We start from the raw sequence: 241,894 nt of genomic DNA, 5'->3' as shown, positions 1-241,894 counted from the left end.
GCTATCAGCTCTGTAGGAAGGCTGTTGTAGTACCTCTATCCCTCTCAGATGACATGACGCTGTGTGACGAATCACAAGGGATACTTGTACGAATTGCATTAAGAAGTCCCTTTGCGCTGATAACACTGAAGATTCCTGTCCAAAATCAGTGAAGGTTTAAGCCAGAGACTATGAAGAATAAACTTTCAGAAGGGAGCAAAGGGTGGATATGAACCTATCTAAAGTGCCTATCAGAACCTCAGTCCCTCTAATCCAGCTTCCTTCCCTTAGCTGCGCCAAGTAACACTTTAGTAGAAGATAGAAAAAGCCTTTACTTGGTGTTGAATAGTCTGTTTCTCCCATTAGGTTTCATCCCAATCTCTTTTTCTAACAAACATGGACTCTGAGGTTTGAGGTTTCACAACTTTCGTACATGTAATTTGGTTTCTTCTGGCTTCTAATCACATCTGGGAAAACTTCACTGTGGTTTGAAATTTGTAGAATCAGTTCCACCATTTTTTTAACCCATGATGAACTCCATCTAATTACTGAGATTATGTTTGTATTTGAACAGCCATTCTCCAAGGAACATCTTAGCTTTAAAAACATAAAATTATGTTCTGCTTTATTTCAGAATCCTCACTATGTCTTTCAATTTGATTTTATTACCCGATTGACGAAACAGCAGGCATTTATTTTTTAAACTGATTTATTAAGAAGGCTACTCTGACCCAGTGGAAATAATTTACTTCGATCTCCTGCCATCTAGTGTCAGAAATAACACATCTGCACCTCCTACAGCTGACACATGCTCTTGCAACTTGAAACTGTGCATGGCAAAAATTATAAAATATCATGGAGTTATTTTTTTGTCAGTGTTTAGCACCTTAGCATGATAAAAATAGGTGTATACATATATATTTTTATATATGACAAGATATCTTTTCTGTATTTATTGATTCCGATGTATGCACCAAAACCTTGCTTTCAGTCTTTGGAATCTGTTTGGCATTGAAACAAGGTGTGAGTTTGTACCTGAGCACAGCATAGTTTAGGAAAACCCTATATGTTCAATCAAGTAAGCATGCATATTTTCTTGTGTATTTTTGGGGGTAATACAAAATATATTAACCAGTGGTCAGTAAAACATACTTTGCTAACTTCTTCACTGACTTTGTGGTGTCTTGAGGCAGTCTGTTGTTGCAGCAGCATAGGTGAAGGCTTTGGAAGGCTTCTGCATCACTGAAAGATTGGGCTGCCATAAAGAAAGGGAGGCAGGTAGGACCTTCCTGAGGCACTTTGGTATGGCCAATGACCCTTAAGATCATCGACTCCAACCGTTAACCTAGCACTGCCAAGTCCACCACTAAACCATGTCCCTCAGCGCCATGTCTACACGTCTTTTAAATACCTCCAGGGACAGTGACTCAACCTGGGCAGCCTGTTCCAATGCTTGGCAACCCTTTCGGTGAAGAAATTTTTCCTCATATCCAATCTAAACCCCCCTTGGCACAACTTGAGGCTGTTTCTTCTTGTCCTATCGCTTGTTACTTGGCAGAAGAGACCAACACCCATCTCACTACAACCTCCTTTCAGGTAGTTGTAGAGCGCGATAAGGTCTCCCTTGAGCCTCCTCTTCTCCAGACTAAACAACCTCAGTTCCCTCAGCTGCTCCTCATAGGACTTGTGCTCTAGATCCTTCACCAGCTTCGTTGCCCTCCTCTGGACACGCTCCAGCACCTCAATGTCCTTCTTGTAGTGAGGGGCTCAAAACTGAACACAGGATTCGAGGTGCAGCCTCACCAGTGCCCAGTACAGGGGCACAATCACCTCCGTACTCCTGCTGGCCACACTATTTCTGATACAGGCCAGGATGCCATTGACCTTCTTGGCCATCTGGGCACACTGCCGGCTCATGTTCAGCCGGCTGTCAACCAGCACCCCCAGGTCCTTTTCCTCTGGGCAGCTTTCCAGCCACTCTTCCCCAAGCCTGTAGCGTTGCCTGGGGTTGTTGTGACCCAAGTGCAGGACCCGGCACTTGGCCTTGTTGAACCTCATACAGTTGGCCTCAGCCCATCGATCCAGCCTGTCCGGGTCCCCCTGCAGAGCCTTCCTACCCTCAAGCAGATCAACACTCCTGCCCAACTTGGCGTCGTCTGCAAACTGACTGAGGGAGCACTCGATCCCCTCATCCAGATCGTTGATAAAGATATTGAACAGGACCGGCCCCAGTACTGAGCCCTGGGGAACACCGCTCGTGACCGGCCGCCAACTGGATTTAACTCCATTCACCACAACTCTCTGGGCTTGGCTGTCCAGCCAGTTTTTTACCCAGTGAAGAGTACATCTACTAGGCTTTGGATTGACAGTCCTTTAAAATTTGCTGCCACTGTTTCACTCTTTCTTGAGCTTAAAGGGTCCAATGTCAAAACATGATATACCATTGACCTAAAGAATACATTTTAATTTTGGTGCAAGGTGACGTGGCATAATGGCGAGACAAAGTTTTGATAGATTCCCATAAACACAGCATTACTCCACTGATGAGCCCTTCTAACCCTGGCTTTTTGGCAAATACCATATCAGTTACTTCCTTTAAAAATTTATCTCCCTTTGAACTTTGCAGGTTTATACATACAAACTGATATATATCTAGATTAAGACTACATTTTAACACTTATGCCAGTCAGTAAGACACTTGTGATGAGTAGGCAGATGTCAATGTGCTTTTGTGTCAAGGAAGTGATGTGGGAAGGAAATTAGAGAATTAATAGAACCACGGATCTTCCCAACACTTGTGGTGGAAGGATTATATAATAGGCAAAGATCACCCGCAAATTATTCCTTCCTCCTTAGCAAGGGGAAATTGGAAGATGTTTGTGTCTAGACTAAGCCACAGCATCTTTTCCAGGCTGCTGTTGGACAATGTATTTCATGTGCATCTCCTTTCTCAAGACTGTCTAAAGACAGACTAGGAGAAGCACTGTAGGGAAAAACAAGATCACCACTGACTGGTGTTTCTAGCTTGTGACTCTTTTAGGTGCTTTTTATTGTCTACTTGCCACATAGCCATTCTTTGAACTGAGCTGCAAATGGATAAACACATATGTGTTCAAATTAAACTTCAAAATTACAAAGTCCATTGAAAATGGAAGTAGGATGAGCTCTCCTGTGGTGTATTCCCTCGGTCTAGCAGCAGGCAGACTGATACCTTCTGCATGTTCTGCCCAACATGTTTATATAACATACAAAAAATTCACAGTGACCTATTAGTTATATAGATAGTGTCTGGCATTTAGAAACAGGATACGTCTCTTGGATAAATTCCATGGAAAACACATAGTGAGCTTTTGACAAGGCACCACTGAATCTTTTGGTTAATTTCCAAACACCTGCAGATAAATCTCTTTCCCTTAAATTAGAATGATGGCAAATGAGAGTACTTAGCACCTAATTTAGCCTATGTATAATTAAGTCCCTGGTTAATTTTAAGCAGAAGACTGGTTTCAGTTCTATATATGTATACATGCAATTTATTTGCTACATTCAGATTTTAGCATGTGAGAAATAAGTTGGTTAAAAAAAAAGTTTTTCTGGAATAGCAATAATCACCTCTAGCTCTGGCAACCATTTTTTCTTGAACAGTATTTAGTAGCCCTGTGACACGAAAGAAAATTCTCAAAACCAAAGGAAACAAAATGCCAAAACTGCACTGGAGACCACATTGTCAGCTGCTGTAGGAACCTGAGATGATGTGCTGAGGAGGGAGCAGCATCATGCTGCTTTTATACCACCTGGATATCTGTCAAATTAATTTTTGCTAGCTTCTTAAAAAGCTTTGCCAAAGAGTGGTTGCATTAATCCCTATGCCTTTGGTTTATCTTTTTATGGGAAACATCATTTAATACAACTATATAGTCTCTAAACAGGATATTTGGGTTACTTGAGTAGGACTTTTACAGGAGCTGTGGCCTTGAAATTCTAACTTAAGAAATATCAGTGATGTTGGAACAGGAAATGTTTGAAACAATTGTTTGCCACAGTGAAACGCCACAGTGAAACAGCACAGTGTTTCTTAGCACCAGTTTAGTTCTGTATAATTGGTTACATATAATTTTTTTTTTTTCAGAAGAAATGGCACTACCACTGAAAGTAAAGGATTTGCAGAGAAGATGTGAAATGCAATAGCAGAGAAAGGTAGGAATGGAAGAGATTTTTCAGAGGTCACTAATGTGTTGGCACCTTGGTAATCTTATCTTCTTTGATGGAAAGTGATAGAGCAGGTTTCAGTTTTGAATGTGATGAAAAATCAGTTTGCTAAGCTGTTTAATCAGTTCAAAGAGAATAAGCTAACAAACAGCTAGATGTTATCACATGCTGAATGCTGGTCAGAAAGAAAAAATTAAGCAATGAATGTATAAGAGATCTTAAGAATCAACTTCTTGCATGAATAGGATAAGCAGGAACCCAAATGAGGAAAAGTTGTCAAAGGTGTGCCAGTTGCTTTATATTCTGGTACGGCTGTGGAGAACACTTCAATGGCAAATTTCCATTCCCCTGTAGCTAGCCAGTTGTCTAGAAAGTTTAGATGAAATGCATGGAATATTACCAGATAGGATTATGAATTTGATCTGAAAGAAGGCTTTGTCTGAATGAACTCGCCGTGATTAAAATAACAGAAAAGTCCCCTTTGGGCTGCTTCCAGTGAATTATAACCCAAATTATATATGAAGGCCAAGATTGCCTCTTTAAAAGGAACCAATTAAACTTGTTTCTCACGCTGTAACATATAATGTGCTATCACTCCAGCTGCTTGACAACTGCAGTATATATCTTAATTCTGATATATATGGGAAGAATTTTAAGCATCATGGAAATATTTTAAGACAATCCCCTAAATGTAACCATTTTATATTGCTGTAAATACCTCTTCCATGATCACGAAATCACTCAGACCACATGTAAAAATTCTTACGTTCCATGAAGGACTGATATATCATGTGTACATACATATCTTGCACTGCTTACTTTGCAGTAAGAGCTATTTGGATTCCAGATCACTTCAGGTTTCTTCATGGAAGCATTTAAGGTGCCTTAAGATGTGCATGCATGGTTTGGAGCATCAGGATGTGCTAGCATGCCATCCAGGCTTGTATGGGGCAACTCCTGTGGATAATATGTGTGGAATCAGGATTCTGGTCTACTGTTTTTTAACCAGTGTTTAACCACATTATTATATTTCCATCCAGTTTTGTCACTTATGTATCAGAAGTACTTGTGTTTCAAAATCAGTATATCCTTTTTTTTTCTATAAGCTGTTTAATTTCTTTACTGCTAAGCACTTGCACTAGAAAAATACAGTTTTATAATATTAAAAAAAATATTGTAAGGCTTGGGGAATCTATTTCAGGAATTTACCATAACTGCAACACTATGAAAAATATATATATCTAATTCTGAAATGGCCACTGAGAGGTTTAATTAGCATATTTCACTTTAGTAGTGTAAAGCATTTTATTAGTAAGCTTTTTATAGATCATACAATTTCTTTATGTGCATCTCAAACTGATAATTTCGAAATAGTTTTTTGTTGTTTTTTTTTTCCCCTCAAAATATATGGGAATTTCCATGCTATAATCATGATGGTCTAAGACTATTAGTTCTATTGGTAGAATTTTGTTATACTATTTGAGTCAAAATATTGTAATGACTAAGCTACTGCAGCTTAATATGAGGTTTATTGTGAATAAGTGGAATAGTGTAAACCAGTAACCTTAGGTAAAGCTTTGTAAAGCCAGGTTTACAAAATAAAGGTAGCTGGGTGTGGGTCTCTGCAACAGGGGATCCCAACAGTGTCTGCAGTATAATTGTGGAATTAGTGAGTGGAGGCAGGCAGTGCTTTTCCTTTCTCCTTTCCCTTGTTCCCCACCCAAGACTTAAGTTTACCTGGTTATATACCTCATGTGCCCATAACCAGACATCAGATCTTTTTAATTTTTTTTTAATATGGTAATAAATCATGTCAAAATAGGTGTTATCTTGTTCTCTAACTCTTGTTGTTGCGTTTCCCTGCTGCAGATGTGTTGGGCTGTCAGACTGACACGGCAGTTTGTCCTGGTTTCGGCTGGGATAGAGTTAATTTTCTTTCTAGTAGTTGGCATAGTGCTGTGTTTTGGATTTAGTATGAGAATAATGTTGATAACACACTGATGTTTTAGTTGTTGCTAAGTTGTGTTTACCTAGTCAAGGACTTTTCAGCTTGTGCCAGGTGCACAAGAAGCTGGGAGGGAGCATAGCCAGGACAGCTGACCCAACTGGCCAATGGGCTATTCCATACCATATGATGTCATGCTCAGCATATAAGGCTGGGGGAAGAAGAAGGAAGGGGGGGACGATCAGAGTGATGGCGTTTGTCTTCCCAAGTAACCGTTACACGTGATGGAGCCCTGCTTTCCTGGAGATGGCTGAAGACCTGCCTGCCGATGGGAAGTAGTGAATGAATTCCTTGTTTTGCTTTGCTTGCGTGCACGGCTTTTGCTTTCCCTATTAAACTGTCTTTATCTCAACCCACGAGTTTTCTCACTTTTACCCTTCCAATTCTCTCCCCCATCCCACTGGGGGGGAGCGAGCAAGCGGCTGGGTGGTGCTTAGTTGTTGGCTGGGGTTAAACCATGACAGCTGAAACCAGGACACAGTTGTTGTCAGATAGGCCTGGGGAAATAACAAAATCGCAGAGGAAGTTACAGGGACATCATACTCTGGGGTACAACCAATAAAAAGTAACATCTTTCCCTACAAATTTCTCCTATAAGAAATTTGACAGCGTTATTCATTGAGAATTAAAATTTTATGGATCTGCAGAATTATGGAATATTTTTGAGCAGTCAAAAATAATGTAAAAACCAAAAAAATCCCGCAAAGCCCCTGTTGTTCTTCTTACTGTACAAAGTGCCTCTTAAAGAGTCTTTTACATCCTATTAACTTAAGCCTCGTAAAACTATAGCCCTAGGCTTCCACTGGGACTCTTCTAGAGGGAGATGCAGGGTGACTAAAGTTGGTCTTGTGTTGAACTGTGCCCAAGAAAACTTCTCTTTCACTGCTGAACAACGAGGGAGCTTGGAGACAGTAGTCTTCACAGGATAATTTTAGGTTTTAATCATAGAATCATAGAATGGTTTGGGTTGGAAGGGACCTTAAAGATCATCTAGTTCCAACTTCCCTCCCATGGGCAGGGATACCTTTCGCTAGGCTCAAAGCCTTATCCAACCTGGCCTTGAACACTTCCAGGGATGGGGCATCCACAACTTCTCTGGGCAACCTGTTCCAGTGTCTCACCACCCTTACAGTAAAGAATTTCTTCCTTATATCTAATCTAAATCTACCCTTGTGGTGAGTTTAAAACTGTTACCCCTCATCCTATCACTACACTCCCTGATAAAGAGTCCCTCCTCATCTTTCCTGTAGGCTCCCTTTAAGAACTGGCAGGCTGCTATATGGTCTCCCTGGAGCCTTCTCTCCTCTAGGCTAAACAACCCCAACTCTCTCTTAGCCTGTCCTCACAGGGGACGTGCTCCAGCCCTCTGATCATCTTCGTGGCCTTCCTCTGGACCCGCTCGAGCAGGTCCATGTCTTACTTATGGTGGGGGCCCCAGAGCTGAACAAGTACTCCAGATGGGGTCTCAAAAGAGCCAAACAGAGGAGCAGAATCACCTCCCTCGACCTGCTGGCCACACTTCTTTTGATGCAGCCCAGGATGTGATTGGCTTTCTGGGCTGCTAGCCCACATTGCTGGCTCGTTTTAGGCAATCCCTTTGGAATTCTTCCTGCTGTTTGCAGAGTTTTAATTGCTTTATGGAATAATTTATCTACTAATATCAAGTATAGGAATAGCTCCCTGAGCTGTCTTTAAAAAGATACCAATATAGATGCAAATAATAATCATTATGGACATAAAAATCAGTTAATAACTCCTTCCAGGTTGGATAGTTAATGACAAAGAATTACCATCTATCTACTGTTTGGAGAACTATGTGAAATGTGCTGGTGATCTTGATTCAGTTGGCCACATCAACAGAGCTGTCAGCATTGCAGCCCTTGGCCATCACAGAAACCGCTGCCTAAATTGGGTTTAAGGAAGCTCACTGCTGGAAGAGGTCACTGCAGGCCAGGGCTGATGGATGTTGATAAGACACTGTTGGGAGGCTGGTGCCAGTTCTGCTCAAGCTGAACCTTTTTGTGAAGTCACAAAGGAATACAGTCACCAGGGCTGTCATTCACACACTTCTGTAGCTCTAACCTGATGTCGTGGTTTAACCTGGCAGGCAGCCAAATACCACGCAGCCGCTCACTCACTCCCCCCCCCCCCCCCCCCCCCAGCGGGACGGGGAGAGAATCGGAAGGGTAAGAGTGAGAAAAACTCGTGGGTTGAGATAAAGACAGTTTAATAGAACAGGGAAAAAAAGGGAAAATAATAATGATAATGATAAAATATACAAAATGAGTGATGCACAATGCAATTGCTCACCTCCCGCGCTGACCGATAACCAAGTAGCGATCGGTACTTCCTGGATCACGCCATGTCACATGGTATGGAATACCCTGTTGGCCAGCTGGGCTGGCTGTCCTGATGATGTTCCCTCCCACCTTGTGTACCTAGCTCAGTCAGTAGGCACGGGAGCTGTCCTTGGACTAGGAAGGCACTTAGCAACAACTGAGAACATCAGTGTGTTATCAACATTCTCCTCATACTAAATCCAAAACACAGCACTAGGAAGAAATTTAACCCTATCCCAGCCAAAACCAGGACACCTGACTAAACATTGAGAGAAAAATACCCAACAGATTTCTGACAGAGCGTCAATGTGCTTGTTTCATAACCATCTGGGAACAAGGTGATGTCATAAGGGAGACTTCTGGCAGTGCAGCTGAATCATTGACCTTGTAGACTTAAGTGCCTGGAATATACAGTATAAGCTGGGGTATGTACTAAACTGCAATGCGCCTTATAAGAAACACTTATTTACACAATTTGGGCAAAGTTCTCTTTTTAATTCACACTGTGTGCTGAATCACTGATATCTCTGGTTGCATAGGATCTAAATCCCCACAAAATATGTGCAAATGTACATCATGCTGTTTTTTAATTTGAATTTCTCTGTCTTACTAGGTTTTTGTGGTTCTGCTTGAGCACCCTGCTCCAAATGTTAAAAGAACATAAATATTAGATATTACATTTTTTCTAACTCTCAACTGAAGCTGAACTACGAAGTTACAATTTTACATTGTTCCTTTATTTGTTTGTTTTTCAGTATTGCCAAGATTTATAGGTGAAATATCAACACTAGGAGAAATATACAATATTAGCTGTCTTGTTGTATTCAGCAACCTCAACCATTCTGTGATTCTGTGATACGGCATATGGGGTAGCTGCCATTCTCCCTAGTCTTGGGATGCAGAGCAGTGTGGCTGAGTTAGGTTTGGAGGAATAACGTGTAACATGGCTGGGTCAAGCTGGAGATGAAGGCTGCTTCACACCAAAGCTGTAGCAGCAGTCAGGGAGATAAGAGGCTCCCTTCTGCCAAGAGACAGTGGAGGTGTTGGCCTGGGGCTGGCGCCAGATCACAGTGGGGATACTGCTCCCACACTCTGCTCTTGTCCTGGGCCCTGGGAGGAGAAAGGACAGAAGGGCCATGGGGCCAGCTGGCAGACCCTGTGCTGGGAAGTGCACAGGACTTCCCTGCCTCGGCATCAGCAAGAGGGAGTGAGCCAGGACCTTGTCTTACTGCTTCTGTGCTTCCTCCTTCCTTGGGAACCTCTGCCTAAAGCTAAAGCTGTGACTTTGACATAGTACTTTTGAGTAGGATTCACGTCAGACGCACAGAAAAAAGAACAGAAAAGTGTGGAAAATTGTGTGCATGGTTACAGAACAGCCTTCAAATAGTCTAGCATCTGTTTTTACCACCATGAACACTGCTAATAATCCCAGTTCAAATCACTGGCATCTTCAGCTACTGAACTATGACTTAGGTCATGTTTAAATTTCTCCTACTGTATTTTAAAGTATAAAACTTAAACTTCAGGTTAATCAAATTCATCTAAATATACTATTCTTTGAAAATACAACTTTCAAAAACTGTGCCTCCTAAGACAACCTATAGTTATTTTCCTGTCTTCACTCTGAAGACCTTGTGGAAATCCCAGAAGCCTCTCAGTTAATGGAAACGAAAGGAAGAAAGAGGTGAAGCAGTGGGTGGAAGAGAGGGAGCATAGCAAAAGTGCTGCTGGGAGAAACCAAAGATAACTTGCAGAAAAGGCCCTTGGGGTCCTGGTGGATGCCAAGTTGACCGTGAGGCAGCAATGTGCTTCTGCGGCACAGAAGCCTAATTTGTCCTGGGCTGCAGCAGGTGGAGGAGGGTGATCCTGCTCCTCTCCTCAGCACTAGTAAGGCCACACCTGGGTACTGTGTCCAGTTCTGGGCTCCCCAGTACAAGAGAGACATGGGCATACTGAAGAGAGTCCAGAGAAGGGCCACAAAGTTGATTAAGGGACTGCAGCATCTCTCCTATGAGGAAAGGCTGAGAGAGCTGGGACTGTTCAGCCTGGAGAAGAGAAGGCTCAGAGGGGATCTCATTAATGTCTATAAATACCTGAAGGGAGGGTGCAAAAAGGACAGAGCCAGGTTCTTTTCAGTGGTGCCCAGTGCCAGGACAAGAGGCAATGAGCACAAACTGAAACACAGGAGGTTCCCTCTAAACATCAGGAAACACTTTTTCACTGTGAGGGTGACCAAGCACTGGCACAGGTTGCCCAGGGAGGCTGTGGGTCTCCATCCTTGGAGATACTCAAAAGCCATCTAGTCGTGGTCCTGGGCAACTGGCTTTAGGTAGCCCTGCTTGGGCAAGGGGGTTGGACCCAGTGACCTCCAGAGGTCACTTCCAACCTTGACCATTCTGTGATTCTGTGAACCTCTCCGCAGTTTTCTTAGATGGTTTACCTGACTTTCAAAAGCCATCAGTATGAACCCTTTTCTTTGCTGACTTAACAATGCTGCTAAAGAACTTTCCAGTTAGCATTTCAGAGCAGAGCAGAGCTGTCTATGATATGAAATAGAGGATCAGCAATGCAGAGTCTCAGTAAATCTGTAGACCTCATTTCCCTGATGCACTTGTTTGTCTCTCTTCATAGAAAATAGCTTAGTCACTGTTTTCCATATTTTGGTTGTCACTTTCCAAATTGCTTGGAGCTCTCATCTGTGCAAAGTGCTCTCAAGATTTTTGTCACAGCCTGCTTTTCAAAACTCCTGGGAACATCACACGCTATTCTGATCACCATTCCATCACTTTTGTGAAATATCCCCTTTGAATACACTTCACTTCTCAGATTATCATTTATAGGTGCTGATTTACTGGCACTTGTGCAGTTATTTTTACCCTGCCATATTTTCACCTCAGTGGGACTTAGTACTTCCTTGCAAAGCTGCAGATCTCATTGCTCTGAGGAATATTGCTAGACGAATGTGTAGGGCTTGCTTATGTTTACAACAGAGAAACAACAGCTCTTTAAAAAGGGAAGCAACACTAATTTTTGTATGCCAGCAGCACATAATATGACGTACATTTTTTAATGAAATAAAGAATCTTATGTGTTAGAGTTACATGATTACTGTGACTAATATAACCTCCCCTGAAGATGTTCCTAGTTTTCCTTGTCACAAGTGAAGTACTAGTACACTAGTACTAGTGACTATAGTGTTTGAAAAGCAGCTTCCAAGCAGGACAACTTTCTTAAAATTGGTGTGAGCAGTATTGATAAGTAACATCTACTTGGAAAGAGGGGTTGAAGTTTTTTAGCTGTGTAATTGAAATGAAAAGAACTACGGCTTCCAACCATAGCACCTCACCTCAATGCCATGTTAAACTTAACAGAAGTTACTACGTTGTCCTATGTGGGGTCCCACCCACGGGAGACAGTCCGCCACAAACTTCTCCAACGTGGGTCCTTCCCATGGGCTGCAGTTCTTCATGAACTGCTCCAGTGTGCGTCCCCCATGGGGTCACAGGTCCTGGCAGAAGATCTGCTCCAGTGTGGGCTCCTCTCCCTGGGGCCACAGGTCCTGCCAGGAGCCTGCTCCCTCATGGGCTCTCCATGGGGTCACAGCCTCCTTTAGGGCATATCCACCTGCTCCAGCATGGGGTCCTCCGTGGATATCTGCTCCGCCGTGGACCTCCATGGGCTGCAGGTGAACAGCCTGCCTCACCGTGGTCTTCACCATGGGCTGCAGGGGAATCTCCTCCCCCTCCTTCTTCACTGACCTTGGTGTCTGCAGGGTTGTTTCTCTCACATATTCTCACTCCTCTCTTCCGGCTGCTGTTGCGCAGCAGTTTTTTCCCCTTCCTAAATATGTTATCACAGAGGTGCTACCATCGTTGCTGATGGGCTTGGCCTTGGCCAGCGGTGGGTCCATCTTGGAGCCGGCTGGCATTGGCTCTATCAGACATGGGGGAAGCTTCTGGCATCTTCTCACAGAAGCCACCCCTGTAGCCCACCCCTGCTACCGAAACCTTGCTACGTAAACCCAATACACTCTCACACACCTCAAATAGTATGGCGGATGCTGGTTTTCTTCTTGATAGCACTGGGCTCTGATATTTGCCTACAGGCTTAAGGTGAGTGCACGTTGCCAATCCTTGCTTTCCTTCAGAGGAATGGTTTCCTGACTGTGAAGAGGGAAGTGGTAAGCCCCAGTGATGGTGAAAAACAGACCTACCTGCCCTTAAAATAAAGAGAAAATTAATAGGAAGTTCAGTAAAGAAGTTGGTACTGGTAATAGTGGATACTTAAGCCTTGAAAATGGAACCTATTCAGGCCAAGTCTCCAAGGCTGAAGCTAGAAAAGGAGCACTGCCAACAGAGCCTGTGGCATCTCAGTCTATTCCTACTTTCTGTTCCTTTGTTTCCTCTTGGATTCAGAAGGCTCTTTTCCAAATGCCACATGCCCAGTGGGAAAACAGAGGTCCTAAATTGGGGCTAAGAATATTACTATTTAGTATCTTACTTTGATGCCCGAAGGGCCGATGTTCATTTTTGTTAAAATTTTCTGTCTGTTTCAGGGCTGGATATGGATCTGGATTCCATACTGTGTGCATTTTTAATAGTAGTCCATGTACTGGGATGCTAGTTGATGCAGCTTTGTCAGCTAGAACTTGAATCCATTCCCTTGCTTGTCATGTAAGAAAATAAAGTTCTTCCTGGCAGATAGTTCTTTCTCTGTGCCTGATGTTAGCGGAAAATAGACCTTTGCAGGATTGAGAAGGCTAGAAGCTTGTAGGACTTGAATGGGGGTATAAACAGAGGGAAGTGTTTTGAGGAATCTCACACTGGTGGAAATACAAAGTCACAGGGATTCTTCAGAACATTCTGAAAACTTTTAACCTGATCCAAGAATAAGCTTGGGACAGAGGTTTCCAGGTTGCATGTTGCTGTGCTGGAGTCTTCATAGAATCATAGAATCATTAAGGTTGGAAAAGGCCTCTAAGATCATCGAGTCTAACCATCAACTCAACATCACCATGCCCACTAAACCATGTCACTAAGCGCCTCATCTACACGTCTTTTAAATACTTCCAGGGATGGTGATTCAACCACTTCCCTGGGCAGCTTGTTCCAAGGCCTGACCACTCTTTCAGTAAAGAAATTTTTCCTAATGTCCAATCTAAACATCCCCTGGCGCAACCTGAGGCCATTTCCTCTCGTCCTAGCAGTAGTTACCTGGGAGAAGAGACCAACACCCATCTCACTACAACCTCCTTTCAGGTAGTTGTAGAGGGCGATGAGGTCTCCCCTCAGCCTCCTCTTCTCCAGGCTAAACAACCCCAGTTCCCTCAGCCGCTCCTCATAAGACTTGTGCTCCAGGCCCTTCACCAGCTTCGTTGCCCTCCTCTAGACACGCTCCAGCACCTCAATGTCTTTCTTGTACTGAGGGGCCCAAAACTGAACACAGGATTCGAGGTGCAGTGCCGAGTACAGGGGCACGATCACCTCCCTACTCCTGCTGGCCACACTATTTCTGATATAGGCCAGGATGCCGTTGGCCTTCTTGGCCACCTGGGCACGCTGCCGGCTCATGTTCAGCCAGCTGTCGACCAGCACCCCCAGGTCCTTTTCCTCTGGGCAGCTTTCCAGCCACTCTTCCCCAAGCCTGTAGCGTTGCCTGGGGTTGTTGTGACCAAAGTGCAGGAGCTGGCACTTGGCCTTGTTGAACCTCATACAGTTGGCCTCGGCCCATCGATCCAGCCTGTCCAGGTCCCTCTGCAGAGCCTTCCTACCCTCCAGCAGATCAACACTCCTGCCCAACTTGGTGTCATCTGCAAACTTACTGAGGGAGCACTCGATCCCCTCATCCAGATCATTGATAAAGATATTGAACAGGACCGGCCCCAGTACTGAGCCCTGGGGAACACCGCCCGTGACCGGCCGCCAACTGGATTTAACCTCATTCACCACAACTCTCTGGGCTCGGCCGTCCAGCCAGTTTTTTACCCAGCGAAGAGTGTACCTGTCTAAGGCGTGAGCCGCCAGCTTCTCTAGGAGAATGCCGTGGGAGACAGTGTCAAAGGCTTTACTGAAGTCCAGGTAGACCACATCCACAGCCTTTCCCTCATCCACTAGGCGGGTCACCTGGTCATAGAAGGAGATCGGGTTAGTTAAGCAGGACCTGCCTTCCATGAACCTGTGCGGGCTGGGCCTGATCCCCTGGTTGCCCCGGACATGGCTCGTGAGCACCCTCAAGATGAACCGCTCCATACTCTTCCCCGGCACCGAGGTCAGGCTGACCGGCCTGTAGTTCCTCGGATCCTCCTTCCGGCCCTTCTTGTAGATGGGCGTCACATTGGCAAGCCTCCAGTCGTCCGGGACTTCCCTTGTTAACCAGGACTGCTGGTAAATGATGGAGAGTGGCTTGGCACGCTCCTCTGCCAGCTCCCTCCGCACCCTCGGGTGGATCCCATCCGGCCCCATAGACTTGTGAGTGTCCAGATGGTGTAGCAGGTCATTGCTTCATGTTGCTTCAGCGGAAGAGTGAAACTTTCATCTCTTGAAAGAGGAGTAAGCTTTTTAGGTGTGAATCTTGTCCTGTTCCTTTTAGTCTCTCTTGGCCCTACTCTTGCCTCTTCCCTTATGTTGGTCCTTTGTTTCAAGTTCAGTTTGGTTTCTCAACCAGCTGCACGCACCACTCCTCAGGTTTCTCCCAGGGCACACTCCCCTACTTCTAGTCCAATGCCCTAGACTCTTGGGCTCGGCTCTCCTCCTAATTTTAGTATCCTTCTCTACCTTATCCTAGTTCTCTGCCAAGCCTACCCCTCCTCAAAAAAATCCCATTTTTCTTCACTCTGTCTGCCACTTTATCTCAATACATTTTCTCCCTCGAACTTACTACCCAGTCTCCAACCCACCTCCAGCTCTCTGTTTTACTGCACCTACCCTTAATCAGTTTGTCCAGCCAGTGCCCTTTATTTTTGCTGTACCCAGCCTCCTAACCACATTCATCTTTGTTGCCAGTGTCTGTTCTGTGCCTTTCAGAGTGTTTGAGTCTTGCTCCTCATCTATTCTTAGCCCCACACACTCCCTGGCTGTGTTTTGGCTCTTTGCTCTGTCTCAACTTTCTCTGTCTGTTGGTTCCAGTTGTCCCTTCTGCCACCTAGAGATGGTCTCCTTTTCAGTCATTGTATCAACGTGTTTGCCTTCCCCCTCCCAGACCCAAGGCTATATCCATGAAAAGACTTGGTCAGTTCAACATTGTGTGGAAATAGCACTCTTGTTGGCTGCCTGTGTTATCTGTTGAGGCTCCTTATTCAATGCACACGAAAGTCAAGTAACTCAAAATGGAGTCCCTAAGAAATTGCGTGTTGAGTACAAAGCTTTCAGTGTTGGCTAGTCAGTAACAGGATACTACTGGAGAAAGGATGAAGATGACATTGTCCATGTATCAAAACAGGGTTAAAAGGCTCTTATTAGTTCAGTGCTCTAAAGCAGCAAACATTTTGATGACTAAATGGTCTTTTCTATCTTTTTAATGCTGAGTGACAGCTGTCTGAATATCCTGAGATTTGTATATGTACTTAGCACCTGTGCTTGTTTAAATCCCACTTTCAGACCCCTCTGGGTCTCAGAATTCAAGTTTCTTCTCTTGCCCACAGGTGGGTCACCCCATAATCTCATATTCCTTTTGCACTTCCCTTTGCCTCTGGATTTTCCCCCATTCTCAGATAGCTCCTTCAAAGCCCTCACTGAGAGCATGTCTGGATGCTGTTCCTGCTCTGTGTGTGTGTGTGTACACATGTGTGTTCCTTGTCTGCAGAAAATGATTCCAGGATGGGTGCTCCTGAAAGCACCCAGGCGATAGGCATCTCAGCCTCTGTGCACACACCTGAACTGAGATCAAACACAGCCTTCAGCAGCCAACCACTGCCATTCCAAAAATGCTTTTGCTTGGATGGGGTTAAAGAATCATAGAATCATAGAATCATTAAGGTTGGAAAAGAACTCTAAGACCATCGAGTCCAACCGTCAACCCAGCTCAGGGGTTTCATACTGTAGTTCTTTGTGAACTTAAAACCTATACAAATTTGTGTGGATTTTTCAAAAGGATGAAAAAGCCACATTCTTGATACAGTGGCTGGCACTCCCTCCTTCCCATCCTTGCCTGCCTGAAATTCAATTCCCTACTTCAAAGAACAAATTGCTAGAACTTTTAACAAAACAAGATTGCTTTTTTTTTTTAACACAGGCAAATACAGGCAAAGCCTCAGCCAATTCTGACTACCCAGCTGAACTATTTTTATTGAAATCTGTTCCTTTCCTTCTCTTGCCCTTTCTCCCCAGATTTCAAGCTGACATGATACTTGGCCTGGAAACAAAATCTAAGGGCAAACTACTGATACTTGGCAAAGCTATAAACAACTAAACCCAACATTTTAGGTGGAAACTGGAAAACTTGATAATAGGTGCTGCTAGTGCCATCTAGCATAGGAAGGAAGCAATGCACCATAGAAGGAAATTGAATAAGACCGATTTTGTTTTCTGCTACTGCCATGGAAATCAGTGGAATCCACAAGTCTCTAAAGCTCTTTATGGACCTTTTCTTCTGGTGAATCCTGGTTTGCTCTGATTTTACTGCTGTGAGAGAGATCAAACAAAAGACCAGTATTCTTGAGCCTGGGTCCTCTGGTGCTAATAGAAGAGTAGAGAATAGGTGCAAACCAGAATATCACATCAATGCACGAGTATGAGTCTCAAAGGGAAACAGAAGAACGCTTTCCTTTCTAAAGCTGAACTACTCAATTTGATTGGATGACCAGGGAGGGAAAACTTTCCTGCACTCATTCTGTAGCGTTCCTAGTTGGCTCTAAAAGATGCCCGGATAAAAGAACCGAAAGCTCAAATAGACTTCTATTGAATTTGAAATTCCCTGAAGTGCATTCCTCTTCTACCCATTCTAAAATCCACAGCTATTTACTTCTAGCTGCTTCTGAAAGTTAGCTTCAGTGTCTGACGCTGATAAAAGGTACAAAAACATTCTTGTAAATTAGAAATACTGAAATCTGGCAGCTTGCTTCATACAGAATTACATTGCACGGACATGCAAAATTGTCATCCTATCCATGCGTTCCTTGATGTATATTTAAAAATGGGCAATACCACAAAAGTTAAATCCTGAATGAAGCAATCGAAAAGCACTGCGTATTCTGGTTCCTGGGATTTGGAAGAAATGAGAGTCATGCTGAAGCACAGACTCATGGGGGTAGCAGAAGGGCTCTGGTGGAGCCTTTTGCAGCACTGTAGGAAGGACATGCTGCTGGCATGGGGCAATCTATACCCTTGATCTGCCCCAGATGTTGGTGATGAATTCAGACTGTGGGCTGAATCTTCAGTTTCACTACAGCACTGAACTCCGAACTATGTTATCCCTCATCATGTCTGGAGATAGTCATGCAATGTAACTGTTCATCTCCAACACAGGCTTGATTTTATTTCCTGTCAAAGTTGTTGGCCAAGATCTGTTGATTTGAGTGATAACAGAGTTGACTACATGATTTGAGTGATAACAGAGTTGACAAAATCCTAGACTACCAGGATTTGATTTTCCTGTCAAATGTCCATCTGCTTATTGTGAAAGCATTGTGAGATGCAGACTTTTTGATAGGGGAGAAATAAAGAAAAATTTACCCTGTTCTGAAGTATTGATTTAAAAAATGGTGGAAACTATGTATGTATTATGTTCCTTGATCAGTGGCAGGGCTTGTTTTGTCATACCATGTATGTAAACCATGCTAATTAAGAGCTTCTGATCTTTTTCCTTATGACTCTCAGAATTAGTTGCAAATCAATTAACTGGGGAAGGAGGTGGAAGGGGATGTGGTTTTTTTGGACTGGGCTGAATGCAGTTATTGACAGACTTCTAGCCATACACTTTATAGACTGAAGCAGCCTTCCTGTGGCATCCCTTTGAGTACATCCGATTTTGCCTTTAAAAAATAACTCAGCCAACTACTAAACCCCAAATTCAGAGATAAATTAGTTACCTAGCTTGAATTATTTACCAAAAAAAAAAGCCAGGAATTAGTGAATTTCAGGAGCAGACTGAATTGTAGTGAAACTCATATTTTCACATGGAGTGAACAACAGTCTTGATGCTCAAAGGATTTTTTGTTGGAGAATATTTGCAGATCTGTCTTGCTCAGTGTGTCAGCTGTATTGAATTGACTCTTTTCTGCAGCTTGTATAAAATGTTCCTTCTGGTAGTCAAAATTTGGATATTTTAACAGTCTTTGCCTAAAAAGATGTATATCAGAAATTTACATGAGCTCTAAATTATTTGCATTACTTATAAATGCCTATTAAAAACCTCAGTAGACTTTGGTTTAATTTTAAAATACTTGGCTTGATTCTGAAGTAGCTTAAGGCCTTCGTTAATAAAAGCATTTTTCAATTATAATGGATACAAAGAGAAAGTTTTGTAGCTGAAATTATCAAGTACCAATCTATGAGATATTTGGATGTAAAAAACATGAATAGGTATTCCCTGGTGACATAAAGAGGTATAATTTGAATTTAAAGTATACACAATGCAAAGTGTTGTTAATATATTTATCCCTGCTTAATTAGAGATCAGTTCTGTAAATGCTTATATATATGCCTAAGTGTGAATTCCTGTGGACCCACTTCTGTGACTGAATTCAAGCAGGTACAGAGTCTTTACAGGGCTTGGGAAAACAATCTAGTGGGTGTATATTCTTACTCTCTTCGATTTCTTTTTGGGTTTCTTTTTGGACACAAATCCACGAGAGGGCAGTACACAGCAAGAGTAACGGCAGATGCCTTTTACTGCAGGTTTCTTCAAACAGCACCCAATCAATCAGAAAGAATAAGGAGGTTGGTCCCCAGCATCGCTCACTTACAGTACTAAAAAAAAAATCTTGAGTCAAGTACATAAAAATTATGATATTTAGTGTAATTTTAGGTGAACTTTGTCTTCTGACACTGGAATTTGTTGTTATACTTGGTTCCTGTTTTCACAACTACAAGTTCTGTATATTTATTGAAAGGAGGAATCAAGCTGGATTTAGAAAATAATCATGATTCTAAAGGTGCCGTGGCCCTAATGGAAAAAAACAAAGGCAGTGAAATAAAAACTGTGAAAATTAATGATACTGAATTGTCACAACAAACTCGACAGCTGTTTCAAGGCTTGAAATAGCACGTAGAACTCGGCAAATAAGAAGTGTCTACAGTACGTATAGTTTTGTAGTCGGGCAATGGCATTTTTGACACAGTCAGATTGTCTCATCCTATTAAAAACCCCATGAATTCAAGGATTGTTGCAGTAACTGGAATAACGAAATATTTAAATCTGATTAGAATTTCTCATTTAGACTCAAAGGCTTGGTATGCTATGTTTCTGACTGCAGCACTTCATTAATTAGTGATTAAATCACCTGTGCTTGTGACAATAGTATGTTGGCTTTGCAATGTGGTGGTGATGAAAAGGATGTACCTGATGTACAATAAAAATTCAGCATACATTTGTGATGGAATTATTTTAATTCTGAGTATTAATGGACTGAAATTTGTCTTCCCTAATAGAAGTTGACTTTCTGAATATTACTTAGTTAATGAGCTAATGAAACTAAACAAAGACTTAAGCCAAAGTGGCAAGTGTCCTTTAAGCATTTTGCAGACATAACAGGTATTTTTGCGTGCCCCTTTCACTTTTCTTTCCCATAGTAGGAGATGCCATACCTCATTTGTCACACATTAGGCTTGAAATTTACCTTCAGTGAGAACAGGTGCGGAAACTTTTCTATAGATACTTACCAGAGGTTCCTAACCTTAGCCTTCCTGACAACTTCTATCTGTGCACTGACCGTGACGTGGGTGCCTTGTGCAGCGGGCAGTTTAACCTGGGTGCTACCCTCCTGTCTGCAAATGCCACAGTAGGCACAACGACTGCAGTAAGTGTCCAGTGTAGGGCAAGTTGCAGCGTGGCCACGGTTGTTTATATGTGCGCTGCATAGAGGTAAGCAGTGTTAATTCTCTATGGCTACTTCTGGTGCACCACAATTTGAATATTAGTACAGAAGGCAGCGACTTGTATAGGCAGGACATCAAATTCATCCTCCCCAGGGGTGAGGTACGGGGAGTTCTGGGTGCAGGACTTCAGCCTTCTTTATTTTCAGACTTCAATTATTCTGTTAGAATTTATCCTTGGATTTGAGCTCTGCTCAGCCCTGAGAGCAGCATTGATAAAGATCCTACATGTCTCAGCTTGCAGATGGAGAAACAATTCTGTTTCTTTCACTCCCTGTGGGGATGTGGTTTTGTGTCCCACTGAGCTTGCCGGCATCCCCTTCTACTCCAGGACCCAGCCAAATGCACGTGCATGTCTGTGTGTTTTTGTGGATAAACACCAAAGCACACACAGACTCATATATACACACACATTCATACAACGTCGTATTCCCTCTCTGTATTTTGTCTCGCATGTAGAAGTGAAGAAGGATGGCTGTTCAGGCAGAGGGGCTGTGAGCACGTGAAGTGTGCATGCATGGAAACCCCTGACTCTGCATAGCTGGGATGAACAGAGGTGAATACAAGTAGAATTGACTGGTGAAATAAGGAGCGTGTTCTGTTCGAAAAAGGAATGAATGGAAAAGCTAAAAATGAGTAAAAAGCCACAGGAAGTGTAAGCGCCAAGTGCAACTGAACAAGTAGGTGGGGAAAAAAATTAGTGGTGTGTTTGTGCAATTAAATTGACTTAATGCTAATTTATGCATGATGTATTTAATGGTACACAGTTACAGGAAAGGAAAAGGGATGGTTGGAAGCAGAATTTTTGTTAGTTGTATGTGAGCTCCATGAGGAGACCTGTGCTCTTTCTGCAGTAGAAGAGCAGCTGTGAGAGAGGGAGCCTTCAGGATGGGTATGTTAAATTTATGGGGAGAAATGTAAATTCCTTTCAGAATTATATTGTCCCTCTGTAAAAAATACAGCATCAGCCACACATATGTTCTAAGGGAAACAAACTGAAGGATGTGCGTAGTGATCCTGACCAGAAGACCATTGTGCATTGAGGAGTTAGTGATCCACAAAACAGTCAACCTGAGCAAGCCCAGGGCTGGTTTGTGCCGTGCTGCACATGCAGCTTTGCCTTCAGGCTGGTGCTGTGCTGCATAAATCCTTTGGCTTTGGGATAGACTCAGCCAGCTCACTGGAAAAGGAGAGCCTGCAGGCAGCTCCCACCAGGTACCGGCGATTACACCACCTGCGTGGCCTTGCCTTTATCTAAAAGCACAGCAAGAAGTTCTCATGCAAACATCCTTTCTGTTTGACAGTAGAAATGATGAATACAGTTGTTTTCTTGCAATAAAATCCTATAATAGCTGAGATGACCAAAATTCTACAGATGGGGTCTGCATGATGTGCTACACGTGTATCAGAGGCCACACCACTTGGAGTTCCCAGCATCTAAAGGGACGAAAGGTTACCTTTACTGCTCTCTCCTTATAGTGTTATCTCTAATAGATAGCATTTTAAATAATACCTTACGGAGTCTGAGTGCCTTTCTCACTGGCATCGTTACAGACCAGCAACTCTTGGTGCAAAACAAGGTGTCAGGTGAGAGACTGGCTGTATGTTATTGCGATTTTCTGAATGATATCCTCAGCCTCACTGAAATGAGTGCCGAATCTTATTGAGAAAGGCATGACTCAACTCTTTGAGAACTCTTTGGTGCTCTTATTACAGAATGATGTTGCTCCACAATGCTAGGTTCATTTTTTTTCTTTTTTTCCCAGTTGGTGACAGAACTGAAGACATAAATGTTACAGGTCCTAGACATCATAAGCAGACAAGGAAGTGTTTAGCTCCAGATTGCCTTTTTTAGTCATGAGAGGACTGCATAAGGCTTGAGGTCAGCATCAAACTGTGAATTGATCCTGTGAAGTACTTTTGCAATTTTTCCCTTGAAATGGTGCCCTTTAATAAGAACAAGATTCTCTGAAATCTTTGGCAGAATTAATTGAAATTGTGAAAGAATGAATGACCATATAAAAAAAAGAAAATAAGTTTTCCTTCGATCTTTTGGACCAAAAAGGTAACAGTAGTCTTGTAGCTGAGAATTTGACTTTTACAACTTCTTTGAAGGTTTTTATATTAATAATTCTTGGTCATTTTATATTTTCCTAATGTTCCAAGATTACAGTTTTAATTCACTTTAATCTGTTTATGAATAATTGATAAGTAGCTTTTATATGGTGTCAGTTCAGTAGAACTACCCAATGTATCCAAGCTTTTTAAATGAGAGATGAGCAGTTCTGCCAACAGATGATTAATCAAAAGAAATTGTAAATTGTGTATGACACTCACTTGTCTTTTCTTTTGCTCAATAACTATGTAAGTGACATTAAATAAGTGACATTTTTATCATTAAAGGAGAAATAAGTTAATATAAGTAGTCCTAATGAAAATCAGATAAAAATAGAAGTGATAGTAGGATATTGTATTGTTTGATACATGTAGTTTAAGCTACAGATTGTTGATAGAAATCATTCTCCTAATCATTATTGGCAGCACAGTAGAACACATGGAACATATTCCAGAAGAAAAACATTTTTTTCTGAGTCATTCCTATTTGAAGTGAGTAAAGAAATTAGTATCTGGGGGTGAATGTGTTGAGGTGGCAGTGTTGTTTTTATCATGGTTTCTGTATGTGGAAGAGATACTAAGAAAAGTAGTTCAAAGGAAAAAAATTGATAAAAACTTAGGATCAAACAGACAGTGTAATGCCATCCTTTGCCAAGAAATGTTAATTTTATTATTCCTTTAAACAATCTTAAGACTGAGGAGACTAACTTAAAAGTATACAAAAATGAACTAATCTGCCATGTTCTTTCTCTTTCCTTGGTGCCTTTGAAATAATCAAAGGGTACATGTTGAAAAGGATGTTTAAAACAAATTAAATATACTGAACATCTACAATTATTAAAACTGAGTTTTGCTATAGGTTGTTTGGCCTTTCCTGTTTTCAGGGTTTCTTTTCATTGGTTTGTTTCCCTTCCTTGGAGTTTTCTCTTTCTTTTTCTCGGTGAGTTACTTTACCAAAAGATGACTTTTAGAAAGCATTCATTTATAAGACTTACACTGCTGTTTTCTCTTATTTGAAATTTTAAGCAGGAAATCCCAAACCTAACTAATCAAATGCTTATAAGATATAGGGTAATCAAAACTACTGGAGAATGATATAATTTTCTCCATTATTAGTGATAGAGAATCCAATACTTGCCAGCCCTCCACCCCCAATCTTTTTAGACTTTCCACAAGAGAAATATTATCTTGATTTTTTTCCTTGAGATGCTGTACTGGAAAACATATATTAAAATGTTTTTAAATGCTTTCAATTAGCAGTGTGTCTTTGCTTTGCATAAGAGCACAATCAGCTGGCTGAGCTATACAGTCAGAAAAATATCTTACTGTAAATTAATTGCTTTGAACTTATCTCTTATTCTGTTACTAATTATGTATCTGCTTAACTTTATTGATGTGAGAAGTACTTTTTAAAATCAGTGGTGCTACTGTTTGAGGTAGAGACAAAACTGTATGGATGCCCAAAGTCAGAGCATCAGTCTCCAGGTGTTCTCTGAACCCAAGGCAACACAAGGCAGTTTAAAACCATAGAGAAAGAAGTTAATTCCTCCAGCTCAGACTGAAAGCACACTTCAAAAGACAATGTTGCATGACATAATACTATAATATCTGAACAGTCAAGATGGCCTCTGCAAATTGAAGTGTTGGGAAAAGCTTCGTATTTAACTAAATCTCTGGGGTTTTTGAAACTTAAGAATAGCCTTGAACTATATAAATACAATTTGGGATTTTTCCATCAGTGGATACACTGGACAATAAAAAATAAATAAAATGAGAAATATGAAACTTGTGGTAGTGAATTGACCCTGGCTGGCAGGCAACCTCCCCCCTCAGTCGCTCGCTTACTTTTCCCCGCAGCGAGATGGGAGAGAAAATCAGAATGGCAAAGACAAGAAGAAGATTCATGTGTTGAGATAAAGACAGTTTAATAAGTGCAGGGGGAAAAAAGAAGAAAAGAAAACAAGTGATGCAAAAGCAATCACTCATCACACAGACCGATGCCCAGCCAGTCCCTGAGCAACGGCTACTTTAGAAAAACTCCCCCTCACTTTTATTGCTGAGCATGACATTATCTGGTATGGAATATCTCTTTGGTCAGTTGGGGTCAGCTGTCCTGGCTGTGTCCCCTCCCAGCTTCTCGCCCACCCCCAGCCTGCTTGCTGAGGGGCAGAGTGAGAAACAGAGAAAGCCTTGACCCTGTGCAAGCACTGCTCAGCAATAGCTAAAGCATTGGTTGTTATCAACCGTATTTTGGTCACCAATCTAAAACACAGCACCATACGGGCTGCCATGATGAAAATTAACTCCATCCCAGCAGACCCAGTACACCTGCGAAAGCTGATAGAGCTGTCAACACTGCGGCTCACATGCATTGCCATGCTTAATAAGGACTCTATGGCCTAGCTATTTAGAAAGAAAATAAATGAGAGAAGAAGATGTGAGCTTATGCTTTTATTTTGCACTTATGTTGAAAAGTTGACTGTTATCTGTAATGTAGAGTGTGGGCTTAGAGACTTAATTCAAGATCGCAGATAAAAATCTATACTCTGTAGTGAATATGGAAGAATATGGCAAATGATACTTGGGCAGCTTTAATTTCTTACCTGCATGTCTATTCTTACTTGCTCTTCAGCTGTTGCTGCTATCCATTGTCTTCATACACAACTCGGAGAGGTTGTTTTTTGTGAGAAAACATCAAAAAATTCTTATTTGTTATTTAGGTATTTAAAATGTTTTAGTCATCAGTTTGGAAATATAACCAAAACAAATACATTTTTAAAATAGATTGTTCATTTCCCAGACTAGACAGCGCTGGAGGATCTATAAATACACTGGATGTGTCTGTTCCTCTACTGGGAAATCAAATAATGTTAAAATACATTTTGAAAAGCTGTGATGATTAATATCTAAAATGTTGTGGGTTAAGTTCCTACACAGTGTAAATCAGTCTGGAAGCTATGAAAAATGTGATCAAACAGCATCTGATACACAGCTAATGACCAGAGAGAGGCACCATCACCACTTCACTTGCTTTTAGTACTTCAGATGCTCTTAAATGTTATTCTGTCCTAATTACAGTTGCTACGACAATATTACAATATTGGCAGTGGATCAACTACATTTAAGACATATTTTCCAGTGGCATATCAATGAGCTCTTGTTCCTTCAGTTGTGTTCCACAAAATGACTCAACGTGTTCTGTGATTTTCTCAAATGTTCCTCATGAAGATTTTTCATAGTTCTCATATATTTTTAGATTTGTGAACTGTGCTGGTGATCATGACAACTGTTTCTGCTTCAGAACTACTCTTTTCTTACTCTCTGATGCCACATTAGAATCTCTGAGCTTCCACTTTTTTCCAGATATTTTTGCACACAAGGGAGTCATATTTAAATCTTTCAATAAGCATAAAAATAATTGCATTGTCAGAAGTGCTGTTTGTCAGTTAGCTGGTAAATGACCAGAATATATACATACAAAAAAAGGCAGTATAGTGATGGAATGGTACTTGGAGACAATAATTTTTCTGCTATCCACCATATGAAAACTTCTTTACTGTGAGGATGACTGAGCACTGGCAGAGGTTGCTCAAAGCGGTTATGGAGTCTCCATCCTTGGAGATATTCAAAACCTGTCTGGACATGGTCCTGGGCAACCGGCTCTAGGTGGCCTTGCTTGAGCAGGGGGGTTGGACCAGATGACCTCCAGAGGTTCCTTCCAACCTCAGCCATTCTGTGATTCCATGAAAGTAAGTATATTCTCCCTCCACACACATCCCAAATCCAAACCAAACAAAAAACTCCATCAAAATCCAAGCAAGCGTATTCAGCACAACTCTGTGATAATATAGACCACACTTCTGTAAGATTACAATATAGACCAATTTATATAGCTTTAAATTACATAACACTGGTCAATGTTTGAGCTGAATTTTGCTTCTCCCCTAGAAATAGCCTTAGGATATGTAAATGTGGGTTACACAGGTAAAATGCATGGCCAAATCTCTGGAACCCTAAGATGACTGCAAAAATTTATCATGATAATGCCTTAAAAAACTACAATTATTGATCTTAATAGATACAGTTATGCTCTAACAAGGTATATATTGTCATTTCTTCTGTCCTGAAGGCAATGACTCTAAACATTTAGAGAAATGCTTAAAATTTAACTCCAGTGATGCTAACTAAACATTCAAGGATATATTTAATACTTAATGTATTCAGGAAAGTGCTTACATGTATGGTGATGGGTGGATGAATGATATACATCTAACTTAAAGCACTCTTGTTGACTTCACTGTGCTTGAAAGAAGGGTTGTGACTGGGTCCCTAATGACTTCAGAGAATCATATTTGGATAGATTACACAAGTATTGATTTAGAAGTTGTATGTTTCTCTCTTTAGTATGATTTGAGTTATTTTTATCTTTTTTGATTAAGTATTTTAAATAAAAATTGAGATTTGGAGGATGAGCTGAGTAATACACAGGATAGCTGTAGCGCAGTGCATAAGGGAAAAATCTTCATTTGACAAGTAACACATTTGCCTTTGTTTATAAATACAAGCTACCATTACATTTTTAGAATGGGAAATTGTTGCGATTTTTAGCAGATGTATGAGTAGCAGGGGAAGCAATGATTATGAAAAAAAAGTATTTTCTAGAAGGTGAAATGTGGTTAACAGCAAAGTAGAGTCTTCAGGTAAAATTAGCCTGGGAGAAAGGTGATAAAGAAAAAGAAATTCTTACTTCCAAAGCAAAAAAGCTCTGGGAGACGAGCAGTCATGTAATGAACCTTTCAACTCAGGCAGTTGTTCCCATGTTGTTCATTACTTTAAGCTTCTAAACAGTTTCTACATTAATTGCTGTGATCTGGACCAGTTCTGTTAAGCACACAGAGATTACTTAGAGCAGAATAAAAAGACAGAAGCGATTGCTTTTCAAGAAAATGCGGAGCCGCACATGAAAAACACATTGCAGAGGCAGCATCAGTAACGCTTTGATAGTACAGGAACAAAAATATAGAAGATGACGGAGGGAGAGTCTGCAGTGGGGTCCCGTGGCTGCCAGGCAGGGCCATGGTGACGGGGCCAGGCTGGGGCCAGGCCGGGACATCGGTCTGCAGCTGGGAGTCAGGATCAGGCCTGGAGAGAACAAGGGTCAGACATGGCTGGGCAGTGCCACGGGGACGAGGCCGGGCAGAAGCCAGGCTGGGACAGCAGTACCTGGGTGGACCTGACTCAGCAGGGCCCATGGCTGGGCAGGGCTGTGGGGAGCCGGAGACCAGCCCTGCTGCTGCATCGCTGGGGCGGGGGCTGATGGCCCCAGGGAGCTGACATGGGGTCCTGGGCCATGGGCAGGGTGGAGGGACCCCCAGGGAGCTGACATGGGGTCCTGAGCTGTGGGCATGGTCGGGGGAGCCCTGAGGAACTGAAATGGGCTCCTGGGCTGTGGGCAGGGTGAGGGGAGCCCCGGGGAAGCAGGGCAAGGCTGTTAAGGCTGGTAAGTGCCCTCAGGGCCCTGGCAAAGTATATACGTCTCTGTATTTGTACTTGACAGAAAATGTATCTGTTGTAATACTCGTAACCTGAAGTTGCTGTCTGTGAGTTTTTTAAGATGTAAATGGCAAAATAGGGTCATCATTATGAGTTTGTACAAAGGCAATCTCACAGAATCACGGAGCAGCCGAGATGGGAAGGGACCTCTGGAGGTCCTAGGGTCCAATCCCCCTGCCTGGACAGGGCCACCCAGAGCCAGCTGCCCAGGACCATGTCCAGATGTCTAATCCCTGGCAGAGGATTGTACACCTCTTTTCTTACCTCCAAATAAGAAAGAAAATTGGGCAGGGTTTTGTCTTGCCTCAGGTATCCTGAGCTCCCTAAAGTAACTAACTGGGCTGTTTTCAAGCAGTGAGACAGCCCTTTGGCTGCATTTCAGCCATTTCCTTATTTCAGTCACTGTCTCCTATGTAGTCTCTAATTGATATAGATCAGATTATCGATTTCCTGCTGTATGCATAATGTTTTTCTTTTCCTGTGGAATAGATTATATCCGACATAAATTTTTGTTCTTTAAATCCTCAACACAGCTGTTCTTATTATGCATGTGCAATTTTAGGGGAAGACACCAGACTTTGTACTTTATTCTAAAGGCCGATGATTGCTTTCACAGTAAAGTTGCTTCAGAAAAAGTTTTTTCTCTAGTTGCTTTAGATTGGGGAATTGTTCAGTTAGGTGTCATACTGGTAAATCACACAGCAGCTGTGTTGTATTTAGTATTTGAGATACTGTGCCAAAACCTGAGCAGAAGCTGTAGGATTTGGGTTGCAGCAGTGCTGCAGTTAACATGGTTAAATTCTAGGTGAAGATCAGAGCAAGTATATTTAGGTTTTGGTGGTTTGCTGATGTTGTCTTATTGATTCTGCTTTCTCTCATGAGTGATTGAGAAAACAGGGAGGATCAGGACAGTGAAGCAGATACAATCTGGAGCAATAGTCCTGTTCCAGCTCTGTAGACCTAAATGCAGGGTGGGCCACACCAGCTGACATGGCAGCACAGGGGTGAAACAAGACTGAGATAAGAAAGCAACTTTCACATACTTTGAATAACAACCTGAGACTAAATTCCACACATAATGACTTAACATGCAGAAAATATTTTCTGACTATAGAGACTGGTGTACTTGATTAGTGTTTGGTATCAGGGGCACTGCTGGTGGCGTAGACTTGTGGTGGGTTTGTTAGTTGTTGGGACGCTGGTGCTGTTTGGGTGCAGGTCAAGGGAAGTTTTGAGGGTCTGTAGGGAACAGCAGGGGAGACTCCTAAGACTGCAAGGGTAGATGTGGGCAGATGCGTGTGTGCATGTGGGGAGAAGTGTCAAGGTGGGGGGGTGGTAGGCTACAGCTGTGCAGGAGTCAATGGGCAGTCACGGTTAGGACAGACTCCAGTTGGAGAATTTATTGCCAATTAACATAAACATTTAATTACTTATTTGAGTATTGAGAAAGAAGACAAACATTGAAAGACTTGGGGAAAATACCTTTCCTTCCCTTTTCTGAGGCTCACCTTCACTCCAGACACCTCTTCTTGCATCTTCCTTGTCTTCACTCCCCTAGTTATCGCTGCGGGTTACTCCCAGTCCATTTTGTGAGGTGATGGGTGGCACAGGCAGTTGTAGCAGTTTTCTGCTGCTCCTTACTTCTTCTCTTTTGCTGCTTCTTCCTTCTTACATTTTTCTTCTGCTCCATGCTGGTCTTATCCATGGGGCTGCAGCACATTGTTGGCTCCTGTTAATCTTGTCCATCAGAACCCCCAGGTCCTTCTCTGCAAAGCTGCTTTCTAGCTGATCAGCTGCCAGTGCATGCTGATGGATGGAGTTATTCTTCCCTGGTGCAGGACTTCACATTCCCTTTTGTTGAACTTCATGGGTTTTTCTCTGCCTTTTTCTCCAGCCTATTGAGGTCCCTCTGAATGGTACCAAAATGATCTTGTGTATCAGCCATTCCTCCTGATTTCATGTCATATGTGAACTTGCTGAGAATGCACTCTGTCCCATCATCCAGATCATTAATGAAGTGGTTGAACAGTATTAGACTCAGTACCAGCCCCCGGGTATACCCCTAGTAACGCGCCTCCACCCGAATTTTGTGCCAGTGATCAAAACTCTTTGAGCCTGGCAGTTCACAGAATCTCAGAATGGCTGAGGTGAGAAGGGACCTCTGGAGGTCATCTGGTCCAACCTCGCTGCTCAAGCAGGGCCACCTAGAGCTGATTGCCCAGGCCCATGTCCAGACCATTTTTTAATATCTCCAACTCCACAACCTCTCTGGGCAACCTGTGCCAGTGCTTGGTCACCCTCACAGTGAAAAAGTCTTTCCTGATGTTCAGAGGGAACCTCCTGTGTTTCAGGGTGTGCCCATTGCCTCTTGTCCTGGCACTGGGCACCACTGAAAAGAGCTTGGCTCCCTCTTCTTACCTTCTTACCCCAGGCAACGCTACAGGCTTGGGGAAGAGTGGCTGGAAAGCTGCCCAGAGGAAAAGGACCTGGGGGTGCTGATTGACAGCCGGCTGAACATGAGCCGGCAGTGTGCCCAGGTGGCCAAGAAGGCCAACGGCATCCTGGCCTGTATCAGAAATAGTGTGGCCAGCAGGAGTAGGGAGGTGATTGTGCCGCTGTACTCGGCACTGGTGAGGCCGCACCTCGAATCCTGTGTTCAGTTTTGGGCCCCTCACTACAAGAAGGACATGGAGGTGCTGGAGCATGTCCAGAGAAGGGCAACGAAGCTGGTGAAGGGCCTGGAGCATAAGCCTTATGAGGAGCGACTGAGGGAACTGGGGTTGTTTAGTCTGGAGAAGAGGAGGCTGAGGGGAGACCTCATCGCGCTCTCCAACTACCTGGAAGGAGGTTGTAGTGAGGTGGGTGTTGGTCTCTTCTGCCAAGTAACTAGCGATAGGACGAGAGGAAATGGCCTCAAGTTGCGCCAAGGGAGGTTTAGATTGGACATTAGAAGAAATTTCTTTACTGAAAGAGTGGTCAGGCCTTGGAACAGACTGCCCAGGGAAGTGGTTGAGTCACCATCCCTGGAAGTATTTAAAAGACGTGTAGATGAGGCACTTAGGGACATGGTGTAGTGGGCATGGTGTGTTGGGTTAACGGTTGGACACGATGATCTTAGAGGTCTTTTCCAACCTGTATGATTCCATGATTCTATGATTCTATGATTCTATGATTCTGCAGGCTACAGAGTCTCAGTCTAGGCTAAACAGTCCCAGATATATATAGCAATATAAAGTTCCTGTATTACCAAATGTGTCATGGTTTATCAAAGCATGACACAATAAAAAGTATATTTTCTACCAAAAGGAGTGCAAGCCTTGGGTTTTGAAGCTGTACATGGGAAGTGGCTCAACTCCTTCATCCTACAAGCGACATGACCATCCTGGGCTTATTAATCTGAATCTTACAAAGATTTTTTCAATATAACGATACTGCTCAGCTCCTCAAATCAAACTCTGCAATCATTCTTGTCATTTGCTGGATGAACCTCAGTTCACCAGTCCTTGCTGGAAGTCCTGCATCCAGCATTATTAAGCATTCATGGAGTCACTGTTAAGCATTCATGTATACCACTGTCTCACAGGGAAGCCAACTGCACTAGCAAGTGGTATGCAAATCTGTGATAACTCGCTGGGACAGCAGATCTTACAGCTGTGCTACTGTTGTATATAAACTCCTTTGTAAAGTAAAAATAAAATCTTATGTATTGCAGTCATTTGAAAAATAATGGAAAAGATAAATATTGAGGCAACTTTATTAGTCTAACAGAATAAATTCTGGTGTCTGAGAAGGGAAAACCTATCAGATATTACAATTTACGCTGATTTGCATGGGTGTTACTGTTTAGTCTTCTATGGTGAAATTCCTGCTAGTGTAAGAGAGCTGCCCTTCACCGATACTTCCAGTTTACAACAGCAGCAAATTTGTGTCTCTTTTCAGTGGGAGGTACTTTGTGGAGCCAAGTATTTTTGACATTATGTGAGCAAGGAAGTGTGAATTATGAAGGCCTATGAAAACACAACAGCTGCTAAAAAGAAGACTCTATTGATTTGAGGGTTAGTGGTACAGAAGTGTATAAATGGCGCCAATAGCTGGTAGGAACCCAGAGGTGCATGTAGTGGGATGACTTAATGGTGCTTACACAACACATTAGTGGTAAACTCCAGATTCAGTTCTTAGTTTACTGTTTCCTGGCCAGTGATCCATGTATCTTCATCAGTGTACTGAAACATTTTTTTAATTGTGATTTCATGTTGTTGACAGAACATGTTTGTGTGCTGCGTAGCCACACAAACATTTCTGCAGTTCCTTCCAGCATTCATGGAGCACCTGTACAGGAAACTGTCTAGATTCCAAACAATGTCATAGTGGCTGAGTGGGAATTCTTACTATGGAAAAAAAAATGCTACTTCCACCGGAAATTCCCAATCATCTATTCCCATGGCTGCCTTACTGCACTTATTGCTACACAGCCTTAATGGATGGCCATAAACGGTTGCTGTTCCAAACCTAACTTTTATTCAAATTACTGATTTTTCAGCACTCATAAATCAGTGTGCTGTCACTGGCAGGCACGTTTATATCATACATCTAGTAAGCTTTTGTCTCAGAGCAGCATTATACTGCTGCTGACCTTTAACACTTCTCTTAGCCATAGAACGATGCTAAACTTAGCTAATAACTAAGAGAAGATTAATATTGAGACATTACTTGGCTCTGTTTCAGGTTGCATGGCTTCTTGGCAGAACAAAAGTGTTTTAAAATCAGCATAGTCAGCAAGTCCTGCATTTCCTTCATAAAGAGAAGTTATTCAGTGATGGATGTCATACTGGGCTGAGTATAAGAACAAGAGTGTAGCCAGCAGGTGTTGGGGGAAGTGATTCCTCCCCTGTGTCTGGCACTTCAGAGGCTGCTGCTGGAGCACTGTACCCAGTTTTGGGCTCCCCGGTAGCAGAGAGATATTGACATATTAGAATGAGTCCAGCGGAGAGCCAACAGGAAGCTTATAGGGCTGGACAACATGATGTATGATGAAGGGCTGAGAGAACCAGCTGCGTTTGTTCAGCCTTTAGAAGAGTAGGCTAAGGGGGAACCAACTGGGTTTGTTCAACCTTTAGAAGAGCAGGCAGTGGTGATGCTGCTCTCCGTAACTCCCTAAATGGCAAGGTGTAGAGGGATGGAGCCAGAATCTTCTGAGAGGCATACAGCTGAAGGATGAGGGGCAACAGACGCAAGTTAGAACAGGGAGAATGCTTGACTCTACAAGGGGAAAAAAACCCATAGGAGCCATGAAACACTGGAGCATGTTGCCCAGAGTCGTTCTTGAACTGCTGTATTTTGGAGATATTAAAAACTCAGCTGTGTTGCCTGTTCTAACCGTACGTACTTTGAGCAGAATGTTTGATCTAGAAGTGCTCCAGAGGTCCCTTCCACCTATATGATTTTTTGGTTATATGTTACTGTAACAATTCTTGTATTTCCTTCCAGACCCCTGGTATAGGGACCAGGCAAAAGGGATTTTAGAGCTACAGATAAAACCACACAGATTAGAGGAATCCTGTCTGATTTACTTGGCTGGATCCAGAACTGGTTATTATCTGATCCCATGGTGCAGGGAAAAGAGACAAAGCCTCAAAGTCTAGATTTACTTAGCCAAAGTATTTCTTAAACACTTGTATTATTAGTTGTACATGTGAAAAAAAGAAACTTTCTCATAATCTCAAAGGGCTGCAATTAACTTGCCCAAAAATTGGGGACTGTTGTTGTCTTAACCAGTTTTTGCCTGAAGTGCAAGGAGTGTTGCTTTGACTGTCCTTCCTCCATTACAAATAGCAATATTTGTGTCTTGGAATGTGATTTTTTAATCCCAACCTTGACACTTAACAGCATAGGCCTTTTCCCTTAAAGGAAGGGCAAGAGAATAAACATGTACCAGATCCCAGTCATGTTGCTTAATGCCAGAGTGATAGTCACTTGGATCATACCAAGATCAGGTAAAAACCTACATAGAAGAGGCTTCTAAAAAATAAACACAATAGTCTCAGAAGTGTAGTCAGTGCAGAAAACTGTGGAAAGTGGAAAAACTTTTGGTCAAAAGATACTAGTTTTGCGCATCAGTGGCTTCTGAAGGAACACCAGCCAAGGAGGAAAGCTGTGATGATTGATAGGCTGAGATCCTTCTACCCCCAATGTAACCTAGATTTGTAGTGTCACATATGAACAAACTGGAAAAAAAATCTGAAGAAACTTTGGAGTTTAGTCAGTATGACTTGACTGCAAGATCTAGATGTTTATGTTAAACTCGGGTAGAAGTAAGCATAATACTGAATCTTTTCACTTTTTACTGTATAAAATTACTTTTCTGGCTTAAATCTTCATTTTTCTAAGTAAATTGCCAGTTTTTAAACCGATATGTTTGGGCAGCCGAACCCCCTCAGGTACAAGAGCAGCCCCCAGGGAGCGCGAGCGACCCGGAGCGCGGCGAACAGGGCGGGCAAACAGGGCGTGGCGCGTCAGAAGGGCGTGGCGCGGCAGTTTGCGCGGCAGTTGGCACAGGGCAGGGCGTGCGAGCAGGGCGCAGCCCCCCTCCAGACTCCAGAGGCCAGCTCAGCTCGTGGTCGTTGCCCTCCCAGAAGAGGACCTGGCCATGGTATCCACTCGGCCGAAAGCCATCGCCAGGAGAAACGTGGCGACCCAGACGGAGCCCCTACGCAAACACACATCTGTCCAGGCCTCCGGCTGCAGGGAGTGCCTGAGGCTGTCCCTGGTACAGGAGGGCAGCAGAGACGACGCCTGCGTGCGTTGCGACCAGGTGGATGATCTGCTCAGCCTGGTGGCAGAGCTGAAGGAGGAAGTGGAGAGGCTAAGGAGCATCAGGGAGTGCGAGAGGGAGATAGATTGGTGGAGCCGCACCCTGCCATCCCTGAGGCAAGGGCAGCACACGGAGGCGCCGCAAGAAGCGGAGGAACCCCTGCCCTCTTGCCACCAGGCAGAAGGAGGAGACCCAGGCGACGGAGGGGAATGGACACAGGTCCCTGCTCGGAGCGCCAGGCGAACCCCCGGCCGGCCTTCCTCGCCTCAACCTTCCCAGCTGCCCCTACACAACAGATATGGGGCTCTGGAACTTGAGGGCCAGACGAACGAGGACGAAGATGAAGGCCCATCCAGGGGGTTGCCCGAGGAGAGGCAGCCAGCCCCACAAATTACGACTGCCTCCGCTAAGAAAAAAAGGAGGGTAATTGTCATTGGTGACTCCCTTCTGAGGGGGACCGAGGGCCCAATTTGTCGGCCGGACCCATCCCACAGGGAAGTCTGCTGCCTCCCTGGGGCCCGGGTGAAGGACATTACTAGGAAACTCCCTAGTCTCGTGCAGGCCTCCGATTACTACCCGCTACTGGTTATACAGGCTGGCAGTGAGGAGGTTGCAGGGAGAAGTCCCGAAGGGATCAAAAGGGACTTCAGGGCGCTGGGGCGACTGGTAGGAGGATCGGGAGCACAGGTAGTTTTTTCCTCGATCCCTTTAGTGGCGGGGCGGAACACCGAAAGGAACAGGAAAACTCATCGGATCAACACGTGGCTCAGGGGCTGGTGCCATCAACAGAATTTTGGCTTCTTTGACCACGGGGAGGTTTACATGGCACCGGGCCTGCTGGCGACGGACGGAGTTCAGCTGTCTCGCAGGGGGAAAAGGATTCTCGCGTGTGAGTTGGCCGGGCTCATCGAGAGGGCTTTAAACTAGATTTGAAGGGGGACGGGGATAAAACCAGGCTCTCTAGAGAAGAGCCTAGGGTCCGCACGCCATTGTCGGGGGAGAAATCGGCAGCCCAGCTCAAGTGCATCTATACCAATGCACGCAGCATGGGCGGCAAACAGGAGGAGCTGGAAGCCATTGTGCAGCGGGGTAGCTATGACTTAGTCGCCATCACGGAAACGTGGTGGGATGAGTCGCACGATTGGAGTGCTGCAATGGACGGCTATAAGCTTTTCAGAAGGAACAGGCGAGGAAGGAGAGGCGGTGGAGTAGCCCTGTATGTTAGGGAATGCTTCGACTGTCTAGAGCTCGATGATAGTGATGACGAGGTCGAGTGCTTGTGGGTAAGGATGAGGGGGAAGGCCAACAAGGCAGATATCCTGCTGGGGGTCTGTTATAGACCACCTGGCCAGGAAGAGGAGGCAGACGAAATATTCTACCAGAGGCTGGCAGAAGTCTCCCAGTCGCTAGCCCTTGTTCTTGTGGGGGACTTCAACTTTCCGGATGTCTGCTGGAAATACCACACGGCAGAGAGGAAACAGTCGAGGAGGTTCCTGGAGTGTGTGGAGGATAACTTCCTGACGCAGCTGGTAAGCGAGCCCACCAGGGGAGATGCCTCGCTTGACCTGCTGTTCACGAACAGAGAAGGGCTGGTGGGAGATGTGGTGGTCGGAGGCCGGCTTGGGCTTAGCGACCATGAAATGGTAGAATTCTCGATACTTGGTGAAGTAAAGAGGGGGGCCAGCAAAACCGCTACCATGGACTTCCGGCGGGCGGACTTTGGCCTGCTCAGGACACTGGTCGAGAGGATCCCTTGGGAGACGGTCCTGAAGGGCAAAGGGGTCCAGGAAGGCTGGACGTTCTTCAAGAAGGAAGTCTTAAAGGCGCAGGAGCGGGCTGTCCCCATGTGCCGCAAGAAGTGCGGGCGGGGAAGGCGACCGGCCTGGCTGAACGGGGAGCTCTGGCTGGGACTCAGGGAAAAAAGGAGAGTTTATCACTTGTGGAGGAAGGGTCAGGCAACTCAGGAAGAGTACAGGGATCGCGTTAGGTCGTGCAGAGAGGAAATTAGAAAGGCAAAAGCCCGGCTAGAACTCCACCTGGCCACTGTCGTGAGAGACAACAAAAAATGCTTTTATAAGTATGTTAATGACAAAAGGAGAGCCAAGGAGAATCTCCATCCTCTATTGGATGCGGGGGGGAACGTTGCCACCAAGGATGAGGAAAAGGCTGAGGTACTCAACGCCTTCTTTGCCTCAGTCTTTAGTAGTCAGAATGGTTATCCTCAGGGTACTCAGCCCCCTGAGCTGGAAGACAGGGACGACAAGCAGGATAAACCCCCCATAATTCAAGAGGATGAAGTTCATGACCTGCTATGCCACCTGGATGTTCACAAGTCTATGGGGCCGGATGGGATCCACCCGAGGGTTCTGAGGGAGCTGGCGGAGGAGCTTGCCGAGCCGCTCTCCATCATTTACCAGCAGTCCTGGTTAACTGGGGAAGTCCCGGACGACTGGAGGCTCGCCAATGTGACTCCCATCTACAAGAAGGGCCGGAAGGAGGATCCGGGGAACTACAGGCCGGTCAGCCTGACCTCGGTGCCGGGGAAGATCATGGAGCGGTTGGTTTTGAGGGTGCTCACGAGCCATGTCCGGGACAACCAGGGGATCAGGCCCAGCCAGCACGGGTTCATGGAAGGCAGGTCCTGCTTGACCAACCTGATCTCCTTCTATGACCAGGTGACCCGCCTAGTGGATGAGGGAAAGGCAGTGGATGTGGTCTACTTGGACTTCAGTAAGGCCTTTGACACTGTCTCCCACAGCATTCTCCTAGAGAAGCTGGCGGCTCACGGCCTAGACAGGTGCACTCTTCGCTGGGTAAAAAACTGGCTGGACGGCCGAGCCCAGAGAGTTGTGGTGAACGGAGTTAAATCCAGTTGGCGGCCGGTCACGAGCGGTGTTCCCCAGGGCTCAGTTTTGGGGCCGGTCCTGTTCAATATCTTCATCAATGATCTGGATGAGGGGATCGAGTGCTCCCTCAGTAAGTTTGCAGACGACACCAAGTTGGGCGGGAGTGTTGATCTGCTGGAGGGTAGGAAGGCTCTGCAGAGGGACCTGGACAGGCTGGATCGATGGGCCGAGGCCAACTGTATGAGATTCAACAAAGCCAAGTGCCGGGTCCTGCACTTCGGCCACAACAACCCCAGGCAACGCTACAGGCTTGGGGAAGAGTGGCTGGAAAGCTGCCCAGAGGAAAAGGACCTGGGGGTACTGGTTGACAGCCGGCTGAACATGAGCCGGCAGTGTGCTCAGGTGGCCAAGAAGGCCAACGGCATCCTGGCCTGTATCAGAAATAGTGTGGCCAGCAGGAATAGGGAGGTGATCGTGCCCCTGTACTCGGCACTGGTGAGGCCGCACCTCGAATACTGTGTTCAGTTTTGGGCCCCTCACTACAAGAAGGACATGGAGGTGCTGGAGCGCGTCCAGAGGAGGGCAACGAAGCTGGTGAAGGGCCTGGAGCACAAGTCTTATGAGGAGCGGCTGAGGGAACTGGGGTTGTTTAGCCTGGAGAAGAGGAGGCTGAGGGGAGACCTCATCGCGCTCTACAACTACCTGAAAGGAGGTTGTAGCGAGGTGGGTGTTGGTCTCTTCTCCCAAGTAACTAGCGATAGGACAAGAGGAAATGGCCTCAAGTTGTGCCAAGGGAGGTTTAGATTGAACATTAGGAAAAATTGCTTTACTGAAAGAGTGGTCAGGCCTTGGAACAGGCTGCCCAGGGAAGTGGTGGAGTCACCATCCCTGGAGGTATTTAAAAGACGTGTAGATGAGGCCCTTAGGGACATGGTGTAGTGGGCATGGTGGTGTTGGGTTGACGGTTGGACACGATGATCTTAGAGGTCTTTTCCAACCTTAATGATTCTATGATTCTATGATTCTATGATTCTATGATTCTATGATTCTATGTCAAAATGGTTGTGTTATGGAAACAAAATTCTGGGAGACAGAGGAGCTGAATGAAGAAGTTTGTCTTTTTTAAAAAAAACGTTGTACATCCTTGTTCAATCAGTCTTGCCTGAAAGAAACTTGTACTGGTATAGTTGACATTTTATAGTTCACTGGGGGCAAATGATGTAAATATATTGATAAAGTCATATATGTTATTACGATAGGTAGAAGTGAAAGGGAAAGTTAAAAAGAAAGTAAGTGACTCAGAGCAAATTATCATGTTTTATTTGAAGTATTCTACAAACATTTAATATTAATGTGTAACCCTTTCATGGTTGAAGAACTAAGTATATTTATGAAGAAATCTGTGTGGTGTTGTTTAGTTCATAGATTTTTTGGCAGCGATTTTCCATTTTGTTTTCAATGTTTTCTGTCCTTCTCCTACCTTCCCAGAGAAGAAAAGTATATTAGGAACACACTGTAAAATAGCAACACTTCTGCCTCCAAATAACTACTGCAACTTCATGGTAATATGTTTGTTCTTTTTCATGTACATAGTTAAAATAAATGGGTGATAGTTCAAGCAGGGTTAGACTGCTAGTCCATATTTCATGTGAGTCTTTAATGGTCAGTGAAATTAATGGAATTACGGTGATTTATGTCAGCTGATGATCTAACCTTATGTCATGTTGTTTCATGGTTAAAGCACATGGCTTTGACTGCGGAGCCTTGGCTTGTTCCCTGTTTGGACAAATGAACAGAGAACATCAGAACATACAAATCATAGTCTGTCTGTAAAATAACCTGCTATAAAACAGTAAGTTGCCACTGTGGTAAACATACCATTCAGATTTAAAAAAAAATCCTACTTTTACAAATGGAATGGTTTCAGTTCTTCTTACAAAAACCTTCTACCAAATGAATACTGTAATACTCTGCTGTAGTTGGTTATGCTTTCTGGGCATGTCCAGTCTCACTCTGCTTTTCTGGTGATAATCTCTAATAGAAAAAGATTTTTAAAGGGTTCATTTTGGCAGAAGCTTCATCTTCTGACAGGAACAATCCTATCTAAGGGAGAATATATTTACATTCCTCTGTAGTAGTTATAATTATTTCAGCTCCTTAATAAAGAAAACGCATCAACTATAATAAAATTCAAATTAATTTTTCAGTTTGGTTTAAAGTTTATCTTTTCTTGATTGATAGGTCTTGCTAGAACCCCTAATTTGGAATGGTTTCAAAATATTCCTCTCTACACTGTTGTACTCTCTGAAGGGTTGGAAATACAAAATATCTGCTTTGGGTATCATCAACATTAAATCTCTGGAGCATAATGGCAGTTTGTTCTGTACTTTCAACTTTAACCAGTGAACTCAGTATCTCAGCTGTTTTTTATTATCTATTCAAGTTGTTGCATGGCAAAAGAAACTAGGAGAAAAAAGAAACTTAGCTGCCATGTACCTTATAGCACATCATAACTTGAACAGTCTGTATTTACTCTTGCTTTGGCAGAGACAAAGAGATACAGTACAGGTATCGGTTACTTAACGCAAAATGGAAATCTTGAGACGAGTCAAATGCTGTTTGTTTTGTGCTGGTATTACCAATGTGACTTGTGTTCTGCTTACATGTATGTATAGCTTGCTTCTGGACATCTGCTTTATGTTACCTCTCCTTGCCTGCTCACCATCCTCTCTCTCAAAGACACATTTGCAAGCATAAAAAATAATTTTTGACAAAGCAGGAATTGAGGTGGTTTTTTTTGTCTTGGGCTTTCAATTGATTGATATTTGAGACTCCTGTATCACTTCATCCAGCAATTAAAGCAAGATAGAAAAATTTTAACCTCATTAGTAGCCTTGCTTAATTTAAGATTAATTTAAGATTTTCAGCAAATACTGACAGTACCTTACACTGCACATGCAATGACTAGAGAGATTACTGATCAATTTTACACATCGAAAAAAGCTGAAAAAACCTCTTCTAAGTCATTGTACAGGAGTAAGAATATTAAAATACTTGAGGAAAAATTATATTTTTGAACAGCAAAACAAAGATTTTGTTAAATAAAATATTTAATGTATTAGCCTCTGAATAACATTAGTGAGTCTTTGCACTTAGACGGACAAAAGTTCCTTACTCAGATGCGATAAAATTACCTCTTGTATCAAAGTGTGTGAGTGAAAGAGTGCCTTCAAGTAGGTCTACACATCACGTATTTGCCAAGGTATAAACGATGCCTGTGAAAGTCAGATACAGATGTATCTGTCTTACAGCTTGTACCAGCTGATAATCTAATGTTCTTTCCACCTGCTAAATACTACAGAATAGTTGGGCATGTTTATATAATAGTTCAACCATAATTGCTGGAAACTTATTGATTAGTTACTGTCCTTTGGTTAATTATAAACAAACATGCTATTGTCTTTGGAGAACTCACTGTACATCGGCTAACATTTCTTCTGAAAGCTCATAATTAGCTTCTTATTATTAGAAGATAATTTTCCTTTTTACCCTAAAGTAAACCAAAGGGAAATTCCTTACACTTTCCTTTGTATCAAGTTTTATTTTACTGTCCATTATCCAAAAGTCAAAGAAGTGGTTGAGTTATTTTTCTGTCACTGTTTCCACATAAAGCCCTGTTCCTCAATCTCTGTTTGCTCCCATAACACAGAGCAGATCAAAAAAGGTGTTTTAATCAATCAGTTATGGTTTCTTTCCCATGGAGAATCCAGAGTGATATAAATCTGGCTAGCAACATGAAAGACCTTGTATACTCTGAAGTTAATTTGTTGTTTTTCTCACTAAGATGTGGGACTTTTTTTGACATTATTTGGGTAAATTGTATTCAGTTTATTTCAGCTTGCATGGTTTATAATTATTTTTTTTTCCAGTTTCCTATCAGCTTTAAAAAAGGTTGTTAAAAGTCTAGTGTGAAGAAGCTGTAATCAGATGTCCTCTTGAAATTGAGGTGGAGTAATTGTCCACAGCTGTCCATTCTGTCCTTCTGCTTAGATACTACATAAGGTGAGGTTTTAGTTTAAATAGCTTTCATCAAGGTACAGTAAGTTGGTGTTGAACCTTGTGGAGACCATTTTTATTTTATCATGCTGGCTCCATGTAAAGTGAGTTTCTTCCTGAACTAGAGTTTCCTGAGGAAAACTTGCCATGCATTTGTGTTAGTTCATGTTCTTTTAATACCAATTTAAATTCAAAAGATATGTGAACTAACTGCGCTCCTGTCTTGAGGTTCTGGAGATGTGCTGGCTCATGCTAGATATCCTTCTGAAGAAAAACCATCTGTAGTAATCACTTGCCGTTATAAGACTTACGTGGCTTCTTGCTGCAGGGTTTCTGAAAGGTACAATTGATTCTTATAGCGAAAGTCAAAATACGCTCCTTCAAGTGAATTGCTAATCACCCCTTTTCTTAAGAGTTATAATCTAAATATATCCTTTTAGGATTATTTTTTGATAAATCAGATTTACATTACACAGTAATTCTAAACATGCTAAGGAAAGCTGAATGTTAAGTTCGTGTTTGCTACAGATGTTTGCTGTGTCCCTTTGGCTGGTGGGAATAAAATGGTTGAAAGTCTTGCAGATAGATATGCACCATTATTGAGAAGCTTGTGGAAAAACTATGTGGTGAAGTCCAGTGTATTAATACTTGGAAAGTAATATTATAGAGGTTTGGGGTAAAAAAGTCTCTTTTTTGGGGGGACCAGCTGGTATTCAGAATACTTGAAGAAATAATTTGATTATATGAGCTCACTCTAAGTATTATCTTGATGATGATATTACATTGCCTCCAAAAATATAGATGCTTGGGGCCATTTAAATGTCTTCGTGGTTAAAGTACCTCTATCTTCCTTCAAAAATACCATAAAGGGAGATTACAAAACTGATTATTTTAGTCCATTCTGTACAAATAATGACTTCTCTTTAAAACCTGTGGCTGAAAAGATGGTTTAGTGTAAACTCCGTGGTGAATGAAAAGACAGCAGTGTGTCAAAAGTGAACTCCTCCATGTACTCACCCCCCCCAAATTCATAACAGTTTACAGCTAGTGCCTTAGATATTAACCTTTTTAATGCTCAGTACAGAGCCACCTCTAAACAAACCGTTTTTATTCAGGTGAACTTTTTTAGTGTTGCTTGTTAATCACATTTCTTGGATGGGTCTCTTAAGAATTCTTGTGGGTTTTTTTAATTCTGCTAGTGAAGATTGTTAGTTTCAGCTTTGACAGCAATTTCTGCATTGCATGGACTGTTTGGGCAGGTTAGAGTGGAAGAAATCGCTGCATTATCAAGATTACCTGGAGAAAGGGGACCACCAGTAATGTTTTCTACAAGGGGAGTAAAAATGGCTGGCTTGTCTCTTTGAGAGAGGAAAGTCTTCAGTGTTGGCGAGCAGCCTGCAGAGTAAACTATCTCATCTATTGATACAGCTTCAGGAACTTATTTCAGCATTCTCTGAAAAGAAGACAATTTGAAATTCCCATCTGGCCTGAAGAGCCCTTTCAGTGCTGTGATATAAGATAATAAGCCCTGCAGAATGTTTGATTTCATTCACATGTGATACTGAAACTGTCTTGCACTGATAGCCATCGTTCAGTAGCAATACAGAAACAAATCCATGTGGTTTTCCCATACAGGACACAAGTGTCATGGCAAATTGTTCAAGTTTAATTACTACCATCTGTCACGCATAAGGGTTTTAATATCTGGAAACTTGTTCCAGGTCATCAGATAGGACCATGAAGATGGTTAAGGGAATAGAGGATCTTACAGATGAGGAGAGCTGGGACTGTTCAGCCTGGAAAGAAGAAGATTCATGGGCAATCTTATCCATGTTTCTAAATGCTTGATGAGAGGGAATGAAGAAGAGAGAGTCAAACTGTTCTCAGGAAGAGAAGACAGGACAAGAGGCAATGGGCACACATTAAAAACCATGAAATTCTGTTTGAACACAAAAGATGACTTTTTTTTACTGTAGAACACTGGTCGAACACTGGCACAAGTTTCCCACAGAGGCTGTGGAGTCTCCATCTGTGGAGATACTCAAAACCTGCTAGACAACTTGTCCTGTTGTCCTGGGCAGCCTGCTGTAGGTGACCATGCTTGAGCAGGCGCGTTGGACTAGATAATCTTGAGAGGTCCCGTCCATCCTCAATGATTATGTCGTTTTGTGAATAGGCCAAAAGTTGTGCAGTGCCATATTTTTTCAACAGGACTCTTTAAATAGAATTCAAACTTGGGCCTCAAGTACCCTTGGACCGAAACAGTTCTTGTTGCATTCCAAAGGTGTAGCATTATCCCATGGGAACAATCTGGTAGTTTCTCCAAACCTGTGGCTTTCCCCACAGAGAGCAAGAATTGCTGTCTCTCACATGCTAGCATAATCAATATACTGTTTTACGTAACTCGTTTCTCTATTTAAGACAGGTAGTGCTATCTATTAGTCAGTTCCCTGATACATCCTAAATCTGCTCTTTAGTTGCTTGCAACGTTTTGTTTGGGCTGAAATTTTTCATCTTGTGTGTATGCTCTACTTTTCTTTCATTTTATTATCTTTTTCCAATTTTGGTGTAGTGAAAACTACAATTGGAGCAATTCAGCTTTCCTGAAACTAGGGGGAAAAAAGTAATTTGCCCTTGTCTTTAGTACTTCAAGCAGGTTGTCAGGAAAATTGGCTTAGCTTGTATGCACGTATGTTTTCCATAGATTGTGTCTGGCATTTAGAACTACTTTCCCTATCATCGCACATCTGCTGTGGGCTTTGCTGGGTTCAGTGGCCTTAAGTGAGTCATAAAAATCTCTTCAGTGTTGTCAGTTATGCTTTTGCTGGCCCAAATACCTGGAGCTGCCTGCCTGAATGAAGGAGCAAGAATCAGTTGTGTGAGGACAGCAGGAGTGTAAGCTGGGACAAGGATCACTTAGGCCTTAAGGTCTCCTGGCAATGAGATGACCAACCTTTGAAGCGAAGGGATTCTTACCGCTGTAGATGATGGGGAAGAAAAAGACAGTAAGCTGCTGCTCCTGCCTCTTTCAGCCTTCACCTTGGTCTGTGAGTGTGCATGTGGGTTCTGAAAACTAATGGCACGTGGCTGAAGCCAAGAGCAAAGGGGAATGTCCGAAATCAGAAACTGTAGCCATCTCTTATTTCTGTTCTCCTAAAAGAAAGAGAGGGTACTTGCTGACAGGAAATTTAACTAGTTTGAGGCATTTGGCTATGACTGCCTGAGAAAGGGTACCCACATGTGTTTAGGAGTGGGAAAGCAGTAGCTTGGTGAAAGCAGTAGCTTCGTGTTCTACTTCAGTGGTTTTGGATCCATTTGCTTGTTGTCACTTGGGAAAACTTGTACTATCATAGGGTTCAGTGGATCACACTTTCTTTTGCCTGTCCACCATAGCATCAGCTTTCTTGGTGCTAGTGCAAGCAAGTGTGAAGCACTTCATCTCCTCCATAGGATCAGGGCAGATGCCACAGAGCTTTGGGACTTCGTTTCTGTGCCTCACTGGTGAAGCCCACCCAAAAGGGTGGGCTACTCATCAGACACCTTGTCTATTTTAGACAGGTTTCCTAAGGAAACAAGTTTCAATGATTGAACTGTGTTGCCTTTTCTGCCCCAGTCTGTTTTCAACCCATCAGTCCATTTGAACCAGATTTGGCAGGGGACTGAGGTCCTTAAAAACATGAAGTTCTGATTTTCATGAAAATCAGTGTCTGGTTTTGGAATGGACTAGTGTCCCGTTGAGGATGAGTGTCCCGTTGAGCAAAGAGCTACACTGAGGCCAGTTGGCAAGTCTGCAGGCTTGTCTGGCACATGCATAAGTAGCCGAGCAGGATACATGTAGCAGAACCATGCCCAGCAACCGCTGCTTCTTGCCTAGGTTTTACACGAGGGAGCTGCATGTGTTTGGGAAGGGGGGGGGTGCAGGGAAGTAGGACACATTCAAAGAAACAGGCTTTTTTATTTCTGCTCTTTGAGAAACATCTTGTGGGAACTGTATTCTCTATTTCCCAGTAGGTGTCTGAGGCAGACAGCTAGACGATGTCTAGTTACCAGAGCACAAATGTCTTTGCTTATTCTCTCCCAGTAAGGACTGTTCTTGCTGCCTCAGCTTGTACTGTGGCTGTAGAAGAGTTTTACACCCTGGTTTCCATTTTATTCTTTCCTTTTAGGATGTTGCAGGTTGAGAAAGATACTTTGATATGGCATCTCAAAATTGAATACCTGGATTTTCTTTCCAGTCACAGATCGAAGAGCTAGCCAGAGAAACCTTCAGCTTTTAACAGTGGCTTCAAAATTCACATGGTAGTGTCCTGACGTATTTCAGTTTTCAAGAAATCTGTTCCTCTTTTATAAAGTAGCTATATACTTTCTGCTAACTGTTTGAAAATGTTACTGAATTCTTTTTTTACTCTTTTAATGTATCATGCAAATCTGAACTTCCAATGCAGACAGGAAAACTGTAGAACCTGGGGATTTTATAGCACCTTGTTTCATTAAACAAAAAAACCTAAAAAGCCCCAAAACCCCCTATCTTGGAGGAACTTTTCTGTATCTATTGTAGAAGATACTGTTTGTACCTGCTTAGCACATCCACATGCTTAGCTGTGTATGTTTGTTCAGAAGAATATCAAAGCACGTATTTGTAATACACATCAGTTGTGATAGACGTTGTAATAATATACGTGGGAAGGTGTGGAAGGGGAAGTTGAAACGGCTCTTTTGCTGATGATTAAACCAACACAAAACCAACTGCTGATTCCCTGGCCAGCCAGCTTGCTGGGACATTTTTATAATTCTTGTGCTCTGTTGCTGGAGATCTCCAATTAGCCTCAAACCGGAGCTCGCAGCTTGTGTGTGAAACAGGCAGCTGCTGGCACGCAATCTTCCCTGAAGTTGTTTCCTTTCCTTTTTCCTGAGATTTAGCGAAGGGGGGGAAGGGGTTGGAGTCACATGGATACAAAGCTTTTGATTAATGTCCAAGTCTGTGCTGCTGCGGAGGCTTTCCAACCTCTCAGCTAACAGGGCGAGCTGGGAACCAGTGACCGCTCGTTTCCTCCAGGCTGTGTCCCCTTCCTGACGGGAAAGGAGCACGCACTGGGGTGGCTCCTCGCCTCCGGTCCTCGGGCGGCTGCTGGAGCTGGGTGAGAAGGGGCTGAGGCTGCTGCGCGGCTGGAGACCGGCCAGAGCCCGGCCCCGCTATGTAACTTAGCGGGGTCTTTTGTTGTCCTTGTCCGCAGCGCAGTGCCGGGGCGCTCAGGCAGCGCTGCCTGCAGCCGGGAAAGGCGCCGGGCTGGGAGCACCGCTCCTCCTCGCTGCACCATGACAGAGGAAAGCAAAGGGGAAGGCAAGGGGGAAAGCGGGAAGGACTTGGAGAAGCAGCTTCGCCTGCGCGTCTGCGTCCTCAACGAGCTGCTCAAGACCGAGCGGGACTACGTGGGCACGCTGGAGTTCCTGGTGTCGGTGAGCGGAGGGGCGCGGAGCGAAGCGGGGGGGCCTCGCCTCGCCTCCCCCGGCGGCCCCGTGGGGCCGCGCTCGCCCCGCTGCCGCTGCCGCTCCCGCTGCCGCTGCTGCGCGGGGAAGGCGGCGCCCACCGCGGGCAGCGGGGCGGGCTGCTGCCGACGGCGGGACTCGCAGACGGGAGAGGGTTTTCCGCCCCGAGCTCTGCGGGGCGGCCGCTTTTGCTTAAAAGGGAGGGGGAGTAACAGGTTTTGAAATGGCTGGGGAGGGGTCGCGTGTTCCCCCCCGGCCGCCCTCCTCGGAGAGCCTGCACTGGTGATCTCACTTCAGCACGGATGATCTCACTTCTCCGGGCATGGGGGCTGAGGGGGTAATGTGTTTGGGTTCAGGTCTGCCTTGGATGTGAGGGCTTGTGTTCATTACAGGGCGCCGCAGTTCCCATTGCTTGCGATAGCCCGTGCAACACAGCGGTGCAGGGGGGTAAGGAGGAGGACAGAGGCGGTGCTGGTGTGCAAGCAGCTGCTTGGCATTAAAGCCACATGTGGCATTCACTCCTGCCTTGTGATACGGGGTCAGCTGGGAAGGTAGCATGTTCTAGTGAGAGCTGTGTTGCAGCAGTTTTAGCTTCCTTCTACATCTGACTATACTGTTGATAGGATTATTTGTGCCAGGTAGTGCCCTAATCAGAAAGGCAGGACTTTTCACTCTCTCAAAAAGACAAAGTGACAAATTATTACAGAACAGATGCGGGCAGTGTTTCATTTGCGCACGGTCTCGGTAGCATCACTTTAGGACCCTGTTGAGATAAGTACGTCCAAATCAGCTCCTTAAGTTTGCAAAAGATTTCACAGTAGCCCCCTCATACTTTTCTCTCCTCCCCTGTCCCACTGAGGAGGGGAAATCCTTCAAACTGCAAACTTCCTGCTTTGCTGCATTGAGATCTGTGAACTTTCTGCTTATTATCATGAAAGAGGAAATTCCTAACTTGGCTGTGACAGGGAGAATAAAAGCACAGACACTGGAGTGAAATAAGATCTACAGAGTAGCTTATTTTCTCCATATGTTTATCCTCAGCAGAACCATGAAAAATGGTAAATGGTCCAATGTGTTTTCTATTTAAAAAAAAAAAAAAATTAACCTGTATATTTGAGAAAGTGTCTGTGTGATTGTGCTTTACATGTTTCCATTTAACAATCAGATTTTACCTATTGTAAAAAATACTTATCCTAAGGGAATGTTCTCCAGTATTTTGTCTTAAGCCTCAAATTTGGTGTATGTCAGAGTCCTAGGTAATTTAAAGAATTTGTAATATCTTTAATTTCAGATTCTACAGTTTAAGACATAACAGATACTGGTGTTCAAGCAGTAAGTGCTCAGCTCCTTCTAAAGAGCAGACTCTGTATGTATTTCAAGTTGCACCCAAATATTGAATTCAGTAATAAGTCTGTTTGCAGTATGGATCAAGATGATCCACATAAATCATATGGAGAAAGAGAGGACAGCTGGAGTTAAATACCTGGTTCTACGTCAAGTTTTTCATATTCATTAATGGTTGTGAACAGGGTTCAAGTGACGGTTCAGAGATGTAAATCCTTCACAAGGAAATGTCATGCGTTTTAACTGTACCTCAGCCTTGGGTTGAGGAAACAACTTCTGAGCTTTCCTTGGCCTACCTGCTAGGACTGCTGTTGAGAACAGCTGTGGTGGTGGATTTTACAAGGGGGACAACTCTGGACTAGGGCCAGTATGGAGGCCGTCACATTTATTTTACGTAAGTCACCAAAACCATCATTGTACTTGTTCCTATGGTTACTTCTTAATCTGAAGGCTAGATCCTGTCATTTAGGTGTCCTAGACTTATGGTTCCCTTTCTTTTTCTTAAAACCATTTCCCTAGGACCAGCTCTTCTGAGATACAAACACTATCCCAGCTTACTTTGTTTCACATCATGAGATGGTCTTGGGGCACACAGCCTGGGTTCCTTTTGGATGGAAGTGAACTGGAAGGTTTTCTGTAGGAGCACATCTGGCTGCTAATGAGTGTGCAGTTCTTGGGACTAGACTAGAGCAAGTCTGAAGTGACCCCCCCCTCACCAACAACCCCCCCCAACAGGGTCCCAGCACCGACTATTTCTCTGTCCAAACCCTATCCTATTTTGCAGGACTTCTTGTTAAAGTAGAGGCAGCCTGAGGGGTTGAAGTTCCAATAAAAGTTAAGAGTTAGGCTTCCAGGTCTCCTCAATGCCATCAGTAGAGCTCATTGTGGTAGAAACCATGTTTCCTTTATGATTGAAAAGCTGAAGCCATTTATAGTTTTTCTGACAGTTTGCACGGAGTACCTGCATTTTTCACTGAAGTTAATAGGAACAGAGTATTCAGTTAGATAAATGAAACAACCCTGTGGTTTCAGGGTTGGTGCCTATTTCTTCTGCAGGGTTACAGAATGTAATCTTTTATGATGTGTACGGTTCATATGGAAAAGTACAGTAGTACTTGTGTGGTAGTGGTGGGCAAGAGAGCTAACTTTTCACTCATTTGAACTGAAATTTTTATTTTGTGTACATGCCCTGTTGAGGAGGCAGTTAAGTTAAGGAACAAAAAAATTCAATCAATTTTCTTCAAGTAATTGTTACTGCGTAGGAAAGGGACAGTATATAAGAGAGATTTGTGTGGAAGCGTAACGTGGAATCATACCTCACCTAACTCATATTCCTGAGTATTTCATGAGATCTTGTGAAGTGAATTGATAACATCTACAACTCCTTTGGCTGAGGCAAAATTACGCTGTTGCAATGGGTGGTACATAATATGAACATGTGTGGAAGTGAAGTGTAAGTCTGATTTATCCGAGTGGTGGGAGGAGGAGACCCCCGTAGCTGATGCAGTCATGTTGGGGAAATGGGGCTTTGCCTGGTACAGCTGGTGGCTGGCTGGAGAACGAAGAGATTATAAGGAGGAAGTGACTTTGCTGGTGTGTGTCAACATGGGAAATGCTTTGCTCGTTTCCTCACACTGGAAACATCTCTATTATACGTTAGATTTATTTAGGTTCTTCAGTTTATATTGGAATTCAAGAGTGTCTCACTGAGGACAAATTTCTGGTTGGTTATTTAAAGTATTTTTCTTCCCCTACTCCCCTGTGATTCTTCATCCTCCAGTTATCATCAGTGTAGTGAAAAGCAGCTTGGTTTGTGTATTCTGTCAAAAATCTACGAGGCTATTAAGTGCAAAGCAGAAGATTTAATATATTAATTATTTTATTAGATAGATGCAGCTGAGTAGTCATTCCCATGTGAGTTTGTTCACCTCTTCTTTTTGGCTTTATGCTGTGTAAATACAGTATATTATTTTTAATCTGCACTCATCACAGATCAAATCTGAGTGGAAAGGTCCAGTTGTATTAATATTATTCTTTCGGATCTCCTGAATCTTCCAGTAATAAACTATAGTAGCTCAGTATGTTGAGACATCAGACTGAGCAATAACAATTTTGAGCCCATTTGAGTGAGGTATGTAAACATATGTGAGGTGGATAAACTTAAGTTTAGTAGTAGTTGCAGCAATGCTGGAGGGAGCAGGCATGCACAGGAAGTTATGAAGAAAGGCTTACACTTTTCCTTCAAACATTTCATTATAACATTTGGAGTGTCATTGCAATACCAGAGTTTTTGTTCTTGTTAGCATTTAGTATTTCTTGAAAGAAATTAATCTAGTGATGGAAGAATTTACCTAAGGCACTAAATTCTTTTGAAAACTCTATCTACAGATGGAGATTATTAAGAGCTATAATGTGCGGGTTTGGTTACAAACTATTGATACTTCACTGGCTAAATTAACAATTGGGATTTTTCTGCTGCTGGGTGATCTCTCTGGTGATCATATCGTCTTCCGATGGCGAAATCTTTGTTTTCCAGTGAAAGAGAAGCTGTGCTTGCAAGGATAGAGGAGAATCTTTTTTCACCGAAATGCACTTTCTGCAGGGGAGTGAAAGCAACAATTGGTGAATATTTACTCTATCTAAAATAGTTATGTGTCATCCAACTGTGTAACTGACTAATTAATATTACCTTTAGTGTTCATGGTAAAGATGCTTTTTTTAAAAAAAAATTGTGACTTTATCAATATGTACCTTATCTATTTCATTCTTTACAGCAAACAGCAAAGCATCTATATTTAATGTGCTCTTTGTAAATAAAATGAAAATTTCCTATTTTGCTCTATAGGCACAATTAGCTAACTGAAGTAAAGCTGAATAAACTTTTCCAAGATTCTCCTTGGTCCACAATTTTATGCTGACTTTTTAAGGAATGTTTTAAAAAATAAGTTTTTTTTTAATTTGCTTAATGTTTTCATGTAAGGTTTCATTTACTGTATAAATCAGGGTACTTACCTGAACCCTCAACGTACCAGTAGTAAAGAGACCAGTAAAACTGTGGGTAGAAGTTGCTGAGAAATTAAAAAGTCTTTACTAGTAGAAAGTTGCCAAAAAGTGGCTGGCGTAATTTGTCACTTTGTAACTAGGTATGAGACTTAGTTTTTATGATTGTGCTTTACACTAACTGTTTGGCCAGTAAAGGCAGACCAAGCAATGAAAAACTTTATGATGCAGATACACTGCAGGGAAATAGGCTAGATAAAATAGTAGGTAAATATATATATATAAAAATAAATATATGTAAATGTATATATATATTTGGGAAAGAAATTTTACTTTGGAATAGAAATTGGAAATGTAATAGATCTGCTACACTTGGTACTTCAGGGGATAGCCATGGAAGTAGAGTTTATTTTTTCTGTGACAGGGATTGTTTTTCTGGTGCAGTTTCGTGTTCTGACAAATTTGACGTTGATGGGAATAGAAGCAGATGTTGGCACTTGTGTAAGCCTTCCAAAACCCCACGGCCTCAGCTGGGGTGACTAGTTAGATACTGAAGCAGCTGGGGGAAAAAAAAAAAGCTAGTTTATTATGTAGACTATAGTGTGGTTTACAGAATCTCTTCTGTGAATATATATACATTTCTGCCAGTTAACTCTCAAATCTCAGTTTAATGCCATTAAATCCTACTGTACTATCTTCTCTTCTCTCTTCTGCTTGCACTGAAGTGGAAAAAGGGTTTGTTTTCTTTAAATGTGTGCCCTGTTAAGGGAAGCCGAGTCCTTGCTTTTCAATGGGCATAAAAAGATTTTGTTCATAAGGTTTATTGCCCAGCCTCCTCGGTGGCTGTGTGACTCCTCAGGATCTGTATTTCCCTGCCACACTGAGCCTTTCCTTTCTCTTGGCTCAATAGATATTTCTCTGATTGTTGAGCAGACTAATTAGTTGGACAAGTGATTAATAGTAATTTGGATTCCAGGTAAACTTTAGTCAAATTCAGTGTTACTAACCCTGACCAGCAATAGAGGATTTGTGTCCTGGATTGCAACTCCTCAAATGGTTATGCTAGACGATGAAATTAGATGTTGGGCCTTTCACAAAAGAACCACTTTTAAATGGTCTTTTATGGCTGTAGTTTGATACAATAATGTGTGTGTGTTACTTTTGTGTGTGTGTGTATATCATAGAATATCTAAAGTTCAAAGGGACCCATAAGCATCATCGAGTCCAACACCCTAAATATGTTACATGTATTTCTCAATTACAGTAATGCTTAGTGACTTCATAATGGTTTGCATAATTGCATTTATATTTTATAAAAGGGATTTAAATGAATGGAAGGGAAGGGTTTTAGCTGGCTGCATTTTTTGATAAGGTTATGTGATTTCCTTTCTCTTCAGGAAAAGAAAAACAACATTCTATGGCTACTTCATCATAAAAAGTCAAAAGGAAGTGCAAACACAATTACCATAGAAAGTCAATATCTTTTCCATTTGCTTCCAATTTCTGCTGTTTTTAACTTGCTTAAGCGTCACAAAAAATCTGAATGTGGTATTCTATTCTTATTTGTCTTTGCTTGGCTATATCAATAGCACCACCTGTGGTCTTTATCAGAGTGAGGGTAACCGCTTAAAAGCTGTTTATTTCTTTGTAACCCCCTCCCCCAAGGTTGAATGCTTGCTTTATGAAGTGGATTAGCAAGAAAGATTATTCGCAGTTCTACTAGCTAAGCACAGAGTTCATGCGAGGTATGACAATGGCAAAAAGCAGAGATTTTTCAGAATAATTTTCAAGCACATATCTTATCTTGTTTAGAAGTGTAAGGAATTATACTGCACTCTAGAGAGATATTTCATACTTTTCAATGGATTTCCTCTTACTGCTCTGAGATGTGCTTAGACTATGTTTTGAAAAGCTGTTGTTTAAGAAAAAAAGGTGGTTTGTTTAACTGTTTTGTGAAAAGTCTAAAATACTGAAAGGAGAAATCTGTGTTTCATAGCATTTAAGAAACTTTTCTATTCATAAGACTTATTGTAGACTAAGATATATCATGCTGAAGACCATGATATGCTTAGGGGTGTTGTACAACTTCTTGATTTATCTGTATTTATAAATATCATTATATTGGCAGTGTTCCAGTTATTCCTCTGCTCTGCCTTATAGCTCAGTCCTAACTCTCCTGCCGCATATATTTCACAAGTTTGTAATGTGAGCTGCTAATTTAGAAGAGACTATTTGGAGGGGACCGTCAATCAATATGTCCAGACTTAAGTTACTCTGTGCAGCTTAATGCTGTTGAATAGTATGCTGTTTGCAGTGATTTCAAATATTTATGGAGACATATTTTTCAACCCTCTTCAGTAGTAATTTTTGTCACCATTTTAAAACACCAAGTGCTTTGAAACTATGCATTCCAAGGTTGGTCTGTATTTTTTTGGTAGGGTGAGCATGAAGAACAATTTTGTTAAAGCAGAGGAATTCAAAGTTAGTAACAGTATTACACTATAGGAGGAACTGAGAAGTTCTTCACGTTGGAAACCAAAAGGAACTGTATTTTGGCCAAAATAAACAAATCCAAACTGCCTAGGGTTGACCTAAGATACTGGTGGGGGCAACTTGCCAGTCTGTAGAAGGCTATAACCATGTGTCTGTATGTTAAGTATATGTCTCTGTTTGGAAAGGAATTGGGCTACCCATGAATCAAGTATAGACTTGACTAAGATAGTAATTTTTATTAATAATTAGAATAATTTAGGCTCTACTGTTTCATGTAAGTATCTTGAATAACTTTGTATACTTATGTACCAACGCATATTCTTTTTCAGGAATTTTGTTTAACTATTTTCGCTTTAATTCTAAACTGCATGCATATTGGTTCAATTTTCTGTTTTGGACTGAGCAGGATTGTCCCTCTCTTTGGTGAATAGATTGCATGCATTGGTGTGGGACTCAAGAGAGAGCTTAGGGACGGGCTACTCAGGAGGAATATAAAGACATGCAAGATTGGAGATAGCAAAGCCAAAGCTCAGCTGGCTTTGAAATTAGGGATGTGAAGGGCAACAGAAAGGACTTCTGTAAGTACCTTGGTAGCAAAAGAAAGGCTAAGGAAGATGTGTGCCTACAGCTCAGAAGGGCAGGAAGCCTTGTGAAAAGGGGACATAGAAAAGGCTGAGATACTCCATTCTTTTTCTCCTGGAGTTTTCACCGATAAGGGATTCCCTTAGGCCTCTTGAAGCGTACTTGCAGATTTTGTGAGAATGTGTCATTGCCTACAGTAGAAGGCGGCACAGTTACAAAGTACTTAAGGCAATTGGATATAAGCAAGTCTGAGATCAGATGGGATGCCTCTGAGGAAGCTGGCCAATATCAGTGGGAGGCCTGTCTGTCATCTTTGAATGGTCATGGTGATTGTGGGAAGTTCCTAATGACTGGGAAAACACAAATGTCAAACCTAGCATCAGAAAGGTCAAGGAAGAGGATCTGGGGAAGTACGAGCTTGTCAGCCTCACCTCAGTCTTTGGGGAGGTGATGCAGTGAATCATCTTCAAAACCATTTCCATGCAGCTGATGGAAATGCAAGTGATTGGAAGCAGCCTCTGGGGATTTACCAAGGGTGAATCATGCCTGATCAATCTGATTGCCTTCTATGAGGAGATGACTGGCTCAGGGAACTTTGTGAGAGCTATGGATATTGTTTACCTTGATTTAACGAAAATCTTTGGCATGGTCTGACACAGTATCCTTACATCCAGATCTCATCAATTTGGATTAGATAAACAGACAATACGGGGGGTGGGAAACTGGTGGATCTGTTGAACTCAAGGGATAGTTGTCAACAGCACAAACTACGAGTGGTGCCCAGTTATGAGCAGTGTCCCTTGAGAACCAATACTGTATCATGTCTTCAGTAAAGTCCTGAGTGGTGGGATAAGAAGGTGCACTTTCATCAGAGGGATCTCAAGAGGCTGGAGTACTGACAGTTCTGACAGGAGCCTAATGAAGTTCAGTGAAGGCAAACTCAGAGTCCTGCACCTGGGATGGAATAACACTATGCAGCAGTCCAGGCTGAGGGCCAGGCAGCTTTACAGAAAGGGCTCTGGCAGTGCTTGTGGACAAGAACTGGAACATGAGTCAGCAGTGCAGAAAGCAGTCAGCATCCTGGGCTATTTTAGCAACGGTGTCGCCAGTAGGTCAAGGCAAGTGATTCTTTACCCTCTACTCTAAAGTTGTGAGACCTTTGTGGCCCCAGCTTTGGGCTCCCTATTTCAAGAAATAAATTTATGTACTGGAGCAAGTCTAATGGAGGGCCAGCAAGGTGATGAGAGGCTTGGAGCATATTACTTGCAAAAACAGGCTGAGAGAACAAGGTTTCTTTGACCTTAAGAAGAGAAGTCTCAGTGAAATTTTTATTGTTGTCTGCTTCTCCCTGATGGGTGGATATGGAGAAGATGGAGCCACACTCCTCTCAGAGGTGCACAGTGGAAGAAACAGAGGCAATGGAAAATGGGAAATTCCAACTCAATATGAGAGGAAAAAATATTGTTTACCATGAGGATGGTTGAAACTGGACCAGGTTGCACAGAGGCTGTGGAATATCTATATTTTGTTTAAAGCTCAACTAGGCAAGACTGGGCAACCTGTTCTTGTTGACACTGCTTTGCTCAAGCGGTTGGGCTAGATGACCTCTGGAAGTCCCTTCCAACCTGCACGACTCATCAATTTTGCAATTTATTGATATGATGAGGAAAAAGGCAGACTGTCTTGAAGTTTCAACTCTATAGGAGAGCAAATATTTTAGGGTTGCACCTCTACTTTGTTTCCTCTGTCCTCTGAAATGGCAATACAAATGGCCAGGCTATACTGTTCAGCAAACAAATACTCAAAATCCAAGAGGAAACTCAGATAGACAGTTATTTTTTTCACTGTGTTATATTTGCTCAGGAAACAGATAACCTGGTGCTTCTGTAATATTTTCTATTCAGAGATCTCTCAGTGCATTGCTGTCATTAATAAATCAAGTCCGAGTAGTTCTACAAATGGGAAACTTAAGAGACAGGCCTTGATTTTTGGGTCCCAGTGGAAGTTTGTGGCAGAGCCAGAAAAATAATCTGATGTCTTGATTCCCAGTTCAGTACTCTGACAGCAAAGCAGTCCTTTCGCTTTATATATAATAGATGCTAGAAGAATGGTTGTCTACTTAAAATGTCTGAGAAACCGCAAGGATAATTCCTCAAAGCCAGCTTCATTTTGTCCAAGCTTTATTGCTCCTGTGATTCTCTCATAGACTGTTCACAGCTGAAGTTATCCTGTTGTAGGGACAGAACTGAGATATTAAGGGTTGACACTTTAGGTCCCATGAGACCTCCTGATTCTCCTTTTTGCTTTTGGCAACCTGGCTGCCAAGTCATCTGGCATACCTCATAAGCTTTCAAGTTCAAGGCTGAAGAGCATGAGTTTAGTGTAGGGGAATGGGTAGGAGAAACAGCTAGAACTGAAGAGCAGTAGAAAGAACAGTAATACGATGTAGGAAGGTGGCTTTCTTTATTTCAATGTCATTTGTGTGATGCAGGCCCCCTGACAAATCGGTACTATCTTGCTGAATGGAGCAGAGTAAATAATCCACTCCTTGACCTTCCTAGGGAAGTTTTATATGCATTCTCACTTCAAAATGAAATTTGGTTGTAGCTGCTGATATTTACACCTGAAGTTTAAATACATTATATGTATTCATATGTTTGCTTTCTAAACACAGTTTTGCCTATTATAACAGCTAGAGCAAGTGACCAGTATCAATTGGAGACAACACCAAGTTGGGCGGGAGTGTTGATCTGCTCGAGGGTAGGAAGGACCTGGACAGGCTGGATCGATGGGCTGAGGCCAACTGTATGAGGTTTAACAAGGCCAAGTGACGAGTCCTGCACTTTGGTCACAACAACCCCAGGCAACGCTACAGGCTTGGGGAAGAGTGGCTGGAAAGCTGCCCAAAGGAAAAGGACCTGGGGGTGCTGATTGACAGCCGGCTGAACATGAGCCGGCAGTGTGCTCAGGTGGCCAAGAAAGCCAATGGCATCCTGGTCTGTATCAGAAATAGTGTGGCCAGCAGGAGCAGGGAGGTGATTGTGCCCCTGTACTGGGCACTGGTGAGGCCGCACCTCGAATCCTGTGTTCGGTTTTGGGCCCCTCACTACAAGAAGGACATGGAGGTGTTGGAGCGTGTCCAGAGAAGGGCAACAAAGCTGGTGAAGGGCCTGGAGCACAAGTCTTATGAGGAGTGGCTGAGGGAACTGGGGTTGTTTAGCCTGGAGAAGAGGAGGCTGAGGGGAGACCTCATCGCGCTCTACAACTACCTGAAAGGGGGTTGTAGTGAGGTGGGTGTTGGTCTCTTCTGCCAAGTAACTAGCGATAGGACGAGAGGAAATGGCCTCAGGTTGCGCCAGGGGAGGTTTAGACTGGACATTAGGAGAAATTTCTTTACTGAAAGAGTGGTCAGGCCTTGGAACAGGCTGCCCAGGGAAGTGGTGGAGTCACCATCCCTGGAAGTATTTGAAAGACGTGTAGATGAGGCGCTTAGTGACATGGTTTAGTGGGCATGGTGATGTTGGGTTGACGGTTGGACTTGATAATCTTAGAGGTCTTTTCCAACCTTAATGATTCTATAATTCTATGATTCTTATTGATAAGTGAATTTATATTAAATAAGTTTTTTATATTTTGCCCTGTGAAATATACTGTTAATTTCTCAGGCTGTTTAAATGGAGTTATTCCTAGAGAGATGGATGGGTGTGTTCTTACATGTTGACTCAACAATCCCAGCCTCCTTATGCCAAAATCAAACATGATGTGACAGAGGAGCATCAGTGGAGACAGAGTGCTTTTAAGCAAGTCTCGGAAAATAACTTGTTGCCCTACCAGGTATTCATGTTAGTAAGGTGTTACAGGTGATCTCAACAGGAATGTGGTAATGTATTGGAGAGCTGAGCTGCTTGAGGTGTGTGTCTTCTGTAATATTTAAAGATGAGGTGTTAAGAGCTCCTTCAGGGATATAAATAATTTTGAATAGCGTGGATTAGGCAAGAGCAATCAGCTGTCAGGCTGAATAGAAAAGGGGAAATAGGCTGCAAACATGGAGAATATCTAGGCCGGGAAGAGTTATCCATGAGATTTATGCAGTTAATCCTCATTGTAGCTGGTTAGGTATGAGCTGGGCCATGGGAAATTCTCTGTACTTGGGACCTCTTGGTAGATAATAAGGATGTTTTTATTTGCATCACAAAAAGCAATTGAGAAAATATAATTGGGTAGTGGCTGGTCAGAGCTTAAAGGCTGGCCAGGTCTGGCTGGCTGAGGGACAATGATTGGTGTCATGTACTCGGCAGTCTGAGAAACACTTGGAATATATGTGTGGCTCTGACCTGTGAGTCCCCAGCTGAAATGGCTGGGACATATTTCAGGAACTGTAAGTCAGAAATGCTAAACTACAAGAGAGTTTTCTCACTTGGGCTAGAATTGAGTTTATACTTGTTGTAATTGTTGTAAATATCCATTTTTTTGAAAAGCCTAATTTATTTACCTTACTAACTTCATGAAGTTGTGCTTACAGAAAGCCTTCAGAGACCTGTATTTTGGGACTTGTTTAGGAAGAGTTTGCTGGCAAGCCGGGAAGGGCGAGTTTGGTAGCCAAGTATTTGTATTGGAAAGACTATCTTGTAATAGGCACAAACTGGTGAAGTAGATGAGACACTTTGAGACACATCCAGTGGCAAATCCCAAATCATCTATATTTGTGTCTTCACTGCCCCCCACCCCCAAAAGCATGACAGTTCAAAACATGATGAATGCATATCTAAAACAAAGCTAGTTTTATGTTACTGCTCAGCTAAAAATTCCAGATTGGGAATTAAGTTAAATAATGATTGCTAGGTAACAGCACGAAAGTGGAACAATCCCTGAAATAATTCATTAGTTTGTATTTTCTTTAACAAAAGATACCGTAAGAGTCATCAACTTCCCATTTTATGTTACTGAAATAGGCTAGAAAGTACTAGATACAAAATGGAAGAATTGTAAGCAAGATTTCTCTTCTCTGGCCTTTAATAGAGTTTCAGGATGTTCTCAGGTTCTTCTGTAAACTTAATTGGCCATGTTTTTAGTTCTTAATCTCTACTGTGACATTTTGAAAAAAATTGGACACTAAAAGCACAATGCTATAAAGTTGAAATGATGTACTGTATAACAAAGTGATTGATCTCTGGGATGCTATGAATTTGTCTAACAAGACTGGAAAATCACTTCATTTTATTGCTTAGTATGTGCTACGTTACCTTACCCAAGGAATTTAAGCATCTGGTGCATCCAGATGCCTAGAAGAAATAGCATACGACAGGATGTTTTGAGACAAAATCCTTGGATTCTGTAATGTGAGTGTGGTAAAGGGACTTGGCTTTAAGAGTCACAGAGGCATTTGAGACTGAAGCAGGTGTGGAAGCAACTGAAGCTCTGCAGTGTATAAGCAGTGCTTTCATTAAAAAGATACCCAAGCCTTACAAGGTAGAGGGAAGGGAAAGAGTGGCACATACCTGCAGAGTTTGTGTTTTGTCACTTGTAAAATGTTCATCGCTGATTAGTTCCTATTTATCCTTTTATTGTCTGTGGAAGAGAGTTATTTTTCAGAAGCCATATAAAACAGGAAGACAGTAAATAGGTCCCGATTCATCGAATGCCTTTGTAAAAATGGCCACCCTAAATTTATGATGATAGCTGCTTCCTTCCTTCCAGTGCTTGCTGACTTTTGTTCCTGAAAGCTTATACGATACCACTTAAAAATGAACTTGCAGTGTAAGATACAGACCTAAAATGAGAGGTGTTGGAACGAACCTGTGAGTTGCTGTGATAGATTTAATAATAGGTCTATCACAGTAATTTATTTTATAATGGTGATTAGTAGCATTATTTAAGGGGGGTGTATCCTTCCTAACTTCAGGCACCAGTGGGGACTGGAGATTGTGGACGTAGGGCCTGGATGCAAACTGAGTAATTTCTGAGTTTGCCTGCTTTATTTTTGAACAGTTGGTATTTTTTTGGCACCAGTAACTTCTGAATGTGTTTCCCACAAAATAATTCCTTTTGCTCGTTTTAAATGCCGTCTGAAAAATTCACTAAGTACTTGCGTCACTATTTTTCTTGTTAGAAGTCCAAGTCTAATTATTCCTGTTATGAAAGCCCTTTCATACTTCTGATTATCTTTCAAACTCCTTTGGGATGAATTCTTCTGGTGTCAGTATCATTGATCTTCACCCTGGTTTTGTTCTTAATCTTTTGCACAGTTTTTGGAGGGTAAAAATTAAACCCTCCAAATGTGTGTAATAGATGTTTGAGGTATGATTTTTCGTGTACCGAAAGATGTTAAAGAATTCTGCTTATCCTTCTTTTGCAAAGTGTAGTTAGCACCTTACTTAGGCCCTGCTTTCCTCTCTTCATTTACCTTTAAATATTGAAAGTGATATTTTCAGAGGTTGGGGAAGATGCTTGAAGACGCTGTTTGCTGTCCTTCTCACCATTCTGTTTTGCAGTGTGAAACAGTGTATGGGGAAAAGGTGTGGAAAGAGGGCTCAGTGAAGGACAAAAGTACTCAACAACAGCAATAAATATGAAGAATGAGAGGTGTGAAATTACAGGAGAAACTGTGCTCTGGAAATAGGAGGAGGAGAATATACTGGAAATGAAGAAAAAAGGAATGAACAAGGTAGAAGAGGAAGAGGGAATGGTTACTGGTTCTTCTAAAAATGAAAAAGCACACAAAAACCCCTTTGAAACATGTCAAGTATGTGATGAGATTTCCTCATACTGTAGTATTTGTGTTAATAGGACCGGCATCACTGGCTTTTGCAGTGTTAAATTAGGTGCCACTCCTGGTCCCAGAAGTTAACTATGTTGTTGGGTGGTTGAAGTGAGTGTAGCTAGCAGTAAGGTAGAAACGCAGTTTCTTAGATATCTTCAATACAGTCAGCTTGAGGTGTGAAAATGCCAGTACCTTTGCATTTGGTTATTGTCTGCTTATTTTCATTTATTTTATGGTAAAATATGAAGTTTCAATAATTATCAAGAGATAATTGAGAATTTTGTAATTAGAGCAAAACGTGAGCTGATCTCCAGCTTACCAGTAAAAGAGACCTCCAGGTTTTCAAGATGATGTGACTGATATAACATTTTGAAAGTGACAAGTTGTAGATTGCTTTATAATGTTGGAAATATTTTTGGCAGAGTTGAGATCTTTCTGTGGGTTAGAATTACAGAGGAGACCTCTTAAATAAAAGGATCGTATCTGCTGTTTTCTCTAAGTAGAAAGGTTCATTTTCTAATAAGATGTTGATTCTGTAGTTCAGTTACACAAAACAACACGTAACTACCATTAATAATAATATTGGAATTAATGAATGTGTCATGGTTTAACCCCAGCTGGCAACTAAGCCCCACACAGCCGCTCGCTCACTCCCCCTCCAATGGGATGGGGGAGAGAATCAGAAGGGTAAAAGTGAGAAAACTCGTGGGTTGAGATAAGGACAGTTTAATAGGTAAAGCAAAAGCCGCGCACGCAAGCAAAGTAAACCAAGGAATTCATTCACTACTTCCCATCGGCAGGCAGGTGTTCAGCCATTGCCAGGAAAGCAGGGCTCCATCACGCGTAACGGTTACTTGGGAAGACAAACGCCATCACTCCAAACGTCCCCCCCTTCCTTCTTCTTCCCCCAGCTTTATATGCTGAGCATGATGTCATGTGGTATGGAATATCCCTTTGGTCAGTTGGGGTCAGCTGTCCTGGCCGTGTCCCCTCCCAACTTCTTGTGCACCCCCAGCCTCCTCGCTGGTGGGGTGGGGTGAGAAGCAGAAAAGGCCTTGGCTCTGTGTAAGCACTGCTCAGCAGCAACTGAAACATCCCTGTGTTATTAACACTGTTTCCAGCACAAATCCAAAACATAGTCCCATACTAGCTACTATGAAGAAAATTAACTCTATCCCAGCCAAAACCAGCACAGAATGGAAATTACAAAATTAATTGGATGTGGTTACCACATTTAAATACGTTGTAATATACCTGGAAGCATTCTTTATGTGGGCAGGGGCAGGAGAGTGAAGACCTGATAGCAATAACTTTTATTTTCATTTACTTTAAGGTTACTCCTCATTCATTTACCTCTTTGACACTGCGTGAGATCCTGTTTATTAAGAATAATGCCTGGAAGTTGGCAGTTATATTCTGTATGAGTGTGTTAATTTCTTCCCATATGCTATGAGGTTGTCCTCACAGGAAATAAAGGGACTTTTTCCCATGTTTAGTTATACTGAACTGTTACAATAGGCAGACCGGACAGAAACAATGGGAAGGAAAGGTTCCTGTTTTCTGCAGATATTGAAGAGGTCTTTGGCCTTAAGGAAGGTAAAGCTTTCTTCAGTCCAAGTGTGAGTGCACAAATAATTGGTTTTCATTAGTGTATGAAGTTGCTGTGATCTCTATTGAAAAGCAGTGGTCACACTCTTAAATGTTCTACCTGTCTTGATTACATTTCAGTATTTGCATTTAGATACAGCAGGGAAAGCTTAAAGTTCGGTCTGTATAAACGCTCAAATATATTGTGCTGTGGTTAGAATGCTTTTGGATAGGTGATGAAATAAAATTATATTAAATAATCCTCATGTTTGTGTGCCTACTATGGGCCTGGCTCTGGCACCCTCAAAAGGGAAGCAGAGGAAAATATGAATATAGAAGACTCGGGAGCTTTTCAGAATAATAAGGATTTGAACTGCAAAAAGGAATCATGCTTTGTTTTTGTGTTTTTAGTCTACTGTGCCAGGACAAAATTGAGGAAAGCTGGTAAATCAGTGTCTTAGCAAATACAGTGATGAAATTTTCATGTGAAGCTGAGGATAAATTACACTGATACTGCTACAATATAAGCCGGTTTTCCATAGGTAGGGAAAGAAATAGGATCCGACCCTCCCAGAAAAACCACTGCAAAAACCCTTTAAGTCAAGGTTCAGCCTGATGAGTTCGTAAGAGATTGCTTGTCTTTAAATTTCATATACATATATTACAGAACACCGCCGTCAGTTGGGGGAGATGACCTTCAGCCATGATTAAAGGTTATTCTAGTTGGAATACATGAAGATAAAAGTGTAACAGAAGCTGTAGTACTGGTACAATTAATTCATCATTTCATTCAATAAACCAAGTGAAGAAACTTTTGCTAAGTTAAAAACTGGTTTTTAAAAAAGTAAATTCTAATTTATAGTTACAGTAGTTTATCATCTGCTATACTATCAATTTTTAAGTCATTAAGTTGACAGTTACTATTCAGTTTCAGTAAGTTCTTATCTTAGATTTTGTAATGCAGTTTTCAACGTGTACAATCCAGTAAAGCACAGGTTTTCCAAATTTGTTTGCAGGACACTTCCTCACTGAGAAATGTTTTTGATAATGGGATCCTTTCAGACACTTTCTTGGGTCTGAGTCAAAATTTTCAGGTGAATTGGTAAAAATGAATTGCCTTTTATCTTCTGAAGCTTCTCCTATTTCTCTGGTAAACCTATTTTGTATACAAATGCCACTTTACAACAGTTATCAATGACAGCATTACATAAAATACTCGGTTCTCCTGACATTTAAACTCATTTTGTGTAGGTTACTGTACGGGATGTGTGAGCAAGTGTTGCTTTCTGCTGGCAACTGCTGTATCATGAAAAATGAAGTTAATTTGGGCATCTTGTGAGAAATGTGTGCTGGAAATATACTGGATTAATTAGTTTTCATCCATATTACAGCAGCTTCCAGCACAGAAAGTAACAATGAATTTTTGCATTTGTAGCTTTTACTAATAAAAAAAATTAGTAGCTAGATTTGGACCAAATGGTATTACAATATATAAAAAAAAAATTAAAATATGACCACCATGGCTACTATTATGTATTTGCATATTACGCGTCTTTGTACTGAAAAACTCCCCATACTTACTTGCCGAATATAATTTGGTTTTGGCTGCAAGAACTGTTACATGTAGAACAGGATTTTGGCAAAATGTTATTTTGTGTCTAAACTGTTTGTTCTTTATATGCTGTTGTCTGTCTTAATGTGCCATGGCAATAAAGGCTGTAATGGCTATTCCATTCCATTTCCTGTTGTTTTGCAGCCACCAAACAGCTCCGGGCTAATACAGTGCATGAGACTCTGACTTTCCCGTTTATTTCTAAACCTTTTAATTTCACAGAGTAAACATTTCTCATATGCTGGCTAGTGGTAACGGAAGAAGCATTCACTATAGTTATCCCACAGAATTCCAAAAGGAATTTACCGGTATATCACAGCAATACTGGTTATTGACCCTTTATTTCTCCCATTTATTCAAATTTTAGTTACTTATTTTTGTCTTGCAGGAGACAGTGTTGTTCTTGGTAGATAACTGGACTTAAGAGATAGGTGCAACATTCAGTGGCAGTAGGGCAGCTATAGCTTTACTGTGCACTATGGATGGGAAGAAAATATTTGCATATTGAATATTCCTATTGCGATATGAAGTCTTGTACAGTGAAAGATTTGAGTTTTTTTTCTGGTTAATGAAAAATGTAAATGAACTGCAGACTTGCCACATGCAACCAAATTTTAAACTCAGTTCACTTCTAAGGTTTTGAGAGAAAATGAAGCACAACAGGTACAGAGAGGATCTTGGAATAATATTTTTGGCCTCTAAAAAGCCTCTACTAATACAATGCAACCCAAGATTTTAGGGGACTACTGTCTTCCTGAATTTTCAGTTAGGAAAAGTGGCTACCACAAGTGCTATCAAATCTCGACCTTCTATGTAAAGGCTTTTCATATCACTTTATAAATTGGTTTCTACTTTAGTAGACTGTCATATACAGATATATCCAGCCCACCGTTCCTAGTATGTCTCCAATTCTAATTTACACACATCCCAAAATATTACGTGGATTGTAAAGCCATGATGAGTCATGACCAGACCTCACATATGAGTATAGTTGTTTATCACATTTTAATTGTTATAGAAACATATCGCTAAAACAAATTTTAAACCTTTAATTTTCTCCCTTTATTTTATGTCTGTTTTATATTATACGCATATTTTTTTCTCTGGAAGCTTGTCTTTTTTTTTCTTTTTCTGTTTTTGTGTGTGGTTTTTTTTTTTAAAAAAGCTTGGTCTGTGGAGTTAATAACATCTCATTGATACTTGAATTCAGGTCCCATATTTTGTATCCTTGGGAAAAGTGTGTTATATTATAATTTTTCTCTTTTTGATTAAAATTGTTCAAAAAGCACTATAGGCTAATGGTAACTAATCTATTTGAGCTTGAGAGCTGAAGATAGTGCTTCAAAATATTTAAGGGCTATAGCCAGTCCTGGAAGAATATTCTCAGATAAATGGTGTAAAGAGATTTCAAATTCCTTGTGAAATCCCTGACTGGTAGCTCCCTCTTAAATGGGCGCGTCCACAGCAGGCACCAGCCTGGCACTGCTGGTTCTTACCCTTCTGACTTTCTGTAGCTGCATGTGCACAGGCGGTGTCCGGGCTACAGAGCAGGAAAAGTCAGCTGTCCGTGTGAATGTGCTATTTCTAGGGGATGATTAATATCCTGGTAAAAATGGATAATTAACATCAATTATGACGTAGCCTGATGCTATGCCCAGGCTGAGACAAAGACCTGAGGAACCAGACTGCTGGTTAAATTTCAGATTCTCTTCAGATCTCCAGTGCTTCTGGTGCAGAGGGAAAGCAGTTCGTCTGCCAGTGCTCACGCTGCTCCCAGCTATTCACACGGAGGCAGGACTTACGCGAGGCACTGCATCTCAGCCCCTGTGTGTACTTACACTTGACAGTTTGCTCTTTTTTTTAATGCTCTTTTAATGACTATTATTCAGGACTTTGCCATCTGGCCTTGGGGAATTAGATACTGCTGCTCTGGCCCCAGAGAGGCTCTGATTTTTTAATTAAAAAGTCTATGTCCAGTTTTTCCCTTAATGAGAAAGAATGGTTTCAGTGATAAGTACTTTGATAATGCAAGAATGAAAATACGTTTAGATTGCCCCTAACTTTCTGTAAACAAACTTTTGCTCAATACACTTCTAAATTTGTGTGCTCATACTTACGAATGTCCTGTTAATTGGAAAGTACAGGAAAACAAACTTACCTTAAATTCTGGGGTGGGATGGGGAATGGGCTGCTGATCCCAATCTGTTTAATATCAGTTTTATTTCCAGGTTCTTTTTAGATAGAGGCAGACAAAGCAATGCTATGTCAGAATAATAAAAGATCTATGTTTGTGTAATATGTGTATATGCAGATATGAATGGGCATCTGTCCTAACCTGAGACATCTACTAGAGGTGCCTATTTTAGGAGTTGTTTATCTGGGTAGTTAATGGGGGAAGAGAAGTTGCCTCAAGGACTAATTCAGAGCGCCTTGGTTAGGAGGCTGTCTCTTTTTTTCACTCAGCTACCGTATGAAGTTAAATACCCTTCCTAAATGCTGAGTGATAGATTTTTCCTTTGCATGATCCATTTTTCTTTACTGGTGTTACGTGAGCAGCCAAGATTTCCATCAGATTTGTCTATAATTTTTCAGCTTTAGATTTCCCTTGAAAACTGTTCTTATTCTGTAAAGAATTCCTTTATTCATATTCCATTTTTTACTTTATCTTTTCTGTCTGTCCCTAGTATGGATAAAAGATGACAGATTTTATCACCTCTCTTTGGTAACCGCAAGAATGAATTCATTAAGTGGCAATGAATAAAATATTTAAGTTTCCAGAAGCGTACTTAGTGTCTGTGCTTCCAAAGGCTTTTACAGGAGCTACTGTACGTACTTCTAGCTCAAAAAAGCACTAAGAAGTTAACATTATCTTGGAACTCTAGTGTTGTAATGGAAGTGCTTTGTCTTAGTTTAAATAAATATTTACTTTGAAAGTCCAAATTTACATTAGCCAAAAAGACTGTTAATGTGTATTGTAGATTGTGTATTCTGATAATAGTGCTGGATAACACATAATGGGTAAGTGTTCTCAAAATGCCACAGTTAGAATATTCTGAGACTTGTGTGTTATTTACGGTACATTCAGGCTTTCATTATTTGGAACAACTGGAACTCAAAGCACGCTGTTCCTGTTAGCGGTGTCACTTCTTGCTGCGGGTGGGGATTCTGACGACTGGCATCTGGAGTCCTTGCTGAATGAAATACAGGGAGGACCAGAGACAGAGACTGATGAATGCTATGGCAACTGCTAGCCCTGCCAATAACAAATTGCAAAAGAAGAGTCTTGAGTGTCTGGAATTTTATTTTATTAGCTCAAGCATTTTAATAATTATGGGTAACTTTAAGTTTGAATGTGTACCTATGGATGCTGGAAGCTTTCTAGAGGTCTCCTGGATTTGGTTAGGGAAATAGCATGAAGGGTAAATTTCGCTGTCTCCTAGTGATGTGTCTGAAATACTGAACCTCTAGCTACTTCTGTCTAAGGTAGATTGTCCTGCCATAGTGCAAGAAAACATGATGTGAAAAGCTGATCTGCCATCCGGTTGAACAGGATCACTGGTATGAGAAAGCAGCAGGCTTTGGGAATCTGGCTGAAATAACTGTTTTGGAAACAGATAGAGGAGAGGGTTGGTTAATTTGAAGGTACTGCAGGGAAAACATAGCAATCGGATAAGAGAAAACACAGTGCTTCAGGTGTTAACAATAGTTTAAATATAAACTGGTGCCTTTCAGTAATATGTACGTGCTCTATGTTAGCAAAAGGTAGCTAGACCGTGCTTTATTCATTTTAATTTAAAAATAAACGTTCATTTGATCTCATGATGGTAGTATTTAAAGTTTTTAAGGTGAAAAGAGGTTTTAAAGTTTTTATATTTTGATAATTTTATAGTATAGAGAAAATATGATTGTGCTGACTTTGTACAGCACACTGAGTGGTAACTTCATTCTGCACAAATGAAAAGCTTATCTTTATTGTTTTATGGCAAAGTCAGTAAAGCACACTACATTTGCTCTTAATAAACAGATAAGATGCAAGAACAGAGTTCTCTGTGTGTTTGGTCAGAAAACTGGCATCTTCGTATTTCGTAGAACTTTATTAAACTTGAGGGAGGCAAAGTGGAGGATGTGGTGGGGTTACTTTCCTAACGTCGGAGAATTGGCTTTTACTCTTGTGTGCGGATCCAGTCAGTTCAACCAAGTGAAAAGCTCGGAAGCTCTCGGCGGAGGCTAATTAGAAGCCTCCACCATCGTTGCCCACAGAATCTGTTTGCACTCAGTGTTCTTGGCACCCTGCACACCGCTGCACTGATTTCACTCTTCATCTGCCATCTCTCTACAGCCGCTGAGCCTGTTCCAGTCCAGAACCACTGGCCTGAGCAGGATTTTCCAAGCAGTTACATCTCTGATAGCCTGGACCCTTTCGGTACCAACCCTTAAAGCTGAGTTGTGAAAGACTTTGTGCCTCTTCTCCCACTTGATAAATGCAGGATAAATGTGTCAATAAATGCAGGATCAGGGAGAAGGAAGCGTAAAAGCAAAAATCAACAGAATTGTGAGCTGGGAGTGGATGACAGGAGTGGAACTGGAGAGCAAGGGCAGGAGGACAGGCAGGAAAAGCCAATAAATTGTAAGCAGAAATCAATACATAAGAACACTTAAGTGCACTCTGCATAAAAAACTTGGACTGAAATTCTGGATTCCTAGGTCTTCCTGTTTGTTCCTTGACTATTTGGAAATAGCTGTGAAACACAAGGAAAGTGCTTCTTGCTCTGGTAAGCTCTGAGGATTACTTAATCTATTATTATTACCAGTTAGTCTACTGAACCAGTAGAGATTTCTGCTCTGGATATAAAAGCTAATGACTTATGCAGAAGTGAGTATTAGTTTACATGGCAGAATGTATGTTTTTCAGCTTAAAAAAAATTAAAACGATTACTAGAGGTTAGCATACTTCACTGCTCATGTTAAGTGAGATGGACGGAGAGGGGCAGGGCAAGATCAGTCCTTTTTGCAGTGCCAGTGGCTGGTGTCTGTTGAAGTTCTGCTAACCCTCCTCTTGGTTGTTTTCACTGTCATCATACAAACAACTTTTTTTCCATATAGGATCTACTTGGTGTTGTAAAGACATAGTTTGTGCAACAGTGTTACGACATTGGGGACAACTAGGCCAGTCCCTGCTCTTTCAGTTAGCCAAAATATCAATCCTGACTTTGCTTCCTGCCATGATCATCTCTTTGCTTGACCAACGCCATTTTTTTGCAACAACCAGGGAATATCTGTTTTATTGAGGATCTGTCATGTGACATGGAATGGGAGCGATCACGGTAGAAGTCCATTGCTTTTACAGTGTATCCTCCGATACGAAATCTTCTTCTGAAGACAGCTTTGAGTCCTGTCTCTCAACTTTTGACAAAGCACCTCACACTTCAGCTGCAGTTTTGCTGTCGGATGTATATTTGACTATGGGACAAAGATGTGCCATGTGTGTTGGGTGAAGAGAGGTGATGAGGGAAGCTGCTTCTGGAGTCATACTGGTCCTGTGCTTGAGAAAGGTTCCTCACATGTGGTGGAGATCAGTAACCTTCCTCGCACTGGAAGCTAGAAACTTCCTTGACAGTTTGGAATTGATCTGTTGTGGTCTTCATATATTATTGTAGATTACTTGAGATGCATTAGAGTATACTTTTTTTAGTAAAATGGGATGCTTTTAAAGTAGTTTAGCCAAGTAGAAGTGTTATTTAATGAAAAATGCAAAAGCCCAAGGATTTAGTAACATTTACAATTTGAATGGAAACAAATCTGCATAAATTCTCTGCGTTGATATATAAAAAGAATTTTTTTCCTGGAACAGGAAAACTTGGATATTATATCAAGAAGTTTCTGAAAACTGAAGTGATAAACTTGCATTATGTACTAGGAAGTTTAGTAAATTCATGTTTTAAATAAGCAAAAACCACTATATAGTATTCTATGGAAAATGGTGGTATTTTATAATTTTACTGTTTTAAGTATATATGTTTAGAATTGTTTTGAGAAGTGCATTATTGAGTTGTTCTAAGTAGTACTTGAACATAGCTAAAGACTGTAGAAGAGAGCTAAACAAATACACATCTGAAACAGACGTTGTGTTTGTTCTTTGAAATTTTTAATAGCCTGTTCTCCAAGTCTGACTCAGCTCTTAAGTTAATTAAATGAATTACTCGACAGCAGCTGGTTCTTTATCCAGATTCAGCAACATTTTATATTTAAAATTTAGCTTGTTATGAACTTCTTTGGTTAAGTAGGGCTTCCATCACTAATTTTGAAACAAATCTGAAATTCCATTAGCCTAAATAGTTTTTTTATTATTTTGTATCTCCTGAAAACTCACTGGCTGTAGTACTTTAATCAAAAACATATGGTAGTTCTTTGGAGTGAATAGAAGAAAAGGGACTTTGCTGTTAGAATAATTGTATGGTATTAAAGTTTTTTTGGTTTGTTTGCGTTTTCTTCTTCATCAGTGTGTCCCAATACAAAAACAAAGTCAAACCTGTATGGGCTGCGGGGTGCAGAGTCTCTGGGGTCAGCAGTAACTTAGGAAAAGCATGCAGAGAGGTCAGAGATCAGTTTAGGGGCCTATTTATCACGGGAATGAGTCGGGAGGGCTGCCTCGCCATTGGTTCACCAGTTGATTTAGAAACCAGGAGTGAAAGCCGCAGGATGGAAAGCACAGCTGAGATCTCTCAAGCGAGCGCACCGATGGCACTGAATGTCTTTCTGGGTCACGGTCGTCTCACCAGCAAAGGGTTGGTTCCCCGGTCCCCGCAGCAAAGGGGAGGGCGAAGGCCCCAGTTTGGGGCGGGGGGAGGAGGGCATGAAGCTCACGCCGTTTCATTCACAAGCACAAGGATGGCAGAGGGCCCAGACTCTTCATAGAAGTCCTGCCCAGCAGCTTTCAGTCTAAATTCATGCCACTGATTAGATGCAAAAGTTTCTTTTCATTCATAGCAGCCAATTCGTTCCAGTGAGCAGAGAAACATAACATAAAGTATAGAAAACACAGCGAGCGGTTGCCAATTTCTAGGCAGATTAAAACCTTTTTTCTGTAGCTGAAGTATGCTTACCATGTAGATTTCCCTCATCATGACTTGTTTTCAAAGTTAAACACAATAGTGGAGTGAGCTCTAGTAAGCATTTGGTATGCTTTGAAACTTTGCGGCCTAGCTAATTAATGTGATTTTGGTTTGGAGGATGGGCAGTGATGCTGCTGCTGTTGTTGTTTTTGTAAAGGAAAAAAACTCTATCAAGAATTTAGAATAAAGCTGTAATGATCACTGTGACTGTAATCAGCTTTTGTCATTTTTGACCTTGAAAACTATCCATACCTGTTTTCACATGTAACGTTTTTGTGTACGTCTCTAATTAGAACTGTATAATTTTTAATTTGTGGGTTGTTTCCCCCCCCCAAGTTATGTTAATGAATGAAAACTGTTAATTGGAACATAAAACTGTTTCCAGTAAGGACAAAGAATTCTGTGGGTAGCTGATAAAATTGCAAGAAGCATTCCCACTTACTAGCTATTAATGCTCTAAAGATGAAAGTAGTCTGTATGACTTAGAAAATGAATTTGCTTACCAGCTCTTGCAATATGCAATCATCTTCTACTGTACTGTCGTAGCTTTGCTGAGTTTGAATAGATCTGCAGAGCTAGAAACGTAAGCAGAATTTTTCCATATTGTTACTCAGATGCGAGTAACAGGCGCTCTTTCAAAACGCTGTCTTTTTCTGGTTTTGTGGCTTGTTCTGCATGATCAATGGGATGTATACAGTCAGATTTTGGGTTAGTTTAGGTCTCAGTTGTTTTGTAAAGTGAAATTAAAGCCACAATAGACTCATTTTTGTGTATGGAATGAGCCTGGACCATCTGGTAGGTAGGTAAGGGTCCTAAAACTTCTTCCAAACTGCAGTCAGAAACATTCAAGTAGTGATACAGTTATGGGTTCAGTGCATGAGAAAAAATTAAATATTTCCAGGAATCAAAGATGATGATGAATCAGAATAAAAGATCTTAGTGATCTAAATTCATAGGATGAGCTAAATACTGTCGTGCCCAATCATTACTAGGTCTGACGAGAATAAAAGGGTGTTTGTTTATTATTGCCATCTGAGGACATTCTTTTTCCCCTCTATTGCACTAAGCCGTCTGCAGTTTCTTATGATGGTTAAAAATGAAAATGTCTTTGTAATTGAAATATTTGTGTAGCTGTTTTGTTTAGTTATTAAACATACTCAGCTGTACTAAAGCACAACCGAGAGGTGGTATTTAAATTATTTGCACCCAACAGAAAAGTTATTCAGGAAAAAGGACCCCAAAAAGTGTATGAAAACAAAACAGTGCTTACGGCAGTGCCCTGGATGATGATGATTAGACTAATATTTCTGCCTTATTTTTCGAGTGGTAAGAAGTGTTCTCATTGTTAGTGGGACCCAATTAGAAATAATTATGCTGTGGCATTTTCCTTTCTGTTACAATTTGGACTGCAATGATTCTCAATTCTCTCCCTTGAATTTTAGGATATGAATTGGAGTTTTTGTGTTTTTTTCAGATGTGATGTGTTAAAGATGTCGCCAGCATGTTAATATATTTGAAATGCAGTGCATTATACCTCACATTCCATGAGTCTTGAGTTGAAGGTCAGATTTCAGCAACGATATACATTGACTTATGAAGCTCTGTGTGTTAGTAAAGTTACTTCAATTCTTTATCCCTCCGAAATCCTACAAGCAGTTGCAGAATTTCACCATTTTTTGCATTTTCAAAAAATTAGGCTCCATAAACCCAGAATTGTTCGAGGATTTTTTCCATTGCTTCATTACACTTGGAGAATTATTTCCTTTGTTTCATTTCTGTATAGTTTGACAGGTATAAATGTAAAGTGAAATAAAACAGATTCTGATGCAACATTTTTTTTTTCTAGTGATGCTTCAAACAGCTATAACTCATTCTTCCAGTGCTGCACAGATTACCTGGCTTCTTACCTATAGATTGGGGAACAAAATTGTCTGTTTTCAATATTTGTAAAATTTTTCAACCCCTGAAATATTTATTCAGTGGTGCACCCAAGAATTTGAGAAAGGGAATATCTTGATTATTCTTGATGATGACACTGTATTTCTTATTTTATAAAAGGAATACTGTAATTCCCTAAACTTAGTTTCATTGCTTGTGAATGAAGCCTAGGGTTTTTCGAAGGTCAAGAGAGTCTGAAGACTGTATCCCACTGAAGTTCAATGTGAATTAGTGATAAGATCCAATTAGGTGTCTGACATTTCTAACAGGAAGACTTTCAGGCATATGTGTCTTATCTAAACAAAGTTGTTGTTAACAGATGACGCCGGTACTGAGGTCCCATGCTCTTACAGTTGGTGTAATTAGGAGTGCAGTCTGTTCCTGATCTTCGTGCTCTTTGCAAGCACCAAACTTCAGTGGTCTGAGATACAGGCTTCATTGTAACGTTACTTGCAGGCAACCCAACACCCTCAACTGTTTCTCTTTCATCCTAGTCCACAGCATTGTAAATACCTATGAAAATGGAGGAAAGGCTAAGAATACTATACTGCTTCAATATGCTGAAATTTTATTTTGCTTCTGCAAGGATTTATTGAAAAAATCAAATGGGAAGTTGTACTTCAAATATTATACTTAGGTTATACTAAAAAGTAATTAAATTGTAGAAATCTGTGGTAAGGTGTGGTCATGATATGCAGATGCCCTTAAGTTTATCCTGTACTGTCCAGCACAAGGATAGGATGATCACAATCAAGTATTGCCTTCTGTGTGCTTTAAGTTGACTTTAAACACCAGAAAACTCTGATACTTGTCATAATATTGTTACCAAACGAAGTTTGGCAGTAGCAGGGGTGCGTTCATGGGGTTTATGTTGTTGTTCTACGTAACTGTTTTTTGCATCAGATGACAGTCCAGTCAGAGACGTAAAAACTGGGAAAAGTTTTGAATCTTCAGATTCTGAGGTTTTAAAGCCATGCACACAGGCAAAAGTATTTCTGTAATAAAATACTCTAATCAATTCAGTTAATTGAAAAAGAACTCAAAGAAAGGAATTTATATTTTTATTTCAAGGATCAGTTCATGCTTCGGAAGTCCTCAGTTCATGAAGGAAGTCCAAATTTATGCTTAAACTTAATAATCTTTGGAATTTGGTCCGTAGGCAGAATATTAACATTTGTAAGTATTTGTTTCCTGTCCTAATCTTTCTGTAACTCCTCTTACAGTTTTTTGATTAAAAGTGCTCTTAAATATATTGCTCAGTGGGTAAATTCCTCCACGTATTCCTTGCATTGAGTGATTTGGTTACTGCTGTTGTCTGTTCCAGGCATGTGCGGTGTGTTTCTAACTCAGAAATTTCTGGCTTATATGTGCTTACTAATTAACAATTAACTGTAGATACTGCAAATGATAGTGATTTTAGGAAACACGATGTTTATGTAGTAGATGTTGATAAAAATGCTCTTTAAACAAATCTGCTGTTATAAATTCCCTCAGTTCTGAGGTGATACTAATTTATGGTTGTTTTCTTTATCTTGCAAGGCAGTATGAAAATGATAGTTTAATAAGAAAAGAAGTAATTAAAACTTCTCTTACTGTAATTATAAACAAGCACAGTAATATACCTTCAGCTCCTTCTTTTATTACACTGACCTCCCCACTTGCTACCAAACGATGCGGCAGGCAGCGGTCAATAGCCCCTTCACAAAGATGTCTTGGCAGCACTGTCTTCCTTTGTCAGCCAGTGGGCTCTCCTGCAGAGGAGTATGTGTGAGATAATACCATATAGCAAAAGATCACGTTATTATCAGAAGGAAGCTGGAACTATTCGTACTTGAGAATATATTATTAAATGGTATAAAAAGTCAAAGATGGGTGCTGGCTGTGCTGCTCTTGAGAAAACCCAAAGCAGCTGCTGTTAGCTTCAGACTTTAAAGATCATCTCTGGTAAACTAACAACTGTTTTAGCCAGTTCTTTAATCCCTGTTGAAGGAATCTGTTTATGTGGGTCAGAAATCTTACTTTTCTGAAGCAGATTGACAGAATTCTGAAATACTAACCTTTTATAGGGCAGATGATGATACTAATCATTTGACATTGCTCTTACAAGTACAGGTTCGCACAGGTTAAGGCGGCCACTGAAATGAAGTCCTTGCTTTTGAAGAAATCCCATTTCATTCATACTGATGTTATGGGAGTGAAAGAAGAAAATGAAATATAAGAATCCACTGTTCCCCTGATTTTTATGTAAAGGATGGGACTGACCTGATGCCCAGCTCCCTGGCTCCGATCGCGCAGTTGCCGTGAGTGGTTGGTGTTAAGAGTTCAAGCCTAAACTACCTGCACTTTTCACTCAGAGCATTGAATTTCTGCATTGCGTGGAGAAGGCAAATGGCGAATCTTCCTGCTGCAAAGGCAGCTGTTTCCCACACGTTCATACCTGGGGTGTCATCTGTAGGCTGGATAGATGTACTTCATTTTTCTTTAGATTTTTAACTCGCTTAAAGGAAGGAAACCTCTTCACATCTAAGCTTCATTTGCTATTGCAATAGATTGTATTTTTCTGGAGACTTTGAGTGAATTGTTGGTAGCAAGAGGGTAAGCTTCAGTGGTAGTCTCAGAAATGCTGCACACAGATGCTGTTTCCAAACAGGTGTATTTCACAACCTTATAATCTTGAGATGAGGAGCGGGTGGAGAAAAAAGGAAGGTAGTAAATATATTTTGTCACATCAAATATGTTATACATGGGAGAAAAATTATTACTGTGGTTCTTTTCTTTTTAGATTTACAGAGAATCCACAGTGGTCTGGTAAATTCAGGAAGGGCCCACTGTTCTGCCCACAGCTCCCACAGTTCCGTGGAAGCAGTTAACTGGTAGTGTGATTAAGCTTCATGACTCTGTGACTTTTTCTTTTTTAACTGTGGCTTTTTATTGTAACTTCTTAGTGATTATTTATTAAAAAAAAGAAAGGGAAGACAATCATCTCTCCAAGCTAATGAGATAAGCATTGCTGAAGCTCAAAACCTTGCTTAAATATATCTTCATTTCTAAAGCAAAAAACTTCATATAAAAATTCACTTTAAAACTTTGCAGAAATATCTACTTGAAATCTGGGATATTCCATTTTTGTCTTTTATGCAGTTTAAAAGAAAAGGTTAGCAATCGGTAAGAAGTAGACTGGCAAGTTTTGCATTTCAGACTTGCTGTGAGTTTTGTAATAAACGTGCATAGAAAAAAGATAAACAACTTAATTCTGATGCAAGAATTAAGGGATCTCCAAAATGGCTTCTTCCAGCAATTAACGCATGTACACTTAAACACAGGTTTTAAAAGAAGGTTTCACAGCTGTACATTTCTGAAAAACTTGTGCACCAGTGGAAGTTCAATGTGTGCATCTGTTGTCAAACTGTATTTGCTAAAAAATATCCATCTAGGATAGTAAGAGTGCTCTCAAGCTTTTAACCCTATGTAAATTCTTGTATCTTGGATATTATGATGGGTGTCTTCCATTTGTGTACTAAGTGATGTGACTAACACTGGTCATATGGTCTTTGAGTTCTCATCTGTTCTGCAGGGGGGAGGGGGGCGGGGGGGAAACGTGCAGCTGAGAGTTTTGTTTCAGGAGGGTTATGGGTTTTTTTGTTTAAATACTTTTGTTGCTATGTTTTTGTTACGGGAAGGCAAAATCAAAGGAATGTGTTCCGCATTTGAAGCGGAAGGTGACCGAGACAGCGACGTGCCTTATTTCCTGTAAGAACATCAGGAAATGCTTCTTGTGCAACCATTGACTATGCTCTAAGATTCTTCTTTTTATATGAATTAATTAGGCTATTACTTGCTGAGAGCTGCATGGTGCCTAGGGAGCAGAAACGTCCATCATAACCATTATGCTGAAGTTTGACAATGTGTTGCATTTTCAAGGCCCTGTCTGTGTGTTTTCTTCTTAAAATTCTGTAGCGAAGGTGAATAGGTGTGATGTTTCCACTTTATTTTGCTGCAGAGCTGTGTCTGTGTTCTGCACTAGTTGGAGTTATTAGGCACTGAAGGCTTCCTGATGGGGTACATTTACAGTTACGTAGATCTGTTATGGGAATACGGGCCTTAATAAGTATTCCAGCTGAACATAAGTGGACTTACTGAATTATGTGGCTTTACTCCCCTCAATTTTGATTGTCCTTCACGGAAATTAAGCCTTTTAATTGCATTGTTTCAGAACTCACTTTTCTTTGCAAAGAATGCCAGTTGATTCTATATATATATAAAAGTTGTGCTTTGTTGCAAATGTTTAGTTTCTATAGCTATAATATGCAGAAGGAGTTATTTAATGTTGCAAGCAAGCTGTGGAAGCTCAGTGTGTTGTTTGTGAAGTGCTTCCACACCCCTGGATGACTGTGCCTCAGTACAGAGGCATAATCATTGTTCTCCAAATATTGAGAAGCTGATGTTTTTTGCACTTGTGGTGCCAATAATCTTAAAAAAAAAAAAAAAAAGAAATGGGGGAGAGAGAAAAAAGCCTGCAGTAAACACCGAGTAAGTACAATGTGTGGAAATATATATTGACTGACTGAACACTTCCTGGGATCCATTCAAGAATAGAAACCACAGACCTCTTTTCTGTCTTTGACGGACACCTTGGAAATGCTCCCCAAGACCTGTGCTCTGTTTGTGGTGCCTGGACAGCAGTGCTGGGCTGGCTGGTGTAGCAGAACCCAGGAAAAGCATCTTGCAGCAAGCATAGCCTCAGCTTCAGTCCTCTGTGGGCATGTTTCTGAAAGCACGGCTTGTAAGTCTTATGCAATTTAAGGATTCTTTTTTTCCCAGGAGTTGGTATTTTGCTTTTAAGATGTAACCTGCATAATTTATAGGACTTAATCCAGAACTTTAAATTTCTGCAAGCTGCAAGCATAATTGACTAATGCATGAAAGGAGATAGGAGCGCTAATTCTCTGATATTGCATTATTAATACTGGGTGTGCTCCAGTGTGGCACAGTAAGGAGAGACTGTCCTTGACTTTGTCTCAGCCAGGAGTTAGCTACCAGCCCCTTACCTTTGAGGTCTCTGACCTAATGCCCCTTTGAGAGGGGTGTTCCTCTAACATGAAAAAAAGGCTTGAGTTCCTGCTTGCATCAGCACATCCTTATTGTTCTGCCTGCTTTGTCCAGCTTTTTCTTGTGAAGGAGGTTGAGTGAAATGATCTTTGGGGCTTTGTTTTCACAGAACTTAGAAGAAAGTGTTGGACCTTGAAAGTTCCCACAATCTGACTGTGTTGTGATGGGGAAAAAAAGAGGCAAGAACATGCCAGTGGTTGCAAGTTAAATTAATACACTCTATCAAGGATTACTCTTTTTCCAAAATACTACATTAAATTCTGTGGAAAAGCAGTTCTTTTTGCATCCTGAACATAGAATCATAGAATCATAGAATGTTTTGGGTTGGAAGGGACCTTAAAGATCATCTAGTTCCAACCCCTCTGCCATGGTCAGGGACACCTTCCACTAGACCAGGTTGCTCAAAGCCCCATCCAGCCTGGCCTTGAACACTTCCAGGGATGGGGCATCCACAACTTCTCTGGGCAACCTGTTCCAGTTCCTCACCACACTCATAGTGAAGAATTTCTTCCTTATAGCTAATCTAAATCTACCCTCTTTCAGTTTAAAGCCATTATCCCTTGTCCTGTCACTACAGGCCCTTGTAAAAAGTCCCTCTCTAGCTTTCTTGTAGGCCCCCTTCAGGTACTGGAAGGCTGCTATGTGGTCTCCCTGGAGCCTTCTCTTCTCCAGGCTGAACAACCCCAACTCTCTCAGCCTGTCTTTATAGGAGAGGTGCTCCAGCCCTCTGATCATCTTTGTGGTCCTCCTCTGGACTCGCTGCAATAGGTCCACATCCTTCTTATTTTGAGGGCCCCAGAGCTGAATGCAGTACTCCAAATGGGGTCTCACGAGAGCAGAATAGAGGGGGAGAATCGCCTCCCTTGACCTGCTGGTCATGCTTCTTTTGATGCAGCCCAGGATACGGTTGGCTTTCCAGGCTGCAAGCACACATTGCTGGGTCATGTTGAGCTTCTCATCAACGAACACCGCCAAGTCCTTCTCCTCGGGGCTGCACTCAATCCATTCTCTGCCCAGCCTGTCTTTGTGCTTGGGATTGCCCTGACCCATGTGCAGGACCTTGCATTTGGCCTTGTTGAACATCATGAGGTTCGCAGGGGCCCACTTCTCAAGCCTGTCAAGGTCCCTCTGGATGGCATCCCTTCCCTTCGGCGTGTTGACCACAGCTTGGTGTTGTCGGCAAACTTGCTGAGCGTGCGCTCAATCCCACTGTCCATGTCACTGATGAAGATATTAAACAGTGCCGGTCCCAATACTGACCCCTGAGGAATGCCACTCATCACTGGTCTCCACTCGGACATCGAGCTGTTGACCGCAACTCTTTAAGTGCGACCATCCAGCCAATATCTAATCTAACCAGCACTTTTATGAGCTTTTGAGACTTGAATCTGGTATATTCAGCATACAGTCCTATAGATAACCAAAAAAATAGAGTAAAAGGTCGATGCTCAATTTTGCCTTGCATAGGCTTTGAGTGATAGTTCATGTTTGAAAAATAAGTTTCAGTAAGAGTGTCTGTCCTTTCGGAAAATGAATGACAGTATATCCAATTAGCCAAATAGCTTGATCCTGAAGTTCTAACCCAGTATAAACCCAGCCAGATACTTGGAATCATGTAAGAAGACTTTAAAACATGTTATAAAATTACTGTAGCCATTTAATTAAAATTCTAAAAAACATTACTGTTCTGTCCACGCGTGAGGGAGTTCTACAAGTGAAAATATCCTGAAAAAATCCAGGACTGACATTTGACTTTTATTTTTTGCTTAGAATAGCCAAGTTTAACATCAAGATAGCATACTTTAAATGGGTAACATACATAACAGCCATAATACATGGCTGAATTCAGTTATTTTCCCCGGAGGCTCATCTCAGGCATGAGAACTACAGAGGCAGGACTGGACCATACAGGTAGAATATGTCATTCATTAGGAGGGCCAAACAAGGGAACACACCTGCTATTTACATCAACAGTACCACAAAACCAAAAACCAATAACCCAGAACAGAATATCTTCCCAATTATGCATAATTTTAATCATATCCTGACTGGTTTCACTTGTAGGACCTCCTTGTGTGAGACAGCGTAATTGTAAATCTGTATAATGCGGCAGTCTGACCTCCACGTACGGTGGCTTAGCCAGCGAGAAGTTACTCCGCTGTGTAACAAATCTGGTATTTCAGACTAGGGAATGGAGGCTTTTATATTAAGATCCTAATGTCCTGTGTGACATGTGAGACTTTGCTCTTTCCAGAAGCAAGAGCAGATCTTCGCCTCGGTTCCTCCGTTATCTAGGACATGAACAAAACAGGGCAAATACAATAAATAAGCAGGTCCTTTTTTCTCCCTTGTGGTGAGTGGAAACGTGCATTCAGTTCCAATAAATGCTGAACACTTCAGGGAGAAGAGAGATTTGTTTTGTTTTGTTGTGTTTTCTCAGAGGACTCCCTGATACAGTAGTCTGGGAGGACCGTGTAAGAATCTGATTATGTAGGAGCGAGAGGCCCATGAATATTGACAATTTTGCTTGTTTTCTTTAGTTTGGGAAATTTCCAGACCTTGCGTACTGCTCAAATGAAGAATGTCGAGTAGCTATTGGGGCGGATGCCAGACTGACAGCATTGCACAGAGACTTGTGCAAGGTGCATTCAGAAACCCTGCTGTTTTCACAGTGTGCTGTAATCCAGAACTTTGCTTCTGGAATTTTTCATGTGCAGAAGAAATTTGACAAAAATGGGCATTGTGGGAGAAGCTGGCTGTGCAATTATAATATTCTTACCCATCTGCTGAATGGGAGCACGTTATGAAATCTTTTCAAATCAATGTCCGGTTTTGGAAGAGAAAATAAAAATACACAGTATTGTGGGGTATTTACAGAATGACTTAGTCCTGCTTTCTTGAACATAATTAGTCTCGTCGGTAGATATTTGTGTAAAGCAATGCTAATCACTGTTACCTGTTTACATACCAGCTGTTTGACAGACAGGGTATGTACTTTTGGTTGACTTCTCAGTCTGATCTAGCTGCTAATCTGATCCTTTTCCTGCCTTAGCCTCCGAAAAAAGGCCCTTGGCCAAGGCCCCTTTCTGTCTGAAAATGCGCAGTCCAATGCTAGATAACATCACATGGGCAGGAAAATGACATTGGCTATTAAATCCTCTGTGCATTTGCCTTGCAAAGTGTGCTGATGTATTGAGCTGCTTGGAGTAGCTCAGCCAGGAGCAGCTCTATCTTCACTGGAGATTTGGCTTCACTTTGGCCCACCTTTTCTGCACACGGAGACTTCTTTCTTTTTTTTTTTTTTTTTTGTTTGTCAGGCTTGCTTATTTGAGCATGATCTGATTGCTCTAAATCAGTGTGCTATAAGTGTGGCCTATTTCCGAGCACTTACTCTGGTCCAGAAGGACTTGGTAGTGTTGGGGCCTCCACCCTCCTTTGTTCCTTAGGTGAACTCCGATTTTTCAAAATAGGCAGGAAATTGTGCTCTTTTCCTTTGGTCCATTTCTTTGGATGACAATGAAAAAGCAGCGTCCTTGCTGTCTAAAGGGATAGTTGAAAACAATATCTGGATGTCACCCATCCCTTTGGAAAATGAGACAAGCCTTCTGGTGCTTCCAGAAGGGATCCTGAGAGCTCCCTATAGCTCTTTGGATCTGGAAATTTCCACCCTCACGTATGACAGCTCTGTGCACTAAAGCCTTGCCAGGTTGTCCTTAACACTAAATGGAGGCAAGTCTAGAAGGGTTTTCTGTTACAATGGATGTTGTATTTCTCTATTATGTATGACCAGGATGCCTGTCCACTCAGGGTTCGGAAGGAAAGCGTGCAATATTTGCCATTTTATCAGACTTTCTTGAAATTTTATTTCTGTTCAGTGTTCTTAGTCCTGGATGCTGAGTTTTTTTATGCAGAGAGTAAAATGTGATAAGCGCTTATTGTGCTTCGTAGATAATGGCAAAGACTACAAAGGAGAGAAGGAAATGTTCCCTAATACCAAATTAGTTTTTCTCTCATGCTAATTTTTGAACTGATGTTGTTCAGCTGATTTATCTTATTAATAAGGGAGCTCAGTTTTCTCTGATGACTATTGTATTCCAAAAGTTGCTGCTTTTGAGTCGGTCATCGAGAGAGGACTTACAGAATCACTGATAAGGATTTAAATTTTTCCTTAGCTCTTGTGTGGTAGAGTTAATCCCGTTATCCCGGACGTAGAACAGAATTTGCAGAAAACCATTTAAATGATAGGAAAATATCAATTATGTAATGAGCAGTATCCCATGTTGGTCATCATAGAGCTATCCTTGCTCTTGTGGCAGAAATGATAGTGGCAATATTAGGGCTGAATCTGTATTGTGGATTTGTGATTTTCTTCTGCACTTTTGTTGATGGTAGTTCTGGTGAAGTAGTGTATTAATGGAAAGGAAATTCAATAAAAATAATGTTAAGAATAGGATTAAAATGTAACATAACATCCAAAAAAGAGAGGCCTAATTGTAAACTTTAATTTTTATTTATTTATTGGACCTGCAGTGGTTTTCTGTTTAAATGACAGTGGATCAGATTAACATCCTGTTACCTAAATATTTGCCCTGTGTTTGGTCAGTAAATGTCCAGTATATTTAGGATGCTTTTCACATAGGTGCGTTTTTGTTACCCGTCTCTAGCCAAATGAGCCACGGGTCTGCTCTTTCCCTCACATTTGAGGGAAGATGTGAAGTTGTTTCTGCCCTACAACACTCTTCACAGCATTCTTGGGATGAGAAAGTCTATGGGTTGGGTAAGCGGTTGGAGTACAGGCAGTAGACTCCAGTCCCTGCCCTGTTTGGAGGACGTGAGTTGAAGGAACAGGAACATCGTATCAAAACACAACAAGCCAAATTATAGTCAGCAAACAGGATGATAAACTTCCTGCAAGCTTGTAGTTTACTGCTCAAGTTGATGTAACAATGATAAGTGGGTTTGTGCATTTTTTTTAGCTCCTCTTTTTAACTAGAACAAATTCAACAGTACGCAATACTGCATCACCACTTAGTTGCTGAAATTTATTTTCTAACAAACATAACTGTTTGTTTTAGTTGTATATTTTATTCTTCTAATTAGTTTAAGTCCCTTGCAAACTTCAGAAGTCAAGACTAGCACTTAGTTCCATAATTCAGTCAAACATACTTTAAGGATGTGGGCTGCTGCTGCTATGTAATTGGCCATACTATTTTGGGATGGAAGGTGAAGGTCAAATCTCTTGGGAATGATGGTTTTGTTTGTCTATAGAGATAGCATCCATTCTGTAAATCATTGCACTGCAGTCTTCACAGTAGAAGAGGCTAGAAAAATATTTTGAAATGAAACTCCGTCTCTTCTAAAAAAAATGCTTGTGGAAAGTTTCTAAGTCTGTGGATTTGGCAGCTTTTCCTTTGTACTTATCCCAGTTTCTTTCACATGCCACTGGGAAAAAAAAAAGTTTAGCAATTAGTAACTTTTTAAAGTAAGATTAAGCCTGAAAGACCAAGCAATCTACTTTTCTTTTTGCTTCCTTCTGACAGGATTTCAGCTTGTTAGTGTAGTGTCTGCTTCATTTGTGTGTGTGAAGTCTTAATTCTTCTTCTGGACTTGTGCTTCCTAATTTAAAGCGAACCTGTCTTCCTGCAAGTTTTGCTTCTTTTTCCCTTCATTTTTGGTATAATTGTGAATACTGCACATCTGGGATGAAGAGAACATGTTCCCTTGGCCTTGCTGCCTCACTTGCCTCCCTGCCACTGGTCCTTCCTACGGGCAGGATCTAAGGGAAGAAGGAACATGAAGAGGTTTCTACCAGGATCATGTATAGACCTGAAGACTGTCAGACTTGATCTTGGTGTCAGCTGTCCTCCTAAAGCTGTTCCCTAGCCATGGTATTTGTCCTGAAGGTAATTTGCCTGTCTTTTCAAGCTATCATCTCTATCAGTACATTCATGCAGTGCCATAGCTCAGATGGCTTGGTCATCTCTGAGACAGCCGTACCCTGTTCCTTAAAAGGGTTAAATCGGACTTTGTAGTGGAGGAGCCGCACGTTGTAGTCAAAAAACAAATCTGTAGTCACAGTGGCTTTTTTTGCCCAGCAGATGGGCCTGTGCATGGCTCACGAGCTGCAAGTTCAATGCCTTCAGTTTGCCCAGGTATGGCAAACTACAGTGGTCTATTATGGACATCAGGAAAACTTGCAGAGGTGTCATTTCCTCATCCAGAGGAAGGACTGCAGGATCCAAAACTATTGAAGATGCTGGAAAACAATACTTAATATTTATTTATGGTTTCTTGATTTCCTGGTCCCACTAGCACCATTGTTCCTTTGTGTTGTTCTTAGAAGTCTGGTATCTGGGGTTTTGAATGGTTTAGACTTTTTTTCTTTGGAGAACAGGAACTGAAAGTACGTTCCTCACAGCAAATTCATGAATGAAAAAAAAAAAAAAAAAGTTCCATATCCTTATGTAACCTTATGTGGAAAGACTCTGTGAGACATCAGTTTGCTTGTGTAATCAATGTGGGTGTCTTGGTAATCAGCAGTATGTCCTGGTACGAGCGCTGTCAAACTCCGGTTGAGTATTAGCAGATGGCAGTTGCCACCAACAAGTGCTCTGCTGGTACTTGTCTGCAGTTATGGTGCAGGTAGTTTGGTGATGAGGGTGTATTCACGTGCTGTTGTGACAGCTGAATATTTTTCTTTTTTAACTTAAGTAACACTCTTACAAGCTGTTCCTGCGGACTGATTGGGAGCGGCAGTTTTTCTTGTACTATTTTTTACAGTTTTAATATTTAAAAAAATCCTCAAATCCTCCCTGCTTCAAGTGGAGGATGGTTTAAAGCTTTTGATTAGAACCTAGCAAAATGAGCGTCTCATTTCAGAAAAGGTAGTAATAAGCTCTCTCATCTTAATGTCCCAGCATTCAAACAAAAAATTTTATTAAGGCAACTGTTGTAACGGTAACCAGGTTACAGTTGTACTGTAACCAGGTTTTGTCTTTTGTTCCCTTATGGAAATTAATGAAAGGAACAAGAACAGCCATGCAATCTTTGTGTTCATGAAGAACACGTGCTTCACAGACGGTTCAGTGAAATTGTGCAATTATGCTGGGAACTCATCAAAGCCAAAGACGGGCTACAGACCTACATAAGACCTACAAAATAAGTTTGTGCTTGGATAGGGGAAGGAGAAAAGGAAGGACCAGTGAGAGAAGGAAAGCCTGTGAGTGTGTGGTTATTTCTCCCCAGCATGCACACAGAATCCAGGTCCATATTTCTTGAAATTACAAATTTATTTGACAGTAAGACAATTCAGCTAATGTGGATAAATTCAAATGGCATGGCTTTATTCCTGCAGCTCTATTCTGGATGTGAATATGCTCCATTTATTTTTCTAAAATCATGTCCTTGGTGATCATTGTATCCTTCAAGAAATGAAACCTCTTTGATGGATGTAAACTGAGATTAGCATGTAAATATCCTGTGATATAATTAATGTTCAGCAGATGTTTCAATGGTAGCATAAAGAAAAAAAATCAGAGAGCTAAAATTTTTTTATCATATACTCTGATAGTTATCAAACCAATGAAGAAATAAAAGATGAATTATTCTTTGCATTTGCATAGTTGAAGCATCTCATGAATCAAATATAAGCCAGAAAAAATATTATTAATGATTCCATTTCCATGGAAATTGGCTCAAAACCATATAGGCAGATGAAAATTCACGAGACCAATTCATGGCAGGCAATAGGGGCATGTAACAATCTTTTGTTTGTATGAAGCTGTGTGTGAAATAAAATAATTTAAATTTTGGTATGGTTGTATTCTTGTTGGAATGGAGTTAAGACAACTAACATTGGCATCTAATCTTCAGAAGCCGGTAGTTCCTCATTTACTGATTTTATTCTTTATATTTAAGTTCTGGTTCGAAGTAAAAAATTAGTTTTTCAAGCCAGGTTGCAAGACTTGCATAGTTTTAATCATACTTTTTTCCATGGATGATATAAGAAATTTTTTTTTTCTCAACACTTTAAAATATTTGTTCAGAAATGGGAGTTTAAAGTCACAAATCCTATAAGTATACATGTGCCACTGCAGTGTTTACTAAATACTTTTTAAAAAATAAATGTATTTTAATTAAAATACTTTTAGTTTTTCAAGGAGAATTTTAAGCCCATTTCTTGTCATCAGAATATCACCGATATAGAATCAATCCTGTTTTTTTCATCTTTTAACACTGCAGTAAGATCCAATTGAATGGGGTCCTGTTCTTGCATTGAATGTCACTGATTCCTGTGGGATCCTGAATCAGAAGTGCTGGGGGTCTGGCCCGGCAAATCTGAGAGCTGGGTCTCTGCCAGTATGCAGAAATTGTAAACCTCAGTTTACTGCTGCAGCCAGTTTGTGTTTCTCAGAGTAGGCTAGTGGTTTAGTTTGTTCAACCTATCCAGTCTTGATCATTTCCCAAGAAGACGTAGTTAAAATTTAGGCAAAATATTCCAAGAAGAGATGCAAAGTTTGTCAGCTTCCTGTAATAAAGTTGTGTGTTTCTCCTTTGAAACAATTTTTTTTTCAGACCCTCATGCCTTAAGTAATTACCATGGCTTTGGTCAGCCTTACTGGAAAGAATTGCTTTGGTCAGCCTTGCTTACCAGATATGAGTGACTTCAGTGTTGTGTGCTGCCCTGGGAAGAGTTCATTGACTAGTTGACAAGAAGATTCCATTACTATTGAGAAATCCTTTAATTTGGTTTAATTTCCAACATCTGACAAATATCGTATAAGGTGCAGGTGCCACATAAGCTGCTCTTGGCAGCAGTTAATGCAGCTTGGGTTTTGTAGACTGGCTATTTCCTGGTTTGGAATGGCGGGAGGGCATTCATATTACTGTGTTACAATTTATTTAAAATTTTAAAGTGTGCAAACTAGAAGTGATAGTAGGAGCTTTTAGTTTAAACAAATATTAAAGATTTAAAGTTGCTTTATACAAGTGCAATAAGACTGTATTTGTCTGATGATGACATTTTGTATTACGTAATGGTACAGCAAGAATAGGTATAATTCTCTCTGTAAATTGTTCCTTTACGTATAAGGAAGCATGTGTGTTTCTATGTTTTCTTAAATACCCACTGCTATCACTAATGCTATCTTCAAAAGTAGTCTGTCACTAAATTTGTTGCTGGGTAGAGAAATGCATTACAGCTGAAACTGCTTTCTGACCTATTTACAAAGAGATCCTCCTCTCTGTGTTTGAATTCTCTTGTGAAGAAGATCCAGTTTTCTAATGAAATCTTGAGAACTTCACAGTCTCAGGAGAGGAGGAGGGAGGAAAGAAGAAATTTTAAACTGCATGTAATTTTACCTGGGCAGGCATATAGGACTTCTGCTTGGTTTATCTACCTGAATTCAAATATGCCCTTGAACATTTGCATCAAAAATTAACTGCTCTATATGTCTTCATAGAAGGAGAACTGCTGTTAAGACAATCTGCTGTCAGAATGGCTCTCCTAATCCAAAGTGCGGGGTATATCATCTTGGATTTCAAATTAAGGATCAAATTCATGGAGATGCTTCAGCCATATTGTTCATGGGGGCTATCATTAAAGCCCACTTTAATGACCATTCTGGTTGCTTTGGCTGTTCTAGTACATCGTTTCTTCGAAGTTGTAGTTGAATTGATTTATGGTTAATGCTACACATCTAAGACCAGTGGAAAGGTTGCAGGTTTGTATTCTCTTGGAGTTCGAATAAACTCTGGTATATCGTACGTGAAATTGGTAGGGTTTTTTTTCCCATGATTTGCAGAACATGAAAGCACGTGAGTGCAGCCAGGATACTTGAACATATGAAAACTGCTCTAGTGAAATTACTTCACGTGAATCTGGAAATGCAAATGTTAGTATTCTTAAATAGTGACATCATCATATGTATATGTTGTCATTACTGGGCAGAGTTAAGCATGCTTGGGATAACTCTGTAAGTGTGGGTTGACTTTAATTTTTGTTGTATTTCTTGGGAGCTCGCTCTCCATGATGCTTTTTTTGTATACCCTCGTTTTTGTTGACAATAGTATAGCCTTGCTTTTGGTCTGGGATTATTTGCTATGTTTTCAAGGCCTTTCTGTGTCTTACAGTTTGTATTTATTTAATAATTCTGCAATACTGTCTGTGCTGCTAAACTAGTGGCTGAAATGAGTTCAGAAGCCAAGACCATCTTAGTTCTCTGTGAAATAAGTAATTTTGCTTTGAAGATAGAAGTTGTTTCACAATGCATTTAAATAGCAACATCATCATAGTATAGACCTGGATGTCTTTTGATTATGCAGATTCTCAGTTTGGTATATTTTTAGGAGAAGCCAGAGTACATAGCATTGTCCGGGAGTTTTTCCAAAATAAGACTATTGTCTTACTAAAAGTCGGAAACGTGGCACACGATTGTTGCATGAAATGAGGCATCGTTGCATATGAGCCTATTAACTTTGTACCATTTGATCATCCCAGGACCTATCTAAATGACAAGTGATAGGAATTAGACATATGTATCCCAGACATGAGAGAGGTTTCCTTACACAGGGAACCGTTCTGATTTCTACTGATTGGAAAAGAACTTAAACGGGATGTTTCTGCTTTTTTCTGTGATCAGGAAGGCACTTTTTAGAAGTACTATACTCACTACAGCTTCCCTGTAGGCTTTGTGAAGAACTGAAATTGGGATAGAAAACTGCTGTTTCATACTCTTCCCTGCTTCATGTTTTTCTTGGCATAAGTGTGCAAATACAAATGGCAGCCAGAATTGGCACTGAGAAGTATTTGAGAAGTACACTTTATTTATACAACTCTGGCAATAAAAATTGTAGAACTCTCAAACACTCTAATTCCTAATTAGCATCTAACCACATTAAACATTAAATAAACTCACAATTAAGGACTGTGCAATCCAATACTAGAAAAAAAATGTGTTACGTATTGAAAACTGAGCATGTAAAAAGCGTTCAGGGGGCTTCCATTATGATCACCTGTTGTAGTGTCAAGTTTTCTCAGTTTATAGGTAAAACAGTTGGCTTATTTAATTAGCTGCCTTAATCATTAAGAACTTAATATTGCATTTTCATTGGTGCTGAGTCACCTTTCCTCCCTTATTCAGATGCAGTCAGAATTAAGCTTTAAATTTTAATTCTGAAAGTGAAGATGTGATGTGTTATTTCAGGTTTCTCATAATTGGCGATAAAGATTATGGCTCTCTTAATTCTGGTGGATATTTTTGAGTCAGAAAAGACTCAAACTTGTTTTTATACGTGTTAATGAATTTTGGAAAGATAAAGAAGGGAGATTAGCAGAAAATTACTTTCTTGTAATATTTTCAAGATTTCTAACTATTATATCTCAAATTGAATCAGAAAACATAAAAGATTCTTTCAAAGGGGTAATTTGCGACAAATGTATTTCTCATCTTGATCATTTTACACTTTCTGAAGCTCATGAGATGCTTTAAGCTAAAAAGAAATATAATTTGATGTGTAGAATTTTAAAGTTGTCTCCAAAATATTTTGGAAATGTTGAATTCTTTTAAACCGGTGTTCTCCTACTAAAAAAAAAAAAAGTTTAGAAAAATCATTGGTTTTGGAGTAAAAATTAAATGCAAATTCAAGAAAAAATTGTTTTTATTGATTACAATAAGTAGACATGTCTGCATAAAAGGAGCAGAAACTATACTATGAAGTATAAAGCTTTCAAATGTATGAATTCTTTTCTAATTATGATTGCAATTTAATAAGAACATACCGTTACTTCCAGATCTACAATTGCTCTGAGATTTCCTAGTTTTTTGTTGTGATTTGCTGGTAGTGAACACAGCTGAATTCACTGAGATTTCCCAGTCAGAACCTAGTGTTCTGTAAATTCGGGAAACTGCTGACTTTTATGAGAGGTAACCTATGTCTGTAGACGTCATTTCTTTTCCATTCCCAGTAGAGTGATACGAGATCAGTTGTATGACTAGCAGTATATTATTCACTTTGTAAAGTGCACCAACAGGACCATACGTTGTATTACCAGAGGGAATTCCACATACACGTGAACATTTTTCCATGCAGTGTCTCTTTTTCTTCATCAGGAAATCTTCAAAATATGATAAAGATTAATCTTGTACTTCTTCACAAACACGCTGGAAACTTTATTCTGGAAATTTTATTCTTTATTGGTATGGACGCCCCTTGTTTGGTTGGTTTATCTGGTGCAATCCCAGACGTCTGTTCTCCCAGAAATTCATATGGGACAGGCAAATCCCTCTTTTCCCCTTACCCTTCCAAAAACTCTCCGTTGGTGATGCTGAGACCAAAATCTAACCTGTTTGCATTTTTAATGGGATAAAGGCTCGGTTACCAGCAACCCATGTTGCATAAAATATTTGCCAAAAATATTAGACATACTCTGCCTTCTGCTCAGCTTGCAGATGGGCATTCATCCCTTACGCCAATATATGGCCTTTCTCTAAAGCTCTAGGTAAGCTATATTTTAATCAAGAAAAAATTTGGATGATCTTCTAGCAGCTTTCTGCACGTGGCGTCAGATTGCAGCAGCACGTGTGAGCCAGCCTGGCATCCAGCCTCTGATTTGGCAACTCCCTTAGGCATGATCTTAACTGCAGTTGTGCGAGTAACTCCGTTGTTCTTCATTGACCAAACTTGTACTGACCAGCAAGAGCATAGCTAGTCCTCAGAAAACTGGTTTCCCCAAATGAAGATATTAGATCTGGGTGACAGGATTCTTGACATCTGGGAAGAAAAGGGAACAGATATCTTCTGATTTGGGCCAGGAAAAGGTTGTACTAAATCTTTTTGAGAATGGCTTCAGTACAAGGAAGAGGGTGGAGGCATCTGACTTCCCGCCTGGCTGAGGGGAACTGGACTTCGACTATAAATCTCTTGCTTTCATCTGCTAGGGGGCTGAAAGGAAGGAGGGGATCAAAAGTGAAAGCACAGTCATAACTGAGGTGATTAGAGGTGGGGGAGATCAGTTTAGGGGGCACTTCCTCGTCAAAGGAGGAAACTTCGTTAGGAGTCTCAGTGGGCATGAACAAGATGTGCAGTAAAAAGTTGAAAAATATTGTCAGTGACTAGGGAAATGCAGAAAAGGAGATTGAGATACAGGACAACGTGAGAAAAGGCTTTCTTGCTCTTCTGTTGGAAAACGTTTTCTGATACGATAGAGAACAACTTTAGCAGAAAATAAAAAATTATACATGACAGACAAGGGGTTGCAATTATCCCAAAATCTGGCAGTATGTTCATCATGTACGAGCAAGTTATGAAGATCCATGTTTTGTCAATGCAATCACCTTTTTTGTGTGTGTGTACTTCTGAGAGTTCATGTTTACTTCAAGGAAATAAGTCTTTCAGGCAGACTTATGCCCCTTCAGGTCAGATGAATGGAGAAGGGAATAGTTTGGTCAGTTGTGGAAAGGAAATTAGTGCTAGAATGGAAAATATTGCAGATGTGGTCCATCTAATCCCCCATCTGTATGGGCAGCAGGATCTGAAGCCAGCTTTGAAAGTGGTTCTAGGTACAGTAGGGAGAAAGAATGTATCTGACCTTGGCTGATGCTCTCTCTGCTGCTTGTGATTCATCCAGTCCTGCAAGATGGGAGAAACAGGTGGTGCCTCAGCTGGTGAATTACTGGAGAGAGAAGAAGAGTCTTTTGTTCAGTAGCAGAAGCCAGCCTGAGCGGCTACTGCCACTGCTGCTGGCACAGGTTAACGGGAAGAGGAGGATAAGCACACAGTGCTTACCACAGCTGCTGTTGCTGCTGGAGTCTTCTCTATTGAATTTTTTTTTTTCCCTGGCAAAATCAAGCAAAAGCGCTTGAACAAAACTAGCATGGTGTTCTTCTAGGACCTGCGATATGACGTGCATTAATTGTAGTGTGCAAAAACTCAGGCTGATGTGCAAAATGCTATCTCGATGTCTGTGAGCTGAATTAGCCATGATAAGAAAATACATTTGGCTAATCACCTATAATCTCGAGGAGTTTTTTTCCGAAGTATAGGTGTCGGGGTTCTCCCTAAGATCATTTTGAATATTGTGAAAAGAGCAAAATATTTTCCACCATCCAGATGCCTATAGATACACTAAGAACGTAAAGAGAAAACATAAAAGCCACAAGTATTTCATCTTTGTGTTTCTAAATTTGTGAAGATAAGCCTATTATCATAGACACTTATAAAAAATGTAATATGTGAACATTTTGCTTGTTGTGGGTTTCTTTTAGGATTTTGTCTTTTGACAGTGTGCAAAATAAAATTTTATTCAGTTTTAATGTACAAAACACCTTGCTAGGTTTATTCATCAGGCTTCAATATGATAGATTGGGTGCTTCAGTTGAACTGGTTTTCCTAAAGTGAAAATATACAGGAAATGACCTTATTAAAAATATATATATTTTTGCAGTCCACTTTGTTTTTGTTTATGACAGTATAGATTTAAGGGTAGAAATAATGTTAAAAGAAGTCTGAGGGGAAAAAATAAGTAACTTCTTTAATTCTTTTTTCAAACAAAAAAGATTATTTTCTTTCTATGCTCACAAAAGTAGGATGATTGCTTTCAGAAGAACAGTTACATATATTTTGTGATCCAGGTGCTCCGACATAATTTCAGGACTTAATTTCTTATCTGTCAAGAAGGCAAAAACTCTTTGTGCCCTGGGAATCTTCTGCAGGCAGACTTCTTTGTCTTCCCTCATTTCATTCCAGATGTCAGAGAAGTCATTTGTGCTGTTGGCAGCTTCTTGTGCTATCTGTAGCGGTGGTGTTTTTCTTTTTTTTTTCAACAACACACAGAGCAACTATAGAGGAAAAAACCCTCACAAACAACCCAACAACGCTACTCTTATTTTCCTAAGACAGAAGTAAAATCCCCATAACAGGAAGTCAGTGTGCATTCTCTCTGAAACACGCTGCCTCGCAAAATGGCAGCAGATCAACAGACAGGCAAACACATTAGTGTTTATTTGGCATAGTGAACAGATTCTTTTATAATTTTTTGAATTCGGATTTTCAGTCTTTATTGTTCGAATTTTCAGTCCCGGTGTTTCCTATAGTGTATTACAGCAGCGTCAGGCAAAGGGTAAAAGAGTTAGAACACGGACTAGTACAGAAAGTATGTAAAAATATTTTGGAAGTAATAAATACACAACCATGAAAAAAGGATTTAGTTATCTTCATTGATATTATTAGTATGGAATCTTCTCCAAATATTCTGTGTAATTCTTTGCCACATTTCTCTAAGGTAGAGGTGAATTACCCTCTTCCTTACCAGTGTGGCACAGAGACTCTGAGTCATAGCCAGAAATAGAGTTTTTATGTCCCCAGTGGAGTTAGGGAACCTTAGCCCTAAACAGTTATCTTATATATTTTATGTGCAGCTGCTCCCCTATTCCAAAAGGCTCAGTTGGTACCCCATGTTTTGTTCTGCAAGTTCGTCAAACTTCTAAAGATCAAACTTCTAAAGATGTGCCTCTTCTTGTTTAGAATTTCCTCAGCTTTTTTGGGCATTTCTTCTCCAAAGCAGCTATACACTGATCATTTAGATGCCATTTTGTGCTAACAAAGTTTCCGGAAAGATGCTTGAGGAAGTTTAGGTTTGTAATTTAAATTTCGAACTTTGCGGGGGCAAGGGTTGTAGCAATCTGAGTGACTGAAGGATATTCCTAGAACGACAGAGTTTTCCGTAGACAGTTCTAAAAGTTGGCAAATGAAACTGGATTAAGATTTTTTTTTTTTTTAATGTAAATAACAAACATCCTCTCTTTTATGTTTCCTCTTCATCTGATCTTTTAAATTTAGACTGCTTTTTATGGTACCCAGCCAACTTGCTCCTCTGGAATGTCTCATGGAGGTCTCTTAACACTGAATTCAAGAAATCAGCAAGAGTCTGGCTGGCAGAGAGTGCCAGGGGCAGCGGGTCTCCTTTTGCAGTGCTGCAAGGGTGAACCCCTGTAGTATAGCAATGTAGCTAGAATACTGGTAGCACAAGATGAAAATGGAAAATTACGTTATGTTTAAACCATATGGCTTTACTGTTCCTTGAGAAAACTAGGAATTGAATGTAAGTTAAGGGAAACTCTGGAACCCACTTGAAAAGCTTTAGGAAAGTTGAGGATCACTGTCTAGGTGACAAAGGTTTGGAACCCTGGTGTGCACTGAGATACGCGTTACTGTCTGTGCTTGATGTTGTGCTAAGAAACATCTACACTAATGTAGATGAATTTTGAAGTAACCTCAGCAAGACATGCAGTATACTCCAGAAAATAAAGATGAGTTATGATTTACTCACATGTGTGCATGATAAATGAAATTACGTGAAGTTTGAGCTGATTTTTTGCTTTGGGGTGGTTTGGTTTTTTTTTTTTTGATGAGCATGGGAATCATGTATGCCAATTGATTGCTACAGTTGTTTGCTCAGTCCAGGAGCAGGGGCTATTTAGTTGTGTCCTTGCAGTGTGTAATGCTTTGCTCCTCCATGTAATGTGGTGCTCAGTAATGAGTCTGGACTTTGAGCAGCAGACTTGAAGTTATGGTAGAATTTTTAGAAACCTCTCAGTGCTATTTCAGAGGAGTTTCTGACTTTTTTTGTGTGTCCGGTTCTTCAGTGAGTCATAAATTAGTTGAGATGTCCATTTTACTTTTCGTTCATTTTTTTATAGGTGTGTTTTTCCTATAGTTAGTAATAGTTTATTTAGTTTATCTTCAAAAACTTCTATAAACATTTTTCTCTTAGCTTAGCAGCTGTCAACTCCTGAGTAGTTTCTGAGCATGCTCATATATTTTCCTTTTAAGGTCTTTTATTTCTTTGTTGGGGTCCTTCTTAAAGCTATGTCTACAAATGACCTGCTTTTTCTTTGTTTACTAATTTTTGAAGAACTGTTCTTGGTTGTCCTCAGTTGATGTTTGAATAATTCTGGAGTCTTTTGAATAGTCATCTCTCCCTCAGACCTACTGTGTGTTCATACAAATTCAGAGATATCTCTCTTTCCATAGTCACAGTGCTGGATTAAGGTTATTTTACGCTGTAACAAAAGCAATTACTTCTCCATCCTCCTGCCTGATGACAGCTGTCTGTTCTCCCTAGCAAAGTCCCAGAGCAGAGGTGTTGTGTGTATGGAGTCAGCGGTGTCTCTGCGTTTCAGGTAGGGAGTTGGCAGGGGCATTTGGCATCGTGGAAACCTGGGTTTCATCATTGCTTTGCATTGCTCACTCCACAGCGGGTGAAGACCATCAAGGATGGGTCTTGGTGGTAGGTGGATGGAGGTAGACACCTCCATCCCAACCTGCACTCCCCTGAATTCTCTTACCCTGCTCTTCTAGAAAACATGAGATTTTTCTGATCACTTTGAGATATGTGTGGCTTTGTAGTGCTCTCATGTAAGTGCCCTGAAAGATTCAAACGGTCACATCCCTAGATTTGTGGGACATAGTGTTCTGATTTTTTCAGGAAGCAAATCTGCATTGATGGGAACAACAGGTGGCAAATCTTTACGAAAAACAGGCATTGTGACTATACTACCCCTGCAGTATGAGTACAGCAACATAACATATGGGTTTGCGCCAAGTTGCTGGAAGGGGCTGAAGTCATCCTAGGCCTCTCTACCTTAATTAGTGTCTGGGTTCTGCAAGAGTTTGGATTTTCCTGGATTCAGTTTCTGATAACCTCTGCAGATGTGGGGTCTGGGACAGTGCTGCTTGGACAACTCTGTTTATTGCAGCTGATGTATGCTCTTCTTGACCTCATGACTCTCAACTAGTGTCTTGAATCACTCGAGAATGAATAATGCCCCAGCTCCCAGATCGTTTTCTGTTTCGCCCTCACCTTCCTTCACAGTTACAGGAAATGAAGATCTTGTGGGATAACATAAGTGTGGGTGAGCAGTATGTTTGGTCTATGGGGAAATAATGTGAACAGAGAGAGATTACAGACAGTAAAAATAGACATGAGGTGCAGAGGTAGTTCTCGTGAATTTTTTTTTCCTCTCCATTCTAAAGTATATTTAATACTGTTGACTGGTTTAGTGAAAACTTCCAAAAATTAATTTAGAGTCATACAGTTAAACAGGCTTTCTCACTCTATGTGGGATTGGTTCTGCACTGTACAGGCGATGCGCACAGTAAATTTGCCACAACCCCTGTGGATATTCATAGCAAGGAAGGATATAAAGGTCTGTCATCCACCAATAGTTAACTGCTGCAAATGAATTAATGGCATTTTTTACCATCAATAAAACATAAGAATGAAAGCATAAATAGTCAGGAAAAAGAGGGGTTTAAAGAAGTAGAAAATCTACATTACTGTAGAAAGTGATATGAAACATCCAATGTGCTGGCAATAGTCCGAACCTAATTCTGTTTATGTCCTGGATAACTAGATTTGTCTTTTCAATAATAAAAGTGTGTAATGCCAATTACATAGTCCTCTTCAGTAGAGAAAGGATCACTGCTTGGGAATGAAAATGTTTAAGTCCCAGCAGAGAGAAAAAAAGGGATGCCGTGACTGCTATCCTTCCACACAGGGGTTATTTATTGCATCTTTTATGGAATTTGCACCACGCCAGAATTTAGATGAGTTTGTGTACAGTGTACAATGCACAGTGACTTGGAGCTAAATGGTTATGAAAGACATGACATTTGTGCACTTGTGGTGCCAGTTTTTAATGACTAAAGAATATGTGTGTCTATGTGAAGAACTGTCAATGTAAGATTTTAGTTTACAGTATGTAGATATTTTCATAACATACCCCAGTCTTTGTAATGGAATGAATTAATAAGAATTAATTACATCTTTTGTACCTGAAATGTGATTTATTTCTGTTGGAATGACTTTTTGTACATCTCTTCTTATTGTTTCCAATTCTTGAATGTGAAATGTAAGAAAACTTATTCTTTGGGTATTTTATTAGTGGTGTTAATAACTTCTCATTTGATCCCCAAGGATGAGGTCTTGGGGAGGGAAGAGTGAACATTTTCATTAAGCAAAACCAGGTGCAGCTGACTGTTATTTAAGTGAATTTACTTTACAATAGGTTTGATTATTAATACATCAGAAACCTTACTTGTGGTTTCTATGGTAAAAGTTACATTTCATAGTAGTATCTCCTGACTAGTTTTAATTTAGAAATTAGTGGCTTATTTTGGCTTTGTCGTGCAGTCAATTTGTAAAGTGCTAGAGCAAGATTTTGAAAATTACTCATTTTGCTCTTGCTTGATTGTAATATGAGTGCAGGGTGGAAGTGGTACTTCAGAGAATGTTCAGTTTCTCAGCTTCATAACTATTTTACTGTTTAACTCTTTTTAACACTATGTAGATAGGGTTTTATATCATGTTAGGATAACCAGACTATTAAATGCTTTATAAATAAAATACTTGTTTTAGATTCCAAATAATATTTTGATGTGACTCTGTATCCAAAGCATAAGAAATTTGGGAAACAAATTATAAGCATAAAATGCCAAAAGTTGTTCAAGTCTTCCTGAAGTAACTTTTTCCTTATTTGACTTGTTTCACGCAGGCTTTCCTTCACCGAATGATCCAATGTGCTACAGCCAAAGTGGATAAAAATGTCACGGAAGAGACAGTTAAGGTTAGTCTACTAATTGCATATTTCTTCTGTTTTGTATCTGATGTTTTATTTATGTATGTTTTATTCTTTTCCAGATGTTGTTTTCAAATATTGAAGATATTCTTGCAGTTCACAAAAACTTCCTGTCCCTGGTGGAGGAGTGCTTACAGCCAGAACCTAATGCGCAGCATGAAGTTGGAAGCTGCTTTCTTCATTATGTACGCTATCTTTTATTACAGCCTTATTTCACTTTTTTCCTTTATTAATTGTCTTTATTAATTACTGTCATGATGATGAGTGTACATAGTCATGAGGACAAAATATGACTTGATTGTATAATGTAGAGTACTTTGAGGTCATCTCTTGGTTATTGTCATTTCCAAAAAAAATCAGGGAGGAGAGTGAAGAAAGAACATATGAAATGGGCAAACTTTTGTTGTTTCATCATTTTTATATTTGCCAAATTAGCCCAGGCTGACAAACTGAGCCCTACAGCGTGGGCAAGGCTGGTGCCTATATGTGAGATGGAGGTACAAGGATCAGGGTTGCATGAAACAGCAGAAGTAATAATATGCTTTATTTTTATTCCCCTTTGATGCTAGGCAAAAATGTGAATATTTAACAAAGAATTGCATATGCTGGGTAAAATATCTCCATGGTTCTGGACTGTGAAGATATTTTACTTCTCACAACTGCAGCACCTCCACAAGTACGTTTGTATGTCCTGTAGTAATTGTTTTCTAGGAGTATTATTTTTCCTGTTGGAGCAAAACAAGGATGTCAGTGTTACAGAGCTGGATCAGGACAAGTTAGTTTGCTTTCAGTTGTAGGCCTAACAAAAAGTCTAGGTTTCATTGTTATGTCTGGTTAGAGTCCCATTTGTTTGCTAAGTTTTGTTTATTCATTGTGGGAGGAGAAAGTTATTAATGGTTCATGGAAACATTGTACAGAAGTTGAGTAACATCAGTTTTTGACTCTGCAGAAGTATGGATCATATTTCAAACAAGTGTTTGCAGACAAAATAGGTAATCATGTCAGCAAATAAGCCGCTCAGTTGTGCATTTTCTTCCTGTTTTTTTATCCTGTGTTTGTGATGGTCCAGCCTCTGAAATTTTTCAGCAAAACCTTATGAAGTTCAACAAAGACAAATGTAAGGTCTTGCACCTGGGAAAACATAACCCAGGAGTGCAGCACAGGCTGGGATCTACCTGGCAGGGGAGGAGCTCTGTGGAAAGGGACCTGGGGTGTCCTGGTGGACCACAAGCTCAGTATGAGTGAACAGTGTGCTACTGAGGCAAAGAAAGCCAACAGGATGCTGGGTTGCATCAACAAGGGCATCACCAGCAGAGATGAAGAAGTCATTATCCCACTCTACTCAGTGCTTGTCAGGCCACACCTGGAATACTGTGTTCAGTTTTGGTCCCCGCTATACGAAAAAGATGTGCACAGGCTGGAGAGGATCCAGAGAAGGGCCACAAAGATGATCAAAGGGCTGGGAAGCCTGCCATATGAGGGAAGGCTGAGAGAACTGGTTTCGTTCAGCCTGGAGGAAACAAGGCTTAGGAGAGACCTTATCACCATGTTCCAGTATTTAAAGGGTGGCTACAAAGAAGATGGAGACACCCTTTTTACAAGGAGTCACGTGGAAAAGACGAGGGGTAATGGGTACAGGTTACTCCTGGGGAGATTCTGATTGGACACAAGAGGAAAATTTTTCACGATGAGAACAATCAACCATTGGAATAATCTCCCCAGGGAAGTGGTGGATTCCCCAACATTGGACACTTTTAAGATTGGGCTGGACAGGGTGCTGGGCCATCTTGTCTAGACCGTGCTTTTGCCAAGAAAGGTTGGACCAGATGATCCTTGAGGTCCCTTCCAACCTGGTATTCTATGATTGAAATTCCCAAGTGATGCTTCCAGACTGTCCATAATTCTAATTTGAGGCTGGACCTCAAATAATAAACGTAGGAGGAAGAGCTGACCTTCCAAAATGAAGACTATATTAGCTATTCAGCTTTGAAAAGTGTTCATTCCATGTTTTATTAATTAAAAAAAAAAAAACAAAATGGCAAGTGAAGAACAATGTATTTCTTTGTTTCTGCAGAAAGAGAAATTCCGTATCTATGATGAATACTGCAGTAACCACGAGAAGGCACAGAAAGTTCTGCTTGACCTTAACAAAATAAGAACAGTGCGGACGTTTCTTTTGGTAAATAAACTTTGAACTGGTGTTCTAACTTAATATTTTTTGAATGGGCAGTGAATTGTTAGCACTGTCACCTCCACCATGTAACAACTACAAGTAGACCTGCAAGTGGTTAGCAGGCAGTTTCAGCTGCAGGTGATGTTTCCAGAGGATGGGGTTGTGTACATCATATTTTCACTGCTGTACTTGGATCCGTGCGTAATACAGCATTAGGGAGTGTGCCTTGAACTTGCTGGCCAAGAGACAATAGTGTAAATCTGGCCGTGCCTGTACGAAGAAAAAAGAATAGGATAAGATATACGAGGAGGGGTAGGGAAAGAAATTAGAGAGAGGAAGCTGAAGGACTCGTCAGAACTTCTGAAGAGAAAGTCCACGTTCTGGTACTGTAGCCATGGCTGTGCCAGACAGAAAAATGTTTTGTTATGGATCGTGGAGTAGCCATCCTTAGATGCTGACTTAATCTGGGGTCAAAAGAAACAGCTACACAATTAATCTTTCACTTTACAAGACAAATAAGGAGGGGTTTTAAAATGTTAAGTATGATAGTCCTCATGATTTTCCCACAGCGAAACCAGTTTCCATGAAAATACTGAGTTTCCTAATAGTTGACGTTAGTTGTTAAAAGAAGGATTCAGTATGGAATGATTTTTGTGTTTTCCTTCATGGTGTCCTGTGATAACAAGGTCAGCTTTGAAATGTGGGGCCTACTATATTGGAGCTTAAATGCCTGAGAAGGTGCCCTCAGATATGATATCAAATTTCAGAGTGATCAGATCTGATTATTGCATTTTAGGACTGGAGAGCAAATGACACTATCAGCAAAGCATCACAGATATGGTTAAAAAAAAAGATGATGCCAATGCTGGCAGTGTCACAAGTTTTATTTAATTTTATTAATTATTTTTAGCATGCAGTAGGCTTTCACTACTGCTGTTGACGGAGTTCTTGGTGAAATTGTTCTGTTGCAGCTCACTAAATTTTCGAAAGATTCTGGGTCTCACTCCCTTCCTAGCTGCATTTAATTACAGCCAAGTTAATGAGCAGTATGGGAATTTCCTTATTGTAGCGGGTACTGGGTGACATGAAGCTCCATCTGCCTTTTTGCTAAGAGTCTCTTTTGAGCAGTGTTCCATTCATAGTTAAAAACAGCTTTAAAGTTGTCCTCTTTTTCCTCAGCGGTTGACACAGTATCCCTCACCTTGCCCCAGACTTGAGGAGCTGCACACACATGGTTCTTGTATTGGGACCAGCATGGCTGGACTCAAGAAGAAGGGGTGAATGCTGGCTACAGAGACAAAAAGCAAAATATTCCAGTGAAAGATTGCAAAGAGTTTTTTTTGTGAGAAAGGAAGCCAAGTGTGGAGTTGTGGCAGTTCATGATGTGTCAGTGTCATGTACTCCTGGGCACATGCACAGGGCTTCCTCATAGATTCAGGACCTGTCTGTAGAATAAGTGGCAGCAGTCTAACCTAGAGAACAGGAGGTCTGACTGTTTGATTTGGAAGTACGATTGAAGCCGCCTAGCCAGACAGAACAGTTCAGGTCATTAGAGATGTGATTATCTACAAATAACTGGGAGCTGAAACCAAACTTTTGAGCCTTTAAGTATAGAGACAGTCATTATATAAACCTATAGTCTGCATTGCCATTATCTTGCTCGGCCTTTATCAGTAAAGCTTTTTCATTGGCAGGTTAAGTGAGATCCTTTAGGATAAAGGATCCTTTAGGATAAGACAGAAGCTGCTTAACCATAAGTACAAAGCAGAGACTTAAGGGTAGGTGTAGAGATCCCCCTGGCAGCACTTGGTTATGGGGTATGTGCGTTGTGAGTTATGTGCTGAGCGGAACGGCCACCCAGTTGTGTAGCCTCTGTTCCATCAACAATGTGTCTGCATCCAGATTTGTGGCCTGCGTCAACGTACCATCTGGCTGTGTTAAACTACTTTTGTTTAGTGTTCTCAGTTTAGACATCTTGCTCTTTGAAGCTGTAGATTATCTCATACCATTGCATCACAGTTCCTTCTGATCTCTCCATTAAATAATTTCCATCATTACTTTAGGTCTTTATGTACTTAGACTTTAATTCCAGCAATTTCAAATATTTGCTGTGATGTCCCTTGCATACTGTGTTATCTCAAATAGCCCTTATTCTTTTTTCTTTCTCTCTCAGCTGCTTTTTCATGGATGCTTTCACCCAATATCTCATGTATTCTCTGCTTCCATAGTTGGATGTCTTGTCAAATCTCACATATTCTTTAGCCCATGACTAAGGAAATTTTATTCATTGCACATTGCATTTAAATATAGAAGCACGTAAACAGAAGACTTTTTTGTGTGTGTGTATGAGGATGGCCATATTCAAACTTTTCAAAGCGTCTTTGATGCTACTTACTGTCATGTCCACACCTTTTGGAACAAACAGCACCTGTAGTGGTCACCCTGAATTAATTTTGGTTTTGTTTGTTGAAGTGTGAAAGCATATTTTTAGTATTTTATTTACTGTATTATATTTTTAAACTTTAAAAAAAGGCCACTCTTAATCAGACTGGATAAAGAGGATACCTAGGGGAGATGCCTGCGTAACACCGTTGCAGCTTCCTTGTCATGTATGGTAGTCAGTGTACCTGCCTGTGCATGTGTTCAAGCCTGTTCTTTTGACACTCTTGCAAACCTCTCTCATCACATATTTAACATATACCTACATAATTTATGTATAGCTTAGCCAATATTGCTGTGTGCATATGCCCTTGTCTTTATTTCTGATAATTTTCTTGGGATTTTTTAATCATTTCTGAAACTGTTCACACTCTAGAATTGCATGCTCCTTGGAGGACGCAAGAACACAGATGTACCGTTGGAGGGATATCTAGTAACGCCGATACAGAGAATATGCAAGTATCCCCTTCTTTTGAAGGTACTTACAAGATTTTTATCTAGGACTTTATACTTCTATAGAAAGCTGGTTGCTAAGCATATTTCCAAACTGCAGGAACAATCTCTCTACACAGTGAATAATCTCTTTATTAGATACTGGACCCAGACTTGCTCTCATTAAAGCCAGTGGCAAGTCTTCTGACATCAGTATTAAAAGGACTGAGGAGTTTGGCTGGGTCAGGATGATTAGCTCCCTTCTGCATCTAGTCGTAAGGTTGCCTCTCCATTGTTGAATGGAAGTGAGCCAATTAAGGGAGTTTAATGAGACTGATTTCATCTGGTTTTGACCACGTCCTTGCTTAAAGTGCTAGGGATAGCAGTTTGTTAGTGACATGCTTTGATGATTCTAATTTAGCATCACCAAGCTGTAAATGAAAAATATTTATGAAAATGATTTGTAAGAAAAACTGTAGAGTAACAGTAAGATGCTGTGGGTGGTTCTATGCACATTTATATGTTTATTTTTATCTTACCGTTACAACTTAAAACTTAATGAAAAATGTTAAATGTGCTTATAAACATTAGATATTCAAACCTCTGAGTTATTGAAATTCTTCGCATGTTAGGAAATAAAATAATACAATCATCAGGAACGTAAATATTTAAAATGAATTCATGCTTACAAAGTAAGGTTTAATATTGTTTATTGTTTCAAACTGTGAGAGAAAAGCCAGGGCAGATTCTGCTCTAGAAGCTACTTGAAACCTGATTATTGGACAGTATTTTTCACAATGCATGCGTGAGTGTAGATCTGAAACATTGCCAGTTATGAGGCATATGCATGTCATTGCACTCACATAAAAACCTAAAAGCAAACATGTTAAAATAAAGGTTTTTAAAGCAAATTAAAGAATATAATAATTGCAATGAGGTTTGAGTCATCCCAGATATCTGTGGTTTTACAGTTCCCTTGGCCTATTTTGAAATTATTTTTGTCTTCTATTTTTTGAATGAAGGATCTACAGACAAAACAAGGGAAAATGACTAATGAATTACTTCAGGGATACATTGAAATTAATATATTTGTCTTAAATTTAAATACAGGGTGTGGTGGCAGGAGGGTTAGGGCTCCAGGAGGAATGTACCCACGCCTCAGTCAGAGTATGCACTGAAGGCTGTCCAGAGTCAGTCCAGCTGTAAATGGGTAGTTGGTAGTTTGAGATGGGAAACCTCAAAGGAATACTGGCAACTCCACTTTTGTTTTTTAGTATGGCTGCCATTACTAGTAACTATCTGAAATCAGTGAGTCACCTAAGCTATTGTTCAGTGCTCTGGTGTATTGCACTAGGTTAAACAATACTGTGGAGCTAAAGGAGCATGGTTTTTGCCCTGAGTTGCAGGAAAGGCAGGTGTTAATTTTGATGTCAGTAAACTAACATTTTTAAGCAGAATTGTTATCCTTGCTATTGAACAGTTCCATCCTGTGGAATATAAACAACAACAACAACAAAAAACCTCAAAAAATGAAGCTCAACATGAAGAAACATTGTTCGGGGGAGAAAGTAGCTGAAATGCAAACTTCTTCCTAAGTAGTGATTATTTTTATTGTTAGTAATGTATTGCTCTAAGTTTTAGTGTCCTACTAGGACACAATGTTGGAGGGTTTATAACTTTTGCATCTAGTAAAAGAGAAGTCTGGCTACTTTTTGATTTTGTATCCTACTCAATTTAAGCCTCCTGTAATGTACATTTAGAGATCAAAGACAGGTTTCTTTTTTTCTTTTTTTTTTAAATGTTTAAATAGGAGTTACTGAAGCGGACTCCAAGGAAGCACAGTGACTATGCGGCCCTAATGGAAGCCCTCCAGGCCATGAAAGCTGTCTGTTCCAACATAAATGAGGCCAAGAGACAAATGGAAAAATTAGAGTTTTTGGAAGAATGGCAGTCTCATGTTGAAGGATGGGAGGTACTGTCATAAGATTTGTCGTTTTCTATATTCAGGAGGGAGTAACAGTTTTCAACAAGCATGTATTGCACTGTTTTTGTCATCCTGAGGTACTGTAAACTCCTCAGTTCTGTGAAATCACAGCTTTTATTTGGGATCTACTCTGTAAATTAAGTGTTGTCCATGACTGAGCACCAGTGTATAAAATAGCATACTTCCAGGAAAGAGGGCAAATGTTTAGTGTTTTACTTAGAATATTGATCATTTACATCAACATGTGTGCACGCATACGCATCTATAAATCCTAATTTAACTGCTGCTCTGATTTTACTGCTGCCTGCCTAACAGCATTTTGTCTGGTTGAAAAAAATTTTTATTGTTTATTATTGATTAAGCACAGAATCCATTAGTTTTTGTCAGCTTGTAGGTAGTCCCATACTATTGGCTGACCTAAATTAACATACATGTGTGCCATAGAACCTGTGTAAGACTTGTTTTTTTTTTTTTTTTATAGTTTGCAAATGGAGGAGCTTTAATGCTTTAGTTTTGTGAAGAAAGCATAGGTCTGTTCCTGAGTTAGAGTTTTCAATAGTAACCAGAAGAGCCATCCTTTCAGCTAGATAACAACAAGGTCAAGTAGTTGTAGCACCAAAATCTTCCTTTTGTATTATTTTGGGCACTATAATTATTTTATACAGACAGGTAGATGTAGATATAGGTGTATCTTTAAATTGCCTTGAGTGTTTTGTATCAAAATGTCTGAGCTGCCTTGCACTGAGATGGGAGGGACACACAAGTGAAGTCGCAGTAAAAGAAATATAAAGCAAGTAATATAAACATTTTTTTAAAAAATTAGTTTTGAATATAATACGCAGGGTTTTTTAAGACACAAATTTCAACATGGAAGTAGTTCTTTGCTTTTTTGAATACTTTATTCAGATGTGCTACTTCTCTTCCTGAAAGAGCTGCTTAAGAACTAGAGGAAGAGATTTTATCCCTTTAAGCTCTGTGGAAGGCTTGCTGGCTGGAAAAGGTAGCAAGGAAAATGTATTTTTTGCATGTTAGTCTGATAGACTGAGACCTGATCTTTCAGCTATGCAGTGGGAAATGACCTGCCTTTCTACAGAAAAAGGAAAGGTTAGGGACACTGATGGGACACTGAATCAGAGAAAGCTTTGAGATAGACCTGCCTGAACTTTAGCTGACAGAGTTCCCCAAGAAACCTGACAACTGAAAATTAGAATATTGACTAGAAGAGTCAATTTTTAAGTAGATATTCATAGTAGTAGATAAAACAACAGAAACAAAAAATAGTTTCTACACAGCTCTGTTCCCTCCCTACATCTCCTGCTGTTACCGCACCTGCTGTTCCTTGAACTTGCTCTACCTAAGGATACGCTCCGCTTCTGCAACAGTGGATTCAGTCTCCCCCTGCCTTCCAGAAGGGTTCAGCAGAATGAGCCACTGTCTGAAAGGAGCATAAAAATTACACTGAACAAAGAACCCCCTAAATACTGCCCTTTACACTGCAAAATTATTTCCTGTCTGTTCCACGTGAAGTCTCCTGATCTGTGGACTTACGCAAACCTTTGGTTTGTTGTTAATTGAGTAGTGTGGGAAGATTTGATTAGTTCTAAATGTGGATTAAGCAACTAATTTTACTTTAATCAAAATTCTTCATGTTTCTTCAGTGCATTGTGGGATTTGAAATGTATCACTTAAGGTATTTTTCCTTTTCCTGTGTAGCAGCATTTTCAAGAAGTCCTCTTCCATTTCTGTAATTGGGGTAGGTATAATTTAGAGCGGAGAAATCCTCTTATGCCAGAGTTCAGAGCACTCTAGTCTTTTGGTACAGGACTGTCACTATAACACATTCCACAAAAATTCACTGTGCTTCAGGAGAAGGAATTTTAGCAAGTACAAAAGCTATATAATTGCTGGTCTGTATTCAGGCAAATCTTTCTGCATTTAGTTGTAATCCTCAGTCTCAAATAAAAAAAAAAAAGCTATCAAAGACAAATGACAGAGAATGTGTACTCATGCCATGATATTGTTTGTAGGATTTTGAAAAAGAAAGGACTAAGTTAAAGTAGACCTCTAAATGTTGTAATTGAGAGGAGGTCTAGTTGACCTAACACTTTCCAAAAGAAGCAATGTTGTTTAGGCTTGTTGAAAATAAGTTTCTTTTCGTAATTAGTTTGAACTTGCTGTCATCAGCAATAACTTGGAAAGATTAGTGTATGTGAATATTAAAATACATTAGACATGCTTGTGCAATAACTTCATGATAGAAGCAATAGCAAGTTAAGTGCTTATGTTGCTGAATATTTTATGGCAAGGAAATTTGTTAAATGATCCTTATTGCCTATCACTAACTTAATTATTTCTATTCTATCCTTCTATTATTTTCAATTTTTCAGTCAAGTTTTCCACTGCACTGTAGTGATTAAAATTCTTTTACTTGCTTTCAGTGCCTGAGTCTTATAGATACTTGTCAAATCCATCTTAATGAACACACTCAAGTATAAAGTTGCTGTATTATTAACTCAATGCATTATTAGTCATGTAAGTTGGTTAAGAACTGACTGTTCTCAAACCTCTAACCCTGAAAAGGGAATCCACTTTCCTGCATTAAGCTTCTTCTGAATCCTTAGTAAGACATACCGTAGTAAATTTATTTGCTGTTGGAAATGTATTAATGAGCAAAGGTAACAATGAGAACAAATAACAATGGACAGAACCATGCGAAACATAGACTTACTCTCTCTGCGCTCAGAATGTATTCTGTGAACCTAACATAGTCATTTCCTTCCAACCTTGGATTTCTTTTTTTTTTTTTTCCCCTTCCCCCTAGATTTAATTTTAGGATTTTGCTTGTGCTTGAACGCTGAAATAGTGCCATTGTCTTAAAATAGTATATTTACAGTAGAGTTATGTGGTGTTTATTGTAGTTTAGCTGATCAGGTTTGATGTCATCATATGGTAACCGCAGGGTGCCCAATCTGGCAAAATTGCCCTGATCTTAATATGCGCATCCTTTTCAAACATAATATACGGTTAGTCCTTGAAATGGTAAGAATTCCAGAGCATGTATAAGAGCTAACAGTATTTTGAATGACTCCCAACAACAACTACAAATAAATCTCTGAATGCAATGTATGAGAGTGGATTTAATTAAATAAACATCTGGTTTTCTGCATTGCCTAAAAATAAAGAGGCAAACTTGTTGGAGATTTCCTTCCAGAAGGAAATGCTTAGCACATTGCTTGGCCTCAACTAGAAGGAAAGGGAAAAAAATAAAGACTATTTTTAGAATCTGATCAAAGCATGACTTGAATTCCTATACATAAGTGTCATAAAATGAAGCTTGTGTTTATTATGATAAAAATACAGATTCATGGAAAAATGGAACATCTGTTTCAAGAAAGAAAATTTTGAGTATAATGACTTTCTCACTTAATTTCCTAAGTGGTTAAATTTGTTGGCCTGAATTCAGAACTTGTGTAGGTGGCTGTCTCAGCTGGAGAATGGCTCAGCAGCTGAAGGAGTCTGTCAGTAAAATTTGCGTGGATGTTATAGTGAGAGAAGAAAAAATAAAATTGTTGCATTTGTTGTAAGCTGGAAACCGAACAACCCAGTCTGAGTCACAGGCCAACTTAGTGACAATAGCATGGGATATTCTGTTCCTTTTCCTTCCGCCATATTGTCAAGCAGTATTTTAATAGAGGTTTCTGTTTTAAACTCCAGAATTTTTAGCCCTTTCCCCTATTTTATTTCTGTTTCCTACGCCCATGTGCAAGTACTGAAGAGTAAGTTAATATCTGCTTTTTCTGATCTTTATCACTGCTAGTGTGATGGCCGTGGAATCAGTATGGTCAGACCTCTGTGTTTGACTGAAATTTGCCCAGAATATGTGGATAAGTAGCTTTTGTAACAAATAAAACCAACAAATGCTGCTTTTGATCTCGAGGTAATGAAGGACATTTTTTAATGTCAAAGATGGGTATTTAATGACTTAAGGATGAGGGGGATATTGTTTTACATTTCTTGTATATAGTCTCTCTCCTTCCAGTGCGTTTTAAATGCATGTATTTTGTGATATGGTCATGGTAGCCCACATTTCAGAGCTCTTGCCTGAGCTATGACCTTAGTGGACTGATAGGTGACTGACTGGCAGCCCGGGCTTGTTAGGAGCCAGTTGTATCTAAATAGCCTGCAAGCTGTGAGATCTTATGGGCTTTTAATTTCCACACCAGCTGTCCTGGAAAACCACACAGTCCTCAGCCCCAGTGCAACCCACAGGAGAGGACTGCTCTACAGTTAGGTGCTTGGAGTCTTCAAAGGCTCAGTAGGAAAGATGGAGGAAAAACGAGTCTAGATTCACAGTATAAGCCTGCTTTGGAAAGCAAAAACTTTCTTTGTGTTTTTTTTTTCCAATTGAATCCTTTATATGTTTTGTTAGAAGATGATTAGAACAAGTTTGTTTCTGCAGTACATGGCATTTTTAAATTGACATATTACAAAAATGCTGGTTTCAGTGAAAATACCCCATCAGCTCCAATTGCAGGTGCTTTAAATGTATGGAAACATGAATTGTAGCACAGTAGTAGTGATTTTACATTTAGGTTGAGCAACTATATGATCTTCCCTTGCAAGCTCTGAGTATAAATGTATGTATTCATGAAAACTTTAAAAAAACAAATTACTTTTCAGATTCAGATTGCTCTTTTTTGAGATTTCCCTGGTAGTTTCAATTCAACATTTAATGAAAACATGTTTGTGTTAGACGGTTTTGGTAATATTTGTTCCAAAAATATTGCTTGTAGGTAGCATGGTTCAGTTTTAGCTGTGCAGTAGATAGCCTCTGCTGCTTCTGGGACAAGGGGGACCTCTCATCCGTCATTGCAGCCTCGAACCTTCTCCCGTGAAAGGGAAACTCGGAGTTGGATAAATGAATTATCCTGCTGGGCTGGATGTCAACTGTAGCTTGGTGTTCCTGCTGCAAACCCACGTAGAGGTTCAAGGCATGGCTACATCCTTCATGAAAACGTTCTTATAGTTGTCAGTCCTCCTTTGAATTGCATGGTGGATATGGCAGTGCTTGTGTGCTCTCTGCTTTATCCTTCTTTGGGCATGTTTTTCATCCCTAAGGGATGCGGTGGAGAGGCGTGTTCACCCCAGGTGTAGAGACAGCAGTACTTTCGCATAATATGCCCTTCCTCTTTTGTCCCTTCCTGCTCCATGTCCACCCAAATTCTAGGAACAGGCTGACCCTAACAGTGTTACATAGGTAAGGGGATGACGGGGGATTTTTCTGCACTGGCAGTGTTATGTAGGACGGCCAGATATGACTTCTGATCCTGTTATCTTATTCCCTTGGACTTCAGCAAATAAAACAGCAATAACAAAATTCGCTGACCTGCGGCCACACCAGCATAGGTTGTGATCTTGTCAAAAGGTATCCGACAAGTGAAGTTAACGCTGTTCAATATTTGGATGAGAGGTCTCCAAGGGAAAAAAATGTCTCTAGAATGTTTTTTTCATCATCTAGCAGTATATATTAGAAAAGGAGGAAAACGAAGAGGAAAGCAATAGCAAAGGGTAGTAATGTGATACAGATAATACTCACTGTCATATTGCAACATTGAACTTGAATCATGAATGAGGCAAATCCTGATAATTCAGGTAGCCTGAATTATATACATTTAAAATATCTATAAAGTATGGTATTTTATGACGTGATGCTGGCACGGTAGCAGATCTTGCTAGGACTGCTGGGAAAAGGTTGTATTCTTCTACAGTGAAAATGAAGTTTTTCAATAAAAAGAGACAAAATGTTTTCATAAAACCCTTTCTATGAAAAAATACACCCTTTTGTAGAAAGCTGAAACTGCTGAAACAGTTTTGAAGCTGAAATTTATTTGGCTTCCCTGCAAAAAATTACAGTTTTCCAGCAAAGCTGAAGTTTTCTGTAAAAACAAACCAAAAACCTTTAAAAAATATCCAGCCTTTTAAAATGCAAATTATTAGTAAGTACTGTTCCAGCAAATTTTAAAAGCAGCATAAGGTACTGGTTACTCTTTTTAATATACAAAAGCTATGATATAGAATGGAAAGAAATGACCTGCTTTTCTGTAGTTGTGGTCAGCAAACATTAAGTGCAGCCCTAATTTATGCTTAATTTATATTACTGGGTGTGCTTTTAAGGTGTTTCAGTGTTTGCTTTCAAACAAAACTGTAAAATTAGTATGCCAGCTTCTGGTGCTTCTTCTGTCTTAGGAAGGGAAGTATGGTGTAGTGGCTATAGATGACATTCATTTTTGGCTCATTTGATCCTAAATGGAAACAAGAGTGGTTAGTTAATACTGATACTGAAGCTGCTTTATTTAGAGACCTGAATTGTGTTCCAGTGTGATGGTTGTGCAATCTCTCTTATCATCTCTGTAAACAGACTGTGTTCTCCTTAGAACAGCGTCTGAGCTATTGCTCAATATTCAGTGCTGTGACATACAAAGGATGAACGGTAAGATGAAAAGCTGAGAGCAGAACCCATGATTGCTTCTTGGCTCTTAATTGAATGCATGTTTCTTTGGGCTACTGTGGTTAGATCAAGAAGGGGAAGTAACTACAGCTATTGCAGGCGTAAGTCATTCAGAACATGTGTAGATGAAAGGAAGGTCCTGGCTTTTGCAGATTTTCCAAGCTGACTGTTGAGTGCCTCAAGTTAGGAAACTCCTCGAGCCATGGGTGTACGCTCAGTGCAGCCAGCACGCATAATTATCAATAGGATCACATGACTGGATGCATATAGCATATGGACAGGAGCTCTGTCCCACAGGAGCATGGATTTTCAGAATAGCAAAATACAGCTCTGAATTCAAGGCAGGCTTCCCTGAGAGGTAAATTTCTCTTTATAAGGCATAGAAATGCCATGACTTTTTCATAGAAACATTTTGGGGAAAATGTTATCCTTTGTTAAAGTTGTTTCTTCTTCATTAACCTTCATGAAAATGCCTACCTTCTTTTCACATGGAAGAATGATCTGCCTTGAAGCAAAAATGAGACATGGGAAGTTTCATCCCAAACATTTTAAGCCTAGCAAAATTCTGATGTCTTCAGAGTATGTTAAGAGGAAGTATACTAGACAGTCTTATTGTACGTGCCACTATTAGCTTTGCCTGACTTTTAAATCTTGCTGTTTTTTGATTTTGATTTTGTGTTCCGCTTAATTTAGTGTGGAAATATATACCCTTAATGATGTTCAAGTTCCAGGTTGCTTCAGCTTCCAAGTTCATCTTGGCATAGGTTATGTCTTGTAAAGCCCCATTTTCAGACATTTTTGATTTGCAACTAAAGTTACTGAGGATAAGAGTTATTGTAAAAAGTTGGCCTGGTTTTTCAGGACAGGTCTCGTGCACAAATGTAATATAATTTGGAAACTTTAGTGATTAAACTGCATCCATTCAAAAAAGCCACAAACCCTCCCCCCCAGTTAATGGCAATACTAAATGAATATAAAGCTGGATTTTAGCATCATTAAGGAAACATTATAAATTCTTATTTAATTACAATGTAATAAATTACCATGAGTTTTATTCGTGGTGTTTTCAGAGAATCATTATGGTTGTAAGTTTGTATAAGAAACTTTTCCTTAATTGATGCAGAATCCTTCAGTTCTCACAGAATAAAAAATAATCTCTTTCCAATTGATTTTAGGGCTCCAACATCACAGACACGTGCACAGAAATGCTGCGAAGTGGACTACTACTGAAAATTTCAGCAGGAAATATCCAAGAGAGGATATTTTTTCTTTTTGATAACCTTTTGGTCTACTGCAAAAAAAAGCACAGGTACATTATTAATTTATACTTTGAAAAATAATTTATATTTTTCTCACAGTAGAGCTAATCGATTCTCTGTATGCTGTTTCATAAGAATATTTGAACAACACCAAAGTGTTTACTGTAGTTAATTGCAATATAAAAGTCAGCATTTTTAGAGGAATTGTATTTCTCGCACTCCAAAGAGAAGTGAATTTAATTCAAACATTGGAAAAATTCTGTAGGAATGCAGAATCCAAATGATGAAGTGCAGGGAGGAATCTATTTTGTCAGTCTTCCACAACAGATTATATGTGATGGCCTCACTCTCTTCTAGGAGGAGTAAACAGACTGAATTTTTAGTTCAAACAAATCAGTATTGTAGCTTGTGCTATAAAATTAGTCTCTACAGATTCAAGAGTTTCAAGCCTTGTATTTCTAATCAGGGAAAACAGCCAGAAAGCTGCTGCGTGCTGCGTTGCAAGGAGCAATTCCTTAGCTCAGCAACAAGCTTCTGCAGTTAATGTTTGTCCAGTGCTCTCATGCTTCTGAGAAATAAGGGTTCTTCTATGTACGGGCATCCCTTTTGAAATTGCTTGAGTTTGTCTCTTTGATCCAGAAACCGTTTTTGAGTAGCCACTGAATATGTATTACTGGATAGATCCTTGATAAATTCCTAGATACATGACAGACCTTGAGTATGCTCTCTAATAGCACTGCAAATACCATTATCTTTGCCTCTGCCTCTGCACACTTGTGGATGGTGTCAGAGGAAACTCCACCATCGACCTCAGTGTCCAGTCAAGGAAACTGTCTGCAACTGCTGAAACTGTTGCTTCATAAATCTAGGTTCTACTGTCATCACCACAGCCATGTCCATCAGATCGGTGCGAATGCTGTAAGATTTTCGAGGGTAATTCCAGATTTGATAGCCAACTTTCATCCTGTTTTTCCAACTGTCAATCCAGTGCTCTGGATTGTCTATAGCATCCAAGCTAAAGATGTCTTTCTGTTGACCTGTAATATTAATTTGTTTTGATCAGTGCTCTGGCTTGACAGTGATCATGTGTCTGTTAATGGTTGGATCCTGGCCTAGCTGCTTTTGAAGGCTGTGCATGAGAGGATGGTCAAGTGCAATGTTAACAGCAAAATGTATGCTTGATGCATCTGGGTGAAGGTTGTTGGCCATGCAGTCCAGCGTATGGGAGCACCCAGCACCATCAACTTGAGGATGAAAAGGCTGATCAGGCAGCCTGATGCCATGATGATTTCCTCCTCCCCCATTGTTTTAGATGGGAAATAGTGGGTGCTTATTGTCCTCTTCTTGCTACCTGTTCTTGGTGGGGGCCGGATAAAAGGGAAGGAGATACGAGGGTTGGATAATAGAGACCAGAAGTCCTATATATGTGTACCACGATATCCATGTGTTGCGTAGTCTAGTTATAACCTCAGATGTATATATACAATTCCAACCAGCAAAGTAAATGGAAATTTATGCATAAAATGCATGAATCTCAAACCAGTTTTTAATGGATGCTTTCAAATTTTATTAGCAACCCTTGTTGTCTGCTATTGTATGTAGTTTATACATGGTATTTTTCACGAGTTTTTGCGTAGGACTCATCATTCCAAAGTATTATTTTAAATATTTTAAAAATTATTTTTCCAAATAAATTTATACTTATATTCATGATGTCATACATAAGAGCAGGTGGCTAGGGGATGGATATCCCTTTTCTCTCCTCCTGTGCTAATTATAGACTTGTGGTTAGATTCACTGTAGCACCTGTAGAGCTTCTTGCTGAACCAATATGTGGGGAAGATCGGATTCATCAGTATGTGATATGGACAGCAGAAAGTGGTAGTAAGGGAAAGTAGCCATGGACCCTATTGATCAAGAATGTCTTATAAGAATCTCTCTAAATTGTAAAGCTGCCGAGCTTGTTCTGCAAGGACCTTTTTCAGACTGGACTTCCAGTGGGTTACTGCTACTGAAGAAGCTGCTGGCTAACCCTGAGGGAGGTTTAAAAATCTTCTTCCCCAGTGAATATTGTTTCCTCCTATAGATTACTCTGTTAACAGGGAAGCATTTACATGTGAGAAGGTAGGTAATTTATACTTCACTAGCTATAGTGAATCAGTCCTTTGTTTTTAAGTTTCAACTCTGGCTTAGGTTGCAGAACTTTTGCAACAGTTGAGTATGAACCATTTAAGAACCTCGTGATTATATCTAGTGTTGAATACTGAATTTATTTCAAGGATATCATTCTGCAACTGCTCCATTTCATTTTTATGTAGACTGGTTCAGTATAAACTCATGCTCTTTTCAAAATTCCTAATTTTTGCTATATTTTGTTGTCTGGCAATTACAATTTAGTTACTGATTGCATAGTATCTTTTCACTTGTCCACCACTAAACTACATATTTTTATAACCATATTCTAGCTAAAATGCACTGTTGAATGAAAATCTCAAAACACGTGAAAGGTCAGTGATTTCTTTAGTTTTGAGCAATCATGTCCTACATGTCATTGGCTGGTACCATGGTGACACCTCTGCAGACATGAGAATAACTCAATTTAAAACATAGTTCCAGGGTTTATGGTGGAGAATGAATTGATTATATGTCAGCAAGATACTTTGGGTATTGATTGGCAAGTAGGTAAAGAAAGTGTTGCTCATGGGAGGTTTGTGTTTTGGAATTTTTACAAAAATTGTCGTATTTTTATGGTACGAGATATTTTATGTAATTTTTAAACATCCTTTTGCTGCAGAGTTGTATAAACATAGATTGCTAAATTTGGGTTCATAGGTACAAAGGTCACTAGAGTTATTGGATTTACCTCACTTTGGAGAGAAAAAATATGTGATACTGAACCTTTATGCTTGCTGCTGTTTTTTTTTTTTTAAATATATTATTCAGTTTTTGAATAAGAAACTTATAGTATAGTGGAGTTACCCATTAGACAGTAACGATTGAGAGGCAGGTAATTTTCTGAAGATTAGTACCTCTCTGGAGTGAGTGAAGGTCAGAATTCAGAGGATCATTAATTCTCAGGAGCTGACCTTTGTTTGATATACAGTATTAATTATCATCATAGGCCAAAATGGACAGAAAATCATCCCTGGCTTATCTGAGGTGGGAAAAGCTGCCTAGAACTGGAATTCTCAAAAAGCCTTGTCTTCACTGGGAACAGAGTTATAGCAATGCAAAATGCTTTGGAATATGTCACTGTGAAACTTCCTCAAATTTTCAGCAATTTTTCATTACAATTCTTGGTTAGCCCTTATATGAGGGAGAAAAAATGTCTTCATAGTTCTTCCGTGCATAAATCCCAATTATGAGGCTAATGTGTGTAGGTCAAGATTTATATCCAAAGGTGTTCTTATTTAATTTTTTCAGTCATGCTACCCTTCTGTTGAATTTCTGACTAGCATAAGGAAGCTTAAACCAGTTAGCAGGAAAGATCCTCCCAATGCAGTATTTTGTCTTTGATGGCAGGCAGTGGCATATAAGTACCAAAGTGTTGGAACAGGAGATTTACAGAATGAGACTTTCCTGATGATAAACTCTCATATCAACCAGCAATTTGCAGCTTACTCTTCTTACCAGGAGTAGCATTTTTGCTTTAGCATCAGCAGTGTCCCATGCAGCAATGGTTTCCACAATTCAATGGCACGTGTATAAATGGGTTGTGATTCTTACAGTAGTCTTTAAATGCTACATGTACAGGTAGCATTGCAGAAACATAGCAAAAGGTGGTGGATGACATGCTCCTCTGTTCTCTTTTATCAGGCGGTTGAAGAACAGCAAAGCATCTACAGATGGCCATCGTTACCTTTTTCGGGGTAGAATAAACACAGAAGTGATGGAAGTAGAGAATGTAGATGATGGAACAGGTGAGTATATTTGTATTGCTCATTTACAGGGCAGTCTTTCGAGGTACTGGAATCAAATGCAGCTTCATGATTTCTTTGAGAATGGAGAGTGCTCCTTGTACTCAGAAAGAAAGAGTAAGATGCCACCTTAAAAGGACTATCTGCTCAAATCAAAACTCTGCTTCTGTGACACATCATTGCTTTCATACGTTATTAGCTGGGCGGCCATAGATGACTGTTTCATGCTAACATGAACAGAGTAATAAAATAAGGTGACGTTTATTGCTCAACTGAAATCGTATATTTAACTTCACTTTACAGCATTCCAGCACTCCTAAATAGGTTACCCCTAGGTACATGATATATTTGTAAAAGCAAATGGAAAAGTTTCCTCTGTTGGAATGAAACCTCAAACACTATAAATGCTGAAATTGTAGAATAAGTGTTTAAGGGAAAAGGAAGTTTTTTTTTAATGCCTTTAGGATTGCCTTTAGCAATCATAGTCCATATGATTGCTTGAAATTTTCCTGACATACACTAGAAAAGTGAAACCCCAAAGTATTTCTACAAATGTCATTTTTTCTTTTAGAAACTTGAGTTTAACCTTTAAGCTTAACAATTATTTTTTCCTTACAATTAATAAAGAAAACCTGAAACATTTTGGGCTTTTTAATGTAAAACTGAAAAAAAATATTATGGGAAACTTGCAGAGGCATTGCAAAGATGTAGGTCTGGAGGAAATTTCTGCGAGTTATATGTTACTTCTCCGGATTTTAAAATAGCATTAGGTTTGCCCTACATCTACTATGGATTACAAGCATTTGTTAATGTAACTTCTTTCTAAAATTGAGCATTAATGACAAGGATTGTACAGCTTAAGTAAGCTTCATAGAAGTCCTTCATAGAAGTTAAATATTTCTTAAAAATTAAGTTTTGGGTTTTTTTTCCTAATCTTGAGTTCCTTGTTTTCAAATTAGTTTGCTCACTTCTTGTTCTACTAAGTAGACTTGGAGAACAGTTTGACTATTGTTCTTATTGCAAGAAACTAGTTTATTGGAAGGCTGTTGTGTGTCTCCTCCATCTCTTCTTTTTAAGTCTTTCAACCTTTTGTGATGGGTTGTGTTTTCTAAGTTTTTATTACTTTTTGTGTCCTTTGGAGTTTCGGGTTTTTTTTCAGTTTGTTTGCATCTTTCGTATTATGAGGTGTCCAGAGCTGAAACTTTGCTGGTGCCAAGTAGAACAGAATAATTACTGTAGTGCTGCATGTGGGATGTCTATTACTAATCCCAGGACTGTTTGGCTTTTCTGAAAGCATTATTTTTCAATTTTCTAATTTATGTTGCAGAATGCCACACCAGATCCTTCTGTGCAGTACTGGTGTCTATCCCACTATATCTTATACTGTGTTAATGTCTGAGAGTAAGTCCTAATAATTACTTTCTGTTCTGTACTGAATTTTACCTTACTATTTCCACAGTTTATTAAGCATTCAGAATTCATGTCTTGTCCCCAAAGCTCTTGCAATGCTTCTTGCCTTGGTTTTATGAACAAGCAATGTTACTGATGAACCATTTAAGCTCTTGATAGAACTATGGGAAAATGCTGAACATAAGGTGGAGCACTGTGGCATCACACTTGATTCATACTCTTTTGTTTAGATATTTTTTGTAAGAACTCCTTATCATCTGTTTCGGGCTATGTCCTTCACCAGGCCTACCAATTTAGTTAGTGGTTTTGAGATATCTATGGGTACACTATAGTGAATTTCATCAAGCCTCGTTGACTTGAGTATAATTTATCCAATATTCTATATCCTGCTATTTCCCTTTTCTGGCCTGTATTCCTGCCCAATTGTTAGCTTTATTTGTATCTCAATTAGCACTTTATTTATGCAAAAAAGACAGTTGGATGTTTCAGTGTTTTATGTTATGTATTATTTGACTAACTTTCATTTATTTTCCTTTATCGTCCTTACATATGCTTTAGAAATAAAAGAGGGTTTTCCTGTTTCCCCTATGTCACTTTCTAAGATGGCATCTCTTTACTTAGAATCATAGAATCATAGAATCATTAAGGTTGTAAAAGACCTCTAAGATCATCGAGTCCAACCGTCAACCCAACACCACCATACCCACTACACCATGTCCCTAAGCGTCTCATCTACATGTCTTTTAAATACTTCCAGGGATGGTGACTCAACCACTTCCCTGGGCAGCCTGTTCCAAGGCCTGACCACTCTTTCAGTAAGGAAATCTCTCCTAATGTCCAGTCTAAACCTCCCTTGGCGCAACTTGAGGCCATTTCCTCTCGTCCTATCGCTAGTTACTTGGGAGAAGAGACCAACACCCACCTCGCTACAACCTCCTTTCAGGTAGTGGTAGAGTGCGATGAGGTCTCCCCTCAGCCTCCTCTTCTCCAGACTAAACAACCCCAGTTCCCTCAGCCGCTCCTCATCAGACTTGTGCTCCAGACCCTTCACCAGCTTCGTTGCCCTCCTCTGGACACGCTCCAGCACCTCCATGTCCTTCTTGTAGTGAGGGGCCCAAAACTGAACACAGGATTCGAGGTGCAGCCTCACCAGTGCCGAGTACAGGGGCACAATGACCTCCCTACTCCTGCTGGCCACACTATTTCTGATACAGGCCAGGATGCCATTGGCCTTCTTGGCCACCTGAGCACACTGCTGCCTCATGTTCAGCCGGCTGTCGACCAGCACCCCCAGGTCCTTTTCCTCTGGGCAGCTTTCCAGCCACTCTTCCCCAAGCCTGTAGCGTTGCCTGGGGTTGTTGTGGCCGAAGTGCAGGAGCTGGCACTTGGCCTTGTTGAACCTCATACAGTTGGCCTCGGCCCATCGATCCAGCCTGTCCAGGTCCCTCTGCAGAGCCTTCCTACCCTCCAGCAGATCAACACTCCCGCCCAACTTGGTGTCGTCTGCAAACTGACTGAGGGAGCACTCGATCCCCTCGTCCAGATCATTGATAAAGATATTGAACAGGACCGGCCCCAGTACTGAGCCCTGGGGAACACCGCTCGTGACCGGCCGCCAGCTGGATTTAACTCCGTTGACCACAACTCTCTGGGCTCGGCCGTCCAGCCAGTTTTTTACCCAGCGAAGAGTGCACCTGTCTAAGGCGTGAGCCGCCAGCTTCTCTAGGAGAATGCCGTGGGAGACAGTGCCAAAGGCTTTACTGAAGTCCAAGTAGACCACATCCACAGCCTTTCCCTCATCCAGTAGGCGGGTCACCTGGTCATAGAAGGAGATCAGGTTGGTCAAGCAGGACCTGCCTTCCATGAACCTGTGCTGGCTGGGCCTGATCCCCTGGTTGTCCCGGACATGGCTCGTGAGCACCCTCAAAACAAACTACTCCATACTCTTCCCCGGCACCGAGGTCAGGCTGACCGGCCTGTAGTTCCCCGGATCCTCCTTCCGGCCCTTCTTGTAGATGGGCGTCACATTGGCAAGCCTCCAGTCGTCCGGGGCCTCCCCAGTTAACCAGGACTGCTGGTAAATGATGGAGAGTGGCTTGGCAAGCTCCTCTGCCAGCTCCCTCAGTACCCTCGGGTGGATCCCATCCGGCCCCATAGACTTATGAACGTCCAGGTGGCATAGCAGGTCGTTAACTGCTTCCTCTTGGATTATGGGGGGTTTATCCTGCTCGCCGTCCCTGTCTTCCAGCTCAGGGGGCTGAGTACCCTGAGGATAACTGCTCTGACTATTAAAGACTGAGGTAAAGAAGGCGTTAAGTACCTCAGCCTTATCCTCGTCCTTGGTGGCAGTGTTCCCCCCTGCATCCAATAGAGGATGGAGATTCTCCTTGGCTCTCCTTTTGTCATTAATATACTTGTAAAAGCATTTTTTGCTGTCTCTCATGACAGTGGCCAGGTTGAGTTCTAGCTGGGCTTTTGCCTTTCTAATTTCCTCTCTGCACGACCTAACGAGATCCCTGTACTCTTCTTGAGTTGCCTGCCCCTTCTTCCAAAGGTGGTAAACTCTCCTTTTTTTCCTGAGTCCCAGCCAGAGCTCCTCATTCAGCCAGGCCGGTTGTCTTCCCCGCCCGTTCTTCTTACGGCACATGGGGACAGCCCGCTCCTGCACCTTTAGGACTTCCTTGAAGAACGTCCACCCTTCCTGGACCCCTTTGCCCTTCAGGACTGTCTCCCAAGGGACCCTCTCGACCAGTGTCCTGAGCAGGCCAAAGTCCGCCCTCCAGAAGTCCATGGTAGCGGTTTTGCTGGCCCCCCTCCTTTCTTCACCAAGTATTGAGAATTCTATTATTTCATGGTCGCTAAGCCCAAGCCGCCCTCCGACCACCACATCTCCCACCAGTCCTTCTCTGTTTGTGAACAGCAGGGCAAGCGAGGCACCTCCCCTAGTGGGCTCGCTTACCAGCTGCGTCAGAAAGTTATCTTCCACACACTCCAGGAACCTCCTCGACTGTTTCCTCCCTGCCATGTGGTATAACTCTTGACGCTACTGTGGCCACAGAGGCTTATACCCACCATCTTCTTCCTGATGAATATTCCAAGAATTCTGTAACTTTTTTCTTTCACTGGTTCTGATCCCACATATTGCCACACTTTTAGTGTTGGCTTTAGCAAATATTTCTTCCTTCCTCCTTCCATGACTCTCCTGGATTTCTCGAATCTGTCCTACCTTTCTTCATTTGCTTGTTCTAGCTATCCAGTCCTTGATCTCTTTCACACTGTCCATTTTCGTTCCTGCCCATTTGTTTTCTTCCTCAATGACTCTTCAAGTATAATTTGGCTAAGCACAATCATCTTCCTCTCTACTCCAGACACCAGTAGTCTAATTTCCTCCAACCACAGGAAATTTTGCTACCGTCCCCATTTCCTATAGCTTTGCACACAGTACTGGAGGCTATCATGCTTCCTTCCCACTTGTCTCTCCTGAGCCATATCAAATCTTGTCACTTTCATATAGGCAACGTTTCTAAAAGCCGTCCTCCTTTCCACACTTCTGAGACATCAGTTAATGGTTTGGTTATTTAGATTTCTAGATTATTCTTACCTGCTTTTTTTTCCATATCCCCACATTTCCCGCCTTCTCCATTTCAGTTTGTCCAATATCCTAAAATAATTTTTTCTTGTAATTACTGCTATTTCATCCCTCCTTTCTATGGTTCTCTTTGAAATATGAAAAAGGCTGTGTTATTTCCCTGGCCTGTGGAACCTCTCTGCCCTTTTCTTGCCATCCCCTCCCCCTTTTTAAAAAAAAAAACAACTGTTTTCCTTCCTTGTGGTCAGAAGTGTATTACCTCTCCTCACCCTGATACTTTTCCTTTCACTCAGATCATGATGCCCTTCTTTAACCTTCCTCTGTCTTGGTTTCTGTACTGTTCTCATTTGTGGCACCCAGATGTCTTGTTTCTCATCCCCTGTAGTCATCTGCATTTGAACCGTAACCCAGTGCTATTCTCCTGTTCTTTTTGTCTTATCTCATTCCCAAGAGTAGTAATCTGGTTTTCTGAGCCTCATTCACGTTAGCTTTGCATATGCTTTTTTTGGTATTGTATTATTTTATTCTCCTTAATCATCTATTACCTATCACTTTCTATAATTTTTAATTTCGAGTGCAAGCTGTGAGTGCAGAGTGCTTATATTTTCATGTCTATGCATGAGTCTTTCTCACATACTCTTCATGGGTCTCTTTATAGACATTAAAGACTTGAGTCTAGATGATACTTCCACAGTTCTTTACTGTAAATTTTGGGATCCTCTGCTCGCTTGGTATGAGGAACCGTAGGGCTCCAGGGAACAGGGTAACTGAGAGCGTTTGCTCTCAGCATTGATAGATGTAGGAATGTAGTCTTCGTTGTTTGTAAGTAGAAGCATAGAAATAGGAAAACAGATTCACAGTGTGGTTTATTGTCATGCTAATGACATGCCTACAGAAATTAACAAAGCTTTTTCTGAAAAGCAATTTTTCTTTGATGAAATTAGGCCTTGGCTGAGCAGTACAGTTGGTGTAAGCTTTCTTTTTTGTTTCAGCCTCATGAAGCACTCTGCCTTTTTTTGATTGCACTGATTAAAGTGGAATGCATATTACTTATCAGGGCAGACTCTTTGTGTTCTTAAAACAATGTGGCTACACAACCACTGGCAAGTATTAGAAAGGTCAATATATTGCAATGGTATTGCTTTTTAAAATTCATTTTTGAGAGAAAAGCATATTTCTAAAGGCGTTCACCAGCCATTAAATGAATGTTATGTAGTTTATGAAGACAAGAACTTGAGACTTAGGAAATAACAGATTTATGGTTGCTTATACTATGTTAGTTCTGTCCCCTGTTGTCTTGAAATGAGGCATGAAATAGAAGAAACACTATATGCTAATAGTAACCAGAGACTGCATCAAAAAATATACAGAGGAGGAGGGGAATTGATATTATGCAGCAATTATTTCCTCGGTATTTCTGAGCATCAGTGCTCCTAAGAACCTAATGTCTGAGAAACTTAGAAGTACTTCAATTCAGAGATTTCTGTTTTTTTTTTTAAGGGAAGAAACAAATTCTATTGTATATGCCTGTAATAAATTGCTTGTTATGCATCTCTCAAAGGTTTGAGTCTTGAATTTTGAACAATATGTTACAGTTCAAATTACAAGCTTTAATGTATTACCAAGTATCATTAGAAGATGGTGTCATCTTTCATCACCTTTTCTTGGGAAGTTGGAGGCTTAATGATTTGTTAAGCATGCTTTTTCAAACTTTGCATGGAGCAACTTGAAGTCTCATGCTCTTCTTCCTTCTGTAACCATTATGTCAGGTTTGCAAATCATTTGTTTAGACTGACTGGCAGCTGTGATTGCCTTGATGTGGAGAGTGTGCATATATCCTGTGCAGCTGGCCAGTCAGAACATGCATACCTCCTGGCTGGCTGGCCAGCACGTCTGCAGGTCTTGACCAGATTTTGTCCAATAGCCAGTCCAAAAAAGTATGAGTTTATATGGGATGATAGCGGAATGCTGAAATGCTCTGCAGGAGACTATGGGCATGGGTGTATTGGGGAGAACAAATTGCTCATGGGAGCCTTGGGGGATTGTAGTCATGGGGAACATGGGGAGCAAAAGAGAAAGCAGGGATCTTGCAGTTAAAGGCAGAGGTTGGAGTCAAGCTGGACATCACAGGAGTGGGTTACTATTGCAAAATGGGGCGATCGCTACCTATTTTCCTCCGCCTGAACTCATTGCCATCTGTGTACATTAGGCAGTCTTAGTACCTAGCTAGGTGATTGGGCTTTAACAGAATTCCGTGAGTTTGTGGTAGCTTGAGATAAATGTGGTCAAACTGCCAGTGCTCTTGGCCCTGCAGTTACAGACCTTCGGATGCTAAGGAAGCTGTATGTTTAAAATGTCATCTCTACATTGAGATATCCAAGTGGCTGGATGAGCCATTTTTTCTGAATTAAACTACTAAGTTGACACCAAATTTCTGTCCAAAGTGAAATGGGAGGATCTAAATCCATTTGTGAGTCTGGGCCATCATTTTTTAATTTTTTTGCCACAATTTTAACTGGTATGGTTCACTGCATTAGAGATCATAATATTTTCCTACATAACATGGGTGTTGTGATGATAGATAAATGGTAACAAAGACCACAGGAAAAATAGCACCCTGTAGTTTTATATGTATTAACCTCTAACTTAATAAATAAACAAAAAGGTGCAGCTAGTGCCGTATTGCAAGGTTTATAAGTATATGCTTAAATAATACAAAGGGACCTTAACCTTCCTTCCTCTGGTAGTGCTCCTGCCTCTGATCTCCAAAGGGCTGCAGTCTGTCAGCTGAGAGCTTCTGTCTGAGGCTTCTTTCTTTTCCCTGACTTTTGACTGTGATTTTCTGACAGTGCATGAATGATATGATGGCTAGTTTTCAAGAAACAATGTTTTTAAAGGGACAAAGGATATTACGCATAGGTTATGTGAATAAAAATATGATAAATAGGTAAGTGGTATAGATATGATGTTGCAAAAATAACTTAGTTCATTTTTTTCCCCGTCATAGACTTGCACTTTCTTATGCCCTTTGAGTATTAGAAAGTTTTGTTGGTTTAGAAATTAGCCATCAGTCTCATGATTTTCTCTTAGTTCCGACATTTCCCAGCCCAGCATACAAAGCTTGGCTGCTTTCCATCTAATTAAAATGCAGAGTTATTGAAAGGATACTAGCATGTCTACTGAGATTTATGATAAATCTTAGCAAGCATTTCAGCAAGGGTTTCAGTTTCGGAAAATCCCATCTCATTATACAAAACAGGGCTGAATTATGGAAAAGTATTTACAAAGTAAAAAGCTCCGTAGTTATTATAGTAGTTCAGGGCTGGCCCCAGGACTTTCTTGCCTCTTAATGAAAGTTCATGGTGAGAGAATGTTGACCTTTGATTTTTTAATGTTTTGTACATTAACATTTGTAATGTTTTTAATGTTTTAATGTTCTAGTTTTAATCTGTATTTTATGCAAAAAATTATATTTGTTATCGTGGGACACTTATGCCTCACTAATTTTCCCCCAGGAAATGCGTATAATCCTAGTGAAGGATATTCAAGGGTGTTAGTTTTGGAGAGGAAGTCTGTTTAGCTAATTTCTGAATAAGATTTATGGACTAATATGTTAAAATCAAATGTTATGTAAGTAAAGATAGAGTAATAAGTAGTAAATTGCTTTTTATAGCATAGCAGTTTACATGTTAAGAGTCAGAAATTCTAAATACCTAAGAACATCAGCAATTGTTACTTCTCTCCCACAATGTGCACACTGAACATGGGATTGTTAGAAACATATTTCAAAAATTATGCATTTGGTTAAAGCATTTTTTGAAATCATAGTAAATCTTGTATTATATTTCAGTTTGTGTAAACAACTAAGTGTGTATATATTTCTCTATTCAGGTAACCAGTAAAGATACATCAAATCTATATGATTTGCTTACTCATTAAACGGAAGTTGTATTTTCCCCCTGTATATTTAGTCCTTTTTTAAATTTAATAATAAATCATTCAATCAGCACAGCAGCTCTGAGTGATTTAAGGGGCAAAACCACAGTGCTGCTTTTTAAGGGATTATTTATTACAGTTTAACACAAACAAAAGTACTCCAACTACCGTGATCTGTTCTTTTAATAGGACTCTGCCTGTGTTAGTGTTGAGTTTATACCTTCTTCCATATGCTAGGCAATTCTCTGTTACATTTTAAAAAGGACATTATTTACTAAAAGTTAGAAGTACAGCTTATTAAGTTATAACATAGTTCACAAGCGGCACAGATAACTTCAAATTTGTTTCTCTTCTCCTGTAGTTCCTGAGCTTTATGTATAATGATAAGAGTTCTTAATAATTATAACAAAGCAAGAGTTGGTGCTTTTTAAGCCATTTTATCTATTCCCAGCTGACTATCACAGCAGTGGCCACACTGTTATTAATGGCTGGAAGATCCACAACACAGCAAAGAACAAATGGTTTGTATGCATGGCAAAAACCCCTGAAGAGAAGCAAGAGTGGCTGGAAGCTATTTTGAAAGAGCGAGAGAGAAGAAAAGGTAGGTTAATAAACTTCCTTGTGTGGCTTTGCCAGAAAGCCATACTGTATTTTTATGTTGAGATATAAAGCAAAACCAGCTGCTAGGCAAACTTGTGGTGTCAGGTTCAGCCGAAGGTTTATGAATACAAGCTTGGAAAAAATAAATAAAAATCAAACTTGTACTGGGAAGGGCATAATGGCTTGAATCGTGTGCTGGTAGTGAATCCTGTTCTGGAAATGGGGAGATGATTTCATCTATGATTTTACAGGCTATCCTCAACCAGTATAAATTGTCATAATTTCATTGAGGCCTGTGAACTATTATGGTTTGTGGTATATGAGGATCTATCATAAATGCCTTTTGGGATTTGCATGCATTGATTCCCTTTTGTGACTGGACATTTGAATCACTGAAATGAGCAGGTCTTCTATGTTGGATCTTCATGCAGATGATCCCAACATGAAATAGTACAGAATATACCTACAACCCCATCTTTGATGTATTCTCCCCTACCCAAGAAAGTAAGAAATCACCATTGGCAAACAACTATCTTTTTTGAATAACTGAATTAAGGTGGAAGAATATTTGGATGAAATATAATCCTTGATCTCAAATGTGACCACGAAAAACCTCATGTATTCAAGGTAAACCCAGCACAAAGCAGAACCAGGGAAAGATGACGCATCATCATCTTCTGGAGCTAATTTCATTTGCAAGCTGAAATACCCTAATCAGTAATGATGTTTGGAGCCTTAGTATTGAAAGAAAATATGACCTTGTAGTTAGATCTGGGATTCTTTTCCTGGTCTGTGTAGATTTTCTGTCGCTTGTTGCAGTTGCTGTTGTTTTGTGCCTCTGTTGTAAATGGAGACTAACAATACTTTCTTTGGTCTTTTAAAGTTGAATACTGGATGTTTGTAGAACATCTGCCGTAGGACCAGAGTTTCAACTAGGGTGTCTGAGCACTGGCTAATTAATGATGCCATCAGGAATTAATAGTAGAAAAGCTAAAAAGATGCCTTAGAGGTCTAAAAACTCAACATTTTTAAAATAGCAAATGAAAAAGCAATGTGGTAGAGATGGTGTCAAATACAACAAAAACCAAGTTTGTCTGCTTCTGTATAGACCCTTGTCTGGAGCTGGCTAAAAAGGTTTTTAACAAATCCCACTTCACTGTTAAGTTTCTTGGCTCCCTTAGACTCTTGATACCTTTAGGTAAGAAATAGAAAGATTAAGTAGGAGTATTTTATGCTGATGTATTCTTACTATTTCACACTATACTATTGAGCAGCTGGTAGTAGAGAGGTGAGGTTTGAGCTAAACCTTGCCAAGTGAGGTCTGAGATAGCCATCGCAAAGTCAAGCCACGTCTTAGGATTTTAGCATCCTATGATTCAGGGAAATTTTCATCTCCTGGTGTTCTCAGTGGGTTTGCCACCAAGGAGACAACCATGAAAGAAAGAGGAGAGGATTTGGTACACACTTAGACTCAGTTTGCAACACAGAATTCTCAAAAATATTTCTTGAATATCTCTGTTACTCTATCAACCTATAAATTTATCCATCTCCTCCAGCACAGTGATTTTTTTCAAAATAGCTGTATAAACACCTCTTGCAAAGCAGGATGCATCAGCCTAATTGTAGTCAAAATGCCAAATGACTCAGGAACCAAACAGCTATCTTTTTAGAATTCAAATACTGCATCTAAATGTAGCTATAACACTTTCCCATTCACTGTGAACATAAAGATGCTTTAACTGTATGTTTATTTAATAAGACATGGAGCCTGCTCATGTGTGTATACATATAGGCAATTACACTGAAGTCTAAGTGACTGCACATGTGAGAGCAGTGTTTTATCTCCTTTGCAAGTCTGAGACGAACTAAATTAAATGAACACACTTCCCAGATCTCTTGGGCTAGGAGCAAGGCTCATGTGGGTGACTCCCTCCTGGATGTGCTGTGCGTGCCCATGCATTTCTTTGTAGTGGTGTTGTAGACCCCGTATCATAGAATGGCAGATTGCAGTGAGATCCAGACTAGGTAAATGCAGCATGTGGAGCAGGAGTGAGGCACGGAGATACAGCTTGGGTGTGCCATGTACCTGGGGCTTGCTGGGCTGTTTGTGTTGGGAGACTCAGAGATTTAGTGCACTTAGGGAAACTCAACCTATACTTTTATTTGGAATCCATATAGCAGAAGCTGTGCAAAAGGGAGAGCATGCCCTGAATGAAGTACTTTAGCAGAGATTTCAGCGGTTGTAATTGAATTATCAACTAGGACCACTTTATAGATTGTATTTTCTTGCTAGGAGAAATCAAGCTGAATTGGAAACTTTTTGCTAGGAAGTCTTTCTGTCAGTTTTGGGGCTTTCCTGTAACCACTTGAGGCGTTCAGCAAGTTAGAAATTTATTTAAAAGGTGATCATCTTTAAGGCTGATGATGCTGTGATGACCTGATTCAAACAGTCAATACAAATAAAAGCATCGACATCCTATGAGCTCCAAAAGAGGTATATTGATTAAGTTTTCTTTTCCTGGGAATACATCAGGTTTTATCTGTTTGTGTGGCATCAGCACTATCTGGTTCATGGATAATGAGAGACACTCCTGTATCTGTATCCAGTACCATTGTTAGCTTTTTCTCATGATAGGTACATATTTGGGCCTATATTTTCAGAACTAAAGAAGTGGCAGACTATTACTCAGATTGAATATGTACACTTATAGTTTTAAAAATGTGAAAATCTGAACAGAAACTGAGAACATGTACACAAGACATTCTAGAAATGTGTGGTTTTGTCCAGAATTAATAATTGTTTCTTGAGAAAGCATATGGGATATGAAGGTCTGTGGCATTCCTTGGAAGCACAAGCTTCTGTGAGTGGCCAGCAGGATGCATAATTCAACAAAAACTGGTTTTGATCATCTGTTACTCAGAAAACATAATGATTTTCTCAAGAAGAGAAACAGGAGAAAATAAACCAGTAAGAAATATTGAAATAAAACCCTTGATAGCTTTCTGTTGTTGAAAAAATTCTGAAGCAAATAAAAATCAAGTTGTGTGTGTGCTTTTGTGGAAAAGGGGTGAGTTAATCTTATGTGAAACTAACAGATGTATAACAGATAACTAGTTACTATTAATTGGAAAATTGAAAAAGTTTCCTTTAAGTGAAAAGATTTTTATTATCACATGGGAAGAGCAAAACCAAGGCCCTTTTCTTTTAAACTTGTGAAGACATGACTACTCCCTTACAAATGTTCAGATATTGAAGTCTGAAAACCACAGTGTTAGTGTTTATTACTACAATATCAATGGTGATGTCGATATACTAGCAGTTTAACTTCACTGTGAGGAACTTAAAGATATAATTTGATTATGCTTTATGAAGATCAGATGTTCATGGTTTAATCTTGATTGTGAGAAAAAGAATGGAAAACGGTTCCTTTACTTTTTTTTGTATGTAAAATATTGGTATTGCTTCTCCATTTTGGGGAAGATACTGAAATATAATGGCAATATCACTTCATAAAATTTTAATGCATTTTTGGCAGGTTTAAAATTGGGCATGGAACAGGACACTTGGGTGATGATCTCTGAGCAAGGGGAAAGACTGTATAAAATGATGTGCAAACAAGGGAATCTCATCAAAGACAGGAAGAGGAAATTAACCACTTTCCCCAAATGTTTTCTTGGAAGGTATTGTATGCATTTTATAGTATGAATTTTAACCAGCTAAAAACACATTTTAAATCTTCTTTGGGATTCTGCGGAAACCATGCTTTATTTGTAATGTCTGTTAGGCCTATTTGCCTCCCAGAAGTTAACCAAAATGTAAATTGCTCTGCCTGAAATTTATGGATGTGTACTCGTATTCCAAAGTAGCTTTATTAAAGGGACAAGGCTGCAAAGGCATGTTGAAAATATGAAAATGCATCGAATAAAATAGTTTCTTTAAAGAAATAATTCCCAACTTGTTTAATGCATTTTGTCTCTGAAATGCCTAGTTTAGAGTATCAGGTCTGCTTTATTCCACTCAAAAAATCTCTGTCTCTAAAACTGTTTCTGTCCTCCTCTTGCCTGCATGTCAGGGACAGAGTTACTAAATAAAGTTTACATGTTTAAAAATTTACCCCTATTATCAGGATGATCTTTATAATACCATATTATACCTATGGCTTAAGAAGACTGAGTGCAAGAGGAAGAGAAAGCAATAGGTACCCTAAAAATATGTATATGACAAAAAAATTAGTTTAGGGGGCGGAGGGGTTATCACTTATTTCATTTGACTGTAAGACAGTTAAGTATGGAAAGTATTTTTATAAAGTACAGTGACTGTTTTACACAAACATGTTGTAGTGAAGATACTCACCATTTGGTTCAAAAGTGGATATGAAACTTGGGAGATTTTCATGTGCTGTCAGAAGTCACATAGCTGATGAGAATTGAAACCAGGAATAAGGTTAACAATTGAGTTGTGGTTGAATCATGATCCTTCAGTAAAGTTGTTGGAAGCAGGTAAAGAATACACTCATGGTAAGGAGCCATGTGTGAAACATTTAAACCTACCATCAAATGGCTGTTTTTCTATGCTATCTTTGAAATGGACCCTTTTGAAGTACGCCTTTGCTGGTCCCTGGGTCACCGGTTAAAACCCATGAATGTGAGTGTTGCACTACCTCACTATGCTGTTCTTTTGATTTGTAACACACATGCAAATATCTTATGTGCTATAAATTTCACGTCTCTGAACTGCATCAGGTTTATTGTGAAATAAGCCAGTCATTTCCTGCATGTACACTATATACTTTGCATATATGCTGAGGATGTCCATGTGTCTGACATGTCTCAGAAGTAACAGGCCTACTGTTCTATCATACTGCGATTATGTTCTGTCTTCATGGCGTATCTGCCCTGGGCGGGTGCAGTACATATGCCTGGGATTGCCTTATATTTGATAGTCTGGTCACATGTGGCTATTCTACTTTAGGAAATCCCCAAAAATGTGGAAATAGAATAGAATAGAGTAGAATATTTTCAGTTGGAAGGGACCTACAGCGAACATATAGTCCAACTGCCTGACCAATTCAGGGCTGACCAAGTTAAAGCATGTTATTAAGGGCATTGTCCAAACGCCTCTTAAACACTGACAGGCTTGGGGCATTGACCACCTCTCTAGGAAGCCTCTTCCAGTATTTGACCACCCTCTTGGTAAAGAAATGCTTCCTAATGTCCAGTCTAAACCTCCTCTGGCGCACTTTGAACTATTCCCACGTATCCTATCACTGGATCCCAAGGAGAAGAGATCCGCACCTCCCTCTGCACTTCCCCTCCTCAGGAAGCTGTAGAGAGCAATGAGGTCGCCCCTCAGCCTCCTTTTCTCCAAACTAGACAAGCCCAAAGTCCTTAGCCGCTCCTCATAGGACATTCCTTCCAGCCCTTTCACCAGCTTTGTTGCCCTCCTCTGGACACATTCAAGGACCTTCACACCCTTCTTTAATTGTGGGGCCCAGAACTGCACACAGTAGTCAAGGTGAGGCCACACCAATGCTGAATACAGCAGGATAATCACCTCTCTTGACCGGCTGGTTGCACTGTGTTTGATGCCCCCCAGGATGCGGTTTGCCCTCTTGGCTGCCAGGGCACACTGCTGACTCGTATTGAGCCTGCTGTCGACCAGCACCCCCAGATCCCTTTCTGCAGGGCTGCTTCCCAGCCACTCCTCTCCCAGTTTATACTTGTGCCTGGCGTTACTCCATCTGAGGTACAGAATCCAGCATTTTGACTTGTTAAATTTCATCCCATAGCCCAATGTTTCAATCTATCTAGATCCCTTTGCAAGACCTCCTGTCCCTCAAGAGAGTCAACAGCATCTCCCAGTTTGTTATCATCACCAAACTTGCTAATTGTGCACTATGTGCAAAGGTAAAACTTCTGAACAGAAAAGACATCTCAAGGGAAACCATATCTATTTATGTTGAAATAATAAAGTTGAAATGAGTGGTTTTTTTAAAGGTGGTATGGCATTCTGAAGATCATTAGGCTCAAGACTCACTTACTAGGCTAGTAAGAAACACTAGTAACTGAGAGGGAAATGTAGTAGATGTGGTGGTATGACATTTAAAATTCGTTTTTTGTATCTGTTTTTAATTCAGTGAATTTGTGTCCTGGTTGTTGGAAATTGGAGAAATACACAAATCTGAAGAAGGTGTTCATCTTGGCCAGGCTTTATTAGAGAATGGCATTATCCATCATGGTAAATATAATTAGTTTTAACTTACTTGTTTTCAAGGTAATTGTTGTAATTAGAGTGGGCTTAATTTTGTTTGACAAAAAGATGGTCTTGTTAACGCAAGATAGCTTGTTGAATCTGCATTATATCCTTGCAGGGACCTCATGGGGCCGTTGTCCATGCCTAGCAGATTTACTGGGAGAGGCTCCATTGATTTAATCAGATTACATCTATGCTGTTGGGATCACAGCGTTGCAAACACGAACCTAGAGAAACGTTGCTGTTCTCTTGTAAGCAAAAATTCTGGGGAAACAGAGAGCAATAGATTGTTTTTAAGGATTTAAACCTTTTATTAAGGCCAGGTTTTTTAGGGATATATGTTCAACTAAGAATTGTAGAAGAGAGTGAGTCACAGTCAGCTGTTGATAAATGTGCCTCCTCATCTATTAGGTATTACAAGTGGAGCTGGTGGAATCCAACCTAGAACACAGCATTTTAATCTCTTGAATTTTAAGGCCTTATTTTCATGACATTGCACAGTTACTAAAATTGGTATTTTTATGCTGAAACTTTCAGTCAACTATCTGTGTTTAGCTTATTCTGGAGAGAAGTATCACTGAAATGATTCAGTTTTTAAGCCAATAAGAAGGTTTGATTTCTGAAGGTGATTTGCATTGGCAACATTTTTCTCTTACCAGAGCAGGTCCTCATCTCTGTCCCTTTTATAAGGAGGGACCCTTTTCCAACAGGAAACTGTTTCTCCAGCGAACTGGAGAAACTTCGGTTTTTGAAGGCATGTTTGGCTTACAATAGGTGCAGTCACTTAAAAAAACCAAATAGTGAAACAGTTGTGAAGTTAGCTACTGTTCCAGCATAGATCCAGGGTGCAAATTTAGATGGAATCATTGAAAATATACACTGTAATACTTCTATACTTCAGCCAGCAATTAATTTAATACTTACTTTTTAAGTTCTTTGCTACGATGTTTTCAGTGTCCTTTACTGGAAAGAAAGCGGGAGTAACAGTGCCACTTAGCTGTGTGCATTTTAAACATATGCAGAGTAGGAGGAAAAACATTAAGGTTATTCATCAGTAGTCATGTAGTCTTTAATTCTTTAATGTCAGTCTACATGATTTTCCTCCACCATCATTCAAATGTCAGATACTATTATGTTTACTACACACATAGAATTGTTTTCAATGGAATGATTCTGTCGCCAAAGATTCTTCTCCTGATCTTGTAATTTATATCCCAAATACACTCATAGGCTTTCTCAATACAGACTTAAATGAGTATTGTGTAATTTCATGACATAAAAGGGTAATTATATTATAGCATAGAAATGTGAGCCAGACATGCTGCTTTGAATAGTGGATCCAGCTGTGGTTCAGTGAAAATAGAATTCTTAAAATAAAGTTGAATGAACCATCTGTTTTCACAGAGGGAGCAAGGGAGAAAGAAAGTTTGGCTGTTACTCACATTGCAAATGTTATAGAGGGCTTTGTTAGACTTTGCATATTCACTATGCTGGCCATTGTTTTCCCTGTGCTGGGCTTCATTCTAGCAATGCCAGACCCATGTTGTGATGGGCGCATTGTTTTACTTCCTGGTGTGTGAACTCTTGCAAGTAGAGAAGTTACGGGTTTTCTTCGTGTTTTTTTTCTTTCCCCCCGGTTTTGCAAAAAAAAATAATCTGTTCCTATGTTGCTATTCTAAATCCTCCTGGTGGCATTCTTTAATACCTGAAATCACTTATATCAACCAATGGGCTGAGATACTTTGTCCAGTCACTTGCTGCTGCTGATTAGAGATGGAAGCTTCCTCTCAAGGCAGTAAGGAGCTTTGTAGTTACAAAAATAATCTGAATATCAGATAGTATTAAAATGAATAGGTATTTATGTGGCTGTGCAGTTTCTGGGATTGGTGTACTGATCTGAGTCAAAACTACCCTGGCCAAAAAGTAAAAGTAAAGACTAGTTTAAACCTGGATCAGTTCCCTTTTCTTAGTGCCATATAAAAATCTATCCCAACGTATAGGTACGTTGTTGGGAGTGGCATACAAAACAGCCTGGGGTTCCTTATTTTAGCGGTAATGATGTGTTTATCAGCTTTAAAGTGTTTGAAACTATGATCTTGCAAATGTACAGGTGATTCTAGTTAAAAGGAAAGCTATACAGTAAGCTAAATGGTTTCATAATTTTTTGTTAAAGTTTCCATATTAGTACGGTAGCTGATAGATAGTCCATCCTTCGTCTTGAGTAGAACAAGCCAAATCATGTCTATATCATAGAAAACACCCCCTTCCCCCCCAAACGAATAGTGATTTACAGCTTCCCTCACAGCATTCACTGGATATATGTGGTATTCTACACAATACAGTAGAGTTGGAAGCATCCTTGTCTGGTTTCCTTTGCCTTCTAGAGCTCAGCATCTGCCAGCTCTGTGGACCTGCTCCCCTAGTTTCTGGTGCACTGTACATGAGCAGGGGCTGCAAAGACAGAGCGGTGCTTGTGTTCATCAGAGGGCAGAGCCTGCTCTGTTCATCATAGGCATGCAAGAAAGGAAAGGTGCTTTGTAGTCCCGGTTCCCTCCCTGCGCATCTCTGTAACATGAGGAACAATTTGGCCTTAAGCAATGCTGTCCTGATGATGGTTTTTCTATTTTCTGTAGTTGATGGTTTTAAAAACTCTTAATTTATGCTGATCTAGTGTAATATATTTTTTCTCCAACAGCAGGAAATTATTTTTAACTACAGAACTAGAAGGTATCTTTTTTTCCTGAGTTAAATGGTCACAATCGATTAAAATTAATTTAGATAGTTATACTAGGCATTGTATGTGAATATTTTGTAGTCTATATTTGATGTATTGAGAAGCAATGATATGTAAAAGAGCTTAGGGATTATTTTCATTATCACCTGTGTGTGAACCATCAGTTCAAGGCATTTGGAGTAGTGTCCTGGGCTTTACTATTAGTAGATACATCAAATACAGGTAGAGAAGTTATTTTAATCTTGCACATGACACTGGTGAAACCACTTAATATATAAAGTCCAGTTTTTATGTCCATGTACCAGATGATGTGTGGAGATACTGAAGAGCTTGAAGGAGCTTTGCTACATGAAAAATGATGCAGACAGAAGGCACCTTACTATACAAAGTTTATGGTGCCTAACTACATTTTTGAAGAGAATAAGGGATGGTGGTTTAATCACTTGGTATAGGAAGCATACACAGAAGAATTACTTAACACTGTCAGGCCTGTTACTCTGATTAATGAAGACATTACAGTAGCCTCCTTCATCAGTTGATGACATACAAATTTAGTTTCAAAATGAAAGCTTATATCTGCAAGCAAAACAGTAATTAATAGCAGACAGTTATCCTAGGATGGTGCTAGTGCTTAGTGCTGCCCTCAGCCATCAAATGAATCAGCTGTTTTTCAGAAAGACTTGCTGTAGTACTGTTTCCAGGAGAATTTTTGTATCATATGATATGACTGTTTTGACAAAACACTTGAAGTTGTGAGGTTTGTTGCTGGAATCACATGAAGATCAACTGTTAAGATCCTTTTTCGTGGGTCTTTGGGGAAATGGATTATCAACACCTTCATAATGATTGCAAGTCTCTTGCTCTTAAGGCTATACATAAAGATGTTTCTTCTCCCTTTCCTCCCCAGTGCAAGACTGGTCAGATATGTTGTAGAGGGTTTGTATCTTTATTGACTTATCTGACATTGGCCTCAGCAAGAATTAGAACAGAGAATAATGTGCAACAATAATATGAATAGTTGCAAAAGAAGCTTTATTTGGCTATTTGGTCGATAAGCTTTGCAAAAGCTCTGAAGACTAGAGCAGATTTGAGTGCCAAATTTTTCAGGCTGTTCCCTGCCTGTTTGTCTGTCTTATTCTTTGCCCTGTGATTTAAAACTGTTTGGTTTCTTGTGGACTACTTAAACGTTGTGAGAAATACTGTCACCAGTGACAGAAAGGAGCTTAGGGCAGATGATCTAATTGGGCTTCCTGCCCTCCCTGTCTGAAATCTACCTATTGCTGTGTAATGGGCTGTTGTTAGAAGAAATGGTGTTAGCCCTCTTCTCTCTTGTTGATTTCTTCAGAAAGTGACCTAATAATACATGATTGGTTTTTTTAAAATTTAGTTACAGATAAGCACCAATTCAAACCTGAACACATGCTGTACAGATTCCGATACGACGATGGAACATACTACCCAAGAAATGAGATGCAGGATGTGATCTCTAAGGTACAGAATAGAATAGTTGCTATTATTAGGAAGAACACATCAGAAATGGAGATTCTGCTTGAAAAATAATGTAAAATATTATGCTAAGATAAATAACATCCCCTCACGCTTGCCCGTCTCTATATTTATGTGAATCAAGTTTAGTTTTCTGTTTGTAAGGGAAGATTTTGGCTTGTTGTTACACATTTTAAATACAAAATTAAAGTTTTTTATTTTTTAGTTATTTTTGTTATTTAATGGTTTCATATGCAGGATGCATTGCGTGTGTTTCTGGGTGATTCTGAAACTGGTGTTTCAGTCTATTGTATTTTTCAGTCAATTTTAAGACATATGAAGCTCTTGGTTTTAATTTTGTCTTAAATCTGAGTGTCTTTTATTAGTGCCTTAACAAGGCAGTAAATTTGCAGTCACATAGATGTTTAAACACAGATAGGTATTGCTATCCATCTACACTACTGAGCATAACAAAATGATTGAACAAAGTTGCCTTTAAACTCATTAATATTCAAACTTTTCATGATTTTGAGGCTGTAGAAAATGTCAGCATTTGGGTATTACATTACAGTGTCATTCACTTTTCTGGTGGCATTTGTTAATGTAAGATATATCTAGAAAAATCTTCCATACTGAACTACCAGACACAGTAAGATGGAATCTGATTTGACACAACTTTTAATTGTTATACATGGTTCTTTTTGCATGTTATAAACATAATTGTTTTTTGATAGTCTGCTAAAGAATACTAATGTGATTTCTTTTTTTAAATAGCATTTTCTGATGGTAGTTCCTTAAACTTCTCCAAATGTTTTATTTTTTGTTTTTAATTGAAAACATTTCCAATCTTTGAATCTTCTTGTATTTTTTTTTTTAAAGTTATTGGTTAGTTATAATTTCAGTTTGTAAGTGAAGTATCGATGTGTATAATCAAATGCAGTGTTTTCTACTGTCACTACTCACTTTGTGTGTAGAATAGCAATCAGTGATTGGGAAGACCTTAATGCATGGAAACATTGCTTTATCTTTCGGGTTTTGTGTTCTTTTCTTTCAAAGTACTATACCTTCAGAATTTTTTAATACTACCTTAAAGCTAATCCTTTTTGCATGTGTCTTGGTGAAGCTTAGATTAGACTGGAAATGTTTTATTTCTCATAATTTATTCATCAATATTGTTATCTGGAAATATTAAGTTTTGGCACATGAAAATATACAGAAATTTGGCCAGACTTTTTTTACTATCTAAATGAAGTGCATTTAGAACATACAGGCTTCCTTACTGCGTCCATTCCTCTTACGTTCTCTGTGGTGTGAACGTGTGGTTAACTAACCTCGTCTTTCTCTTTAACAGGGTGTACGACTGTACTGTCGCCTTCACAGTCTGTTTACCCCAGTAATTAGGTGAGTCCAATTGGGAAATCCTTAGAGAGTCATTCGGAAGAAGTATATAATCTGAAGATACTGTGTTTGAATTTAGGAACCTAACCCATCCTTTCAAGATCTGTCTCTTGGGAGTAATCAAACAAGATTGAAGGGCTGTCAAGACAAAAAGCGTAACTGAGTCCTTAAATGACTGCAAACTCCATTCAATATGACCTTTTTTTTACAGACTTTTAGAGCCTTCTAGGTCCCGATGGATATGCTTAGATGCTTACTGTATGTATTAATACACACCTTTACTAACACTCCATTAGCTCATTTGGAGAGTCCCAGCTCTAACAAGACAACTGCCTTTATGCTCCAGTGACGTTATCGCCCGTAAGATATGGTCAGCTTCCTTCTTTCTATCTACACTGAAAGGTTTGACTTGCTTTTTTACTCCAGAGGCAACTTCTGAACCATTACAAAATGCTCAATTCATGCTTGTACTAACTTGTTTATAAAATACAAATTTTTTTCTGTTAGGCTCTTTTTGAATTTTTGTTTGATTTTTTAAAATTGTTTTGTTTTGTTTTGAACAGGGATAAAGATTATCACTTGAGAACCTACAAATCTGTGGTCATGGCTAACAAACTCATAGACTGGTTGATTGCACAGGCAAGTATACACCTTTGGATTTATGTACGTTTTGCATTTAAATTCTAATTTGAAAGGTAGTGATGTATTAAGCAGAATAACATGCAAACACTTTGTGTAAGGGTTATTAGAACAGCGTGTGTAAGTGTAATCCTCTTAAACTAGTAAAGTAACAGAAATCAGCTGTCAGCAGCCATGCTGTTCATCCCTTTTGTGCTTATCCTCCTTATTTGCAATTGAACTTTAAATGTTTTAATGAGACTTAACTTTGTGATTCAGCATGTAAATTGTTCATGGCTTAAAATGAAATGGGTAGGCTCTGAAAACTCTAAATTAGTAACTAGATGGATAAAAGTCAGTACCAATTTGCTGTCATCAGTTCTGTTTTATTTTAAGTGAACTAGGAACAAGAACAGGGTATCCTGTTCACTCAGTCAACATGCACCAGTTTTATAAAATAAAAGTTAAAGTTTGATACTTTTAGATTCTATTCTGTTCAGTTGTTATGGAGAATGCAGTGTTACTAAAATGTTTACATACTTACTTGTAACTATAAGGAGGTATAGCATATACACTTGTATATACTGTTTTATATGTATGCTATAAATGTATATATAAAGATGGTGGTGGTAAATACAATCTACAACTATTGCTGGCCCTGTGAGGTTATGCCATTGTGCATAGAATCCATTTTGCTGCTATATTAAAATATTAAAAAAAATAATCTGCTATGGTTTAACAGGGGGATTGCCGGACAAGGGAAGAAGCTATGATATTCGGTGTAGCTCTCTGTGATAATGGGTTTATGCACCATGGTAAGTAAATACATTCTGTACAAACTATGCTTACCTTTTGTTTAATGCTATCTACTAGTAGGAAGGAAATGCAGGGCTGGTGAAGATATTCCAGAAGGGATAGGAAGTTGTTTCATTGTATTGCTGAAGAGACCTATACTCCAATCTTCAAGAAAAAAAGTAGCTATTGTATATGCTGAAAATTATTTTCAATCAATTTTATAACATGCACTGAGGGCTTCATCCTCTGAAGGACTTAGGGGAGGAAGTTTTATTAGCCACTTTGAAAAAAATTCTTAAGCAGGCAATACATGTTTGCACAGACGAGATGATAAAAATTGAGGAAATATGTGGGAAAGAAAGGCATTTTTGGAGGAAGGAATAAAGTATGGAGAAGCATGACTTTAAAAAAGTGAAGTGGTGATAGTAGGAGAAAGTGGACTGTAGAAAAATAAGAAAATCGTAAGGGCAGCAGAGAACAAAGAAGAAGGGAGAGGAGAACAGAGATATGTGCAGTACCAAAAATGAGGTGAACAAAGTCACATTTAATACCATCAGAGGGAAGATTTCGGTGAAAAGATTGAAGCAGTAGGTCATTTACTGAAATGAAAACCAGAAGAAATTATTTGCTCATCAGCTTGTTTAGAGGAGGGAGAATTAACTTCCTCTTTGGCACTGTTCATTCTTTTTCCTTTGATTTTTAAAAATATGAACTGCATCTATCTGCTGTTCTAGTTGCTTCCACATCCCCACCAAGCCCATTTCTAATGCTGAACCTGGCATGCTTCACTGCCTGGAGAGTGCTAGATCTTGGTGGTGAGCATCTCCAGCAGCTGCTCAGCTGGAGAAAACATGAACTTTTCAAAATCATGTTTTTAAATCCATTTTAGGAAAAAACCTTGTGCTTGGCATTTTCACTAAAACCATGTCAGGCTAATGCGTCTTCCTCAGCTTGGTGAAATCCAGATGTTGTAGTTGAAAATGAGCTTAATGATATCTGTTTGTAATGGATCCAAATAAAATTGTTGTTTATGTTAAAAATTAGGATTTGCCTTCATTCACACAAAATAGTTTCACACAAAATAGTTTGCTAGCATTTAATCTGTGTACATATGTTCGGTATTATGGATCATGAAAGACACGATATTCAAAAGTTCAAAAGAAAAAAAGGATTAATATGTGTGGTTTTGTATCATACAGTGTTAGAGAAAAGCGAGTTTAAAGATGAACCACTGCTGTTCCGTTTTTATGCGGATGAAGAAATGGAAGGGTCAAATATGAAGCACAGGCTCATGAAACATGATCTGAAAGTAGTGGAAAATGTCATAGCCAAGTCATTATTGGTGAGTGAAACCGAATGATTGTGTGTTTTGATGACTAAAAAAATTGGTTGTAGTGACAGTAAATTAGCACTATGTATTGTTATTTGATGGGAATATACTTTAGTTCTTTTTAATGCCTTTCTGAACAATATTTTGAACAATTTTATTTTTCAGATTAAATCTAATGAAGGGACCTATGGTTTTGGTTTAGAAGATAAAAATAAGGTGCCAATTATTAAAGTGGTGGAGAAAGGATCAAATGCTGAGGTATCAAGTATTATAAATTATCTTCCCTATTTTATTGACTTGATCACAGGTGTATGTTTTGTAAATCAGTTGGGAAAATTTATAGTAGTAAAAGGTAACAATAACAACTTTCCAAGAACGCCGAAGTTATGGATCTTTTTTTTCCTTTTTTTTTTGTCTTTTTGTTTGTTTGTTTTGTTGTTTTGTTTTTGTTTTGTTTTGTTTAAAATAGAGCTCTGACCATTATCAACACTCACTTTCTGCTCAGGTAAATTGTTGTATTGAGTGGCGATGTAAGAGTTACCGTTTTATTTTTATACATTTTATAATATTCCAGTGATGACATTAATCATGATTGGAATAAACATGTTTGGTAGAATATGAAATGAGTATAAAAGAGACTAGTATGCTAGTCTGTGAGTTGCACTTGGTGTATTTCATAACAAAGGATGTATCAAGCTTTGGATAAAGTCTAGAATTTAAGACTGAATAAATTACAGCCTCTCTGTTAGTATTGCTTTTGATGTTCTTTGAGTAAATTCATATTGTTCTATTGAACTGCATGGGAATGTCTGTAGATGGAAAGATAAAGAACAAGTCTCCTCCATGAGAGAAAAATTTTAGACACGGATTTCAAGCCATTCTAAATTTCATGGTGGGATAGGAATTTAAAATAAAAATAGATACAGCAAATCAATAATATAATACAGCCACACAGCTGGTGATTTAGCTCTATTAGCTTTGCATAATTCTGTATTGTCTTTTCCAGCAGTCAGGTTCTGCCATGGTCTCAGATGGTGCTAAGGCTACCCTGTGCCCTGAGCTGCTCTGTGTACTCCTGCCATCTGAGCTAGTTACAGTTTCTTTCTTGTTTAGAGTTTAAATACTGTGCAATTTGGCTTGCCATGCCTTTGGGTCAGGGGCCATGAAACTTTTAAGGATATTGTTTTGTTTTGGAACTTAATAAATAGTCACTAAAATATTCATCAGGTCTTTCCTTATGAAAAGAAGCTTTAGTTCCTTTGGAGAATGACGGATGGGCAAATTAGGTGACATCATAAAAAAAGTAAACTGGCTCGATGAAAGCTGTTGTGTTAATTATTACGAATATTAACTGATATTGTAATACTGTCATAAAATCTTGATTAAGACTGGGTCTTGTATTTAGGTCTCTTCAGAATGAGAGTTTAGTGTACCCTTCATGTCAATTTAACCAATTCTAGAAGCATTTTGTGGTGTAAGTCTTTTGTGCATGGTATGTGAAGGAGGCATAAAGAATGTAAAGAAATTGTGTGTGTCATTATTCCTGTTGAGGTTGCGTGCAAGCAGAAGAAAACACAATGTTAGTGGTTATAAAAGGCAAACATATACACAACTGTTATTGTTTTCTAGATGGCAGGCTTGGAAGTTGGGAAAAAAATCTTTGCCGTTAACGGTGACCTGGTTTTTCTGCGACCCTTCAGTGAAGTGGATTGCTTCCTGAAAGCATGTTTAAACAGCAGAAAGCCCCTGCGGGTTCTTGTGAGCACTAAACCACGGGAGTAAGTTATCATTCCTTTGGGGGAATTTTTACAAACTACAGTTGAAGAGAATTTTAAAAGACCAGTGGAACTTCAGACAGCACTTCTGTAAAGTTATTTTAAATGCTGTATCTAATCTGACTTTGTAAAGTCAAGCAATTTAATCTGCTTTGATTTTGTTTTATTACATTTGTCAGCCAGCAAAAGCAAAACACAAGTGCTGTAGATCATCAGCTCTGCCACTTTAAATATATGCAGGAACTGCAAGTGTAAATGAAGTTTCCTTGCCTATATGGACAGTTTTGATCACTTATCTCTCACTGTGTTTATTAGACAAGTTTCTCTGTCTGGGGATTAGTTGCTGGTTTGGCAGAAGTCGGACTCTGTGATCTAATGGGCCCCTTCAGCATGTGTGCTGGTTGTGTAAACAGCAGGAGCAAGTAAACAGCTCCTGATCTTTATATGAGATGCATTTCTGTACACAGTTTTGACCATTCCTACTTGAATGCAATTTTTGTTACGTAAAAGAAATACAAAGTGAGGCCTAATGGCTGGGTTCAGTAAGTATGTAAACAAGCATAGGCCTATTAATAAAGTTAATGCAGTTGTTACTGGTTTGTACACACCAAAGAAAGAGGCGAGTAAGAAACAGTGGTCAGGAGTGATTTTGATCAATTTTTGCAGGGTAAGGAGGAACCATCCTCTCTTACCAGGTAGCACACACAGAGTGCCTTGGAAATGGCTCTGGTTCAGTGGTAGAATGGAGATGTATTTCTCCTGTTAATAAGCAAAGGTGTCTTGAGAAACACAATGGCACCCAGAAAGGGGAAAAGAGCAAAGAAAGAAATATGGCATAAAGATGATCATCTGGAATGATACTTTAAAACAACTCCCAAACAAACAAAACAGCAACCAAAAAATCCCCCAAACCAGTAGATGATAATGTTGCAGCAAGCATAAAAGGCCTATCTTGGCCTTTCTTTAATGTAGATCTTGGTTCAACTTGCCAGTGAAAATATGGGTGAATTTCAAGGTTGACAGAGATGATCTAGAGAATGAGGAGTTGAAGAATTTGTTTCTCAGTGCTGCCTGCTTTTTGTTGGGAGCTGCTGCTAGCACAACTGTGTTGGCAGAAGAGAAAGTTCTCTTCTAAATTCTTAGCCGAAACTGCTAGTGATGGTCTTTCATAGCTCATTACCATGTTCACAAAGCATTTTCAGAATGAAACCATATAGATTGTATCAACTATATAGATTGTATGAAACATATAAGTATACTAAGTGATGCTATACTTAGGAAAATATTTCAAATGGAAATTTATTAGTCTCAAGAATATTATAATATTTTTTAAAAATGTATAGACTTCAGTGGGTTTGGGATCTCATCTCTGCTGATAATCATCTCCAAATGCTAAACATCATGTATATCAGAAAAAAATGAAAGTACATGAAATGATGCAATGATATTATTCAAAACTACCTGTAAATCAAGTTTATTACATTCCAAATGTATTTTAAAATCACTTCTCAGCATCAGTTTGAATTTGTCTGCTTTTGCACTGGCAAATGGAGCTGTGGGCAAAGATCCCTTAAAGGATAACGGAGCTGGCTCTGGAAGTAAAGGCTGCAAAGTTAAATCAGTGCACTGTTATGTGTGAGCTAACTAGCTCTGATAAGGGCTAATGCAGCTGTGTTGCTTTTTCTGGAACCTGAGCTGATATCATGTGGATATGCTAGCTCAGGGCTTCATTTTAAGGAGTAATGTGAATTTTGATTCTCAGAACTGTGTTTTGGTTACTTAAGTTTGTCAGTAGTTTTATTACTGTTGCATTTACGCCAGTGGGAGCGTAGCACAATGTTATATGGACAGTAGTAGGCCATTCTTGCTTTACAAAACTCAGTACTTTGCATAGCTGCTCAGAAAAACTGCAACAAAATATTTTTTCAATAAAACTTGCCAAGTAGGCAGTTAGATGTTAACAAATTGTAATATGGATCTAGTGTCCGCAGTCTTCTGCAGCTCATCTGACAAGGCCTGCCATCTGTGGTCCCCAGGCTCTGTCCTCTTGGCTGAGAGACTGCCTGCCTTCCAAGGGCTTTCAATGTTGCTGTGCTGTGGCAACTTACCCAAATCACAGTCCCTTTGGGAGGAATTTTAAAGCTATGGTGGTGCTTTGGTCATAATTGACATATTGAATTTCCCTGTGAAATAGTATTGCCTTCCTCTGAGTGGTTTCGGAATCTCAGCTTGCTCTTATTTCTGATGTCGTTGATGTCGAGTATCTGGAAGATGAATGGTGCTGAATCTGAAACTGTGAACTGAATGAAAGTGTGGAGTCCTACACCCTTCTAACATTGCTGTCTGCTTTTCTCTTGAATAACAAAATGCTACCTTTTGCTACATTCATATTGAATCTTTGCTTGTATCAGGACAGTGAAGATTCCTGACTCTGCAGATGGACTCGGATTCCAAATCCGGGGCTTTGGCCCATCAGTTGTCCATGCTGTTGGGAGAGGTAAGCTGTAAGAGGTGTCAATGGTACTGGTAAATATACATTTAATACCTAAATGGTGTGGCTGATATAAATTAAAATTAGGTCCAGTGATTCAGCTTAGATTTTTTTTCCCCCAAAGTAACAAACAATATTAAATAAAAACAAATAAGACTATTTTGTGTTCTTATACTTTGTAAGCTTTGAATAGATTTTCTGCCTATTTAAAAAATTTTTTTTTTTTGATGTATTTATACGAATGTAGGAAAGTTAAGTTAAGGCCATGCATTCTTTACAGACTGAGGAATAGCTGATGGATGCAAAATCACCTTCTCCAGTGAATGGGTGTTGGGAACTACTCACTTCCTGAGCGTTAATTTGTTATAGGTGGCCATGTGGTTCTGCAATGTTCTGAAAACATTTTACAGAAAATGCACATTTCACAAATCTTTTCAAGGGTGCTAGTGACCTAGTCTGTCTTAGTAATTGCAGGTGTTTCCTCTAAATACTGTTTTGTCCATTTTGTGTTGTGATTGTCAAATGCTTGCCATCCCTAACTCAATATGTTCTTGACTGGCGCACTGGCATAAAAGAAGTTGAAGCGTTCTTTGTTGCTGTCGCATGTTGTTAATGGTAGAGGCAGCTAACACTGTATTTTCAGCTAATGTGGGGCAGTTATGTCCTTTTTCCCCCCTCCTCCCTTTGTAATTGAGGAATTTAAAGTGAACTGATCTGCAAAGCAGCCATATTTGAACAGAGCTTGATGACTTTTTTCCTAGGCTGTGGTGCCACAAATTAGATTTTCAAGAGAAAGTCTAATAAACTACAGACTGTTGAGCTGATGTGATAATTATTTCTGCACCTGGATCTCAATTCAATTGCCTATCCTTATTCATTAGGCACATACTTTATTCCAATTAAATCAACAGTATGTAAGTGCTTGCTTGTGTGGTTTGCTAAACCTGAAAGACTTTAAGCATATGCTTGAATACTTTGCTGAATTGGGACCTTAAGGTTTTTTGAAGAGAGATATTTTTTTCTTTTTTTGAGAGAGATATTTAATAAGGCCTATTTAAATGTTTATTTTTAAATCCTCTTTTTGGGGGGGATTGCAATAGCTGGTAATGGTGTCATTTCCAAAGACTTTCTTTGATACTAAATTTAAAATGCAGCTACCATCTAACGTGATAGTACCTAAAATGAGGGAAATCCAGGTATATTCTTTAAGTTATTTCCTTGTCAAATATGCTCAGCTGACAAGTCATGACATAGCTTTTCTATTTGTCAGCACTGCAGATTCAGTCTAGCCTTTTCTTTCATAGCAGCTAGCTCCTGCAGCTCAGCCCTTGCAGTCTCTAGGCAATAGATTTTGAATTCCCTGGCACCTTTGTGGCAGTATCAAGAGGGACATAAGGAGGCGAACGTTCAGTAGCTGGAACTAAGGTCATACTCCAGTGGGCTGTCTTTCAGGAGTGGGCTTGAGTCACACTGAAAAGAGCTGGAGACAGCTGCTATTTTTGTAGCGCCTATTCAATGGATAGAAGATTTTCCCAAGGTGGTTAGTCCATTGTGAAAGTAAATTGCTGAACCATATATTTTATGTTGCTCAAAGAGAATGTTTTGTTTTGTTTTGTTTTGTTTTGTTTTGTTTTTCCCCCCAAAAATAATTAAATTTGAGATCTCCTACTTGATTGTCTTTGGGTATTTTGATTAAAGCTGTAAGGCACTCTGTTATAATTAAGTTGGTAAAAAGATTAAAATAAGAACAAAAACCTTGGAAATGTCTTGGGATATTTCACTTAATGTTTAACAAGAAACTCTAGTATGCTCTGATACTTCTTTATGAATTGTCAGAAAGCTTCTGTTTTGTATGTAAAATAGAGTCACCTGAGTAGTCAAGAAGCTTATAAGCTTGGGACATATAAAAGAATTCAGAATAAAAGTGATCTAAGTTATAATTAGTGAGTAGCTAGAGCCTTTTTATCCTTTTAAAATCCTTTTCTTTAAGACAAATTTTCCACATTTTCATATTACTAATCAACATTTGTTTTATAAAACAGCCTTTAGAAAATAGTCTGGTCTCTTTTTATGGAATCATCTGCTGGGGAACTCCGTTTTCATGGAGTCCAGCTCACTGCAGAAGCACTCTGTGGTCAAGGGAAGTATGTAAGAATTGGTGAGAGCAGATTCTGATTAAAAAACGAGGCTTTTGGACAGTAAGCTTTAAAGGAGATGTTTAGGAAAAGTCTGTTAACTATGTTGGGTTTTTTTATAGGAACAGTGGCAGCTGCGGCAGGTCTCCACCCTGGCCAATGCATAATCAAAGTGAATGGAATTAATGTCAGCAAAGAGACTCATGCAAGTGTTATTGCTCATGTCACGGCTTGCAGGAAGTACAGGCGGCCAATGCAGGTACATCTCACTTGGTACCCTTGCAGATTTTCTTATAATTTTTTTTTGGTGAAAGTAAACAGTGTGGTGTGTATCTCTGTCCGCATATCTGTTGCGTTTGAGTGTGATGAGAAGGGAGTGGTGAATAAAAGTGAATGCAAACCAGTTGAATTGTAAAAGCTGAACATTGCTCAATATATTGCTGATGTTCAAGGTCTATTTAATTTCTACATTGAAATAAATCTAAGCTTATAGCTATTTTTTTTTCATATGGTATTTTTAAAGGATTATTTCATGTGTTTCTGCAGTTCTATGCAGAAAGTATTACAAGGTGTATTCTCATCATGATGGAGAGGGATTTACACAGCTTGCTGCCTGCTCAGCAGCATGAGAAAGCAATGCAAAAAGCTGATCTTCTTCCAGAATTAACACTTCAGCACATAGAGAGCAGAGTGCACATATTCCATCTATAAAAGTCTCTGTGTTCCCATTGCATTCTAATCTTGGCAATAAACATACATTCAAAGACCCAAGATTTCACTTTTTTTAATATAAGCATGCAATTTTTGTTATCTTTTTCACATTAGTATAGGAGAAAATCAAAAGCTTCCAAGACACAAATTTAAGGAAGAAAACCAAAACCAGCTGAATTCTATAATGTAATTTTCCAAGTCCCTGCAAATTTTTCTTAAACTGTGAACCAATATCATTAATTAACTTCACAAACTCTTCCAGTGCATGTTAATTGAGAAGAAAATCCAATTAAAATCAAAAGTGAAATCCTTCTCCCACACCTACTGCATAGATATGAGATAAGAGTTGTAAGTAAGAGTTAGTTAGAACTGTGTCATGCAAATACAGTCTTTATGAAAATGTTTATCTGGATGTTTGTGTTCAGACTCTTAATACAGAATTGAAGTTGTTACATAGCATAGCAAGATCAAGCTCACCTATTCTTTAAAGGAAGATGTGCTCTAGTAAAGAGAGAGTGCTTTGTACACTAATAGCAAAACTGGCTAGAATAAAAGACAAATTAAATTCTTTATAGCAGGTGTGTTCTCTCTGTGTGTAAGTGTGGAGTTCCTATAGAGATTAGTGACATCCAAAGAGGATTGATTAATGTAGGCTGGCACGAATGCCTTGACATGCAAAATTACTCTGGTTTTTTTATCCACTTGTTTAATATGTTGGAGTACATAACTGTTTTTCCTATATGGAGTATTTATTTCAATCTAAAAAAGTAGCTGATCGTAATTCAGCAAATCACAAACAACTAAAATCCCCCAGACGGACAAGAAAAACTTCATTTAGGATGTACTGCTATCAAATGCTATGGGAGAACTGTCTAGCCTGAAATAAATGGCAGTATTCTCACTGGTGTCAAGAGAGCTAAAATTTCATTTCCTATTCAGAAATTTGGGTTTTTAATTATTTGGAAGATGACTATGGATTTCTCCTATTTTCTAAGTACAGTGCATTAGTCTATCATTTAATTAACACAAATATTGTAGTGTCTTCTGTGGTTGGCAATTGCACAATTGAAAGGGGATCTTTTTCTGTTTCCTGTATATTCCACTTCTCAGGATGAGGAGTCTCCCTGCTTGCCTGAAGTGTGAAGTTTCATTTCAGATTCTTGCAGTGTGAATAACTGTGTAACTTCTGTTCGACAATGTTAATATTCTTTCTGTCTTGTCTGGATGAAGAAAATTGGAAGCAGAGTTTACTTCTTGGAATTACGTGCAATTTCTTTGCAGTGATACTAAGCATGATGTGACAGATTTATGCTTAGTTTGTGCCTCTCTAATGCTTCTGGAGAACATTGCTCCAAATCATATTGCATTATATCTTGTGTTAACTTTTGAAAGAGGACTTCCAGTTTAAGTAGTTAGTCCTTCCATTAGGCCATATGAAGTTCAAATAATGAAGGAACCTTTTGACATAATGTGCATAAATCTCCTATTAGAGATTGGCACGGCAGTCGTAATGCTGCCAATTGAACCTGTAAGACTCCATAAATAAGGAGCAAGCTTTCAGGTGTATCTGCAAAGCAGCATGGGTTTCAGAAGTGTTTCTGTCGATCAGCTTGTGCACAGGTGTCTTCCGACAATCAACTGAGAGCTCTGAAAGTTAAGCTTCCTCATTAAAATATTTCAGTGCCATTGAGTGAAAAGTAAAGCATGGATGAATCTAGGAAACCTAGAGAGAAATAGTACCTTAATCATACAAAAATTTAGTTATCTATGATTAATGGGATAAAGATAGCAGCAGAATATTTTATATTAGCAAAGCATAATTGGATGTACTTGGCATTTTGCTTGAAAATTGTAACATTCAGCATAAACTTTTGCTATCCTTGCTTAACTTTGAATTCTTCCACAAACTTCGTTTTAAAGTCTATTCAGATTAGTCATAACCGTGTCATTTATTCTGCTGTAGCTGTTGGAGAGGGAGTGATTAACTGACTGTCAAGCTTCTTTTGAAGTGTAAGGGGAAGAGAAGAGTAGTCTGGAGATGCCATTCTTGATAGGCCCTTCCACAAGGATGTGATGGGCATGTGATTGAGTAAGTGAGGGGGGAGAACAAGATGTAAGTTGCACACGTGGCTTCTTCATAGGTTGTATGACCAAGCCACCGTTCCTGTGCTCATGAGTCACTCAGAGACATAAGATGCTGAACTTTTGGGGCCTGTGATTCTGTCCTCCTTGGTTTTGTTAATCTGGGGGAAAAATAAGAACATCTAGTAAAATAACAGTAGTAAAGGCAAATACAAGTAATGAAGGCTGTAGTGTATATTCTTCTTGCCAGTGACACGTGGGTGATAGATTAACTGGACATACTATATCTTTGGTTGGTATTCCATAATATTTGCCAGCAGATTTGTGGACGCACAGCAGATTTAGCAAGACAAAAATTGGTTCTCTTTATTTTTTCATGATTTCTTGTCTCAAATATTTTTCTATCTGCAGTTTGATTTGAAATGTCTTAAATTATTTTTGGCAGAGACATGAAACTGATGGATGTCATGCTGTCACAGATTTCATACTGTCTCATGACAGTATACTCTGAAATAAAAAATAAGTTGATGAAATGCTTCAGATGGTTTTAGACAAAGCCAAAATTCTCTGTAATTTTCAAACTATTATTTTTAACTTGGAGCTCAGAAGGCAATAAAGCTGATAATAATCAGGGAATTAAAGCAACTATCTCATGTTTGAGAGCAGTGAAATAAGTTGCTATCAACTGCACTTGCAAAGCTTTTCCTAGCTGTCTTTTTTTTGTTGTTTTTTAGCAAGATTCTATACAGTGGGTTTACAACAGCATTGAAAGTGCACAGGAAGATCTTCAGAAAACAAACACCAAGCCCTCTGGAGATGATGGAGGAGATGCCTTTGACTGCAAAGTGGAAGGTATGTGATGCTTGTTTTGATTTTGTTGTTGCTCAAAACATTGGTGAGCAGAACACTACCTGAAGATGCAGGCAGTGGTTTTGTTTTCAGAGAGGAAATTGCAAGCAGACCGTAAGATGCGTTTTATGTAAGGATTTGCTTTTTTATGTATTCTAAAAATGTACATTTAACATGCTGTTCTCTGAAAATTATTATATTTCCCATTTCGAGAAAAAGCTTCTGTGTAACACTTCAGGGAAAATCTGTTCAATTTTCATTCACAGGATATATAATCCTAGGAATTAACTGATTTATTTTCACCACTAGTAATCATTTAAGGCTAAATTAGATGTGTTAGTCACTACTGCATGAGAAATAACAAATCAGCTATCCTTCAGAAAATTTTCGGGCAATTAACATTTAGATAAAGCCGCATTCATATGTATCATGGTAATTAAAGAGACAGTTAACATGTGAACTGTATGTTTTTTGGGTAAATGCTGGTATTGTGGTTTCATTTCTGAATGTTGATACTTTTCATGGTCATTGTCTTCTAGTTTATTTAGAAGTTCTCAATTTTCCCTTTTTTTGTTGCTTTTGTATGTCTCTGAATTATAATTGAAATTGAATTAGTCCCCTTCAATAACTGTTTGTAAAGAGAGACTACTGTGACTTGTCTGTTCATGCCTCTTTCGCAATCTAGTATTTTAGCATCCATAAACCTACTGGTGTTCTGATTTTTAAATCATTCAACTGGTAGCTGGGTTTTTTGATTAATGTTTTTAAATAGAATGATCAGAGCATACCTGTTTCTAGAACATTTGCCTATGTCCTTTTTAGTTTGTTTAATGGCCAACCCTCCTCAACTGATTTGTGCTATTTTCTTTATTTCTAGAGGTAATTGACAAATTTAACACTATGGCAATAATTGATGGGAAGAAAGATCATGTGAGTCTGACTGTTGACAATGTTCATCTGGAGTATGGAGTGGTTTATGAGTATGATAGCACAGCTGGAATAAAGTGCCATGTGTTAGAAAAAATGATTGAACCAAAGGGGTTTTTCAGCTTGACTGCAAAGGTATGAAGCAATTTTTGTATGTGTTACTATGCTTAATACCAATGGAGCAACATCTGTCTTTTGCTTATTCTTAGGATTATATGTATTTCATTTAATATCTTAAAATTGGTCACCTTTCTCCCTCTGATATTTTGGAAGATGATTGTGTGCTGAGGAAGCAAACTAAGTTATGGTGTGATTATAAGTTGAGCCTCTAAAGTGAAAAAATGTTAAAGAATTTTAAAGTCTTCCATTCCTCCTGCCCCTCTCCCTCTTATTTTAATTATCAAATAAAACTTGGAAGAAAGTCAGAGACTTACTGAAATGTCAAAACTTGGTGAAGGTAGGCTGTAGTTTCCAAAAGTTATTTAATCTCATCAGAATTGCATGTGCAACTTTTAAAATTTGTTTCAGTAAAAGGAGTAGCACAACATCTGTTTTTTCTGTGTCTGAAAGTAAAATAAAGCTGTGCGTATACAGGCGTACACACTGGCAAAATCACAGAGGAAGAAAAAAACGAAGTGCAACTTAGAGTTTACTTTGGAGTTTTTATTTTGTGAATATTTCCAAATGGTAAAATCTGTGATTGCTATGAATGGGATGTCAAATTTTTGTACGTATCTGGTATTGTCTGGGTCAGATTGACAAATAATGTAGTAATATAGCTGTTTTACTAAGTTTGTTTTTATCTTTTCACACACATATGCATGCTAACAAAGTACACTTAATAGAAGTATGAAAGCCCAAACATTTGGGGAGTGTATTGATATCTGCAAATTTCTTTTTCTGTTGATCTTTCCATCAGAAGTGTAAACTAAAGTACTGATCTTTTACTGAAATGACTGAGGCATGGGTATGTGTTTCTTTTCCCTGACTTCACTTTGGAGCAGGTCAGGTTGACAGAGAGGGGAGTAAGTTCTTGCACCAACATCACAAGATTTGCAAGAGCTGGTCTAGTCAATGCTTCAAGTTATTGGCCTGAAAGATGTTAATTCTTGCTGTAACTACAATTTCATATTGGTATTTAAGGTATTATTTCCTAACTGCTTAAGAAATATTTTTCCATTTTTGTACATGGAGTAGTTAAGTAGAAGTACTTCCAGCACACTGATTCTGGCCTTAAATAATGTAGTATCATCACCCCTAGTGTTTAGGCTGGCTAATTAAATATTTAGAAATGATAAAAAAACAATAAAGAGATGTAATGTGACCATGTTAGAATACTATAAAGTTTATATCAAGTGATAGTGGTCTAAATGACTACAAAAGGTCCACCGGTAGAAAAATCAGGTCCCTTAATTCAAAGGCAGTAATAAAAATTGTAGTGGCACTTTATCAAATATAACTGTCTGCAAATGGTTTTAAATACTCTAAACATAAACTTCTCTTTGCATTCAGTGGAGTCTTACGCATCTCTCCATATGCTTCTTTCTCTCTTTGCTGTGTATGTATTGTTGCTTTACATTTTTAAAGATCTCTATTCTGCATCATATGTAGTAGGGGAGTGAAGTAATTCTGGACTGCTTTGGTATATTGTGTTAATTATTATGATGAGAAAGTATCCAAAGTTGTGCTGCAAAAGTTACTGGTTTTGAAAGCACTTATTTTAATGTACAGCTGCAAAAAACCCCACTTGAATTATTTAAATTTGTATTATTAATTAAACGTGACATAAAGGAAGCTTGAAAGTCTGACCAAAGCAACTGGGGTGTTTTAATACAGTAATTAAACACTGTAGCAGAAGAGTTAAAGGCTTTCCTTAATTCATCCTGCTGGGGACCTAAGAAAAAAATTCTCTCAGGATCTAGTCATTTATAAACTGTGACTTCTTAAAAACTTCAGATTTTGCACTCCAGAATTTCTGTATATTGTTGTCATTTTTTTCTAAACTCCTTGGTCAATCTTATAAATTGTATGTTACATCTGTGATGGTGGATACTATATTAATGAACTGTAGCAGAAATGAATTACAGACGTAAGTCCCATGATGGATTAATACTGTATGTGTTGTTTGTCCAGACTTCTTTGAGTATCTCTAAAATGTGAGTCTTTTCTTATTTAGGTGCCTTAATCTGGATTTTGGGTACCTTTGTTAGAAAGTTATTTTGGGTGTGTTTTTCAAACACATCTTCAGAGTTGGACCCAACCAGCAATAGGCATCTCCCAAGTTCCGTAACACAGTGAATTTCAATGCCTGAAATGTAACTCCAACTCCAAAAAAAGGGCTATATGCTACCCTCATCTCTTCAACATGACTTTTTTCAGTTTTCTATCACCATAATTTGCTGGTGCTATTTCCATCATAGCATGACTTCAGTCTTTGCTGGGCAGTATAGCCTATTCTGTTCCCTATTTCCTGTTTATATAGGCAGAATATACAAGAGGATAGCACTCAGTTTTCTTGTATGCTTTTTCAATGTGTTAGTAATCGCTTATACTGCCAGACCAAAGTTTTGCTACAAGTAATGAATTAATTCATCAGCTTTGCATAATATGTGCTGTTCAAGTAAATACAGCAGATAATGTATTTCAGAGGAGCCATAGTGGTTACATTAGCAGGAAATTAGTAGTAAATCCATTACCAGACAATATAATGAGAAGCCAAATAAAAGTACTTATGGGTATAACTTATGCAGGGGATAGGAAAGAAACCTCTTTGCTTCCCAAGTTTCATTGATTGTTGTTATGCAGCATTGCCTGTTATGTTAAAAGGCAACTGATTATCAGGCTTTTCAGCTTCAATTATAAGGGATGATAAGTAAGCGGTTAAGTAAGGGGTTATCTTAGTCATCTTATTTCATAATGTACTGCTCTTGTTTTTATCATCTTAGATTCTTGAAGCACTGGCAAAAAGCGACGAACATTTTGTGCAGAATTGCAACAGCCTCAATTCCTTAAACGAAGTGATCCCCACCGAGCTTCAAAGTAAATTCAGTGTCATTTGCAGTGAGAAAATTGAGCATATCTACCGAAGGATCTCTAGTTATAAAAAGGTATGACCGGCATGTCCTAAGCTTGGTGATATTTGTCTTTTAAGGGAAATACAGGGGAATGACTCTTCAAAATATCTATTGCAATGACAAAAATATGGCTGAAAGTTAGCTATTTTGAGGCGTGAATGCCTAAACTGAGTAATTGCATAAATTGTTTTCAAACCGTGCTCTTTATTATCCCTTTTTTAGACACTGGGTAGATCGTATCCTTTCTTGTTTGCTGTGTTCAGATGTAGATACAATCAACTGCATATTTCCCACAAAAGGCCCAGCATTCTTGTAAATGCCTTAAACCAATACTCTAGTGAATTTGCAGATGTTAACCAAAAATGAAGCAATAACAGCGGAATTGTTTTTGTCCTTCTAATGCATCTTAACTTTAAATACCAAATTGTTACCCTTTTATTCATCTTTTATGCCCTTTAAATTGGTATGACTTTTTCTAGCATGACTTAATAGTAATAGCTCTGTAAATTGTTAGATTAACTTGGGTTAATAAAACATTATAGCATGGAAAAAAGGCGAAGGTGCTGACTTTCATACACTTGAGATCTAAATTAATGAGATGTGAATGAATAAATAACCTGGACTATGACCTCTAGTTGCTGTCAGTGTATTTCTCTATAGTTGTTTAGCTAAGCAGGGCATAAATGAATCAACCATTTGCCAATTTGTTAATGCAAACTTATTTTTTCCTCCTGGCTTCTGGTTCCTCTCCCATACAATCTAATTCTTGGGAGTTTGGACTAGTTTGAAGGAGGCTCAAAATGGCTACATAGAACTGTCTCTGCCCTGTCTTATCTGAGTTGTGACATTTACAAATTGGTCTGGTCTGAGAGTTAATGTGCAAAAAATTGAAAAGTAAAAAAAGAAAAGGAAAAAGAGGTTCAATGTAGAAGCTTCACATAGTTCTAAAAGTTGCATGGAAATGAACAGATAATATTCTCTTGTTTTTCAAAGGAAAAGAAGGGAAAACTGTAAGGAAAACCTGTAGCTTCAGTAGGATGAAGGCCAAAAAGCGGCTTTCCAAAGACTTTTCAGGGTGCTCTCTGACAAGAAATGGAATAAACTGAGGAGTTGAGTCACAGAAGGAGACATCAAAAGGATTCTGATACTGCATTACCAAACAGCCGATCTCTCCATTGTTTGCTTGAATTATACACCTCCGTGTTTTCAAATTGATTACAAATCAAAATATCTTTTTTAAAAAACAAATTTGTTAGTTTTAACATTAATAGTAGTGTATTTAGAGTTCGAGTAACATGTAGGTGGTTTATATGTTTCCTGTAGCCAAAAAATTTGAGCATGATGTACAGTCTCTTTACAGGAAGCCAAGACAATAAACGAAATTTTATTATGTTATGCTGGATATGAAACGAACAGCCTCGGGGAAGTTTTCATAGTGCTTATACTGTCTAGAAGCAGATATTGCTGATACAAACTACATTTTCAAGCTCATCTGCTCAAAAATCAATAGTTTCACAGTTACAGCTTTTAATGACAATTAGTAACGCAATGAATTTCAGGAATAGATGTGTCATTTTCTTGGCAAGGTAAAGGTAACCATAGTTACAGGAGACTTTCAGAGTGCCTGAGCCCGGCTTGGCTCCTGGTTTCACTGTGAAAGTTCGAATTCTATAAATAGAAACTCTGTAGATTTCTGCAGTTCCTACTATTATTATTATCAGAACATTTTGCTCGTAATAGACCTCGAGTCCAGTGCCATGAGTCCCAGATGTTTCTCAACACATATATGAAAAGAATTTTGGGCCTGACTTATGACCTGATTAAATTGTAGCCAGGCATTTGGTCTCTCTGGAGCAGGATGTGTGGGAGATTGAGATGTGAAATATGTACTGCTTGCAGGAACATTTTCATCGTTGAATGTCCTTAGTGCCCTTCTTAACTATTTGTACATTCTTCAGCCTTTGAACAATTCCATAATTGGATTTCTTGTAACCTTCCAGATCTTGTTCTGATATAAAGATTTAAATGTAATTAATCAGTCAAATGTTCATCAGGCTGAAGTAATATGACACCAAAATAAACAAAAATTTAAATCCCAGCACAAAAACCTGTTATTACTCAAAAGGGATATACTTTTGTCCAACTGAAGTGTTAGTCAAAACTTGACTGATTGAATTTGTACTGACATTTATTAGGGAAGGAACTTTGCAAGTTGACTTTGAAAATACTCTTGTGCATGAGCTGAGGTCTGTGCAATATTTTGACTGGAGAGATACTGTGATTAAAATACCAGGGACTTCAAACTGATAACGTCTTTTCCAGAAAAAATTCTCCCCTAACCACAAACTACACTGGAAAGGACACATTTTGATAAAAATCCTACTTGTGACTGACAAGTCTCTTTTCCAATGGGAGAGCTTGATCTCATGACTTTTATGATTCTGAAGTAGGTGTGTTTTCTAAGTGTCCAAATTTAGTACAGTTCAGTCTTAGCCATTTTGGGTTGACATCATCAAAAACAAATAACTCTAAGCCTGTTCAGGAGTGTGCACAAAATTTCAGGTGTTATAGTGAAGGAGATGTAGCTAAGCACTGTATTAGAATTAGACCATAAAACAGAGGGGGGGAAAAAAAATGTTCATCATTGCTGAGCTGATATATGGGGGAGAGAAGCAAAGTCTGTAAAATATGGTGTTTGCAATTTTTATGCTCTAATGTTTATCAGCTTCACAGAATCACTCAAAATCACAGAATGGTTGAGGCTGGAAGGGACCTCTGGAGGTCCAACCCCAGTGCTCAAGCAGGGCCACCTAGAGATGGTTGCCCAGGACCATGTCCAGATGGCTTTTGAGTATCTTCAAAGAGGGAGATCCGACAACCTCTCTGGGCAAGCTGTGCAAGTGCTTGGTCACCCTCACAGTGAAAAAGTGTTTCCTAAAGTTCAGAGGGAACCTCCTGTGTTTTGGTTTGCGCCCATTGCCTCTGGTCCTAGCACTGGGCACCACTGAAAAGAGCCTGGCTCTGTCCTCTCCACACCCACCCTTCAGGTATTTGAACACATTGGTGAGATCCCCCTGAGCCTTCTCCTCTCCAGACTGAACAGTCGCAGCTCTCTCAGCCTTTCCTCATAGGAGAGATACTCCAGTCCATTAACCATCTTAGTGGCCCTTCGCTGGATTCTCTCCAGTATGCCCATGTCTCTCTATTTCTGGGGAGCTAGACCTGGACCCAGTACTCCAGGTGTGGCTTCACTAGTGCTGAGTAAGGGGACAGGATCACCTCCCTCCACCTGCTGGCAATGCCTCTCCTAATGGAGCCCAGGAAACTGTTAGGGAGGACTTCATCCTTCCTGAAGATGAAATTAATAATTCATAGCTTCCAATTCTGTCTTTATTATAGCTTCAGGCAAAAATTTCAGAATTTTTTGCAAGACATTGACTTGAAAACATCTATGTCAGCAGGTGTTTATAAATGTCGGTGCAGCACTGGATCATAGAGCATTTCTAGACTTTCTCCCCAGGAAGACACTTAATATTTTATTATGTTGCAAAGAAAATAAATTCTATCTCCTTGTTACAAGGCTATTTAAATTTGTAAATATAATTTACTTCAAAAACCAACCCCTCAAAAATATAAAATGAAAAATATTTTTTCTTTCCCTTGTAGAGAAAGATGGAAATTATGAAGTTAAGGCATCTGAAGTCAAGGATGCCTGAAGTATTTTAAACTTTTGTTTTCTAGTCAGGTACACAGGTTTTGTCAGCCAAGTGCTGACACATCAAAAACTGTTAATCAAAATTTTTTTTTCTTTCTCACTTATAGTTTTCAAGAGTATTAAAAAACAGAGCTTGGCCTACCTTCAAACAAGCTAAGTCAAAGATTTCACCACTTCACAGCAGTGATTTCTGTCCAACCAATTGCCATATCAACGTGATGGAAGTTTCTTACCCTAAAACCTCAACTTCCCTTGGTAGTGCCTTTGGCGTACAGTTAGACAGCAGAAAACATTCTTCCCATGAAAAGGAAAATAAAAACACTGATCAAGGTAAGTCAGTTGAGCTTGAAAGAACTACTTCCAGTGCTTCTGATATAGGGTCTTAAAAGGTAACTGGTTTAGGTTTATGTCCCAAATACTAAAATCAAGGACAAGCCTTTATGAAATCCTGCTATTTTTGATACTTAGGTTTATTTTAAAGCATAATAAAGTTTCACAATATTCACAATATTCACAATAACTTTTTCCTTAAATAGCTTGACTTTGATATGCAAAATAAAATGCAAAATTAAATAATTACATAAAGTTTTAAGCAGGAAAATATTTCAATGTCTTTTAGGTATTTTACTAACTTGAAAATGTATGTTGAAAAAAAGATAATGATGTAACCTCTTCGGATTATTCCCAGGTAAACTGAATCCCATGATTTATGTCCAACATACCATTACTACTATGGCTGCCCCTTCAGGACAGTCTCTTGGCCAGCAAGAGGGCCATGGTCTGAGGTACCTCTTGAAAGAAGAAGATTTAGAAACACAAGATGTCTACCAAAAATTGCTGATCAAATTACAAGCTGCACTGAAAGAGGTGGAAACATGTGTTTGTCAAATAGACGAGTAAGTAAATGTTACCATCTGCATTTGCCTTTAATTTTTCCATTGAAGATACCGATAAATCTGGGTATCCTTTTTGTGTAGCGTAGGATCAATGTTGACTTCAGATAGAATTGAAATGAGGCAAAAAATTTAAGAGTAGGTAATATTACATTTTGTTCTTTTTCCCAGCGTCCCTGATTTTTTCCCACTTTAGTTTGTAACTTTTCTCTAGAATGTGGAAATGCTAATTATTTTGAGGTAAGAGAAATACGAGGCCCACATGTCATCTGAAATTTCACTAGGAATGGAAACAAAAGGCAGAGGTATACAAATAGCTTGTACTGAACTCTTCAGGACTATTGCTGAATAGTCCCAAAGACAAATTTGTAGGTAAAGCATTTTTCACCCATAGGAAGATTATTAATTTCTTAGACGTTTTTCAAAAACAAATTGGCCTTAATGAAGAACTACGGATCTAGGGAGAGCCACTCTTGAGTGATTAGGACACTTGGCTTGAATGTGGGAGACCCAGAGTCTCATCACAGTTTGTTCTAGTTCAGGACAAGGATTTAAAACTTGCTTTTCCATTTGTGAGCTAAGTGGGTTGACTGCTAGGCTATTTGCTGTCTTGGGATGAGGATGAAGAAGGATGATAGGTCTTTCAATTTTGAAAGATCCCACATGTACTGCAAATATCAGAAATTATTCATTTTGAAAATATAAATAACACAATTTTTTGAGTTTAAAAGCCAATCTTTCATGATCTCCAGTTTGGAAAAGTGTTGTATCATTGCTTCTCCTGTTATTTTGAAGACTGTACAATGATTTGTCCTTTTGTAGTTATTTCAGAGTGGGAATTTTTTTGTACTGTTGTAATAGTAATATAATGTAATAGTTACACAGTAATAAGTGATTGTAATGTATTACATACTGCAATAGGAATGAAAGTAAGAGTGGCCTCAAATTTTTTTAAAGAAAACGTCGTTTTCTGTGCCTTTATGTAGTTCTGCTAATTATCATGCTGAAAGTGAAGTCAGTTAACTAAATTTAAGATAATTTCAGTGCTTGGGTACACTTAAAAATGACTGTCAGTAAAGCCTGTGTTGTCACTCTTCCTCAAGGAAGTCAGAAAATTATATATGGAAGTTCAGTCAATATTTCAGGAAGTTCCAGTTACCAGTCTGCCACACCTTTCCTTTCTACTCCCTTGAGCCTGTGATGCAAAAGCACAGGAACTTCTGAGCCTTTCTTTCGTACACATGTATATATAAATACATACAGACACAGAGAGATATATTGTGTGTACTGGTATATACATATATATACACATATATTCATTTGAGAGTCACACAGTTGTAACAGTAAACACAAGGGTTCACTTTTTTTTCTTTGATAAATTTCCTGTACACTGACCTTGTAGCAGATCTTGTATAAGCTGCACAGATCTATTTAGCAAATTTTAGCTTTTGCTATCTGTAAGACTGAGATTTTTCATGCTTTATTCTTCACGGACTTTGAGTGGACTGCCAGTGTGTAATTACTGTGGAGGAAAGCGGTTCTATACAGGAAACAGGATAGCCAAGGGACCTACTTAAAAGTGCTGAACAGGGAAGAGGGAAGCAGTACGTGGTGTATTATATTAGAACATAGTTACAGCTACTAATTAACTCTTCAGAGAAAAGTTAGGACTACTAAGAATCAAAAGACAGAGTAATAAGACAGGATAATCGAACAGCTGTGCTTTAATTAGAAATATTCATACTTCAGCAGCTAGGAAGAAATGCTTGAACATACCGATCCTTGAACTTTATAAAGACTGTAGAACTACTGTTTTCTGTTACGACACAGCAACAATAAAATTCAGGTCTTTATGTACTGAATTGCTTATTATTATAAGCAATCCTCATTATTATAATTTTCTCAGGACAGAAAATATGAACATGGTATCACAATTCTAAATTTATACGATATTGAATGATAGAAAAATTGGGCTACTAAATGACTCTTCGGTACCCTTTATAACAGTATTGTTGAAACACTGTCGCTCTTTCATGTTGATAGATGTCTTTGCTCTGTGTTGAGGTCAGTAATGGTCTCTCTCTGAACTCCCAAAATCTTGGGGCAGTGTTATCTGCCCAACCTCTCCTATCTGTTAGTGAATGAAAGTGAACTGAAAAACAAGTGTTTCACCTGAAGAGCAGGTGAAAGCAGTGAGAGCTTGTGGATTATGGGAAGGGAATGGCTAAGAGAATGTTGTGTACTCCTAGCATTATCTTCATAATAACTTTTGTCATGGCTTGCTGATGAGATTGGGTTGCATAAGAAATGCAGTACTGATGGAGCAAGAAAGATAGATACACAGAAAAAAGATATATATCCCCTTTCCACAGCCTCTCAAAGTTGCACTGACTCCCCGTTCAAATAGTTCAATAGTATCCCAGTACTTCTTTAGTACCATTGCCAGATACCACCATTGATGCTAGGTGTTATACAGAAATAAGTCCTTCTTCAAGTTGTTTTCTATATGGTGACTCTGCTGTGTTCTTGGTTCAGATGCACTCAATGTGCTCCCATGATCCCAGCTGTTTTTTGGAAAGATGTCTGTTGGGAGTATACAAGAGGCTTGAACATTTTCTGAGCCTCCGTGGAGTGAGAAAAAGGCAGAGCAGCTCACAGGTTGTGTAGGTTTTTTGTTACTGTCTGTGGCTATCCATTTTTAATGCTTTGACTGACCATAGCAAGTTTTGTTTGTTTCTGACATATACTTTTAGGATTGTGTTGATTTGGGTTGCATATAGGATTAATTCCACATGTGAGGACTTTTTTGGTCACGATTTAAATTTCTCTGTTTCATGGAAATTTTCTTCATAGTTACAGAGACTTTCTAGCTGTTAGTTACTACTCATTCACATATTTCTCCTATGAGAGATAAACATCTAAGATAATTTTGTTTGGGGTAGACCCATCTCCAAAGAAAATATAATGTACATGTGCTGTGTTTAAGAAGAAAAAAAAAAACACTTAAATAAAAAGTCTATTTAAGTGTGATTATTGGGGGTTTTTTTCCATCCAGGTTTGGGTTTGTGTGTTTTAGAGTCCCAGAATTGGGTTTTTAAGAGCACTTCAGTGACCTCAGGAACTACCAGCTCCAGAACTCTGTTATCCAAAGTTCCAGCTTTCATTCATCGTAGTTCAGCAAAAAAATTTTCCTTAGAAAAAGAGCCTGCCTGCTGAGAGAAAGTGAAAAGCTCCCTTAGGAAAAGCTCCAGCTACCTTCATCAGTCTTTTACTGAGATCTTGGCAGCAGTGACTAAACAGTCACATAAAAGAAGAGGATATAATAGTCTGTCTGTGTCTTGACAAATAATTACTCAGGGGATGATATTTTCAGGAGCTGAAATTGCAGTTCATTATGCTTGTTTCTTACTCTTGATTATTTTCTTGCAACAACAAAATCCTAAGAAGTTACCAGAATCGATCTCCTCAAAGCCCATTTTTGTTTTCCTAGAGGTGGATGATAACGGGAACACAAGAAAAAGCAAAAGTATAGATTAATCCTTGTCTTTATCTCATCTCATCTTCCAGCAGGCAGTGCTAGAAGGTCTTCTTGGGATGGACCTTTTGTTTTAAGAGCTGTTAGAATGATCTGCCATGAATTTGTCTAACCCCTTTTTGAACCCCTTTTGTATTTTCGTATTCAGAAAATAAGTTTTACAAGTACGAATAACTGATTTTCTAAGGTCTGCATTTTCATAACACATTTATTTTAGGACACATTCAATAACATGTATGCTCTAGCAGATAGATCGAAACTGAACACTGCTGTAAAATATGGGCCCCATTTTTCTTCCCGTCCTTATGGAACCCTGCTAACCTGTGACTTAAGCGATAGGGAAGAACTGAGTTGTGATTTCACACTGATATGAAGTGTTAAGGCATCATGTAGCCCAAAAGTTGTCTGTCTAGTGGATGGGTGGGTTTGAAGTCCAGTAAAATTATACCTTTTGTGTAGTTTTTCTATATTTCAGTTACAGTTCAGTACCTTTTCCTATATGTAGGACAAATACCTGTCTATCTCATTAGCTCTTAGCCAGAGAAAGTTATGCAGAAATGATGAAAGGATTTGCTAAAAAGCTTTACTTATCATCCGTGTTTCCCTAAAGTTAATGTCAAACCCTATGTAAACATCAGGTCATGATTTCAATGAGATTTCATTGCTATAGAGTCAACAGACAGCGTTATAGGCATGATCTACCCTATTGCGTTTCCAAAGTATATGTTTTCTTAATTTCTTTCTTAAAACTCTGTCCATTCCTGAGAGTCAGGAAATTATTTGTGTATACTCAAAAAAGCTATAGTTGAAAGTGGCGTTGAACACATTGTCTGTGTTTTGTATGCAGAAAGTCATTGGTCTGAGTGCAGAATCTTCAGCTTTCAAGAACAGCTTAGGATCAGGTTGTTTTCTGGTAGAATATCTTTGTCAAAAGAGTAGAGAAATTGATAGCTCAGTACTGATGTAACTGTAGCTGAACAAACTTAACTTTGTTAGGATTAAGAATTAATTACTTCAACTGGCAGAGCCCCACAAAATTAAGATGGAGCTCTAAACCACTTAAAATCAGAATTCCCCCCTTGCGTAATGTAACAATGCTAATATGTGTGGTGAGAAATAAGATTAAAGGAAGGAATTCTGAATGCTACCATTTAACAACAATTAGGGCAGTGTTTTTCTTCACAAAAGATATGCATTTCCCATAGTTTCCCTTCAGAAGTAAGAATTATGTCTAACAAAAAGATCTAACGTATGTTTGAATCCTACCATGTATTTGGTAGAAAGTTTGCCAGTTGACCATTCTGACAGCTCCTACAATAAAACCCTGCTACTGTGTCTAAGTACTTTACAGAAAAAAAAGATTAATTCAATGTCTTCTGATTTCAGGTAGTTAGAAGGTAGTTTTTGCAAGAAAAACGCTGCCTTTCAAATCCAAATATTAGTTTGAAAACATCATTCTAATGGAGTGTTTGAGTAATAGGAATTAAAGGACAATTGCCCATTATATCTGTTCTGACCTTGAAAGTAAATTAGAACATCTCAATATGAGTTAATCACCCAAGAATATGAATGTTTTGCGTCCAGTATTTGTGCATGTTCTAAATGTAGCAGTCTGCACTGTTCTCTCTTCTTGACTGGATGTCACTTTTGTTCTTGTCACAGAAGCTTGTAGATTAATCATCAGTTTTACTAGTGATAACGGCTTAGACATTTTGAATGTCAGGAAATACACAGATATGTTAATAAAGATTCTTAAAATGCCTTAGTAAAATAGCTTGTGATGCAGGCTGACACGTCTGATACAGTAGTAATTAAGAAAATACATGCTTTTCACAAAGATATAGTTTGTTTGGTTTATTTTCTTGGTTTGCGCTGAGAAGTACATGGTTTGTGTTTAAAAATAGTTATGTTAATATAAAATTTGACCCCAAGTGTTCAAGAATGTGCTGTATTTCTTCCCCAGCTGGAATCACTGCCTTCATACAAGATTGAGTATTTAGTAATGCTAATGGGTTTCACTGTTACACTTTTTACAGCAGAATATGTCACTTTCTTCCCTTGTTTGAAATAGATATGGGCTGAATTAAGATGTTCCCTTCACATATTATAGAATAATAGTTGGAGAACGTTGACGAGAAATGTTATCTTGTTGTTAGCTCACTTTTGAAAAACATTAATTTATCTTTTTTTTTTTTTTTTTGTCTCACAGCCTTCTTTCTTCAATAACATATTCTCCCAAATCAGAACGTAAAACACCTGAGCCTTTAATACCGGCAGACAGTGATAATGAAAAGGGGGAAAGGAATGGGAAGAAAGTCTGTTTCAGCATGACAGGTGATGAACAAGAAGATTCTGGTCATGATACCATCAGCAACAGGGATTCTTACAGGTAACTTTACTAATAATATTTTTATTTGTCAGCTGAATCAAACCTGTGGATTTGTAGACTGTCAAGTGGCTATGAAGACTATCAGAATATAATGATTCTGACATTTCTAACAGTGGAATAACTAGCATCAAGATGTGTTACAAGATGTGTAAAATAAACTCTTTTATGAGTACAGATTAGTTATTAGATCTTGTTATCCCTAACCTTTATAGGATATCACAGCCAGAACTGTAAAGCTTTACTTTAGGTTACCTGTCTTATAAAAACCAGAAATAATTTCTGTTATTATGTTCTCTAATGACAAACCAAATATCTGCCACGGGAAGCAAGATGCCAGAGCCACCACTCTTGCTGATCTAAAGAAAAAAAAATCTGTTTCTCAACATATATTCCTCGCCTTCTTCCACTTAAATATTGTAATCTCATTTCTAGAATTCATAACGCATCACGTTTACTGTGAATGAAAATATAAAGAATTTTGAAAAGGAAGGAGTAATTATAGCAAGCATAGGTCTTATAAAGATTATCTTCTACTGCTTAGAGAGAATTGGTTAACTACATGATATAAAATCTAATTTAAAATTTTAGCTGCAAGTAAAATAAGGGTTCATTATTTGTTCATTATCATGGTTCATTATTATGCTCAGAAAGTAGAATCTCAGTAGGGTCGTCGTTTTTCTACAGAACCCTGTATTGCTTAGATCTCTTTCGTAAGCTAATATTTGATTACTGCAGCATGGTAGATAGGAACTCTTTGTCGGAGTAGAAACAGAAATATACATATAAATTTGAACAGAAATAAATGTAGAAGTAATTTGCACAGATTAAGTTTATCTTGTTCTAATCATGGTGAATACTCAAGCAAAGTGCTGTTCCAGCTGAAGTGCGTTTAGGGGTTTCTGCATGTCCATGATGTGTCAAACTGACTGTGCAGGAGCTGCTCCAGTGGCCTGTGCTTGCTCCAGTTGGGAACTTCCCCACTTGGCCCAAGATTTGTATGTGGAGAAAGGAGGTGTGACTTAGGACATGAGTGTCTCTTCGTTTAAAATGTTTTCTTTATTCTGATTCCAGTCATTTATGGTCCATTCTGGCTGTTTAGGAATGATAAAATCTAGGGTTCCATATGCAGAATAATCACAAAATCTGCGAGTTTAGAACAATCGTTGGAGTGAGATTGGAATTTTTTGTTTCTTTGCTTAAGTAATTACATTAGGCAATACTTAAAATCTCCGGATCCCATAATGCCACTGTGGTTATTATTAGAACTAGTAGGCTAATTTCAGCTGTTAGAATGCTCTCATTCTGTGTTGTAGGGTCTCATTCTAAACATTCCAATACAACACAATAAAAATACAGAATGATATAGCTAATACTTCTAATCTGTTTCTCATTTTCCTGTGTTTTATTTTCTCATGCTTTGCACAATCCAATTTTAAATAACCTTCATCTTCCCTTTGGAGACTTTAATAAGTGAATAGAGTTAGTTAGAAAACGTTTCTTAATATCCAGCCAGAAATTCTTAATACTCCTTGGGACTGTTCACCCTCTGTTAGGAACATGTTGTTACTGATGTCTTTTCATCTACTTAAAGAATATGATTGTAATTATATCATATTGCTTCATTTAGAAGTTTTCCCCATTCACTTACCTGGTTGGCTACAGGTCCAAAACATACACGTTAGCCAGGAAATGTAAGTCAGTATGCCAAAACTAGTAAAAGATCACTTCTGTATTTACAAAAATAAAGAAAACAAGTAGGGAGCACATGGGTACATGTATAACTGCAGCATTATATATAAAATATAGATATGTATATCTTGGTGAACGAGTACACCCAATTCATAAAACCAAAACCAGATCATTATATATAAATATCCTTTAGATACACTTCTACATTATCCTATATTCACTTGGGTTTTTAAGACTCCCTCTGCTGGATAATTACTTAAGCATTTCCTACATTGAAACTAAACTTCATGTGGCTAAATGACTCTGAAGACTTTGAATTCAAATTTATATTCATAGGATTTTTGGTACAAAAGGCTATGTTTTACTCTGTTTATGCTGCAGAAGTAGGTATGCTCTCCATCTATTTTCTGTACAGAACAATTTATTTTTGAGAGAAAAGAGGAGGAAAAAAAATGCACATTTTAATCCCCAGATCTCTTTACTAGACCTATGTGGGTGACATTTTGTATGCATAGAAGTTTTCACTGAAGTCACAGATGTAAATGTCTATACATCTCTAACAAAATGAACAGCTGGAAGAGATGGGATCATAAACTGTATTTTGGCTTGCAGGGAAAAATAGTTTGTAATTTGAGTTTTGGTGCTACTCAAATGGATCAAATCTCTTCTAAACCCATTATGGATTCTATTTTGCAAGTAATAAACCAGAGTATTTCGTCATTTGTATTAGCTATGGAGTAGGAGTACAGAATTTAAATGTGGAGTTACTAAAACATTTGAGGCCACAGTTTCAAAAACTGTTACTTGTGTGAGAAAAGCTGGTTGTTTTGCATTGAAAGTGTGTATTATTGTTCTGCAAGTACTTGTTCACGTGCAAGGTGAAGGGAGACAATTGAATCATCTATTTTGGGAATCTGGTCCTCTGAGTCCTACCAGGATTGCCAATTAAATGATAGCTTAAGTATAGGGGTCTTTATTGCTGATAAAGAATTGTACAGACCATCTCATCATTAAATTTAAAAAGGGAAAAGGGAAAGAGTTCCCATAACTTTGATACAGAGCCTGTGTTAAAGGACATGACTTTATTTCTTTTTTTGTTTTTTTTTTTTTTCCAAGTGATTGCAACAGCAATAGGAACTCCATTGCTTCATTCACCAGCATTTGTAGCAGTCAGTGCAGTTCTTATTTTCACAGTGATGAAATGGATTCAGGTATGTTTAAAAAAGTCAGCTATGAAACTGTCATCTGTTCTTTTTATTCAGTTTTATTCTTTTCATTTGCCAGGCAATTTTGTTGTTTTTGTTTTAAAAATTGCATCCTCCTTAGTAACAGAAGTGTATCATTTTGCTTCTGCCTAGCTAGTGCTGCGCTTAAGAGTCCTTCTGTGAAAGAAAGCCAACATTCCAGCATCTCTGTGAATAGACTGAGTTAGTTAGAGCTCTTAGGGTCACTGCTTTTAACCATTTTCATGCCTTGACCTTGACAGTGCGTTATGTTGCACAGAGTAAGGAGCATTTTAGGGGAGTGTGGAAAGCTCTCCCAGCCTGTGTCAGCACCCGGATGGCAGGATACGGCTGTGTATGTTTGTAGGAAGGAATGTGAGACCACATAGAAGTACATTCTTGTTTATGCCATGACAAATTGAATTTAAATAAATGCAGCTGCTAATAGGAATGAGATGGGATTTAACTGCATGGAGTACAAGGTCATACTCAGGGACTAATAATGAAAAATATTTGCTCTAAGCTGGGAGTTTATCATTTGGGAATGATTTAGGACAAGAAAGAACTGGGCATATTAATTGAATATGAGCCACCAGTGAGACTTGGCCATAGAGAAGGCAAATTTTATTTCTGATTGTACCAGGAGAGGTATTTTCAGTTGGGACAACAAATTATTAATGACATTGCACAAGATATCTGAGATACCTTGTGAATAATGCAATTCTAGGCAGCTGCTTTCCAGAAATGATACATACTTACAGAGCTGAGCAGATACAGAGGAAAGGATGAAGGACATAAAGAACTGTTAATAAAAGAGGAGACCCAGGGTCTGTATCTTCAACTTAAGATATAAATGAGCTGATACGCACTTGTGCAGCATCAAGCCGAAGTACCAACTGAGGTGCCTAAAAGAATATGTCTGTGCTAGCCGAGTGCAGATACAGTGTTCAAGTTGATAAATACTGCTGCTCAGTGAAACTCCCACTCCCCTGACAACTTAATTTTCTCCTAGTTCCAAAGCTAACCTGGTTAACTCCAGATCAGGGCTCTTTGGCACCGTGCTCCATCTGTTGCAATTAAAATCCTGTAAAGGGTTATAACTACTGGCTGTAAGGACATCTAAAGGAGCTAAAAAAAATCAAGGAGAGAAAAGTGCTATTTAAGTGTTTCACTGACATAAGAAAAATGAGTCTAGATTGACCATGAATAAATTTGGATTATAAATTATCAGGTGGCTACTTCTTATCTGTCACTGCAACAGCAAAGAGGAAAACCAGTTTTAAGCTCAATTTTTCACAGCTTTTGAAAGAATTCAGGTTGCATCACCTGTTGTCTGAGAGAGCAAGTGACTGAGGGCAGTGACCTAGGAAAGTCCTTCTCTTTTGTACTCTCTTAGGAAATGGTGTGGTATGTACTACTAAAAGCTTCATATCAAGTACAGGATTTGGATGCTGTATTTTTGTTGAATTACTAAAATCTCAGAATCATTTAATTAATAAGAACATTAAGATTGTGAATTGTCTGTAGAGTCCCTATAAAAATTTTATGGTGAATGCATTTCATTGACTTTGTGGTCTGCTATATTAGCCTCACACTACTTAGCCATTTAGTCTGGTGTTTAGGATGTTCTCCAGCATAGAAGAATTGTGCGTTCTGGTCACAGAATAGTTGAGGTTTGAAGGGACCTCTTGAGATCATACAGTCCAATCCCCTGCTGAAGCAGGGTCATCTAGAGCAGGCTGTCTAGGACCATGTCCAGTTGGGTTTTGAATATGGTCCTTTCTCTAAGAGCTATTTCTGTATTACCAAGTGACTGCTAAATGCAAAATATGGGGGGAGAACAGTTACTATAATCCTGAAAGCGTAAGCATCAGTCTGTGTGCAAAGCAGATTATCTAAGCTACAAAGAGTTTGGAAAATATGCTGAAACTTCTAAACAATTTTTCATTTAAAAATATTTTTCAGGCGATGAGCTTCCCATAAGTGTTCGAATCTCCCATGATAAACAGGACAAGCTCCATAGCTGTTTGGAGCATCTTTTTGGTCAAGTATGAGATTATTTTTCTTGGCTTTGATCCTAATGTCCAAGTTTGAGCTAAGATGTCTTTAGCAAATACTTCTTTTTCTTTTTACTTTTGCTTTCCACTGTTTACTGGGATGGTATGTATTTACTCATTCTCCTTCAGTTTTCTGTAAATAGTTCAAAACTGAGAATTAAACAAGCCCTTAGATTTAGTCTAACATTCCCTACGTTGTTACTTTAACTAGAGCCATTAGGTAAGAAAGAATCCAAAGCTGCTTTTCTGTAGTCCATATTTCTTAAAGAAAGAATTTCTAATTGTTGCTCTAAAAAACATCTTTCTCACGAAACCTTGATCCCAACAGGTCGATTCAATTGTCAATCTTCTGAAAGGACCAGCTGTGATGAGGGCCTTTGAGCAGACAAAATACTTTACACCAGGTCGAGGCCTCCAAGGTAACATTTAATTCTATCCATGAGAATCAAAAGGCAGCTTGAAGGGTACATGGATATGGCTATCTATTCCTTGAGCTGGGTGTTAAAGAAATGATTTTGCTTAATCTTGGCATATTCTGCAATAATTGATTGTTGAAATTTTTCATAAGTAGATCTTATTCTTAGTTGAAAACTGGCTTCTTACACTTCGATTCCACAGCGGGTGAAAGAATTTCAGGTTTGTTGGAAAGTCAGCTTTAAATTGTAGACTCTGAACTGACTATAGAATTGCTGAGGTTTTTGAAGTAAGAAACAGGTTTTGTATATTGCAGGTGGTTTTATTACATTTTTGTCTCAACTACTGAAGCCATTTCTGATCTATTTTCTTATTAATGCCAGATTTTTGTTATTTTTTGTAGATATATTATTTGTGAAGTTGATTTATAAATAATTTGCAAATGTAAGTCTAGTCACAGTAATATTTATGCCAAATATATGCTTATATAAGTGTTATTGATTGTTTTAAAAAAAAATCCTGTGTGTAATTTCAGATACTCTGCTAACACTCACATAGTTGCTTAAGTCTAAGTGTATAAATAGGTATCTGATGGTAGCCATAAGATTGTGATGAAAAATGCAAAGAACTTCTTTCAGTGAACTGATTTAAAAAAACCCAAAAAACAAAAACCCAAAAAAACCTCAAAGGGAGACTAAATGCTGTATTAATATGTATAATAGGTTTGATTATGGTTTTATTGATCCTGCATATGTCTTTTGGCAAAGAAGACTAATTTTAGATGGCCAGAGGGTGGATCTTTGGCTTTTATAAATCCCACTGAAGACAACAGAGCATAATTACTGTACCCCAACTATCTGGTTTTACAAAGCCTGAAGTACTTCCCCCTCACTGAATTTGTGTGGAAGACCACATAACCTCCTCTTTTTCTTTTTTCTTTTTTTTTTTCTTTTTTTTTTCTTTTTTCTTTTTTTTTTTTTTTTTCCCATTTTGGGACCAAGATAATCTGCTCTCTTGTATTTCTCAGTGTTTCAGACTAAGTACCTGACAGGCTCACACAACAAAAAGTTATCCTTTCAGTGGTATAATAAATGTTCAGGTAGACACAAGATATGGACACGTGGATATTTTATTCTTGATCTGCACCATCTTCATGAACCATACAAGGAGCACTTCAGTGATTTGAAAGATAGACTAGGTTAAGCAATAAGTAATTTTGTTTTAAGTTTAATTTTCTGATTGAATTAATTTTGCCTCTAAAAGTTCCAGGGTTCCGCTTACTCCATGGAGACAGGCACCTTCTATCTTATGTGCCTGGTTCAGAAAGAATCATGTTTGGGAACGCTCATCTCTCTCTCCTTTGACTAAGTAGGGAACTTAGATGACTGGTAGACCTGTCACCCTAGCTTTAACTAGACTTAAATAAGTTGACAACTCCTTGAGCTGTGAAAACATTTAGGAAGACATAATGTCTTACTGTGGTTTTCTCAGGAGGTTTAAGCAGAAAAATATTATTTTTGTCCTTGCTTAGAGTTTCAGCAGGAAATGGAACCGAAGCTTAACTGTCCAAAGAGGCTACGACTCCACATCAAGCAAGACCCTTGGAACCTCCCCAGCAGCGTCCGGAGTCTTGCCCAGAATATCAGAAAATTTGTTGAAGGTTAGTAAGAACAACATGACCATAAATAAACACTTCATTAACGATAGAGAGCCTGGGGAAGCGAAGGGGAAAAATACAACCGCTTCATGTTGCTGCTAGGCAAGGTTTGCTGAACACAGTGTAGCCTATGGGAAATGCCTGAATTTCAGGACTTTTTTGTGATCTTAGTAACAAAGTTAGTGGAGTATATCTCAGCTGTCTCGTGCTTACCCTATTGGCTTCAGATACTGAAGAGAAAATTGTCTCTTCTGACAAGTGAAAAGAAATGAACCATATGTTGCATGTGCTATGTTATTTCAGTTGCTGCTGAAGTCCAGTGGGCTTGACTGATTTGTCACAGAACTTCGTGGGACTGATACACCAAAATGGGGCTTTCCTTGAAATTAAAATCCCTTTTTTCTACCGTCCTAAATGGAAAGATGAAGACTCTGCAGGACAACTTTTGTCCTATATCTTGCTCTTATCTGTCAGTGATCTGGAATCATTATCCCTCTAAAATCATGCTCCCTCTTCTGCCATAAAGCCAAACCTCTTCCACTGGCTTTCACTTACGCACTCCATCACAACTGATCCTATCACTCCTCTTCCTCCACCTCCCTCCCACCACTGTCTAAGAGTTACCTAGTACTCTGTTCCTCTTCACCACCAAGTGACAATGAGAGCTGGGGTTTTCTGCTCACTCCCCTGGCTTCATAAGAAAGTAACTGGGAATTCCTCTCCAGAAAATCTTGCCTGTAGCTTCTGCTTTTATTTCCTGTGCTGCTTGATAAAGAAACAGAAATAATGAGCAAAATGATTTTTATAAAACTACTTGCATTAGGAGTCTACGTGGGAACAAAAACTTGTGTCAGGTCTAGCTTTAAATGATTTGTGTGTGTGTTTAGCTTCTTTTGTTTTGTTGGCTAATTTCCATGGTGTCCCATAAAGAAACTAAATTTCAGATCACTGGAAAAGAACTTTGTGATAAGTTTTATTAAGATAAACCTCCAAAAAACAACTGGCCAAACCAAACAAACTCCTCCTCCTCTGACTTTCGGTATTTCTCATTTCAGATACAATCATATTTTCAGACCCTGCATTAGAAAATTCTAAAAACAACCACAAAAATATCTCCTATTTTTGGAGTCAATCACAGTGGGTTAACTCTCCAGTACTAAGAATACTTCTTTTAGTTTAATGGTGGCTGTCACTGAGTGAAAAATGAATAAATATTTTTGGATCCTTTTTTCTACAGGTCTGTCTTCAGCCTAAACCAAATTATATTCAAGTATTAATCATGGTTTCTTTCACAGTTCAGAAGGACTGGAAATGTGTCTTTTAACAGTCCTTCGTTGCCCCCCTTCTGAAGCCAAGCCTAACAGACCATTTTCACATAACTTGTTTGCCCATAAATAGAATTAATAGACTTAACCCATTTCAACGTTGGTCATATACCCTCAATATTGAGCTGAGGTTATTCAGATAAATTTGGTTTTAAATCTACCACAAAATTTTGTGGGAGAGTTCAGCAAGGTCCAAATGAATTATCGTCTCTGTAAAATACAAAACTTCTCTTTTTACAATACTGCTATAATGTAATGGTGATACTTATCGGAATCTTGACGTTTACAGAACAATAAAACTGTTGGCATTTTCTAGTGTTTTAGAAATTAGGATTAAAAAAGGTTTTCTCTGTTAATAAATTATATAACTAACTTTATTGCAAACTGTCATGCTTGTGAACGGTGCATGGTTCAGAGAGCTAAATAGTAAAACGCGTTATTCTTGTGCTGTTCAAGGAGAGCACACACTCTGCCTTACCTTCTCTCATCACTGTGTCTCAGAAGTTGTTTGCCAATTTTAAATATTCTTGGTTCTCCCTTTCCATCCACGGCATCTGAGCTTTTGTCAGATGTGAGTTTTTGTGAGATTTCCAACAACTGCCTTCTGTGCCATCTTCTTAACCAAATACATGGGTTTACACGTAAAATTATCATCTTAGGTTGTTTATTTATAGTCCGTCTTTACATCTTTCTATTCTCTTGTAGTTTCTTTTCTTGCATTTGATTCCTATTCCACGCCTCCCCCCCCCAAACTGGTATCACTAATACTTGTTCCCGAGAAGTACTCTGGAGAATCATGATCCACATCTTCGTCATAATTTTGATTTGCCTGTGGGACCAAGGAGTTGGTGTGATGTACTGGATACCTGAAAGCCTAGGTTCTTATGGCTTCCCTGGCACAAATAGCATGAAGGAGAAGTAGGAGAATGGAAGTGAATAATTGCTTCTCAAACCTTAGTTTCCAAGGCATGTCTAGACAGGTATGTGTAATTCAGTGTTGAAAAGATTCAGGGCAGAAATGTGCCCCTCAGGCAGTTTTGGGAGACTGCTGTGATTGAGACAGGCTTAGGCCTGTATAAATTAAACTTGAAACACAACCAGCAGCTGGATCTAACTGAAATCAGGTGAGCACGATGCAGCGTTAAAAATGCTTTAGCAGCTAAATTTTCCCTTCATATCTTCTTGTTTTCTCCTTTCCAATCTTGCCATTATGCATTGTGTTCAGAAATGGTCAGGATACCTAGAAGAATCACTAGTACTGCCCTGAGCTATTTCTGGCTGAAAACCTAACACACGGTACAGAGATTTACCTCCCCGTTCTCCCTCTTACTCGCCTGATTCAGGAAAAACAAAAGATGTCCCCTAATTTGACTGCTAAGTTGGGCTTATGAGAACAAGTTGAACAAAGTCTTGGGATTTTAGTAGAATCTTCATGTTTGTTTATAAGTAAAAGGCAGTATTTTAATAATTGAGGAAAGCAGATGTATTTGTCTCTTCTAGCAGGTTCAAGAGGAAGTAGTCAAAGGAGACCACAGATACAACTTTGTTCACCATGGGGAAAAAAATTGTTGTAATTAAAACCTCCAATTGTCATAAACATACTTAACCATTACTGATGAATGCTAACATAGGGATGAATGCTTTCAGTAAATGCATCTCCTTATTGAAAACTGACTCATTTTTATTTTCATAAAAATATCACAGGCTATTGTAATTTTTTACTCATTGTTCTGTTGCATTGTAGAATGTGTTGTATTAGGTTAGACTGATTAGTGCTTTAAAGCAGAAGGAGACATGGGAGCCCCACAAAAATTAGATGTTTTAAGTCCTAGATCTTAGGATTATTTTTATTGACTTTGTTTAATAAGTATGAAGAAATGGGAAAATTCAGAATGCCTTGAGGGTGATTGTTCTGATCTGTCAGTTTTCTTTTTATTAGTATTGGAATTGGAAGAACAATTTTTAAAAAAGTCTATGAAGGTTTGCACAGATTAAAAAAAAAAAACAGAAAAAACCAACCAAACCTTCCTTGACAGTAAATTTAAAACATACGTGGAGATTGCTTTGTCTCATTTCATTTGTCCTACCATATCATTAGAGAAAGAGAAGTTTTCCATGGTTACAGTAAAAGGCAGCCCTAGAAGGCTAATCAAGTTGATAGAATTGAAAAGTTCTCTGAAATAGTGTACAGATTCTAGGAGGATTTATCTGGAGCTAAGTAACTAGAGAAAAGATGAAAGTTATTTCTTGGAGTATCAGGGCCTACGAAATTGTTAAACCAATGAAGATAAATGTAAGTTGTTGGCGCAGGCAGATCTTTGAAGATGGAGTGCTAGATTTTGGTGCACGAGAGTGGTAGTGAGAGCAGGAATTCAACGGTCATTAAACAGAGAAAGAATAATGTATGTACAAGATTCTGGATGTATGTGAGACTTGTAACATGAGAATTGTAAAGCTCAAGAGGGAAAGCTGAGGGATGACTCGAGTAGGAACCAGGAAAATCAACAAGATGGATGGAAAGAAAGGGACTCTTCAGAAGCAAGGTAAAACCAAAACTGGCCATCGTAACAACAGAAAGGTGTAAAGAGAGCAAAGAGGAGGAGAAATTTCTGTAGTTGCTTTTTCCCAAAGAAAAAAAAAGGTAAGATTTTTGGTCAAAAGAAGAGGTGTTTTAGAGCAAGTCAGATTTCCAGTCAACTAGTCACATAACTGCATGAGGAAGCGCAGTTGTTTTGCTAGCACAATAATTTTAAGTTTAAACAGGAAAAACTATGCAATTGAGAAAGTTCATATCTATTTTAATTTAAATTAGGAATGAGGAGTGAAGGAGACCTTCAGTCGTTTAAGATATAAAAAATTTATTTCAACTTAAATCATAAAACATTGCAGTGCAAATCTCAGTCTTATTTCAAAAATATTTTGAGATGTGAGAAGCAAAATAGAACTAAAATCTAGCCTTTACTGGCAAAGATCAGAATACCAGAATAGCATGATTTAAAAAAAAAAAAGTACAAAAGAATGTTTAAGAATAAAAGAAGTTGAAGGCATCTTGCATTACAAATCATATAATCTAACGAGAAATTGCTGGGGAGTTATTCCTTTCCGTACACCATGTAGCAAGAAGGGGTGAAAACTTCCATAGCATTTGGAATTTGTTGAAAAGCAAATGGTTGACAGCCAGGGTTTGCTTGTAACCCCAGGGAAGTGTCTACTTCTACAAATAATCTAGTCTCTTGCCTGTGGGTATATTTTGAAATGGAGAAGACTTATAGCAATGATAAAGGAAAGTTGCAGTGTCCTGTAATTTTCCCATAAGCAGGAAATCATTATTTATAAATACCTCAAATGCTTTTGAATTCAGAGATCGAGTAAATTTCATATAAAACAAGCTGCAATAGCCTCAATGTATGTAAATTCTTCAGATAAAAGCTATATTTCCCTATATTGTATTTTCAGTTACTAAGATGTGTTCAGACTCCAAGATGCCAAGTTATTAATCTCTTAAGTTTTTTTTCAAAAGACAGAAGGCCAAGGCAAAGACCTATTGCCAGGCAATTTTCAAGAATAACCAGTAATTTTGAGTGTTTTGATGCTTGTATTTGAGATACCGTGGGCATGCATTTCAGAAGCGTAGGCACTGCCAGTTCTTTTCGCAATGTGTGTACAGCACGGATGAAGATCAGGCTTGAAAGGTTTTCTTCTTTTTTAAGCATAGTCACCTTTGGGGAAGATTCTGGCTTTTCATAGTTATGTTCAAATACACACAGAATCCAGACTGTGCTGTTGATACAGTCAACTCCAATGTCAGTTCCGTCATCTGAGTTGTATTCAAATTTCAAAGGATTCAAATTTCAAACCTATTAGGTTAGTTTTAGGAGGGGGCAACAAATTGTCCTGTTGTCCACATACCCCCTAGCAGCATTGCTGGTCCACTGAGCAGGGCTTGGAATAGGACTGCACAGAAAATTGGGTGTGTGAAAGAAAGTTTGGAAAGATGCGAAAGCATGTGAAGTAGCGGTGTGTTCCTACAGGCAGTTACTGTAGGAGAACTGATGTGCTGGAAGTCTTAGACACTCTCTAAGGTTATGGCAGCTTTTTAGTCTGCCTGTTCCTTGCAGTGGTGGTTAACACATTTAAATTTGTGCTCTGGTACATGGTAGAGGGGAAGAATCGCTTCCTTCAGCCTGCAAACTTTGAGAAGTCCCACCCGTCCAAAAAAAAAAAAAAAAGAAAAAAAGAAAACAGTGTAAAGAGATATAAAACCAAATTTTTGTCAGTGTAAATTAAGAATTTTTTTTAATCTGTACTTTTTTACTTCACAGGTTGTTAAGTGAAAAGCAATGTTTGAAGCAAAATAAAATCCTGAAGACTGAGAATAAAGTGAAAATAATGTTGTATATTTCCTGGATGCTTTGATATACGTTAAAATGAGGATAATTTAAGATTTTTAAGTATGGAACAAGAGAGGGAAAAGAAAAAGGAAAGAAATGGGGTAGTGTGGGAATCAGTGAAAACTGGTCTTGTTTTTCAAAGTTCTATGACTGGAATTCTTCGTATGTGGACTTGCACTGGTCAGCTGGTACACACATACTCTGAGGTAGCAGCTGCCTCTTCATGTGTCTTTCTCAGTGTTGGTGCTTTTGATTATTACCAATTTTATGAAGTCATATGTAAAATTAAGTGAAGTTGAGACTCATTACTGTTTTGTAGGTATATATCAGGGTTGCCTACACAAGAAGTTGGAGTTAAGCTGGTATAAAATGAGAAACTGCAAATGCATTATTATGTCAATGAAAACACTTTTAACCATGACCTCAATATATTTTCTTTTTTCTTTAAGAGGTGAAGGCACGAATACTCTTGGCACTTCTTGAGTATACAGGTAATTTTGCTTGTTTTAGGGGTGGGGGATGTGAATGTGGATGGTTTGAGATTTTTTTTGCTTTTGGACAGAATGCTGTGTTTAGAGAAAGGGGGAAAATCTCAGATAGGATAACCTGATAATCAACAACTTTACCCCTGTGTTTACAGTGAGGATTCCTGAAGAAAACAACAATTCCAAAGACATTTCTAACCAACCTTACACATTCTTTTTTTTTTTAATGCAAAATAACTTCTCTGGCCATTTACTTTGGATCTTGGCAGATGAAGTAACTACTAAATCACTGAGCTTGTGCACAGTACTTCTGCTGTCTTTCTTCTTTTGGGCTTTTTCCTTTGTCCTATCTTTTTTCTTTTCTCTTCATTCCAATCTATTTCCAGACTTACCTTACTATTCTAACCCATACCTTTCCTTTTATCTCTTTTTAGAGAATACCTTTTTTTAAGTCCCTACTTTTTGGAAGGGGTCTGATTATTCTGTGTATTATTCTACTATCACCCTATACAGCATACATCTTCAAATACACAAAATAGGCACGTGTGTCTGCAAAATAAATGTCAGTAGATCAGTATTTAGAAAATAATGCTTATGGCAGAAGATTCTCTACAGTTTGTAGGTGCATAAGTGTTCAAATAAGCAGTCACATTTGACTGTAAAAGCTGATTATTTTAACCATTTTGCAGCACTCTATGAATGCATTATTATTTCATGATTTTGTTATGACACATATCAGCAGTTTTATAAAGGGGAATATAACATTTCTTTGTTGTCAGATTTCTTCCAAATATTATAAAAGTTTTTAGTAATTCCTCAAGTGTTTTAAAATAAGAAGTGACCTGAGGAAATACCCCAGATTTGATTTTTTTAGAGCAGTTTTCCCTATTTATATTGTTTCATAAGTTTGTAAATTCTATGGTTTATTTTCTATAAAAATCTTTTTGTAAAAAGAGTCCAAAGTGCTTTTCTATGCAGTATCTGATGTTCAAGTAGTATTAAATGAGATTTGGAACTGAGGTGTTGGAGACACCAGAGGGCTGCTTTAGAAGCAGGTAATACAGAGGAAGGCACTGAAAGTCAGCTGCTGTTAAACGAACAGAGATAAAATTGAGCAAAACGAGAAGAGAAGATGTGTGTTGGGCTCAAATCCCTGAGCACTGCTGTGACATTGGAAGGTTTTTGACCATGGGGAAGCCAGTGGGATTTTTGAAGCTGGAGATGGGTGGAGTTTTTAAAGATGATAATTATGTCTGTACTGGGTTCTGCACAACTTGAGAGAGTGGAGAGAGAGAGAGATATTAATTTTAATACTCAAAACAAAAAGCAATGAGTCACAGTGCAGAAGCAGCAGTGATTAGACCATTTATGGAAAACATTCCTGAGGTCCTGAGAGGCTGGCAAATGGAATCAAATCATAGTAAAAGTGTGGTCACTATTATCAATAGTCGAGGAAAAGATTGAAGAAGATCTCGGAAGGAAAACAGACAGAATGGAGTTACTTTGAGAAATACTTGGAGTCCAAGAAAAGCATATTTTTAAAGTCAGTATTAATTTTGGGAGTACAGAATTATTTCTGCTGTCTTATCCAGTCATCTAAAGTCTTTCCAGCTCCATAGAGAAGGTGGAAAAGGAGCTGAGCCTCGTAGAGGCAGAGGAATCTAAAAGTGAGGACAAAGATTTTAGGCTTTGGAAAGACCTTGATATCACCTAATCTTCTCTTGCTCTGAGAAAGATTAAGTCTACCTGTACCATTTGTAATTGATGTTTCCCTAACAGCTCATAATGATAAAAATACTTGAAGACCTTCAGGAAAGCAAAGAAGAAGGAAGCACTGAATATTTATCACCACAATTTTGTGCTTTATTGAGAACATGTTTCCCTTTCTAACTCTTTTGACCTTTAGCTAATCTAATGCCTGTGCCCTCCAGAATAAATTGGTAGTCCCTAATTTAAATCAGCTGCTAATGGTTCCATAGACTTCTACCTAGGGACCTGTCCTGGACTTTCCTGACACCATAAATCTCTGCTGCTTAATGGATATGCGATGCTACTGTGTGCTTATTTTATAGATTTCATATTCAGATGTATATAGTATTTGGATAGGTTGTGCTCTGGTAGCACACTCCTGTATGCCTTGTCTGCAGTTTACAGCAGGCAGTCTTCATCTGCCCTACCTAGCTGGTAGCTGTGGAGTTGACCAGATGATGCAGTCATATTAAGAACTTCTGACTATCCTTGCTTTCCTGTGGAAAGTAAAGGTTTTTGTGCCCACATCTGGTTCTCACATTGCAGCAAAGAGATCTGACTCACATCCATAACCTTGTAACATCAAAAGTACATAGAATTGATGGCATGTACATTAAAATCTACAAGATAAACATACATTGTTTATGAAGAACTATTTTAAATCCAGATTTTAAATACATTTCTATATAATTTTAGAATTATAAAATAATCTTTTAATGTGGAAAATGACAGTTTTGGTCATGGAGTGCTATTTACTGAGAATAACATTAGGCTGTAAACTTGTAATTTACTTTAAAATTTACCTTAAAATGACTTGGTTTTTAGACAAAGAAAAAAATTCCAGCCCAGTTCCTTTGCTGTTAATCTGCTCCATTTTTGCTTTTCCTCTTTTGGCTTTTACCCATCACAGATAGCGAGATACAACTGAGGCGAGACATGGTCTTCTGTCAGAGTCTAGTGGCCACAGTCTGTGCTTTTTCAGAGCAACTAATGGTGGCCTTAAATCAGATGTTTGACAACAACAAAGAATATGAAATGGAAACACTGGAGGCCAGCAGAAGGTGGTTGGAACAGATAGCCAGTGCGGGTCTTCTCCTTCATTTCCAGTCCCTGCTCTCACCTAATCTGGTAAGACTCCTCATGTGGCATGCTTGGTCACAGCCTGTGTTTGTTCCCTGAACCAGGGGCACGGTTAAACAGTCTTAGTTATAAATGTAATTTTCTGTGTCCTTTGTGCTGAGCTTGTTACTTAATTAACTGCTATTTGGAAAATTTGCGATGTAGATAATTACAGATATGGGAAGTGTTTGTAGTGTGGGAAATATGTTTTCCACAAAGACAGTATTATGTTTGAGTTAGCAGATAGTGAGTTTGCCCTTGACTCCCCACTGCTATCGTAGCTGTTCCCTAGGAGTGAATGTAGTATTAGGTGATAACCAGAACTTCAGTTTGCAATAAGCAGCAATGCAAGGTAAATAAAATACCTGATTTGGATATCTTATCACCCCAAAAACCAATAGGGCTGTAGTAGTTGAAGGACTAGACATGCTAGTCTGTTTTGCTCCTGTCATAGGGCAAATCCTTGTAGCCTGTCAGGGTAAATGGAAGTCTGCTGTTTCTTCACAAGGCTTGGCAAAGAGCCATGGCTTGAGAAACAATTAAAAAAGGGACATGGCTTTGTAGTCCTCTAATCCCCAGTTATCCAAAGTGCTTCTTCAGCTATTGAAGGTGCTTCTCACGCTAGACTGCTAACCTGAAGAACTGTGAAGCAGTCTCCACAGTCTTCTCTGTGGCAGTCTTCTCAACCTCTGGAGTTGCTCACTGAAAATAACTGATTTGGTACATCCTACTGTGTAAAAGTCCACGCAAATAACAGACGATGTTCCTAGTATCAAAGATCATCTTTCCTTGCCTTGTCTATCTCAGCAGTGGTTGACCTGATAAACTTTAGGAGCAGAAGAGATCAATAAAAATAAAGGTGTTTCTAAATCATGATCATAAAGCATTAGTCTATGGTATTGTTGGAGAGCATTGACTTGAACTAGTGTGAGCAACTACCTCACAGGTAGTTGAGGTACCTATGTGGGCTTGCAAGGGACAGGGTATGTCAGGATGAGGTGTGCGGCTTAAAAACAGATAAAGTCAGTGCCTGAGAGAAACAGGAGGGCTCTTTATCCACGTGAGGAGTATGTGAAGAAAGCACAGTCAGGGGAGCTTGCGCCCATGTCTTGAGTCAGGGATGCTTTTTAGCACCATGCAGCACCAACATGTCCTGGTGCTGGAGTCCTCGGAGTTCAAGAGTAAATTCAGTTGGTGCCTGTCTTATGTTTTCCCATGTGCTTAGTTGTCATGTTATCACAAAATAACTGTTGTCTTTACAGCACTGAATACTTCTGTTTTTTCTTTCAAGATTGTAGAGATTTCCTTTGTAGTGAAAATACATGCTACTTAGCTATTTTCATGTAATCAGATACCAGCAGTATGCATTGTCGAATTGAAAATTAAATTAAATTTAGACTCTTCTGTCTAACTGTTCTTAACCAAGGGAAAAGTATTTAAAGGCAACTTTTTCAATACCTTCTTAGCACTATTTTGCTTACAAATGATCCGTGTTATTTTAAACAAGGGTATTTGAAGGAAATTACACTCATTATGGTCAGAGTTCAGTAAAGAATGAGCAGTTGTGCAAAGATTTCCCATGTCACTGAATGGTTTTCAGACTGTTCTGCTGATAAAACTGCTCTGTCCATAGAAACTTCATAAATTGAACCAGGAGACAAAATATTTTTAGCAGCTTTGCTTTTTCGTAAATACAAGAGGGAATGCTATTTCACTATATAGATCAGGGAAAATCATGGGGTGTTTTTTTTCCTTTCTATAATTCAGTAACCTATAGTTTTTTCTCATTTTATAGGCAGCTAGTTTATAATTCTTTACCTTCCTACTGTTTCAGTTCTTAGAGGAGGAAAAATGCCATGCCTCAGATTTCCATTTGGCTCTTGCTAACTTAAGGTGCTAGGGGAGTGTTGTATAAAGAATAGAATTACTTTAAGTGATTATTGATTTCTGCTATAATTGCTCTGCATATTTAACTCAAGATAACCATACTCGTAGATGACTCTTTTCCTTTTTAAAGGTTCAGTAAAGTGTCCTGAGAAGTTAGTAATTTACTTCCTGAAGCTTTTTTCGTAAATTAGTCTGGATCCCTTTAGCTATCTCTTTAGCTCAGGAGTACACAGAGTGAACCACAGTTCAAATCAGAATATTGGCATATCTGCATACTTGATTTGCATCTAGAGTTTTGTAGGTGAAGGTGCAAATCACCCTGAGCTATACTTGTTCTGAGCTATTGGTTCAATTATTGGTGCTTAGAGTGGACACGATGAACTCTCATCTGTTGTTTATACATGAAATGCTAAAGTTATGGCATTTTTTAAAGAAAATTGCTAAAAAGAAGAATTTGTTTTTCACATTTCCCCTCTGTTAATTTACAAGCTAGACCTGGTGTCAAGACAAGCTGTTGAAGTCTGGTAACTTACGTAAAGAATAATTACAGTAGTGTTTGATTAAAAGCCATGAGAAGTAATGGTAGCTATAAACTACCTATTCATTTGCTATGTGAAACGATAACTTTAATTTTAATAATCTTGGACTAGTAATAAAAGAAAAATAGAAGCAATAGAAAGAAAGATATTTACGTTTTCTAGGAGTTAATTAGGTTATACACTGCATCAGTGAAATGTTGTGCAACATTCTGTAGTTACTTTTATGTCCTGCTCTCATATTATTTCTGGTAGGGAAAACATCTGGCTGAAACGACCATTTCGCTTTTTCTTTTGCCTTTTTTAGGCTGATGAGCAAGCTATGCTAGAAGATACATTGGTTGCGCTGTTTGACTTGGAGAAAGTTACTTTTTACTTCAGACAATCAGAGCCAGAACCACTAGTTGCAAGTGAGTAATTATAATTCTTATCTGGGCTTTACTTTTCAGAAACATTTTCTGTATTTGTAACATTTTTCTCCCCTAGAACATTACCTCCCACAGGGAATATTATATAGTTTGGGATTATGGAGAATTAGTAGATCTGTAGCTCTCCTAATATTCCTAGATTTCCTGAAATACAGCTAACATCAGTGACAGTGCAGAATCATTATCTGGCAATGTCAGTAACCTTGGGGGCAAAACTGTTTGCTTAACTGAGTTGTCCATTCGGAGTATGTGACTGCCTCAGGAAAGTCCCTGGAAGATCTAGTTGTTATTGAAGAGTCATGTGTAAAGTAAGCTTGAAGGTCTTAATAGAGAAATGCAACTGAGATGAGATGGAGAAACATAAAAACCATTTCATTTTATCATCTAAAAGACAAAGTAGATCTTGGAAGAATTCCTTGAAAGGAGACGGCAAACACTGTTAGGATAGCTTTAAATTGTGCAAGAAACTTCCCCTGAGACCTGCTGGTGCAGACGATCAGGGTCCTGAACCTTCTTCCCAATACTCGCCCAACTCGCAGGAAAGGACTGTCTTCACAGTCTGCTGTTTATACCCTTCGCTATTTTCAGCCACTCCTTTATTAATATGTTTTCAGCCAGTAGAGATTTTCCTGCAGTGAACTTTGTTTAGTGAGCAAAAAGCCCTCATTTTTTCCAAAGTCTCATAACTCCCTTGGGAAGGGAGGAAAGCATGTCTGCTTCACATCAGGCTTTTCTAGAACAATTCCCTTGCTGGACTGAGACCACACGTGAGAGAACTTCTGCAGTAACCAAAACCAGAAGACACAAAGCTCCTCCACAAAGCTGCCCATGCTCCGAAGAATTCAGTAGCACAGGGCTGGTAGTCTGGTAGGAATTAGCCTATACAAGACCATATTTATTTCCGTATAATTCAAGTAAGGACCCTGTTTAGAGTGTTTGTTTTAAAAAGAAGCCCTGCCAAGCCAGGTAACAACATGGAACCGGAGTTACAGGAGAGCCTCCTGACGGGGAGTTAACCCTATGCCTGTGTCATGAACTGTTCATATTGCTGTATCTTCCAACTGAGTTGACTGTGCTAAAACAGAGATAAATGGAAAGTCCGTGTGTTCTAGGATTATAATAAACTCTGTATTTCCTTTTGGTTTAAGTGCTGCCACAGAAGACAAGGAACTGGCAAATTTGTTTTTTCCATTTATGATTCTGCATGATCAATAAAAGAAAAAAAACAGTCGATCTCTTATTACCAAAAATAGTGAAAAATGTTCCTTTGGAATTTTTTCCATTTAGGTACAAAATAATTTATGCACACAGTGTAAAAACTACATAATAATATTATTATTAATGCAAATCACTAAATTTTATTGTTACTGCTTTCAGCTTGGAGACTTATGTATGGAAATGATACTTAAACAGGAAATACATACAAAGCTTAAATTGAATAAAACTGACTTCCTCTGAAAGATTTAGCTAAATGGAAAATTTTTGTCAACTTTTGCTAGCGGTCGTTACGTGTTAATCATCTGGCATAATACACACAACGTATGTTGGGGAATCACTGTAGCTGCAAAATGATACTGCCAGTTGCCCTGAACTCTACACCAATTGATGTATTATGACATTTAGCTTGTCGAAGTCTAATGAAATGTGCTCTTACACTTTTATATATTCTACCATATTACATTTGTTTTCTCAGTTGAGTCCTGATTTTTAATAATAATTCAATGAATATTCTGGTAGCTACTGTATGTTTACTTGTGTTCTATCCCACACAAATCTCAGGAAAATCTGACTCTATATATCACAGTGACCTTATACATCGTGCACCTGAGGAAGGCGTGTAAAATATGGCTAAAGGTATCCTTCCAGTGATTTCAAACTATGTACTGTATGTAGATGTTTCTTCAGGTTTACAAGGAATACAAGTAGGTTGTTGCCAACTACATTATTTGCTTAGTATTTTTGCTGTCATTGATGGGCTGACAAAGATGACAGTCACTGTCATCTACTTCCTGATAATGGATAGGCCAAAAGTGACCACAGCAACACCGAGTATAATGTAAAATACTGCACGTGTTAGTTTTGTGTCTGCAGTGATTTTTATCTAACCATGTGAATTTTGGGTGCAACAGCTTGTGGAAAAGGATGTGTCATTTCTTTTAATGAAACATTAACACTGACTGTATTTGTAGATGTACCAATCACATACCAAGCAGAAGGAAGTCGGCAAACCCTGAAGGTTTACTTCTACCTTGATAGTTACCATTTTGAACAGCTTCCTCAAAGGCTGAAGAATGGAGGGGGATTTAAAATCCACCCAGTACTTTTTTCACAAGGTAACTTGAGTTTTAATTCCCTCACCCCCCAATTCTTTTACATAATTTTTAACTCTCTTTAAAACCCCACCTATTCACTCTGATTTAAATCCTTTGTAACTATAAGGGCATAATGCTTATATTTAATATGTTGTTTAATGTTTAATGTGTTTAATGAGAACTTTGAATTAAAACGTGAATTTAAGAAATGCTAAGATTTGTGATAAAAAAATAGAGGCATGGGTATACATTTCTAAGTTTATACCTGTTAGATGATTCCAACACCAAAGAATGAATCCTCTTTCATCAATATTGTTTTGTTCTTTGTAGACATTAGTGGATAATAGTCAGGCCATGAAACTTGCTTTTAAAAGTGTTTTGCATTCCAAATGCTATCGTCATCTTTTCCTATTACTTCAAATTTAAGGACTAAATTGTTATCCCCTGAGAATTCTGTCTCTTTAAAACGTTATGAAGACTTAAATAACGTTTTCAGGCTTTTGTAGCTATGACACTGCAAATGTTACCGAAGTGATGAATGGTGGCGCTGATGCTCAGACTGTTCATAAATTGCAGACAGCCTGCATTAGCTGCAGTGTCATTACAGTCATCAGGAACGTTGAGTTTGATTCACTGAAATGGTGAATGCGAGGTGCTGATTGCCTTGAGCCGCCTTTGATTTCAGAGGGAGCTGAAAGTATTCCATACCTTGCGAAAGGCTTCCAGGCTCTATGTGGAATAGGCAGAAGCCAGGCATACAAATGAAGGTTTCGAGGAGGGTTTGGTTTCTGATAGATAAGGAGGATGTAAAAGGAAATAGCAAACAGTAAGATACATGAAGAAATAGCTGAATTTACTGTAAACTTAAAACACACAGTTTTAAAAAAATAAGATCCCTGAAGTCTGATTTTTAAACAAACTAATAAAGATAATCGTCAGTGGATTTCTTTTGAACAGATTGGTTTCAGTCATAGGGGAAAATGAGAACACTGAGCAGGAGGCGTATTTCAGTAGAGCAGACAAAAAGGCACATGAAAGAGAACAGAAAATACCTTGGTTCAGTGGAAATCCTGGAAATACTGATTTTTTAGATTTGGGAGGAGATTCAGTGTGCTACAGAACTTCTTTTGCAGAATTTTTTGCCTTTCTGTTTCCAGAAACGCAAAATATTTGAGTCTTACGATAAGCATCTTTGTAGTCAGCTAAAGGAAAAGGGCAAAGATTTGTTCAAGCATTAAATCTGCTTAATAATTTTCAGTAATACAGAAGATTTCTTCTTTCTTTATCATACCAAATTTCTTTAATTTTCAAGGATCCCCCTCCAAAATAGTCCATTAGACTCCAAGAATAAGAAGTCCTGGATAAGAAGTTAAATCCTAGCATTGAAAACATTATTTTGGTTTTTTTTCCCTCATTAATGAGTGAATTTGGATTCTTTTTTTTACTTCTTTCGTATGAGGTTTGGCTGAGCTGCCATCAAACTAACTCAGTAGATCCCCATCTTTAACTGAAATTTATTAGCTACAAATGTAGAAATCTTCTGTAAATTCCTCTGTGAAATGAATTCTTGCTTCCCAAGCTTAACAGAGCTAAGCTGTTTCCTGCCTAAAATATGGTTTATGATGTTTTCAAATGGAACATTTAGAAAATCACATTTTTTGAATACTTTATCAAAGGCACAAGTCAGTGCACATCAGTCTATTTATCTCTGTGTTGCTCTATTCTGTGTTTTGTACCTTCATGCCTAAAATTACAAGTCTATATATTTGCAGGATCGGGACTGCAGACATTTAAAAAAGTTTTTAAATGTTTACCCAGGCTATATTATGTATCCCTCCACTTGTAAAAACAGTTTTGTGCAACCACATACATTCAAAAGGATCCTGATTTGCAGGATTGGGGTCTGAGAATGTTGAGATATTGCTCTTGGCATTCAGATTTCTCTATTTCCTACGTTAGAATTGAGATCTCAGCAATAAATAAGCTTAATTAAAAGACACTTTATTTAAAATTAATTTTATTTAAAATTGCTACTTAGTCTCTTAATTATGTAGGGTTTCTAAAATTTTTTAGTTTTTCATAGAATCCTAGAATAATTCAGATTGGAAGGGACCTCAATAGGTCTCTCGTCCAACCTCCTGCTCATAGCAGCGTCAGCTGTGACATCAGACTAGGTTGCTTGGGTGTTTATCAAGTAGGATCTTGAAAACACCCAAGGACAGGAACTGCACAACCTCTTGGGTAACCTATTCCTCTACTTGACTGCCCTAACGGTGAAAGAGTGTTTCTTTCTATCCAGTTGAAGTATCTCTTGTTTCAATTTATGTCCATTGCCTCTTGATCTGCCAGCATGCACCATTGTGAAGAGCCTGGCTCTGTCTTCTCGTTGATCTCCTGCTACTAATGGCACCTGGCTAGTAGGTCCCCCCCAAGCCATCACTTGTACAGGCTGAACAAGCTCAATGTCCCTCAACCTCTCCTCACAGAGCGTGTGCTCCACCCCATGACCATCTTGGTGGCCCTTTACTCAACTCTTTCCAGTTGATCAACAGCTTTTGTGTACTGTGGGGCCCAAAACTAGACACAGTATTCAAGATGCTATCTAATGAGTGTTGAGTAAAGTGAGGACAAGCACTTTGTTCTGTCTACTGGCCATGCTTATGTTAGTACAGTTTAGGATGCTCTTGGCCTTCTTAGTTGCCCGAGAACACTGCAGGCTCATGTTCAGCTTGCTGTCTAACACGACCCCGAGGTCCTTCTCAGCAGAGCTGCTCTTTAGGCTTTACCTTCCCAGGTGCAGGACTTGACATTTGTCCTTGTTCAGTTTCACAAGGTTCCTGCTGGCCCATTCCTCAGGACTGTCTAGGTTCCTCCCTAGGTGGTCCTGCACTTGAGTATATCCACTGCTTCTCCCAATTTGCTATTATCTGCAAACTTGACTTACCTGCTCCAATTCAGCGATAAAGATGTTGAACAATATACATCCCTATGGTATTCTGCTTGTAACGGGCCCCTAGGTAGACCATGTCCCATTAGCTGCTACCCTTTGAGCCTACCCATCCTTCCAGGTTTTTTTACCATTCAGTTGTCTATGGCATTCAGACCATAATATCCTAACTTGGATTCAAGAATACCATAGAAGACATGTTTATAAGGAAAGCTTCCTTACAAAAGAGCTTTCTAATATATTAGGTAGAAAAATGTTGAACCCTTCAAAAAGGGGAGAGCCAAAGTACACACTGTGGGATTCCCTGCCAGCACCCGTGAGCATGGCCCCCGCAGTGCCTGTAGAGGCAGAACGGTGTGCTCCAGCTAGTCCAGACAGATGACTGAGTTTCCCGGTTGGGTAATCTAGTTGGATAAAACCAACTTTATGCCAGTAAAATAAGCAGTATGGATTATCAACTCTGTTTGCACTAACATGCTATTATAAATGGAGTTCAGCAGATATTTTTGTTTGGGCTTTCTGGTGTGACTTAGCACCAAGGAAGTTAAGAAGCAAGTCTGACTATTGAAATTTAATATTTTTTGCACAGAAGCAGAATTACAAACTCCGAAAGCACAGAAGGGGAGTGCAATTTGCATGTTCTTTCACAATGAATGAATTATTTATTAACTGGTCATATTAAGCAGTACAAGCAGAATTAATATTCTGTGTGCAGCTGAAGCTGTAAGATGGCAGCATGGTTCCATCAGAACTCTGCTTATTGCTTGCATTTTCTGATAGGGTGATGAATTCTTAGAATGTGTATGGATTATTAAAGTGGCAATATTCCTAATTGTAAAATCTTTAATGCTTCTCCTCAAAAAAACTATTTCACCAAGAGCCTGTGTTTTATGTTAGAGTAAGGTTAACCTCTTAATGTGAAGATCTTGATTTTTCCAGTCAAAATTTTCTCGGGTGTCCTGGTTTCGGCTGGGATAGGGTTAAATTTCTTCCTAGTGCTGTGTTCTGGATTTAGTATGAGGAGAATGTTGATAACACACTGATGTTTTCAGTTGTTGCTAAGTGCCCTCCTAGTCCAAGGACAGCTCCCGTGCCTACTGACTGAGCTAGGTACACGAGATGGGAGGGAACATAATCAGGACAGCCAGCCCAGCTGGCCAATGGGGTATTCCATACCATGTGACGTCATGCTCAGTATATGAAGGGTAGGCGTGATCCAGGAAGTACCGATCGCTACTTGGTTATCGGTCAGCGCGGGTGGTGAGCAATTGCATTGTGCATCACTCATTTTGTATATTTTATCATTATCGTTATTATTTTCCCTTTTTTTCCCCTGTTCTATTAAACTGTCTTTATCTCAACCCACGAGTTTTTCTCACTCTTACCCTTCCGATTCTCTCCCCGTCCCGCTGGGGGTGGGGGGAGTGAGTGAGCGGCTGCGTGGTATTTGGCTGCCTGCCAGGTTAAACCACAATAGTCCTTTTTGGCGCCCAACGTGGGGCTCAAAGGGTTGAGATAACGACACATCTGACCCGAACGGGTTAAAACAAATTTGTTATAAGCATTCATTATATCAGTTTAGTACTCGATGTTCACAATGTTGATTTATTTGCTCTCAGAGTTTTTGGATCTGTTCTTGCAGTTTTGGTATGTAGCACCTTACTGGCTGTCTATACTGCTGATTATCAGTTTTTATGTGGGGTTGGTCATCTCTGGGAAATGGATTAAGGTCATTGCTTTGCTATACTGTGTGACCTGGCTTTATGTTATGATAAAATTATTGGTCAGGAGCCTGTACTCAGCACTGCCATCATTCCTGTTCTTTGGGAGCTATCTTTTGGAAACTATTAATAATTACACTTCTTATGTCTTCACCTCAGAGGATGAATTTAGGGGGGAGACAGGATGGGACACTTTCTCCCACTTGTTCACCTTCCCCTCCATATCTTCAGAAACTCCTTTTTCTTCTATCCTCTTCATGAAGACGTCCACAATATTCCCTGAGAATTTTGAATATCCTTGGGATGTTCAAACAAGCATGTTCATATTGCTATGTCTTCTGAATGTGGTTCAGGCCTTGTTTAGAGTTAAACAACTATTCAGGAATACTGTCCAGAGATCAACCCCGGCAACAGATACAGTGACTACTCAAACCCCCACGACAGGCACTGTAGCTACTTCAACCCGCGCGACAACCACTGTGGCTACTCAAACCCCTGCGACAAGCACTGTGGCTACTTCAACCCCCACGACAACCACTATGGCTACTCAGACCCCGGCAACAGTCACTACAGTTACTCCAACCCCCGCAACAGGCACTGCAGCTACTCAAACTCCGCCAACAGTCACTGCAGTTACTCCAACCAGTGCGACAAGCACTGCAGCCACTCAAACCCCGGCAACAGTCACTACAATTACCCCATGACAGGCACTGCAGCTACCCAAACCCTTGCGACGGGTACTACAGCTGAACCAGAGGACCAACCGTCGCTGGTATCCGTCGCCCCTGTACAGAAGAAGAAATCTTTGAAGCGGAAGTTAGGTCGTGTAGAAAAGGATGATGGAAAAGCAGGGCCATCACGAGGAGGGGAGGAGGAAGAGGAAGAACTCATAAATGAGACGGAAACCACCCGATCCTTATCCCTGAATGAGTTGCGAGATATGCGGAAAGATTTCGGCCGTCATCCAGGCGAGCATATTGTTACCTGGCTGCTCCGATGCTGGGATAATGGGGCCAGTAGCCTGGAATTAGAGGGGAAGGAGGCCAAACAGCTGGGATCCCTTGCTAGGGAAGCGGGTATTGACAAAGCAATCGGAAAAGGGACACAGGCCCTCAGCCTCTGGAGGCGACTGCTGTCAGGCGTGAAGGAAAGGTATCCCTTCAAGGAAGATGTTATATATCGCCTAGGCAAATGGACCACTATGGAGAGACGTATCCAGTACCTAAGAGAACTAGGGGTGCTGGAGGTGGTTTATAGTGACCTGGACGACGCCCAAACACCCAAAGATCCAGATGACGTCCAGTGCACGCGACCCATGTGGCGGAAGTTGGTACGGAGCGCACCAGCATCGTATGCCAGTTCGTTGGCAGTACTGTGCTGGAAAGAGGAAGAAGCACCAACGGTGGATGAGGTGGTTAGCAGACTTCGGGATTTTGAAGAAACTATCTCCTCCTCCCTTGTCTTGGCTGTGGAGAAACTGTCCCGGGAGGTCCAGCAACTCAAAGAGGATATGTCCTATTCTCCACCTGTACGGACCAGTATCTCAGCCATTAGGAGTCAGCGTTTTTCTCCTCAAGAGAGAGGATATAGAAAGTACACACCACGGGGCACCCTGTGGTTTTACCTGCGTGACCACGGAGAGGACATGAGGCAGTGGGATGGAAAACCTACCTTCATCCTAGAGGCACGTGTACGTGAGTTGCAAGGAAAAACAATCACACAAGGGGGTTCTCCCAGGAAAAATGCTGCTCCAGTTTTCAGGAAAAACCTGTCTCACGACGGTCCAGTTTCCAGTGAACAGTTCCCCAGACAGAGTAGAAGGGCTGATCTTACTTTGGATTGTAATTGCAATGAAGAAATTCTTGACTCACGTTTGCAAGAAGTGAGAAGCGGATACTATGACCAGAACTGGAGGGGCCCTGCCTCCAGCCAGGTGGAGGAAAGGGACAACCGGGTTTACTGGACTGTGTGGATTCGATGGCCTGGCACATCAGAGCCACAGGAGTATAAGGCTCTAGTAGACACCGGTGCACAGTGTACCCTGATGCCATCAAACTATAAAGGGGCAGAACCCATTTGTATTTCTGGAGTGACAGGGGGATCCCAAGAGTTAACTGTATTGGAGGCCGAAGTGAGCCTGACCGGGAATGAGTGGCAAAAGCACCCCATTGTGACTGGCCCAGAGGCTCCGTGCATCCTTGGCATAGACTATCTCAGGAGAGGGTATTTCAAAGACCCAAAAGGGTACCGGTGGGCTTTTGGTATAGCTGCCCTGGAGACAGAGGAAATTAAACAGCTGTCTGCCTTGCCTGGTCTCTCGGAGGACCCTTCTGTTGTGGGGTTGCTGAGGGTTGAAGAACAACAAGTACCAATCGCTACCACAGCAGTGCACCGGCGGCAATACCGCACCAACCGAGACTCTCTGATCCCCATCCATGAGCTGATTTGTTGACTGGAGAGCCAAGGAGTGATCAGCAAGACTCGCTCACCCTTCAACAGTCCCATATGGCCAGTGCGAAAGTCTAATGGAGAGTGGAGACTAACAGTAGACTACCGTGGCCTGAACGAAGTCACGCCGCCACTGAGTGCTGCCGTGCCAGACATGCTAGAACTTCAATATGAACTGGAGTCAAAGGCAGCCAAGTGGTACACCACCATTGACATTGCTAATGCCTTCTTCTCCATCCCTTTGGCGGCAGAGTGCAGGCCACAGTTTGCTTTCACTTGGAGACGCGTCCAGTACACCTGGAACCGACTGCCCCAGGGGTGGAAACACAGCCCTACCATTTGCCATGGACTAATCCACACTGCACTGGAACAGGGTGAGGCTCCAGAACAGCTGCAGTACATTGATGACATCATCGTATGGGGCAACACAGCAGAAGAAGTTTTTGAGAAAGGGAAGAAAATAATTCAAATCCTTCTGCAGGCCGGTTTTGCCATAAAACAAAGTAAGGTCAAGGGACCTGCACAGGAGATCCAGTTTTTAGGAATAAAATGGCAAGATGGACGTCGTCAGATCCCAACAGATGTGATCAACAAAATAACAGCCATGTCCCCACCAACTAGCAAAAAGGAAACACAAGCTTTCTTAGGCGTTGTGGGTTTTTGGAGAATGCATATTCCAAATTACAGTCAGATCGTAAGCCCTCTCTATCAAGTGACCAGGAAGAAGAATGACTTCAAATGGGGCCCTGAGCAACGACAAGCCTTTGAACAAATTAAACAGGAGATAGTTCAGGCAGTAGCCCTTGGGCCAGTCCGGGCAGGACAAGATGTAAAGAATGTGCTCTACACCGCAGCCGGGGAGAATGGCCCTACCTGGAGCCTCTGGCAGAAAGCACCAGGGGAGACTCGAGGTCGACCCTTAGGGTTCTGGAGTCGGGGATACAGAGGACCCGAGGCCCGCTACACTCCAACTGAGAAGGAGATATTGGCAGCATATGAAGGGATTCGAGCTGCTTCGGAAGTGGTTGGTACTGAAGCACAGCTCCTCCTGGCACCCCGACTGCCGGTGCTGGGCTGGATGTTCAAGGGGAGGGTCCCCTCTACACATCATGCAACCGATGCTACGTGGAGTAAGTGGGTCGCACTGATCACACAACGGGCCCGAATAGGAAACCCAAGTCGCCCAGGAATCTTGGAGGTGATCACGAACTGGCCAGAAGGCAAAGATTTTGGCATATCCCCAGAGGAGGAGGTGACACGTGCTGAAGAAGCCCCACTGTATAATAAACTACCAGAAAATGAGAAGCAATATGCCCTGTTCACTGATGGGTCCTGTCGCCTTGTGGGAAAGCATCGGAGATGGAAAGCTGCTGTATGGAGTCCTATACGCCAAGCTGCAGAAACTGCTGAAGGAGAAGGTGAATCAAGCCAGTTTGCAGAGGTGAAAGCCATCCAGCTGGCCTTGGACATTGCTGAACGAGAAAAATGGCCAGTACTTTATCTCTATACTGACTCATGGATGGTGGCAAATGCCCTGTGGGGGTGGCTGCAGCAGTGGAAGCAGAACAACTGGCAGCGCAGAGGTAAACCCATCTGGGCTGCCGCATTGTGGCAAGATATTGCTGCCCGGGTAGAGAACCTGACTGTAAAAGTACGTCACGTAGATGCTCACGTACCCAAGAGTCGGGCCACTGAGAACATCAAAATAACCAGCAGGTGGACCAGGCTGCTAAGATTGAAGTGGCCCAGGTGGATTTGGACTGGCAACATAAGGATGAATTATTTATAGCTCGGTGGGCCCATGACGCGTCAGGCCATCAAGGAAGAGATGCAACATATAGATGGGCTCGTGATCGAGGGGTGGACTTAACCATGGACGCTATTGCACAGGTTATCCACGAATGTGAAACGTGCGCTGCAATCAAACAAGCCAAGCGAGTAAAGCCTCTTTGGTATGGAGAACGATGGTTGAAATATAAATATGGGGAGGCCTGGCAGATTGATTATATCACACTCCCACAAACCCGACACGATAAGTGCTATGTGCTCACCATGGTGGAAGCAACCACCGGATGGCTGGAAACATACCCTGTGCCCCATGCCACTGCCCCGAACACCATCCTGGGCCTTGAAAAGCAAGTCCTGTGGCGACATGGCACCCCAGAAAGAATTGAGTCAGACAACGGGACTCACTTCCGAAACACTTTCATAGACACCTGGGCCAAAGAGCACGGCATTGAGTGGGTCTATCACATCCCCTACCATGCACCAGCCTCCGGGAAAATCGAACAATACAATGGACTGCTAAAGACTACGCTGAGAGCAATGGGTGGTGGGACATTCAAACATTGGGACACACATTTAGCAAAGGCCACCTGGTTAGTCAATACCAGGGGATCTGCCAATCGAGCTGGCCCTGCCCAATCAAAACTCTTACGTACTGTAGATGGAGATAAAGTCCCTGTCGTGCATATGAGAAATATGCTGGGGAAGACAGTCTGGGTTACTCCTGCCTCTGGCAAGGGAAAACCCATCCGTGGGATTGCTTTTGCTCAAGGACCTGGGTGCACTTGGTGGGTGATGCGAAAGGATGGGGAGGTCCGGTGTGTACCTCAAGGGGATTTGATTTTGGGTGAAAAGAGCCAATGAACTGAATTTTGATGTCAACTGTTACATGATATTGTATATCATTATTTCTATGATATAGCAGTGGTATAGCAGTGAAAATCACCCAGATTAGTGAAGAATGAACTAACTCCAATGAAACCGAGCGAAGTGCAACGATGATAGAACTGGATGAGCGCAGCAGTACCAAAATGAGAACTGGCTTCAGGATGCAACGGCCCAACACCGCACACCATCTCTTCGGCCCTGAAAGACTGTTATAACAGATGGAGCCCAAAGTTGTGGACTAAATGAACTCAGTGGACATTTTAGAGGGATAGTCCATAGACCGAGGGAATGATATCTGTGCGTGCATATATATATGTGTGTGTATATATAAAGAAAGATAGTGGTGGTTAATTGAAATGTATTAAAAAAAGATGTGAGACCTAAGCACGACGTAAATGGTATGGAATAAGGGGTGGATACTGTCCTGGTTTCGGCTGGGATAGGGTTAAATTTCTTCCTAGTGCTGTGTTTTGGATTTAGTATGAGGAGAATGTTGATAACACACTGATGTTTTCAGTTGTTGCTAAGTGCCCTCCTAGTCCAAGGACAGCTCCCGTGCCTACTGACTGAGCTAGGTACACAAGGTGGGAGGGAACATAATCAGGACAGCCAGCCCAGCTGGCCAACAGGGTATTCCATACCATGTGACGTCATGCTCAGTATATGAAGGGTAGGTGTGATCCAGGAAGTACCGATCGCTACTTGATTATCGGTCAGCGCGAGTGGTGAGCAATTGCATTGTGCATCACTCATTTTGTATATTCTATCATTATCATTATTATTTTCCCTTTTTTTCCCCTGTTCTATTAAACTGTCTTTATCTCAACCCACGAGTTTTTCTCACTCTTACCCTTCCGATTCTCTCCCCGTCCCGCTGGGGGTGGGGGGAGTGAGTGAGCGGCTGCGTGGTATTTGGCTGCCTGCCAGGTTAAACCACGACACCGGGGACCTTTCAAACACTTGATTTGACTTGGCTAAAGAAAAGGTTAAACTTCCCTGAGTATCTAAATTAAAGGGGCTGGGGGAATGTTCTTTTTTTTCTTTCTTTTTTTAAAAACTATGGCTAGGAAGAGCATCCCAAAATGGAACGGTAGTGTGTTCATTTTTTCCACCTTTTAATTTCTGTGCAATGATCATATGAGGACATACGATCCTTCCTTTAATGGAAGTCTTTGTTTAGTTCCTGAGTTCTTGTAGCAGTGTTCATCCTTGCTTTGGTGAAGTGAATACAACAAAAGTGGACACAGTCAAGTATTTGACTTTAGAAACTTACCTGATCCCTGAAAGGGACCTTACAGGGCATTTTCAGAAATCCAGAGAAGTTTGCTTTGCTTGATCTGGAAGAAGGCATTCACATTATCAGTGGGAATAACTAGAGGTTCAAGTGCTCCACGTCTCCCAAAATCAGGCTTCGTAAGAAGCTTAGGTCTCCCTCTGTGAAAGTAGCTGGTACATTAATCCTTTCTTTCCTCTACCCCGGCTCACTCTGCTGTTTTCTTCCAGGATATATTAGAACTAAAAACCACATTTACATTCAAAGGGCAGGAGTACTTTAATTAGAGCAACGGAACTCAAAGTAGCGCTCTCCTTTGTATTTTCCACAGGGCAAGAAATATAATTTTTCTTGTAAATGAAATCTTAAAGAGAGATCTGTATGAATTTGATGACATATGGAAACAGCTCAGCAATCCACAGTGGGGTCACAACCTCAAGGTTAAAACGTAATTCACTAGTGTGTGAACGAAGCTACAAAGAAGGAGAATACTAATTATTTAATACTGATTTTTCTCTTCTCCATTCTCCTTTCTTTTTTCACAGCATTGGAGAGCATGGAAGGATATTATTACAGAGACAGTGTCTCAGTAGAAGAATTTCAAGCTCAGATTAACGCAGCCTCACTAGAAAAAGTCAAGCAGTATAACCAGAAACTACGGTGGGTAATAAACCAACATTCCTGAGATTAGTTTACCAAGTTCTGCTTTCCTGCAGTTTCTATGACACATCTTTAAACTGAAGTGTGTTGTATCATGGTTGTTTTTTGATGCATGATTGAATAAGATCCAAGATTCATGGTTCTGACGTTTTTGATTTCTGCACTGTTAAGTTACTTTTTAAAAAATTGTTTTCCCATGAAAGCTATAGCTGTAATTGCCTCCAGGTTGTTGTACTAATGCACATAGAAAAGGAAATGTCTACTTGAACACAAATGGAGTATCAGAATTGCTAAACATTATGATCTGATTCTGCAGACCATATTTACTTAATTTCTACAGAATAGGACTTAAAAAATAGTGTTGTTTTCCACAAAGCTGAGCATTTTCCTCATCGCCCCCCTCATACTGATGGGAATATAAACATATTTGGATACTTGCATCAGCTTTGGGTATGGGTTACAGAGTGCATACTTGTCAGTATATGTAAAGATTCTGCAGCTGTGTATTTCTGTAAATATTTCATTAAGAAGTTGCACATAAAGACAGAATTTCTGGTATATTGTAATCTATTAGTTATGAAGTAAAATAATGAAGATGTGTACATAGACCACTCTTGCATCTCACTATATCTGTGAAAAATACGTGTTTGAGTACACTTATTTGCACATGAGTTGACGAAAGAGAGTGCAAAGGACTGCAGTAAAATCACATCTATTCACTTTTAAATGTCTTGAATCAGATGGAAACACTATCATTTCACTGGAACTGTTAGGCAGCTTTTAAAAGCAGCAGAGAACAGGAGTTAAAAAAAGAGGTTAAGGACAGTGGAGAAGGGGAAGGAGGATAAATGAGGGTCTCTTTTTCCAATTCCTTCACCTGTTGGCACACTCCTGTCTTTGGAAGGTTTTCTTCATGGATCTTGCAAAAGTTTTTCTCTAATGTGTTATCAAAGCAGTGGACTTTCTAGATTCTGTTTTAATCAAAGCAGTACTATAGCAAAAGTGATTTTAAAGCCAGTTGTATTCAGTGAGTACTGTATATTTCATTCTTTTGTGACATCTGTGTCAGTGCACTTCTGTGTTAATGACAAATTTGGTATTTATTTAGTCTGTTTTCCACCTTCTTGTATTAGTACTTCCTCTTTGGGGAAAAAAGTTCCTCCTGAGTATTTATTTGACAAGGCTTATGTTATAAATCAGTTTTACAGAAAGCCTTGGTCATGCCAGTATTTGGCCTAGTTGAAGTCAGCTAGTGTTGGAAAGAAATTTCTATCACTTGGACAAGGCAAGACTTTTTGTGCTGTTTTTTTCTATGAATAGGCCCAGTTTAGCCCCCAGGAAAATCCTTAAAAGAAATTCTTCCTGACTCTATGCTCTAGTGTTCCCTGATGTCCTGGTTTTGGCTGGGATGGAGTAGATTTTCTTCCTATTAACTGGTATAGTGCTGTGTTTTGGATGTAGTGTGAGAATAATGTTGATGACACGCTGATGTTTTGGTTGTTGCTAGGTATTGTTTACGCTAGTCAAGGACTTTTCATCTTCCCATGCCCTGCCAGATGCGTAGGGGGCTGGGAGGGAGCGTGGCCAGGACGGCTGGCCCAGCTGGCCAATGGGCTATTCCATACCATATGACATCATGCTCAGCATATAAGGCTGGGTGAAGAAGAAGGAGGGGGGGGCATTCGGAGCGATGGCGTTTGTCTTCCCAAGTAACCGTTACGCGTGATGGAGCCCTGCTTTCCTGGCGATGGCTGAACACCTGCCTGCCGATGGGAAGTAGGGAATGAATTCCTTGTTTTGCTTTGCTTGCGTGCGCAGCTTTTGCTTTCCCTATTAAACTGTCTTTATCTCAACCCACGAGTTTTTCTCACTTTTACCCTTCCGATTCTCTCCCCCATCCCACCCGGTGGGGGGGTGAGCGAGTGGCTGCGTGGTGCTCAGTGGCCGGCTGGGGTTAAACCACGACACCTGACCTTGCTTACCTCATGTGTTAGAACCTCCATTCATGCTGGGGCTCTAATGAGGCACGTTCCTCTTACCGCATTGTGACTCAAGCTCTGATCAGTTGCTAACCTCCAAGGCCTAGTTTTGCTAGAAGTTACTATGAAAAAGATAGCATTCAACAAAAATTACCGTGGATAGCTCTGTCCAGTCACACAAATAGGAAAGTTCTTTTCGAGCCATCTACTGTCTGATGAGAACATTCAGTAATTGATTTTTTTTTTTTGTTTGCTTTCTGGTGAACTCTACCCATTTCTTAAATGAGGCACAAACAGCTTCAGGAATTCACTCACATAATGTGAAGAAGAAAAACAGAAGAGCAGATGCTTTGTTCTTGTTCTGCCATTTTCTAGCCTGTGTAGGTGTTTGGCCAGGAGAATCTAATAAAGTAACTACAGCAGCAAAAGATATTAACGTTTGGATAATTGCTCTAAAGAAGAACAAAAAAGTGAAATTGAATATTCCCTGGAAACATACTCAAGTGCAATAATACTATCTTAAACTCTTCACGTGGAAGAAATCCTCTGTGCAGAACCACCTAATCAGTAATAAAATAAGTCATTCAAGACACAATCCATAAACCATTCTTTCTCCATAGAAAAGGAATGCCTTGCTTGCTTGTGAAATGACCATGTGATGACCATCTTATAATCTCTCCATCGCTACGGCAGCAGAAAGCAAATGGGAGCAACAGCAAAGGAGAAAGTAGTGGGAGAAGAAGATGGGGACTAGTGGGAATGAAACCCCTGGTTGGCAGTGACACTGCAGCCGAGCCATCCGTTGATGAGAACTCCTGATACAAGTTCAGCTTCTCTTATTCCTGATGCATTTAGATAATAATGCTCTAATAATGTGAAACACATGAGACCACTTTGTTGTGTATGGTCCCACTTACAAACAGAGATGCTGGCCTAACTTGGGATGTACCCAAGCAGGAAAGTAAAATTAAAAATGGGTAGTACCTTTGCTCAGCTACCTCTTAATTTCTTGTGGTAAAGTCTTGTAAAGTTTGAGTACCTAGAACATTTTTGTCGAATGTGGTGACAAATCTGATACTGATGTGTGCCTTAAAGTAATTAATTTACAAATTATGTATTTGAATGAATCAAAAGATATATTAGGAAATTTTAAGTGGAATTCAGCAAGGATAACCTTTATCCATCATATAAAGTCAAGAAGCTGAATCCTTGCTTTTATTGCAAAATTCATTTATAACTATGGAACTGTGACCAGCTTTTCCACAGTATCAAAAGTGATACAATAAATCCAGGTGCAAAATTGTCCTCCATGACACTTATTTGAGCATCATAAGAGCTTCTGTCTTTCATGGTTCTTGCTTTGGGGCTTTTGCAAATACTACCTCAACTATGAAATAGTAATGATAAGATTATCATTTTTATGAGAATGCATGAAAGACGATTGAAAACCGGTTATAGAATTTCATGCTTATGTGGAATGGAGAAAACGTCCCTATATCTTCCGTAATGGACTTAACCCTAGCTATTTGAATCTAATTAATAATATAAGGGAACTTTTACTCTAAGGCCAGCTAAAGTTGAGTTTTTCTGCAATTCCTGAGGCAATATCTCCTACCCCAGCAATATGTGGGAAGTCCTTTATCAGAATAAAGATGTTATTTTTAAGAAAACCAATCATTACCTAGTTTATGAAATTTCTGAAACTGCTGGGAAATCTTCAGCATCTGGCCCACAATTATTCTTAATCGTGCTGGATTTCTTTTTTACAGTCAGCCAGATTGCACTTATTTTTATAGTGCACCAATTCTGTTTCTCTGACACTGATAAGGAAAAGAAAGTTATGTCCAAATTCTGTTTGCAAGTTGAGTTGGTGCTAGTAGTTGCCAGCAATGTAAAATTAACCTCATCAAATTATTTGCTAATGAGAAACATGCAGTACAACCAAGTGAAAGTAATTAGGTCAGCAAAGATTTTAAAGATCTTTATTACTATGTGTTTGATAGCTCAGCAGTTGTCTTCTAATTTAGAAGAGGACCAGAAAGAACCTGTGTATCTGACCTGTGCAGAGGCTGATGTTAAGTGAGCCCCTTCTGTGTTCTCCTGCCTCCTCCCACTTTTCCCCATCTTCCTCCTTTGCTACTCCTTGCCATTCGATAGGCTTTTTCCGTCCTGAATCAGTTCTTTTGCTTTACAGATACCAGAGACCGTTTTGCTTCAAGAATGTAGGGCAGAATGGTGTTTGAATCCATAGGAATAACAAAAACTCACAAATGCACTATATTTACTTGGATTGCTTGGTTGGTTTAAGTATTCTCTTGCAAATCTTGAGTCATGTAATTGTAAAAGCATGAGGGTAAACTTTAATTGTAATTTTCAAATCATTACTGCTTTAAGAATTATTTAGTTAAAATACATTCTGTCCTTTGAATATGATTTTTATATTTGGTAAAAGTCTTTTTCCTGCAGAGTGGGATTCAGTGTGGTAGTTATTATTACGTTGCATAGAAATAAATCTTATGGTCATTACTGCAACAAAAGATTGGTTGCAATGCAGGCCTGTTGGAAGCTGGGACAGACCCTGACAGACAGGTTAGCTGAATGGCTGTTAACTCAGACAATCCTTGGACTGAATAGTGACTTTAAGATAAAACATCTAGTTGGATATGAGAACAGTTTTTATCCTCAGAGAAATCAGGTTTTGCATTAGCTTCGTGCAAAAAAATAAGCCATTTTTTAAAATGGACCTTGATGAGTGTAGGAATGACAACTTCTGTAATGTTTGTCCAAGTTATCAGAGGTTTGGACTTGATGGCCCAGGATGGGACTTTAAGTCTACAGAAGTAAGGAAGCTTGTTCTTCCAGTCTTCCTTTCTCTGTGAGTATTTGACATTTTATCGGATTAATCTTTATTTTTTGTTTGTGAATTCTCTTTCTGGGAAAAAATTGGGTCCCTCCTATGACATTCTATTAAAATGCAATTTTCTACAGGTGCTTCTGGTTAGCTTCTTAATCAGAAAAGTCCAGGCACATCTGCTCTTTAAGAGTTTTTTCCTGGATGTGTCTGTGCAGACGAGGGATGTATCTCAAAGGCAGAGAGCATGTTCAGGGCACAGGTCATTCCGTGGGGTGCAGGGCTGGTTGTACCAAGTATGCTTCCAGCTTCTGGGTCTCTGCAGTATGCTTCGCTGCATATTGTTGACTGCAAGAGCAAACTATGGTGGGATATAGGTGCCTAAAACTGCACATCAATATACCTGTTTGGATTCCAAAACTGTCGATGCAGATAATTTTTAACTGATGAGAAATTAGTGAAATCACTGGCTTTTAGATTCATAAGCATTTTTAATGCCTCTTCAGCACCTATGCTTGCATCTAGACATCTAAACACCTTTAAAATTTGGTTCCCGATCTTATGGTGACTTGGATTGGGAATATTCAGAGGGAAATAAGCAAAATAACAGATGAACGTGAGGTTAGGAAAAGTTCCCATAACTTTTCTTTTGTCCCTAGCGTGGCACTTTCTTGTGACGCCCCTGACTATACAATGACCCAGTTCTTCACTCCAAAGATAGGATCGTGCTGTGGGAAAGACAGCTGAGGATTGCTATCCATCCCCACCACTAGTGTGGGTGCTAATTACCACTGTGTAGTAATTAACTTGCCTGTGCATCAGTAGACAAAGAAGGTCTGGAAAAAGTGTTCCTTCCTGCCTGCCTACCATTCTGTGTGATTGGAACTATTCTTTGAAATCAGCTGTGTCCAGGGTTATTGGCAGCCTGTTGTACAGCAGTAATAGAAGAAAAATTAAAGCGAGCAGTAAAGGGAAAAGGCCATTTTTTTGTGGGTTTTTTCCCTATGTTGCTGCTTTCTTGGAGATCATATTAGGAGGTAAATGCAAGTCTGTTACATTAAGGAAGCAATTATAATCAGTGAATCTAATGACAAATGATTTAGCTAACTACCCTCATTACATTGAACATCTGATTACGCTGAATGTAATATTTGTCATTTTAAAGTGTTTCATTTACAATGTAACTTCAAACAGTTTCTCTGTCTGAAGCCTCCTGTATTTATTTTATGGCATAAGTAGCCCCCCAGAGAATGATGGCAAATTTAATTTAATTCTTTATTCTGGGATGTTATAATCCATAAGGTTTTCGTGTTGTTGTGTTTCCTTGTTTCTTTTGATTTTTAAAAAGAAAAGAAAAGGAAAGTACTTCTGCCCCTAGAATTTATGCAAGCATGGAACAAAATCTGTCTGAGGAATATAACATCTTTTTTATTTGTATATGCACATATACATGCACAGCAGCCTCTGAAGCTGCAGGCTTCTTGGCAGGCTGATGTTTTCCGTATCCTGTATAATTTAGTCAAGGCAGAAAATAGATGTGATGGCACTCATGGCTTCAGGCTGAACTAAAATTCTCTAATAGTTGCTTTGGTATAAATGAGATACAATGACATAAAGGACATATCCACTTAGAGATAGTTAATTACTATGAAAGAAAGAGCTTGTCTGTCTCTGGAACAGACTGATGGGTCCTCGAGACAATACCTGCGTTATCACAAAGACCAGATCATATATCAATTCCGGTAATAAATGCATTAAAATCCACCTTAAAATTGGCAGATTCCTTCCCCCACTGTTTCCAGTGGAAAGCTTTTCCAAACCAAATTGCTCAGTGGTTAAGAAGCTTATGCTGTTTGTCCTTGTGCCGCTGTTGTCCTGTGATTTTAGTCTTACTCTCCTTTCCCTCATGTCTATCCACTTCAGTAAGCGACATGTTAATGAGCAACATTAACAGTTTTTGTCGTTGCCATCAAATTCAGAAAAGAGTAACCTGAGGAGAGTTACAGGTTTCAGAGAGTGATTCTGTGGAAATATTTTCTTTTTGGTGCAGTGGGGTATTTATAAAGCAGGTGAAAAACTGTTTTCCTGTTTTCAATACTAGGTATTCGATACATTGCTTTGTTTTTAAAAAAGCAACAGTAAAACTGGACTGCAATGCTACATACACAAATTTATCATGTAGTTTATATGACTATAAAAATTGGAAATCTAATGCCTTTTAGATTTTTAAGATGTGGTTCTACATGAACTAGATACTCGTAGCTGAACTCTCTCTAAATGCAAAATCTTTATGAAGGAGAGGTTGAAAATTAAGCATTCACTCTGAAGGACATAACAAGGAAATAATAGCTAAATTTTTCTCCTGATGAACTTAATGAGAAGCATTTTAGGTAGAACAGAAATTAAGATTCATTGCATCTAAGTGAAGCAAGACCAGAGAGAAAATAGAGACGTCTTGGACAAAGTAAATTAAATTTGCCTAGCTGGTCTAAAAGATACTGCCAGCTGGCTTGAATTTAGCTTTTTTTTTTTTCCCTCTTCCAGTGCTATGCTCTTTCTGAGAGTGTAAATTCATTGTTTCTTTAGACTTTTGACAAAGTATGATCAGTATTTATCATAGGTAGTGTTCTGAAATTGAAAAGTATGTGTCTTGATAGATTATATATACCGAGTCTTTGCTCACTGAGGTGGATATCTGGTTCATTCTGCTTGCTTTATCCTCTGCAAATGGAGAGGACATGGATCCGCAGTGATCAGAGGTGGAGCCTTTTCTTTCACTCCAGGAATCCAGCCCAAGCCTGCAGCTTGTACAGCTCGAAGCTGTAGTAGGAACCCTGACCACCCAAAGACTATTTGGCGTGTTGTCCTTTTTAACAGTGTATTCCATGTCTGGAATATCAGGAGCCAAAAAGGAGACATCTACTGTCTGAAAGGCAAATGTGGAAGCAATTAGTTAGTACTAATGGGTTCAGTGTGGGTTTGGCTGTTTGAATAATGATGGGAGAAGCAGGAAGGCAGCTGTAACTGGTCTGTGGCACAGTTCCCTTTCACATCACAAATAGGATGGTTTCAAGTGATCTTGGAAGTAGGTAGAGATGCTGGAGACTAGATTCCTAGAAAAATAGGGGTTAAAATGTAGCATGTGAAAAGCGGGCAGTGTTACATAGAGCAAATGATATTTTTTTCCATTTTTTGTCATCCATGACTTTCTGTCTTCACATTTCTGTGCTCACATTTCTATAATCTCCTGCGTGTGTGTTTATAAAGGTTTGAGAGTAGGGCTGTGATGTGCCTGCTGGGATAGTAGGGCTGTTCCTTTGCAAGCATCCTCCTCAGTTTGCACTCAGATACTTGTACACATCCTAACACCAATTTCTCAACATGCCCTCTTCACAGACTGGAGAGAGTTTAAATTGGTGGGAGACCAGTAGTTTAGCCAGCTGCTGCAGGCTTGCAAGAAAATGAGGAGCACTATGAAGAATCATCCCCTCTTAAAGAGTCCAGTTTCTTGGGAATTTGGTTTTCCAGGTTGAAAGTCTGTGTCCCAGCTATGCTCCCAGTCTACTCCACTAAAGCAGATAGTTGCCAAGAAAGCCCTTAAGTTTCATTTCTTGAAATTTGCTTAACCCCCTCCCCACTTGTGGGTATTTCTGTGCATAACTAAATCTAATTATCCTCATCTTTTTTCTGTGTATTTTGCTTGTCTCACCTTACAGTCACATCCTCCTCCCCATAGACTCCATAGTTCTGTTTGCTTACACTTAGAGCAGAGACTGGCAAAAGCTGATTTGTCACTTTGTGCCCGGAGTAAGCCAGGAATCGTAGAAAAATGATAGAATCATTTAGGTTGCAAAAGACCCTTAATATCATTGAGTCCAACCGTTAACCTAGCACTGCCAAGTCCACCACTACACCATGTCCCTAAGCACCACATCTACACGTCTTTTAAATACCTCCAGGGTTGGTGACTCAACCACTTCCCTGGGCAGCCTGTTCCAATGCTTGACAACCCTTTCGGTGAAGAAATTTTTCCTAATATCCAATCTAAACCTCCCCTGGTGCAACTTGAGGCCGTTTCCTCTCATCCTATCGCTTGTTACTTGGCAGAAGAGACCAACACCCACCTCGCTACAACCTCCTTCCAGGTAGCTGTAGAGCGCGATGAGGTCTCCCCTCAGCCTCCTCTTCTCCAGACTAAACAACCCCCGTTCCCTCAGCCGCTCCTCATCAGACTTGTGCTCCAGACCCTTCACCAGCTTCGTTGCCCTTCTCTGGACACGCTCCAGCACCTCAATGTCCTCCTTCTATTGAGGGGCCCAAAACTGAACACAGCATTCAAGGTGCAGCCTCACCAGTGCCCAGTACAAAGGAAGGGCTTACTGAGTTGCTTACACATGAAATGTGAATTACCCATGATAAGTTTAGAGCCACATGAAAATTTTCTGTTCTGCACTTCAGTTTGCACAATAGTTGTGAAAGCTCAGAATATTACTATGTATGCTCTTTGAGAATTTAAAATCGTGATACTGTCATGAAGGTTTTCTCTTCTTATAATTAAACCTTTCTCTAACTACTAATGACACTATACATAGGATTGTATCACTGACATAGATGTTAGGACACACCATTTAAAATCACTAGGTCATAGTATGGGCTGAGAAGGTAATTATACTTTGTAATTTATCATTTATTGAGACTTACCGTTTAGTGGAAAGAACATATAAAATACTTCTAGATTTGTTTGCTGTGACAGCAAGTAGTTTTCTGCAATGGATACTTTGTACTACAGAAACAATTGAATTTTTATATATAATATATATATAAAAAATATATTTCCAAATGTGTGTGTATACATACATATATATATAATACGTGCACTATACACATACTACCTATATAGTTAACAACCAGATGGCAGAACACAGAATTGTTATTAAAAAAATACAAAAGTATGTGTGCATATATATGCAAATACACAGAGATATTATTTATCTATGTCTATCTCTTGAGCTCAAGAAAAGAATTAGGGACACTAATTCTAACACTTCCTAACTCTGCACCTCTGTACTGATGTATCCTTTGCCATGTTGTTGACCATACTTATCTACATGATATTGAATATCCTGTGACCAAGGGATTGAAAATTAAGTAGAATTAAAATATATTTCCATGCTTCTGTTGAAGACAGTATGAATTTATTTATATGTATCCCACAGTGATGAAGAAAATGTAAAATACTAAATTCTTCTCTGCTATAACATCAAAGCAAAACCTTTCTAGAGCAGAACCCCCAGCTTGCCTTTATTTAATGTCATAACCCAATTACCTGCTCTGCCCCCTCTCCTCCACTCCAATCACTTCTTTACTGTCCTTGTAGTTTGAAGAAAAGATGATCAACATCTAGGATAACCCTATGGGCTTCCTGGAACAACAAACTGAGAGTAAGACTAGCTTTGCTTGAATTATTTGCATGTACAAAGTTACTCAGGAATGCGTGTCTCTACAGGTTTGGAGCCTCCTTAGGGTTCAATTTTCAATATTTAAATTTTCAGGATTTTACTTGTCTGGGTCAATTTTGGAGGGTACCCTGTAAACTGCTTCACTAAGAAAACATCAATACTTCTGGATCTCCTTTGTACTCAAGTTCCAGGGAAACATCTCGGGAAAGCATTCATCTTGTGATAGATTTTTCTTTTTGAACCCTGAGATATTTGTTACCTCATCCCAGTGTAAGTTTTTCCTGAGATATTTGTCCCATTATTTGACATTGTTACACGGGGGATATCTTACAGAAGTGGAACACAGCAATAATCCACTGTAGTTTTAATGCCTATTGGATTTTCTACCTTTTTTTAAAAAAAGGCTTTTCTGCTACAACTTAGAGAAATTGTAAGGCTTTTAGAAGCAAAACTAGCATCATATTTGGAGACAAAAAGAACTATGATTTCATTCTTGTTCATTTCAAATGGATTAGAAAATATTGTCCAAATTGGGCACCATGCCAAGATTGCCATTAACTTTTCCCATAAAATATGATTAAGGACCTTAACAAGCATTTAGTAATTAAGTGAGTGCTTTGGAAATCTATATGCTGTCCACAGTTTGTCATGTTCTGTAAAATACTGAAGACAGTTTTTATGAAAAGCAATAAAAATAAAGCACTTGAGAAACATCTGGGAGTGTTATCTGATTGGGGGGGGATAGTTTCATTTGTAACAGGATATTTTGATATTTAAAATTAATGTTGTGTGTAGTTGATTTTTGTTTGTTCTTTAGGTTAATGAATAATTGACTGAATTAATGGAGTAATTTCTATAATTGTATATCCCATTCTAGTGTCCACGTTGCTTCATTTTGTACCCTGAGTTGATTATTTTCCATGTACTCCATTAATGTGTGTACTGTTCTATATTTGGTTTCTGGTTTCATTTAATGCAGCTGAATTTGCTGAAATAACAGTCCAAAGAGAATGGGAGAACAGACTGAACAGACTCTGAATGAAGCAGATTTTCCTGTGGCATGGCAGGAGAAAACAGTATAGGCTTTCAGTCTGACAATGTTCAGTGAATGGCAGGGTGATGCTTTGGTTTTTAGCTTTGCTAACAAAGAAGAAGGTTGGTCTGTTGCTGCTTAGGTAGCTTTTATGTGCTGTGGCCGCTCAAAGTGATTTATGAGTAATTTTCTCTGCAAACCTCTTTTCCTTCCAACAGTCTCCAGCTTCCTTTGACATAGAGTACATTCTGGATCGTGCAACAGACTTAATGGAATAACAGAACTAGATTAGCTTTGCCGTGCTTTGTGAGGGGATTGATTCAAACCTTAAATTTGGGAGTTTCAAAACTGCAAAGCTGTGGGAAGTAAAGTCTACTAGAATTAAAAGTGGCTGGATTTTTTTATCAGCTCAGTTATTCCAGATGGTTGAAGAATAAAAGGCTATTCAAATCTGCAGTCTGCACCCCTGCCCTGCAAGTATGTAACTATGCGAGTAACTTCACTCATGGGTAACACCATAAAAAGCAGGGAGGGGGATTTTTATCCGTGTATGTTATATGAATCAATGTTTTCATGACTGGAGGATCCAGGTGATCCTGTCATTTGAGAGCTGAGATGCAAGGATGCATTCTATTCAGTGTTATTTTTGTATTTTATTGCAATTGAAATTTGGTTATCACACTCCATAGTTCCAGCCCGAGTCGTCGCTCAGCTGTGACCTTTAGTCAGGTCTGCTCCTTGTGCACAGGCATTGGAGCTGGATCGTAGTGATACCCTGAGGCTTCCACAGGAGAATCTAGTTTTGTCCTATATGTTCTGTAGTTCAGTGGTGTTTTTCTTGTTTTCTTTTAACCTTGGCCAGAATTGCTGCAGTGGTAGCTGTTGCCTGGTTCTCACCGGATGCCTCATCCAGCCAGGGAAGCCTACTAGGTGTTTCTATTTCCAGCTGCCCCAGCAGGTTTTAGGAGCTTTTCAACCAGCAGAATGAGTTTTGTGATCATAGAATGACAGGATGGTTTGGGTTGGAAGGGACCTTGAAGGATTATCTAATCCAACCCCCCTGCCATGGGCAGGACAATGTTTTTTTTTTCTTAAGCAATGCTGCAGAGGCAGAGAAACTGTGATCTTGTCAAGATATATACAAGATATTTCCTCTGCTTTTGAGATGTTTAATGATAGCTTATCTGTAGCGAGCAATTAATTTGCTTGTAAGGTAGAAAGAAAAAAAAAATTCTTCTGGGGTTCCTGAGTTGAAGGAGACAGGAAAAGAGGTCCGTGCTTCCCGTGTGCTCTTTGCTAAAGCTCTTCCCTTCTAGTGTTGAATGAGAGAAGTTTTTCCTGTTTTAGGAGAGAAGGATAGCATGGGAGCCCCTTGTACAAAATATCAGCCTCTGTGCCAGACAGAAATTAGCAAACATTTATCTTTTAAAACAGTGCATGTTGCATTTGTCTATTTTATAGAAACTTTATATGGTAGTGTTCATTGATAAGTGAGAGGTTATAGAAGGAACTGGGAGAATGTGGGTTGATGAGCTTTAGTATACAAGAGAGAAACCAGATACAGTAAGTATGCTTTCTCTATCACATTTGTGTTTTGCAGGTAAATGACAGGTTTTTTTGGCTTTTCCTTTCATGCACTAACTCATTTTCAAAGAAGCATGCAGAAATTGTAAAGAAAGGCAGTTTGTTTTTATTTACACATGCATGCATAAGTGCACACATTGCAAATGTCGTTTTGCTTGTATGATGTATATTTGCCCCATGTAGGGTTTTTGCTTTTTTGTTTCTTTTTGTACTGTGAGTTTGTGTATGTTTTCCTCTGTCAGTACTGTGTTTCATGTTTGGGATTCTGTTCTGATATTATTGCAGTTATATACAGCTATTATAAAAAAACCTTGTAGCCCATGAGGCTCAGGCACTGTTTACATGCCAGGTTTCCCAAAGGCACTATTAAAATCTAGACAGTTGCCACAAACCTTTGGTGAAAATAATTTTCAGACCCAGTTTTTCTACTAACTAGACATTAAAATTTTGCACTGTATTTTCATAGGACAGAGGGACAGTTTGTCTCCGGAACGAGAAAAATGTTCCTTATTACTTTAAAAGAAAGAGTGTTAGTGCCTATTTACCCATATATTATTCCTTGATCCTCTCTTATCATGAAATTAAAAAAAGAATTCCAACCTTAGGATGGTGTCTAATCGTCACCTACATTTATTTTGTTCAGGAGTTTAAACAATTAACAGTTTTTGCCTTATTCTGTTTGTTTTCTCAGGGCATTCTACCTGGACAAGTCGAACTTGCCTCCAAATTCAACATCTAAAGCGGCTTATATAGATAAGGTAAATAAAAATGCTAGGTGCCTAATTAAACTTTGCATGTTACACACTGTGTTATTGTAATCCTTTCCTGAGGCTTTCTTAATTCCATCGAAAAATTGAATTATTTAAAGCTGGAAGGGGTAGGTGGGGGTAAGGAGGAGCTCTCTTGCAGCATTTTGTCCCACCTGTGTTTTAGGGGTATGTGGTACCACGTGGTTCTGTATCAAAAAGTGTGGCTGGAGGGCACCAATGTGTCTGAGAAGGGGAACCATGGCTTTCCTTTTTCACTGTGCTTTCAGAGCAATGCAATTGCTCCAGGAGCATGTGGGGGGAGAGCAGGTGCAGGCAGAAATTCTTTGTTCTGAAAGTTGTTCCAAATTAAATACTCCTTCAGCATCCTGCTCAGAAGGCTTTCTTCTAAACCTACTTGTTTAGGCTTTCTTCAAATGCCTTCATCTGTCTTTAAACCTCTGTGACTGAAAGATCCCAGGGGCTATGAAAATCATTTAATGTACTCTCCTATTGTGGGAGAGTTAATGCCCATAGTGCAGCCCAGTAAGGGAAAAAAGAAGTTCCTAGGGTCTTGCCTACACTGACTTCAAAAGTGATGGAGCTACTGTGGCTTGAGAAATACAGTGATCATCAGCTGAGCCCTATGACAGACTACAATTTTGTGTCGATATCGTCCAGCATGGGTGTTAACAGACTGATAGATCCTGTTTCTTGGATTTGTGCTGGGCCGCATGGGAGGGGAGGAGGACACGGAGTCAGCCGCTTAACTTTCTAAGCAGTTATAGGTGCAGCAGGAGATATTTAGCTATATATGGAGTGCTTGTTACCCCTAAACCTGTTCCCCGTGTGTTTTGGTGAAAAGTTCAAGGGCAAGATAAAAGCATCTCATAATCCAGATCTGACCAAGGGATGCTAGGTTAAACTAATGCATTTATTTTGCAGTTGGAGCAAGCTAAGAGTGAGTGCATGATCTCAGTTTGTGGCTGTGACTTTTGTTCTATTGTCCATAGCTCTGCATTAGTAAATGGCACCAGTTAAAATTAATTTAAATGTATGCAAGTTAAAGCAATAGGACCTAAACCAAGTTAAATCTGTTTGTGCCCAGGTTTAAATATGCTGATTGTTATAATTGATTTACTTGACCTCTATGCTTCCCAACGAAGGTAACCTTCATACAGGAGCAAGTGAGGCTGCCATTTCCCTAATTAGTTAAAACTGCCTTTAGGGAATGAATCTGTCTTTCAAAAGATTCATTCTTTAAGTAACAGGGGGGGTTTGCTGGAATCTGTAAGTGTTTCTGGAATAAAGAGAATGGGGAATTTGGAATTATGAGGTCTGCAAAACTGTCTTGTGAACGTCTCATTTACACAAAGCACCATGAGATGGTGCTTTTCATTGCTAGACTGCCTTCCACTTGAAGCTGCCTTCTTTACTAGGTGGATCATTTATTTTCCGTATGGTAATGCTGAGGTTATTTTAAGTCCTGCTACAAAGTTAACCGTTCTTGTTTTGTAGTACGTTTTTGTCACTTCTGTTCTTCATTTTGTTAGTCAGGATTAGGAACTAGACATTTGTATAAATAAAGGACAGCGTTGTCTTAATTATAAGCTGATTTTCTCAGCAAGTCAATTAACCAGTCTTGACATCCCTCCTGTATGTGCGTACGGTTGTAGGTTGCCTCTTTGTGGCTTCCCTTCTTTGGCAATACCATTAATGGAAATAGCACTGATGGGTCTATTCAGTTTATTGAAGTGAAAAACACCTCTGTAGGCAGGACTGGGAATGAAACAGTCAGTGATGGTAAGAATTTAAAAGTTTGAAAAAGTTGTCATAGCTTATGTAACAGAAGGCTGTGTGCTCTGTATTTATGTTATGGAATTTGGCTTCGGCTTTCTCAGCCAGCCCTGCCATTCCATCTGCATCTGTGCTGACCTACTCTAAAAGAGCATTTCATATGTGCTCAGTAGCAAATATTTAAATTGCTATATCTCTTCCTCTCTTGCAGCTGATGAGGCCTCTCAATTGCTTGGATGAACTTTACCGACTGATAGGGTCCTTTATCCGATCCAAGCGCACCGCTGCCTGCGCGTACACTGCGTGCAGTGCTTCCGGAGTTGGATTGCTTTCAGTGTCTTCCGAACTCTGTAGCAGGCTTGGAGCTTGTCACATCATTATGTGCAACAGTGGAGTTCACCGGTATGACAATTTCTTTTCCTCCCTTTGTTTCAGTCGGTCATTCAGTTATTGCAGGTTGGAGACTGCTGCTTTTTATTTATAGAGAGGTCTTGCACTAAATATCTAATGTCTTAGACTAAACATCTAACACACTTGAAAGATTTGTCGTGAAATTCTAGAATTGTATTTGCAGTGATTGACAGAAATGAGCAGTATGATTTTGTTTTTGTGGATTGTTCCTCGTTCAAGTCAGTAAAAGGCAGAAATCTTAATTGCTAAAGCAGAAAAAGGAAGGTTTCCTAGGTGAATAACACATACTATATTAAACTCTTACAGGCAAGAAATGGTGAAATTTGTATTTACTTTGTATGCTAGGGGGAATCATAGTAGAGCTTGTTTTCAAGGGAAAAAATGAAACAGAAGACATACACATTTTTGCAGGTGTACCTTATGATTACTAGAAGTTCAGCCTGTAGAACAGTTGGTGTGATTAATACAATATCAAAAAATGAACTGAGCTATAATCAACTGATCTTTGTCATCAACGCTAAGAGATTTTAATAGACGAATATATATATATGACAATAGCGTCATTATAGAGCTCTCTAGTACTTACTGATATTCATCAAAGGCAGCAATATGTTTATGTTCCAGCTGGGCAGATTACAATTTTTTTGTACTTTTACCAAAAAAGCAAAGACCACAGTTGGAGAGGGGGAAAAAAGCCCAGCAAACGAAAACCCAAACATAATCAAGAATCTGATGCTAAATATCTGCTCTTTTTATAAGAATTACAAACTGTAGATTACAGGTAGTAATAAGTTAAAAATATGCTCCTTTGTTTCTGATCTATGCAAATCCTTATTTTAGCAGACTTGGTTACCAGTACATTGTGTTAGAATGAGCATTGCTTTCTCCTCATTTTAAGTAATGTCTTTTATTTCAAAGAGCTTTGAGGAGGAAAAAGAAAAAGCAACATAGCTGCAATGCAGATTATCAGGCATGAAAAACAGGAAAAGCTCCATATATAGCCAACATAATTCAGTTGTATAGAAACCGTGTTTGCCATTTCTTTTAACAGAGTTTGCAACAGACTATTTGTATTACTCTCTTATCTCTGACACAAGTGTATATAGCATGCTGTATACTGTACTTGATTTTAGGCAATAACAGAAAAAGGCTGTATTATTTAACACTAGTCACTATATCAGATGAAGGAGGAAATACTATATAGCATGGACTGACATGAAGTTGTCATTTCAGAAGACCATGAAGCTATACAGCTTTTCTCTGGCTCTTTATCTTGGTTTCAGTTTCATGTCTTATGTGATCAGAAAAGACTTTGGACTTAATTCTGCCGTTTTTTTATAAAGCTGAAAAAGACTACCTCTGGGTTTCATTATGATTTCATGGATTAAGTTTTCAATATGTCAGTATATTTGTGCCAAAAATCCTTATAGTTTAAGAATAAAGTCAGAGCAACTTTAATAGCCCCAATAAACTATTACCCCACAGTGTGTGGGTCACAAATTATTCAGAATAATTTGGTGACTGGATAAGAAGTGGTATGCTTGATTCCAAATGTGAGCTGCTCTTAGATGAAGATATATTATTCATCAAATTTCTGCTCAAAACTAGGGCTGATTCAAAGATATAAACTATTAAATGTCTATTTAAGTATACTTAAAAACCACAAAATATTAGAAAACCAACATATTGGATTTCAAGTCTATATTATGAGCAACGGGAATGGGGTTTAAATGTTATGTGTCGGTTTCCACCTAGATGTTAAAGGATTCAAGATCATCTATTTACGTAAAGTAAAGGTGCAAAACACTTTCCTCTAAAGCATGACTAGTTCTGTTTTACAGCGAGTCCATTTGAGCTTTTGTACAAGATACTGTTACTTCACTTGTGCATTAATACTGCCTTTGTGGTTACCATCTCTTCAGAGAAACATCAACTCTTGGCATTATCAGAGACATTTTAAGTTCAGGCCCTCCAGGAAAAAGGAATGCATTACTTGAGATTTTATAGGTACTCAAAGAGGTTTTGCCCTGAATTTCCAAAAGTTCGGAAGAAAACTCATGTATTTAGAGACTAGAAGGGATTCGTGTGCTATTATTTTTTGAAGTGGTAAAAGTTGAGGAAGATTTTTTAGCAACAGTTTCCTGAAGTTACTGTTGTGCATACAAACTGGATGGATAAAGAAGTTTTTCCTTAGAATTTCAAGTCATATAAAGTCTCTTTGTGTGCTGTTTTCTCTTTCTGGCCACATCTCTACACTTCAGCACTAAGTAGGCTCCGCTTTTTGGCGTTCTGAAATTGCCTTTGCCCAGATAGAAAGCTTGTTTTGTCTCCATCTAGCAGTCTTCCTGGGTGAATTTTGTTCCCGACATTTCTACTGCTAAATTCTGCTGTGTTTTTGTGAACCTGCTCCCCTTGCTGCTCTGCAGAGTGAAACTGTCTTGCAGCACCATGAAATCCTGTGAGGAGGACAGAAGAGGGAAGAGTAAGATGCTGGATGTGATTGAGTCCCGTAAACGTAGATGATTTTGCTTGTTGCCTGCAATCTTAAAGGCTTAATTCTTCTGTATGTTGGAATATTATTTAATCAGGGCAGATAATCTTGCAAAATAATGCTCTTTAAGTTGTAAGTTAGTTCTTCAGAGTTCAAGCTACTGGTTTTCTGTAAGAGAGGATATTTATCTCTGGTTGTATTCAGCAGTGTATCTGGCCTTCTGTGTTCTTAGAAACTAAATGATGTGAAGTGCTTGATTACAATCAGTTGCAGAAATAAATGTTTTGTAGGCCCAGACCAAGGACTCGCAACTGTTTTTTAACACTATGCTGCGGCTATTAAATGAGTTGAAAACTGGTATCATCTACAGATGCTACTAGGCAAGCAGATGGGGGAAAGACGTGAACTGTCCTTGCAGGTTAAACTTTGGAGGTATATTCTTCACTGACCTGTCTTGCCTGCATAAAAATGAAAAAAATCAACTTTTTGCTTTCTTTCCTCATTTTAGCCTAATTTCTATGATTGGTCTCTAATAGGAGAGAACGTCTGAGAGTTTGTGGAAGAGTGCAGGGTGCTCTGCTGGTCAGCATCTTTCTTTTGTTCATGGGGAGTGGGAACTGAGCAAACCATTAATCTGTCAGAGTTTAGACGTATTTAATAGACTTTAAACAAAATATATATGAACCTTCCCTCACTCAATTTATCTCTCTCTTACTGAACTGACTGGAGAGCCCTTTCTGTGTTTTCTCAACTTAGGTATCATGGGTTGACAGGGGGTGGGGGGGGTTCTGCCACCCCTCCTTCTACGTAGAAGCGAATTCCTATAGCTTGGGAGGGAGGCGCTGGGTGGCAGTCCAATGCAGGAGAGGCCAAGACTATGAAACAGCAGCTGTGTCTGCTTTGACAGTGATTGCTGATCTCTGGATCAGCAGTGTCTTGGTTTCTGACTTCTCTGTGATCCATATTAAATTGCTTTTTACACTGCACTAGGCTCAAACAGCTTGACAGAGTTCATATTTTCGTCCCTATATCCAAGATAATGCTGGGGATTTTGAATTGCTGGTGATTGCTTTGCTTTGATTTTTGTTATGACAATGTTTACCAATTTATATTAGAGCCTGAAATCCTATATCTATTTCAGACAGCAGTTCTTTTCAAATATATTTCGATCACAAGCAAAACAAGGATAGGGAAAAATAAGTCCCTTTAACCTTCACTGTCCTAAGTGACATGTGGATACTACAAACTCCCCTTGGATTATCATAAGTGAACATGCCTTGTTGATGAACATCAGGAACAGAGCTCTAAATTAGTCCAAGAAATCAATAGTTTGCATTTCTATTTTCCCTTTTTTGTCATCCATAATTATATTTCTGCCTGCCAATCAGCTGTCACCTTGTAAACAATGCTCTGCTTTCTTTACTTGTATTCGTTCTGTTTGAAGTTGTAATCACTCTGTACAAATGTAGGTGATGAAAGGCATTTTTAAATTTTATTGAATCATGGAGACTGCACTGCACAGACATGCCCTAGCCTCTTTCCATGCCAAAATGAAATTAGGTGCAGCAGCTGCAGAAGTCTATTCAGGGACCATAGGCCTTACAGGCTCAAAGGAATCATTTAAAGCATCCAAATGAAACAAATCCCAAGTTTATTTAAAATTTTGCATTTCCTGGAGGATCAAGAGAAAAGAAATCTTTATAATCTTGATGAACTCCAGAAAAATCACTGTCTTATTTTGCTTTCTGAATTTTAATTTCCCCTCCAGAAAGTCTCTCCTTAGTGTTACCATCCTTCAAGCAATGGGGTTCTGGCTGGCAGGCACTCGGCTGAATGATGAGGCAGGTTTTGCCAAGGGTTGATTATGCTGTCTCCTGTAGCTGGCACAGCTCCTGCAATCCAGCTAAGGCTGCTCCATCTTCCACATAGCAAAGCAGAGTAACACCATAAGCTGTCCATCATGGCCAGCTGCCTTTCTGTGAATCAAATGAAACAAGGTGAAAAATAGGTACTCTGAATTTATATTGTAGACATTCTATCATAAGAATTCCTCCTTTTAGATTATTTTAGAAATTTTTCTGTAGGAATTTAGTTCTGGGCTCAATGACTGTGTGCTACAAAAAAAAAAAAAGTCTCCTTGAAGTTTTGCAGCTGTATTTAGGCTGACTATTAGCTCCACAGTAAGAAGGCTTTCTGGGATCGATAGGACTACTTTCAGGAGGCAGGTCAGCACAGGCTGAAAAACAAATCCTTGCTCCTCTCCAGCCTTCTGGTCTAAACTGTGCCTTTAGTCCTGCTACCTTCCCATTTAGTCAAGATCCCCTTCTTTTTTTTAAATGACAGTTTTGTTATCTCTGTCTACAATCAGTGTATTTTTGTGATACTTTACCTACTGAGGCATAAACAAACTTTTGTTTTCATAAAATAATTCAGGATAGTGGAGTATTTCATTCTGTGCTGGTTACTATTTGAAAACAGTTATGTCATTGTTAAATATGCAAAAATTTGTCTTAAGACAATGTAAACGACATTTAGCACAAATAGGTTGTTTCTACAGTAATGATAATTTTATTTTGATCTATATTTGCCTTTCATAGGCAATCGGGTACATTTTTGCTTTGTTATCTCTAATTATTATGTGAAGGACTATAGTCTTAGAGTTCTCTTGCACGTTTTAAATTCTGAGACACTATTTCATTTAAAATGCAGTCTGAAAATGCAGAGAAGTGCATAAAAGGCACTGAGACAGGTAAGATGGATCTAAGTTGTTATTAATATGGATTTCAAGGTGTTCTTTTTTTCTGTTTGGATTCCTTTTAACATTATGGGCATTTAGTAGCAGGCTTGACACACAATTCGATCACCTTGCTCTTGTAGAATCATCCTCTCACGCTTCGGTACCTGCAGTATTGCCTTATCTGCAGTCCAGGTCTTTGGGAGAATCTGATTCTTCCTTACAAAAACTGCTACGATACAACAAAAATAGAATAGATCCTCCCGAACAATCTAAAATTAAAAACTTACTTACCCAAATCTTCTTTAATTTTTGAGGTGGAAGAGAGTTAGCTGAATAACCTGAACTATTACAAGACAGGAAGTAAATTGCAATTTTGCAGCAGATTTACTTGCTTACATAGGAAGAAGCCTTTAATGTGAAAAACTTTCTGCACAGAACAAGATGTAATGGCCGAAGCTGGCTGTTCTGTTGGCTTTAGATTTTTTTTTGTTTATTTTTGCACGTATGACTGAGAATGAGCAAACAAAAGGCATGGGATACTTTGAATCTTTTGGAAATGCTGTTCTTTCATCAAACAAAGAATATTTAATGGTGGAAGTGCCTCCTTGCAACATTTCCAGCTGATTAAAGGTCGCAAGATCTTACAGGAAGAATGTTTGTGAAAAGATGCTCTGTGCAGTTTTTTAACAATGACAGAAGATGTACGGTGAAAAGAAGTACTTTTTTTTTTTTTCATTACTCTTTGAATAGCTCTCTGTTTTAAAAAGGATAGAATAGTTGTATTTTATTTCTGGAAATAGATTGGATGATAGTAATCTTCCAAATAAACTACAGAAAAAATCATCATTACCTACTGCATGTTTCATGCTTCAGGATTAAAAATTACTAATATTGAATCTAATAAACCTGATTAAAACTGTATTTGTAAACTACAAAAGAAGTCATTAACCAAGGTTAGGTATGAAATATGGCTAGTGTATACTTACCTCCCAAGACTGATTCTCTAGCTTGATAAGTTCATGCCATCTACTTCAACAAGTTGGAAATCTGTTGGTAGCTTGTGTTTGAAAATACCTGGTAGAGCTGGGTTTGATTATCCTGTCATGGGATGGTGGATGTATGCCTGATATAGGAGTTGGGATTTATTTATTTTGAGGTTTGCACAACTACGTAATGGCAGTGGTGCCTCTTGTGAAGGAAACCTGGGCATGCTGATGCTTAATGGGTAAAAGGCAGAAGTCCCCTTAACCATGGACTATCCATTTCTGTGTGGTGGTGTAATATCTTCCACAGAGAGTTACTTTTCGAAGCATTGTTTGTGATTACTGAACCCTCATAATGGAATAAATATATTTCACGTGCAGAGTAATGGCTTGCTATATGTTGGCAAAAATAACAAAAGTTTTGGACTAACATTCAATAGATGGGTTCAATCCGAGGCTGATTTTAAAGTAGTGGTCTTTCCACACCGGGAACATCTTAGCTTCAAAAGGTTCATAAAGGGACTGAACCCAAGTCCTGAACTCCAGTAGAGTTTTATTGTAATTGTAAAATGCAATATTGTAGTTTAATATATGAGCTTCTTGCTCATTTTCTCTGTAATACCTATTGGCTGGCCCAACTGGCCTCTCCCTGCGAGATGAAATTCTGTTCAGCAAAGTTGCAGTATACGGGCACAGAGAATGCAAACTTCGATTTTACTTGCATGGAGATGTTCCCAGAATGAGAACAGCTTAGAAATCATGCGAGTCTTGAGTTAGACCTGTCTATACTTATTAGAAATAAGTATTTCTTATAGTCCTGAACAACATTTTCCCTCCCCTTTAGGTTTATCATGGCCTATTTTCTTCTTTGGGTTACTCATCAGAATCAACACACATCACCCAGCCATCACTAGTAATTACGGAGAAATACCCCCCAAAAAATTTACCCCAAAGTGACTTACTTGAGTACTAAGTTTTTAATTGCTGCGTACACTGACTTAAATAATAGCTGGTCTATAAGCATTAATTTAAATGACAGCAGAAACAAATGAATACTTGATAGTGTAATTGGTTTAAAAGGTGGTCAAATGTAGCTTATGATGTATGGAAAGAAAAGGAATTAAAATAATAACAATGGCATTAAGTTACATGTTGAGTAGAAGCTTTAGATTTTAATTAGACTAAGCATCCATGCATCCTTTTCATATTTTTTCCTATTCAGGTAGCCAGAACATAATTCATTTCGACATTTCTGACTGTGGTAACTATTAAACCAATTTGTTTCACCTCATCTTTTCTATTCAGGGCATTTTTCTAAGGAATGTTGTGATGCATCTTTGGATGTAGGATGGCTGGAATCCTCATTGAAACCTGAGAATGAATTGAATGATTTAGATTCTTTTTACTCTGGTGACATAGATGTACAGTTCACTGAGTGGCAGCTCTGTAGGTGGTGTACCTGAACTGAAATTATTTTTCCTTTCAGGTGACATTAAACAAGCTGTCACGAAATAATCCATGTTTTCCTCTTTTACAACTCCATTTTTCAGTGTAGATGTATGTCTATCCAGCAGATTTGCTGCCCTTTAGTAAAAATCACATCCAGTCAGAAACAAATTAACTATTGGTGATAGAAAATGATTTAACCTCCTTTGTTCAGGATGGTCTGATCCAGAAGATGTTTGAAAGTTTGTATTTAATCTTCACATCAATACTGTCATGACTGATGGGAGACTGGGGATAGCAGGCAGGGGCTGGGAGCAGCTGCAGCCCCTTCTGTTTCTCGGAAACCAAATGGGTGAAATGAGAAATTCTCAGCTCAGTTGTGCTGGGAAAGCCAAATGTCTGTGCTGCCTTGCTGCTGTAATCTGTCAAGGCAGGGAATCTGTGATTCTAACTGACATAAATTCTGAGATGATGAATTTGGGTCTTTTGTTTCTCTGGCATAAAAGAAGGGATGAGAAGAAAAGAGAGGGAGTGAGAACAGATTTTGATTTGTTTACACTGTAAAAGATATGGATTTGGGAATTACACTTCCCATAACAGAATGTTGTGAGAGCATTGAAGGAGTTTTTCCCCTAGTATTTTCCTTGTTTGGTTTGTCTGGGCTGATTGCATCCAAATGACCAGATACTTCCACTGGTCAGAACTGCTTCCAAATTGCTTTGTAAACTTTAATACCATCTGCTTATCAGCTCTCAAAATGGGGGAGAAGGGTGGATTATTACATATTGCATATATTTGCTGACAATCCTTGATATTGAACCTTGCTCAGACCACCAGAACAGTCTTACCATATGAGGAATTCCCAGCTTTCATATTGTTTCATAAAATTGTACAAGTTATATTGGTTTAAATTTGCATTTGATTGATCTCTCTATGCTTGGCAGTCCTATTGCAGAGGTACTTCCAGTTATGGCTTTTCCATGTTACCATCTGATGTTTTGTGTGTGCATTTGTTTCTTTTACAGCTGATTTCCAAGGTAGTTTAATTTGTGATAATGAATATGTAGTAATTCAAAAACTATATTTGAAAAGCTGGAAGAAAGCAGCAGCATGTAAATACAGGTTTACTAGTGAGTCAGTTCAGCATAGCACTGTGGAAGGTTTATATGATCAGTTTTATTAGAGGATGCCATCTCATTGATTCGGTATTCAAAATGAAGCTATTTGAGTGTTGTTTTTTATACTTAGAAAGTAGTAACCTTATTTCATAATTGCATGACAAAAGCCATAAACAATCATTTATATTTAATTCTGCCATTCATCAAACCTTTTAGATGCCTCGAGAGAAACACAAAAAAAATAGAATAGAATAGAATATTTCAGTTGTAAGGGACCTACAACAATCATCTAGTCCACCTGCCTGACCACTTTAGGGCTGACCAAAAGTTAAAGCATGTTGTTAAGGGCATTGTCCAAACGCCTCTTAAACACTGACAGGCTTGGGGCATCGACCACCTCTCTAGGAAGCCTCTTCCAGTGTTTGACCACCCTCTTGGTAAAGAGATCTTTCCTAATATCAAGTCTAAAAAAAATCTAGCAATATTAAATTGCATCTGTAATGACACATTATATTGAAGTGAAATCATGCCACTGATCCTATTTTAACATTTTTTAACATACTTTAAGGGTAAGAATGCTTTTTAAAAGTAACAGTAGTTGTACGTAACCAGCATTACTGTGGGACTTAACCTCAAATGTACAATGTTTTAAATGTTTAAAGATAGTTAACATCATCACTGCTGTCATCTTGACTGTCTTCACTACTGATTTCCTAGGATATGTTAAAAATATTATCTTCAGAATTACTATTTTTTCACCTTGAGGCGAGATCTTCACTTTTAGTCTGTTTATATGTTTCAGGACTGTACTGTAGTTGTTGCCTGCTTCCATAGTAGCCTATTAAAGAAATTTTCATTATGCTGTTTTACTCTTTGTCTCTGCGTTTCCCACTCTGGTTATGTCATTATCTACACACTTGGCAACCTTAGTTCTGAATCATGGTTGGCATTGTCAAAATGTAGATGGCTCATAATGTCCATGATCACCAGCCATTTTATGAGGTTTTGGATAGGGAGCAGTTTGGCAGTCTCTTCCAATCACAAGATTAGTGTTTGCACCTAATTCTTCAAGCTGACTTTCATTTAGGAGGTTCTTTTGTTAGTTTTGATTCATGCATGCAGAATATGATTTTTCTGTTCTTTCAGTCTTTTGGGTTCCAGGAAGATGGGATTTATAGGAAAGTTGGCTCAGTAACTGGTTGGTTGAAAGCTGTACTTTGAGCCCATTAACCTCTATTATACCACAGAGAGACTTTTTGCCCTTTTTCTCTGGCTTAGATTATACCTGTCAAATTAGATTTCAGATACTTTTGCTTTTTCCCGTTGTCAATGAGACAAAGCTTCCTTTGCAGTCTGTTCTTGAAGGTTAGATGTTTAGATTTTGGTGCTGGCAAATATTATGAGCATGTACTTTATTTGTGCAATATTTCACCTTTCAAAGACAAGATGAAAACACAGTGTTTAGAATTTCTAATCTAATATTTAACTATTATGCACCTTAATCAAACCTATAACATAGAAGATCAATAGGTATTTGCTTCAAGTTAACTCTGAGGTCAGTGTATATAAGAAAGTGGGGAATAAAAATTCTTTCATTACCAAGGAAAATCACTTTGCTTATAAATTTTTAATGAAAGGCCATTAATAAAGCTACAGATCAAATGTAATATCTTCTACACTCACTACTGTGAAACTTTTTGCAGTCCATAAATTTACTTAAGCGGTATTTAAAATGTGTCAGGGTTTTTTTTCAGTAAGAAAATAAGCGCAGACACATTTTTCCTCCTACAGATCTTCTGCTTATCAAGATGAGTGATTGAAACATATCGTCTGTTCTGTGTGCATAATATAAGCTATGCAGAATCTTTTGGTCAGGATTTTGCCAGAAGGCTACTCAAAAGTATGTTTTAACCATGTGTCTTAGTTTTATTATTTGAACTTGAAATATGCAGCTTTTGTCAGGTTCTGCTGAGGTAGGATCATTTTCTGTACACTTCATCTTTCTGGTTGAAGAGATTTGATTATTGCAGTACTTTGGTGAACAGGAAAATCATCAAGCAGCTTATTGGTGCAGAATGCAGCCACTCTCGCCTCTTGGATGATAGTAGCCCTCAAACTTGTTGGGCTTTTCAAAAAGTACCTGTTTCTACTCAGTTTTGTTGCTCTTATCTGTGAGTCTTCTACAGCTTTGGTCTTGATTGTATGAGAAACCATCTATCCGACCTTGTCCTCACCATGGCAACTGAAATCGGATGGCATGTCCAAAATGACTTTCCCTACTACTTCTTATCTGATGTGATGACAGGTTGTCCTACAGAAAGATCTTTAGCTCTGAAACTTTCCTGGTTGCTCTGACAAAGCAATTACGTCCTTTTTATTTTTATCAGGTTTTGTCCTCAAGTATTTACTTAAAAAAAGATTGGCAAAGTAGGAGAGGACAGTTTATTTGAAGGAATGCCCTATTTATTTATTTTATTTTTTGGAAGGGGGAAATGTCTCTTTATTTGGACTGAACTGCACTAATGTGCCATGAGAATAACCAAGCTAAATTAATGCCAAGAGGTCAGGATCCTGGTACCAAAGCTAGGGTCTGCATTACAGTGGAGGGTGAGAGATAACATGTGCAGAAACCACTTGGAAAGGGATTTATACAATTACAAAAAATTCTCCTCCTTGGGTTGTCACTCTCTCATGCACTTGCCAAGCCATAGTTGGGTTGTGTATTTTGTTGTTTGTTTTTTGTTTTTTTGTTTTTTTTTTTTAAACAACAGCAAAAAAGGCAAATGCATTTGGTTGTAAGTTAGCAGGAACACTCAACACTCAAAATCTTTCTAGTTGAGAAACTATTTAGTGTCCAGGCTAATGCCTGCATGGGTGGGGGAGGGATAGGGAGCAGGTCTACTGTGTAATCTTTTTATTTATAACTTTTTTTAAAAAAGATAATTGACCTAAAAGCAATGATTTTAAGAAAATCACTGCTAGCAGATAGTTGACTCTGTCTTCCATTGCAGCTGCACTCTGAGTGTTACCCTGGAGCAGGCGATCATTCTGGCTCGGAGCCATGGGCTACCTCCTCGCTATATCATGCAAGCTACAGATGTCATGCGCAAACAGGTAAGATGCTCGCTATGGGTAAGATCTTGACGTTTCCTAACAAGACGTGTTATCATCAAACAAGAATGACTTGACCAAGCATTTTTTAACCTCCATCTTAATGTTGTGTAATGTCTGTGTGAGTTTTCTTCGTTCGGGTATTTTGTTGTTTTTTTAATTCTCCTCTTCCTATATTGTTGATTGAAAGGTGTTTTGTTTTTTTTTAAATAATGGAACAGGTTGTTTTTAACCAGATGCTTGCTTTCTCTGTAAGTGTAAATGGATCATAATTTTTACAGGGTTATGATTTTACTTAATGATATTTGTATGGTAACTTCTGTGGCATTGCCTTTCATCAGAATAGTCTGTTGAGTAAGACAATCTTTATTTTAATATATATTATCCATAAAAATAACTTAAGATTGTTAACTATTGTTAATAAAAAGTGACTCATGTACTGAATGAAGGGGAAGTGTAGGAAGGAAGGGGAGAAATAAATACTGTGATTCTTAACTTTCCAGGCAAGATTCCTGAGGACAATGTGCTTATTTTGAAATAGCGTTTTTCACTCTTTGGTCATAATAAAATATCAGGATTTAGAGGCTGTTGAGGATAGATAAGCGCCTCAACATGAACTCTTAGTGCTAACGTATGACAAAAAATGCTGGATTAAAACACAGCATCAACTGAAAATGGGGGATATACTCTACTGTATTGGCACAACTTTTCATAGGATATCTTGTTATCAGATAAAAATGCTTTCAAAGGATGTTTGGAATCTTGGAAGGAGTTCAAAGGAGCACGAATATCCAGAGGTTGTTAGACAAGGCTTATGAAGTGAAGATTAAAGAGCTCAACCTATTCAGTTAATCAGAGAGGTTGAGTGGGGACTTAATCACTCTGTGTGCATATGGAACATATATCCCAGGCTGTGGTAGTTTTCAACCTTATGACAAAAGCATAAACAAGATACAGGATGCACTCAATCTTGAAGTGAAAAAAAGATAATTAAGTATTGGAACAATTAATCACAGATAAAACAAGATTCATAATTTCTCAGTTTTAATTTGCATCTGATTTTATTATTTTCATTAATTCTGCTACATATTCTGTGCAGTAATTACAGTTAAGTTATGAAAATTATTAAACAGCTGTACTTTACTTCTAACTTGCCGTAGATAAAAATACACACATGCTAGATCAAACCTTTAGTCCGTTAAAGCAATTGTGTAGATATTCTCAAGCCATAGATTCTGATCAATTATATGTAAGTGCTGCTGCCTCACATGGATACATTAGAGTCATTAGTCTCATTCCTTTACATATCGAACTTTCACTTTATTTGGTGCATAAATTAAGTTTTTGTGGTGAATAAATACCCTCCAGGTTCTTGAATCAGATCATATAGGTCTGCTCAGGAATTACAGCTTTAAGTTGACTTGAAAAGAAAGCTAGTGCTGTATAAGAATAAACTTGCATGTATAGGTTGATATCTCTGCTCCTGAGGTTCTAGACAAAAGGTTCTAGACAATCTGGGTATTTTGCAATCAAAAAAAGGTGGATGTAGAGTTTTGCATTCGTCTTCTTGCAGGATGTATTCTGTCAAGGGGAAATTTTCAATGTACAGTTCTAGACCATTTTAAAAAATTCTGATTCATTTGTGGATCTTCTGCTGTCTACTGAATGAAAATGAAAGACAAAATGGAAGTAACTTGCATGGTTTTGAGCAGCTGTAACTGTACTTGCTCAAACGGAGATGTAGAAAGAAGCCTGCAGTGGGGCTACATTCTCTTGAAGTAAAACAGCAGGTGATCAATAGCTGTTAAAGATACCAATATCTCAATACCACCCACAGACACTGCAAAAAAGTCTGCTAGTATATCAAGCCAGACTTTTTCCACACATTATTCCTCTTACAGGAAACCACTATAGCATTTAATAGAGTAATAATCTTTTGTTGTAATTTTAAGTCAGTCTTGGAGTTCTGTAGTAGAAATACAACCCTCCATTATATTCTAAATGTTTTGGAGTAATTTCAACAATGCACTATGGTATTTTCTAGAAACCTGTTCCGGATTTAATGTTTAAATTATCTGTAGGATTTAACTGTCAGGAGCATAATGCAGACCATAAAACTTGGAGAGGGGAAAAAAAGCTTCTTGGGGTTTGATGCAGAACATTTAGTTAAGGCCAATACATGTGTCTTTCTCCTGGCTTAATGTAAAAACCCCCCAAAACCAAACAATGATGTTAGTCCATTTATACCCTGAATCTTTTGTGGAATAAAGAGATTAGCCACAGGGAGGTGCAAATGAAAGGACATCTACTCTATCTGTTATTCTGGAGGAGCAGCAACTTTAGCTCCGAGCAGCATCAACTTTCCAAACAGGGAAATGGTCTCTGCTCGAAGCTGATATCTCTTCCTGCTTGGGGCACCAGTACTGAATAACTGGGGACACCTGACTAAATGGATGACCTCAGGAAGTGGTTTTCTTTTTTTAAATTGAATGAGGTTGTGATCATGTTTAACAAGACTTACAATAGCCCCAACTGTATTGTTGGAACAATTTTCAAAGTAATTACCCTGTCAGTTATAATAAGGTATTCGCAAGCACCTGTTCTGCGAGAACTAAAGAAAAGAGACCAACTTTTGAGACCTGGTATGAACTTGGGTCTGTGGGATGGTTTTAGTTAAGTGGTTTCTGTTTTTCACCTGCTAATCCAGTCTAGATTGATTTTTAAAATAAAAATTTTGACAAAAGGTCCCAACTATCTTTTAGTAACTTTATTTACTCATTTATGCTTATTCATGTAAACATCTGTACCCAAAAGACTATGTAAAGCATCCTGACAGGAGTGTGTCTTCAGGATGCAGCAAAGGTGGAGAGGACAGAGGCCTAGGAAAGGAGCTGCAGGAGGGCACAGGGCTGTGAGGAAGAAAGGTAACTAAAAAGCTGATAAACGGAAAAGGCTGGGAGAGAATTTGTGTTGTCTTTTAAGTGAGTAATAATTTTTCCATGCCTTTTCATGAGTATAATAACAGCACTGCATTTTGAATAATGCTCGTAAGAATTGTACTGATTTAGAGCTCTTTGAGCAAGGCATAAAGAGAATCTGTTTTCTTTATGTGACTAGTTTTTGCTATCCTTAAATTAGTGTGTATCTTGAAAATAAACCTGTCATTTTTTCTCATGGCAATGAGAATACTAGTTCATATATAGGAGTCCAGATTGATGGTGGTGTCTCCTCAGAGCTGCCGGCATCTTTCACCAGTGCTCTGGCAGTACTGGTATGCAGAGGGAAGTATTCTGGAGCCGCACAACTATCCCTTATGCCTACGTCAGACAAACAGTGTCAATATTTACATTGCTATAGCTTTGAGAATAATATTGGAGAAGTATAAATTAACAGTATATTGAAATAGAAATTATGTAATGGTGCTCAGTGGAGACAAAGAGATGTCATGTAGCAAGTTGCTAGTAATTCTTGGGGGCTTTTCCTCAAAAGAAATAAGAATCTGGTGGTTCTAAGTAAGGTCTAATTTGTTCTCCTGCTAAACAATAAATTACATGGTTGTATAAAGCTAGACTCCTTTTTAAATCAATGCACTTGATTTATTATGTGGGCAAGATACTAAAATTAATTTGTCTAGTGAGTGATGCAAGTAAAAATAGGCTGGTTATGTTCTCAGAGGTAGTCACAGCACCGATGTTCAGGATCTACTTGTGATTAATTTAGATAGTTTTCCCATGTATATTCTGGCTGTCAATTATGTTAATCATACACCAATCTCAGCAGTCTGTCATGGTGGGGTTTCTTTATTATGATAAAATTTTAGAAAGCGGCACTGAGGAAAGGACACTGAAGATGATGAAGGTCTGGACTCAACATGTCTAACTTTGTAACCAACGCTGGATCAGCTATCCTCATGTAACTCATGACAGACACTTGTTGTATCTGTTCTTAAACCTCCAGTAGTGGAGACTCCTGCACAGTGCTTCCTAAGTGGTCTGTTCCACAGTTTTCTTAACCTTTTCATTAGGATGTTTTACTTAGTGCCTTGTTTGAGTCTTTTTTTTTCTTTTTTTTTCCTTCAATTTAAGTCTCCCGTTTTCTGTCAGTATACTGTAGACTTAGAGACCAGATTTTACTCCCATTTAAGCAGTAGACTTTCAGTATTTTGAATGTTTCCAGAGATGGGGCATCTACCACCTCTCTGGGTAACCTGTTCCAGTGTTTCACCACCCTCATTGTAAAAAATTTCTTCCTTATGTCTAGTCTGAATCTACCTTCTTTTAGTTTAAAACCATTCCCCCTTGTCCTATTGCTACAGACCCTCCTAAAAAGTCTGTCCCCAGTTTCATTATCATTTCCCTGATAAACCATCACTTTTGTAGATAGAAGAACATCAGTTCATCTGATCTTTCTTTTTTCAGTTGTGTTTTCTTACCTAATCATTCTCCCTGTTCTCCTCTGAACTATTTTCAAGTTTTTATTAAAGATGAGAAGTAACTATGAAGAATTACAAAAGGATCTGACAGGACTTCATGATTGAGCAATAAAATGGCAGATGAAAATCTGTGTAGATAACTCTTAAGTGATGCTCACAGGGGAAAAAAACAAACCCTAAGTTCACATTCAAAATAATTGACTGTGAGCTTGCCATTACATCTCATGTTCAAGACCTCAGAATATGATAGAAAACATGAGCTCAATTGTCAGTAGCTATCAATAAAGCAAATCAGAAGTTATACTGGTTTAGGCAAGAATAGATGGCAAAGTAGAAATCATGCTGTCATGACCCTTCATTTTGAACTCTCTGATGTTCTGATCCCTTCCATAAGGATATAGCATAATGGAAAAGGTTGAGAGAAGGTCAGAAAAAATCATCAACAGTTGGGAATGGTTTATCGACAGTCCAGACAGACAAAATAAAAATAATAATTAATAAATAATCTAAGTATATTGTTTATATATAAACATATATAAATATATTTTTATATATTTTAAATAATAAAAATAAATAAATTGTTCAGCTTCATGAGTGAAGGAGGATATGACAGAGATCTGAAGAACCTGTGGCATGGGTAGGGACTGACCATTGTCCTCACCAGTGCAGAACTGAAGGCATCGAATGAAACTGGCAAACTCAAATGAAATCAAAATGAAAATAGTGGTTCTTGTCAAACAAGCTAAGATTGTACCCAAGATGTGGATTTCCTTCCACAAGGAGGTTAGCGATGTGAAGTTATTCATGGGTTCAAGATGAGATGGGAAAGAAGAGAAGAGAATCACTGAAATCGATTAAATACGTACTCACTGCTGAACAGAGGAAGTATCGAGTGACTAATGATTGAATTCTGGAGGAGTTCCTTGGGAAAGACATATCTTTGTCGTGGTCTGTAGTCATGTGTCTTTTGCAATTGTCGGAGACAAGCTTACTGAGCTAGATGTAAACCTAGTAAAATCACTTTCATATTCTGCCTTCAGTTTTGTAGGTACTCTAGTTATTTTTCTCCATCTTTACCGCTATTTTTTTTTCCTAAGAGAAATGTAAGGACACAGTATTTTTTTGTGGCACGTGTTGATTTACATAAACTCTGAGAATCTACCTGTGTGTAACCAGCCAACCTTTTCATTTTTTGTTTGAGCCCGTAATAGTGAACTAATACCTTCTCAATTATCTGGGTACCAGATTTCAGTCAAATGCAAGGTCTAGTCTTACTCTACGTATTGAATCAATAATTATACCTCATTTTTACATCATGTGCAGCTGCCATTGCAGCTCTGTTTGGAATGTAAATTATCTTTGATGTTGCACACCAATCTAAGATCTCACTGTAAGAATTCTGTGATAATATAATTTTGTTCTCTGTTATTTTGTCCTGAATTTAGGTAGTACAGAAGGAGGGAAAAAAGGGAGAGTCAGTGTATGTATTACAGACAGAACAAGTAGTTTTCATCTCCTTTAAAATGTTAGAAAACGTGAAGAGACTGTAAATCGAACGGATATGTTTCTTTATGATGACTACTTTACATTAATAAAACTGCACTTCAAAAGCTAGACCTCACCATTTAAAAACAAATTTTACTAAGTTCTTTCATACGTCTAAGCTAGTTTGTTTGCAGAAGAGGCTGCATTTTTCACTGTCATGGCATATGAACATTGTGCATGTTTTATCAACTTCCTCCTTACTGGATGAGTCGGTGAGACAAAAGTACTTTCATTATTGTTTTTCGAAGGATCATTTGAGGTACAGAGAGACCAGCTTTTCTAGTTGACCCTGCTTTAAGCAGGGGTGTTGGCCTAAACAGTATCGGGAGGCCCCTTCCAACCTGATTTTTGGGGGGATTCTGTGATTATAAAGGAAAATCAGGACCTGCATTTTTCTAATCCCAATTTAGTGCCTCAATTTAGACCATTTTTCTAGATTTAACTAGAAAGCTATTCATAGGAAATAATCTGTAATATTTGTTTGTTCAGAAGTTCATAGGAAATAAGTGACATTTCAGGAAAAAACTTTGTTATCCATGCCTCCTACAAAGAATGGTGACAAAAATCAAACAAATGGAAACAAGATGTGTTTGGATTGTTTTAGACCTTAAATGTTAATTTTTTATGAAGTCTTTTATGTTAGTAAGATATATACGTATGCATTTATTTAATGACAAGTGGAAAGATTTTCTGTCTTTTCTGCATATTTCTCTAAGTTGAGAATTAATGTACTGCTTTAACTTGTTCCCCACCTTAGAAGAGGAGAGTTGTTTCGGGACATGGAGCATATGTATTAATTAATTATAATCAATAGTTACGTTCATCTAGAAAGCTCAGAAAACTTTCTAACTTGTGTTGAAATAAATGAAGTAAAATTGTTGTTTTTCTTTCACAGGGTGCGAGAGTGCAAAACACAGCCAAGAATTTAGGAGTGAGGGATCGAACGCCACAGTCTGTCCCAAGGTAACTGATTGTTTGTGTCCTAGACCATGATTTTGTCTAGTTTGTGCCAAATTCTGTCCTAGCTGCTCAAAAGCTAATAATAAACATTGACTGTATTGTGCACTAACTGGTAAGATTTGGCTTTTAATGTACATAGAATCAATTACATTCTTAGCCATACAATTCTAATTCAGGTGATTAGTTGCAGAAGTTCAGGCTATGTAGCACTTCAAAATGTGCCCATTTTTGAAAAATGAAATCTAGTTGATGTTAATTATGAAAACACTGGAGTAAGTTCTTCATCACTTGTGATGTTTAGTGGTTTTGCAAAAATATTCATAACTAAATCCATAACCCCATTTTAATGAAATACTGTACTGCAATATCTCAGCAAAATCATGTTCTAGTTGCTTTTAGAGATGATGTAGTCTTTCTTTGTCTCTTTCTGAAACATCCATTAGAATGAAAAATGCGACTGTTTTATATTTATCCAGCTTTTTAATGCTGTGATGGATTGCAGGTACCTGAAATGTTTCTTAACAAGCACAATACTTATAAATGGAAATAACCAAACAACGATGCTCTTTATTTTATCTTAAAGTGGTTTTATTAATCCAGCTCTAATTTAAACTTTTTTTTAACGAATTTAAAACATAATGTTTTTTGTTGACTAATGATAAGACACTGAATGAACTAAACAGATATGTGGAACACCTAGCAGACCCACTGTAGTGTTTAAATTTCAGTGAAGAAACAATGAATTAGTAATACTGATAGAGGTAACCATGTCAATGAACACATACGGTATCCATAGCCTAGATGTTGAAGAGGCTTTCAGTACTCACAGAGGCAGCCATACAGACCGCACCTCACATAATTTCAGTAGCAGAGTATCGTGCCAAGAAGGCACCAGCCCATTGATCTTGAATTGTTCGGGGAGCCCAGCCACACGTACAGATTTTTGTTTTCTGTGTTGATTTGTAGTACGATTTTGAAATTTATGATTAGTTAAAATGGAGTCATATAAATTAATGTGATGTTTAGCAGGCAAATTTGCAAAATATACTTGGAAAACTCAGATACCCTGAGCATCTTAAATATCCCTAGCCCCCAAGCCACTGGGTGATTCACCACCCTGCCTGTAGCCAGACCTACCAAACCTACTATTTCTATTGCTTTGGTATCTCAGTATCAGAGATTCTTCATGTTAAGTGTTAATGCACATGCCGTGTCATTGTCTCTTCATTTTTGGCTATGATGCTTTTTCTCCTTGCCATGCCATACTTGGTCTCTTCTCTTTGCTATTCCTTCAATGATACACTTTCCCTGAGGAAAATATGTAATCTCGAAATGAGATCATGTCTATTGCTGGTTCTAATTGCTGTAGTTGCAGGGGAGATACTGTATGCTGGACATACTTACAGAACAGAGAGACCGAGGTCAGAAAGATTGCCGTTTATTTTCAGTATTTGTAACATTAGGGTAAAGTTTCAAACACTTGCTAATACCCAAGTCCATGCAAAAGGGTTTAATAGAAATTCAAAAGCCTTTATAAATGAAGGAGTGGCTATTTCAGTCTGTACTGAGGTAGTCATTTGAACCAAATCTTACTGGTCTTGACTTCATACATGTGGAAACCGGGGGGAGAGAGTTTAAAATCTTCATGCTGGCGTGTCACATGTCTGACACCTGTCTTAGGTTCTTCAAACAGCATCAGTTTTATAGGGAACTGTGTTAGAGTGAGGTCTGATTGTGCCAAAACAAAACAAAAATGGAGGCAATTGCATTCACCAAGCTGCTTTTCCAATTTAGAAATTCAGAGCAACAACTGGTAATTGGATTAGTAGAGATTTAGCTTTCTCCAGAACGGGTCTTCAGTGCAGAAATATGAAAACTTGACAAAACTGGAATGTCTTTATAAGATTGCTGATAGATGTGTGTTTTAATGATACCACTTCCAATGTAAACATTCATGCTCATGAATAAGATTTTACTGGTTTTATAATGTTATTAAACTAAGTTCAGTACCTCTTGTTTTGCAGTGCAGGAAGATTTAGATTTAGTTTGTGTTCCTTAAATTTACCCATTTGAATAATGACCAAGCTCTCAGTAAAACAATTGCTTTGTTTTTTGTTGTTGCCAGATTATACAAGCTATGCCAGCCACCACCACCTGTTGGAGAAGAATGAGGAGAACTGCTCCAGAAAATAATCCAATAATGGCCTTTAGGATACTGGGACTATATGACAAAATCTAACGGCACTATAGCAGTATGTGCCTGGGGCTTTGATAAATAAAAAACCCTTTACTCAGGATAAAGAAAGAAATACCCTAAATATTCTCTATTGGCATTGAAAAATGACTTCCAAAAAGCATTTCTGGAATCTGTGTGCTCCGGCCTTACACCAAGAGAACAGGAATCTTTCTCGGGAATTTTACACTGGAATCAGGTTGTGTCTTGTTCAGCCACACGATAGGCATAGCCAGCAGCTTGAAAACAAATGTCTTGTTTAGAGAGAATGACTTCACTGGTACACTATACAGAATGTGTTCTTGTGGGAGGAATAAAAGCCTAGATAAACTAGGCCTGATAATGAGCATGCACTTCATATGGGGCCCTTTGCACTGATAATCCCTTTTTTTCTGTTGCCATCATAATTTCTCATAACAATGGCGTGACTGTTTCAAGGATGTAATGTAAGTGAGGTTTAAAGATGGAAAACTCATCTCAGAATTGTGTTTAATGGCTGCAGGCAGACTGCTGCTATGAACGTGTGCTTGGAATCAGTAAACTCAGCCATGTCTTAAGCAGTCTGTTGTCATACTCCTTTAGAAAGAATACCTATATGGCGTATGAATGGAAGGTTTGCCCTATTTTAGTTGCCATTATAACGAAGAAGAATGATCTATGATCTTCATCTATCATCTAACTACAATCTTGATCCGTAGTTAGACTGAATTTCAGACTCTGTCTAATGGATGTTTTACGTTATCGCGCCTGTGCGTTTCAGAGTTTTCCAGAGTTGTGTATATTCTTGTATAGTACTATACTAGCAAATCTACATAAGGTGAGGATGAGGCAGCATTGTTATGTTTAACTGGAAATGTCTGTGGTTTAAGTTGAAGCATAGTTTGGGGGTTTGATGTTTTATCCTACCATTTCCCGTATTTTGTCAGAATTGTTTTGTACAGCGTTTCAGTTCTTTAGAGTGATAATTGTTATAGATTTATTTTGAAATTGTACTGAGTATTTAGAGAGCCCAAGGAAAATGTATCTGTGTTTGGCTGTTCTTTTGGCCAAAGAATTTTCAGAGAAAATGCCCCCAAATGAGGTATATGAACACATTAAAAAAAAACCCTATATTCTGAAATAGTTCTACGTGTAGCAGTAGCTACGCATTCTATTAGAGCAGGACATATATTGTCTGAATAAAATTTATTTTTTGTACAACAGCGGCCTATAGTTATGCTATAGCAGTCAAACCTCACAACATAGTTGTTGCATATTATCTAATTATTTATGAAATCTTCAACAAATATATTAATCCACAATGAAATAAGTGAGAATTCAAAATGATCTGTACTCTTGCAGAGAGTGTTCTTTATATAGGATATCTAGGGGACTTGTTACTTTTCTCCAAAGGAGGAATTAGAGCTCCTGCCTTTTTCAGTATTCTTAATATTTTTACACAGACTTTAACTTTGCTAAGAAAATAAATATTTTTATATATCCACAGATATATATGCCTGCGCATATATGTGAACTTCAATACGTATATATTTATGTAGTCATATCAATTACTGGTCCAACCTTAAATATAGAATGTTTGCCTTAAACTGTGACAAAGACATGCAATAATGAACACTTCAGTAACAATTTCTTCTTTGTGCTTTGAATTTTACACTCTTTCATAGTTACTGGAAGCTGTGGGACTATAATCTTTTTGATTAGAAAAAAACAAAACAAAACCAGAAAACAAAGTTTTACTCTTTAGAAACTTACTCTTTTTGTCTAGGATAACCTAGTGCTTGTACATAAGAAAGAGTCACGATTTCTATAGTTGCTATTCCAGTCAGGATCTCATACTTTCGGATGTGTTTCATTCAGAGAGGCAGTACGGGCTAGGGTAATTCCCGCTCCAGGCAAAAGCACCAAAAATGTTTCAGTTTCTGCTTGTTCAGACATCAGGAGGACAGAGAAGCCGTAACATCCTCATGCCAAGGATGGTGCCGGTGTCAGCCCCGGCTGCGAGCTCGCATCTTCCTGTGAGATTTCCCCACAGGAGTTTTGTTTTTTCACTACGAGGCAAGTCAGCTGTCAGGTGCATGGAACTGCTAATTCTGTGTAATATAAAATAACCTAGAGGACAAAATCTGTTGCATGCACACACGTTATTGTAACTAGTCATCACTTTTTTTTATTGCATTGAAAATGGTAGGAGTGCAAATATGCCAAAATAGCTTCCTGTATAATATGGTAATTGTCTAATTCGTTTTGTTGTTGAAAGCATGGGGTAATAGACATTGGTAAACACCGAGGGACAAATAGTCACTGGACCAAATTCTTTAGCTATTGTTTCATGAGTGTGCATCAGAAATCTTGACCTCTTGTTTTTGAATCTAATTTTTGGTTCTTTATTCTTTTTTTCCCCCTCTAGAGGCAGTTTTCAAAAACTTATTCAGCACTATGAGCTTCATTGGTGACCCATACTGCAAAAAAACCTATCTATTTAACCTGGTATCAGAGGGGCTGAGAAACTTAAGCCCTGATTTTCTGGGATTACAGGTAGCATGTAAAGATAGGATTTCCAGAGGAAATTGGGCGTAAATGTCCCACAGACTGTCTATGGAAATTGGGTGCCCAATTTCTCAAAATTTCCTTCAAAAGTCGGTGTTCGCTTGAAACATTGTACAGCTTTTCAAACTGCTTTTCTTGTCCCTCTGTTTTCAGAGCACGCTGCACATTATAACACATCTGGCTTCTAATAACATTAGATTATTTAATCTAACATTTAAGCAGCCCATTCGTAAATTATAAATTTACACGTGTTCATTACGAGAGCTATTTATCTTGTTTGGTATATGTAGAGGATGTATTTGTTCCTTATGCAAGGTGCACTTGCAGAGTAAAAAAAATCCATTCTCATCACAGTATGTTTATCCTCTCATAAATTTTTAGACTTACAGATGACAAGAAGAGATGACCAAGAGTGATGATTTACAAGAACTGTAACACCCATAGCTTGTTAAATCTTTGTTTCTACAGCAACAGATTATGCAGCCTATTTTTATGACAAAGTGTTGTACTGGTTTAGGGAAAGCATTCTGTATGTAATTTTTACTTTTTCATCCAAGACAAGTGTAATTCTTCTGGGAATAAATTCAAGGATCTAGAGACATACATTGCCAAATACTGACTACCGTGATTCACTGGTAGTCTTGGGGGATGTATAGGAGATTTAACAGCTGGGAAGGGAGGGTTAAGGGCCAAGGGAGAGCTAAGTTTTCGTAGGGTTCATGCTTGGAGAAAACGTAAGATTTTGATTTTAAGGTAAGGCTGATGATGTTTGGCCTCTCTTTGTAACCATCATCTATGAATAATAGGATGCTAAACAGTCTTTAATCTATGAAATAAGTATTGATTCAGTCTAGTTCCCCAAATCCAATATTTCATAACATTTATTTTCCTTGTAGATTGTAAATGTAAATGAATACAAAAATGTATATATTCCAGTCTCAATTGTCAAACATTTTTGTGTTTAGGGATCCATTTTAAATATTCCTGCTATCAGCTGAACCAACGAACCAATTTTGTGTCCACTGAGAGAGTTGCAATCTTTAGTGGCTTTTTAGATAGTTTTCATTGGGTTTTAGCAAATGGATCAGGTTTTCAGGTTGTTTTTTATTTGTTTGTTTTAATGCAATCAATAGTGGTCAGAACTGCTTTTCTACTGTTTTAGAGCCAAAACAATTAAACTTAAGTTGATGAGGATTTATAGTAATCATACTTCATTTCATTTGGTAGAATCCCCTAATGGAAAAAAATAAACCAGTTTTATTGATCTGTTTTTACCCAGAGAAATTCACAAGCAAACAACAGTGATTTTTTGTTTTATTATTTCATCGTCAGATGTAGTATATACATATATTTAAGACAATTGCCTGAATGTGAGTATACACATCATGGTTAAGCGTGATGCTCAAAAAAGGAAAATATCTGTCATTTATTTTCATTTAAATTGTGAAATCAGTAACTGTAGTATATATACATATTGTTGCATACTCTTTACAGCTACTTCATGGATATGTCTGCCAGCATTTTACGCATATTTTGCACCATTTTTGTTTAACATTATGAAAAGAGGAGAGTTTCTCAAGCTAATGCATTGCCTTATGTATTTTATCTCTGTACTTGTTGATAAATGCAGGTAGTGCTTTTCTAATTGTACTCCAGCAGTACACTGGCATTGGTAAATTAGATGCACAGTACATACCTGTCTCAGGATACCTGGATTTTTCATCATTAGGTTTTGAAGTATAAAAAGATACTGAACTCATATTTTTGTATGCTGACAATTGTGTAGGGTTTTTTTATATACTGTATATATCAATCAAGTTTTCCTAAAGAAAATGTATTATTAGGAATGTTTCCCTTTTTCTGCTAGAAGACGTGGGTTTATGTTTTCTTGTTATGTATGTATAAATGAATATACAGCATGCACAGTTCCTGCAGATGTTAACACCGGCGAGAAATGTCAGATTGTCCAGAGGCCAATCAAGCAGTCCTATGTTCTTCTCCAGAAATAGCATCTCCACGCTAGAAATCCTATATGGCTAGAGTGGAACTACTTTAGAAATAACTTCTGCTTCAGTTTGAAAGCCCAATAGAGTGTTCAAAGTAGCTGGGACATTTCTGCAAGTACTTAGATTTGGACTTCCATGGGAATATCCACAACATCTTTTGTGGGGGTGTGCGTCCTATCTGTACCATGCACCAGATTTAAAAGACTAAGCAGCCTTATTAACTTTTTAACACCCTGTATATAGTGTACGTATTTGGTTATACTTGTGTTACACTTTAAAAATGAACTTAATTTCTGCATTGAGTATTGCACACGTTTGTCAAATGAAGAATATATTGTTTGTAACGTCTCATTAAGCACAAGAGAGCATTACTGCTTTGAAATATTATGTGTAAGTAAGCCATACACGGAATCTCTCAGTGAGCTTTTGTTTGAAAACAGTCAAACTAGCAGCACTGTGGGTAGTTGAGTTTGTTAGAAGTAACCTTTGGAATTTAATGTTAAATATTCCTTGAAACATGGATTTAAATTACTTTTCCCTTTTTTTGTAAAGTGCCTGTGTAGCATACTTTGAATCAGTTGCTATATTGATAATGGGTTAAACTAATACTGTGTACTTTTAGATCTATGGTTTATTTTTTTAGTCTACATATTAAAGACTGGAATGGTAACAATGTATTACAAAATGTCAGACAGCAATAAAACCATTCATAATATGGCCACTGCAAATCTCTTTATTTGTAAGCAAAAAATAAGTTGGGAGGGAGGGGTTGGGGGTCTTTAACCCTTTCAGGCTGCCCTAGGAGGCAGGAGAACAGAAATTAAACTTCTAGAAATAAATGTTTGTAATAAGAATCTCGTCTGAGAACCCAGGCCCAATCTAGGTTCATTGCTGACAATTAAAGTATATCTTTGTAAGCCGTGGAAAACTGAAGCCTGCGTGAGCAGTAGTCCCTGCCTTTGGGCAGCTGCATGTTGTGGAGGCTGGAGGAGACACAGGCGTGAAAATCCCTTTCTGGCCCCATGGTGCCATTACTGCCCCTCGAAGGTCCAAAACATCCACCATCCCCTTGTCTGACGACTGACGTGTGAAGCAGTCATCGTCTGTTTACTGCTGTGCACAAGGATAATCTGACGAGCATAATGTGGAGCGTTGCACTCTCTGTGCTAAACCACCGCCTATAAGCGACTGATCCTTTGGAGGGATTGGGAAGTAGCTCCTAGCTACTGCTGGGACGCCAGGGGGCTGAGGAGTTGCACTGAATGTTTCTTTCATAGGACTGAAAGCTGATGAAATACTAGACCTCGCTGAGCAATTGTCTCTATACGAAGGAAGTTCTGGTTTCTACACGGTTGTGATCAAGACCGAGAGGAACAGTGGAGGCAGGACCAA

General features: G+C 39.2%; 1 protein-coding gene across 1 annotated transcript; it reads left to right on the top strand.

Annotated features, from left to right (window-relative positions):
* Nucleotides 1-47,088: 47,088 nt before the first annotated feature.
* On the top strand, nucleotides 47,089-241,222 carry PREX2 (phosphatidylinositol-3,4,5-trisphosphate dependent Rac exchange factor 2). The gene is made up of 40 exons (XM_075141682.1): nucleotides 47,089-47,399; nucleotides 98,520-98,591; nucleotides 98,666-98,788; nucleotides 100,678-100,782; nucleotides 103,592-103,693; nucleotides 105,458-105,619; nucleotides 113,315-113,448; nucleotides 117,215-117,318; nucleotides 126,702-126,851; nucleotides 130,387-130,531; nucleotides 132,988-133,088; nucleotides 137,225-137,328; nucleotides 138,674-138,723; nucleotides 139,284-139,359; nucleotides 140,081-140,153; nucleotides 141,333-141,475; nucleotides 141,629-141,721; nucleotides 143,093-143,241; nucleotides 145,650-145,735; nucleotides 147,987-148,123; nucleotides 151,392-151,509; nucleotides 152,384-152,568; nucleotides 155,379-155,540; nucleotides 159,330-159,552; nucleotides 159,911-160,118; nucleotides 165,860-166,039; nucleotides 168,845-168,939; nucleotides 170,917-170,999; nucleotides 171,337-171,427; nucleotides 172,954-173,082; nucleotides 179,245-179,286; nucleotides 181,940-182,157; nucleotides 184,879-184,981; nucleotides 187,189-187,332; nucleotides 198,919-199,033; nucleotides 212,631-212,697; nucleotides 214,694-214,884; nucleotides 226,680-226,782; nucleotides 233,652-233,719; nucleotides 235,842-241,222. The coding sequence occupies exons 1-40, from the start codon at nucleotides 47,259-47,261 to the stop codon at nucleotides 235,885-235,887; spliced, it is 4,821 nt and encodes a 1,606-aa protein (XP_074997783.1). The 5' UTR covers nucleotides 47,089-47,258; the 3' UTR covers nucleotides 235,888-241,222.
* The last annotated feature ends 672 nt before the right edge of the window (nucleotides 241,223-241,894 follow it).

The sequence above is a fragment of the Calonectris borealis genome, chromosome 2 (assembly GCF_964195595.1).
Source record: "Calonectris borealis chromosome 2, bCalBor7.hap1.2, whole genome shotgun sequence".
In the NCBI taxonomy this organism is placed as follows: domain Eukaryota; kingdom Metazoa; phylum Chordata; class Aves; order Procellariiformes; family Procellariidae; genus Calonectris; species Calonectris borealis.
The sequence above is the reverse complement of the archived record's forward strand: the minus strand, read 5'-3'. Positions and strand labels throughout refer to the sequence as shown.

Bases quoted from the DNA above. Each gene is read 5' to 3' on its own strand.
- PREX2 (XM_075141682.1), top strand. From the start codon at position 47,259: ATGACAGAGGAAAGCAAAGGGGAAGGCAAGGGGGAAAGCGGGAAGGAC. The intron at 100,783-103,591 runs GTAAATAAACTT...TTCACACTCTAG, and splicing joins CAGTGCGGACGTTTCTTTTG to AATTGCATGCTCCTTGGAGG. The intron at 168,940-170,916 runs GTATGTTTAAAA...AATATTTTTCAG, and splicing joins CAGTGATGAAATGGATTCAG to GCGATGAGCTTCCCATAAGT.